At 33.8% G+C, this 288,358-nt stretch overlaps 2 protein-coding genes and 2 pseudogenes across 2 annotated transcripts; all 4 read left to right on the forward strand.

The window, feature by feature from the left end:
• Positions 1-8,874: 8,874 nt before the first annotated feature.
• On the forward strand, positions 8,875-232,483 carry LOC149540652 ((R)-mandelonitrile lyase-like; annotated as a pseudogene).
• LOC149540653 (serpin-Z7-like) lies at positions 27,767-146,225 on the forward strand (annotated as a pseudogene).
• Positions 232,484-260,254: 27,771 nt separating the features above from the next.
• On the forward strand, positions 260,255-262,104 carry LOC149540654 ((R)-mandelonitrile lyase-like). The gene is made up of 2 exons (XM_089801738.1): positions 260,255-260,409; positions 261,851-262,104. Exons 1-2 carry the CDS (start codon positions 260,340-260,342, stop codon positions 262,087-262,089), a joined length of 309 nt encoding a protein of 102 aa, XP_089657864.1. The 5' UTR covers positions 260,255-260,339; the 3' UTR covers positions 262,090-262,104.
• A 1,711-nt stretch (positions 262,105-263,815) lies between these two features.
• LOC149540655 ((R)-mandelonitrile lyase-like) lies at positions 263,816-267,770 on the forward strand. Its single transcript, XM_089801737.1, has 4 exons — positions 263,816-263,970; positions 265,347-266,006; positions 266,545-267,382; positions 267,480-267,770. The coding sequence occupies exons 1-4, from the start codon at positions 263,901-263,903 to the stop codon at positions 267,523-267,525; spliced, it is 1,614 nt and encodes a 537-aa protein (XP_089657863.1). The 5' UTR covers positions 263,816-263,900; the 3' UTR covers positions 267,526-267,770.
• The last annotated feature ends 20,588 nt before the right edge of the window (positions 267,771-288,358 follow it).

A 288,358-nucleotide genomic window follows, 5' to 3' on the forward strand; every position in this document is an offset into this window, starting at 1 on the left:
AAATTTATTTTTAATAAGTGAAAAGTTCAATTAAATATGGTTTGACATTAAGTGTTTTGTTTAGTGATAGTGTTGTTGTTGTTGTTTATGTTCCCACTAAACTTCATACATGATCTCAAATTTTTGTGATCATAAAGTAAACTAATGAAAGTATCCAATTATCATACATGTTATCAAATTTAATGTCATTTGTTGGTTGATTTATTGTAAGATTAAAATAAAAAAATAAGTTCTATTGGTAGATGTTTTATAACCCATCAAGCTATAGTATCCTCTCTTGAATAAAGTCTCATATTTGCTAAGGTTGCTAGAACATTGTATGATGACTCCAAGGTTTCTCCTATGCTAGGTCATGATTGTGGATTAGTTCAATGGTTAATGTGATTTGTTGATGGTCATAGGGGGTCTTACTATATTTTCTCACATTCATTTCAAGTCATCCTAGATGTAGGAGCTATCAGTGTTAAGATTAACCACAAACATAAATAATAATTACATGCAAATATAACCAATATCATGAAATAATAGATTGCACATAAGAGAATACAAGACATAAAGATTTAATGCAATTCACCGAACTGCTAGGCTACATCTAATAATAAGTAGTAAAATATTATTATTCTTTAGTGATTACAATCCACAATCTCTTATAAATCAATACTTCCACAATAAACTACAAACTCATCATACATTATGAAATCCCTAACCCTAAGCCAGTTTATAGAATTTTTTTTTGCTTACAAAATTAGGGGTAGAATAAGTCATCCAATGCAAAAAAAAAAAAAAAAAAAAAAAAAAAAAGAGCAGCCAAGGCATTTTACAATAATAAGCTCTTTTTTGGCTTTAGAGGCACTGCCCTCCAAACACCCTATGGGAGAATTTCCCCTCAACCATACCCTGTACTATGATAGGGAGTGCACCTCAAGCTCTACCCTAGGACCCTGCAAGGGGCACTACCCATTGACCATGTCTTCGGGGAATTTCCCCCAAACATCTATGGTAATAATTTGGAGGGAAACCATGATGAATAAAGTGAGAGAATTTAACCTTCGAGTTTGATAAGGCTCCACATCACAACAATCAATAGGTTTTGCAATGGAGTTCTTTCATTCATATTTTTAGAGAATATGTAGAAATGAAAGGGAATGGAGTTTATAAATTATGTTCTAATCCTAAGGGTAGTGAAATGAAAGGGAAAATGGTTTAGAAATTATTTTCTAATTCTAAAGGTAGTTCCAATAATAGATGGTACTCTAGTTGGTAGATTCATTACTTACCAAGCTCAAATTCAAATAACTATAATATGAATATGCATGGACTCGAGCTATCTTGAAAGTGTATGCAAGAAATTTTGATATCACTATAAGCATGGTGTAGGAGAATCCTAGTGAAGCTAATTATCCTATATACTAGGGCTTCAAGCTTGAATTTGTGTTTGCATGGTTGGGGTTGTGTTAGAGACATATTGGGCAATGCTGTCCTATGTGTGCATAGAGTTTGGAGTTATCATTTTGGATCTAGAGCCATTTTGGTGACTATTGGTTGCATGTTCTTGATTTACTAGAAGACTTTGGAGATTGTTTTAGCGAGCTTGAATCTGAGGAAGTTGGTGTTCTCTCTTTTATTTGGATCATTGGATGGAACATGGACTTATGTCCAAGTGCACATATTAATAAGTGGTCTTTTGAGTTAGTTATGCATTGTAAACTTGTGGTGTTTCCTAGGTATTTAATTATTTCATGTATTTAATGATTGTAGCCAAGATGAATTGTGGCTTGAGGGTGTATTTAACGAGAGTATTTATTTAATGTCTATTATGTTAGGCCAACTTGTTTCTTGGCTTAGTATAAGTAGAGGATCATGTGGAGTGCAGAGGATAAGTTTAATCTAGCATGGATGAAGTAAGGAGTAAATGAGCAAGTAAAGTGTATGAGGAGAGCTAGTAGCTATGGCTTGCAAAACAAGAAAGTTTCTTATTGGTTTCCAGGCATAAGTTGTATTCTTCATGGGGTTTTCTATTAGATTGAGGATCTAGCTAGCTAGAGTTTGGATCTTGCAAGGTCTTATAGAATTATTTATGTTATTGCTTAGGTATTTGGTCATAACTCAAAAGGCCTTACATCTGTGAATGTTGGATGTAAATATTATGATTCTATTATGAAAATTGGCATTGTTGTGTATCTAAATCTCTATGTTACTATTGATATTTAGTTGCATGGTTAATTAATAGGGGCTAAGATATCTCCTTTTTGAATTCACCTACCTTGCACTGCATTAGGTAGTATCAAAACAAAGGTTTGATCTAGTTGGAGATTATCAGGGTGAAGATTTGATCTAGTTGGAGATTATCAAAGTGAAGGTTGGATGTGGTTGATCTTGTGGATTTTATTAGTTTTTATTTCTTTTTCTTTACAATGATCTTGGAAGATGCCTCTAAGAATATTGGGCCGTAGGGTGACTGATAATCTCTATGATATTGTGGAGACTAGGATTTTAGAGAAGGTTAGATCCAATTTTATATCTGAGGTAGAGATGACAAAGAATGAGATCATGAGAGCTATTATTGGTGTACTGAGAAATGTGGGTACTATGGATTAATATGAGGAATATCCTAAAGAATTTGATGTTTTGATATCTAGCGAAGAAGATATAAGTAATCGAATGGAGAGACCTTTGGGAGATAAGGTTGGTCATTTTGATAGATCTGGAGCACAATTGAAGCTAAAGCACAAGATGGATGTTTCTAATTTCTCAGGTACTTTGAATCCTGGAGATCTAATTGATTAGATTGGAAAATTGGAAGACAACTTTGAGTTAGAGGATATTGGAGATCTACTAAAAGTGAGGTTGGCAAAAACTAAGTTCAAAGGACATGTTGCTTTATGGTGAAAAGAATTGTAAAGAGATTGAGAAGATGGAGGTTAAATGAAGATCACTAGACAGAGATTGATGGTGGCAAAATTAAAGGCTAAGTTCATTCCTATTGATTATGAACTTGATTTGTTTAAAATACTATAAAATCTAAAGTAGAAGGACATGACTATAAAGGATTATACTAAGGAGTTCTATAATTTGACTATTCGGTCTAGACCTAAGGAGTTATCCAAAGAAAAAGTGTCTGGATATATTAATGGCCTAAGATTTGAAATATCCAAGACAAGATTGGTATGATAAATATTGTTTTAGTTGAAGATGCTTATGAGTATGCTATGAGGGTAGAAGAGAAGTTGAAGAGAAGACATCAAGGTAATTCTTGAGGGAAAGAGAAGAAGGAACACACTAAGAAGAATAAATAGATTGTTGAAGATGAACCAAAACCTATTAAAGAAAGGAATAGAATAGAAAAAGGTGCATTTAAGGGTACTTGCTGCAAATGTGGTGAAAAAGGTCATAGATCTTTTGAATGTTCATGGAAGACTAGTGATAGAAGAACTATTGTGGTGAATGTGGTTGAATACTTTGTTAATGAACATGAGGTGGATGGGGATAGCTTGCCTATTTGAAGAGTATTTCTTGGTAAGAAGATATGGGAACCTTATCAAAGGAGGAATTTGTTTAGAAGTCATTGTAAGTCTACAAGTAAATGTTGGAATGTAATATAGTTTATGGTAGTAGTACTTATAACCTAGTTGCTTAGGAGATGGATTAGAAACTTGGTTTTGAGATAATGAAATGTCCTTGTAATTATAGGATTAGTTGGTTACAAGATGAATATGCTTTGGAAGTGACAGAGAAATGCCTTGTTAATTTTTAGATTAAGAAATATGTTGATAAAGTGTTGTGTGATATTGTGGACATGAGTAGTTGTCACGTATTACTTTGTAGAGCTTGACAGTATGATTGTAGGGTTATGCATGATTGTGTCAAGAATATGTTTATTGTTGAGAAGGGTAACATGAAGTATTTCTTGATTCCTTCCGCTGGTTCCTTTGTAGAGTGTACAACTTGGTAGGAGGTGTAGACACCTAAAAATCCTTTAAAAAATAAAGTATTTTTATTTTTTGAAAAAAATCCCTGATGACATCATCATTTATTAATTAATTAATTTTTATGCCATTAAATCCCTTTATCTTAATTAAAAATATTTAATTAAGGAATCCCTCCCAAAAATGTTTAAATCTTATTTAAACATTATTTCCTTATTTATTAATTATTTAATTAATAAATTGACCAAAAATCCTAAAATAAATAAAAAATTTATTTTTTGCCCAAAACTTGGCCAATTTCCTTATGACCAATAACCTCTTCCAAAATCTTCTAATCCTTCTTTAATTTTGATTAAAGGCTAATCCCATCATTTCCTACCCCTAATCCCAACTCAAAATATTTAATTAAGATTAAATATTAATCCTCATGTTTATTAAAAAAGTTTTAATAAATATCTCCTCAACCCAAACCCTTGAAATAAATAAAACTTTATTTATTTCCTAAAAATCTAATTTATCCTCATCCTAAGAAGTTCTAGACTCTTCTAGAAAGTCTTCATCCTCATCCTAGGAAATTCTAGACTATTCTAGAAAGTCTTTATCCTCATCTAAAATCTAGACTCTTCTAGAAGATGTCTTTAAACCTAATCCTAATCCCCTCCTAATCTTGTCACATTCCCTAAACATGGGTTAAAACTTACTAACCCAAGCCAAAGTTAACAAAAATCTCCTCCTTCACCCACCCTCATTAAATGTCATCCACTTGCCTATCCCTAAGCTAATCCTAAACCATCCTAATCCATCCTCTAATCATTTGCACAAGCCTAAACAAGCTTAAAACCTTCCTAATCAAGTCCAAGTCGAAATTGTTCTCATCACCCTCAAAATATCTCAACCATAAAACTTTATGAAGTCCACTAGGTCATAAATGACTCTTACAAGCCCTTCTATTGCTCTTACAAGTCATTATGAGGGTCATTATGAATATTTTATCCCTTGAGCCTCCTTTGTTGACTCATCCTTTCCCTTTTCTCCATCCTTTCACCATGTGACATGTGTCACTCCTTGATTAGCTATAAGGAAGCACAATCCATGTGCTCTCTTCTCATGCAATCTGAGCCCTCCATGAGCTTTTTCCCATCCTTGCATCTTAGCCCTCAATCCCTCAAGCCTCTTGCCTATAAATTGGATCCTTCCCCTTTTCAAAAGAACACAATCCATGAAGTAAAGTTATAATGCTATTTTGAGAGCCAAATCCATACTAAAGCCATCTATCCACACCAAAAATCCACAATCATCCATTGAAGCCCTTTTTGAAGCATAAAGCTTGAGCATACATCCTATCTATTTAGACAAAGCTACTCAAAAAGAGAGCTTCTTATTGAGAGAGCCCATTAATGGTTCATATTCTCAATTAAGAGCTCATCTTAGTCTATCTTGAAGTTTATGAATTTTGTTTAGTTTGTAGAAGCTTTATTTAAATTTGGTTTCTATTAGCATACTAACATTGCTCATATACAGGAGGAACCTACATTTTGATAGCCGAGTTGAATTGAAGGATTCTGAAAGAGTTACAGACTAGCGTGGAATGAAGATCTATTGCACACCGAAGATAATTACAAAAATAAAGTTGAACAAAGGCAAGAGTATACAAGTTGGTCTAGTGGAGGACATATATGGAAGAACCAGTTTGAGATTCATGTTTTGGACCTTGAAAGATATTCTTCCAACTACTGAGAACATCTTTCTTTCCACATGGGGTGTCTGATGTAAGAGCATCCTAGGGAAGTTAGCAATGTTGTATTTAGGGGCTTCAAGCTCTAATATATAGAATTATGGTATGTGCAGTTGGGGTTGTGTTTGGGAAATTTTGGGAAATCTTTTCCTAAGTGCACATAGAGTTTGGATTTATCGTCACAAAGTTACAACTAGTTTGGTGACTATTAGTCGTGTGTTCTTGATTTATTGGCAAACATTGGAGATTGTTTTCATGAGCTTCAATCCAAGGGAATTGGAGTGTGCACTCTTGGATTTGGATCATTGGATGGAACATGGACCTATATCTAAGAGCACATATTCTTAAGTGGTCTTATGAGTTAGTTATGCATTATATACTTTAGGCCTATCCTAAGTATTTAATTATTCTATCTATTTAATTATTGTAGCCAAGTTGACTTGTGTCTTGAGTGTGTATTTAATAAGAGTGTTTATTTAATGCTTATTATGTGAGGTGGACTTGTGTCTTGGCTTAGTATAAGTAGAGGAACTTTTCAAAATTAAAGGATAATTTTCATCTAGCATGGAGGAAAGAAGGGGTAGCTAAGAGAATGAAGTTTCTGCTCATAGAGGTGGTAGCTATCACTTGGAAAACAAGAATTTTTTTTGGTAGCTTACGAGAACAAATTATATTCTTCTTGGGGTTTTCTTTTAGATTTTCAATCTAGCTAGCTTGAGTTTGGATCCTGGGAGGTCTTACAGAATTTTCATGTTATTGTTTATGTATTTGGTCATAACCCAGAAGGCCTTACAACTAAACATGTTGGATGTGAATCTAATGATTCTATTATGAGAAATGACATAGTTATGCATCTAAATCTTTTCATTATTGTTGGTATTTCAATGTGTGGTTAATTTTTGGGGGCTAGGACATCTCCTTTAGGGATTCTCCTCCCTTGCACTACATCAAAACACCATCATAAACAATAGTGTAAGTGATAGAAGTTAAGCATATGCATGAATGAGGTTTAGGCCAACTTTAAACAACTAACATTCAAAAATTATGAACAAAATAAATTCATCAAAACGCAATCATATTTTCTACTACAATCACCGTAGTTTATCTAAGTTATGTTGATCTAAATGAGAGAATCAATATAATAAAAAATAGCTAAAACACATCAAGTATTCACCAAAATTCAATCAAAACTCTATTGTCTATGTAGCTCATAGTAAAAATCCCAAAAAATCCTCCTTTTTACAAATAAGAAGTGAAGCCTTTATATAGGTCCTCAAATACAATGGGTGTCCAAATGAAAGAAATGGTCAATGATCTAGATTGTAACACTTCAGCCCTAATTAGGAACCCAATTTTATCCCCCATGTCATCCCTTGCTTTCTTTTCATTTCTCTAGGACTTTAACCATCTTAGCAACTTCCATTAAAGAATTATTGAATTGTGACTCCCTTCCATAAGTACCACTTCTCCACCTTTGTGACTTAGTTTTCTTTGTCAGATGCTTTTTTAGATAGGAAGCCTACCCCCACAATTTCTTTCCTACAAACATGAGACTTTCCTTCTCCAATGTCATTAACTATGATTTTTGAGTGTGCCTCTGAGTGTAATTGTAACAACTTTAATCTTCTAGACACCTAAACTACAACCAACACAAGCTTTCCATATAGCTAATTATTTGTCCCAATATTCAATTTCATTCCATGCATAACTAGAATTTTTTGGCCTTATGTAACCTTTCTGCACTGAACAAAATTTAACGCAAATCCATCTATTCTCCATGGCTTCCCATTGCACCTCACTCCTATGACCTTTGCACAAATAAGAATTTATTAACTAACCAACTTTTTAAACTTATTATTTAAACATATAACTCTAAATTTAATAATTTAGAATTAATACTTACACTTTTATTAAAAGTATATTAAATGTCCACCTTTTTATATATAAATATTTTACTAATTACAAAGACTAACACCAAAATATTCAAAGTTAGTGACCAAAATGAAACCTCCAACCCCAACCCAAAACAAACAAAGTCAACTGGAACAACTTTTTTGGTTTGGGTGACTTGAGGAAAAACCAATCTATGCACTAAACATAATGATGCATGCATTACATCAAATATTCATCATAAAATATGACACTTCAATGTGATTTGAAACTTCTAGTAATACGCAAGTAATTTCTCAAGTAAAATTGTATATGTTGCCATGACAAAATTCTCTTTTTGTATAGGTCAACAAATGGCTTTAAATATTCAATTCAAACCGATATCACTTGTGATGGGGACACAACCCAACAACCAGAATAGACACAATAGAAAGGGGGAATTATATTAATTGAGAAAATAAGCTGGTACAAACAGTGCAGAGAAAATAAACTCAAAACATGCCCTGCGGGCTTACAATAGCATAAATCTGGAGAATATTTCTCCTTTTAGCACCTCCTCTCAAGCTCTAATCCGAACTGCCTTTTACAATGCTAGAAATCTCCTTAAATAGACCCCGGAGGGTTAAGGGCTAGGAGTACATTCTAGAAAGTGCTAGTAGGCATCCACCGACAAAATAGAAGGTTCCGAAAGCTGCATTAGAAGTCGGTGCAATTCTAGAAGAATCCAGAAACGGTAGCCGAACTTCCGGGAGGCATAACTTTTGAACCGTAACTCCGATTGACGAACCGTTTACATTTTTGGAAAGCTCTCGAAGTGCTCTATAGCCCTATGGACAAGGTTCACTCGTCCCCCATTTTTTGACCCTTTTTGAGGTCATATAATGCCCCAAACTTGACTTCGAAGCATTCTTAGGAGGTCTCCAAAACCCGAAAAATTGCAATAACTTTCAAACCGTGGGGCCTTTTGACCTGATTCTTTTTTTGGAATGCTCTAAATCTCAATTACATTCATCTGGCCAAGTCGCACCTTCTAGGTCACCAAAATGATGGTCAAATTGCATGCTCCTATTTTTTCGGGATTTTCAAATGCACTGATAGTTGAACTATGAGAGTTGGAACCTTTATTTGAGCCAAATGGGTATCCAAAAATGTAAAGACATAAAATAGAAACTAAGTCTAAGTACATTTTTTTGGGTGACACAGGATTGCCCTTATACCTCTGGATGCTCCTGCATCAACTTGAGAGTTATAAAATGGGTGGAACTTGCTAATCAGATTTGAAAATTAAAAAAATGAAAGAGATTATGAGATTTGTGAGCAAGAATGGAGCTTCTAGTCCTCATCCCATGCCTCCTGTTCTTAGCTAGAATGCACATAGCGACACCCAACTCTGGTTCATACAGGTTTTTATTTTTTTTAATTTTATATTTCATTATAACATTGTTATCATACATTTTTTATCAGGCGCTTCATGGAAAATTATGATTATACGTATTAATATTAGAGTAGATATGTTAAATGTACTTGTTTCTTTTATATATTCATTAGCATTAGAATAACAAGAAAATATCATAATTTTTTTAGCTATGTATGACAAAATAATCTACATTTGAAATATTTTGATAAAAAAGTGAGGCATAATAGATATTTTGACTATATTAATTTTTGAAGGTTCAGGTTTGTGGGTGGTTTCTTCCATTAAGATTTAAGGACTAAAGGGTATCTATTTTGCCAAATTTGTTCAGGAGTGATCTCATGGTCACCCCTTTTTGATATGCGAGACCTTTCATTGGCAACGCCTTTTTACCAACCTCCTTATTGCAATAACACTTGCACCTCGAAACTCGTCCTACACACTATTCTCTCCAATACTCTTGCACTTCTACCAAGATGCACTCAAACCAGCCTTAACACTTGTTTGGTTCAAAATGAATTTGAACCTTGGTTGTGCTGTAACTATATTATTGCTACACTACTAAGTGGTCCTTCAAAAATTATGTTCTATTAGATAAAGTGGGATAGGGCCCCAACAAAAGGTAAGATTGCCAAAGTAAGATCAAGTCGAATATGAGAACAAAAATCATAAGAAGTGGATTCAAAGGGCTTTTGAAAAGAGCCAAAACTAGCTAGAACCAGTGTCCAACAGTTAAAAGTTTTAAATTTTGAAAAGCAAAGGGATTTTGACCAGAATCCGAAACCAATAACCATATAATACCTCTAGAAATTATGTTAATAATAAGTAATTGTAAATATAAAATTGGAAGAATTATATAGATGTTATCTTATTGTCTTACTTATCCAATATTTTAAACTTTTGTTGACTCCTTTCTTATTACCTTCTTTTATATCAATTAAAATAAATGAGTCTCCCTTCTCTTTTTATCTTCTAGTCTTTGAAACTTTTTTGAATTCAATTGTATCATTTCCTTATTTTTTTATTTATAACCATAGAACTTATACAAAACCTAAAATGAAAAATTAAAAGTAAAAATTTAAAAATCAAATTCAATATAAAAAATTTAAAATACAACAATAGAAAAAACTATTAAGCACTTACTATCATTACTTTCCACTCTCTGTTACAATTATTTATCAGCTTAGAGTATCTCCAGAAAAAATGTACTATCAAGTTCAAATATTGAATTTTGTTTCAGATATGCAAAAGCATAGTATTTTTGGTATATTTTTAAAAGTGTTTTCTACTATAAATCATTAAGATCATAAATATTTCACCCTTTGATAAAATTCTACTCTTCTTCTAATTTCCAAAATAAATTATAGGTGTTGAGATCTATCCATACCCATTTATGACTTTGGATGCTGAGAAAGCATCTGCAAAAAGATATGATTACATCATTGTTGGAGAAGGTACAACTGGGTGTCCTCCCTGCAACTCTCTCACAAAACTTTTCTATTTTGCTACTGGAGAGAGGAGGCTCTCCTTATGGAAATCCTAACATTGAGAATGCTGATGCCTATGGCAAACCATTGAGAGAAGAAGATAACTACACTTCCATAGCTCGGGGAGTTATAACAAAGGATTGAGTTCAGGTTGATAGAGCCAGAGTTTTAGGAGGTGGAACTTCCATTAATGCTGGGTTTTATAGTAGAGAAAGCTTGGAATATATTCGAGGAATGAGATGGGATGAGAAACTGGTGAATCAGTCTTTTCTCTGGGTGGAGAAAATGAATGCATTTAGACCAGATCCCCTTTTTGTCTAGACATCAACTGCAAAAGAAGCTCTTCTTGAAGCAGGAGTGCTTCTTTACAATGGGTATGCTTTGGATCATTTGGAGGGTACAAAGATTGGGGGCTCCACTTTTATATTTAAGAAAATGCGAGTGCTAAATAGTTTTTATCGATTTTAAAATATAAATACTTATTTCTCTATATTGAATTTATAGATTGCATCCTTCAATATACAAAAATTATTAAATTATTTTGAGTAGGTGTAATGTTATCAATTTGGCATTTATACCCATTGTGCATCATAAATTTATTTCAAAAATTAAGAATGGAATGTCAAAATTAATCTTGATTTAAAAAGGCAGGAAGAGAGTCATGAACCCAAATAATAGTAAAAAATTACATACCATTTCTACCCTGGGCCATAACAACCAAGCAACAGATAAGCAACTCTAACCATAGTGATTAGAGTCCCAACCAAAACTTATAGGGCATCAAAATAATCCAAACACATCATTTTCTTCAAGTAGTTTAAACCATCCATACTTGATACTAACAAAAGTCTGATCTTTAAACCACTAAAATTACTAACCAAAATAAATGTCTGACTACCTCAACAATAGTGGGGATTATCAGTGTTATCAATTATCAAAAACCAACTCGACAGTGTTGATGGCCTAGTAACGTAATTTAAAAAACACATATTAGATAGGTAATGATGAGAAAATTAAAAAAGTGCCTAAAACACAGAAAAGAGGAGCTAGGGCTGATTGATTTTCTCCAAATCTTCATGAAAGTACTTGATCTCTTCAATCTAGTTCTTGATCTATATGACACACTTTATTTCATTGCACTTTTCTTCCTTGGTTTGGCTTGCCTTTCTCAGTTTACTCTTCCCATTGATCACCCCCAACATAGCCTTTCTCATCATTTCCTTCTACACCTTGCAAATAGCAAAAATAGATACTCTCAGTTCATGTCCAGTTATGGTATTTTTGGATTTATTGTTTAGCTCATCAATCTTCTCATTACTTTCAGCGAAACTTTTTTCACAATCCTTTTTGAAGTCTCTCAACAATAGGAGGGAAGAAATCTTGTTCCCCTACCTTAGTTTTATCAAAGGAATTGATCTCTTCATCACCAAAAACCCTTAGGTCCACCACCACTTTATCCTCTTCGATATCCTCCACTTTTGCTTCAAAATCTACATCTTCAGAGGAGCAACCCACTACTTTCTCCAACATTTTCTCCACTTTTGTCTCTTCCTCCTTATCCTCCTTTTGAGAATTGTGAGAATTGTCATTTCTTTCTTCCTTATATCTCTACCCTTTTTGTTTTTTTAATCTCATTGATCTTCTCTCCCTAGAACTAGTATTCTGAATCTATTTTTTGCAGTCCATAGCTCCTTCCTCTACCTCAAAATCAAAAAATTCCTCCCCATCATTTTTCGTCAATGTCAATAATGTCTTCTACCATTTTATTTTTTTAGGGGTACCAGCTAGCCTAGATTTAGTAGAAACATTCTTACATTTCAAGCAAAAGGGATTGTTCTATAGAAATGCTAAGCTTCTTGGGCTTGGAGGAATGAGGGTTTTCTATGGACTGGGATGGCTATAGAGAAGATTTCTTTAATCACCTCTAATACTTAGGCCCTTTAGGAGTAGTAGGGATTTCAATAGAGGAGAGACATCTATGAAACCTAAGATGGTGAGCACATACATGATGGTAAAGGACAAAAATAAGCCCTTGGTGAATAGGAGGGTTTTCTCCTAGGATGATAATGTTTACCAGAGAGGAATGTAGGAAGAATGAGATGTTCACTTTTCCTCATGTCTCAACATATTAAGAAAAGGAAAATTTTAGCCATGATAGGACATATACCAATTTTCAAAAGTGAAATACTTGATTAACTAGTAATATATGGCTCTAAAAGGACTAGGAATGAAGACCCTATCATACCAATTTCCAAAATAGACTTCAATTGGTTTTTCTATTCCTTAAAAGAATTTATGCCTAAATTTGCTACAATCTAGTGTACCTTTTTCCAATTTGAACAATAACACAATCTAGGCCCATCACTTTACTGATCATCTTTGGTGTCACCATAAAATTGATACTCCCTATCTCCACCTTATCCTTGTTCCACAAGTTAAAAAACTTAGTCGAAAGGGTGATATTATGGCTTTTCATCACCAAGATATAAGAATGTAATCCCTCCTTGACAAAATAACCCCAAATATCCTTGGTATGCTCTAATTATTTGTTGTTTCTAGGTTCCACATGCTTCAATAGACCACCCATGACATTATTCTTCTCAAGCAATTGGTTAGTTTTCTCGGGGCTCAAGTTGATGCAAGGAGGGATCAAGAATCTAGTGCCAAAGGCAAACCTAACTATTTGATCACCTTGTTAAGTAAACATAATGAAGGAAAAAAACATAGAGAACAAAACTAAGGAGAGAAGAGACAACACAACTTTATCAATTCATCAACATACATGTCCAGCTATAAGGCCTTCTGGGTTATGGCCAACAAAATATAAGTTCAAAATCCATGATTCAACTTCAATTCACCATTTTGAGAACATCTCCTTTCCAAATATCCAAGTCCCCCTTTAACCTAAATCTAAAAACCCCAATTTATAATTGCTAAAATGGTTTACAAAACATTCTAGATCATTACATAATAGAAAGGTGAACCTTAAAATGGTCTGCACATATCTCAAGACAAGATCTGAACATTAAATTCATGATCCAAATTAATTACAAAAGTTAGCTCAAATTAAGAACCAATCTTAGAAAAAATTGGTTAAAGGAGTCGAGAATTAGCAAATATTAGGTTCACTCAACACATGAAGGAACACTTGGCCAACACTAGACAACTTGGCACATATAAAAAATCGGTAATGATTGGAACTCAATACCAATGGAACTCAAAATTGTCTAGAAAAATAAATGAAAAATGAGAAGGATAGCAAGGAAACCCATAATGCTCCTACATTAGATAACCGGTGTTGAAAGAAATAATTCTCTTAAATCATACAAGTGTCACAACCTGAGCTGAATCCAACTCAAATTCATAAATCCATGTAGCATCTTCTAGTATGTTCTTCCACTTCACCAAATATTCATACTTTTGATTAATTTTTTTTTAACTTAAACTTAGCTTCCTCATGAAAAGGCTTCATAAAACCAGAAATTTCTTCCCCTTCAACACTTGTCTACTCTTCACCAGCAACATCCCTCAAATCTGATAGTCCTCTTGGCTGCATTCTAGTAACAATCTCAAAAGGTGTTTTTCCTGTACTCCTATTTTCAAAATTATTATATGCAAACTCAACTTGTGCCAATACCATATCCCAACTACTGGACTTATCTCCCACTAAACATCTCAAAAGATAACCCAAGGTTCTATTCAAAACTTCCATCTATCCATCTTTCTATGGATGGAAAGTAGAACTAAACTTAAACTCAATATCCACCTTCTTCCACAAAGTCCTCTAGAAATAACCAACAAACTTGTTGTCTTTGTCAGAAATAATACTTTTTGGTTACTGATTCAATCTAAGAATATCTTTGAACAAAATATCAGCAATATGCATAGCATCTAATGTCTTCTTACATGGTATGAAATTTTCCATTTTAGAAAATATATCCACAATGACAAATATGGAATCATACCTTCTTGTTGTCTTAGGTAATCAAAGAACAAAATCCATATTGATGTCATTCCAAAGTTTCATAGGAATATAAATGAGTGTATACAATCTAGTACTTTGACTTACTCCTTTTATAACACGACAAATTCTACAACTCCTTACAAAAATATTAACATCCTTATACATCTATGACCAATAATACTTATTTCTAAACAAACTCAACATCTTATCAATTCCAAAATTTCCAGCCAAACCACGACAATGCTTTTCTTTAACCAACTTAAATCTCATAAAACTTCTTGGTATACACAACTGAATTTGTTTGAATAACATACCTTGTTGAATGAAACACTCATCAAAATTACTTAGTTGATCTAATAGATTTAGTGCTCTACACTCTCTCCATGCCTTAGAAAAATCAAGGTCAGTATCATAGGACTCCTTCATTTCATCAAAACTAAGAATTTCAACTTTCACCTTAGTAAAAAAAAAACGTTTTCTACTCAATACATCAATAACTTGGTTAGTGACTCCACTTTTATGTTTGATCACAAACATGAAAGTCTATAAATATTCAACCCACTTCATATGTCTCTAGTTCAACTTATGTTGAGTTCCCAAACATTGTAAAGCTTTATGATCAATATATAACACAAACTCCTTAGCAATCAAATAATGTCTCCAATTCTTTAAGAATTGAATAATAGCACAAAAATCTTAATCATACACATAATAATTACTTTTAGCATCATTGAACTTCTCACTACAAAAAGTAATAGGTTTACCTGCTTGATTCAACATAGCTCTTATTGCACTGCCACTTGCATTACTTTCAATTTAAAATACTTGTTGAAATCAAGTAAAACCAATATAGGTAAATTAGAAACCTTTTTTTTCAAAGTCTCAAAATTCTTATCAGCTCCATGTGTCCACCTAAAATCCTTTTTGTCTCCTCTCATTGTCTCAGTCATATTATTAAAAATAGATTTGAAATTCTTTATTAAATTTCTATAGAAACTAGCCAAACCATGAAATGATCTTACCTCACCCACATTCTTAGGTGTAGGTTTAAGCTTCTCAGAATCCATTCTCAAACCATCAACTAAAATCATAAATCCCAAATACAAATTTCTCTCTCATAAAGGAATAATTTTTCAAATTAATCAACAAATTCTCCTCTTTAAATCTTTGTAATACTTGTCTAACGTACTCAAGATCGTCTTCCTTGGTCTTATTGAATATCTAAATATCATCAAAATAAACAATAATAAATTTACCCAAAAATCTCTTGAGAACTTCATTCATTAACCTCATGAGATTACCTAGTGCATTAGTCAAACCAAAAGGTATAACCTATAACCTACCATTCATATAAACCATCTTTTTTCTTGAAAGAAGACCTCCATTCATAATATTCTCTTGTTCTAATTTGTTGATAAACACTCTTCAAATCAATCTTGGTAAAATATTTGGTCCACTCAAACAATACATTATTTCATCCATCCTCTACATAGGAAAACTATATTACACTGTTATTTTGTTAATAGCTCTGGAATCAGTACACATTCTCTGTTCTTTTTAGGTGCTAATAGAATAGGTACAAAATATAGACTCAAACTTTATGTGATCAAACCTTTCTGCAATAGCTCTTGCACTTGTCTATTAAGTTCTACATTTTTTGTAGGTGTCAATCTATACGGTGCTTTATTAGGAAAACTAGCTCCAAGAATTAGATCCATACGATTACTTATGCTCCTTACTAGTGGTAAGCCATAATGTGTATCTTTAGCAATAATTTCCTTACACTCATTTAGAAACCTTTCAATTTCTGATGTCATTCGGCTAAAACTACCAATTTCTATTGTCACTTGACATCTACTATCTTCTATTTCTAGGCCTCTATTTGTGACTTGGTTACTACTAGCACAACATATCTATCATACTGCTAAGGTCCACCCAACAAAATATTTCAACAATCCATAGGCATAATATCACATAGAACTTCATCAAAATAGTTTCCAATCTTGAATTTCACCACACACCACTGACTTACAAGACTTTATGCTCATCCTTAATCCATGATACATGATAGGGTTTAGGGTGTCTCAACATCTACAACTATAACTCTGTAACGAGATCCTCTAATGTGAAATTTGATGAACTACCACTGTTAACAATTACTTTGCAATATTTTCTTGCCATCTTGCATTTGGTCTTGAAAAGACTTCTCCTCAGAATAGGTTCTTCATCAATTCCCTTATTACAAATTTTTTTCCTTACCATAAGATTTTCTCCTACCTTAGGTCCACTTCGTGAACCTTCAAGGTCTCCTTGAATCACAACACTTATATTACCTTGTTCATCTTCACCAAACTATCTATACTCAAAGGATTTATGCCCTTATTTACCACATCTAAAATAATTACCATAAAAAACCACCTCTAGAATAAGAACTACCTCTTACTTGATAATAAATAGTACCTCCTTAGTAAGAATTACCACCCTTCTACTTGGTCTTGTCTTTGTCATCACTTTTTCGCTCAAATTTTCCCTTATATTGTATAGAATTTTTAGATCTACCACCTTCTCATAAGATCTACCTCTACCTCTCTGAAATCTACCACCTCTAGCTCTTTGTCTTTGTTCATGATTCTTTGTCAAAATATCCTTAGCTTTCAAGTCATATTGATATGCTTGTTCCACACTTTCCAATTTCACAAAACTTATCTCATCTTCAATTCTAGATCTCAATCCATTCAGGTACCTTATAACTTTCTCAACCATATAATCTATATATCTAAATTTGATGTCCAATCTATAAAAAATTTAAAATACTTTTTCATAGTCATGTCCTTTTGTCTCAAATTGTGTATCTTTCTCAACAAGCTAACTTGGTAATCAATGGGAAGGAAATTCTTCTTTACTTTGTTCACCATTTTCATCCAAATATTGATCTTGTCTTTTCTTCTCCTCTGTCTATTATTTTGCAAACACCATAGCGAGGCATGAACTTTCAACCTAGTGACTATAATATTCACCTTCCTACCATAAGGATTTCATCAAAAATCAAAGAACTTCTCCATATCAGAGATCCAATCAAACACAACATTGGTGTCCAATTTTCCATCATAAGGAAAAACTTCTATAGCAAGATTTGAATGTGCCCTAGATAATACTCTCAACAATCTTTCCTCATCATGGTCTTCCTCAAGTTTTGGATTAGGGTTTGGTGCTATTGCTTCATCATCACTCACATCATCAAGATCCATTCCTCTCCTCTTGGTTATCTCCACAACATCTAATCTAGCTACAATTTGTCTCAACTTTTCCATAATAGCAGTGTCACTACTTTCTCTATCTAAAACCATATTTAAAAATAGGTTCCTACAAGATCATAACTTTTTGCAAGTGATAGGTCTAATCCACATGTCTATCACACTAAACCAAATCCAACATAGGGTTCTATATGATCCAATCTCCACAAGGATGAACCTCAAGATTTGATACCAATTAATGCAAGGAGGGATAAAAAATCTAGGGCTGGAGGAATACCTAACTATCCAATCACCTTGCTAAGTAAACAAAATGAAAGAAAATAACATAGGGAATAACACCAAGGAGAGAAAAAACAACACTTAATTGATTCATTGGCATACATGCCACCTATAAGGCCTTCTAGGTTATGGCTAGTAAAATACTTCTTCAAAATCCATGATCCAACTTCAATTCTCTATTCTAGGAACATCTCCTCTTGAAATCTCTATGTCTCCCTTTCACCTAAACCTTAACACCCATGTTTATGCTTTCCAAAAAGGCTTATAGAAGATTCTAGATCATTACATAACAAAAAGGTTGACCTTAAAATTATCTATGCACATTCCAAGACAATATCCAAACATTGAATTCACGATCCAAATTATTTACACAAATTAGCTTAAACTAAGAACCATCCCTAGACAAACTTGGTAAAGGAAGGAATCAAGAGCATCGACAAATATTAGGTTCACTTGGCACATGAAGGAAAAATTAGTCAAAGCTAGACAAATCAACACATATAGAAATGCTCAACCAACATTGGAAAATTTGATATATACAAGAACTCGACAATGATTGTAACTTGACAACCATTAAAACTTGTCATTAACTGGTAGAATGAACAAATATGAGAAGGATAGAAAGGAAACCTAGAATTCTATTACATCACAAGTTTATCTTGGCAACACGTTTATCTTCAACCCTCCTTGTAATGGACACTTTCTCCAAAAAATGAGGAATATGGATGTTATTAAAAAACTTTGAATACAGAGGGAAACTTTCCATTTCCAAATAAGGGTGAAAAAAATTTAGGAGTTAAAATTAAAAATATCTTGCCACAAATCTTTCTCTTGATCCTAGCTTCATACTTTTCATATCTTTCTCTTTCCCTACTATTGATGTGACCCATGTAGTAAAACATGTTGACATGTGACACAAAATTCCTTGATTGAGTGGGGTACTTTCCAACTTGACTCCATAGATATCTAAAAACAATATAATTAAACATCTTGGGGAATAAAAGAGAGAGATATGAGTTAAGATGAATTCGTGATTAAAATTTATTATTGAAATAATATGGATCGTCCTTTTTGGTTTCGAAAGGGTTAAAGCCTCATTATTGTAGTTGTTAGCTTTGTTCCCTCCTCTATGGGTTTGTTTAATTAGCACACAACTAAATGATCAAATCCTTAATTTGCAATTGTTAATTATAGGTGAAATAATCCATGGAAATTTGACTCTATTTGAAAGGATGTCAATAATGAGCTTTGAGGCTCCCTCCAACTCAATTTTGTCCACTCCTATGTCTTGCAGAGTCTTAATACCAAACCACATAGCTATTTCATTGGCACACTTATTGGATCTAATGCCTAACAACCTAGCAAATAGAATAATAATATCACCTTTCTATTAAAAAAAATTATTCAATTTTATATTGTCATTGATGTTATACAAATGTCAACTTCCAACCTATCACTGCTAGTAGGAATTGAGCTTAGAAGACTCTAGAATCAGCTGAAAAAAGGTTTAGAAGAAGCTAAGTTTAGTGATCAAGTGCAAACTGAGCTAGGTCAGTCATTGAAGTATTCCTATGTAAATCGAGTCAGGTTAGTTACTAAAGGGGTTCAATGTAAACTAAGTTGGGTCAATTACCAAGGGCCTTAGTGGTAACCAAGTGACCTAGTTTAAGTGTTATTTGAACTACAAAAGAACAATTTTGTTTATTATTTGGTTTATGCAAGTTGACTTAGTGGATGTTAATTGTTTATTTGTGGAGGTATTCAAGCTAACATTATGTTGGGTTTCATATATATGAAAGGTCAAGCTATGGATTGAAATGGGAATTGTGGAAGAAGATAAGATATGAATAAAGAAGGATATCTGATTAAGGGAAGACCATCTAAGGAGATGCAAAGAATTCTATGATCAGGAAGAACCCGAAGGATAATCTAGAACAATAATTTGAATTGGCAAGTCAGTTGCTTCGTTAATTAGTTCTATTGGTGTAAATAAGTATTTACTATTTATACTTACTTAAGTTTACTTAGGTTAATGCATATTTTATTATTTATTTATTAGTAACCTAGGAGTTTGCGTACTCTTGTAAGTTGTCACATTAACAACATAGGAGTTAACACTATAATTATGCACATAGTGTCTACAACATCTATACACATGAGACATCTCATCATGCTTATCCTCTCATTATGGAGAATATGTGCTTAGTTTTCATGCTTATCACCTAGTTCTTTTTAGACACATTCTAGATGCATCTTAGAGGCCTTTATATACATGAACTCCTAGTGTGTATGTACATGCTTATGTGCTTGAGATAATCTATTATCATATTGATCATACTTTCTTGGTCTACTATTTTTCTTGTGCTTGAGTTCCTTGATCTTGGGTGAATATTTGCCTGAGGAAAATTCTTACATGGTATCAAAGCTATACCAAATTTTTACATGGTATTAGAGCTTGAGGAGATTCTCTTCTCATAGCCATTCAAGACCATTATTCCTTCAGCACCTCGACCCGAATCTAGAGAATCTATAGATATTGGGAGTGTCTAGTGCCAGAATGGACCTCATCATTGCATCCAAAATGTCAATTTGGTGAATTGACTATAAATTTGCCTATGTTGGGCAATAGTCAAAATTGAGGAAATTTTCTTTTTATAAACTGGCAAACCAAAGGCCCAATTTGCAAAATTGGTATGATCATTTTAGATCTGTACATTTAATTTTTAGATCTACCTTTTTTTCATCTACTTCTCTGTAATTGGTTTTCTAATCTGCACTAATTTCTAGATTTTTTTTGGCTATCAAGCCTGTAGGAGAGATATTTTGCAAGCGAATAGTGAAGCTTGTTGGTGCAAATCAGATATTTACATCACATTCAGAAGGTCAAAGAAACCCCAAATTGGATTTTTTTAATCCAAATTAGACATTTGAGGCAACATCTAGAGTCATTTGATTTTTGGAGGTACAACGATGACTCAAGAAAAATAATAATAGCGGTGATTTTCCAACAGTGATATCTCACCCATACAAACTCATTTTTTCGAGCAAGTTTTTTGTTTTTAGGTAGAATTTCATGATTTACACATTGGTGTAGGTGGTTTTAGATCTCTATTCCTAATTTTTTCCTCCAACTCAAAAATCCCAAATTTTGCCACTTCAAATGCTTAGTATGGGCTCATTTGGACTCCAAATCAGGTTCTATTTTTTTTGAAAGTGCATTTTTTTGGTCTACTTTCTAGATCTGCAATCAAATTATAGGTTTTTGTGGACAAAAATGCTACTTTTAGAAATAGGCCCTAAATTGGCATGTGTCTATCACACTAATTGTCAAATCATATATTAAGGGGGGTTGATTGATCTCTTTTGCATTTTAGGGGGTCCATACATACAATGATCTCATGGAGTCTTGTCACATATGTCAATCTGGTATAAGACTAAAGTTGACAACAAGGAACTACAACAAATGGAGTGTTTTGATGCTTGATCATCTCAGAGAACATTAGGAAATCCTTCCATATCTCTATTCATAGATATTGCCACCTAATTTTACTTGGAAACATATTTCTAATCTTTGTATAATAGTGTTATCTAAGGTTTTGGAACCCTGAATTTTTCTCTCTGACTCAAGTATGTGAGAATCAAACAAAAATGGTAAGCTTTTAAAGGTTATCATTTATAAATTATTTTGCATTGTATAATATTTAATTCTTTAAAAAGATTAAATATTATCATTTTCAAATGCAAAATAATTGATTAACAATATGACATTAATCGCTCACATAATAATTCTAAGGGAAAGTTGATAAACATGAAATAAGTTAATTCTTTGAGAATTAATGTTAATATAAAGTGCAAAGTAATTATTACACATAATAGTTAAAAAATCAAAGCATGAAGGTGGAGATTTGGAAGTTGAGGGATAAAGTTAAAAGAGAGAATTTAAAATAATTAATTATTTAAAAGAATTAATTATTATTGTACTTTAAAGAAAACTTGTACGAGGAGAAATGAAATGGGTTAAAATGGAAAAACAATGTAAATAATTGATTCTTATATAGAATTAATTATCATTGTAAGGGGGATATTGTTTTGGTAAGAAGTTGGGGTAGTTGCCAAACTTATTTACAAGGTTATTTAATAAGGGAAAAATGAATTGTAGGGGGTTCTTCTTTTCTGATCTTCAAGTTCTACAACTACTTCAGGAAGAAGAGATTTCTATTTTGTAATAAGGGAAGAGAGATTTGTTTTGCAGTCTGGTTGTAATGGAAGGATCGAATAATACTATTGTTATTGTATTATATTTCTGAAATAGAGAGGATATGGACGTGTTTTATCCTATGGTCTATACACTCATATTTTTGGTTTAAAAGATCTTATGGTCTTTTATTTCCTATTTTAGACACAGTCATGTTTATTGCACCAAATTTGTGATGTATGTAGTCTTATGGTTGATATACTCACATTTTTGCATAATGATATTTGTAATCCCTCTTAACTCTTCTGTAATGTAATATGGGAAGTTGAATAATCAATCATAGGATTATTTATTTGTCTTCCTTCTTTATTCATAGGTTTGGTAATTATATTCACCTCATGTTGATGGGTGGGTGTTAGAAATCCTTTTGTGTCTTCAGGTTAAAGACACAACCATAAATCACATTCATTGAATATCTTTTATGAGGGAGTTGCACCTCTTAATTCAAAGGATAGTTATCAATCAATGATAACTGATCTAACTGGTAGTACATTTTTTCCTTATTGTTGGGTGTATTGAGTCGTGTTTTATAATTCTTGTTGAAGGGAAAAACTATTTACTAATATTTTTTGGTGACTCTATTGGGGAAAGAAAGCAAGTTCCAATGATTTTATTTTCTTGGAAATCTAAAGGTACCTCACTAAGGATGGAGTTTGGCAACTCTAATTCATTTTGGTGAAAGAATTTTGGTGTTATGGCTTTGGTTGTAGCCTAGCCATGGGGGACTCAAATTGGGTCATTTTCTTTAAACCAATATTCAGCTCTCCCTAAAAGATCAAGCGAATACTTCTCCAAGTTTTCTGTTGAGACAAACCAAGACCCTAGTGATAAGATCAAAGCATTTATAGTTTCCTATGGGATTCTTGGTGTGCAAGAGGAGAACATCTTTTTTAGATTATTTGTTGATAGCTTCAATGGAAGTGCAAAAGATTGGTTCTAGAGTTTACCAGATAGTTGCATCACTTGCTGGAATGATCTTGAGGTAAAAGATTTATATATGTTTATGCCTATGGTGGATGTTGCTAAGATGTTATTAAATTTCTTTCAAATCAAGGTCAATGAAGGGGAAGCCATGAGAGATTTGTTGATAGATTCAATAGAAGTGTTGGTAGGATTCCTCTACCCATCCAACCGAGTGAGAATAAGTAGTTGTGTATATTTATTGTTGCCATGCAAAATGAAGTTAAATTCTTGCTTCTACGATTAAAATTACAAAGGTTGCAAGATGCACAAAGGGAGGCTATTAATTTAGATGACAATATGATTTTAAGTGGAAAGAAGTGTAAAGAAATTGCATAGGAAGGAACTTATCTCTATGAACAATAGAATTATCTGGAGGAAAATCCTAAACAAAAAATGCTCATTCTCAAAACAATTAAATCAACACCTCCTATTTATCAAAGTTTAATGGTTTTCAATGATGAAGATCACCTAGCCCCTTCTATGATTGAAAGTGCTCCCTATAGTGTAGCTAGAGCCTACCATCTAAATGTTGATGATGATGATGATGAACATGCCTCATAGTCAATTAACTCAATAACTAGCCTTGATATATCTCCTATTGAACAAAGACTGGAGGTTGAGAGATCAAATGAAAATTTATAAGGAAATTTTCAAACTTCAGAATTTGATTCTTTTGTATTTGAGAATTCTGATGACATTCCACCAAATGGTGTTGTTTGGGGAGGTATGATGGATGAACATATGCAAGAAAGTATTGATGATGAATACTCTTTGAAAAGTACGGCTGATCACACAATGTAATATTTATCAGTGTGCTTGGATGGCTCTTCCTGCAAGCATGAAGTTGATTGTGAATTGTTCTTATTTGATCTCTCAGAGATTAATAAAGCATTACTATAGCCTAAAGCATCAAATGATTGCCCAGAAATGGAAAAGAAAGACAAAATTTTTGAAGAAAAAGAAATTAATGAAGTGATGCATGAACAAGATAGTGCTTCTAAAGAGGATTCAGAGGACAATCAAGAGGTAGAAGAAGATTCACATATTTTTTAGCCTCCCACAAATATTTTTCACTATTTTCCTTTGGAGGAATCAATGCAGCAATTTGCAGAGGAAACATCACATGAGCAGTCAAAAGTTCAAGAAATTCAATGTATGGAAACCTTTATTCACATTTCATCGACCTTTGTGAAAGATGCTTATTTGAAAAATGTTGAAAGAGATTGTAATTATGCATTCATTTTTCCTCCCATGCATATACCTTTCATAGATGAGATTAGCTTTAATTTGGCCATGTTACTTTCCCTTCAACCAAATATGCATTTATCCTTCCAAACATTAACTCAGAAAAGCTCACACTTTCTCAAGCCTTGGAAGGACAAGAGGAGAAGACCGATGTTGGTGAGGAGAAGATGGTTGTGGATGAGCCTTGTGTTGAGAAGGTTCTTGCTGAAGAAAAAGATGCTGAGAAGATTGTTGATTTGGGCAGTGATGATTTAATCCCAGAAAATCTTGAAGAGAGGGATATAGTTTATGATGATGAGCCAGATGATGTGATCTATCATGATAAAGAATTAGTGTTGGTGAGCATACATGATAATATGGAAGTAGTTCATTATGAAGGAAACTTTTCCCTCGCTAGATATAGTGATGGCATTTTGATTCCTTTGGAGGATCAATCCAGTATTCAAATAACTGGAGGAGAAATGTTTGTCTTATTTTGTGCATGTATGCAGGGAAAATACATGGTGGAGTGTATTACTGTTGATGCCTATGAGTTGGGCCTATATTTTAATGAGTTGATTTTGGACTCAAATTTTTCATCAGGAGCAATGTTTGTAGCTATCTTTATTTTTGCAGGTGTCCATCAAATGACATATTCAAACTGGAAGACTCGAAAGAAGATTATGGCAATTCAATGGGACTTGAATTTTTGTGTCCCTAGGAGTATGATGCAGGTGCATCATAAAAGTTTGATAAATAAGGGAATATAAATTGTTAATGTAATATGGCTTAGTAAGCCATTTCACATTTTATTGATGTAATGGAGTCCAAATAGTCTAAATGTCGTAGAATAATAATAAAATATATTAACTATAGTAGTTAATATGTTTAAAGTTTATTAAAATCGGTCTTGAATAACCGATAAGGGAGTTAGAGTAAGTTTGCAAAGTGGAAAGTTAGTTTCCTAAATTAGTTGAATTCAGTTGTGGGAGTTCTTTATTGAAGAACCAATAAATGAAGATAACGGTAGCAGATTGAGTCTCGATGTAGGGGATAACAAAATGTAATGAATAAGGAAATAATAGAATGAAGTATCGACTTTGATATTTTTTTCAAATAGTATGACAGTGAATGAGACTCGGATTTTGGTTATCTTTTATAAATGATTCAATAGTATAATGAATCGGGCTATGAAATGAACTTTTTTTTTGTACCGATCCCTAATTTTGGTTTGATTCTTGTGAAGGAATGTTATAGTGAATAGGAAGTCACACTGATACATGTATTGGATTATATCAGTCTTAATTATGAATATCATTTGTTTGTACGGAATTCAAGAATTGGCTATGCATAGCAATATGATTTAAAGGATTCCTATTTTATTAAATAATCAAGAATGGTATACAGGCAGTAACTTCATGCCAGTGATCGGGACAGTTAGATCAAACAGAGAACACTGTGGGTACAGCAAGAATGGCTCGGAAGATAATGAAGTCCCTGGCATTCTAAAATTGATATTTGGGAAGGTGAAATGTCTATCCGTGGAAGATGAGAGCCCTATGACGACAGTTGCATTTGAGGGAGGCCGGATGGGATATACATATATAGGTACAACCATTTGGAATGGTTACGCTGAGTACTAATAATCTTCACTCTCAATACATGGAGATGGAGATAGGGAGAAGGTGTTGAATGTGGCAACCGCAAAGTAGTGAGGATAACCACAGATCATAGAGTATCTACATGAAGAACATCATCGACAATGATCTGGTTGATGATTCAGTGATTAGTTATGAAGTATTGTTTATCGGTTATTAGAATAGTGAAGAGATTGTAAATCTCTAATAACAATAGTTGTGTAAGAAGCTGAATGGGATCATGAAATATATGCAGAATTGAACCGTAGAATGATTCTCTCTGCATCAAGCCTATAATGGTCACATTTAGTTTCAAGGTTTTCTCTTCTCCATTGTAAATAACCATTTCCTTTTTACAAATTTTGGCTTGAGTTTGTTTCTTATTTTGTTGTTTCCCTTCAGTAAAATTGCATCAGATTTGAGCCATCCTCCTTTTCTTTGAGTCAATTCATACTCATAATTTTCCAAAAAGCAAAGGCCCTCCCATTGATTGGTTATATCCCATGCTCATCTAGTTTCATGGTCCAAGTTGAAAGATCCAAATTCCTTATTTAAATTCCATATCATGCTTTTTGAGAGCCATATGTAAGAATATAATGATAACTTAGTGAGAAATGAAAACTTAGTGAGAAGCATACAGTGACACATGGAGTCAGAGTTGAGAGCGGATTTTGATTTCAAAAAAATAAAATAAAAAATAAAGGATTTGACATGTGAGTTCAAGAAATTGTGGAAATATTTTAGTAAGAGAAGATTTTCCAAAGTGGCGTTTCAAATATTTATACACACAAGCTCTAGAAATTTTTGCATTTTTGTTGTCAATAATTTAGGGTTTCCAAAAATATTTTGATAGGGGATCTGTATAGTGGAATTATTCTCTTCTTTTGTCATTGGTAAAATACATGGACAAAGGAGAATGGGTTCTTTAGAAAACATTCCACGTGTTGTGTTTGTTTGGAGCCACTTTAACCACAACAGCCTATGGGGCCATCAACAACTTCTAATAATTCCATACACCATTGTGTTGTTTGTGGTGTAGAAGCACATTTAAAATGTTCAAAGGATGCACCTAAGGATTGCAAATGTGTTGGAAAATATTTGATGCTAGACTATAGTTAAAATAATATCTCTGGAAAAGGGAGTATATCTATTGGTTGGAGACTTTGAAGTATTCAATAATCTTCATTTCAAAGATTATGAATGGGTTCAATAGATATCAAGGCATCTATATGTACAGTTATTATAAAAATGATCAATGCAGTAATACATGAATGTGTTTTGTTGGACCCAAAAAATTCTAGGGTTAGCAACCTATTTAAGATGGTAGGGACACAAAAAATGAATAACTCTTGCAATATCATCACAACTAGCTACAAAAAAATATGCAGCTACACAAGCCAAAAATTATGATGCCCATGGATGGTGTTTTAGGGAAGTAGCAGATGATGGATTTTCCAATGTTAATTACTCAATATTAATATGTTGGCAATGGTATATATGTGTGTAATATGTTTGTAGATTTATTGGGCTCGATCAACAACAAGAAAGTCATCAAAGATTGGATGCAATTAATGTTTAATTGGGTTGAAACTTAAAGATATGTATTTCTTGAATTTGTGATAGCATAATAGGTTACCTCCATTAATATCTTGGTTGACGTAGTGGAACACTAGAGTATTGGTTTGGGAAAACATAGAAATAGGAATACTACACTCGACATACATTAAAATGAGGAGCAATGTATATCCAGTCTCCAGTTCATAATCAAACAAGTTTCTTGCTTGACTTTTAAAGGAAGCACTAGAAGTAAGTGTTGACAAGAATGTTAGTTTCTCTACATTGAGCATTTATGTGGCATTGAGTTTGGTTGTTGGTGGAGCGAAGAGAAAAACACTGGATTAGTTTTACACTTGTCTCAAGTTCAAAGATGTCCATCAACTGCATCAACTTTATTCTCATCTGGACAAAGTGGTTTTGGTAGATGGAAGTGCCAATGGAGGTCTCTCCTTGTCATTTGTGAATGGATTATGGTTGGATCAATTTGCAAACTTGAGGCCCAATTACAGAGATATAATGAAGAGTCAATATAGAGGTGAAATTAACTCGGTAGATTTTATAAATAAGACAAGTAAAGCTAGATTGGAGGTGAATGAATGGGCTGCAAATGAGACCAAGGGACAAATAAAAGAGTTCCTTCCACCTAATTCTATAGATAAAATTGCTAGGCTGATTTTGGTAAATTCCTTGTACTTCAAGGGCACATGGGAAGCACAATTTGACTCCTCTACAAGTAAAAAATGTACTTTTTATTTTCTAAATGGGAATAGTGTGCTAGTACCAATGATGAATATTGTAAATAATCAATTTATCAAAAGATTTGGTGACTAAAAAATTCTATGCTTCCCTTATTTGTACGAACATGATAGCAGTTCATTCTCCATGTATGTTATATTACCCAATGACATGAATGGTCTGCCTGAACTAGAGAGAAAGGTTGAGCTTAATTTTCTTGAGCACCATCTATCCCAAGGAAGTAAAAGTAGGCCTTTTTCAACCACCTTGCTTCAAGGTATCATCTAGTTTTAAGGTAGCTAAGATCTTGAAAATAATGGGACTCATCTTTCCCTTTACTAAAGATGCAAATTTTGATGAAATGGTGGATATGCATCTGCACATTTCAGATGTTTTTCATGCATCATTTGTGGAAATGATTAGGTGTATGATGCATTGTGACAAATTGTTTCAAGGTCTAAGTCTCTCTAAAGTGATGCTACTACATACATTGCAATATTCATTCAAATGGTAAGGGAAAATATTTCTCTATGACCCAATGGATAGACACTGGATAAAGATAGATAGATATTCTAGAATTCTCTACATCCTGGCATAGAATGTAGCTCCCAAAAAGAGCAAATGTTATCTAAGATTTTGTTTCTCTCCAATTCAACTATGTGAGAATTAAAAAAATGGTAATCTTTTAAAGGTTATCATTTATAAGTTATTTTGCATTGTATAATATTTAATTCTTTAAAAAGATTAAATATTATCATTTTTAAATGAAAAATAATTGATTATCAATATGACATTAATCTCTCACACAATAATTCTAAGGGAAATTTGATAAAAATGAAATAAGTTAATTCTTTAAGAATTAATGTTAATATAAAGTGCAAAGTAATTATTGCACTTAATATTTAAAAAATCAAAGCATGAAGGTGGAAATTTGGAAGTTGAGGAATAAAGTAAAAAGAGACAATTTAAAATAATTAATTCTTTAAAAGAATTAATTATTATTTTACTTTAAGGAAAACTTGTATAGGGAGAAAAGAAATGGGTTAAAATGGAAAAATAATGTAAAATAATTAATTGTTATATAGGATTAATTTTCATTCTAAGGGGAATATTGTTTTGGTAAGAAGTTGGGGCAGTTGCCAAACTTTTTAACAAGATCATTTAATAAGGGAAGACTGAATTGTAGAGGGTTCTTCTTTTATAATCTATAAGTTCTATAATTGCTTCAAGGAGAAGAGATTTCTATTTTGTAATAAGGGAAGAGAAAACTATTTTGTAGTCTGGTTGTAATGGAAGGATGGAATAATACAATTGTTATTCTATTATGTTTCTAAAATAAAGAGGATATGCATGTGTTTGATACTATGGGATGTACACTCATATTTTTGGTTTAAAAGATCTTATGGTCTTTATTTCTTGTTTTAGACACAATCATGTTTATTGCACCAGACTTGTGATGTATGTAGTCTTATGGTTGATATACTCACAATTTTTCATAATGATATCTGTAATCTATCTTAACTCTTCTATAATGTAATATGGGAAGTTGAATAAGAAATCATAGGGTTATTTATTTGTCTTCCTTCTTTATTCATAGATCTAGTAATCACATTCACCTCATGTTGATGGGTGGGTGTTAGAAATACTTTTGTGTCTTCAAGTTAAAGCCACAACCAAATATCACATTCATTGAATATCTTTTATGAGGGAGTTGTACCTCTTAATTCAGAGGATAGTTATCAATCAATGATAATTGATCCAACTGGTAGTACATTTTTTCCTTTTTATCGTGTGTATTGAGTCATGTTTTGTAATTCTTGTTGAAGGGAAATTTCTTTTACTAACAAATAGTATGAGTAAGGAATATTTTGTTCCTCTTTGTATGGAAAGTTTTCCTCATGATGTTTGGATGGCTCTTTGGGAAGCATATGGAGATACAAATATTCCTCCCTTTCTAGAAGACATTATATATTTGGTCACTTCAACCATGGTTCCTCCAACTCCAGATGAGATCACACCTCCTGATACTCTTGTTGATTCTACTGATTTATTTCTAGCCATAGATGCTTCAAATTCAATGCGAAAGGAAAAATTATGTCTTCCTACTTCAACCTGATGGGATGAATTCCTTCTAGATATGGAAAATCTATTCGTGGAGTCTCACATTGAAGATGTGGGAGATATCATCAATTTCATTCATCTTCTCATTGCTGAGGAGACTACATCATACCATGTGGAAACTAATAGTGACACCAGCGATAATGATTCAATAGATTTAGATGCATGGGGTTTTATCGATAGTTGTAGTGAGAGGTCACAACAATAGTATATTCCACATGCCTATATTTCCACAATGATAGGTCTAGCACAATAGGGTACATCTCATCTTCCAACTCCAACATTTGTGGATGACTTCTTGATAGACATTGTAGGTTTGTTCATGGAGTCAAACATAGCAGATTTACTCTGACCCTCATATCCATTCTATAAATGCTTGATCCTCAGAGGTTGATTTGATTGTAGATACTTATGAATATTAGTTGTAGAGGGTTTCTTTATCAATTGAGGAGACAGATAGTTCTTTGAAGTAACTTTTATATTCATCATTCATAGGGATAGTTGAGCAGGTTTCAAAGACTATCTTTCCACACATAGTGGGAGCATCTCATTTGTACCCTTGGCATTGTTTCTTCCATAGGGGAGGAACACTATTCTACACTCCTCGATCAGCTTCTACATTGAAGCATTTCTCATTGATCGACACACTACATTTGGCAGGGGGGGGGGGGACTACCTTGTCTCCATCTTCTTCTCTTATGGGGTATTTTCCTTCTCCTAATTCTCTTTTGTATATACTCGATGTATGTCATAATGAGGGGATCTTAATTAATCCATCCATCTATACATCATGTATTTTTCATCTCTCTTTTTGGGGGAGGGTTTTTCTCATGAGGTTTTCCCTTTTTCTCTACTTTATGAGAGATTGCATTTTCATTATGTACATGGGTACCTAACATGGCCTAGTAGTTGGGACCCATCATACATTTCATGCTAGATTTTGTGAGCTTATGTGCGTTCCCCTAAGTTTCACTTAAGGGGGGGTATTGTCATACATAAGTATTTACTATTTACACTTACTTAAGTTTACTTAGGTTAATGCATATTTTATTACTTATTTATTAGTCACCTAGGAGTTTGTGTACTCTTGTGATTTGTCATGTTGACAACATAGGAGTTAGCACTATAATTATGCACATGGTGTCTACAACATCTATACATGTGAGACAACTCATCATGCTTATCCACTCATTATGGAGGACATGTGCTTAGTTGTCATGCTTATCTCCTAGTTCTTTCTAGACACATTCTAGATGCATCTTAGAGGCCTTTATATATAGACGCTCCTGGTGTATATGTACATGCTTATGTGCTTGAGATAATCTACTATCATATTGATCATACTCTCTTGGTCTATTATTGTGCTTGTGCTTGAGTTCCTTGATCTTGGGTGAATATTTCCCTAAGGAAAATTCTTACAAGTTCAATCATTGTTACTCTCTAATAGTTGTAGTAGTGAAGAAATCTCTTTAAAAAGTTGACTTAATAGTTATTCTTGCAAATTCTCTAACAAGATGGCATTTTTAGGTTAAAGTTTCTTAAGACCTCTAATAAGTCCACTCCTAATAGGGTGATTTAATCCTTTTACTAGGGTCACACCTAACAATATTTTTTGTAACCTTTAATAGGGTTAGATCCTAATAGGACTAACTTTAAAACAGTGAAAAGTTGTAACTATTTGCATTGGTGGTTTTCCCAAATTGGGTTTCCATATTAAATCTTGGTGTCTCATGTGTTCATGTTAGTTGATTACTTCTTTATCTATGTGCAACTAAGTTTTTGATTAAGGAAAATAGGTTTTGATGGGTCCCTAAAACCTTACAATAGTAAAGGCAAAACATAGATAAAGCACTTAAAGTATCATCAACATAAAAGCCACTATCAGAAACAATAATCTCCCACAAAAAAACAAGAAGAAAACATAAATAAATAGGGAAGTAGAGAAAAAAGCTAGGATAGGCCCAAAAAGCTAGGAGAAAGGCTTAGGCAATTTCTCTAAGAATTTCTACAGCCTCAATCTCTAGCTTAGCCATTCTTTGAGCTACCTCTTTCAAGTTTGAAAGATCTTTCTTAGGTTCTTAGATGTCCTTTTTCTTTCTATTGGATTTGACTCTCTTTCTTGAACCATCCTCTAGAGTCTTATCCTTCTCGCTATTCGAAGATTGGTCATTCTCCCTACTAGCATTGTGTTCTTCAATTTTTTTTATGAGCATCTTTACATTGTCATTTGATTCTCTTAGAATGTTGTAGCTTTTCTCAAAAATTATTTGTAGAGTGCCTTCCATAGTCTAAAATCTACCCTTACTTACTAAAGGTTAATACACATTAATATCTCAAGATTTCTTTGTTAATTGAATTACAATGTATATCTAGTTCTGACTAGGATGTGCAAGGATTGGACTAAGAAGTTTATATTGACATCTAAGGGATTTGGAATTTTTTAGTGGTAACTACTTGACCCCTCCCCTCTTAGTCACTCCTCTTATATTTCCAACAATTGGTATCAGAGTTGTTGATGCTTATAGAAAACGTTTCAAGGACCTAAGATAAAGACCAAGATTTCTTACAGAAGAGAGATTCCTAAGTTGAGTAGAGAATACTTTAAAGAAGCACACAAACTCATGAAGCTCCATTTGGGAACCATTGGAAATACAAGCCTATGCTTCTTGGAAAACTAGTATGTGGCACCTCCTAATCCTTTTACTATGGATCAAATGGTAGATAAAAATAATCACAACACAATGATGATTGACACTACTTCTACTTTCAATTATTCTAAATTTGATGAAGTCAAAGATTTTTGTACTACTCATGAAATGCGGAAAAAGTTGGAAAAGTTCTATGAAGGAGATGATAATTTGAGGAGAGCCAAAGCAGAATTTCTAAGAGGCCAATTTTATCAAATGAAAATGAGAGAAGATGAAAGAAGTACTAAATATAGTGAAAGATTCAATGCAAGTATGAGTACAATCAGAGCTATAGGAGGAAAAATGGATGGTGTGATAGTATTCAACAAGGTATTAAGAAATATTTTTCTTATTTATACAATTAGAGTTTTAGTTATTCAAGAGATGAGATGTGATCTAAAAAATGATATAAATTTGGATGTGCTAGTGGGAAGGTTAACAACATTTGAGTTGGATAATTTTGACAAATATCTTCTTGGATCTCACAACATAGAATCAAAATCAAAAGAAAAACTAATTCTTGGTAAAAAGGGAGGAAACTAAAAAGGCAAACAATCTAACAGTGAAGAAGAAGAAGAATCTAATGATGATCTTCAAAGTATTGAAGCTCTACTTGCAAGAAGGTTACCTAAAGGAAAAGGTAAATACTAGTAGAGTAAATGATTAATTAATTATTATTTATTCTATTTACTTAAGCTTACTTAGGTAAATGCATTTATTTAACAATTATAGTCTAGGAGTTAGTTATTAGTTGTTGACAATATGGGAGTTTGTTCTCTCCTAAGTCATACTTATCCTCTCACCTTGTTCAAGGACTTTCCACCTAATGTGGATGTATGCTTAGTTGTCATACTTATCTCCTAGCATCTTCTAGCTTCTTCTAGAAGATTCCATGAGCTCTTTATATTCAAGCTCCCTCATTGTATTTTACATAACACTTTCGGCATATTGTAAATATATATTTTCTTATTTGCAATATCTTGTTCTCTCTCATGTTCGTTTAGGGTTTTTCCCTAGCTCCATGCTCTTCCTTCCTTGGCTTCCCTTTGATAGGTTATTTTCATGTAGGTGATCTTGGGCATTTTCAAAGTTAGATTTCATCAACTCCTACATGGTATCAGAGCCTCCCTACTACTTCTTGGTTTAAGGATTTTCGAAGCCATGATTTTGAGTCACAAACCCTAGTTTTTTTCTGCATTTTTTCTTCAAATCAAGGGTAGAGAAATTTTTTAGAGCACATTGGGCCCAAACGGATGTTTCCATTGGATTAAAAAGGCATTTTTTAGCTAGGATCTATATAGAATTTGTTGATTTTGGAGACAAGGCTCCAAGAGACAAAAAAAAATTTAGCCCTATAGGCGGCCGTACGAACTATACAGATTTTTTGAGAGATTTTTTTTAAAAAAAATATAAAAGGCCACCACTGTGCCACCATGGCCTTGCTAGTGTGTAGCCTATGCCCCACCTCTGTCAGCTATGCCTCCCTTTGTCCTTCGCTACGTAGCTGCCACTAGCTGACCACCCATCGACCATCGCAGTTGGGTGGCACCCTCGACTCTCTCTACTCTATTGATGGGAAACACCTCTCCACTACTCATCTAGTCCATAGCTCAATGACAGCTCTACTTCATTAAGAACACTTAGAGATTTTCTATGTGACATGTGTACTATTTTTACTACATAGTCAGCTACCCTCTGACTGATGCATGGCTATTCCTCTATAGCCTAGCTCAAGCCAAGTCACTACCTAGATGGCAGCTTTTGTCCACTTGGTAGTTCTAGCATCTAACATGTGGCATGGGTGCCACATGGAAATTTTCCATGTGGCCCTGCCACATCCATCATACATGCCACATAGCATCCATGTGGCACTACCACGTGGCCTCTTTTTACCACAATGGGCCCTAAATTGTCAAATTTAATGTAGCTAGTTGTTGACATCAACATGACATCATCCCACATCACTCTCCTGACCTCTTAAGGTCATTTTGACCTCCCTTATTTTTTGACCACATCTTGAGCATATAGAGTTATTTTTCTAATTCAAAAGAAGCATCAAAAAGCTAGTTCCAAGATGGAGACATTGGTGTAGATATTTTTAGTTTTTGATGCAATCTTATACTATTTTTTTGTAGTTAAAGTTTTAAGTCCCTTTTGTGACTCCGACAAGCTTTTCTTTTGCGTCCCATGTCTTTTTTTTTGAAAATGTTATATTTTTGGAAAGTTGGTTCTGTCTAATTTTTAGAAATATTGTTATTTCCTTCAGATTCTGCCCCATGCTCTTATTATCATTATTTTGGCTTTTTCAGTCCATGGTGCATATCTTGGGTGTTACAGGTTTGAGGATCATTTTCTTGGTATGGGATATTTTGTTTTGAGTTGTACTATGTTTTGTTGTAGCTTGGTTTTGGTATTGATTATTATAGCTATCATTTTTGAAGCATTTTTATGTATATGTACTGAGATAAAGTGCCACTCTTGCATTTTGGGGGTCATGAACATTGTTTTGAGATAGTTGTACTTGCACTATTTTCATAAAGCACCATGGGAGGGATAGATGTTTGCCACTTCTATGCCTTCTTCCTTTTTTTCCTCATGTAGAGTTGGTGTGATCGCGTCTTTATAGGTGTTTGTACCTCTTCATCTTTCTCCTTGTTCTTGGTTCATTTGTAGGAGATTTTGGCACACCTTTTTAGTTTCCTGTCATCTCACCCCATCTCCATTAAGGGGGGGTTGTTCTATTGTTCTAATGCTTCTGTGGTTCAATGGTTCATTAGTTTGAGCTATGTATTCAGTGGTTGATCCTATATACAAGGCAATTGCAGTGGCTAGCTACCTATGCATTTTGGTGAGATGGATCATCTACCATATAGACATGCTCCGTTCGTGCCTTCTTCTGCCATGGTGGTTCTTCAAATCAGAAAATTCTTTTTGGTGATTGATTTGTGGCTTCTTCATGCTTCAGTGATGCTCTTCATGATCACTTTTTGTTCCTATTTTTGGAGACACTTCTCTAGTTGGAGGCTTCTTCAATCCTTCACTAGGTTATCTCTTTTTGGGGGAGCATTTTTCCCACGTGGTTTTCTCTCTTTCCCCATTTTCAAAGGTTGCATTTCTTTGCATTGTACATGGGTACCTAAAATGGCCTTGTTGCTAGGACCCATTTTGCATTCATCTTAGTTTTGTGAGCTTAAGGCATTTCCCTAAGTTGCACTTAAGGGGGGGTGTTAAAGTAAATAATTAATAATTAATAATTTATTCTATTTACTTAAGCTTACTTAGGTAAATGCATTTATTTAATAGTTGTAGTCTAGGAGTTAGTTATAAGTTGTTGACAATATGGGAGTTTGTTCTCTCATAAGTCATACTTATCCTCTCACCTTGTTCGAATACTTTTCACCTAATGTGGATGTATGCTTAGTTGTCACACTTATCTCCTAGCATCTCCTAGCTTCTTCTAGAAGATTCCTTGAGCTCTTTATATTTGAGCTCCCTCATTGTATTTTACATAACACTTTTAGCATATTGTAAATACATATTTTCTTATTTGCAATATCTTGTTCTCTCTCATGTTCATTTAGGGTTTTTCCCTCACTCCACGCTTTTCCTTCCTTGGCTTCCTGTTGATAGGTTATTTGCATGCAAGTAATCTTGGGCATCTTCAGAGTTGGATTTCATCAACTCCTAAAAATACAAAGTTCAAATTCCATTCATTTGTTTCTCTTGTGAAGAAATTTGTCACATTGCTATAGAAAATTTGAAATATTCAAAGGAAAGAAAGATTTCAAAAGCTACAAAGACTACAAAGGTAAATGTAAGAAATCTTTTTCTATTGCTAAAGATTTTGATAGTGATGATGAAGATGAAGTGGTATATATTTCTATTAAAGATGAGTCAGATGACAAGGATAATGAAAAGATGACACTTATTTCTCATGTTAGCAAAAATGACACGTGGATAATAGATAGGGGCTATTCTCATCACATGACTAGTGATAAAACTAAGTTTGAACACTTAGAGCACTATGATGGTGGAAGTGTTAAATTTGGAAATAATGAAGTATGTTATGTTAAGGGAAAATGATGCATTACATTGATTAATGAAATCAAATGTGAAAATGCTTACTGGGTTGAAGGACTAAGAAATAATCTTCTACATGTGACATAGTTGAACAACATTGGATACAAGGTAGAATTGAAGAATAGAAATGCTAGGCTTCTAGATGGTAAAGGAAACATTGTTTGAACAGAAAATTAGACTAAATGTAATCAATTCTATCTAGATCTCACTAAAAGTTCATGCTTTTTGGTACAAGTAGAGGAAAGTTGGCCATGGATTAGAAGAATGTGTCATGTAAACTTTGACAATCTGGTTACTATAAATAAGAACATAAGAGTAAGGGGTATTCAAGTATGAAGAAACCTTAAATAAATATATCCAAACTATTGAAGTTGATGAAAGATCAACATCACATCTCCCAAGAATCACCTACATGCAAACATCTATCATAGAGAGAGAGAGAGAGAGAGAGAGAGAGAGAGAGAGAGTAGAATTCCCAGATCTATAGATGAGACATTCTTGATGAAAAAAAGGAGAAATTTCTATAATTAGTAATGAATTGATCAATTACAAAGAGAGATCATCCTTATAAAGGATATCTAAACTCGAAAAATGTCTAACCTAGGTTGTGTCATAATAATTAATAAAAGAATTAATTATTAGATGCCTAAAGTTTAGCTTAAGTAGACTAGAGTTAATTAGGAAATATCTAATTACTCTAATACCCCTTAAGATAAACTTATAGAGTAGAAGAAAACCTAGAAACTACCACTAAATGTAGAAATGGGTTCTAAAAAATAAGGCCTAACGAGGTACCCAAGCACAACCAAATCTCTAAAAATAGGAGAAATAGAGAAAACCACATGGGAAAAACCCTACTCCAAAAAGAGATGGAAAACATGCTAAAAGAAACTAGTAAAGGACTAAAGAAGCCTCCAAACTAGGGAATGTCGCAAAAGATGATTATGAAGAACACTACTAAAGCATGTAGAAGCTGTAAAGCTCTATCAAAAGCAACTGCTAATCTAAACAACCTCTACTGAAATAGAATCTGACTAGATAGAGAAGATTGTAATCTGCATCAAATCAAAAAGCACACAAAGGAAAACAAATTAACTCAAAAATAAAGATGACATGAATCACTAAAGCCTAAAGAGTTGATCAATCAAACCAAGGAAGCATGAGAAACAACATAAGAAGCCCCCCTAATACATATAAGGGTGAGGTGATAGACAACTAGAAAATTGGGCAAAAAGAACTACATGTCAAGTAACCATGATCAAGATGCACAAAAGATTATGTATGTGTATACTGAGGTGATCAATTTTGGATACATCATGAGGCTAATGTCATGGAAGGGACATTCACTAGACAAACGAAGATGGAAAAAAAAGGCAAAACATCAACCCCCTTCTGGCTCGTTAATCATGAGTAGTGCATGTACAATAAGGAACAAGATATGGTGAATCCCAAGAATAAAATAGTCTATACAAGTGTCCTTAGATGACACTGCTCAAATCAAAAGGAAAAAAAAAGGAAAAACTACTGAAACAAAAATACAAATGTAATATTGCACTTTATCTTAATGTGTTTTCAAGAATGCATACAAATAATGTTTAAAAAGACCAGAAGGGACATAAGACTAATACAATAGATAGTATAAGTTATGAAAAATCATCTGAAGAAATAGAATCAATCCTTAGACTTGAACCAACCAAGATATACACCAAAATGCTAAAATGCAAAAGACTAAATAGAATGTTCCTAGGGAAGAATCTAGTAAAATAACCAACATCACTGAAAAGAGGTTGGAAAGACCTTTCAAATTATATAAATAATTCTTAAATCAGAGAATGGATGAACAAGATATGTCTCTTGGAGTGCGAAATTGCACACCTAACTTTGATAGTAGAAAAAGCATAAAAAATCATCAAAACTGAAAACTAATTATACTACTCTAATGGGCTTAGAACTAGCTTTTTGATGATATCTTGTTTGCAAAAACTGGGGTCTATATGCCTGAGATATGAGTAAAAACATGAAGGTAGGTCCAAACAAAGCATGAAGAGGTGATAGGAATACTAAAGCAATGTTTACATGGCATTGATGTTAGAAAGTGATGAGCCCAAATTTGATGGTCAAATGGCTTTTAAGGCAAAAAAATGCTCAAAAAATAACCCCTATTGAAAAAAATATCCAGCTACTAGAAACAAGTTAGAAAACCAAGGGTAGGTGCTGGATTTAAAAATGGTGGCAAAATTCCACATGTTAATAATCATGAGTTGGGGCTATAAAAGAGCTCAACATGGGTTAAAAATACTGCAAAAAATGCCATAATAAATAGCCAATCACCAAAAGTCAGCCTAAAATGGAGGAAAAAATATTTAAAATGCCTCTCATAAAGACAAAACTCATAGTGATGGCGTAAAGGCCCATACTAAGGTCACATCAAAAACAAAATCATCGACCATTATAAAGGACCCATCCATGAACAAAGTGCACCATTTGTGGAAGCTCAAGAAACACTCATAGTGATCACCAAAGAAGGGAATAATCACCGATGGATCCCAAAATGACCCACATAAAATGTTGAAATAGTTGGAAAAATCAAAATTTTCATGTTGAAATGTCAAATCCCAAAGTTGCCAAAAAATCTGGCCATTGATCTATGCATAAATAGCAGAGAGGATGGGACTGAAGTGCATGAAAGAAACCCCCTAAAATGTTGCATCTCTAATCACCATGCATATACCTAAACCACAAAAAATTAAATCGAAGTGCTTGTAAAGGAACAATCAAAGAATGATGGGCCCAATAAAAGCATGCAAGCCAAAAAAATAGATCGCTTCAACCATATGCATATTCAATCTCCAAAGGAAGTTTGTCAATGAATTCCTCAATCCACACTTTGCACCCACTATCCCCCAATCAATGGAAATAAAGCCACCCATGAAAATTAATGCACCTTCCAAGGCACAAAATGCATGTGGAGTGCAAGTTGTGGGTAAAATCACACCCTTCAACTGCATAAAAGAGAACTACATAGGACCATTGGCAAGGATGGATGGCAACCTTGGGAAATGTGTGTAAGAAAAAATGTGCATTAAATAGTGGGAAAAAATAAACCACCCCAAAAATTAAATTTTCGTAAGAAAATTCTCCTGCATGTGCTTTAAGCACTTATGCTAAAACAAAAGACCATGTCTTCAATTAAAGGCAAAGGATTCACTTAGGAGGAGGGGAAGGATGTATGGAGGGCATGAGACACTTGAAATGTGCAAGGAAGACCACCAAATTGTAGGGACTTCTAAATTCCCATATTCTTTGACTTCTAAAAGAAGCTCCCTCTATAACAACACGGTCTCCAAAAAACCCTCTACTCACACATTACCTAAAGTGTATTGAGGCCATTGAAGATATGGGTACTTGCATTGGCAAAAGAAACCCAAGATAAAGGTGTCTTTTAATGGTCGTGGATAGGTACAAAGGGCCCACAAGAAAATAAAAAGTGGTTCCCATCCATAAAACACCAAAGTCTAGAAATTGGCCTAAGGCACACACACACATGCATGAAAATATTTTGATCAAAGAAAAAAACATCAATTTTTGCATAAATTTTTTTCTACACAAAAAAGATCTGTACTAACAAAATTTGACATATATATTTTTTAAATTAGAAAATATTGCTGCCTCAACTTGTGTGCTAAGGTCAAGATGACCTAAGTGCAAATTTGTTTTGCCTCAAATGTCAACAGTGTTCAAACTAGACATATTTTATCTAGAAATGGGGAGTTTTGAGCACTCTGAGTTCAATGGTGATGTCAATTTTGATTAAAGTGCCTTGAAAATAGGGCCCCCTAGATCCAATACAAAACACTTCTAAATGCTAAAACTCTTTGAAAGAGAAAAATTAGATCTAAAAATTGATACCAAATATACCACAAATAGAATAGGGGCACAAATATTTGGAGCTCTGCTGACATGTTGAAGTTGATGAAAGATAAACCCCATAGCTCCCAAGAATCACTTATATGCAAACACATGTCATAGAAAGAGAGAAGAAAAAAGCTATGGAGACTGGAATTCCTACATTAATAGATGGGACATTCTCAATGAGAAAAAAAGAGAAATTTTATAATCAACATAGAATTGACCAATCAAAAAGAGAGATCATCCTTATAAAGGAGATTGAAACCCAAAAAAGTCTTACCTAAGTTGTATCAAAATAATTAATAAAAGAATTAATTAGTAGATGCCTAAAGTTTGGCTTAAGTAGACTAGAGTTAATTAGGAAATATCTAATTACTCTAAAAATAATAATGTGAGATCAGAAAGATGGATAAAACTAGCTTCAAAAGTAAGAATTACAATACTAAAGAATTCTTGGAACAAGTTCATACAAATCTTTGTGGACCAATAGAAAGCTATAGTGGAGATAAATATTTCATTTTGCTTGTTGATGACTATTGTAGGATGATGGCTATAATTTAATTAAAGGATAAATGTGAAGCTTTTCAAAAGTTCAAGTGGTACTTGGCTACAGTTGAAAAAGGAACATGAAAGAATTTAAAATGTCTAAGGTGAGATAGAGGTGAAGAATTCATCTCTAATGAATTGCATAAATTCTGTAATGAAAGAGGAATCGATAGACAAGTATTTGCACCTCATACACTTCAACAGAATGGCATAGCAAAAAGAAGGAATGGAGCCATCATGGATTGTGTAAGAAGATTGATTATGGAGGAAAATGTTGCATTAAAATACTAGAATGAAGTAATCAGCACAATAGTTCATACCTTGAATTGAGTTCAACTGAAGAAAGGTATAAATCATACACCTTATGTGTTATGGTATGGCTATAAACCTAATGTCTATTATTTCAAAGTATTTGGAAGTAAACATTATATCTTGAAAGAGACAAGGAAACAAAAATTTGATGCAAAATGTGATGAAGTCATATTCTTAGGCTATTCCAACAAGAGAAAAGCATGCAAATTTTTAAATCTTTCTACTCACATGGTTATAGAAAGTGTACATGTAAAAATTAATGAGATTCTAGAAAAGAGTGAAGAACAAAGTAGCAAGGAACTTGAAGACTACAGAAATTTTGTTTACTTTTAGCTTGATACTTTACCAAATGTATGTAAGGAAATATAATTTGTCAATAAAAAACTACTCTACCTCAATAGATTGTGTTACTCAAATCACCTAAGTTTATAGTGCAACCCAAGTTGTAGCCAATGCAACTCGAGTTGGAGATAGTTTGAACTGAGTCCTAGAAAGAGGAACCCAAGTCATAGTTAGAGTAAAAAGAGTCATAGAGAATGGAACTTGAGTAGAGTTTAAAGTTTCACAAAACCTTTGAGCATGGTGAACCAAGTTAAACAAGTCCAGATCTAGAAGAAAAGAACCTGTACTTTCTAAATATGTCAAATAGCATCATGCACTTGAAAAAAGAATTGGAGATTAGATAAGAGGCACAATGACAAGGAACAAACTAAAAGGTACATTTTTTCTTATTGAATTTGAACTTAGAACTGTTAAAGATGCATTGAACAATAAAATTTGAATAGAGGTAATGAATGAAGAGATTGAGAAAATTGAAGGGAACAATACCTAGCCTCTTGTTCCTAGAACCAAGGACAAAATTGTAATTGGTACAAAGTGGGTATTCAGAAAGAAATGAATGAAAATGGTGAAGCATCAAGTAATAAGGCAGCCTAGTGTGTAAAGGATATGCTCAAGAAGAAGTTATAGACTATGAAGAAACATTTTCTCCTATTTCTAGCTTTGAATGGGTCAGAACAATTCTTGCATATTTTGCATTCAAAAGATTCAAAGTGTATCAAATGGATGGAAAATCAGATTTCTTGAAAAGAATCCTAGAGGAAGAAGTTTACATTGATCAATCTGAAGGTTTCATTGATCCAAATAAAAGATACATGGTCTAGAAGTTACACAAGGCTTTGTATGGTCTAAAACATACTCCTAGAGCATGATATGAGAGGCTACATGGATACTTAGTAAAGATTGATTTTCAGAGAACCAATGATAAGAGTAGTCTATATATTAAAGAAGGACAACAAAATAAAATATTATTAGCATATATATTTGTGAATGGTATATTATTCATAGGTGATGCCAACTTACATAAGTAATTCTTTGAATAAATGAGGAAATAATTTTAAATGTCAATGTTTGGAGAGATACACTTTTTTGTTGGTTTACAAGTTCAATAAATGAAGAATGCCATTTACTTTACTCAATCAAAATATATCAAGGAGATACTAAAGACTTTTGGATGGAAGATTCCAAACCAATTGGAACACCTATGTGTTGATCTCATGTTGGTTTTGACAAGTGAGTGTCAACACACTTAAGCCATCTACTTAGTTTATGCCAAACTAGTAATACATGCCAGGCACAACATGTAAATATTAAACAATGTCAAGTTATAATGAGTGTTGCATCACTCATGTGCTGAGTTACTTAGATGTCGAGTAGATAGACCATGCCAAGTGACTTAGGAGTCGAGTAAAATAGTGGGTGTTGAGTAATTTAGATGTCGAGTCATAATATACAAAATAGTGCATGTTGAGCATTAAATACTTCATATGTTGAGTGACACAGTTTAGACATATTTGTTTGTAATGGTACACACAACTATGTAAACCATTTTTAAGATGACTTAAAGATATATTTTGAGATTTTGGAGATAAGAAAAAATCTCTATTTTGATTCCCTATGCAATTACATGCAACCAATCAGAAAATGGGAAGGATTAAGCAAAAAAATGGATGAATCTTAGCCATAGATTTATACCTAACCCTAAGCCACCTAAGTCTTCTTAAGGATGGAATAACCCTAAACTTTTAAGGATAATTGAAGGAGCAAAAAAGACATTTTTGCATGCAAAGCATTCAAGGTGACTTACAAGAAAGAGTGAATTGCAAAATCAAGTAAAACAAATAGAGGATAGAGAAAAAGATACAACATTGAGAAATTTGATTAAGAAAAATCAGTTAAACATTGTTTAGAGGTGATTTTTTATCATTAAAGCAAGTTTCAATAACATGATCTATGCTGAGATATTTTAATAGTTGATTTCAGTTAAATCTCTTAAGTAGAGTAGTCCTAATAGGGTGTATGAAATCCTTTAATAGGATGCTTATTTAATTGTAAGTTGAAGTCATCTAACAAGGCACACTTCTAATAGGGTGTTGAAATCCTTTATCAAGGTAAGACATAACAGTCTTTCTAAGCCTTTAACAAGGTAGATCTTTCATAGGGTAGATCATGTTTCATGGTCAAATCATCGTAATCTTCATTGGGTACACTTTATTGCTTTAGTAGTGAAGATTTTTTCATGTGATCCCCACCTAGTTTTACCTTCTCACTTGGAGGGTTTCTAGGTAATCATATCTAGTGTTATGTATGTGAATGCTTACTTGATTATATGTTTTAGATGCATATGCTTTGCTTTTTATTTCAACTTATGTGTTAAATGCATGTGATGAATAAATGGTGAAAATTTTACGGGTCCAAGGTTAAACTACTAATTCACACCCCACTCCCCCTCCCCCCCCCCCCAAGAAGTTTACTCTTTCCACTTGTAATTTTGACAATTGGTATCAAAGCTAAGTTCAAGGTAGAAGAAGCTTTGCAGCTTTGAGGAAAAGATCTTGAAATGGAGGTCTACAATTTGGGAAAGACTATTGAAAATTAGGAGATTGAAATACATCTCATACTACATCAACTAAATGAGGCAAGATAGGAACTAAAAAAATCTTTGAAGCAAAGTAGAGAAATTGTTATTGTAGAGAATGACACACAATACAGAGAGATTGACACTACCAAGCTATTTGCCAACGGTGACTCCAACAAATTTGATGTAGCAATTGTAGATCTGATGGAAAAAAATAGAGTACAAGCTAAGGAAATTAGAAATCTCAAGCTAGAGCAAAAATCTCAAGCCATGATGCTATGTGAGGTAACTCAAAAAAAGAAGAAAGCCATAGAAGGCAAGGCCATGATTAAAGAAGACAAGAGAATTTTGGCCAATAGACTAGAAGAGAAGTCAATAGAGCTAACCAAGATTTCCAACATGCAATTGGATACTTTAAGTAAAATGATAAATGTCCATCATGAGTTAAATATCAAAGACTTTGAGATAAAGAATAAACAACTATAGAATGACCTAAAAAGACAAAAAGTATTTGCTAAAAGTTTCAACAAGCCAAATGAAGCCAACAAATACTTTGAGTAGTTATTGAGATACCCTAGATCTAACAATGATAATTAAGATTGGGCTACACATGCTAATGAGGCTAATTATTGCCTCTATTTTATGATAATTTTAATACTCTATTTTAATCCCACCAAGACATTTGTGAACTTATGTTTACCTGAACTGATGATTAACCTATGAGTAGATAGTATGTCATATTTTGCCAATATTATATATAATGTAGTGTTTCATATGACCATTAGAATGTATGTTCTAATATTTGAATTTAATTTGATAATGCTTATTTGCAAATATATTTGCATTATAATTTGTTAGCAAAGGAAGCTGAAGATGGTCAAAATTATTCAAAGGGAAATGTTGAAGATGGTGAAAGTCATTCAATGAGAAAACATTAAGGTTCATACGCGGTGGAAGATGGCATAATTGTACCAAGAGACATAGCCACTAGTATGGAAGAGATATGAAGAATTTCTATATTTTCTCCGCATTCATTATTGTGCCAAATTAGTTGTCTAGACTTAATTACTTGTACCATGAGCTATTATCTTTCCTTCTTTTTCTCTGGAAAATTTATGATTGGTTTGTTTGCTTTTCTATTTTAGAATAAGTGTCGATATTCTATTGATAGGGATTAGACTAATAGTATTAGAGGTTAGAAGAAAGTTTATGAAAAGAATTAGTTGACTCTTGCAGTGAGTTGGTTTTATAGTTTTTTCTATTGTTCTCATTTAAGGAAATTTTGGAACATAATGAAATTGCTACTAGTTTACATTCCATGTTAGTAGATTAGAAAAAGCCAACCAAGGGGGCCCACTTGGGAGTTGGATTAGATTAAAGTAGTGTAGATTTGTTTTCAAGCATCTCTAGTATTGCAGGTAGAAATTATAAGTTCCTTCGTAATAGCATCATACTTTGTGAATGTTCCTACAACATCTATAAAAATAGTTATAGTAGATGAATTGGGTTGGATTATTGGTATTTAATTTCATTTCCATTATTTATTTCAGTGAAGAGTTAGGTGTGTTAGTTTCCTACTGCACTAGTGTAGGTTCTTTCCTTATATTTTACTTTCCTACAGCATAAGCATAATGACTCATTAACAAACCTAGTGCACATACAGTGCCAACCATTGTAAGTATATGTCACTAGGTTGACAAATTAAATGAGCCTAATGGTGGGGGAAATAGTCCTTAGATTGAATACACTATTCCTAAGTGTGGCCTTAGACATGATTATTATACACCTATTGCGAGGTAGACCACACACACTGAAGGAGAATCATCCAAAGTTGTAGAAGAAAGAAAAATCAAAGGTAACAACTCCAAACCTACTAATCATAATTGTGGTACAAGAAAGGACATACTGCTAATATGTGTAAGACCAAGTACATAAATCTGAATGTCAAGCCTAGGAACATGACTCATTGTCATAAGTGAAACAAGTAAGGTCATCAAGTGCATGAATGCAGAACTAGGACCATGCATATAAAAATATTTGTAGGATATTGCTATAATTTTCAGAAGTATGAACATAGAGATTTTGAATACAAATTAAAGTACATGTAGTCATTAGACAAACCAACAAAGGTAAGAAATAAAGGTACAATTTATAATTGGGATTATAACACAAGATATAGCTATCATTATTGTCAAGAATATGGACATATCCCTAAAAATTATGTTAGCACACACTTTAGAGGTAACTATCAAAGATGGTTAAGTCAAACCATATGTTTTAGTTGTTTGAAAATTGGTCATATCAATAGGCATTGTCCAACTAGGTCAAAGGCATCAAGTTGTGAATTAGACAAAGGAAAAGGAAAGGTGAATGTTGAACACATCAGAGATGAGATGAAAAAGACATGTAAAAATAAAAATGTTTGTAGCACATCAAATGGAGAAGTGATCACTTCATCCAAAGGGTCAAGTGGTCACACCTGAACAAACTAGGCAAACAAGAGGCATGTGGGACTGACATTTAAAAGTTATATTATCCATTAGTTCCAAAAGAAGATAGTACTAAAAGGACTAAATTAGCATGACTAAAGATGAAAGATGTTTTTATAAATTCAAGACAAATCTTCAAATTTTTTCATGTTGTTTTCGAGTATGAAAAGTTTCCTATATGTGCTGAGTAGAATGTTAGTTGATGCTGAGATACTAGACTAGTTGAGAGGATGCCAAACTCATAGTAGCTACCAAGTAATGGAAAAACCAATGGATGCTGAGTAAATCTAAAATTTAGCCATTGCCAAGCTTACAATTGTGTAAGTACTTTCATTAAATGTAAGGTTTTCAAAGGGTATATGATCGATCTAAGCTCATTTTTCACCATTTTGAAATTGGGAAAAACTGAGAATGTTGACATATATGTCAATTTTGTTATTAGTGACGCAAACTTATTTAGATTGTATATGGTTATTGACCTCATTTTATAGTTTTTAGTGTTAAGCAAGCATTTCAGTTGTTGTCGAGTCTCATGGACAAATCTTAGTGTTTATCAAAAAAATTTAGTTAGTATGAAGTCTAGCAGTATAAACTGTGTATTTTAGTTGTTGTTGAGTTTAACAGTGGTTACCAAGTAGTTTAGTGCTTATCAAGCTCGTAGTTCATGTGATGTGAATCTGACATTAACCAAGCTACTCTATGATTTAGTCTATACTAATCTCAAGGTGATAGTGTTTACAAAGTATTACCATGGTAAACAAGTGATTCAATATTTGCCAAGTACACAATATCTCTCAAGTCACCAGTGTAGACTAGGTTCAAGATTACTAGGAAGTGATTAGTATGGACTAAGCTTCTACATAATGACAGGCCACACCACCCGTACCAACTCACAACCAAAAATGCAACAAGATGGAGGAAATATATCGGCACCGAATACTTGTTCCAACTATGTGTTGGAGGAAGAGGAAAAAAATCTGTCAACAGTGGCTACTTCATTTTGTGAATCCATATTCACAAAATTTTTCCTACCATGGGAGTCGGATGCAGGAGCATCATGCATCAGCAAAACAAAAAGGTGGAAGATTTGCATGTTGGTTTTTCTTGTCCCTATTGAGGTCGTAGCTTGTGGTGAAGATGAAGATGGTGGTATATCATTATTTTGGCATCAAAGTGTGGGACACACTTTTCTATCTACCAAGTCACTACATCTACCAAGTGCATGGTGATGTTGAACAATGACAGTGGATATCATGTATCAGAACTGCACTGAGTTAGTCCTCTGAAGCCGAGTGTCTTCATGTGGGCCAAATTTGTAATATTTGTGTTAACTTGTATTATGGTCAACTTTGTAATTATGTAATTTGGACTAGTATATATATGTAATGTATTATACCATATCCAAGTATGAATAAAATGTGTGTTTATACAAGTTGTGAATGAAGTTTAAGATATAGCAGAAGAAGAGAAAATTGTAAAGGCCATAGTAACATAAGGAGTAGTAGAGACATATCTATCACAACAAGGTGATCAATACACAAAGGAATCTCTTTCAACAAACCAAGTTGCAAACCAGAGATCATCTACTACTTCATCCTAATAGGTGATCCAGTTAAATCCTTTAACAAGATAGACCTAATAGTCTTTCATAAATCTCTTTACCAAGTGCATACTTCATTATATGTTTGAAAATACTCTCACAAGGTGGACCTAGCAGTCCTTATTGCTCCTAATAGGGTAGATCATCAGAAGTGATCAATGTAAGCCTTAATAGGCCGCATTTATGCTATAGTACTGAAGTTTGTGTGTATGATCTCCACCTTAGTTTTACTTTCTATTTGGAAGGTTTCTGGGTCACCAAATCTTTGTCAAAGTATTATGAATACTTTCACGTTTTCAATTTCTCATGCATGCAATTAGATTAGATGTGATGAATTAAATGCTAATTGGATTATTAGATTAAAATTGAATTGTTAAAGTTTTAGAAGTTACTGATTCACCCTTCCTCTCTTAGTAACTTAGCATAGTCTTGAATATTTCCAACAATTGGTATTAGAGCTTTGTGGTTCTCAAAAAAATGTTTAACAAGATTGAGAAAAGATCAAGGTCATGGAAATATTAAAACTTGACAAAGGCACTGAAAATGAAAAGTTGGATTTGGAAATGGCTATTGCCCAACTCAGGAAAGAAAAAGAGAAACTTTAACAATCTTTGAAAAGAAGAAAGGAACTTGCAAATCAAATGAATGATCTTCAATATGTTGAAAAAAAAATTGAAGACTTTCATCCTTTAAGTAGCTCAGATGAACCAAATGATGCAATCAAGGAACTCTTAGAGAAGAATGGTTCACTGCAAGAAGAAGTAAGGTAACTAAGAAGAGAGAAAGAGATCTGGTCAATAAGGCTATGTGAAATCATGGAAGAGAAACAAAAGTAGAATTGGAAGTTAAAGAAAATTAGATTCAACATCTATTCCTATAGCAAACTAACTTAATCAATAAACTTGCCAATGCAAATAAAGAAATCATGAACCCAAGATCTGAAAATGAAAGGATACAAAATGAATTAAATTCTGAAAGGCAACTCAATGAAAGGATGATGAAATCCCAAGAAGATGTGAATCACTTGAATGAGTAGAATATCTATAGAAAAAAAGGGAATGTAGGAATTGGATACAAAGAAGAAGGTGAATCCTCCAGTGCTCAAAAGAATCAAAGACCTACTTCCAATCACTATGGTAAGATGGGTCATACATCAAAAAAATGTTGGAGCAATGGGAAAGCAAAATTCAATGGAAGTTGCTACAACTAAAATCATCATGGTCATAGAGCTAATGAATGTAAAGAGAAACCAAAATTTGAGGGAAAATGTCACAAATGCAAGAAACATGGACACAAGGCATCAGAATGCAATTCCAAGACATTGAATCCTATAGAACAAATTGTGAAAGCAATATTTGTTTGGGGCTACAATAGCTAGTGTAGATGTCATTATTGTAGAGAATTTTGACACATTGATATGAATTGTGTTAAACATCATATGAGGAAAAGAGATACTACCAAAATATATTTCATTTGTATAGAACTTGGTCATCTTGCCAAGAACTGTATGAATACTAGTAGAATTGAAGATGAAAATAAGACAAAAGCTAATAGCATCTAAAAGAAAATGAGACAATAATGGATTCCTAAGTCTATTAAGGATAATAGTCCAAGAAATGATGATCAAGTCACTCAAGAATTGGGTGACTCTACCATTTCCAATTGAGTTCTCAAGGGAGAACTGGAACTAGGCTACCAAAGATAACATCTAAAATAGTTCCAGTTGAAAGATGACACAGATCGATATCTATATTCAGAATACAAAGGGATCATAGAGTGATATGGGTACTAATGTCTACTAAGTTACTTCTATATTGAGTATGGATAGGTCATAGCCTCTACCAAGAAAGGTCAGGAGTAATAAAGATACCTATGGTTACTAAGTCGAGAAGACTGCATCTAGTGATCAATGTAGAGTAGTGGGTGATAGTTTGTCAAGCATGATGTCAACATATCTAATTTTATACCAAGCATTAATGGAGAATTTCATCAAAATTCATGGAATTGAGGTCATTTATTACATCAAAATTTTGAGTGTTATTATGAAGGGCAATTTTTAGTGCGACCAAAGCAATTTGAGCAAATTTCCAAAGAATTCCTTTTAAATTCTCTCAATCTACTGAGTGAAAAATGGAATCTAGTAGAAGCAAGGTCAAGCAAGGATCTGACATGTTGGTTTATGGAGTTGAATGGAAGGTGCCAAATTTCAAGCTCACCCTGCGATTGCTAAAACCATAGATCTAAGTGATGTGTAATCCTAGATTCATTTGAAAGTACTTCTTATCAATAATATCTTCACTTATTTCAAATGTGCTATTGAAGAGATTGGTATTCTAGAAATGGATGATGCCCTAGGTTAGCTATGTGTAAATGGAGTCCTAAAACTCAAGCATCAACATCTAGAAACCAAAGGGAACCAAAGGGTTGACACACATCCCTCACATGCCCCATGAATTTCAAATCAAATGGATTAGGTTTATCCTCATTTGAGTGTGTAATGGCCAGTTATGGCTAGAACAACCAATTCTAATAATTTAGAAGATGATTCATTGAATCACTAGTCTCCCAATGCTAACCAAAGCCAAAATGACAAAAACCCTAGGTGAGGCAAAATTATAGAAGAAAACCCTAGCTAAATGGGATGGCAGAGAAATCAAAATCAATAGTGTCACTAATGCAAATTAAAGTTTAGAATTCACATCATTGCACATAAGATATATAGTTCAAGTAGAGTGAACAATGTGTCATGTGAAGCTATGGATTTGACATACAAGATGGTTAAGAACAACCTATCATACATCCTTACTGACCTATTGTTGAAACAGTTCAACAAGAGCATGGAAACCATAAGAACTTCAAAGAATAATTCATGTAAGTTTGGTTCATTGTTAACTTGTTATTCTTTTATGTAAATAATTTCTACCCTTCTAAAGGAATTGTAGTCTGGAGAAAAGATGTGCTTATGTTCTATCAAATCAATGAGTACATTATCAAGACGGGTGAAAACTACAACAATATCATGGACAACTACTTCAATGCATTTAAGGAAAAATTGAACAATAGGTTCAAAATTCCGAAGAAGCTAGTTGAAGAATATAATGATGATGTATGTCTCATGGTAGACATTGATAAGGTGTACATTCAGGAAGTTAAGCTTAGAATTGCATGGGTAAAACCTCTTGGTTATGAGGTTAAAATTAATAAAACAAAGGATATCATTGAAGCCTTTTTCAATCAACCAATTGATCCTAAAGCCGCTTACATTGGAATATATGATGAAGAAAAAGCTAGATTGAACTTCAAATAAAACTCCCTCAGGTGGTCAACAAAGGGAAAAGAATGATTGTAAAACTGAAATCAAGTTCACCTCTTTTGTTAACCAAGGGAAAAGGTGAGGATGAGCAAGGTGAAGAAGTAGAGGATAAAGAAGAATTTGAAAAAGAAGATCTAGTAAAGAAGAAAGGAAAGGTGATCATCACCAAGCTAGCAAAGCCATCTACTACAGTAGGAGACATCATATTTAATAGACTCCACCCACTTTCTAGGACAGGGTAAAGGAACTAAAAATTGGAGCTGGTATAACAAATTTCAAAGCTTTAAAATATGAAACCAAGACAGATGAAGAGAAGAATTGAATAGAAGATCTAGTCATGGCCAAGATGGGTCAATGGAAGTACTTACCTAACCAGCTTGCTTCTCAAATTCCTAGTGTTTTAATGGACAAGATCAGGCCAAGATGGGAACATTCCATGAAAATAATCAAAGACATATATGCAAAAAGCTTAAGGAAGTTACTACCAAGCATATTAGATGTAGAGGTGAAAGAGTCACTAAAGAAGAATGAAGGAAAAATGTCTCTTGAGTTCAATACCTATCTAATTTTGATGAATGATATTGAGTACGTTGTGAAGAATGTAACAAACACTTGGAAAAATGTCTATCATTTTCACAAACCAAGTTAATTTTTCGTTGATGTAAAGGACAATGATGATGATGATGATGACGATGACAATGATGAAGAGGATGGTGAAGGATCAACACATTTTTTTATCGTTGATTATGAAGAATACAAGGAGAAATAAGTTGTCAAGGAATAAAAGCAAGATGATGAGGAGATTAACCTAGTCAGGAAACCTGTAGTAGTCATTGCCTCACTTCCTCACTCTCTAAGGAAGCTAGTGTCAACATCAAGTGTGGAGACAACATCAGCAAGTTTGATTGTGAGCACTAGTGCCATCTCAAATGTCCAATCACTCATTGCCCCTACTTAGCTCAGTACATCATTGATAGAAGTAACCTCTATTTCATCTACTGAGATACAAACTCCTTTTTCATCAATCAATGTAGCAACATCATCTTTGGATACTTCAATTGTAAGCACATCAATTTTGGGTTCTACAATTTTGGAAACATCAAATATATTTGCAAGTATTCCTCCAATAAGTATAGTATCATTTTTTACTACAAGCCCTAGTATGTCTACTATTATTTCTATTCTAGATACAAAAGAAATAAGTGTAAAGAAGTTGAGCCCAAGGTTCAACTAAGCACAATTTTTTTTGGAAAGGAAAGGAGATAGAGGAAGATATTGACTTATATGAGGAAATAGTAATCCCCAATTGGGATATTTACAAGCTTACTCTAGAAAAAATGTAGACATTTGGTAAACTCCTCCGGGAGAAGGCTAAATAACAAAGGCTAAGAGAGGAGAGAGTTAAAGAGTACAAAAATAATTGAAGATGCTAAGAACATTTTGGTAGAGTCCATAGGAATTGAGATTGATTCTTTTGTAGTGCCTACCCTCATTCACATGTTTTCTAGACTTATTATTAGACTTTGATGGACTAGTATTATGTTGATAGATTAGTGGTATTGTTTTGAGACTATTAGACATTACGTTATGGATTCAGAGGTTATATGATGTGATCATTTAGAATTTACATTTCATGCATACATGATGATCATTATATTGTTTTCAGTTATTAATGATGATTAGTTAGATGGTTTATTATCTCATGTGTTTTATTATGGATACTTACCCCATACTTGCATGTGTATGGTGTGCATGTTTTCTTATTGTATGGCATTTCTAATGTGGTTAAGGAAGGGAGTCGTAGTCACCTGCTTAGTCGAGATCTACACAATGCACCACTTCCTACCATTGCCTATTTAGCTTAGCACTATATATATATTGGATGTACATGCATGGTTTTTTTGCAGGTTGCAGGTACCAAGTATCAACTTCCCTGAATTGCTAGGATGAGCATACCCTATTATACTATCTCAATGATAAGAGAAGGGAGATAAATTCTCAAGTCCAAATCCCAAACACTAAAACCATTTTTCCTAGTGAGTTAGGACAAGTATCAGAGTTGAGTACCCACCGAATGTGTTGGATGACATAATTTGTGATTTTTAACCCTTTAGACTGATTTTGTATGACTTGTTCTATGATGGGTTTTCATATTTTATCTTGGAGGTCTATGGTGAATTTTCTATTAATTAAGTCTTAATAAATAGATTTAATTAATTAATTAATTATTTGAGAAAATTAATAAAATATCATAATTTTTGATATTGTGATTATAAGTAATTAAATGAGGATTAATTGAGGAAAAAGAATTAAATAAAAAAAAATTAGTAAATTAAAATTAATAATAATTATAAAATAATAATAAAGTAATAAATAAAATAATAATAATAAAAGTTATAAAAATTAAAATGAGAGTTATAAAATTTAAATAGAAATTATTTTAAAAGTGAATTGGAGTTATAAGCTTGCATGGGAATTAATGCATTTTCTATTTCTCTTATGTCAACAACACGGGGGTTAGTGCATCAATTAAGCACATGGTGTCTACAACCGTATGACTCATCAAAAAGGTTGGAAAAGACCCATGCTTAGTTGGTGACACCTTCTAGCTGTTTCTAGAAGCATTCTAGAGCTTTCCTGAGAGCTCTTTATATTCAAGCATCCCTAGAAGCTTAGACATAGTGTTTGGAGTGCAATTGGAGCATTGGAGGATTCAAGAGTTCTGAATAAGGGAGCTTGCTCTACGAGTTTTTTGAGGAAGAGCGATTTAGCATCAGAATCCGGGTAGATTCTTGTGATTTTACTTATGCTATTTTCGCATCTTGCTTTCCCTGTCTTCCATATGTCTTCTGAGGAATTTCATATTTTTATTGTATGCATTTTCAATTTGGGCATATAAATTTATTTGAGAATTTTATATGCATAGATCAAAAAGGAAAACGGGGCTAGGGTTGAAATTCATAGTCAAACCCATTAGAATTAATTATTGGAAATTTTGGAGATCAAAGGTCTATGGGGCAATTCTGAAAATTAGAGGTTTTTAATAAACTGTGTATATACATGTTTATATTGGTCAAATCTGCACACAGAAAACATTTATATATATATGCTGTAAAACTTGATTAAAGTCTGTGAATGCATACATACAAATATATATATATATATGTATATATACTTATATATATGTATATGTATATATATATACTTATATATATGTATATATATATAAGTATATATATGTATATATATATAAGTATATATATGTATATATATAAGTATATATATGTATATATATATAAGTATATATATGTATATATATATAAGTATATATATATATACTTATATATATGTATGTATATATATAAAAGTATATATATATACATATATATATATACTGAACAAGGGCATTTTATTATTCATAGCGATGAAATTTTATTTCAATTTCGAACCGCATCAATGGGGAAACATTTTATTAAAAATGTTATAAAAAATATATATATATATATTATTGTTTTTCGAGCCACACGGGCCGGCAGAGTACCTGTTGTCGCAGGTACTGCGACGACAGGGGTACTCTGTACCCACTGTCGCCACAGTACTCTATGACAGCAGAGTACCAAACACTTGGTACCGCATCATATCAAGTGGACGACTTCATTTAAAAAAAAATAAATTTGCCGAATGTTATATGTTTAATGTTATACGATTTTGGCCAATGTTTGTATATTATAATTCGGCTTTGTTTTGTTAAAAGGAAAGAATGTTATGGAATTCGACTTTTATTGTATTAGATTTTCATATGTTATATGATATAAATCAAAATTAATATTAATCGATTTTATAAAATGTGATAATAATTATTTATATATTATATATATATGTATATATACATATTTAAATATATATATATATATATATATATGTATGTATATATGTAATATGTAAATATGTAATTAATAAATTTGAATTATTATTGTTTGATAGAAGATTCAAGGGCTCATCTTTTATAATAAAGAATCATTTTATAATTTTATAATTTAAGATTTAATTAATAGTTTTAAATTATAAAATATATAAAGTATATGAAATTTAATTAAAAGTTGGTGGGGAACGATTTCAATAAAATATTATAATTGGAAATCAGATTTTAGTTTTATAAAGGAAAACTTTTATCCATCCAAAAACAGTACATGGAAAAACATACAAAATGTTCCTCTAATTCTTTCTCTAAACTTGGAAACGTAAACTGAGACTTTTGCATTTGAATTCAAAATTGAAAACTTAGCAAAACCAAAACATGTGTTTACATTGTGCATTCTTTATGCCATTGTTTTGGGTTCTGGGTTGACTAGTGTTAACTAGTATAGGACGTCTACCAGAGGCTTGGGGGTTTTGTGATTGTGATGTCATGATGATGTCTTAATCTCAATCTTTATAAATCCAACCATGTTTTGTGATGGAATGCTCTATGTATTGGATGTGAATACTAATTGTTATAGTTGAGATTTTTTTATTTATGAGACTCTTGCCCTAACCATTATTTTGGTCATCGATCAGTTATCCTTGATTATTTTCTAGTCGCCATGATGGGACTGAGATGTGGATTTATTCTTGATGATGTCATGTTGTGACATGTTTGACTCAACCATTTTTGGAGTCTTCGATCAGTATGATTGAGATATATTTTGGTTATTGAGAACCATTGGATATTTGATTATCAGTGATACTTCAGTTGCCAATAGAGAGCTATTGTGTTCATGATTTTCTATGGATGTTTGCTCATGGAGATTTGATGCTTTTATGCATATTTGATGATTTTAATTATGGATTATCTTTTGTAATTTTGAGATTTATGAGTTCATGAGCATTAGGGTAGAATATCTGCATGTAGTGATGGGAAGTGGCTTGCAATGGGGGTCGGGGCCCTAAGACACTGCCAGGGTAACTCATTGTAAGTTGGATTAATAAGTGATAACATTCACACCTAATACTAACTGAATGAACCTAAAAAGATAAGTGTTTTGTTCTCGCCCATGCCTTGAGCACTTGTACAGGCTAGGATGGGAATAGTGAGATGCATGGTTGTGACCTTGCATTCCATAGTATGCCTTGTCAGTATGAGAGGATACTAGTGGCTGCATGAGATTAGTATGGACCCGTGGAGTTTAGCTAACTGCTAGGGTAACTTGTACATGATAAGTGTGATGACACTTTCCTGCTTGCGTAGTAGGTTCCTACATGTCATTGTGTGCCTCTAGGAAGTAGATGTCAGATTTTGTGTTTGGAACCTTTGAGTTAGTATACTTTTAGAATTCCTGGACTTATAGAGAGATGTGCTATGTGATTTTGATAGCCTATTTGGGACTTGAGATTATCTCCTTAGCACAGTGGGAGTGGACCACTTTGGTACCACGCGGTCGGGTGGTAGTTTATTTTCCACTCTTATCATTTTGAGATTCATTGAGACATCGTGGCTGATGCGTCCTTCATGATGATGGATATGTATCCTTTTTCATTGATGATTAGCATATGTTAGATGATGTTATCTTATCCTTATATTTGCACGTTAGATTACTTTCTACATATGATGTTGTATATGTTAGGAGTGACATTCCTACTATGTTAATACTGATAATCTCTTTGGTGATTTGGAATGTTATGCATGGAGGGATGGCTAAGGCCCATGATGGTCTAATGATGCTATTAACAGTTGGGAGGAACCGTGCACTTAGTTTATTTGTTTGATCTTTATGATGGATGTATATGTCTTCTATGATGATGTATCATGTGATTATCTCTACTTTGATGTATCATGGATTGGAATAGGATGATGTACCTTATTTCACATATGTATATTCTTTGAGCTTGTCATACCCTATGACATGTACAGAGGATGATTGAGCATTTGGAAATGTAATGTTTAAACATTGGACTTATCATTATTATTTCATGTGGATATTGTTCTAGATGGATTCTTGTATGTAATTCAACGTTAAGGGATATTTAAAGAATGTAATCTGTTATGTATGTTATGTTTACTTTCAGATGGAGATTGCTATTGCTTCTGTTATTGTGAATAACTTATGTATGGTATTTACTTTCATGTAAAAAAAAAAATGTTACCAAACTTAGTGAAACTCTAGGTTAATTCTTTGGATCCCTTGGCGGGGCGTTACATCTTCTTGACCTATTTTGTATCAGCTAGCTGAAGCAGTCCATAAATTCAATGAAGACACCGATGGACAAGATAAGCTAGTGGAGAAAGATGGGAAAAAATTGACAATAAAGTGTTGGAGCACATTGATCAGAAAATAGCCATTCATCAAGTAGAGCTTTATACAATTTTGGTCAATCTAGAAGTGTCATGTTCAAATGTGTCATCACTTTTTTGAGAATCTATGTGATGTTTCTGAGTTTACAAAGGAAATAAAGGACAACTTGTTCAAAATAGATGAGGATATGAAGGTTAGTGCTCAATAGCTACAACTTGACCCTAGTTTAGGTTCTATACACTTTAGGAAAATAAGATTTTTGTCAGATAAGAAAGTAGAATTGCTAAGGGAAAAAGAAAGGATCAAATCCACATGAGTTAACATACAAAATATGATCCTTCCAAACATGGATGCTCTACATAAACATATTTTACATTTTAAAACTCTAATCCATGGCAATAAATTTTCTATTACAGACCATATGATAGAATTATCAACAGAACTACAAATTGCACTTCATACATTTAAGGTCCTACAAGAAAATTGGGATAACACCTTGGCAATCATTGTCAAGGTACATTTTGAATTCTTATCTAATTTTAGTATTTCTATGTAAATATATAGAATAAATCTTTGGCATTAGTCCCAAAAGGGGGAGAAAGACACATGGTATGAGGAGAAGACAGTATGGGGGAGAAACATATAGTATGGGGAGATAAGAAGTATATAGTAAAATATATTCTATATAGCATAAGATGTATAGTATACTTACAAAATCAATTTTGAAAAATATCAAAAAAAGTATACTCTACCAAGCCAATATCATATAGTGATGGATATAAGGTATTCAATTTTTGCTAATAAGTGTTTTTGTCACTAATGCCAAAGGGGGAGATTGTTGACATATCAGTAAATTTTGTTATTAGTGTCACCTACTTATTTATATTATATATGGTTATGGAACTCATTGTATAATGTTCAATTTTTACCAAGAATTTTAGTTGTTATTGAGTCTCATGGACAAATCTCAATGGTTACTGAGTAGATTCAGTTAGTGTGAATTCTAGCATTTTAAACCATGCATTTCAATTGTTGTTGAGTTTATCAATGCTTACCAAGTAGTCTAGTGCTTACCGAGCTCATAGTTTATGTGATGTGAATCTAGTGTTAACCAAGCTACTCTATGATTCGGCCTATATCAAGCTCAAGGTGATAGTTTTTACTAAGTATTACCATGGTAAACAAGTGATTCAATATTTGTTGAGTTTCAAAATATCTACCGACTCACCAATGTAGATTGAGTTCAAGACTACTTGGAAGTGATCAATATAGACCTAGCTTCTATGTCTACCAAGTGCATGATGATGCCCAGCAATTAAAGTGGATGCTATGTATCAGAACCTCACTGAGTTAGTCCTCCAAACTTGAGTGTCTTCATGTGGGCTAACTTTGTAATATTTGTGTTAACTTTTAGTATGCATGAATTTTTAGTTATGCAATTTGGATTGGTATATATATATATATATAATGTATTGTACCATATCCAAGTATGAATAAAATGTGTGTTTATACAAGTTGTGAATGAAGTTTAAAATATAGTAGAAGAAAAGAAATTTTAAAGGCCATAATAACATAAGGAGCAGTAGAGAAATATCTAACACATCAAGGTGATCAGTACACAAAAGAATCTCTTTCAACAAACCAAGTTGCAAACTAGAGATTGTCTACTATTTCATTCTAATAGGTGATCTAGGTAAATCCTTTAACAAGGTAGAAATAAAAGTATTTCATAAATCTCTTTACTGAGAGCATACTTCATTGTCTATTTGAAAATCCTCTCACAAGGCAAACCTAGTAGTCCTTATTTCTTGTAACAAGGAAGATCATCAAAAGTGATCAATGCAAGACTTAATAGGCCAACTTTATGCTATAGTACTAAAGTTTGTGGGTATCAACCCCACCCCAATTTTACTTTCTATTTGGATGGTTTTGGGGTCAACAAATCTTTGTGTCAAAGTGTTATGAATGCTTTCACATTTTTCAGTTCTCATGCATGCAATTAGATCATATCTAATGAATTAAATGCTAATTGGTTTATTGGATTGAAATTGAATTGTTAAAGTTTTAGAAGTTACTGATTTACCCTCCCCTTTTAGTAACTTAGCATAGTCTTGAATATTTCCAATAGAGAAGAGCTAGAAGTGACTTGAAAATTCATCAAAAGTGATTATAGAAGATTTGTACAATGATCCACCATCAATTTGACAAATTTTCAAAGGTTTTTATCAGAAGCTAAGCTATGTAGTTTCAATTTTCACAAACCCTAGTTTGACAAGATGGTATCTAGTTCAAAAAATGTTGAAAGGAAATAAATTTTTAATGTTTAGCTAGTGAGTAATAAAGTGAAACAACCTATATTTATGGCCATTCACATATAAACAAGACCTGTTAGGCACATTATCTATGATCTTGCCAAATGTGATAATGATGGAGGATGCGAGGAAATGTTATAACTACAAGATAGGAATCTTAGGTGACATGTAGATAAGAGGTGCATACAATAGATTGTGTGAGAATGGTGTTTTAAAGGAGGAATAGAATATTATTGAGAAAAATGGTTTAAATCAAGCTTTAGATTTTTTGAATATTTTCAAAACTGTGTGGATATGCATTGTGCTAAGCCAAATTCATGATGGTTCCTTATGCCTAGAAGGAGGACCAAATAAAATAACCAAGAGAATAATTCATAAGGTTATTGGCTACCCAATCCTAGATCAACCAAAGACACTTAGAAGTGATTCAAAGGAAATAATTGAGAAGAATACTAGAGTATTCTAGAATAAAAGAGGTATGACTATAGATACCATCACTGGTCCATTGCTAAACTTTTTTGTTAGGGTAATCTCACATAAATTATATCAATATAGTAGATTGAATAGTGTACCCTACATAGCTATGGATGTTGGTTAGAAGATTGTAAAGAAAGATCATACATATGACCTGGTAGAACTTTAGCTACAATAACTTATACATAACCATGGAGCAATAAAGAAAACCAATACTACTCAATGAAAGTTTGGTTCTATACTAGTTTGCATATTCTTTTATGTACATAACACATATCTCTTATTTGGTATAGTTGGATGGAAGATTAATAGGTCATTTGTAGTGCAAATTGGTGAATGCATTGAGTAGATGGGAGACAATTCTGAAACTATCATGACTAGTTATTTTGAAGATTTCAAAAAACCAATGAAGGAAAGGATGAGGATACCAATTTCCATAGTGGAAAAATATTATGATGATATATGTTTTCTTGTTGATGTTGATTACACATATTTGTAAGCTACCACACCAAGGGTAAGATGGCTAAGATTCTTAGGATATGAGATAAATGTGGATGAAGCATCAAAAATCATCATAGCTCTACCTATAGAGGAAGTAGACAAGACTACTAAAGTCTTTAGGAATTATGAGATGATGAAATCAAATATTGATATGGAGTCGAATACTACCTCTATAATCAAGAAAAATGATAGGTTGGTAAAGAAACTAGAGGCCAAATTTAGAGAAGGTGTTGAGGAAGAGGAGGAAGAAGAACATGAGGATGAAGATGAAAATTGACATCAAACTCAAGAGAGCCTAGCTATGAATCAAGGCATCAGAGAAGATAAATAAGAAGAGGATATTGAAGGTGCTAAGGACAAAGAAGCCAAGGAAGCACCAACCCCTACTGAGTCAAAGAAAAGAAAGGCTAAGGCACAACCAGTGTCTAAGGCAAAGAAAGTTGTTAGACCTAGCCAAGCCAAGCCTACTGCACCTACCACTAAAGCCACCACAAGAGAAACTACTCAAAAGGCTAAAGAGAATTCTAAATATATAGAGCAATAATGAAATCAACCAAAAAGATAGAGAAGGAAATATGTGGCATAGTCAGATTCTGATGAAGAAAAGACCAAATTAGTCCTCCTCGTGACACAACCACAACCACTAAAATAATAACTATAAAGGATTTTTATGATGCATTAGCTCAGAACATCAATCCACTTACTACAAAAGACTTGAAAAAGATTCTAGATTAATCTACACTATAGGCTAAACTATGTGGAAATCCATTTTTTATTAGTGTAGATGAGCTACAAAAGGTAGTAACTAATATCACAAGGGGAAAGGTGAATCCAAAAGAACCACCTTTCATCGTCCCTTCAGTTACTAATGTAAAATATTTAGTTTAAATACCATAAATTACATCTCCCAAGAATTATACAAGTGTCAAAATTGATATTGTTGATAAGAAAGAAGAAGAAAAAGGTACAACTAAAGAACAACAATCAGACAGATAATCTCATCTATGCCTACAACACAAGGACAAGATGCTAGCCAATTCATAGTGATAGATAAAGGTAGGCCTAAAGAGATAGAACCAAAGGTGAAGGGACAAGTGCCCATTCAAGCTTTGGTAGCTTTACCAACATCTGGCACTCCGTCTAATCAAACTCTTCAGAAGCTGGGCATAGAAGCCATTCCATTACATATCTCAATACCAAGCCCCATCTCATCAAAGGTAGACTAGGTAATACATTATGGAGACATAAGCCTTGATGAATTTTTTTATATTCTAAAGTATGACTATGACACTATGACATTGAAACAATAGGCATTTTGCAACAAGCCTTAGAAAGGAAAAAGCATCAAGAAATGCTTAGGAGAGAACATAGGTAGAAGCAAGCACTTCAAGATATCAAAGATGTATTTTTAGATATATTTATCCTACCAACTCCTAAAGATACCAAGACACTAATAGAACAATAGATAGATTTAGTGGAAAAGGTTAGCAATGAAGATCTTAATACAAATGCAAAACTCTTAGAATGGTGTGAAAAGAAGTTTCAAGGAAAGGTAAATGAGAATATATCTAGTGAGATAGCACTACAACAAGTTACATTAGAAAAAAAAATTGAGGATGTGAATAAGGTACTTGAGAATATATTCTCACTATACACAAAACTATGTAATCCTACACTCTTCACCCAAGAAACTAGAAGTCACATTCTGAGTATGGAAAGTCAATTATCTGCATTAGGTGCAAGACTACCATCAAATCCAGCTCAGAGTGAGAAGCATTTTAGAAATTTTCTTCAAGTAGAAATTTAGTTAGTTGTCTTAACAACAGATGAGGATAATGGTAGAGCCAAAATAACAAACATCTAGGCTACCTTTACCTCAGATATAGAGATAATGCACAAGGAGCTAGGTTATGCTAAAACTCTATTGAATAAAGACCCTAATATTTCTACCTTAGATGGTCTAGTACACCTTAGTGCTGAGCTTGAAATCCAAATAAATCATTGGATATTGTATATGACAACTAGGATGCAACTCTAAAGATAATAATGGATGTCCATAAATCCTTTTTGGAAAAACATACCATAGGTGTATAACCCATTTTACATAAGTTTTAAAAAGGGGGAGATAATACAAAAAAGGGAAGATACACCAAAGGGGGAGATACAATATGGGAGATGAAAGATATAGGGGGATAGTAAAAAAGGGGAGAGAAATAAGAAAGGGGGAACATACCACTAGAGAAATCAAAAGGAAGGGGGAGCATACAAGAAAATAAATCAAAACAAGAACAAAACAAGGTATGAAGTCAAATTGTATCAACAGAGACACATTTACTTAGAAAGGGGTACAAAATTTTAGATATAGAACATAAACACTAACTCAGGGGAAGTTACAAGTAGTGAGGTATACAAGTTAGTGCATAATTTTGAAATTTTGAAGTTTTGTATATAAGATGAGTCATGGATATGTTATGCTCAAGAAGTTAAGGATAAGAATGCACATTTAAGTGTTTTTCACACTCATTTCAAAGGGGGAGATTTTTGATCTCAGATTTCTTTTGACAAGTGTAAACACACTTAAGCCATTTACTTAGTTCATGTCAAACTAGTAATACATGCCAATCACAACGTGCAAATATTAGATCATGTTGAGTGATTTAAGAGCTAAGTAAAATAGTGGATGTCATGTAATCTGGATACTAAGTCATAATATATAGAATACTGCATGTCAAGTATCAGATACTTCATATGTCAAGTGACACAATTTGGACATATTTGTTTGTAATGGCACAAACAACTTTGTAAACCATTTTAAAGATTCCTTAAAGATAGATTTTGATATTTTGGAGATAAGGATGAATCTCTATTTGGATTCCCTAAGAAATTACATGCAACCAATAAAAAATGGGAAGGATTAACAACCAATATAAATGAATCTCAGTCATAGATTCATACCTAATGCTAAGCCACCCAAGTCTTCTTAAGGAAGGCATAACCCTAAACTTTTAAGGAGAATTGGAGGAGAAAACAAGACAATTTTGCATGTAGAGCATTGAAGGTGAGTTAGAAGAAAGAGAAAATTATAGAATCAATTAGAAAATAATAGAGGATAGAGAAAAGGATACAACATTGAGAAATCTGACTGAGAAGGATCTATTATACATTGTTTAGAGGTGATCTATTATTAGACAAGCAAGTTCCAATTGTAGGATCTATGCTAAGACATTTTAACAGGTGATTTCAATTAAATCTCTTAAGAAGAGTAGTCGTAATAGGCTATATGAAATCCTTTAATAGAGTTCTTACTTAATTTTAAGTTGAAGTCCTCTAACAAGGCACACTTCTGACAAGTTGTTGAAATACTTTAATAGGGTAAGACCTAACACTCTTTGTAAACCTTTAGCATGGCAGAAATTTTACATGATAGATCATGTTTCATGGTCAAATCATTGTAACCTTCATTTGGTACACTTTATTTTTGTAGTAGTGAAGATTTATGTGTGTCATCCCCACCCTAGTTTTACCTTCTCACTTGTAGGGTTTCTGGGTAATCATATCTAGTGTTATGTGTGTGAATGCTTACATGATTATATGTTTTAGATATATATTCTTTATGTGTTGTTTTAGCTTACTTAATAAATGTGTGTGATGAATAAATTGTTAAAGTTTTAAGGGTCCAAGGTTAAACTACTAATTCAGACCCCCCTCTCAGAAGTTTACTCTTTCCACTTGTAATTCCAACATTATGTGTACTAGACATAAACTATCTAATAATGATGATTGAAAAGAGGTAAACCATACTATCTACAGATCCATAGTTGGGAAAATTTAGTTTCTTGTTCACACAACACCTTATATTGTTTTAATAGTTGGTATCATTGAAAGGTTTTCTATATATCCTAGAGAAAATCATATGATAGTAGTCAAAATGGTTATGAGATATCTAAAAAGCACCCAACACTATGATCTATGGCACAAGAAGGGAGGAAACCTTGAGTTAGATTGGGTTAGAATCATAGATGATAGAAAGAAAGGCAGTGGATGAGCATTATTTCTTGGAAAGAGGCTAGTGGCATGGATCAGCAAGAATAAGAATTGCATCTGTCAGTCTATAGTAGGGATGGAATATGTTGCTCTAGTAGTTAATTATTCTAGCACAATCTGGACCAAGAAACTATTGTCAAGAATAAAGGAAGAAATCAAGGTCCTAGTAGTTATCTACTATGATAATAAAAGTGCAATCAACATATCAAAAAATCTATTGATGCATTCTAAGACAGAACACATTACAATCAAGTATCATTTTTTGAGAGAATTAATTCAAGATATAGAAGTTAGATTGGAATATGTGAATAGAAAGGATTAGGTTGCTGGCATATTTACCAAACCATTACCTAAGGATACATTTTTTTATCTCAAAGGAAAGCTAGGCATCATTCCCTTATCTAATTCTCACTAGAGTACAAATTAGTGCTACATCAACCTAACTACATTGAATATCTATCAAGTTGATGCAAAAAAAATAGAGCTTAATATATATAAATTAGTACATTAGGTACATTATAAACTTATTGTATCAGTTCTTCAGCATTTGATGTCAAAGAGGGAGAGTTTGAATATGTCATATCAAAAGAATTGAAGAATAGTTTGATGAATCAAAGGAATTTTTTTTTATATCGGCAAGAGGGAGAACTTGATCAGATGGAGTCTAAAGATAAGATGTCACAGGGAGAATTTGAAAGGGAGTTCTCATAGATAAAGAATCATAATGAAACTAAGGATATTATAAAATATTATAAATTATTTTGATTTCTCTAAATTTCATTTGCTTATGAAATTTTGTGTTTCTGTCAATGCTAAAGAGGGAGATTATTGAAAAAAATTATTCAATTGTATACTGTCATTGATGTTACACAAATGTTAAATTCCAACTAATAACTGATAGTAGTAATTGAGCTATGTTTCTATCATAGCTTTGTGGTTCTAGCATCAGCTGATATTTTTTTAGAAGAACTCAATTTCATTGATCAAGTGAAAATCAAGCTAGGTTAGTCATTGAAGGATTGCTATGTAAGTTGAGTTAGGTTAGTTACTAAAGAGGTTTAGTGTGAATCAAGTCAGCTTGGTTACCAATAAAATCGGTGGTAACTGAGTGACCTAGTTTTAGTATTAGGCAACCTAAAATAGAATAATTTTCTTTATTATTTGGTTTATGCAAATTTGATTGAGTGAATATATACTTTTTATTTGTAAAGGTATTCAAGCCGACTTGACATTGGGTTTCATATATATGAAAGTTCAAGTTGTGGATTGAAATGGGAGTTGTGGAAGAAGATAAGATGAAAATAAAGAAGGATATCTAATTAATGATAGAACATCCAAGGAGATGCAAAGAATATTATGGTCATGAAGGATCCAAAGGATAAGCTTGAACAATAATCTAAATTAGCAAGTCAGTTTCTCCATTAACCATGTCAATCATTGTTGCTCTCCAACAGTTGTAGCAGTAAAGAAATCTCTTAACAGATTTGAATTAGCAATCATTCTTGTAAATCCTCTAACAAGGTGGAATTTCTAGATTAAAGTCTCTTAAGGCCTCTAGCAAGGCTGGTCATAATAGGGCGATTCAAATCCTTTAATATGTTTGCACCTAACAATGTGTTTTGTAACTTTTAATAGGGTTGGCTTCTGATAGAGCTCACTTAAGAAGAGTACGAAGTTGTAACTAGTTGCATTGGTGGTTTTCCAAAATTGAGTTTCCACATTCAATATTGGTGTCTCATGTATTCATGTTATTTTCTTACTACTTTATCTTTCTGCAACTAATTTACTAATGGTTAATAAACATTGATATCTCAAGATTGCTTTGTTAATTGAGCTACAATGTATATCTAGTTCTAACTGAGTTGTGCAAGGATTTGAATAAGAAGTTTATATTGACATCTAAGGGATTTGGAATTATTTTAGTGGTAACTAATTCACCCCTCCCCTCTTACTTACTCCTCATATATTTCCAGCACTTTCCAATCTCTGATAATTTCTCCTACTCTAGCATCATTGGGATTGCCTTTGGAACAACCATCCACATTTTATTTCAGCCATCCCTTCTTGGGTGGAATATAATAGGACTTTTTTATTTTCTAGATCTTCTAGAAATAGGTATCTATCAAGATTTGTTTTATATTCTAGTTGTGGTTTAGACTTAAATCGAGAAGGTTTGGGAACATAAGGATTTTGGGGAAACATGCATAATTTATACTATCTCTAGCTATATTTTTATGATGTGGAAGATGGAGATAGTTTCTATCTTTTTTTCTCTAAAGATTATGTTGTTTCTTTCTCTCCAAACACACTATATAACCATAGGAAGAATAATTTCCCAATCATAAGATGAGATAGGATGTGAGAAGGATGAGACCTTCCATTGTATTATAATGTCCTTAATATTTTTTGGGAATATCATGGCAAGATGACAACCCTTCAGCACCTTATTCCAAATAGACAATGTAATAGAATTTTATGAATAGACACAACATTATTTTCACATAGGGTGCATCTATTAGCCAACTTGAGCCCATGTTTAGATAGGTTGTCGAGTGTGAGGATTTTTTCGTGAGCCATAGCCCACAAAAATAATTTATTTTTGGTGGATGACAATGGGTCTAGATAATATTCAAGAATTTATCACCAAAAAAATAATCTACAAGCACTTTGTAGGTCAAACTAATAGAGAAGAGGCCATTATTGTTATATCTCTAGATCCATTTTTCTCCTAGGCTTGATTAGAGAGATTAGGGTCAACAAGTAAGTTCATAAGAGAGGTAACCACCTCCATACTAACATGCCTAATTCTTGTGGCATCATGTCGGACATGCCACAAACCAATAAGGTCCTCCCATCAGACATTACCATTATCCCATTCTAAGTAAATTTCCACTTTCACCCCCACATTCACCTTCAATCAATCAATTAGACCTTGTTTATTCACCACCTCCTTAATTGGCACCTCATCCTTCCAACTTTCTTCCTAAAATAGGCTTTTTCTACCATTTCCTATTTGGGTTTGACTACCTCTTTTGATCAGGCCTTTTATTTTCAAAACATTCTTCTATATCACAGAGCTACCATTGGGGTTATTCTTTCTTATATATGAACAATGATCATAAATATTTAGCCCTTAGGATTTTCATACGACCTTTAACTCCTTCTAAGCTTAACCAACCCAACTTAGAGAAAAGTGCTTTGTTCATAATTTTAAGATTTCTTACACTCATGGTGCCATTCTCCTTTAGTTTGCAAACCTAATTCTAGTTGACGAGAGACATTTTCCTCTTTCCCTTAACTCCTACCCACAAAATTTTCTTTTAGATTTCCCCGTAATATTTTCCACCATTGTAGTCATTAAAGAAAAAGACATAAACTACATATTGATACTTTTTATGCATGCTTTAAGAAGAAGGATCTTAAGCCCAAAACTCAAAAATTTTACTTTCCATACAACCAATTCATTTTGAAACTTCTCAATGACACTATTCCAATAATTATGGCTGGGTTTTTCTAAGGAGAAAGGAAGACCAAGATACATATTCGAGAGAGTTTAAATTTGGCATTCCAATTTTTACAAAAATATTTCTTTGCATGTCTTGTTAAATGTTGAAAAATAAGTTTTTACTCTTTTGAAAGTTAATATAAATTGGCCAGACAATTTGGCATACTTAGCTAATAGAGATATCCAATCCTTAGTTTTAGAAAGGATAGTTTCTTCAAAAAGGATAAATTATCATCCACAAATTTCTCATGAGTAGTATTAAGGATATTAGAGGTCTCTTTAACACCATATAGCTCTAGAGAGCTTTAGTGATGTGACAAACTAGTCTTTCTCACAACCTAGCTAATCCTAGTGATGCGTTAGATCTTTCACTTTACCTAATAGGGTTACTAGTTACCCTATTCTCTTTAGGATCCTAACAAAGAGGTCCTAGGATTTTCAACTAGTACACACCAATGTAATAACAATGACTTTCCACATTACAATAATCCCCAAATACTTACATGACTCGCGTTGTCACAAAAAGTCACACCCTTGTCCAAAGTTTTTACCTAAGGACAACCTTGTGAAACATGGAAACAATGCCCAATTGTGGGACTTGAACTATGAGGTTGAGTCTCTAGAGAAGGCCAATTTCCTTTTCTATCAGGATGTAGCCAAATACTCTTGGAGAGGAAAATGGAGAAGGAATGCATGAAAGAAAATCTACCTACTCTAACCTGAGTGATCCACCAAAATAGAGTGTTTGAACTTATCTCTACCCATGAATGCATAGTCAACCAGTTAGAACCTTAAAGAATATAGATTCAAACATTCCTTAATTCAAAAACCACATGTAGATCAAACAACAAAAGAATTCTATAGGAAGAAACTTCACTTAATATCATTCAAATGTCAAAAGTAGATGCAATCATATAGATTGCAGAACATAGAAAAAAAAACATTGACCAGAGGAAAATAACCTTGCACAATGTGTTAATGGCTAAAAGAGACTTAGTAGAGGATTACAATAGTTTAGAGGCATGAGAAATTGTAAGAATCCACCTTAGGGAATAATTTACACAAGACCAAGGAACTCAAAACACAAGCACAAATTAGACCAGAGTATGATCAGAATAATTGTATAGTATTCAATTATATGTACAAGTACACTAGGAGTGCCTCAATATAAAGGCCTCTGAGATGCATCTAGAATGCCTCAGAATCAACATCATGATAAGTCCAACAACTAGGCACATGTCCACTAGATATGGTTTATCCTCCATTATGCACGAAAGTAAGTGTGATGATGAGAGGTTAAGCCTACAAAGGTGAAACATGCACATTAGTGTTGTAGATAGCATGTGCTAAATTAGGAGTGTTGTCTACATGACAACTTAGTGAATGATGCAAACTCATGTGGTGTAGACACTATGTGCATAACTAGAGTAGCGTACTTCTATGTTGTCTACATGACAATTGTAGAAGATGCACAAACTCCTAAGTGTCTCATAAAGAGATATAATAAAATAATGCAAAATAATAAAATAATCCACTAACCTAAGTAAACTTAAGTAAAGTGTAAATAGTAAATACCTATTTACACCAACACCCCCCCTTAAGTGGAACTTAGGGGAATGCACTTAAGCTCACTAATGCATAATGGGTCCTGGCTACAAGGCCATGTTAGGTACCCATGTGCAAAAGCAATGCTAAAATGATGCAATGCAATCTCTCATAAAGAAGAGAAAGAGGGAAAACCACATGGGAAAAACCCTCCTCCAAAAAGAGAGATAAGTACAATAGAGAAAAAGAGAGAGAGAGAGAGAGAGAAGAAGACCTCATAAAAGTAAAAAATCCCTCCTAGAAGAAGAAGAGAGAAGTCAAGGGACTCCCCTATCTACAACGTCCCACACCCCCAAGAGATCTCACAAATGAGTATACTTGACATCGGTGAAGGGTTTGGTGAAAATATCAGCAACTTGCTCTGCTATAGGACAATACTAAAGTGCAATGATCTGCTCATGTATTAGCTCTCTAATATAGTGCATGTGAACCTCAATGTGCTTTGTCCGCTAATGCTAAACTGGATGCTTAGAGATTTCAATGGCACTTTGATTATCACAATGAATAACTATCAACTTAGGTAGATCGAATCCAAACTCCTCTAAGATGTGCTATAACCAAAGAGCCTTTGTAGCTGCATTGATAGCACCTTGATACTCAGCCTCTATGGAAGAAAGAGAAACATTGTTCTGCTTCTTACTTTGCCAACAAATAGGGCCAAGACCAAGGTGAAATGTGTACCTTGAAGTAGAATTCTGAGAATCTAAGTCTCCTTCATAGTCTGAATCTGTGTACCCAATCAACTGAAGCCTTATACCTACTCGATAATGAATCCCATGTGTATGTGTACCCTTGATATAGTGCAAAATTGGCTTGGCAGCCTTCCAATGAAGCTCATGAGGTTCTTGCATAAAGCATGAAACCATACCAACTGCAAAGGCAATATCAGGGCATGTGTGTGTCAAGTAGATAAGGCTCCCAACTAACTATCTGTATAATGTCACATCAAAAAGTGGAGTTGTGCACTTAGCCTCTAGCTTGACACCTGATAGGAATGGAGTAGGAGTAGGCTTGCAAGCACTCATGTGAAATCGAGAAAGCAATTCAAGAGCATACTTGGGCTATGAAAGTGAAATCCCTGCTGAAGACTGTATGATCTCAATGCTAAGGAAGTAGTGTAGCAAACCCAAGTCTGTCATGGAAAATTTGTCTTGAAGAGAGGTCTTGACACTAGCTATGATGGATGCAATGCTCCCTATAATGATCAAGTCATCTACATAAAGAACTAAGACCAAATGAGAGTCGTCCTTCTTAAGAATGTAAACATTCAAATTAGAATGACATCTTGTGAACCCTACTGAGAGGAGAAATGAATCCATTTTGGCATACCAAGCCCACAGAGCTTGCTTTAAACCATAAATAAACTTCTTTAATCTACAAACCATAGTATAATCCTTTATGAACCCCTATGGCTACTCCATATAAATTTCCTCATGAAGGTCACCATTCAAAAAAGTTCTCTTAACATCCATTTGGTGCATAACCCATCCTTGAGCTGTAGCAATTGCTAGTGTTAGGTGAATGGAGTTCATCTTGGCAACTAGTGCAAAAGTCTTTGTATAAACAATACTTGGAACTTGCGAGAAACCTTTTGCAACAAGTCTAGCCTTATGTTTATCAATACTTCCATCTACTACAAATTTGGTTCAATAGATCCACTTGCATCGAACCACTTTTCTTCCCTTAGGAAGGGGAACTAAGTCCCATGTGTTATTTTTCATCAAACAATTGTATTCTTCCTCCATAATTGTATCCCATTCTGGAATCCCTAATGCTTCCTTAAAAGACTGTGGATCTGAAGCAATGGCTATGTATGCATGTGGAAATGACTTGTGCTGTGACCTAGTCCTTTGAGTATCTAAAGGATTTCCCACCAATGAACCTGCTACATCAAGGGTTTGCTATGACCAACAAGGTTTAGTGGAAGAAGATGAAGGAATGTCCTTAACTGTTTGTTGACCCTACGAAGGTGGTGTCCTGTGAGTCAAGGTTAGAGGAATTTCATCTTCTGTGTCACTTTCATCACTATGATCACTATCCACATAGGAGGAAGAAGGAGGAGTTGAAGAAGCCAAACTTGGACATTTCTCTTCAAAATGAACACTCCTCTCATTGAATATTTTGTGAGTCTCTAGATCCATTAATTTATATGGCTTGAGATGATTAGGATATCCAACAAATATGCATGGTTTTCTTTGTGGTTCTAATGCCTTACGCTTTTGTGGAGGTATCCTTGCCCATGCTGGAGAACCAAAAACTTTGAAGTGCTTAATAATTGGTTTCCTTCCACACCATGGCTCAAAAGGTGTTATTCCATCTAAGGCCTTATGCGGACTTCTATTTTGAATGTAGTTGGCACAACACATGGCTTCAGCCCAAAACACTTGATCAAGAGACTTATGTTGAAGCATGCAAGTAGTCATTTCCTTAAGGGTTCTTTTCTTTATTTCAGCTACATCATTCTTCTATGGTGTGTATGCAACTGAATGTTGAAGATCTATCCCCTCATGTGTGCAATAGTCTATAAGTATAGAGTTGACATATTCTCTGCCAGTGTCTGTCCTTAGTATTTTGATGGCTTTCCCAAATTTCTTCTCAACTTGAGCTTTGAATGTGATAAAGTTGTCAAAGACTTCACTCTTATGACCAAGGAAAAAGACCCAAGTGTACCTTGAAAAGTCATCAATAAATGTGAGAACATAGCAGGCCTTACCAAAAGAAGGTACTGGAAAGGGGCCAACTACATCACTATGTACCAATTCTAGAATAGCAGTTGCCTTCCAAGACTTCCCCTTGTCATATTTCTCTTTGGGATATTTACCTACTTCACAACTTAGACATACTCCCTCTGAAAATTTGACTTGAGGTAGAATAATGACCATTTCCTTGCTGCTTAATTGCTAAAGGTAGCAATAATTAAGGTGTCCAAATATTTCATGCCATAGTTTACTTTGAGTGTTTGAATGAGTCAACAAGGAAAGAGACATGGACTTAGGCACAAAATGTGAAAACGAATAAAGTCTAGTCTCATGGTTTTCCTTTCCAATCGCCACCATTGAATCATCTTTGAGATTCTTTACCACTACCGTGTCAGGGAGGAACTCTACTTTGTTGCCACATCCATAGTGAGTGATTTGATATATGGAAGTAAGGTTGGTGCTTAGGCTAGGAACATGAAGTACATCCTTGAAGATGTCATTCTCTATCAGCATTGCCTTTACCTTCTACTGCAATTTGAGTATCATTGCCCACATAGATGTAAGGTACATTTGAAGTTTTGAAAGAGGAAAATTGCTACTTTGAAGCACCCATATGATGAGATGCTCTTGAATCTAGAATCCATTCCTCCACATTATTAGTACTTGCAACTAAAGCTTGGCCCTTGCCCTTTGAAGTGGTTGAAGAACCCTTGTCTTTGTATGGATTAGGAACATCAATTTTGTGTTTCCTCATAGTGTTTACCAATTCATTAATCTGCTTATCTTTGCATTCATGTTCTTCATGTCCATTCCTCTTACAATAGGGACATGTTTTCTTCTCCTTCTTGTTGGAATTTTTCCCCTTTTGATTGCTCTTGGAAGAAGACTTTTCTTGTTGTGAAGAAGAATGTTGAGTGGAAGAGGATTGATTGGAGAATGATTTTTGTTTTGAGGAGGACTGTTGTGTACCATCTTGTGGTTTGGCCTTCCATTGCTTTTGCTTCTTGTTTGAGTTTTTGCCACTTGAATTACCTTCATTTGCTACCAAGACTTTGGTTTTGGAAGACTTGAGAATTCCCATACCCACTAGATTGTCATGTTCAAGGATCAACATTTCTAAGAATTTCTCTAATGAAGGCTTAACATAGGCACTACCCATTGTTAATTTGTGTGTATTAAAGCTAGAAACAAAAGGAGCATATTCAGGTGGAAGATGAGTCATAATGTATTTGATCATCTTTCCATCTTTAATGGGTTAACCACAATCCTTCAGCTGTGCCCTATACATTTCTACTTGGGTAAGTTAGTCTTTAATTGTCTCAAAATTTCTAGGATCCAACTTGAGAAGTTTATCCTCTATTGTGTAAGCCATGTCTTCATCTACTGTCCCATACAAAGCTTCTAGTTTATCCCAAACATCTATTGGATTTGTAAGCTTCCTAATGTGAAATTTGACAGGATCAGAGATATTTTTCAACAAGGTTCCTAAGGCCATCTCTTGTTTGGATTCCCAGTCTTCTTTACAAGCTTCATCAGCATTAGCAGGAGGTTTCTTGGCTACACCAATGACATAATGCCATAAACCTTTTTCTACCAATGGCTCTTTAATGTTTTCTTTCCAAGTAGAATAATTATGTGAAGTTAACTTTGCAAAAGAACCCATTAATACAAGAACACAAGATAAAGGAGACACAGTACACATTACACACTCCCCCTTTTCACTCAATCAAACCCCCCCCAAATAAATGATTTTGGCACTTTATATATAGTGTGTTTACAATGGGCTACTTGCCAAAATGGACAAAGTGGACTTTTTGATTTTTGCTAATTACAACCTCTGTATAGAGTACAAATCTGGACTATTACAATGTAGCTCAAAATTACATCAATTGTGAAGCATTACAATGCAAAATAAGACCTATCTTGAAAGTGATACTTTTGTCCAAATAAGACTACAATCTGATTGTAGATCTGAAAACTAGACAAAAACATATACACTTTCAAAAAAAAATGAAACTTGAAAAGGAGTCCAGATGAGCTCATATGATGCATTTGAAGTTGCAAAAAGCAGGATTAGACAAGTACAGTCACAAAAAAAAAAAAAAAAATTATGACAAATCCATGCACCAAACTAGAAACTAGCTACACCACTAAAAAATTCAAGAAATTTTACCCAAAAAAATAAAATAAATTACACCTGATTTGGAGTCCATATGACCAAGTTATAGCTATTTGAAGTCTGGCTGCCAAATTAAAAATACAAATGAAGAGGGGTTTGCAAAGAAAAACATAGTGTTAAATTTGATGGTCAAATGGCCATCTCCGCAGTTCAAAAATGCCCTAGAATGACAAGTAGACGGTCGTCAATTTTAGGTTGCAAGTTTGTTGACGTCAGCATATGTGCAGGTTCGTGATGATGTCACCCTATATGGTTGGTGATGCGTCATGTACAAAATGTATAGCAATGGTAGACATGTCACTTTACATGGCGTATAGTGGCTGTTGACTGTGCAGTGATGTGTTGCAGACTCTAGTAGGAAGGCTGATGTGGCTTTAGCCATGTGTCAGGGTACGACCAATGACCGACAGCCATGTGGACTGCCTGCGTGGTGATCTAACTGTGCACAGATGTGACACAGACTCTGTCAGCAAGGCTGACTGTATAGGCATTAGATGTGAGAGTGCCACAGGTCTATTTTTAATGGGACTCTGGGTCCAAGCTGGCAGGTGCGTCAGGTGCAGTCGTGGCAGACAGCAGGTCTGCATGGGTGAATTAGTGATCACCGTGTGTCGCAGGCTGAAATAGAAGAAGTGGCCAGAGGGTTTGCCAGATTTAATAGGAGTGATGCTAGATTATTGGGTATTTATCCCACATGCATGGGATGTGCGCTCAATGTGTTGTTTAAAAACAAAACAACCACAATATCAAAGAAAAGGAAGCCCTGCTAGGTGTAGACCACTGGAAATTTGTGTTGCCAAAGTTATAATATCCTACATGTCAGAAAATATTCTCTATGCTTCTCAAGTTGAATATGTCACTTGCTGTCCGGATCCGCCTATGAAAAACTAGAATATTCCCTACGAAATATTAAGCGTACAGGTCTAGCCTATGCACTACTATAATTTTTTCTCTATATGCCTGACTGGGTAGAGAATAATTTTGAATTTTTTTTTGAAAAATACAGAGAAATAAATTGCACAATTAATTGATCCAAAAAATGAATTAATTAGATCGAAATAAAAGATCATACCCAGATTTGCAGATCGGGCCTTCGGGTTCCAATTTGCAAAAAAAAATTTGCCTCCCGGTTGACTATGGCCTAAAATAGGAAAATTTATAGTCAATGTTCACCAAATTGTCGCTCTAAACAAAATGGCAAGGTTCGCTTGGGCTCTAGATGCTCCCAATTGTAGCTGATGCTCCGAATCTGAATCGGGTCCCTTAAAGAGATGAAGCAACGAGGTCTCTAATGGCTATATGATGAGTATCTCCCTAAGCTTTGATACCATGTAAGAATCTACCTTAGAGCAGAATTTACCCAAGACCAAGGAACTCAAAACACAAGCACAAATTAGGCTAGAGTATGATTAGAATAACTGTATAGTATTCAATTCTATGTACAAGTACACTAGGAGTGCCTCAATATAAAGGCCTCTAAGATGCATTTTAAATGCCTCGGAATCAGCATCATGATAAGTCCAACAACTAGGCACATGTCCACCAAATATGGGTTATCCTCCATTATGGACAAAAGTAAGTGTGATAATGAGAGGATAAGCCTACAAAGGTGAAACATGCACATCAGTGTTGTAGACAGCATGTGCTAAATTAGGAGTGCAAAAAATTGTGTTGTCTACATGATAACTTAGTGAATGATGCAAACTCCTATGGTGTAGACACCATGTGCATAATTAGAGTTGCGTACTTCTATGTTGTCTACATGACAACTGTAGAAGATGCACAAACTCCTAAGTGTCTTATAAAGAGAAATAATAAAATAATGCAAAATAATAAAATAATGCACTAACCTAAATAAACTTAAGTAAAGTGTAAATAGTAAATACCTATTTACACCAACAAAAATAATAGTAGTATGCATGAAACAAATACTAGAGAATCAGAGAAAGATCAACCCTTACAAAGATTATAAAATCTACCTTTATAGCTTAGGCATAATTGAGATATTTCTAATTGGAGTTACTGCACAACCACCATCTTAAATGCACAAAGAATAATCATACAAATCTAGAGACAATCTAATCTTGGCACAAATTTAAATAATGAAATCTAATATTTTGCCAAAAGAGAACCTTGAGAAGAGATAAAGGCATCATTAATCACTTTGACCAAGTAGATGGATAAAACCAAAGGTGGTGGAGGTTTTTCCTTCATTCACTAGGTATGGCATTCATTAGAGAGTGGTTCAAATTGATCATGAAGATCAGATCATGCAAGAAAACATCTCTTTCCCATAGATGGATTGACAAACTAGAAATTTCAAAGAAGTCAACTAAATCCTACAACCAAGATGGGCCACATGGGCCAATAGTCTTATTTCATTCACCACCCTACAAAATCATTTCGGTTTGACCATCTCATTTTTAACTATGCATTCCCCATACCTAATACTGGTAGTTAAAAAAATGTCAACCCAACTACCAATGCTAACTACAATGTTTACCCCCTTGGGCATACAAATACATGTGTCCTTGAGGTGCTTCCCCACAATGTCTAAAGTTCTTGCAATTCCATATTGTGGGAAAGCGTTGATCATCGATCTACAAAAGTTCAATGATAGATGAAAATATTTAAATATTTTTTTCCCATAGACTATTCAACATCCACCTCAGCATGACCTAGCATCCAAATTTCACCACTTTCTAACATTGGTGGCCCACACAGAAGGAAGGACCCACAAATCCATATGTCACAATGTTACTTTCCTACATTGTTAGAAAGTTAGATAGAAGACAAGATGCAGGAAAGTGACTACCAATAGAACCCTAGCCATATTCCAACTCACACTAGCATGTCAACATAATACCTTTCTTCATCTGTGGCCTATGAGAAACATGATCCATTTGCCACATAGTAGCAAGGTGTTTTCTTGCTTTATTTAAATGTCATTCACTTTGAAGGAGTAGGAAAGTGCTAGTCATACATATATGCAAGATCTAACGGCACAAAAAATTGTGGGATCCTCAACAGAAAACTTACGAGGATAGAGAAATATTAAATGCTTCTTATTTAATTAGTTTTTATTTCCATGGTACTTGAATTTTTAAATAGAATGGTAGATGGTCATTTATCATTTAAATTTAGATGTGATTTTGGCCTAAAGGATAATTTGACTAGAGCCTAAGGCATCTATTGGGCTACAGAGTCATAGAAAATGTGAGAATTTGCCCAACATAACCCTAAAATTATAAAAAACATGACTAGGAAATCTCAAAACTGGCTGTCTGCAACTAGAACCCGAAACCAAAAATCCTCTACAACCTCTGCAAAACACATGTTCTCATGCACTTTTTGGAAAACAAGAAATAAGAAAGGAACATATCCTAAATTATATACATGAAGTACTCATCCTTTTTCAGAAGCAGGACTTAAGATATATTCCATTAACTCAAATAGGCAAAATTTCATTGTTGGGCCTACTTAAATGTAAAGCATTAGCCTTTTTGCATCTAATAACCACATAGGGACCACTCCATAGCATATCAAATTTTTAATGCCTCCCTAATTTTTCCCTATATGTATCCTATTTTAATACCAGATCATCTTTTCTAAATATTTTGACCCTAGCCTTCCTATCTAAACTTCTTTTCACCTATTGCTGATGTGTTTCTAGGGTCTACATGTCCTATTTCCTTTTCTCTTCTAGTTCCATTAGTTTTTCAATTCTTACTATCATGTAATCATTTTCCATTAACTCCAACTAATGAGCTAGTTCTAGGGATGGGAATTCTAATGAAATTGGAAGCCTTGCTTCTCTATCATATACCAACATAAAGGATGAATATCCTATGGCCCTCTTAGATTTTATTCTATCAGCCCACATTTTTGTCCTCAACTTTTGATGCCAACACCTCTAATTTTCCTCTATAGTTACTTTCATAATCCTGATTAGGTTCTTGTTGGATGACTCAGGAAATCCATTGCCTTGAGGGTATTAGTTTAAGAATGTGCTCAATTCAATATTATGATCAATCCCCATCCACAAATTTGAGCTCCTACAAAAGGTTTTGCATTATCTAGAATAATGGTTGAAGGGGAACCAAACTTGGTCACAATTCCATCAAGGAATTCAAAAACTAAAGATTCTATGGTATCCTTTAATGTTATTTATTCTATTCATTAAGTAAAGTAATCTATAGTAGCTAAAATCCACTTGTGACTGGCGTTGGAAGGGTGGTTGATAAGGCCTATGAAATCCAATCCCTATTGAAAAAAAGGTTTTTCCACTTGAATGGGATGAAGAGGAAGAGCTGTAAGATTTCTCTTACCAGAGAAGGAGGCATATTTTTCACACTTTCTAACATACTTATGAAAATCATGGAAAAGGATGACTAATAGTAACCAGCCCTCATGATCTTCATTGTAGTTCTCCTTGCTAAAAAGTGGCCACCATAAGGACCATCATGAAGCTCTTTGATTATTCTTTCAGCTTGGTATATATCAATGCATCCCAATAGGGATCCATTAAAATCTCTCCTAAAAAGGATACCATTAACTATGGTATAAGGAATTTACTATAGCCTATATTGTCTCCTTTTGGTTCTTTCCAATCCTTGAGGATATCCACTTCCTGTCAAGAAGGTCATCATTTTATCTATCCAACTTTTTGGATTATTGTTTCTTGCTTCCTATTGTCTATCAATATCATGGCAACTTCCTCATGTGAAATAAAATTATCTATTTTTAAAACCCCTTCCCTCTTATCAACTTGGTAATCTAGATATCAACATCATATTCTATTACCTTAGTAACCCAACCAGCTCTCTTCTCACTAATATCTTTTCTCAAAAGGAAGTCCTTCACACTAGCATGGGCTACTAATAAATGGATCTTGTTATGGGATAGAAGGTGTTTGAATTTATTCAAAGCTCTGAAGACTGCAAGGGCTTGCTTCTCTACATAATTATATTTTTCTTCATATCCTTTAAGCCATTCACTAAAGAAGGCAATAGGTTGTCCTTCATTCTTGTCATTTGTTTGAGTCAAGACAATAGAAATACTTGATTCACCACCTAATTCATAAAGGCTGAAATCCTTTACAAAATTCTAATTGATAAGAGTAGGAGCTCAGGTTGTGGTTGCTTTGATTTCTTCAAAAATTACCTTCCCTTCCTTGATCCAAGAAAATACCATATTCTTCTCAAGCATGGTTGTAAGAGGTTTCACCATGGTAGCTAAATTAGGGATAGACCTCCTCACAAAATTTATTCTACAAAGAAAAATTTGTAGACCTTTATTATGACTAGGAAAGGAGAAGAAAGTATCACCTTTTTTCTCTTTGTATCAATGGTTAGACCATCCTTTGATACAATGTTTCATAATAATTTTCCTTGATTGGTGGTAAATAAAAACTTTATTGGGTTAAGAAATACCCCAAACTCTCTACACCTTATGAACACTTTTCTGAGATGACCAAAATGGTCAACTATATCTTTTGAATACACTATGATGTCATCAAGGTAAACCAATACAAAGCTTTCAATCATGTTTTTGAAGGCCATCTCCATTTCCTTTTGAAACATGGAACTTTCATTTGTTAGCCCAAATGGAATCTTACTATAAGAATTGGTGCCCCACTTGGTGGTGAATGCAATCTTGTATCTATCAAACTCCTTGACCAACACTTGATTGTAACTAGAGAATCCATCAAGAAATGAGAACCTCTCTGAACCACTAACCTTGGATAAAATCTTCTCCATGGAAGGGAGGGGATGGTTATCCTTAAGGGAAGCTTGGTTAAGATCCCTAAAATCCACATATAATATAATTTCTCCATTCTTCTTCCTAACAGGGACAAGGTGTGCTACCCATGATGAGTGATTGATAGGAACAATTATATTAGCCTCAATTAACTTGGATAGCTCTTTTCTCATTAATGACTCAATTTTAGGATTAATCGGCTTCTATTTTTGTCTTACTAGTTTGATACTATCAATTAATTATATGGTATGCTGAAACAAACTCAGGTTTAAACCCTTTAAATCATCATATGTCCAAGCAAATATATCATTGAATTCTTGACATATGTGGCTGAAATTTTCTTTCTCAATTTAGAGCATACCTTCCCCATGTTTAAGGTCTTTCCATAAATAAAAACAACTAGTCTATAATCATCTTTATTAGTAGCTAGGTTCATGACTCTACCTCTTGCTTGGTCATTAGGGTTGAAAACACTCTCTAAGGTAATGAGACCCTTAGGAAATTTTTTGGAACTAATATTGATGATCTGATTTCCATACTAGTCATGTAACATACACTACTTTCTCTTTGAGAATTTTGCTTCATTCTGCAAGAAACTTAAAATTTGTGCATTAGATCCAAAAACTTGAAATTTTTTGTTGTTGTCAAGAATAATAGGCCTAATACCACTGTGATCTGCTCTTGCTTCTCAGCCTCAAGATAACCTGGCACATCATAAGATGCACCTACTAATACAAGTCTATCAACATGTCTATTCTTCTTTCTAGGGATGCTTTGAATTTTAAATGCATCAAAAATTTCAAGAAAATCCCATACTCTATATTTATAAGACTTGAGCAAGCCATTCTTAGTGATATTCTAGTTTCTTACTTGATTGACCTCTACTTTGCTATATCCATATACACTCAATGTTTTAATTTCTCTTTTTTGAGCAAGTAGGAGACCCTAAATCAAGGACTCTTATTCAGTTACATTATTGCTATAACTAAACTAGAGCTTAAAGGAGAAGTAGTACCTTCTTTGTGCATGAGAAGTCAACATCACACCTACCCCTGATCCATTCTTATTCCTTGATCCATCAAAATAAATACTCTATATCCCACTCAAATTTTCTTTGGTTTTCACAAGGTTGGGGACAAGAGCATCCTTTTTTGACATACAGTATGTACCAAGACCTATCTCAAGGGTTTCTAATACAAGATCAAATTGATATGCATTATCCCATTCATCTACAAGAAAATTAGGTATTTCTAATAGAGAAGTGGCAAGATCATTCACTATGTCATTCTCATTCATTTCTAGGATAGTGCAATTCATATTGATGAGATTAGGGTTGTAGGGTTGAATATGATGGAGGGCTAGAGGCTCTACTTTGATTGAAATGTTGGTTCCATATCTTGCTATAAAAAACATATATGACCAATCTGAAGATATGTAACCACCTATTTGGGCAATAAAGTCTCTTAACAAACAAATAGAAAAATGTGGCTTGAATTCAACAATTGATATATTTTGAGTAATAGTACAACTAGGGCATTCATGTAGGGCCATTTCAACATCCTTAAGGATCCCTATAGTCTCAAAAATAGTACCATCCAACCATAATGCATCCCTAACAATGGGCTCATACTTCATTTCTAAAGCATCAACAACACACCTAGGAATCATTGAACTATTAGGCCCTAAATCTATCATGCAATTGTGGACTAGCTTATACCCTATAATTATATAAACATAAAAAGGAAGAGGTCTATCCTTCTTACTTTTTTCTACCTTGATTGATGGCGATACTAGGATTGTGGTACTTTCCATAATAGGTGGTTGATCCTTTGGTTCAATGCTTTCCAATTCTTGTTGTAGCAACCTCTTTTGCATGGGTATAGTGGCAACAACATCCCACATGGAAATATTCACATTTATCTTCATCATCTACTCTACCACATTAAATGAGGCATCAGGTGCTTTGGTAGAAGCCTTGGAAACTGTAGGTGTAGGAGGTTGAGATGGAATAACTTGAGAACCACTCCCATATCCTCAAGAATTACTCTTCTTTTTTTGTAGAGGAGGATTGGATCATTCATTTGCTTCTTGTACATGAGGCACTACATTTTATGCTAATGTTTGATTAGGAGGAGGAGGGATAGCATCTTTAATAGCTCTTCTTTTGCTCCTAGTTTTGTGAGAAGTATAATCCTAGCTTACATTACAATGATCCTCCACCTAATGGTTCATAAAGGAGAAATCACCCTATGTTTGCATATATAAGGCATCCTTGGGTTGGATTCCATTATATGAATACCCTGCTATAGCATCTTGGGTGGTTAGAGCCAAATAAGATTAAACATTTTGACACATGCAATAGGCATAGGAGTAGTTGTCAGAGGGACAAAAATCTTGATCTTGAGCGATATTATTTTGAGGGACCATGGCCCTACTTTGATTTGCATTTGAAGTAGAGGAATGACTATTCTACTTTGATCAAAAGAATTGTTCTTGTAATTATAATTTGGAGTCCTACCATTGTTTGGAGTTTGATATTGTAATTGATGAGCCTTACTATTTTAAGCTTGCTACCTTTCCAAAGACACCACATTATTGCCCATTTTCTGCATCATGGAGAAGTTATCTTCCAATTTCTTCTCTTGGCATTGCAATGTTTTATCTATGTTCAACATCATAGACTACATCATCTCCTTGATTTTTTCTATTCCATTTGAAGATGTGAAAGATTGAGGAACTAGAGAAAGGGATTGTGATGTAGGAGTTAGGGGAATAGAAGCAATTACTGGTTGGTAATTTGGGGCATCGGGAAAGAAGGGCATAGGAGGCCTTTGAGATAACTATCCTCATTTTATCAATATGTTTTCTACCATTATTGAAATTTCATAAGCAGCAGGTAAAGTATCTTCTCCCATGGTTTGGATTGTGGTGGTGAGGTCATTGTTAAAAGCACTGAGCTAATGCAAGAAGGCATCACAAGGGGTAGGCTTCACTAAAGTATGTGTCCTATCCCATGTTTTCTAAAATCGATAATTGAAATTAGTCATACATTCATGGGGGGCTCTTTTTATGATAGTTATCTATTTCAAAAGTGACAAGTAGTCACTTTGTCCTCAAAGTGTTTACATAGTCCTACTCCTAATCCATCACCAATTTGTTATAGAACCATGCGATAGACCCCTGTATCATTGTAGAGATTTCCCTTTTAAAGATGAAGCCAGGAGTTTAACAGCCATGTCATCTTCTATAATACCATGGATATTGAAGATATCTGCAACCTCTTGAATATTTTCCAAAGGAGAGATAGGAGTTTCAGTAGTAAATTCATGAATAATTTTAATTGCAGCTATTGCTATGTTATGTCTTTCAGCCAATAAAAGAGGATTTCCACCATTAAAGGTGGAAAAGGCATGAGCTCTAGCCATATAAGAAAGTAGTTTATATGAGCTAATGGCTTTCTAGGTTGAGACCTAACAATAGGAGTAGTGGAAATTGATCTTACAGGGGTACATATTTCCTATATACTCCTACTTGTTTATAGAGACAATCTAGTCTTTCTTCTACTACGATTTGAAAATGAGAGCTCTTGATACTAAAAAATACCTGTAGTTGATGCCCTTATTTCAGCTTTGGGCATGAATCACAGTAACTTTGGTCTTGAACTAGATATGAAGGGTGTAGAGTAAACAAGTGCTTTATGGAAATGAGCCTCTTGAAGGCCTGGAATACTAAGAGAAACATTGTTTCCTCAGCATCAACCTGAAATTATTCTCTTTTTGACACCAGTAGACTTGAAGCCTTCTTGACCCTCATCCCACTGGGCATGACAAAAACTATTGTCACAACAGTTTGCACCCTTGTCCAAAGTTTTTACCTAAATAAACCCTTGTGAAACATGGAAACAACCTCCAAGTTGTGGGACTTGAACTATGAGGTTAAGTCTCTAGAGAAGGTCAACTTCCTTTGCTATTAGGATGCATCAAACTACTCTTGGAGAGAAAAAGGGAGAAGGAATGCATAAAAGAAAATCTACCTACTCTAACCTAGGTGGTGATGCACCAAAATAGAGTGTTTGAACTTGTCTGTACCCATGAATGCATAGTTAACTAGGTATAACCTCAAAGAATACATATTTTGACCTTGCTTAATTCAACAACCACATTTTGATCAAACAAAATAAGAATATTATAGGAATAAATTTCATTTAATATCATTCAAATTTAAAAAGTAGATACAATTGTGTAGATCGCAGAACATAGACAAAAAAAATGACCATAGGCAAAGAACCTTGCATAATGTGTTAATGGCTAAAAGAGACTCAATAGAGGATTACAATGGCTACGAGGTATTAGAAATTATAGTAATACACATGAAATTAGTACTAGAGAATCAAAGAAATATAAACCCCTGAAAAGATTACAAAATATACCTTTATAGCTCAAGCATAAGTAAGATATTTCTAACTGGAGTTACTCCACAACCACTATCTTAAATGCTCAAAGAATGATCATATAGCTCTAGAGAAAATTTGATCTTGGCACAGATTCAAATACAATGAATTCTAATATTTGGCCAAAATAGAGCCTTGAGAAGACAAAAATGTGCCATTAAGTCACTCTAACCAAGTAGGTGGATATAACCAAAGGTGATGGAGTGTTTTCCTTTGTTCACTAGGCATGGTATTCATTGGAGAGTGGTTCTAATTGATCATGAAGATCATATCATGCAAGAAAACATCTCTTTCCCATAGTTGGCTTGATAAACTAGCAAAGTCAAAAAATTCAACTGAATCCTACAACCGAGATGGACCACGTAGGCCAATAGTCTTATTTCTTTTTGCCAGCCTGCAAAATCCTCATAGTTTGACCATCTCATTTTTAACTATTCCATCCCCAAATCTAGTTATGGTGGTTCATAAAGTGTTAACCCAACTACCAATGCTAACTATACTATTTATCTCCTCAAGCCCACAAAGACATGTGTGCTTTAGGAACTTCCCTGTCTAAAGTTCTCATAATTCCATGATCCAAGAAAGTGCTAATCATTGATGTATGGGAGATCGACAATCAATGAAATTATTTTTTTTTAGTTCACCTACCCCATTTAATATTTTGGCCCTAAGACTACTCAGAAACAACCTCAACATAACCTAGCATCCAAATAGCACCACCTTCCAACCCTGGAGACCCACATGGAAGGAAGGACCCACAAGTCCACATGTCACAATGTTGCTTCCTCACATTGTTAGAAAGTCTAATAGAAGACAAAATGTAGGAAAGTGACTGCCAATAGAACCCTAGCTATATTCCAATTCACAATTGCATGTTATCATACTACCTTTCTTCATCTTTGGCCCATGAGAGATGGGACTAATATGCCACATGACAGTGAGGCGCTTGCCTGCATTATGTAAAGGTCATTCACTTTGAAGGAGCAGGAAAGTGCTCGCCATAGATCTATGCAAGATCTAATGGTGCAAAAAATTGTGGGAGCTCAAAAAGAAAACTTAAGAGGATATGGAAAAATTAAAGACTTTTTATTTAATTACTTTTTAATTCCATAACATTTGAATATTTAAAAAGAATGGGAAGTGGTTGTTTATCATTTAAATTCAAATGTGGTGATTTTGGTGGGAAGGCAAATTTGGCCAACAACTTCCAAAATGGATGAATGGTCACCTAAGAAGCATTTGGACTCCTCTTAAGATTCACAACTAGAAATAACCATGAAACCCTAATTGAGTTGCCAAAATCATGCAAGATTTCACCAAAATGCTTTAAATAGGGCTTCAAGCAATTAGCCCTCATAATGAAGGAAATCCCACATAACTCAAAAAAGTCCTTAACAAGGGGTCAAATAAACCGTTGATCCAAATATAATTTTTAGAGACCCTATGGATTTTAATGGTCTAAATTTCTCAACTTGTCCATGTTGAAGTTGATGAAAGATCAACCCTACAACTCCCAAGAATCACCTACATGACAACACATGTCACATAAGAGAGAAGCAAAAAGCTATGGAGGTTGGAATTCCTAGATCCATAGATGAGACATTTTTGATGAGCAAAAAGAAAGATTTCTCTAATGAAAAGTGAATGAATAAAATTACAAAGATATTTATCCTTATAAAAAGAGATTGAAACCTTAACAGGGTAAAAGCTATGTTGCGTGTAATAATTAATAAAATAATTAATTATTATATGCCTAAAGTTTAGCTTAAGTAAACTAGAGATAATAATTGAAATAATAATTAAATCAAAATGATTTAATTAATAAGACAATACATTATTACTCTAACACCCCCCCTTAAAATAAACTTAGGGAGTGGATAAAAACCTAGAAACTACTGCTAAAAGAAAATTGGGTCCTAGCAACAAGCTTTATTGAGGTATCCAAGCACAATCAAATCTCTATAAAGAGGAGAAATAGAAAAGACCACATGGGAAAAATCCTACTCCAAAAAGAGATGGAAAGAATGTTCTAGAAGATAGGAACAAAAGATGATCATGAAGAACACCACTGAAGCATGAAGCTACAAACACTACCAAATAGTTGGTCTTTCATCAACTTGTGTTGGAAATATAGATGGAGTAACTGGGGGGGTGGGGGAATCAGTTACCACAAAAAAAAAATCCATAGATCCCTTAGATGTCAAATAGATTACTTGCTGCTATCACTCAATAAACATTAAAATGTTGTAACTCGGTAAGTGTAGTGAGTGTTAACCATTAATCAGATTTTAACATGAATGAGATAACTTACAATCATAAAAGTAAAATCATGAACACAAGAGACACCAGATTTAATGTGGAAACCCAATATGGGAAAAACCACCAATGTAACTAGCTATTGATTTTCACTCTTTTGAAGTGAGCCCTGTTACAAGCCAACCCTTTTAAAGGTTACAAGACACGCTATTAGGTGTGACCCTGTTAGATGATTCATTCACCTTGTTAGGAGTGGCCTTGTTAGAGGTCTTTAGAAAAATTCAACTGAACTATCACCTTGTTAGAGGATTTACAAAATTGTTGTTAACCTAACTCTATTAAGAGATTTTAGAATCACTGCTACAATGATTAGAAAGTAACAATGAATTGACTTGAATAAGATGAAACTAAATTTTCTAATTATAGATCTTTATTTTGCACCATTAGATCCTCCTTGATTAGATATAACTTTGCTTCTCCTTAATAATATTTGATCATCCTTCAAATTCACTCTCTCAAACAATCAGTTCACCTCCCATTCATATCACATCAAATCCATACCATCATACAAAATTTCCAACTTGATCTCTCATTCATACCATTCAAATTATCAAGTTGGCTCAATTACAACTTCCAATCACCTATAATCATTACCATAATTGGCTTAAATAATACTTAAAATAATTAAGCATTAAACCATAAATTAATAAATTCCTTCACTGGCCGACCCTACTTAGTAAACACTACACCAAAAAATAATTTCCTAAGTTAACCAACAGAACTCAGTTAACACTATGAATCTTGCAAAATCCTTTGGTTGCTAAATTAACTTAGTAAGAACTAATTTTTCCTTCACTAACCATGAGAGCTCAGTAACAACTGTCTTCTACTATATTCTCCTTCGATGACTGAGTGAGCTCGGTAGACACTACCTACAGAAGGTAAAGTCTGGGAATGCTTAGTAGACACTGTAAATCTCCTTGTAGACCAACTGAGCTTAGTAAGGGCTAACAGATAACTAAATGACATTTTTATAACATCAAAGACAACACACAATTGGATAATTATATCCAACAATCTCCCTCTTTGCAATTGATGGCAACACAACATCTCATAGCATGCTGAAATTTGAGAACAAGACTTTCTCTAGTAGAAAGTTTTCTCCCTCTTTTAGTTATCTCCCTTTATGATAGAAAAACTCTCCCTCTTTAACAATAACTTCTCCCTTTGACTAATTCTAGAAAAATATAATAGTAAACTCTCCTTCTTGCATAAACTCTCCCTCTTACATACAAATTTTAGAAAGATAGTAAAACTCTCCCTCTTTGACAACACATGTCAAAGACAACACAACTCAAATAAGTTCCAATGTATCTTAAGTACTAATTCATATGCAATGCCTCAACTACTCTATTGCATCAACTGATAGATTTTTAACTAGGCTCCTATTGACGCATCACTAAAACTTTATTTTAGTGAGCTTTAGATAGGGGAATGACCCCTAACTTACCTCTTAGATACAAAAATGCATCCTTAGGTAGTGGTTTAGTGAATATGTCAATAATCTACTCCTTTGTATGGATGTATTCCAATATGGTTTCCTTATCCTGCACCAATTCTCTAACAAAATGATATTTTATGACAATATTCTTAGTTTTGGAATGCATTACCAGATTCTTTGAAATGTTAATTGCACTTGTATTATCACAAAACATAACAACTAGTTCTTTGATTTCTACCTTCATGCCTTCCAACAATTGTTTAAACCAAACAATGTTAGAACAGTTTACCACTGCTACAACATATTCTACCTCTACTATTGATTGGGATGTACAATTTTACATTTTGATTGTCCAAGATACCAGTCTTTTACCAAGAAAGAATGCACCTCCACTTGTACTTTCTTTGTCATTAATGTTTCCTGCCCAATTTGCATCAAAAAACACTTTCAAATCTATATTTCCTCCAAGTTTATACCATAATCCATAGTCTTTAGTTCCTTTCAAGTATCTCAAGATCCTTTGTACTACCATCATATGATTTCCTCTCAGTTTAGCTTAGAATCTTGCTACTATACCAACTGCTAAGGCAATATTAGGCCTTGTATGAACAACATATTGTAACTTTCCATTTATTGATCTATATAAGGCCTAATCTACCTCTTTTGATTCATCATCCTTTGTGAGCTTTAGTCCTGTATACGTAGGAGTTCCAACTAGTTTAAAGTCTTCCATACCAAACTTTTTGAGTATCTCTTTGATATATTTTGATTGAGTGATGTATATTCTATTCTTGTTCTATTGAATTTGAAGTCCAACAAAGAATTTAATCTCTCCAAACATAGACATTTCAAATTCTTTGCTCATTTGTCCTGAGAATTCTCTACATTCATCATCATTCCTCTTAAAAAAAGTGTCATCCACAAATATTTCTGCCAAAACAATCTTTCTATCTGGTCCTTTCTTTATGTACAAACTATTGTTATCATTAGTTCTTTGAAAAGCAATCTAAATAAGATAGTTATGCAATCTTTCATACCATGCTCTAGGGGCTTGTTTCAGACCATACAATTCTTTGTACAACTTACAAACCATGTCCTTCTTGTCTTGATCAACAAAGTCTTCAGGCTGCTCAACGTAGACTTCTTCATCAAGAATACCATTTAGAAATGTAGAATTGACATCCATTTGATAAACTTTAAATCCTTTATGTGCTGCATATGCAAGTACCATTCTAACACCTTCCAATCTTGCAACAGGAGCAAAAGTTTCTCTGTAGTCCACACCTTCTTCTTGAGAATATCCTTTGCACACTAATCTAGCTTTGTTTCTTGATACCTGTCCATCTTCATTCAATTTATTTCTCAATACTCATTTAGTTCCAAACACATTCTTGTGCTTAGGTCTAGGTACAAGAGTCTAGGTTTTTTTCTTCTCTATTTTCTCTATCTCTTCATTCATAGCTTCAATCCATCTTTCATTTTCCAATGCATCTTTAAAATTTCTAGGTTCGAAATCAGCAAGTAAACATGTACCTTTTAATTTACTTCTTGTCATGGTACCTTCAGAATTGTCTCCAATGATTTGATCTAGTGTGTGATGCCTCCTGAGATATTTAGCTAATACAAGTTCCTTGCCTTTCAAATGTCTTACACTATTGTGTTCTTGTAGTTCAACTTCTTGTTCTAGTTTCTTGGGCTTTGTAGCTACTAACTTAGTAGCTATTGATTCAGTAGCTTTAATTTGTGACTTAGGTCCCTGTGACTTGGTTTGAACTATTTCCAACTTAGTAGCTATGCTGAACTTGGTAGGTATTGTTCTTTTGTTGATAGATGTATTTGATATTATGTCAATAAAAATGAATCTTCTATAATCTTCATAATCTTTTCTAATTTCTTTTGATGTCTTTTTCTACAAACTCGTCAACTTTTACATGTGCACTTTCTATAACTTTGTGAGTAGACAAATTCAAACTTCTATACGCCTTGCTTTTGGAAGAATATCCTAAAAATATCCCTTCATCACCTTTAGCATCAAATTTTCCTTTTCTAGATTCTTTTAGAATATAACATTTAATTCCAAATACTTGAAAGTAGCTTACATTAGGTTTATAGACATACCATTACTCATGAGGGGTTTTGAATGTGTCCTTCAATTGTACCTAGTTCAAGGTATGAACTACAATGCTGATTGCTTCCTTCCAGTATTTGATAGCAATGTACTTTTCAATCAATAAAGTCATTGCACAATCCATGATGGATCTATTCCTTCTTTTAGCTATTCCATTTTTGCTTAGGATTTCTAGGAGCTGATACCTACCTTTTGATTTCTCTTTCAATGTAGAAGTTATTGAATTCATTTGAGATGAATTCAGCACCTCTGTCTGATCTTAAGCATTTCAATCTTTTACTTGTTTCTTTTTCAACTCTTGCTAGGTACCATTTGAACTTTTCAAATGCTTCTAATTTCTCTCTTAAATACATGACAGTCATCATTCTCGAGTAATCATCAACAAAGAGTATAGAGAATTTTTCATTAGTATAACTTTCTACTCTAACGGGTCTACATAAATCAGTATGCACAATATCTAGAATATCTTTAGATTGATAGTTTTTGCTTTTGAAACTAGTCTTTCCCATCTTACCAATTTGACAATTCTTGCATAGGCCAACATCAGGTCTCTTCAAATTAGGAACTCCTCTAACTTTCCTAAATTTTTGAATCTTCACCATATTATCAAAGTTTACATGACACAACCTTTTATGCCATAACTAACTTTCTTCAACTTGAGCAATAAAGCATGAGCATTCACCAAGTTCAAGATAGAACAAATTACCTTTTATTTGTTTGCCTGATCCAATCAGCTTTCCTTTGTCATTCAATTTGTCTTATTTTTCCATGCATAAATTCCACCTTGAATCCAATGTTGATCAACTGTGCAACACTTAAAAAATTGTGTTTCAGTCCTTCAACCCAATATGCATTGTCGCATTCAAGATCTTTGGTTAAAGAAATTCTTCCTCTTCCTTTTATACAACAAGGTTCATTATTACCAAACCTTCCACTTCCACCATCATAGTCTTCAAAGTTTTCAAATTTTGCTTTATCACCAATCATATGATGTGAACATCCACTATCTATGATCCAAGTATCATTTTTTCTTACATAAGAGATAAGAGCCATCTCATTATCTTCTTCACTATCATTATCAGATTCATCCTTTATAGCAATTTAAACAATTTCATCTTCACTACGATCTAAATCTTTAGTCTTTAGCCATAAAGCATGTCTTCTTACCGTTGTCTTTAAAAGATTTGTGACTTATGAAGTTTTTTTTGTCATTGCATTTATGACGTTTCTTCTTATCCTTGTTTTGCTTGTTTGCACACCGAGCTACAATATGACCTATTTCTTCACATGAAAAATAGATTAAAGGAACTTTAAATTTGTATTTACTTCTTCTCCTTGAGTATTTCTTTACAAGAAATGCTTCAACTACTTCAAGATCACTATCAAAACTTTCTTCTAATTCTTCTTCGCTATCTGATTGAATTTATTTGACTTTCTTGGCTTTCTCCTTCAGTCAAAGCTTGGCTTCAAATGTTAATTCAATGTTCTTTGAGACTAGAACATAACTATCAAAATTGTCTAATTCAAATGTTGTTAATCTTCCCAAAATGGCATCCTAATTTATATTATGATTTTCTTCACATCTCCTTTCTTGAATAGTAGACACTCTTATTGCATAAATAGGAAGTAATGTTCTGAGAACTTTACTTATAATTGTCTCTTCTTTGATTTCTACACTAGAGGCTTTCATTGCACTAACACTAGCTTTGATCCTTTCAACATATTTGGCAATGTTCTCATCCTCTCTCATTCTCATCTTATCAAACTAACCTCTTAGGCTTTCATCTTTAGCTCTCCTGAAATTGTCATCACCTCCATAGATTTCCTTTAGCTTTTTCCACACTGCATTAGTAGATTTGTAGTCCTTGATTTCATCAAATTTTTCATAACTTAGGATAGATGCAATATCTATCATCATGTTGTTGTGAGTCTTCTTTTTAGCAATATCATTGGTAGATAATGTGCCAGTAGGTTCTACATATTCTGCATCAAGGTACTTCAGTCCTGTATCACCAATGGAAGCTAGATGGAGTTTCATTAGTCCTTGCCATGTTGAGAAGTTATACCTATTAAGTCTTGGAATTTCCCTCTTGTAAGACATTCTGATCTTTAGCTCAGATCCTTGAAATCTTTTCCTGCAAGCACCAAAAGATCTGATACCAATTGTTGGAAATACAGATCCCTTAGATGTCAAATAAATTGCTTATTGCTATCACTCAGTAAACATTAAAATTTTGTAACTCAGTAAGTGTAGTGAGTATTAACCATTATTCGCATTTTAACATGAATGAGATAACTTGCAATCATAAAAGAAAAATAATGAAAACAAGAGACACCAGATTTAATGTGGAAACCCAATATGGGAAAAATCACCAATGTAACTACCTACTAATTTTCACTCTTCTGAAGTGAGCCCTATTAGGAGCCAACACTATTAAAGGTTAGAAAACACACTATTAGGTGTGACCCTATTAGAGGATTTATTCACCCTATTAGGAGTGGCCTTGTCAGAGGTCTTTAGAATAATTCAAATGAACTGTCACCTTATTAGAGGATTTATAAAATAGCTATCAAGCTAACTCTGAAGAGATTTAAGAATCATTGCTACAATGATTAGAAAGTAACAATGAATTGACCTGAATAAGATGCAATTGAATTTGCTAATTACAGATCTCTATTCTAGACCATTAGATCCTCCTTGATTAGATATAACTTTGCTTCTCCTCGATAATCTTTGATCATCCTCAAAATTTTCTCTCTCAAACAATTAGTTCATCTCCACATTCATATCACATCAAATCCATACCATCATACAAAATTTACAACTTGATCTCTCATTTATACCATTTAGATTATCAAGTTAGCTCAATTACAACTTACAATCACCTATAATCATTACCATAGTTGGATTTAAATAATACTTAAATAATTAAGCATTAAACCATAAATTAATAAATTCCTTCATTGGCCGACCTTGCTCAATAAACATTGCACCAGAAAACAATTTCCTAAATTAACCAACAGAACTTGGTTAACACTGTAAATCCTATGAAATCCTTGGGTTTTTGAGTAACTCAGTAAGAACTAATTTTTCCTTCGCTAACCATGAGATCTTGGTAACAACTATCTTCTATTTTATTCTCCTTCAATAACTGGTTGACATTTTTGTAACATTAAAGACAACATACAATTGGATAATTGTATCCAACAACTTGAACATGTTATTAGAGATCCATATCTTCATGCCCTTGTTAAGTTTATGAGAATTTAGCTTGACTTTCAGATCTGTACTTTTTCTTTTAGAGAATTTTAGTTTTTAAAGTTATTTTGTATTCAATCTAGGGGATTACTAATTTTTAGGTCACTTTGAACCGAAATAGACCTCACACTTGTGCGCAAAGCACCCAAAAACCCCTATTTTCATATAAAATTTGTCCAATTTGAACATAGTTGGAATTTGAGGTTAAAAATTATTGCTCCTATAATGGACACATTTCTTGAGGTGATGACTTTCTAATTATTTTTGCATGTTTCTTGAGGAAATAATTTTCTAATTTTCTTTGCACACAAATCAATTTTTTTCCAAAAAATTGAGATTTTTTGCATGCTTCTTGAGGTAGTGATTTTTAGAATTTTTGTACGCAAATCAAGATTTTTGGCACGTTTCTTGAGGTCACAATTTATATGACAAAAAAATCAAGATTTTTGGTTATGTAAATAAAAACACTTTGGTTATAGAATTGACATATTTCTCAAGGTAATTTTTGGTACTGGTGAACATGTTTTATGCTTTTCGAGGTATTTTGACACAGATCCTAAGGCAATAATCTTTATAATATTTTTTGACCAACATGTGGTGTTTTGGCCATAACTTTCTCATCATATTTTTATCCAAAATAAGTACCAAGAAGCTAATTTCAAGCTCATTTGGTGGCCTATTTTGGCTGTCAAAGTCACAAGTTCTATTTTCCATTCTAACAGAAATATTTTCAGAAATTCTATTTTCTAGACTCTGCTCTAGACACATTCCATTTTGGTTTTTTTCTTTTCTACATTTTGATGGATATCTTGGTTGTTTCAAATTATTTCATATGGGTTGTACTATCTATTTTATCAGCTTTATATCTCTTTTGATCCTTTTTGACATTCTTTTGTAGGATTTTTGCAAATGCACTGAGATAAAGTGCCACTGTATTGCATTTTGGGATCCAAGACATCTTTATATTTTGTTTTACTCACACTATATTGTAAAGTACTCTATGGGGTTTTATATTGGCCATATTTTTTTTCTTCCTTTGTCAAGTGAGTGTTCCTTTGATGACATTAGCCTCATGACGTGTTGATTACATGTGCCTGTATATCCTATAAGCCAAAATATCCTAGGAGCCCTAGGTCTTCCACAAGCCTACTTAAGTGCCCCTACACCATACTCTAATGTGACACACTAGTCTTTCTCCTACCCTAGCTACTCCTCTTGGACTCCCCTCAAGGTTCACAACCACGAACAGCCCTAAAACCCTAACCAAGTTCCAAAAATCATGCAAGAATTGACCAAAATCCTTAGAATAGGGCTAGAAGCAATTACACTTCCTACTAAAGGAAATCCCACATAATTTGTAAGATTCATTAACAAGGGGTAAAATAAACCACTAATCCAAATAGCCTCTTTAGATACCTTATGGATTTTGGTGGTATAGGGTTCTCAACCTATTTGTACAATAAAAACTCAAATTTAGCCTTAAAATAAGGATTTTAATGGTTTAGCAGCTGCCTAATGAAAAGATGTTTTTTTCCTCCCATAATACTTCCCTCAATTCCTTCTACTGAAGTTGGGGCTTCATCACAACATCCTCCAACATATTCAAAGATTTGGTTGAAGTGTCACAAAAATTCAACCACTCTAAACACCTCTACACTTGAATGTGATCCCTATCAATGCATCTATGGCTCACATAGGGCATCACCATAAAATAAATTTCTTTTCTTACGAAGGGACATCATTTTCTATATAGTATGTAAATGGATTCATCTCCCAAATCCCAAGAGGCCATATAGATCCTACGATGGGAGAGGGAGTTGTGACTCCATTTTGTTTAAGCACAAGGTTCAAAAAAACAAGATAATAGAATCCAAAATAATTTATTCAAGAAAAACAAACTCAAAAAAAAAAACTAGCATTGTAAAAAAATCAAAATCAAACTCCTCTAACCATTCTAGCAATAATAGTTCCTAATCTAATTTATTAAAATGCCAAAATATTAAAAGAATAAAATTGTGATAATGAACTTGTTGTTCAGTCCATGTAGACAAAAACTTCACAAACTTCCAACCCTTCCAAAAGGTCAAGGATAGACTTATAAAGAAATCCCCACACCGATCCCAAATTCTTCAGACAATCACTAAGCTCCAATTAATTTTTCTCTCAATTGCAACAAAAAGTTGTCAATTTTATCAATGACAACATTGACAATTTTTGAGTGTTTGACCCTCAAACTTTCTCCAAAGGTTTCCAAACCATGAGAAGAGCATCGAATGGATGAAAAAATTTTAAATGGTCCTAAAAAATCTCATGTGACCAATCTACCCTAATAACTAAAAAGATGCCCAATTTGACCTTATTGAGAAACTATGACAACTTATCCTGAGCAAATTCATCTTAGGACTAGGCTAGCCCTATTATTCACCCATTTTTGTGGCTAGAACCACTACAAAAAAAATACACGAGGAGCCCTAGGTCTTTCATGATCCTACCTAGGTGCCCCTACACCATACTCCCCTATAAAAGAAAACTATGTCACTCATGTGGACAATAGGTCTCGAGGGATGCCTGCCCTGTTGAAATCTACCTCAACAACCCAAATTTCCTCTTAATCAATATTTCCCTTCCACTTGATGGGATGATCAATGTACACCAGCTATATGGTGGCCTTCTTCACTGTTGAATCCAATACTTATTTAGCTTCGAATTTTTGTGATGAAAGTATTACCACAACTTCTAGATTAGTACTGACCCTATGACTACTCTTAGGTATTGTACGCTTTAATTCAACCAAAGATTGCACATTGTAGATAGGAGAGATGCCCAAATCTAATGGTAACTCAATTTTATAGGCATTGGCTCTATATTTGGCCATGATTTTGTAAGGCCCCACTCTTTCCATTTGTATCTTGGTTGGTATACCCTTTTGTAATTTGGCCTTGTTTAAGTGCACCATAACATAGTCACCAACAAAAAATTGAATGCCCTTCCTTCTTTCATCCACCTTGGCTTTCAATTTTTGTGTATTTTCTTAAATAGTCTTCTTGACTTGCTCTTGGATTTCTTTCATGGTTTGGGAAATTTCCTTAGCATGTCCACTTCTATACTCCATTCCTCCAAGATCCCTCAACTCACAAACACCCCTTGGATGCATGCCATATATAATTTCAAAGGGAATTTTACCTGTGGTTTAATTCCTACTATCATTGTAGGCATGCTCTTCTCGGGGAACGATGACATCCCAACTTTTCCCATACTCCTTAGTTAGGTACATCAAGAGATTATCTAGCACCTTGTTGACCAGCTCAGTTTGATCATCAGTTTGAGTATGGTATGTTGAACCAAATGACAAGTTTGTTGCAAGCCTTCTCCATAAGGTCTTCCAAAAGTGACTCATGAATTTTACATCCCTATCTAAAACTAGATGCTCAATGGAATTCCATGAATCCTCACAACTTCTTTGAAGAACAAATGTGCAATGTGACTTGCATCATTAGTAGTCTTACATGGAATGAAGTGCCCCAGCTTGCTAAACTTGTCAACAACTACATAGACACTATCATAACCCTATTTTTTCTTAGGAAAACTGACTATACATTTCATTTTCACACTCTCTCATGTTCTATTTAGGATTGCTAAGGGCTGATAGAGATCTGCACTACTTATTCTACCCTTATCTTTTATGTACACTATAGATTACTCCACATACTTAGTCACATCATTGACTAGTTTTAGCGAATAATAGAACCTTTGGACTAATTCTAAGGTCTTTCTCAAACCAAAGTGTCCACTTAGGATCCCATTGTGCTTCTCTTGAATTTGGTTTTCCCTTATTGAACCTCTTGGTACCCACAACTGATTATCCTTGAATAAAAATCTATTTTAAAATGTAAATTTAGAGAACTTGCTATGAAAGTCATTTTTAAAGTTAGAACATATCTTGTATGCCTCTGAAAAGTCTTCATCCTCCTCATAGAGGATCTTGAAGATCTCTATCCCAATACTATACAATTGTACTTATTGAACTATTAACAACCTTCTTCTCAATACATCTGCCAGTTTATTCATTTGTCATTTCTTATGCTTGATTGTGGATGCGAAAGCCTACAAATACTCCATCCACTTCAAATTCCTCTTACTCAACTTTTCTTGGGTGTTAATATAGTTGAGAGCTTGATTATATGTAAAGAAAGTAAATTCCTTGGGTAATGCATAGTGTCTCCACTTCCTATTAGACTAAACTAGGGCATAGAGTTCTAGGTCATATGATGAATACTTTTTTTTGTCCTCATTAAGTTTTTCACTAAACAAGGCTACTGGCATACCTTCTTGACTTAACACTCCCCTTACTACTAGGCAACTTGCATCACACTCTAGCGTGAAAATTTTCTCAAATCTAGGCAACTTTAAAATAGGTTGGGAGGTTGCTTTCTTCTTTAACATTTCAAAGGATTTCTCTACATCTAAGGTCCACTTAAACTTAGACTTGACCCCACCCTTTATGGTATCTAAAAAAGGTGCATATATGCCACTATTTAATTCCTAATAATTTTCTTATAGAATTGAGCTAGACCATAAAAAATTCTTACCTCAGTAGATGTAGTAGGTTGTGGCTAGTTAAAGATAGTAGAAACCTTCTCTTTATCCATCTTAAAGGATCCCTTGGACACCAAAAATTCCAAGTACACTAGTTCTTTCTTAAAGAAGTCACACTTCTCAAGGTTTATAGCAAGGTTCTCCTCATTAAGTCTCCACAATAATTCTTCCACATGATTTATGTGTTCCTCCTTGGTCTTGTTCAAGATGAGTATATCATCTAGATACACCATTATGAACCTTCCAGTGAAGTCCTTAAGAACTCCATTCATGAGCCTCATGAATGTGCTATGAGCATTTGAGAGAAAAAATGGCATCACAAGCCATTCATAAAGCCCATCTATTGTTCTGAATGTTGTTTTCCACTCATCTCCCTCCTTAATCCTAATTTGGTGGTATCCACTCTTCAAATCCAATTTGGTGAAGTACATAGCTCCTCCAAGATAATCCATGAGATCCTTAATCCTAGGTACGAAGAACCTATAACTGATTGTGGTCCCATTTTCGCCCTTAAGTCCATACATGGATAAAAGCACAAAGCTATGTCACCTTTTAGGTTGACTTATCAGAATGACTAAATTTGAGTATTTCTATCTAAAAATCAATTTTGTCCAAACATATGATCTAAGATAAATTCATTCTAGCTAAGTTATATATAGTCTCACACTTTTCTAATTGAAAATGTCTATTAAATACATGGTTTATACTAGTTTGCATCCAAATACTAAAGAAATACAATTATTTTAGAAAAGTGGCATTTCAATAACTCTTACTATTTTTTATGATATATTTTTAATAATATATAAAAACCATTTTATAGAGCCCAGATTCAAGAATATTCTCATATAGAGTTTATAGTGTTTTAATTAGATATAGTGTATTGTAATTAAAAAATTCCACAAGAACTTACTTTAACACTCAAAAAGATGTTAATTTTGAGAAAGAAAAAAATATTAATTCATATTAGAAAAATTTAAAAATTATATGACATTCTAGAAGAGAGATTCCTCTGTTAGAATGTATAAATTTTGTCCCGGTTAAAATAAATTTGTTTTGAAAAATGTGGTGGGAGATGAAAACTATTGATTTTAGGTGAGTTGAAACTTGAGTCATTATAAAAGAGAAAATATAGGTCTAAATTTGATTTTTATTTTTTATTGTTCTAGCTATATATATATATATATATATATATATATATATATATATACATAGCTAAAAAATAATCTTTAAAATTTAAGAAAATATATCAATTCCTATTCCAAATAATTATTAAAAATTATAATCATAAAATTCATGCATTTCTATACATTTCATTAGTTTACTTCATTTTCAAATTCAAAATAATAATACCAATTTTATGTTATTGAATGTGAATAGTTATACTTTTTGTTAGCCTTTTCCTTTACAAAAGGGTGACACGGGTTTGTGATTTTACTCACACAGTCTCTATTTTCCTCCCTTCTTGGATGCTAGCACCATAGGGACTACTTGGGGCTTATTCTCTTCTTGATTAGACCTTGGTCCATTAGTTCTTGCACCTATCTTTCCACTTCCAAGTTTTGGTCTAGAGTGATCTTGTACGTTGTTTTGTTGTATGCACCATGGAAAAGGTCTATTTGGTGGCTTATGGTTCTTCTAGGAGGTATGGTACAGAAATTCCATCACCCATAATGTCTTTTTATTTCTAAGCAATTCTCAAACCTTTGCAGGTAAAGGTTCTTTGACTATCTTGTCTTCTCCCTTGGACTTCAACACCACTTCATAGCCTTCACTCTCTTCATCTTTAAGATCCTTAACAAACTCCTTCCCACTATAAAATAATACACTAGGCACCTTAGACTATGGCTCTTCTCCCTCCAACAATGATTGGATTATAAAAATTCTATCTCCTTTCTTAAAGGATATTGAGTGTTCTTTGCCATCATAAACTTCATCTCTATCATATTGCTAGGGTCTAACTAACAATAGATGGAAAGCATCCATGGGAAAAATATCACACAATAATCTATCCTTGTACCCTTCTATGGAGAAGTCAACCCAAATCTAATCATTCACGCATATTCTTTGACCTTTCTTGAGCCAAGTCACCTTATATGGGTTTACATGTGGTATTTTAGTTATCTTAATCTTCTCAACTTCCTCCTTTGATATTATAAATTATTAGTAGAACTTGAATCCACCAAAATGTTGCAATTTTTTTCAAGGATCTTGCATCTGATCCTAAATAGAGCCTCATGTGCTTAGGTTCATGAGGAGTAAAATGTTTGATCAATACCCTCCTGAACACGAGTTGCTCACCTTTCTCAAACTCTATATGATCCACCTCATTCTCTTTGAAATTAGAGTTATTCTCTTGGGCATATGCCACTCTCTTGTCATGGTTTAAAGAAGAGGGCCTCTCATGGAATCTATATAATAGATGACCTAGTTGACCATGGTTGTAGCAAGGTAAAAGCGCAAACTTGTGTCACCCTTTTATAAAGGAAAAGGATAGCAAAAGTATAACTATTCATCTTGAATGACATAAAACTAGTAGTATTATTTAGAATTTGATTATGAAGTAAAATAATGAAGGGTGTAGAAATTGACAAATTTTAGGATTATAATTTTTAATAATTATTAGGAATGAGAATTGATATATTTTCCTAAATTTTAAAGAGAAATTTTTATATGTTGAAAAATAGTAAAAATTAGGGGTCTAGTTCCCACCACAAAACTATATACAAATAAACTTAGTTTCCTTCAATCTTATATTATAATATAGATAATATATATAGGTAGAACAATAAAAAGTGTAAAAAAAAATTAGACCTATGCTTTATCTTTTATAACAATTCAAATTTCAACTCACCTAAAATCAATAGTTTTCATCTCCCACCACATTTTTCAAAACAAATCTACTCTAACCAAAAGAAAAATTATACATTCTTGAAGAGGACTCTCTCCTCTAGAACACCATCTAAATTTTAATTTTTTTTTGATATGATCTTATATTTTTTCCTTTCTCAAAATTGACATCTTCTCGAGTGTTAAAATATGCACTTGTAGAATTTATAATAAACTATATCTAATTTAAAAACTATAAGCTCTATATAAGAATGTTCTTGACTCTAAGCTCTATAAGATTGTGTTTATATGTTATTTAAAAAATATCATAAAAATAGTAAGAGTCATTGAAATGTCAATTTTCTAAAATAGTTTTATTTCTTTAGTAATTGTATACAAACTAGTATAAAACATGCATTTAGTAGACATTTTCAGTTGAAAAATTGTGACACCATATATAACTTAGCTAGAATGAATTTTCCCAGATTATATGTTTGAATAAAATTTATTGTTAGATAGAAATACTCAAATTTAGTCATTCTGATAAGTCAACCTAAAAGGTGACACAACTTTATACTTTTACCCAACACTTCATGCAAGTAAAATAGGATTTTCTTTTACCTAATCCTCTACCTCTATTAGAACCTCCTTTGTTATCTCTTCCTCTATTTTAACCTCCTCTAGAAGTGATTTCAGTGGCTTGCTCTGATAGTTTGTTTTCTCTTTGGTTCATTTGCTCATTACCCCTTCCTTAGTATCCTCCTCTTTGTCCTCTCTAATTTATTACTTTGCCTAGAAGATGTCTTTGAAGTTGGAGCCTCCTTTCTTCTTATTCTTTTCCTCCACCTTTAGAGTTAGTTGATGGTACCTTTGAATAGTAGTAGGTGTCCACAAGCCAAGCTCCGCTTGAATATTCCACTTCAAACCATTCAAATACCTAGCCACCTTTATTGGCTCTTCCTCTTGTTTCTTGGATTTAAGGCATAGCCTCTAAAATTCCTTTGTAGAAAAGACCACATCCAAGTCTCTTTGTTTTAATCCTTGTTTTCTCTTATAAATCTAGATTTCAAAATCCTTAGGTAGGAAATTCTCCTTCAATTTGGTGACCATGTAATTTCAATTGGCTATAGGCTTCTTTCCCATGCTAATCCTCTCATCTTGGACATATTTCCACCAAGTTAAGGCTGAGAATCTGAGTCATGACTTAGCCTATTTGACATTTTGTGCCTCTAACAACCCTTCACTCTTAAAATGGTTCTCCGTGCCATTTAACCAATCTATCACTACATTTATATCCATTTTTTCATTGAAGAGTGACAAACCTTCCAAGTCTTTTCTACATAGGGATTTTATAACTTTCAACAAAAGTTCCTCACTCAAGATAGGGTCTACTTCAAGGACAACATCTTCTTCTACTACCTCCTTACCCTTCTCATTGTGTTCTCATTCCTTCTTTTCAGCCACATCAACAACTTCATCCAACTTTATCTTCACCTCTTCCAAGGCTACTTCAAGGATTCTATTCTTTTTCTTTTTCTCTTCAATTTCCTTAGATAGCTCTACATCATTCACCATACTTGACTCACCCATTGACCCTCTGGTAGCTATAGACATACACCTTCTTACAAAGTCTTTAACTTGCTCTGATACTTCTCTGATGTGACAAACTACTCTTTCTCCCACCCTAGCTACTCCTAGGGATACCTAAGGTCTTTCTCCTGACCTAATAGGGTTACTAGTTAGACTATTCTCTTTAGGATTCTTAGGATTCTAACAAAGAGGTCCTAGGCTTTTAAAGTAGTGCACACCAATGTAAGAACAATAACTCTCCACATTACAACCAATCCCAAATACTCACACATCTCCCCAAATGGATGAATAGTAACCTAAGAAGGAATTTGGTCTCCCCTTAAGGTTCACAACTACCAACAACCCTAAAACCCTAATTGAGTTCGAAGAATCATGCAAAATTTCACCAAAATGCTTGAAACAAGGCCACAAGAAATTAGCCTTCCTAATGAATGAAATCCCACATAACTTGCAAAAGTCCTTAACAAGGGGTCAAATAAATCACTGATCTAGACACCCTTTTCAGAGATCTTACAGATTTTTTTGGTCTAGGGTTCTCAACTTTTTATTACTTTATAGGTACAAATTTAGCCTTAAACTAAGGGTTTTAAGGGTTTAGCAAGCATACTAATGAAAATATGGTTTTGTGATGCCTCCCACTGAAGTTGAGACTTCACCACGACATCCTCCAACACATTCCAATCTCTAGTTGAAGTATCACAAAAATTCAACCACTCCAAAAAACTATGTAGTTGACTGTAATCCCTAGCCATTTATCTCTGGCTCACCTAGGGCATTACCATAAAATCACTATGCATCTCTAGCTCGCCTAAGGAATCACCATAAAATCAATTGATTTTCTTTCCCAAGGCCCTCCTTTCTAGACAATATGTAAAAATATTCATCTTCCAAATCCTAAGATGTCTTATAGATCCTACGATGGGAGAGCGAGTTATGAGTACATTTTGTTCAAACACTTGGTTCACAGAAACAAGATAACAGAACCCTTCCAAAGGTCAAGGATGGGATTATAAAAAAATCTACACACCAATCCCAACTACTTCAGATAGTTACCAAGGTAAAAAGTTTTTCAATTGCAACAAAAAGTTGTCAATTACAACTTTGACAAATTTTGAGCAATTTTTGCATTTTTTATTGTGTGACCCTCAAAATTACTCCAAAGGATTCCAAACCTTTCCAAGTGAATCCAATGGATGAAAACCATCTAAGAACATCCTAAAAACACTCATGTGACCACTCTAACCTAATAACCAAAAGTATTCTCAATTTGACCTTATTGAGCAACAATGAGCAACTACAAGAAATTTACCTTGAACAACTTCACCTTAGGACTAGGATAGACTTTTTATTCATCTAGTTGTCTAGCTAGAAATACTATAAGCCAAAATACCCTAGGAGCCTTAGGTCTTCCATGAGCCTATCTAGGTGCTCATATACTAGTGAGTCTATTTAGGCTCCTACTTAAGACATCTACCAAAACTCTACATAGCCAAGGGGAGAGGGGTTCTCCTTGCCTAAGGCCTCTACCAATAGTAAAAAAACCCAGAGTGTGTACAATTGATAAGAAGAACATAGTTGGTTGAGGTGAAAAGGTTCATAATAGTCTTGTGGAACTTACGCGAGAAACCAAATTTGGTTAACACTTTATCAAGGAAACACCATTTCACCCTATGAGCTTGAAAATCATGGCTTGTGTAACATTTGAATTCATAGAATTTAAGGTTTCATGAGAACTTAATTGCTACATCCATAATATTCCTCCCATGAACAAAGACTTCTTTATTTTTTGAAATGATTTTTCCTAACATCGGTTTCATCTTGTTTATTAAAACCTTGGCTATAATTTTGTAAATAGTATTACAAAAACTATGTAATGTCCCCCTTTTTGGAAGCATAAAATTTTTAAATATTATCTTATTATTGTGACTCTCATAGGCTAATATGGTGGTTAAAGGGTTTTATTGGGGATTGACACTTTATAATATGGCATAAATTCATAAAATCACACTATAATAAAGTACATATATAAGAATATTTGTTATCCCACACTGGGGAGGAAAAATAAGTGAGATCCCAAAAGGAAAGAATAAGTTAACATGAGAGGATCTTTTTTTATCATTTGATTATCATCATGTGCATCTGATGAGTTTTGTGGAGCCAAGGGTTTGAACATTTTTCAGTGAAGAACAAAGTTCTTTTGCATGCCTCGATTTGAGTTGGTGAAATACGTAGTGAATTTGGTATTGGGAAGAAATAATATAGGTGTTTTAGTCAAGAATATTGGTGAAAGACCCTTTAAGGAGTTGTATCTATTAGAGAAGACAAATCCATCTTTTCATTGTGCCAAATTTGTGGCCTAGGGCCAGATTGTGGAGTATGATTAAAGGAATAAGTTGGATATGGCTATAGTGATTTGCTAAAGTGTTTCCACTACTACAATGACTTTCTATAGTAAAATCCAAATTTCTTGAGTGGTTTATAGGTTCCTATCCATTTACATTTTTCATTGCATTGAGGTTAGATTTGAATATCTTAGGGCATTTCTAGGGATTGAGAAATCAATCGTGGATGTTTTGTAATTTTATTTATATCAAAATCTTACATCAAAAAGTTGTTAGAAGGGATTACAATATCATTGAACATCATAGAAGGTGTTTCTCTCATGTCTTATTGCTACATATGTGTATTTTCTCATTTGTAACTAGTGTTATATGTTTCAAAAAAATACAAAAGCTTTTGCATCTTCATTGTTAGATGTTTTGGAGTTCTTTTGCATGCATATTTATTTAATTTTTTCATTTAGAAAGAAATCAAAATTTAGATCCACAATATATTCCTTGTATACACAGTGTTTGATGAAATTATCAGGTTAAGAAATCGGAAAACAAAAATCAAAATTGTAAGGGATATTACAATGGTATTAGAACCAAGTTTCTTGCCATCCTTTGGGGCAGGAGAAATATTTCATTTTTAGATTTTCTATTGCATTTGAAGTGACCAACACTCTAGCATTTTCTAGCCATGGATAGACATAGGAGGACTGATAGTTCTAAAAGTTAGTGGAGTAATGAAGAAGTTAGCACAAAAATGAATGCTTTGCAGTAGAGTATGGAGAAACTTAAGCTTCATCAATAGAGGTTGGCAGAGTGCTTTTTGGATCTAGATATAGTGGAGAAGGAAATGAGGTATATGGTTTTTATCTTTAGGAGGTGGACATTGAGGTTACAGGGATGAAAGATTGAGTTTTCCCTGATGGGTTTCTATGATGCAGATGTCCCTATATTTAGTGTGGTACATGCTAGTCCTTTTTACAATGTAGATGATGGGTTTATTTCATAGGGACATATGGTTGTGTTAGTGGAAGTAGAGGATAGTGGCACTAAGATTTATTAGGTTGAGGCTCCCAAAGCTATTATTGTAGTTAGTGCAGAGATAGTCGATGCATTTTTTACCATTAATACTTCTAGCTCTCTCAAGGAGGGGATTATTATTAAAGATTTGTATGTGAATTTTTATAGTATTACTTCAGTATAGGAGGAAATTGCTTCTTTAGGTGGGACTGATGCATGTATGGAGTCACCCAACTATGATGTTGGTGATTTGAGTGTTACAACAAAGTCACTAGATGTGGGTTCATGCTTTAGTATTATTTATTCACAACATGGCATAGAGTCATGTGTTCAGAGTCAGGTGATTATAGTTAAGACTTTGTTAGGTGGTGGGGATGCATATGGTATGGACACCTCTAATGATTTTTTGGATGATGCTATGAGTTGCTCTAGGCATGATACCTCTTTTCAGATATTAGGTAATTAATTCAAGGAGGTTTTGGATGAGTCCTAGGATTGATGTTTATAGGATCCTACTATTGAGGATGAATTTGAGACAAGCAGGGAGATTGGTTTTGCATGGGCTTCCATTTATTTAGATAAGGAGTTGATTAATGTATATAGTAGTTATATCTCATATGCTAAGTTGTATGAGGACGATAACACATGTATGAGAAATCTTGTGGTGGGAATTTTTTTTTAGTTTTCTATCATAGTGCATTTAGTGAGATAGGGAGCTTGCATACGTGTTAGGAATTACAGAGGCATCACATGACTTGTTAGCTAAAGATGAGTGATAGTGACATTTCCTCATCTCTTGAGAATTATGATGATATCCATCAAATGCTAGGTACATTTGGTTGGAGTGGTCAAATGAGCATGGTGATAGTAGTTTTTTTCCTAGCAAAGGTTCATGCACTTCAGGATATTATCAAGATCTTGAAGCATAGTTACTCTCAGTCAGTTGCTCACAGGGATTACCTTCTACACTAGGGTGTAAGTTATTATGAGATAGTCATAGGGAAAGAGGAGGACGTGGCTAAGATTACCCAGGAGCTTGAGGTGACTATGGACTATCTTCAACAGTCACAGTCATAGTTGGATGAAATTACCATAGAGTTAGAGTGGGTACAGTTAACACCAGCTCCACATGCTATTCAGTTACATATTGTGGTTGGTGGTAAGTTTTTTTTTTTAGTATATGACGATGGATGTGATAATGTAGCTACTACATTCATCCAACAAATGGGTGTAGTAAGTATAGAGAAGGTGAGAGGATCAGTGGAGATGAACTCTTATGGTGATTTTATTCCTTTTGCTAGAAGTGGATATATTTCTTCATTCCATATAGCCCATACCATTAGATAGTTGGTAGTGCCACATTTTTAGAGTGATCATATATGGGTCACAAGGGAGCATGTTGATGCTTAAACATGTAATTTCTACTATACAAAATCATTCATGGAGAATCTATTAGAGAGTTTAGATGTGTGGGAGGATTCATACTAAGTGTCTGAGGGTACATTTGTTCAAAGCTATCATGTTATTCAAGTGTTGGTGGGAAATATCGTAGAGAATTTTTCTACTATGCTTCCTTATGCAAATTTCATGGCTAGATTTTCTATGAGGATTGACAAGGGTTCCACCTGATCGATGGTTCAGAGTCAGACATTGGAACGATCTCTCAATTCCTAGTTTGGTGATGATGATCCCTTGATAGAGATTGTGAGTATTTATTGACATTACATTGTAAGGAGCTCTCATCACTTTTCTTTTGACCCATAGGTAGAGAAAGTGGTTATTGTGATGTGGAACCTAATCAAAATTAGAGGATCATTTGTGATGGTTTCCCTCCAAATTATTTCTATGTGGGTTTGGGGGTAGAACCCCCAAGACAAGGTCAAGGGGTAGCACCCTTGCAAGGTCCTGGGTAGTGCTCGAGGTGTGCTCCTTGTCACAGTATAGGGTGGGATCGAGGGGAAATGCACCTATAGGGGTTTTCAAGGGTAGCGTCCCCAAAGATAGAAATGCCCTTATATTGTAAATGGTGTTAACTAATACTTTTCTATTATTCTAACCATAATTTGTAAATGTAAAAAAGATTGCATAAAAAGGCTTAGGGTTAGGGAGTTTTATAATGCGTGATGCAAAAATTACTTCTTGCAGTAGTATTGAGCTTTGAGGAATTAAAAATTATAATCAAGTTGTAATCACTGGATAATAATAAAATTGGACTTGCTATTGGTGGACATAGCCTAGGGATTGGGTGAACCATGTTAAATCCTTGTGTCTTGTGTTCTCTTATGTGCAATCTATTATTTTCTGATATTTGTTATATTTACATGTAACTATAATCTCTGTCTAAGATTAATCCTAATAAGTTGTATCAGAGCTAGATGGTTGTCATTTATTTTTAGCCAAACCATCATCATTTTTTTAAGAAATCGTCTATAAGAAAGTCTCATGATTGAGTAGGAGTCTCATGGTTGAGTGGGAGCAATGGAAGTCGAGGGTAAGCTAAGGGTTGACAAGTTTAATGGGTAGAACTTTCACTTATGGAAGATGCAAATGGAAGACTTTCTCTATTAGAAGGATTTATGGAAGCTAGTGGAAAGAAAAACTAAAAATCAAGGAACTATGACAAATAAGGACTGGGATATTTTAGACAGAAATGCACTTAGAAGAATTTAGTTATGCTTGGCACCATCAGCGGCATTTGACAATGTACAAGAGTGAAGATGACAGAAGAGTTGATGGAAACCCTAGCAAAATTATATGAAAAGCCTTTATCTTCAAACAAGATATTTCTCATGAGTTATTTATTTAATATGAAAATGGTAGAAATTCAATCTATTGTAGAGTTTTTAAATGAGTTTAATAATGTTACTAGACAATTATCTTCTGTGGGTATTAATTTTGATGAAGAAATTAGGACTCTCTTGATTTTGTGTTCTTTGCCTGAAAGTTGGAATGGCTCGGTAATGACTATGAGTAATTATATTTCTAGATCTAATACCCTAAAATATGATGATGTGATCAATGTAATTTTGAGTGAGGAAACTCATAGGAAAATCTCAAGTGGATCTATATCAGGAAGTTCTTTGAATGCACAAATCAGAGGCTAAACCACTAAGAGTTAAAATATTTTTGGAAATCATGTAAAATCAAGAGGAAAGTCAAAAGGGAAGAGGTCTAAATCCAAAGGACCAAGAGATTGTTGGTACTATGGAAAACTAGGGCATAAGAAGAAATATTGTTGGACTCAAAAGAATAATGAAGGAGATAGACCAAAAGGGAACAAGGAGAAAAATGTGGTAAGTATCAAATCCAAAGAGGGTGCTTTACTCCTATCTTTAGAAAGTATTGATCATTCATGGGTTTTAGATTCTGGTGCTTCATTTCATGCTACACCTCATAAAGGTTATTTCATTGATTATGTCCAAGGTGATTTTGGGCTAGTTTATTTGGGGGACAATGTACCCTGTTAGATTGTTGGAAAAGGAAAAGTTAAGATTAAGTTGTAGAATGAGAATCATTGGTTACTACATGATGTAAGACATTTTCCAAGACTGAGTAGGAATTTAATTTCAATAGAGCAACTCAGCGATGAGGGTTGTGTAGTTACTTTTAATGATAAAAATTGGAAGGTTTCAAAATGTTCATTTGTAGTAAAAAAAGTTGTGAAAGTAGGCACCATATCGGTAGAAGCAAGGAGTTGGGTCACAATTTTGTGGAAGTTCATGGATTGAGATCGTGCTCTTTTATAAATGGGAACCCATTTTAGGCTTGGGCACTTGATCCAAAATTTAAAAAGGGGCACCCATTTTTCTAAAAATTGGGTACCCATTTTTTATTTTCAAAAAATAGGTACCCATTTTTTTTGAAAAAAGAGGGGTAAAAACTTTATTGACCATCAGAACAAATTATTACACAAAAGCAAAGGGCCAAAGCCCTAGGAACCACTAGAAATCAAAAAAAAAAAAAGAGCAAGTTCAACCTTCCCTACTTCCACTAACATCCTTAGCAAGAGTCCTCTCCAAATCCTGACATAACTCATAGGGCATCTGCTCCCATTCATCAATCATCCCTTCATCTATATTTTTAGATGCCCATTTTGCTAGACTATCAGCTACCCTATTCCATTCCCTTGGAATATGGGCATAAGACATTGAATCCATCAAAGAGCTAACTTGTAATATTTGCTACACTATCATAGATAGTTGCCAACTTACATCTGAGATCTTCCTCTCAAGGAGAAGATTAACTAGAACTTGAGAGTCAGATTCACAAATCACCTTATGCCACCCAAGAGCATAAGCCTACTTCAAAGCATATAAGATAGCTAGACCTTCCATCCTATTGACATTTTTCACCCCTTTATTGGCCAAGAAAATAAAGACCACTGATCCAAAAGAATCCCTAAAAATCCCACCTATCCTAGCCAGACCTGGATTACCCCTGGAAGAACCATTTATATTAATTTTCAAAAAACCAACCAGGAGGGGCAGCCACCCCCCCATCCTTTGGACTTTCTGCTTCGCACGCCTGCCTCTCCTGACATAGGCTGCAGCTAGAGATAACCTCTATATTCCCAACCTATTAGCCATCTCAGCATCACTCTTCTCAAGTGGAAACACAATCTCACTCTTAGCATTGACAGTCTCCCAGATCATTCCCATAATTTTGAGCCATACCTATTGAATCCCCAAATTTTCACCCTGGAAGATTCTTTGATTTCTTTCCAACCAAACTTGCCATAGAAAAAAGATGGGTGCAACATACCAAACATCCTACAAAAAGGGAGTCAAGTAGGGGGGCCTCTCCAGACTCATCCAAAACTTTGCTAGGGAGGAGGCATGAATACATGGTCATTTCCAAACATCCCACTAGAAGTGTGAAAGCTGAAGAGTGAAAGAGTAGTGGAAGAACAAATGCGTAGAATCTTCCTCTCCACAGCTATAGAGAATACACCTTGAAGGTCCATAAAAACCTCTCTTCTAGATATTGTCCCAAGTCAAGCATTTCTTCCAGACCAAAGTCCAAATAAAGAAATTACACTTTGGCCAAGAAAACTTATTCCAAACTCTCTTCCACCATTGAACCTCCCCTCCCACAAGTTTTTGGGAGAGCAAATCCTGATACCCAAAAGAAATAGCATAAGTACCCTTAGGATTAGGGGCCTAGGCCAAAACATCATCCTCTGAAAGGGAGCAATAGTTTTAGCCAGATAGAATGTACTATAGTTTAGCGCGCTCCATGTCCAACCCAAAAATTGGCCATTCCTCTGGGCTCTTCCATCTTGCCTCCACCATCTGTCCCTGGATGGAAAAGGACTTAAAGTCGCTCACCCTTCATCCAGCCTCACAAAACCTCTAGGACAATATGCATAGATGAGGATATTGAACAACCATGAGAGGGTAGCCATCCCAAGCATCATCCTAGAAATGTGCCTCTGACCCACTTTTGCATATCCAGAAAAGGCCACTTTTAATGAGCATAGCCCCTTTCTTTAGGGTGTTCCAAATCATCAAACCTTTCCCAAAAAGGCTATACCTAGGAATATCCTTTTGGGGGATTCCAGGAAAGTACTTCTGAGACAAGATTCTTGCCCAAACATGGTCTTTTTCTACACACCATTGCCAATACAATTAGGCCACCAAAGCAGTACTAGTTAGCATTGATTGTCTTAATCCAAGACCACCAAATTACTTTGGGCTACAAACAGCCTCACATTTAATAAGACTCCACTTAGATGTAGATAAACTACCAGCCCATAAAAACTATCTAGCTAAAGCATCCAAGTCCCTAACAAAGCTCATCGGTGCCACTTGAATCATACACCTATAGAGAGGAAGAACCTGAACCACAGATTGCATCAACTGAACCCGACCCACAAAGGATAGCCACCTATGGATCCAATGAGTGACTTTGGCACAAAATTTATCCAGAATGACCTACCAAGAATCCCTAGACTATCTACCCACTAAAATAGGAATCCCAAGGTAGAGCAATGGAAGACTCCCAATTTGGAATATGAGAATATGAGCAATTATCCTTTGAATAGATAGTAGAGTGTTGAAGAAAAAGATGGAAGACTTGCCCTCATTGATTAGCTGACCTGAGGCAATAAGGTAGACATCCAACACCTGACATATGTTAGAAGCTTCCTAAATGGTAGCCATACCCATCAAAGCTCTATCATCCACAAACTATAGGTGTGATTGAACCGGAAGGCCCCCTCCCCACTGCCAGCCCTGAATGAAGCCCCCTTCTACATTCCTCTTTATCAACCAACCCAAACCTTCTACCAGAAGAATAAATAGGTATGGAGAGAGTGGGTCAGCTTTCCATAGACCCTAAGAGGCACCAAAAAGATCAAAATGCTCCCCATTAATCAAAATAGAGAAAGAGGTCAATGTCACACAACTCATAATCCAACAGATCCAAGCCTCCTCAAAACCAAAGGCACCCAAAACCTTTTCAAGGAATGACCAACAAACTCTATCATAAGCCTTAGCCATATCCAGCTTGATGAACATAGCCTTGTCTTTAGAGTTGGCCATGGAATGAATAGTCTCAGTAGCCACCACCACCCCATCCAAGATTTGGTGACCTACCACAAAGCCACTTTGATCTTCAGAAATAAGCTTTGGAAGCCAAGTTTCAAGCCTATCAGCAATCAACTTAGATATAATTTTATAAATAACATTGCAAAGAGAGATAGGGCAAAAGTGACTTAACCGATCAACCCCTTCCCCCTTGGGAATGAGAGCAAGCAAGGTAGAGTTTAAGGCTTGAAGCATCTGCTTATTCCTCTAGGATTCTTGAACAAATGCCAATAAATCTATCTTCATAATGTCCCAAAATTCTTGGAAGAACTCAATCGAAAAACCATCAGGACCAGGAGGTTTCCCTTTTTTCATCTGGAAAATAATCATCTCTAGCTCCTGCAAAGAAATGGCTCTCATAAGGTGCTCCTTCATTTCCAAAGAAACCAAAGAAGGAATACAAGAAAGGATCTGAGCCTCTTCAACTGATTCCCCCTCTGAATCCTCCCTAAATAAAGAAGCAAAATACCACACAGCTTCATTGGAGATATCCTGAAAAGAAGAAAGAACCTCCTCGATATAGCATTACCATGTCGTCTAGCCTTCACTAAATTGAAGTATAATGCAGTATTATTCTCACCCTCTTGTAGCCACTCAATCTAGGCTTTTTGTTTCCAAAAGATTTCCTCCCTCAGCTTTCATTCCTCCAAGGTTGTTAAGGCCCTAGCTTCCTCACATGATAGATACTCGGACACCACATCTTCCCTAATCATCTTGGTAATATCATTCAACTCAGCTTGAGAAATATTTTTTGCATGAAAAATATTACCAAAACATTGTCGATTCCACCATTTGAGCTGATATTTAACAAATTGGAGGAGTTTAGCAAAATATACATTGTTGTACCATAGGCTGGTCTACCAATCTTCCACCACTCAGCCACAGATCCAGAAAGGTCTGGGTCCCTCAACCACATGAGCTAGAATTTGAAAGGTGGCTTCAGAGGCAACTAGGTAGAATAAATAACTAGCTTAATGGGCCAATGATCTAAACCTCGGCAATCCAATATTTCAGAACTGGAAGACCACAATCCGCCCACCCAAAAATATGAAACCATTAATCAATCAAGATGTTCAACAACACAATTATCTCCTACCCTTCTATTGTTCCAAGTGAATTGACCATTGTTGGGCTTAACATCCACTAGATTGAGTGCCAACATATTATCCTAGAATAACACAAAAGAGGGCTCAAGTCTAGCATTGCCCCCTCATTTTTCAGATAAATCAAGGATAGCATTAAAATCTCTCACCATAATTCATGGTAAGTAAGGAAATCGACTATGAACAAAATGAATATTATTCCATGCAAGAATTTTACCTTGGAACTCAACAGGAACATAGACATTGGAAAATAGAACAAATTCCCCTAACTTAGGGCACAAAGAGACCATGGATAAGGAGGATCTAAAAGATATCCACCACAAAGGATGAATCTTTCATGGGTTCCAAAGACATGCCACACCCCCTGAAGAGCCCTACACTCTAATGCACTGGCATTGACCGCCCTTCCATAATTTAGGTGCCAGGCTCATCATGCATTCAACAGAAACCTTGGTCTCTTGAAGAAAAAGAACATCGAGAGAGTGACTTCTAACCAATTCTCAAATAGCTTTTTGTCTAGAACCACTGTTCAAGCCCCTAACATTCCATGAAATAACAATCATTTTGGGGGGGTTGGAAAATGAGAATCTAGGGTCTTAACAGATCCTAACTCCACCAGAGTCTCACCTACCATCTTGATCTTCTCTAAGTCCTTCTTATGTCCACTCTTACTACTTTTCTCTAAAACTCCCTTCTTGCAATCCTTCTGAAGGATACCAAAATGGGAAGAGGACTTACCATGCTACTCCATATTTGAAACAACTGTCCTTGCAGGAAGAACAGAGCCCTCTTCTCCCTATACCAAGTCATCATTTGAATCTAGAATCAATTGAGCACCTGTCTACCCATCAGTGACCATAGGCATACCAAAATCCACCTATAGAGCTAGAACATGAATGGATGTTGCAATCGCTAGGCTTGGATCCACCACTAATTGATCTACACCAGTAAAATTTGGAATGACTTCTTGCTGACCCAGTTCATCCAAGACCTCAAACATGTTAAAAGTATCTCCCTCTTGTCTTTCCATTAGAGTCCTCTTCTGACCTCTTCTTTGGTTATAAGCCTTAACCTAAAGAAAACCCTCAACATCCATACCATCACCAAAAATAGGCTTCTTCCCTTTGTCAATACCAGGGGTGTTTCGAGGAGGAGACGAAGGCTGTTGCTCCCCTTTTTTGGCCTTCAGGCATCTTCTCATCAAGTGACCATATTCATGACAAAGGTGACATTGAAAGGGGAGGGTTTCATAATCCAGTTGCTAAACCCAAGAATGTGACCCTGCAGACATTTCCACCACATCTGGCAAAGGTTTAATCAAATTAAGTTCCACACAAATCCAAGAAAAAGTCATTACTTTCTTACCAAGGGTTTGTGTTGAAGGCCCCACTGGCCTCCCAAGCATCGAGGCAAGCATATGAAGAACATCCTCCTGACAACATTCTATTGGAAATCTAGGTAAACATACCCACACTGGAACCCAATTTGGAAGCTCCTTGGAGGGATTAAATCCCACATGCCATGGCTTAACAAAAAGCCCAACTTGGTTGCAAAAATAGGGCCCTCCCTCAAAAACCCTATTGTGATCCGCCATGCATGTGAATGCAACCATGAAAAAGTTATTTGCAAGCAGCATGACCTCCATTTCACCCTTTGGTTCCCAAGTTCTCCAAGCCCAATTCTCTAGAAATTGCATGGAAACTCTTAATTTGAAAAATTTGCAATATAACGAGTGCTTAGAGTAATATTCAACATCTTTAGCAATCATTTCAAAAGGGATTACCAGTTTTGGTCTTTCTTTACATCTCTCAAGGCAACTGTTGATCTTCAAGATCCAGGATCCACCAAGCGAACTCAAATCTGTAGCTCCTAAAATCTGAGAAAAGAGAGCATTATGGAACACCCTCGCCCCCTATCCTATTGGACACACTTCCTCCGCATCAAGAAAATATAAATCGGGTGCAACCCTAGAAGGCTCACTTTGAGGCATCATTGGGGACCAGCCTGGACTGTCCATAGCAGGGAACACTGTCCAGGCTGCTCCACTAAAGAGTGAACATGCAAAAACCCTCAAAAAGGCAACCAAAAAAAAGAACAGACCCGTGTCCACCAATAGTTGCAGCAAGTATTCTTCACCCCTGCACAACCAGACACTTCCCCCCACCCACGCAAGCTCAGAAAGGATAGAAACAAGCTAGGGCACAGCTACCCTAGCTCGGCGTTGAGATGCAGATCTTTGCCATCGCCGCACCAACACTAATCAATTCATTCAATAATTAAGAAAATACAAATAGGTACCCATTTTTGAAAACATAAAAAAATTTATTTTTTAGAAACAAGTACCCATTTTTTAAAACTAAAATTTTTTTTTCTTGGGGGGATTTTATATGCTGATTTGACTTTTTCAAAATATGTACTCATTTTTTTGAATCTAAATAATTGGTACCTATTTCTTACAACATTGGGTGGGACTTTTTTCTCCTTCCCTGGATTTTGGTTCGGGATAGGCTTGGTGAGACTAAGCATATGCCTTGACCTTTCAAGATTTGGCTAAGGAATTGAACTGAAAAATTCATGCCTTGCCATAACTTTTAGAGCATCTTCTCAATCATTTTTTTTTTATGAAACACAAACCCATTAGAACTCTCACTGTCATGATTTCAAAAATATAAATTTTATAGTGCTATGATTTTATTTACTATTCTTGCATTGTTTTTTAATGAAAGGTGGTACCTAAATGTAAAATAGTGAAGTTCACTAAAACTTTAATAAAAAATTTATTTTATCATTTTTCTTAAATTAATTTATATATCATTAATCTACATACAATTATTTTGAGAATAAAAAGAAATTTTTGGAAAAAGTGAAATTTTGATCAAATTATTTAATAAAAAATTAAGGAAATAATATTGTTATCAATCTTAGGTGTATTAGATAACTCCCTTTAAAAGGATTTATAAAAATTCATTTATTTGTGTTGAATTACAATGTCCATACACAAGTGTAGTATAGTCCTGAAACAGGGATTTTGAAAAATTATGGTTTTTAAAGATCCATACCAAAAATAAAATCTATCATATGGGTACACAAATAAATTAAATATTCAAAAACTAGATTCCGAACATAAAAAAATTTGTTTCTAAAGTTTTTTTATATTCAATGTCTAAATGCTTGAAATTTTGACATGAATTGACAAGAAATTTCAAAAATAGGGAAAACACTTCCACCTTTTGCCCAAAAGTGAGACCCAACTTCTTGCACTTACCCTTATATCTTTTTATAGGTCATACTATTTGTTCTACTTTGATTGTTTTAGACAAAAATGAATGTTCAGGAATAGTTGTTATAGTTGAGCAAGAAGAACAAATACCTACTATAGATTCTAATACATCACTATGGCACAACAGACTTGGGAACATGAGTGAGAAAGCTATGAAAGTACTTCATTCAAAGCATTTATAGATTTATGTGAAAGTTGTGTGTCTGGAAAATAAAAGAGAGTGATTTTTTTGAAGATTGAAAATGAAAATAAAAGTGAGAAATTAGAGCTTGTGCATATAGATGTATGGGGACTAGCTCAGCTATCTACCCTTGGTGGCTCTCATTATTATGCTACATTTATTGATGATGCAACTAGAAAAGTATGGGTTTATTTCCTTAGACAAAATTTTTATGTATTTCAAACTTTTAAGAAATGGAAATGCTTGGTTGAAAATGAGATTGGTAAGAAATTAAAATGTCTCAAATCGGATAACAATGGTGAGCATTGTAGCCATGTATTGTAAGATTATCGCTCCACTAATGGTATTCATAGATAGAAAACTATTCTAAGGACTCCATAGGAAAATGGAGTGGTTGAATGCATGAACAGGACTATAATGGATTGTGCAAGGAGCATGAGGTTGCATGTTGGGTTGCCCTTAAACATTTGGGTAGAGGCAATCAATACTACTGTGTATTTGATTAGTAGAGGTCGCTCTACTCCTTTGGGTTTTGGTATTCCATAGGAAGCATGGACTGGTAAGAGGGTGAGTTATTTTTTCTCAAGACCTTTGGTTCTGAAGCATTTTCTCATATAGATTTTGAAAATAGAACCAAGCCGGAAGCTAAGTCAAATAAATTTGTATTTATTGGATATGGAATTAATGAATTTGGTTATAGGCTTTGAGATTTTAAAAATCATACAATTGTAAGAAGAAGGGGTGTCATATTTAGTGAGAAAATGTTGTATAAAGATCTATTGCAACAACATGAGAAGAAAGAAGATGATTATGTAGTGTTGGATGATACTCCAAAGTCTTATGTTTTAGTGAATCCTAATGATTTGTAACAACCACAATGACAAATACCACATAGCCTAGTCAATGTTAGATGGTCAAAAAGGCCAGGTAGACCTCTAGAAATATTTTCTCCTTCCTTGTATTCTATTTTACTTATTGATGGTGGTGAACCTGAATGTTATGATGAAGTTGTGCAGGTGGATACAAAGATTTAGTGGGACTCTGCAATGAAAGAAGAAATGAACTCTTTGCTGAAAATAAGACATGAGATAATGGCTTTATAGAAAAATGGGTTTATAGGTTAAAAGAAGAGGATGGAGGTAAGAAACTATTTAAGTCCAAGTTAGTGGTAAAAGGATTTGCACATAAAAAGCGCATTTATTTTGATAAGATATTTTTTCCTATTGTTAAAATGACTTCTATTTGCACTATTTTAAGTATTGTGGCTACTGAAGATTTGTATTTGGAGCAGCTTGATGTTAAAAAACCTTCCTTCATGGTGATTTGGGTGAAGAGATATATATGGCACAACCACAAGGATTTTAGGTCAAAGGAAAAGAAAACTTAGTATGTAGATTGAAGAGAAGTTTGTATGGCTTAAAGCAAGCACCTCGGCAGTTGTATATAAAGTTTGATAGTTTTATGCATGAGCATGGATATAGCTGGTGTCATTTAGATCATTATGTTTATTTTAAGAGGTTGGATGATAACAACTACATTGTTTTATGTTTATATGTTGATGGTAAGCTTGTAGCTAAGTCTAACATGGATTGTATAAAGGGGATAGAACACCAATTATCACATGCACTTTCTATGAAGGATATGGGGGTAGCAAAAAAAATCCTTGGTATGAAGATTTGTAGAGATAGAAAGAACAAAAAATTGACATTATTTTAGGCTGATTATATTGTGAAGGTATTGCAATGTTTCTCTATGGAGAATGCTAAAGTTGTCTGCCCACCTTTACCTAGTCATTTGCAGTTGACTAAGGAGATGTGTCCTAAGACTCAAGAAAAGGAGGACAAGATGTCTAAGGTACCTTATGCTTTAGATGTAGGAAGCTTGATATATGTTGTGGTATTTATAGGGCTAGACATTGCACATGTAGTGAGAGTTGTAAGCATGTACATGAGTCATCCAGGAATTGAGCATTAGAATGTAGTGAAATGGTACATCCAGTAAGTGTTTACACTTTGGGGGCTTCATTACTAATTTACAAGGATATTTTGACTTAGATTTGGTAGGGGATATTGATACCAAGAGAAGTACTATAGGTTATGTATTTACTATTGGTAGGGCAACAATGAGTTAGATTTCTCATTTATAGAAGGTTAATGCTTTATAGACTACCAAGGTAGAGTATGTTACTGCTACAGGGAAACCAAAGACATGATATGGCTTTAATTCTTTATGAAAGAGTTGGGACATCCACAACAAGATAATTATTTGTTTGCAGATAGTCAGATTTTCATTCATCTTACAAAGAATTCAACTCTACATTCAAAGACAAAACACATACAGTAGTGGTACCATTTTATTTGGTCAATTTTGGATGAAGTATAGTTAAATATGGACAAGATACATATTGATGATAATCTAGCGGATATGTTTACAATGGTAGTGACAAGGGAGAAGTTGAACTCCTCTTTAGCTTTAGTTGGTCTTCTAGACTAATTAGAATAAATGAACAATAGAGTCCAGGGTGGTTTAATATTCAAGTGGGAGCTATAGGATTAGCTATGCTATGATCAGTCTCCAAGTGGGAGATTTTTATGATGTGGAGCCTAATCATACTCAGAGGTTTATTTGGTGTAGTTTCCCTCCAGATTATTTTTATGGGCATTTTGGGGCAGTCCCTATGGGCCCTTAGAGCAGAACCTAAGGTGTGCTCCCTATCATAGTATAGGGTGGGGTTGAGGGGCAACAACCCCGTGGAAGTTTTTGGGGGCAACACCCTAAAGCCAAAAATTCCATTATATTGTAAATGGTGTTGACTAATATTTTTCTATTACTCTAGCCCTAATTTGTAAGTGACAAAAATCTTGTATAAAAAGGTTTAGGGTTATGGATTTTTATAACATGTGATGCAAAAATTGCTTCTTGCAACAGTATCAAGCTATAAGGGATTACAAATTGTGATCAAGCTATAATCACTAGATAATAATAATATTGTACTTGATATTGGTGGATGTAGTCTATGGATTTGGTGAACCACATTAAATCTTAGTGTCTTGTGTTCTCTTATGAACTATTTATTATTTTCAGATATTGGTTATATTTACATGTAACTATAATTTTTGTTTGAGGTTAATCCTAACATTAGCTTCATGTTGGTGTGGGTTGGCTCCAATTTCATACCATCCATTATGGTATTGGTTAGCACTATCTTTTGTAGATGAGATTGACAACTACAAGTTAGACCCCTTGCAACATCTACACACCTAGAACAGTTTGGTAGAGGTTGGATTTGGTGGTAGTGTTTCAAGTACCTATAGTTGTTAACATCTCCATAGTGTAATTGGGTGTGAGTGTTAGTTTGATGGGGACTCATGTGTGGATAGAGTTGGTATTTTAGTTGGGTTGAGTTTTGACAAATTGTTTCCTTCATTAGCACCTAGGGTTTTTTTTTAGATGCTTTTGATGGTGACATTCATTGTTTGAGTGTTGATACTACATGAGTTTCTTGTAAACTGTAGTGATAGTACAAAATTCTACCCTTAGGATCCAATTAGACTATGAAGTTCATTTTGTTTCAAGGATTTCTTGGGGACAAGCAATCTTAGGGAGGGAGGACTATAATGTAACCATTTTTTTGGAAATATTAGAAAGTTTCAAAGATTATCTTATTATTGTAACCCTTGTAGCCTAATATGGTGGTTAGAGGGTTTTATTGGGGATTGACACTTTAAGATTGGGCACAATTACATATTATAATATCATAATAAAGTGCAAGTATAAGAATCAAGTATAAAAATATAGTTTATCCTACATTTGGAAGAAAATTATGGGAGCTCCCCCAAAAAAGAATAAATTAACATGAGAGGTTCTTTTCTTATCATCCAATTATTTCTATTTTCATTTGATGAGTTTTGTGGAGCCTTTGAAGGAGAAAGGAACAATTTTTATTTCCTCTCTATCAACATTTTTGTTTCATAGTAGGCTTGGAAGGAGAAAGGAACAATTTTCATTCCCTCTCTATCAACATTTTTTTCATAACAACATTGTCCTTAAGAGAGACAAGCTCAGTAATGCATTCCAATAGATCATGAGGTTCTTCATCTCTATCATCAATAGCTCCCCTTTAATGAAAGTAGTTAATGGCTTCAATATTGATATTAGTTTCCTCTGTAACCGTCCTATCATTATCCATTTTAAGATACCTAAATTATCCACTTTAAGAGACCTGAATAGATGCCAAGAATTTTTTTATTTTTATTTTTGAGTTTGGGATTAAGTTAGATGGATAATAGTACATCAAATAGATATTTGTGCATAGTCAAAATGTTCCAAAGGATTTCAAGATTCAAATGAGTATTTTCCAAAAAAAAATATTTTTATAAATTTTAAACATTCTAAAACATCTATAAATGCTCCTTGTGACCATTCTAAGAATGAAATCTCTTATTATTGTTCCTTCTATAAAAAATTATTCTTAAACTTAAATCTCAACTTAAATTCATCTCCCACTCTCTCAAAATGAAGCTCTACCAAGATCATTTCATCTCCTAACTATTTATTTCATCTTCCCTAGTTTGTCCCCTTGTAAGGACCAACACACCACATAATGTTAAAGAGGATCAGTAAATGAGAAAGAGGGGATAGATTGATTATTTCACACTCATAAAAAAAATTGCAACTATAAGAATTTTTTTAACACATATATGATATTGTTGTTATTAGGAGCCTAATTATACTTAGAGGTTAGTGTTTTCCAAGTTTCATTTATATTTTTTCCCTATAGACTTTTCCATAAACATTTCGTTGTAGTGTCCACATGATGGGGTCATGGTGCTACACCCCTTGTAGGGTCCTAGATATATTCTTCTTTTGGTTAATATATTTTAACCCTAGGTTTGTAACCAACATAAGTATTGAATAAAGTGGATTGGGTTCAAGGATTTTTATATGATGATTTAGTAGCTTCTTGCAACAATATTGAGTTTCAAGGATTTGCAGATAATAATCAAATAAAATTATTGGATTTAATTATACTAGACTATTTTTTTCTAGTGGATGTATCCCAAGATTGGGTAAACCACCTCTAATCTTTGTGTGTTCTTAACTCTTTTGCATTATCAGTTACATTTTCATGCAATAGTTATATTTCTATCTAATAACCCTAATCACTTCTACTTGTAATATTTTAGTTAAAGAACATCAATACACCATCAAAAGATAATCATTAAATAATACATATAGTGACACAATTAACACCAATTCTATATACATACAAAATTAAACTTGGGAAAAAATAGTGGAAAAACTAATTCTCACAAAATGATAACAACACCAATCAGCATAACATAAATTAGGTGATTTAGCACAAAGATTCTAGGTACAAGAATAAAGAGTACTTCTCTAATCTAGCTATGTAAGTAGATATTCCCCAAATAGAAAATGTATCACTACAGATAGAAGGTTCACTATCAATAGAATAAAAGGTGAAATGAAAACATAGTATAGTTTTAGGCCATTTTAATTTTAGTTAAGAAATGGTTGCACCTCCTTGATCATCTATTTGAGTAGTTTGTAATGTCATTACATGCAAGGGTCACTAATATGACCACATGAAAACTTTTGAATTCATAGTTTCATACTTGAAATAAATTGGTATATATATCGATGTACTACAATACACATGCCCACCAGAAAATATTTAAGGTGGGATACACCACCTTGAGAAATACAACAATCCTCAATAACACCAACACACAACCATGATCTTTGGTGTCAATGGATATGATTAAAACACTACGTAAAGTTGTTAGGACTGGAACCATTAACATGCTTCACATAGGATTAATCCAAAACATAAATTCCATGTAAGAGTCAAGTTGATCCAACAAATCACTAAGACATGAATAGGATTAGAATTAAGACTTAGTCAATGGTCATGAATAACATATAAATCATAAGCTATCAATGAGAAAGATAATCAATACATATACAACTATACACCACAAAAAATGGAAAGAAATAGGTTTACACTGATTGATGCACCCAAAAAAATACTAGACATTGAGATGAAGATATTGACACTAATGATAACAATATTGACATCAATGACAACCAAGATGCTAATCTTAAATCTGATAGTCAGAAAGTTTCCACCTTGTCCATTGATGGAATCAATTGTCAATAATAAAGAAAAGAAAAACAGTTTTGTAACCATAAAACTCTATATCTAAAACCCTCCAAAAATACAAAGATAATATCCCAAAAAATTTCCAAAACTAGATCTTCGTTTGGAAGAAAATGATAAAATGGTGATGAGTAACATGAAAAAACTACTTTCCATAACGAGTACACATAGATCTCTCTACAAGGAAGGTCCCCAATAGTGATATGGAGAAATATAAAGTGAAAAATGTTGAATCAATGGCTATAGCGATGGCCATCAGTGAGTATAAATAAGGGGCATGATTTCTAAAATGGTGCATAGATACTCACAAGTATCTTTGCATAATGGTTTAATGAACATGTCTACTATATGCTACTTTATGGGTACATACTCAAATCAAACATCTTTTTCTTCAATTTTCTCTATGATAAAGTGATATCAAATATTAATATACTTCATTATCCACTCCATTAAAAAGTTCTTTAACATACTAAATTAGCACTTGTATGATCACAAATCATCAACATTTATTTGAGAAAACTAATCCTTGTATTCTTCAGAGTTTTGTTCATCCCTAAAAATTGCATATAATATGTGGATGTTGTAATAGATTCGTCTATCTAGCAATAGAAAGCATTACAATACATTTCTTCTTTCTTTACTAAGCAACTAACCTAGAAGCAATAATGAATAATCCTCTACTAATACTCTTTCAAACATCCAAGGATCTTTCCCATTCAACATCTATGTATGTTTTAATGATAAAATCCAACCCCTTTCAATACCACAATCTATATTCCACTATTACTCTTAGATATTTAAAGACCCTTTTTACAACAATAACATGTGATTCTTTTTCTTCTTACTGAAATATAGAGACCAAAAGAATGCATACATAATATAATATTTAGAAGCTACTAATGACAACACAGGTGTAATGATCAATTTATAATTCATTTTATTAACCTTCAGGAATAATATTATTTTGTTAGTTATTGCAATTGGAAACAATACTAGTTCTAACTAGTTTTGAGCTCTTTAAACCAAAATTCCTCAAACAATCCTCAACATACTTGAATTGAGAAATAAACATGCCTTTTTTAGATTGGTCTACTTTCAATCCATCAAAGAATTTCATATCTCAAAATATAGACATCTCAATATTTTTTGCATATATTATCAAAAAACCTTTTGCACATTTCATATTTTCCTCCTAAGATAATATCATTAATGTATACAACCAAAATTAGAATTAAGTTGGTATTAACTTTGCAATGCATTTTGTTCTTAGCCCAACCTTTATTGGATTCTTAATTGATCAAATGTAAATACAAATATTTGGGTATATTATTGAATTCATCAAGTTTCATCTTCAATCTAAAAGCTAGATCAAGATTCTCTCTAATTAAACCTTTAGGATGTTCAATATAAAACTCTTCTTTCATCTTACCATTTAGAAATGTCGATTTAACATTGATTTGATTGACTTTCAAGTTGTTTAACATTGTAAATGCCAAAAGCACTCTAGTGGCTTCCATTCATGCAATGATGTATAAGTCTCATCAAAATAAATTCTTATAATCCTAGAATAACCTCTACAAACAAGTCTAGCTTTATTCCTTACAACTTCTCCATTTTCATCCAGCTTATTCCTCAAAATCCATTTAGTTCGAAACACATTCTTTTCTTTTGATATTGAAACAAGTTCCCAAGTTTGATTCTTCTTGATTTGATTTAGCTATTCTCTCATATCTCCTATCCAAGTCTCATCATTAAATTCTTCTTTTATCAAGTTAAATTCAATTTCTAATATAAAATATTTCTTTTATTATGGAATTTTTTGTTTAAGATGAGAGATGATACACATTATAATCAACACACTTGAATTGTCACCATTTTCTATGAAGAATTATTAGCTATTTTACTAACACATTTATAATTATAAAACATGTTTATTAGCTATATAAGACTTGAAGTTTATATCAACACTCAATATTTTAGGTTTGTGTCGAGAACAAGCACTCTATCTGTAGACACCTAAAAACCTTTAGAAAATAAAGTATTTTTATTTTCTGAAAAATTTCTGATGACATCATCATTAATTAATTAATTAATTTTTATGCCATTAAATCCCTTTATCTTAATTAAAAATATTTAATTAAGGAATCCCTCCCAAAAATGTTTAAATCTTATTTAAACATTATTTCCTTATTTATTAATTATTTAATTAATAAATTGACCAAAAAACCCAAAATAAATTAAAAAATTATTTTTTGCCCAAAACTTGGCCAATTTCCTTAAGACCACTAACCTCTTCCAAAATTTTCTAATCCTTCTTTAATTTTGATTAAAGGCTAATCCCATCATTTCCTACCCCTAATCCCAACTCAAAATATTTAATTAAGATTAAATATTAATCCTCATGTTTATTAAAAAAGTTTTAATAAATATCTCCTCAACCCAAACCCTTGAAATAAATAAAACTTTATTTATTTCCTAAAAATCTAATTTATCCTCATCGTAAGAAGTTCTAGACTCTTCTAGAAAGCCTTCATCCTCATCCTAAGAAATTCTAGACTATTCTAGAAAGTCTTTATCCTCATCCAAAGTCTAGACTCTTCTAGAAGATGTCTTTAAACCTAATCCTAATCCCCTCCTAACCTTGTCACATTCTCTAAACATGGGTTAAGACTTACTAACCCAAGCCAAAGTTAACAAATATCTCCTCCTTCACCCACCCTCATTAAATGCCATCCACTTGCCTATCCCTAAGCTAATCCTAAACCATCCTAATCCATCCTCTAATCATTTGCACAAGCCTAAGCAAGCTTAAAACCTTCCTAATCAAGCCCAAGTCAAAATTCCTCTCATCTCCCTCAAAATATCCCAACCATAAAACTTTATGAAGCCCACTAGGCCATAAATGACTCTTCCAAAGCCCTTTTATTGCTCTTACAAGCCATTATGAGGGTCTTTATGAAAATTTTATCCCTTGCACCTCCTTTGTTGACTCATCCTTCCCCTTTCCTCCATCCTCTCACCTTGTGACATGTGTCACTCCCTGATTGGTTGTAAGGAAGCACAATCCATGTCCTCTCCTCTCATGCAATCTGAGCCTTCCATAAGCTTTTTCCCATCCTTGCATCCTAGCCCTTGATCCCTCAAGCCCTTTGCCTATTTAAGGAATCCTCTCCCAAGCCATTTTAACAAAATCCATGAAGTAAAGTCATAATGCCATTTTAAGAAGCCATTTTACATCAAAACCATACACTCACACCCAAATTCCAACTCCATTTGAAGCCCTTTTTGAAGCATAAGCTTGAGCATACATCCTATCTATTTAGACAAAGCCACTCAACAAGAGAGCTTCTCATTGAGAGAGTCCATTAATGGCTCATATTCTCAATTGAGAGTTCATCTTAGTCTATCTTGAAGTTTATGAATTTTGTTTAGTTTGTAGAAGCTTTATTTAAATTTGGTTTCTATTAGTATACTAACATTGCTCATATACACTATCCATCGACATAAGTGAAAGAAGATGGCATATGAAGTCCTTTTTTTTAACGTAAATCTTGCATTATGGTGCAGCTAGCCATGGAATCCTAGACCTAGATCACGTGAAAAAGATATTTAAGCCATTATGCTTCACTCCTTGAAAATCTTAAAACAAAATTGAAACCAGCTCATTACTAGGAGCACATACGTGGTAGTAAAATTTCAAATGGTTGAGTACCTACATTTTGCTAAAATTATGTCTATCATCATAATTTTCGATGAATTGTAGTAGTTGATTATTACTCAGAATCTTTCACACTGCCAGTGCATAATATTTTCTCACCTGTTTCCTTTGTTCCTTCTGTTCATTATTTGCAGGAATGAGTTATGTATCAAATTATTTTTACAAGCTAAAACTCATGATATGAATGATTACCACGTGGTGGCATGCTTTGAAAAGAAGTGATGAACTTAGTCAATAATCAACACTTCTAAATTAATTTATTCCTTTAGTTGTTTGCTGCATTCTTACAGGAGTAATTAGCCATAGAGTAATTTACATGACAAATGCCATATTGAATCCATTTGTTTGTTGCACTTCACTTGTTTCAGTAGAAAGGGTGAACAATTGTACTTTTAATCACTAAATAATGTGGAAATTAGTATGTTGAGCATATTTGTTTTGAGTAAAGATTTGGATTAAAAAGTAATATGAAGACAAACACTCTATTTTGAAGTGGAAATGAAAAAATAAAAGTCATGATATTTGTTTACTAAACTCTGATTTAATATAAGAAAATCACATTAAAAAAATTACAAAACCGTCATAGGGTAGTAAAGGTAGCAAACAAATCAAAATGATGGGTAGAGGGGTAGTTTAACACAACAAACACAATTTGTGTGTTAAACATTTGACATGAAATTGTATTTTACGTTAATGAAATTCATTTAAATAAACACTATAGTTATATTTATATATTTTATTGTAACTAAAATTATTAAATATCTCTGAAGCATAGATTTCAAGTGAAATACTTGCTTGTAAACCAGCATTGGTGGCAGAAATATTAGTAGGTCCATACGAAGCAATGTGCAACACAAATAAAAGCATATGATATAAATTTCAATCTCGATTGGTGTGGAAGAGAGAGACAAGGTGTTATATTCCAATTTTTTTCTTCCTATTTGTTTTAATTTGATTATTAGATTAAAGGATCATAGAATTTACATCTCTCTACCTTCAAATACATTAAAATCTAGAAAAATACTATAGGGTCCAATAACGTGATTCACTTTATTGTGATATTGCTACAATAATTGAGGTAGGGAAACAACATATTTCTAAGAAAGAAAAAAATCTCTTCTAGATAAATTGTATATACACGTAAAAACACACTTTGAATAATTTTAATTAAAAATATATTTAAAAATAATGTATGCTAAAAAAGATATTTTTAATAGAAAAATAATATATACTAAAAAAATAATATATTTAAGATTTATATACATATAATTTAAACATATTTCATTATGAAAATGATTGTCGCTTGTGGTATGCTTGAGCCAATGGACTCCTTTGAAAACTAAAAATGACATAAAATATTCTTGAAAATTAAATATGTGAAAATAATTGAACTAGATTCAATAGATGAACACCAATGTACATTGAACAAATATATTGCAAATAGTTGTATGAGAAAGATGCTAGATTCTTTATGCAACATTGGGCCAAGGTATGACATTTACATGTATCATTTTTATAATAATATGTGCATCTAGAGAATGTAAAAATGAGAATGAGAGGAAAATGATGTTGAGGGTTGAGAGAGGGATGAGTGAGACTAAAATGAGGGTTAGGGTTGAGGTTAGGGATTTAAGACTAGAGAGGGATAGAGTTGGGGGAAGGGAGAGGGAAAACATGTGAGAGAGAAGGGAGAGGGAAAACATCTGTGTGTGTGTGTTTGAGAGAGAGAGAGAGAGAGAGAGAGAGAGAGAGAGAGAGAGAGATCTAGAGAAAAGTAGGAGATATTTATGAAGCGAGACCAAAAAAGGGGAGTGAGTTACAAAGTGAGAAAAAAGAGGAACGGAGAGGATGGGGAGATGAAGAGATAAAGTGGTAAAGATTATATGGTGATAAATAGATAGATCGATAGATAGATATCAAAGAGAACTAGAGAATATTGAATATAGATAAAGATGGTGAAGGTCAAAAGATAGGAATGTTAATTTGTGTATTTAATAGATATATAAAAATATGGTTTGGGTGATGGATAGAAAATTTATGAGAATAATAAAGACATATAGATATAGAAACAGAGAGCGATTCAATAATAAGCTCCATATAATCATTTGATATATATTTGACTATCGACATAACTATTGCATCCCTCAAAGATACCTATTAAAATATGAGTCTAGTGCATGTTTGATCTTAATAGACATTGAGGCAATAAAAGACACTTCAAGAGAACTCTTTCTATGCATGTAATACTAGTCAGAAGTCAGTGTCTTTGCTTTATGACTCCTTGGGGAGTCATAAAGCACTAGAGCTGTTGGAAGGGGGTCAACGCGAGGAAACATAAAAAGCTTTAAATGCAAATTAATAGTTTGAGGTCGATTTAAAAATGTGAAAAAAATAGGTCGCTGTAGTTTGACATGTTTTGGTTTTATTTGAAATGATTAAGCTATGCAACTCTTTCAAAGCCTCACAATATTGAACACACCTGTTGTCGCCAATCTTCAAAATTGTCCATTTTCCATCCTCCCAACCGAGTTCAAATTTGGCTTTTTTTGTCTTAAATGGGTGATGTCCAACTATGACCCATGTAGTGCTTGCCCTAAGTTACATTTGGCTATCATTGTCGAACTCTTTTAGGTCAAGTTTATGTTGATGATTATTAGTGACATTATTTTGAGATTATAAGATATTGTTTTAGATTCAGTTATTATATGGTGAGATCATTTGGTACTCTATATTTCATGTATGTATGATTATTATTTGGTGTTTTCAATTATTGATGATGACAAGTTAGACGATGTATTATCACATGTGTTTTCTTATGGATACTTACCCCATACTTGCATGTGTATGGTGTGTGTGTTTTCTTTTGTATGGCATGTCCGATGTGGTTAAGGAAGGGAGTCGTAGTCACCTACTAGTCGAGATCTACATGATGCACCACTTCCTAACATTGCCTGTTTAGCTTAATATATATTGTGTATGTAGATGCATAGATTTTATGCAAGTTATAGGTACCAGGTATCGACTTCCCTGATTTTCTAGGATGAGCATACCCTATCACATTATCTCAGTGGTAAGAGACGAGAGATAAATTCTTGAGTCTGAATCCCAAACCTTTAAGCCATTTACTGTGGTTGAAAATTAGGATAAGTATCTGAGTCGAGTACCCTCTGAATGCATCAGATGACATTAATTCATGATTATAACCCTTTGGTTTGATTTTGTATGTTTTTTTCTATGATGGGTTTTCATATTTTATTCTATGAGCCTTTGATGTATTTTCTATTAATTAAGTCTAATTAAAAGATTTAATTTAATAGAAAATTAATATGATATTTTAATATTTGATTTTATTTAATTAATTAGAAAATTAATTAAATAAAAGAATTAAGGTTGAAGATAAAAAGTTATAAGTTAATTTGAAACGTGATAATATTAATTTAATTTAATAATAATGTATTTAGAGTCATTTTTAAATAAATGTTAAATAATATTATAATTCAAGTTAATAAATATTTTATCAATTAAGTTTCGAAAATAAATTTAAAAGTGGAAAAGAAATTATAATTAAGTCAAGTGAATATTAATAAAGTAATATGCATTTCTTTAATAATTGTTCACCTAGGAGTATGTGCACCTATTTTATGCTCGAGTTGTCTACAATATAGGAGTTAGTGTACCAATTAAGCACATGGTGTCTACAACCTTATCATCCTCATCACTTATCTAAAAGGTTGGATAAGGCTTGTGCTTAGTTGTCAACGCTTATCTTATCTCCTGGTTGTTTCTAGAGACATTCTAGATTCTTCCTAAGAGGTCTTTATCTTGAGGGCACTCCTAGTCACTTGGGGGTTCGGTATGGTTCCTTCTTGGAGGAGTTGCGAATGTTGGAGAAGGAAGGCTTTTACCTATGGATTTTTGAGGTGGCGTGAATTAGAAACAGAGTCCAAGTAGGCACTCATGATTATTTCACATATTCTATATGCTCTGTTTCTTCTTGTCTTCATCATGTTCGCTAGATGACTGCTTGGATAATTCTTGTGATGAATGTTTAATTCAGATTTGCATGTTGATTCTTTCCTTGTGTGAAGAAATCAATAGAGAGCTCAAGTAGACAACCTTCGTTCCATAGATGAAAGAAATTAGATTGAAAATGGGAAGGGTTCGAGATTTAAAAGGAAAATTTCATTTAGAAATTGAAATGTTATTCGAATTTTCCTATCAATTAAATTTAAAGAAAATTCTAAAATGTGAAATTTGTATAGTTGATAGTTGTTTTTCTAACATAGGGGGTTGTGTTAAACAAGAGGCGCAAGCGCCAAAGTTCCTGCTTTTGGTGGTGTTGTTGGCACAAGGACATGGAAAGAAGTTTTTGGTGTTGGTCTTTAATTCATAAATAGAAATTAAGCATGATATGTTATTTTTTTGTAAATATGAGTACAAGTTTGAAGGAAAAAAAAATAGAATTTGTGTATGTATAATCATTTTTTGAACTTTTATGAGAACTATTGAAAATTTGAAGGACGTTTTCATCTAATGGTAAAAGGTTGTATTTGATAATAAAAAATGTTTAACTAAAAATATTGAAAAATGTAAAGAATATTTAACTAACAAAATTGAGAAGCTTATATATTTTAAATAATTTGAATTAATATTAGAACTAAAATTTATATTTAATGACTAAATAATATAATTATACTCATTCACATGGGATAGGTACATTTCAATAAAAAGATAATATTTTTTTAATAGTTCTCAATATATATTGCAAAATATCATTAGTAATTAGCATTGTAAGTTTTTATTTATAAAAAAAAAATTTAATGAACAACTTGACACCCAAAAATGATATAAGATATTTTAAAATTTAAATACAGAAATAATAAACATAATTGTACTTACAATAACTACCATTTTCAAATTCTTTGTAACATTATTTAGTTTTTAGTTTTTAAAATTCTTTGTTACATTATTTAGTTTTTATTATTTTTAATTATTTTAAAAGATAATGCTTTAAGGACAAAATGAATCAAAAAAATTTGAATTAGCATATTCTATTATTATTATTAATTTGACTAATGGTAAAGTGAAGTGTGATATGACATATCTTTTATAATAATTATATTAATTGCACAATTAATAGAAAAAGTTAGAATTTTAAATTTTCATTGATTTTTTATTTTAAAAATTGAATTTCTCCATTACTATTTAGTTAGATCTAATAAGATTTTAATTAAATACTATAAACTAAAATAAAAATATTCAAACTTTATAAAGAATTTAAATTCTCAAATTCTTAAATGATAAAGTAAATGTAGTGTCACATCATTTTTTATAATATTTTCATTCATTAATTGCACAATTAATGCTAAAAGTTAGAGCATTAAATCATGGGAGTCACTTCTTGGAATCAACAGAGTTTTATTTAATTGTTAGTAACATTGGTTATTGTAAACTAATGCGAGTGATTTTATTGAAAGTCAAAGGAAATGAGTTCAATAATTTAAATAAGTAAATAATTATCTTCTAATTAGTTTAGAAAATTGTTTTAAAATAATGGAGGGATAATTCTATTTTTTTAATCGAGGGAACAAACGGGTTGACTTGTAGGTCAAATGATGAATCTTATACACTTGAAGTATACTTGAAACCAAAACTAAAACCTCATACTTGGCTTAACTATGTGATTGTAAAAGAAAACCAAAGCATGTGTTGGTATCTTGTGTCTTTATGTTATCTATGTTTTGGGGTTTCGAGTTGACTAGGTTGTTGATTAGTTATAGGATGTCTACCAAAGGCTCGGGGAATATGAGATGTGATGGCATGTTGATGTTATTTGGTCTTGATCTTTCTAACCCAACCATGGTGATGTGATGGTATGCTCTATGAGATGTTTGTATTTACTGTTCATTGATGCTCTTCAGTCTTCTTGTGTGAAGCTGAGATATATGTGTATGATACACTTGTCCTAACCATTTTTAAGTCATCGATCAGTTACACTTGGAGTATTTTCCAGTCACCTTGATGGGACTGAAGTGTTTATTTTGATATTGATGATGTCATGTTGTAACATGTTTTGACTTGACCATTTTGGGGTCTTTGATTAGTATTATTTACTTTGAGATGCTTTTTGGTTGCTTGTTGAGAACCAATGGATATTGTGATTTATTTTGAGATACTTTGCGGTTTCTTGTTGAGAATCAATGTATGTTGTGATGTATCATTGATGCCTTTAATTGCTGATAGAGAGCTGTTATGATCATTACGATTATCATTTGATGTTTTTTAGTTGCTCATAAAAAATTGATGTGATTATTATGGATTTTTTTTGGTGCTTTCCAGTCACTTGTATATGACTAAGGTGATTTTTGTGATTTATGATTCCATGAGCTTAGCGTAGGTTGTCTATATGTAGTGTTGGGAAATGGGCTTGCAATGGGTGTTGGGGCCCTAAGAGGCTATTGGCGCTAAAAATTGCATGGTCAATTTTGGGCCTTGTTGAGAAAAATTAGCCCTATAAATGCTTTTAAATGAGATTGTACCCGACTGTACCTTTGAACCATATGAGGTGTTTTATGCTTCTAGCACTTTTCATTCAGCATGCCTAAGTGTTTCATGAAGTTAAATTGAGTTTCTGAGTCATTTGACGAAGTCCTGTTTCAAGCATTTGTCAAATTTGCAATTCTGCCTTAATGTCAAACAACGACAGGAGGCTGTGTTTGCCAATGAATATCTTGCACCCAGATTTGCATCATGACTTGCCACTTTGGGAGTGTCTAATGTCCATACCCGAGAACCTATGTTCCATATTTTGAGTCATTTTGAGTCCGTTTGACTAGGTTTTGAACCCCTCAAAGTTGGTCAGTCACTGTTTTCATGCTTTTGCACTTTGCACACATTTCTGGGAAGCCCTGTTTGACACGCTATAATTTTGACCCAATTGACCAAAATACTAAAATTCCTTTTGCGTTACATTGTAGACGTCAGAGAATTGTTATGTTTCAATTTTCACATCTTGACGAATCCATTTGCACACTTTTCCAGGGTCATTCCGTTTGTAAAAATTGTTATGTTGTCATCGTTTCCTGTCCTGCAAATCCAGGTAGCCAATTTTAGACGCTTGCCAAATGCATCCAGTTATTCGTCATGAGCCTAAATTGTAGATCCATAATGTCCTCATGATAGAGAATGAGTGCCCCAATTTTCTTTTCCCCATGTGCTCATTTGCCTAGTTTTTCGAACCAAATCCAAACCCAGTATATAGTTTTCTGACATGTTTTGGTGCAGGTAATTCTAAAAGGGAGACTTTGATGGTCAATATCTTTTGACCCTGAATTCGTCATGAGACGAGATTTGGCGGGGTAAAAGTATGCAGAACAGAGAATCAGTGTGCCAACCTTCAGAGCTCGTTCAGATGTTTGGATCAGTTTTTAAGGCCAGTCAAAAGACCCCTGGCACCAAATTCATAGTTTGCAAAAAAGAGGCAATTTTGGTGATGACATTAAAAGCCCTCTTTCAGGTTTGCTTGTGCCAAAGGTTTCAGAAGCTGGAAGATGGGGTAGTGTACAAAGAGATAAAGATTTATGTGAGAGGGAAAGGGAAAGATAAAGATATATGACCATCTAAAGTGTTGCTTTCCCATCCTTATTTAGAAAAGACAAATCTAACAATAAGCACAAGTCATGATGTGTGAGTTACAATAATATGATCTATTGTTCTAAATTTTCAAGACTTGCATGGATAAATGGCTCTTCATTTTTCACCACGTAGTTACATTGGAAAGGGAACTGTCTAGATATTCAGGTAATTGGGCAGTGCTCTGTAGCACGAGCAAAGGTATTGATGCACTATTTGTGTCAAATGGAATATGTTGCCAAAAAAGCTTCGAAAGAGGAATGCACCAGCAAGTAAGAAGTGTGAGGAGCTTGGAAAACATTAATAACAAGTTAATGCCAACGTAAAAGACCTCACACAGAGAGAGTAGTGTGAGCAGAACAGGAGAAAAGATAAAAAACTAAGTCGCTGCCAGAGCACCAGTAAAAGAAGAATCTACAGTCTATGCAAGAAAGGCAGTCAGCAGTTGCAACATACCCAACAGTACCCCCCAATATGATCAACAAGCTTACAAAGGTATATTTACTAGGCCAAGGCTTCTTTCTAAATGTAGTATCAGCAATTGCTACAAGAAGTGGGGTTAAAGATCTGAACATGATAAAGGTGTCCATATTGGCATGCTTGAGAAGGCTAGTATTAGTGAAAAAATGGATCATGATGCAACAGACCCAATTTACCAAAAACCCAAACACCCAACACACTTGTCAAATACTGCAGGGCAGTCAAAAGGCCCACATAGTTGAACTTGGTGATTGCATATTTTTTTATAATTGAAAGAAGGCTATAGCACAAGGTATATCCTACAATGAGAGTACTCATTGCATAGTACTGTTTTGAATGCTCTAATTTTCTTACCATTTTTCTTCAAATCTGAAAATGGCTTCAACTCTGATCACAGTGCCTGCTCCCGAAATCTTCTGGGTGTGAGCTCTTTTATGTTTGCCCTCCTGGATGTGATACTTTTATGCCTTCCAATGAAATCTGCACTATTTTAGCGTGATTTCGGGGCTCAAACCTAGTTCTTATAAGAAGAAGGAGTCGTCCATGCCATAAAATGCCAGAGCAGAGACCCTTCACAGGGGTTGTTCTGAAGATTTTTGATGTCGTTCATGGCTTGGAGAAGTCATTACTTCCGGATCCATAGTTGGATAGATGGGGGAAAATGCCACTCTCCAGGTTTCACATGAATTGGAGAAGGAATTCGCAGCATATATTTGACTCGGACAATGAAAGGAGGAATAGGTGCATGGAGGTTATAAAGCCGATATCCCACATGGGCCGTGGGGAAGTAATTTTAATTTTTTAAATACAATAAAACACCATGTTTAATATGAAGATGAGATTGGGGCTTTCGTAAGCCGCTCCAGCCCATGTACTATAGGCCCATGGTCGGCAGGCTAGTTATAAATGTGGTCAGAGTAAAATTTTAACCGATAATGCAGTCAAAAAAATAATGACGTCAGCAGGAATGGAGATCGAAAAACTAAGAAATCCGGCTAGTCACTACTTCGCTAGCCGAAAAATCTTGGCAGCTCCGGCTAGCGAGATAGCGAGGTTGTCGAAAAATTTTGAAAATCTGACAGAGTCAGAATGCAACTTAGGTCCCGCGTGCAATGCCATCAGCGAATCAAATGGTGACAAGTGGCAGTGACATAGTGACTGGATTATGATGTGGCGAGCAAATGTCAAGAGCGCACCAGATTGCGCCATGTGGTAGATCTGACGGTTCGCGTTACCTTGCTAACCGAAGTTGCTCACTGGTTAAGCATGGCGAATTAGCGAGGAGATGACACGTGGCGGATGATGCAAACCATGTAGGCCAATCACAGCGTGACACGTGGCACTTGGTCAACAGAAGTTTGACCCCGGATTTAGAGGATAAGGGAAAATTTCAAAGAAATTAAAAAATATTTTTTTAAATTATTTTCTAGTGGGTGTGCACGTTCAGAAAATTTTTTAAATTCAAGAGGTCATTTTTACAAAGTCTGAACATTAGAGATTTTAAAATTTTGAATTTTTTAAAATCTTGAGTTGCAGACCTAAGCTTTTTATAACCAGAGGGGACATTTTTCAAATGGCAATTTTTGGTGCTTCCGGTAACCAAAATATGAAGTGTTATATATCGTCAGAATCGGGAGAAGATAAACTTTCCAAATCTGGAGTCGATTTTTGCACAGGTATCAGTTAGTTTGAGCTACATGAGGTTTTCTATCTAGTACCTAAACTGTAACCATATTCATACCAGGAAGTTAACATTTGTTTTTTGTCAAGATAATGACCTGAATATCAGTAGAAGGCAATGGAAATGCAGTTAGGGTTGAATTTGTTCTGATTTACTCAGTAAAAACTCATTTTCACTGGCTTTTTCATGGGGCAATCAGATATTTTGGCAAGTAAAGGGTTTTCATCATTAGACAAGGATATTTTGCAAGTTTGTTATAGATTAATGATGAAACAAAATCAGATCAGAAGGGATGATGGAAGGAAGAAGTTATTTAGTTACAGAGGATTGAATTTCAAGTGGACACTTGTCATCTTCAGAACAGATCTGAGAATTTTTTCTCTTCTATATCTTTCTTTCTTGCTTCCATTGAAAGGGTTCAAGTTTTTGCACTGAGAAACCATTCTTCAGCATTTCTTCTTGTATTGAACAACATTTTAAGTTTTATGCAGATAGTTCTTTTCTGTTAGGTGATCTATGAGTTATTTTCTGTACATTTCATGTATTTGATTTCAAGGAAAACAAATAAAGTGCATCAAAAGTTTGAAGTTCAGTTTGAATCTTGTCTCCTGATTATGGCTCTATTATTTCTTCTAATTTGTGATCAAAGAGCATGAATTAGGTTGCATTACATTTTGAAATGTATGTGGTTAAAATGTCTTGCTTATGGAACAAAGAACCATGTAATTGCTTGATATTTGTCACAGGGTTTGCAGATTTCATGATAGGATTTTTTGAGTATGAGATTCATTCTGTAGAAGATGTCTATTCACAAGGTGAAAGATAGATCAGGGATCTTAATGTAGAGATACGTTTGAGGTTTTCAGGAGATGTATGGTTATGATTCATTTAATTGCCCAATAGATAAGGCACTGGTTAGAGATAGGATCATTAAGTTCTGTTGCTCATACTTGGGTCTTGCTGATATCAATCTATTAAATCATTTTCATTTTATTGTTGAAAGGTATTCAAAGTATAACCCACACTTAGCTTTCTAGTTTCATGAGTCATGTCCTTAGCTATATCATGCTTGTGATCTCCTGGTTAAGCATAGAAGGATTAGGGGTTTCATCTGCTTTTATAGATCCTGAATATGCTTATTGCACTGGTCACATAGTCAGTTCTAAAGAGGTTCACCTGCCTAGGTTTTGCAGAACCTGAAGTGCAGAAGGAGTACAACCTTATAGTTGGCCTAGTGCCTGAATGGATGTGTTGATAATGGGAGTTAGCTGCCCCTAGATGCATCTTATTCTCATCAGGGTAATTGGAAATGGGTAACATTTTCAAACACCAACAAAATGGCGACTCTGCTGGGGACTCTATGAAGAAATTCATTGTTGGAACTACTGGAATTTCTGGTATAAATAGCAAGGTCATGAAGTGTTTTCCATTTTTTTGCTGAAGATTCATGTCCCCTAGTGTTCTTATTCATTGATAGCAGAAGTTTAATTGAATTGAATGATTTGCAATATCAAAGTCACTTGAAGTTTTGATAAGTTGCTGTCAAATTTTAGAGTTAATGTCATGTTCTTTTAGTATGTCAAGAATGTGAAATTCCCCTGTTGTTAAATATAGTTTGCAAATACCAGTTGTAAGTTCTGGACCATCTTGTTTTTTTTTGCAAGATTGGTTAATCTTTTCTCACTAAGTGAGTGGCAACTCTAAGTATATCTCTGCACCAGTGCTTCAAAATGTGAAGGTATTTTGAAGGAAACAACAGTGGGAAGGCAGGTTTGAAGAATTCACTTCAAGTTCTTGACACTCGGTAAAAGAATGAAACGAGATGCAGTGCAAGTGTTAATAAATCTGGTTAAGATTTGAATCTGCTATTATTTGCAGCATTGAAGTAGTTGTAGGCATCCATATTAAAAGGTATTTTCCACTTTCATGTGTTCTCATTTACATGAAAGTAAGATTTCAAAAGTTTTCTCCATCAAATAGTTTATAGCATTAAATAGGAGATTGGTTCAGTATAGTTCAACATGCTTTGTGGAAAGTAGATTCAGCAAAAGTGTTTTATATGCCAAAGTATGTTTGAAGTTTTGAATTGGTAGAAAGAACTCCAGATCTGCTGCAATTAATAAATTCTGGAAGTGTTTAATGGTGAATGAGTCTTGACTTTGAAGAATGTTAAGTTTTATCTCATCTAATATGCAGCCTGTTAGTGAAAGTTTTAGATCTATTTCTACCAGGAGGTATATGGCATTGAATTTTAATGGTATTCATGGTTTCCTGAATACTATGCCTTGTAACCTCAGAAAGTATTTGCCTAAGTTTGGTGGGAACCATGAAAATTCAGCCAGTCATCATGTTCAGTTGTTTAGTGACTTGGTTGGTGATTTTGAAATTGCTCATGAAGACATTCAGATGAAATTGTTTGTTCAGACCTTAGAAAATGATGCTAGGGACTGGTTTTCTTTTATACCAGCATGTTCAATTTCATCTTGTGATGAATTAATGTCAGCCTTCATGATGTAGTTCGGGGAAAGAGTAAGCATCTCTAAATATTTTGATAAGTTTTTGAAAATTGAAATCAGGAATGGTGAGTTAGTTCCTGAATTTAATATCAGATTTGCAAAGATTTTGAGTGAATTTCCTGAAAGTTACAAGCCGGATGATCAAATGTGTTTAGTGGTTTATCTCGGTGCATTTGATAGGAAGATGAACTATCTGTTGAGAGATAAAAGACCCAAGACTTTGCATCAGGCATTCATGACAGCTATAGAGATTGAGAATAACATAAAATATGGCTTAACCCAGAGTCACTTCTCTAGAAATATTGGCTGGCAATATGAGGTGCAAAGCACAAGCCAATGTCATAAGGAGTGTTTGATTTTAGATCAGCAAATAAGCACTCCTATTGTTGTAAATAGTTTTGTTGAAGCCTCAGAAATAAAAACATGTTCCATTCGTGCTGAAGTAAATGCACATGTTTATGGTATTACAATAGTGACTGATAGAATTTATTCACTTGATGAGTCATCCAGGCAAGATATAAATTCGGCCATTCATTTTCCCATTGATAATTTGAATTGTGTTGAAAACATAATAAATCAGGAAGAGGAAAGGTATTCATCTCAGTATGAGGAGGAGCAAACCAGAATTTATCTATCAAGTGATAAAGGTGAAATTGTTGATCCGACATGTCATGGCAAGATGACAAAATATAAAGAATGTAAATCATATGTATCTCAGTCACAGTCAGAAGAACTAAGCTCATATGTTGATAATGTTTCAGCGGTAGAGATGCATTCTCTTGACCAACAGGATAGGCAAGAAATGAATTATCTCATTGAGAGATTGCATCATGTTGAGAACGTTATTAAATCTGAAGTTGAAAGACAATCATATCAATGTGAGTATGATAAAGCTAAGAGTCATTTTTCAAGTGATAATTATGTTGCTGATCCAATATATTATCAAGATTTGTCATATGAAGCTGATGATGAGAGTTATTACTCAAGTCAAGAAGAGGATAGTGCTAGTATGTGTCCATCTTCATGTGAATTAGATGCTGATTGGGAAGAAGAGAGCAATGATGGAAGTGAGTTTTCTCTTGCTAATAAAGGTACGAATGTTGTTTCTAAATCTGAAAGTGAGTTTCCATATCAGAATTGTGTAAACCAGTTTGAGATTGAAAGTTATGAAGAAAATGTGTCTACACAATATGAAGACAAAGAGGTTATCCATAAAGACGTATTACCTAATTGTGTAGAAGAGTGTCTTGAGGATGAGTGTAATGATGATCAGTATGTGATTGACTCTGAGATTAATGCATCATCACCTATTGGTAAGATAAATGCTGATTTTCTTGCAAGACATTTGAATCACCTATATGGAGACAATGAAAGTAACTTTGATCTATATTCTACATGCTTCGTTGACGGAGTGGATGTTGAGTCTTCATATGATTCTGATTTTTCTTCTTCATATGCTACAAGTGTCAATGACAGTGATGTTAGAAATGATTTTAAAGTTTTCACTAATCCATTATATGGTGAGGACTTTGATGTTGATCAGCACATTACTTGTCCTAATGTCTACAAAGACGCTTTGCATGGAGTTATTGATCCTCTTTTTGAAGAACACATGGAAGTTTCAGATTTAGCAGAGAATAAGTTTGATGATGATACTTTATCTTACTGCTATAAGAGATCAGAATGTTCTTCTTCTAAGTTTGACAGAGAAAATGATTATGATGTTGAATCTAATGAGATAGATGACAAGATGTTTGACAAAGTTATTCTTGAAAATCAACATGCATCTTGTACTAAGTTTTATGATGAATATTTTAATGCGAAGACTAATCTGTTTGCTGATTGTGAAGAACCAATGGAATATTGTGGATTAGTTTTAGATTTTGATGTTGATGACATGTGTGAGTACAAGTCAGAATGTTCATTTGAATATCATTCGGTTATGCATAAGGAAACATATTTTCAAGGTATGAGTGATCCTTTTCCCGAAGTTGACTATGATGCATTCATATTCAAAATTGATAGCATTCACAAGTCATTTGTTAGAGAAGGTTTTCAATTATAGTTTGATATATTCAAGCATGTTGATCAGAACTTTCATAGTGAGCAAGAGAATGAAGCAAGTTTTTATATGCATTATGGAAGTAAGAGTGCTGATTTTGTTTTGCCAAGAGATTTGTTATATGATGATAATATGATTGGTGAAACTAATAGGAGAAGAAAATTCAGTTTACCTCATGAAATTTCAGATGAGAACCATGTTTATGACAGAGGTAAACAATTTTGCTGAAGTTCGGTGGCCCGGGGCCATCGTGTGTACATAGTCTTGGTAGTTGTAGTTGTTTCCTTGCTTTCAATAAGCTGTTCGAAAAGAGTTTTGAAGTTTTTTGGAATGGTCTGCTTCCTCCAGAGATCTGAATCCTTGCCATGCCTGCAAGGGTCATGCATCCCTAGATAGAGCCACTGTTGGCGCTAAAAATTGCATGGTCAATTTTGGGCCCTGTTGAGAAAAATTAGCCCTATAAATGCTTTTAAATGAGATTGTACCCGACTGTACCTTTGAACCATATGAGGTGTTTTATGCTTCTAGCACTTTTCATTAAGCATGCCTAAGTGTTTCGTGAAGTTAAATTGAGTTTCTGAGTCATTTGACGAAGTCCTGTTTCAAGCATTTGTCAAATTTGCAATTCTGCCCTAATGTCAAACAATGCCAGGAGGCTGTGTTTGCCAATGAATATCTTGCACCCAGATTTGCGTCATGACTTTCCACTTTGGGAGTGTCTAATTTCCATACCCGAGAACCTATGTTCCAGATTTTGAGTTGTTTTGAGTCCGTTTGACTAGGTTTTGAACCCCTCAAAGTTGGTCAGTCGTTGTTTTCATGCTTTTGCACTTTGCACACATTTCTGGGAAGCCCTGTTTGACACGCTATAATTTTGACCCAGTTGAGAAAAATGCTAAAATTCCTTTTGCGTTACATTTTAGACGTCAGAGAATTGTTATGTTTCAATTTTCACATCTTGACGAATCCATTTGCACATTTTTCCAGGGTCATTCCGTTTGTAAAAATTGTTATGTTGTCATCGTTTCCTGTCCTGCAAATCCAGGTAGCCAATTTTAGACGCTTGCCAAATGCGTCCAGTTATTCGTCATGAGCCTAAATCGTAGATCCATAATGTCCTCATGACAGAGAATGAGTGCCCCAATTTTCTTTTCCCCATGTGCTCATTTGCCTAGTTTTTCGAACCAAATCCAAACCCAGTTTATAGTTTTCTGACATGTTTTGGTGCAGGTAATTCTAAAAGGGTGACTTTGATGGTCAATATCTTTTGACCCTGAATTCTTCATGAGACGAGATTTGGCGGGGTAAAAGTATGCAGAATAGAGAATTAGTGTGCCAACCTTCAGAGCTCGTTCAGGTGTTTGGATCAGTTTTTAAGGCCAGTCAAAAGACCCCTGGCACCAAATTCATAGTTTGCAAAAAGAGGCAATTTTGGTGATGACATTAAAAGCCCTCTTTCAGGTTTGCTTGTGCCAAAGGTTTCAGAAGCTAGAAGATGGGGTAGTGTACAAAGAGATAAAGATTTATGTGAGAGGGAAAGGGAAAGATAAAGATATATGACCATCTAAAGTGTTGCTTTCCCATCCTTATTTAGAAAAGACAAATCTAACAATAAGCACAAGTCATGATGTGTGATTTACAATAATATGATCTATTGTTCTAAATTTTCAAGACTTGCATGGATAAATGGCTCTTCATTTTTCACCACGTAGTTACATTGGAAAGGGAACTGTCTACATATTCAGGTAATTGGGCAGTGCTCTGTAGCACGAGCAAAGGTATTGATGCACTATTTGTGTCAAATGGAATACGTTGCCAAAAAAGCTTCGAAAGAGGATGCACCAGCAAGTAAGAAGTGTGAGGATCTTGGAAAACATTAAGAACAAGTTAATGCCAACGTAAAAGACCTCACACAGAGAGAGTAGTATGAGCAAAATAGGAGAAAAGATAAAAAACTAAGTCGCTGCCAGAGCACCAGTAAAAGAAGAATCTACAGTCTATGCAAGAAAGGCAGTCAACGGTTGCAACATACCCAGCAACACCCCCCAATATGATCAACAAGCTTACGAAGGTATATTTACTAGGCCAAGGCTGCTTTCTAAATGTAGTATCAGCAATTGCTACAAGAAGTGGGGTTAAAGATCTGAACATGATAAAGGTGTCCATATTGGCATGCTTGAGAAGGCTAGTATTAGTGAAAAAATGGATCATGATGCAACAGACCCAATTTACCAAAAACCCAAACACCCAACACACTTGTCAAATACTGCAGGGCAGTCAAAAGGCCCGCATAGTTGAACTTGGTGATTGCATATTTGTTTATAACTGAAAGAAGGCTATAGCACAAGGCATATCCTACAATGAGAGTACTCATTGCATAGTACTATTTTGAATACTCTAATTTGCTTACCATTTTTCTTCAGATCTGAAAATGGCTTCAACTCTGATCACAGTGCCTACTCCCGAAATCTACTGGGTGTGAGCTCTTTTATGTTTGCCCTCCTAGATGTGATACTTTTATGCCTTCCAATGAAATCTGCACTATTTTAGCGTGATTTCGGGGCTCAAACCTAGTTCTTATAAGAAGAAGGAGTCGTCCACGCCATAAAAGGCCAGAGCAGAGACCCTTCATAGGGGTTGTTCTGAAGATTTTTGATGTCGTTCATGGCTTGGAGAAGTCATTACTTCCGAATCCACAGTCGGATAGATGGGGGAAAATGCCACTCTCCAGGTTTCACATGAATTGGAGAAGGAATTCGTAGCATATATTTGACTCGGACAATGAAAGGAGGAACAGGTGCATGGAGGTTATAAAGCCGATATCCCACATGGGCCGTGGGGAAGTAATTTTAATTTTTTAAATACAATACAACACCATGTTTAATATGAAGATGAGATTGGGGCTTTCGTAAGCCGCTCCAGCCCGTGTACTATAGGCCCATGGTCGGCAGGCCAGCTATAAACATGGTCAGAGTAAAATTTTAACCGAAAATGCAGTCAAAAAAATGATGACGTCAGTAGGAATAGAGATCGAAAAACTAAGAAATCCGGCTAGTCGCTACTTCGCTAGCCGAAAAATCTTGGCAACTCCGGCTAGCGAGATAGCGAGGTTGTCAGAAAATTTTGAAAATCTGGCAGAGTCAGAATGCAACGTGGATCCCGCGTGCAATGCCATCAGCGAATCGAATGGTGACAAGTGGCGGTGACAGAGTGACTGGATTATGATGTGGCGAGCAAATGTCAGGAGCACACCAGATTGTGCCATGTTGCAGATTTGACGGTTCACGTTACCTCGCTAACCGAAGTTGCTCACTGGTTAAGCATGGCGAAGTAGCGAGGAGACGACATGTGGCAGATGATGCAGACCATGTAGGCCAATCACAGAGTGACACGTGGCACTTGATCAACATAAGTTTAACTCCGGATTCAGAGGATAAGGGAAAATTTCAAAGAAATTAAAAAATATTTTTTTAAATTATTTTCTAGTGGGTGTGCACGTTCAGAAAATTTTTTAAATTCAAGAGGTCATTTTCACAAAGTCTGAACATTAGAGATTTTAAAATTTTGAATTTTTTAAAATCTTGAGTTGCAGACCTAAGCTTTTTATAGCCAGAGGGGACATTTTTCAAATGGCAATTTCAAGCGCTTCCGGTAACCAAAATATGAAGTGTTATATATCGTCGGAATTGGGAGAAGACGAACTTTCCAAATCTGGAGTCGGTTTTTGCACAGGTATCAGTCAGTTTGAGCTACATGAGGTTTTCTATCTGGTACCTAAACTGTAACCATATTCATACCAGGAAGTTCAGATTTGTTTTTTGTCAAGATAATGACCTGAATATCAGTAGAAGGCAATGGAAATGCAGTTAGGGTTGAATTTGTTCTGATTTACTCAGTAAAAACTCATTTTCACTGGCTTTTTCATGGGGCAATCAGATATTTTGTCAAGTAAAGGGTTTTCATCATTAGACAAGGATATTTTGCAAGTTTGTTACAGATTAATGATGAAACAAAATCAGATCAGAAGGGATGATGGAAGGAAGAAGTTATTCAATTACAGAGGATTGAATTTCAAGTGGACACTTGTCATCTTCAGAACAGATCCGGGAGTTTTTTCTCTTTTATATCTTTCTTTCTTGCTTCCATTGAAAGGGTTCCAGTTTTTGCACTTCAGCATTTCTTCTTGTATTGAACAGCATTTTAAGTTTTATGCAGATAGTTCTTTTCTGTTAGGTGATCTATGAGTTATTTTCTGTACATTTCATGTATTTGATTTCAAGGAAAACAAATAAAGTGCAACAAAAGTTTGAAGTTCAGTTTTAATCTTGTCTCCTGATTATGGCTCTGTTATTTCTTCTAATTTGTGATCAAAGAGCATGAATTAGGTTGCATTACATTTTGAAATGTATGTGGTTAAAATGTCTTGCTTATGGAACAAAGAACCATGTAATTGCTTGATATTTGTCACAGGGTTTGCAGATTTCATGATAGGATTTTCTGAGTATGAGATTCATTCTGTAGAAGATGTCTATTCACAAGGTGTAAGATAGATCAGGGATCTTAATGTAGAGATACGTTTGAGGTTTCCAAGAGATGTATGGTTATGATTCATTTAATTGCCCAATAGCTAAGGCACTGGTCAGAGATAGGATCATTAAGTTCTGTTGCTCATACTTGGGTCTTGCTGATATCAATCTATTAAATCATTTTCATTTTATTGTTGAAAGGTATTCAAAGTATAACCCACACTTAGCTTTCTAGTTTCATGAGTCATGTCCTTAGCTATTTCATGCTTGTGATCTCCTGGTTAAGCATAGAAGGATTAGGGGTTTCATCTGCTTTTATAGATCCTGAATATGCTTATTGCACTGGTCACATAGTCAGTTCTAAAGAGGTTCACCCGCCTAGGTTTTGCAGAGCCTAAAGTGCAGAAGGAGTACGGCCTTATAGTTGGCCTGGTGCCTGAATGGATGTGTTGATAATGGGAGTTAGCTGCCCCTAGATGCATGTTATTCTCATCAGGGTAATTGGAAATGGGTAACATTTTCAAACACCAACAGAGGCTACCAAGGATAACTCATTGTAAGTTGGATTAACAAGTGAAAATATTTGCACTAAATGGAGATTAACTGAACCTTACAAGATAATTGTATGTTCTCGCCCATGCCTAGAGGGCTAGTACAAACTAGGGTGGGGAGAACATGTGGCCACAAGGATCAATAGGGACCCTGGAGTCCTAAGCTAACTACTAGGGTAACTTTTACATGACCTTGTGATGACACTTTCTCACTTGCATAGTAGATTTCCTACATGTGTTGTGGTGCCTCTGGGTCTAGATGTCAATTTATGTGTTGGAACCCTTTGAGTTAGTATACTTTATAGGATTCTTGGACTTAGAGAGTACTTGTGATTTTTTGATTTGATATCCTATTTAGAACTTGAGACTATCTCCTTAGCATGGTGGGAGTGGGCCATTTAGGTCCATGTGGTCAGCTGGTAGTGCTTTTTCACTCTTACCATTTGAGATCCATCTATAGTCACTGTGGTTGGAGCATTCTTGGTTGGCATTTACCTTTATCCTATTCATGGATCATTATGATGGATGTTACTTACTGGTATGGTTCTTTATATGGATGATTAGCATATGATAGATGATGTTATCTACTTTATGGGTTCATCTTATATTTTATTCTTGCATATTAGATTTTTTTATGTGTATGTTGCACCATGTTAGATTTCTTTATGGATATGATGTAGTATGTTTTAGGAGTGACATCCCAAATATGATAGTATCAATTATCTCTTTGGTGACTTGGGTTGCTATGCACGGGGGATGGCTAGGGCCCATGATGGTCTAATGATGCTATTGATGGTTGGGAGAAACCACACACTTAGATTAGTTGTATTTTATGGTGGATGGCTATCTTTAATAATCATTGTTATATCTTCTATGATGGATGTTATACCTTTTATGTTGGTTGGATGTATCATGTATGTGATGGTTTCATTTACTTTATTGCACATGTATCATGGATCCAATAAGGTTGATGTATCATTATCTTTCCATATGTATATTCTTTTAAGCCTTTCATACCCTGTGACATGTACATCAGATGATTGAGCATTCCAAATTAATTTTTCAAGAGGCATTTAGAACGAATGTATATTATGGACTTTGGGCTTTTAATTATTCTTTCATGTGGATGTGGTACTATTAGACTTAGTATTAATTAAATTAAATGTGACTCAACATCTTGGGATCCTTAAGGAATGTAACTTGTTGGGTATGCTTTAGATGATTATATGTTATTGCTTCCACTATTATGATTTGATGTGAATGGTTTATCTTTCTTGTTCAAAAAAAAAATGCTTGAAAAACTTAGTAAACTTTAGGTTAATTCTTTTGGATCCCTTGGTAAGGCGTTACAACCCAACTCACACGAAGATGATATTTGACACATTCACCTTATAAAAGCACAAGGATGTCCATCTTTCTCATTGTCCCATTTTCCTTTTATTTCAAAAAGTTTGAGAGTTTGTGAAGAAACAAACATGGAAAGCTCTTGCCCCCCATTGTCACCTAACAGCTTGTGTACCTTTCTTATTCATTTCCTATGCTCATCAATTGCATTGCCACTAGCTATTTCATCCCTTAAAAATACCCCTAACCCTAAATATACTAGAGAAGATACTTCAATGATAGACTATATCAAGTAGACTTATCGGTTACTTTATGTTTACTATGTGTAATGCCCCGCCAAGGGATCCAAAGAATTACACTAAGTTTACCTAACAATTTTTTTTTAAAAACATGAAAGTAAAACCATACACAACACTTGCGGAAGCAATAGTAACATCCAACTGAAAATAACATAACATAACAGATTACATTCTTTAAAGATCCCTTAACGTTGAATTACTTCTAATCATTACTTATTCATCTAACATTACATCTTTCACAATGAAATAACAAGGATACATCCAATGTTCTTAAACCATATACAAGTGTACATTTTAGATTGCTCAATTATCCACTGTACATGTTACAAGGTATGAAAAGCTTAAAAGAATAAACATCCATGTAAATAAAGTACATCATCATCCAATATTAATCCATGATGCAATAACATAATGAGACCATAAATCATACATGATACATCATCGTAAAAGATATAAACATCCATCATAAAAGATAACCATACATCACAAACATAAATAACTAAGTGCACGATTCCTCCCAACTGTTAATAGCATCATTAGACCATCATGGATCCTAGCCATCCCTCCGTGCATAACATTCCAAAGCACCGAAGAGATCATCGGCTATAAACATAGTAGGAATGTCACTCCTAAAACATCCTACTAACATGCAAAGTAAAACATAATATATCATCAACTAACATATGCAAATCATCAATGCAAGAACATACCAGTAAATACATCCATCATAAGGTATATCGTCTATCATAATGCTCCAAGAACATAATGAAGATAAATACCAACCAAGAATACTCCAGCCACGGTGTCTCAATGGATCTCAAATGATAAGAGTGATAAAACACTACCACCTGACCGCGTGGTACCTAAATGGTCCACTCCCATCATGCTGAGGAGATAATCTCAAGTCCCAAACAGGATATCAAAACCACAAAGCATAAATCTCTTTAAATCCAGAAATCCTAAAAGTATACTAACTCAAAGGTTCCAACACACTCAAAATCGACATCTAATTCCCAGAAGCACACAATGACATGTAGGAAACCTACTTTGCAAGCTGGAAAGTGTCATCGCATTTATCTCGTACAAGTTACCCTGGCAGTTAGCTAAACTCCACGGGTCCATACAGATCTCATGCGACCACTAGTATCCTCTCATACTGACGAGGCATACTATGGAATGCAAGGTCGCAACCATGCATCTCACTACTCCCATCCTAGCGTGTACAAGCGCTCAAGGCATGGGCGAGAACCAAAACAATTATCTTTTTAAATTCATTTAATCCCCATTTAGTGTGTAAATGTTATCACTTATTAACCAAACTTACAATGAGTTACCCTGGCAGCCACTTAGGGCCCCGACCCCCATTGCAAGCCCTTTCCTGACACTACAAGTAGAATACCTACCTTAATGCTCATGAAATCATAAATCACCACAGTCCTATACAAGCGACTGTAAAGAAAATCCAAAATATAATCCATAAAAAGAATCATCAAATATCCACAATAAGAATCATCAAATATCCATGATAAAATCATCAAATATGGATAAAAGCATCAAATATCCATAAGAATCATCAAATCACCAAGATAAGAATCATCAAATATGCATAAAAGCATCAAATCTCCATGAGCAATATCCATAGAAAATCATGATCACAACAGTTCTCTATTGGCAACTGAAGGCATCACTGATAATCATAAGTATCCATTGGTTCTCAATAACCAAAATAAATCATCACATCCATTGGTTCTCAACAAGCAACCAAGAATATCTCAAAATCATACTGATCGAAGACTCCAAAATGGTTGAGTCAAACATGTCACAACATGGCATCATCAGAAAATAAATCCACATTTCAGTCCCATCATGGCGACTAGAAAATAAACCAAGGATAACTGATCGATGACTCAAAAATGATTAGCTCAAGTGTCTCAGATACATATACATCTCAGCTTCACACATGAAGACTGATGAACAAACACAAACATTTCATAGAGCATACGATCACATAACCATGGTTGGGCTTATAAAGATCGAGACCAAAAAGATCAACATGCCATCACATCTCATAATCTCCGAGCCTTTGGTAACAACCTAGGACTGGTCAACACTAGTCAACCCAAAAATCCAAAACAAGAAGCATATAAAATACATGATGCAAACACATGTTTTGGTTTTGCTATTATCTCATAGTTGAATAATGTGTAGGAGTTTCACTTCTCTATTTGCAAGTATACTTTCAAGTGTCTAAGTTTCATTATTTGACCTACAAGTCAACCCATTTGTTCCCCGATAGCATTATCCTTCCATTATTAAGAATTACATTCTAAGAATAACTTAAGGATAAATATTCACTAAACTGATCATCATTGACCCTTAATCAACTTATTCTCTTTATTAACTATGATCCATATTCTAATTGATTAACCTTCTTTTAAAGTTACTTCAACTTTTCACATAAAACAAGGATCATTAATCATTAAATTATAAGAGAACCAATTATCATTCTTCGAATAAGATATCTTAACCTAATTAGAATGATCAATTAAATCCATCAATTAACATAGGCACACCATCTATGACCTATTATCATTCTAATAATTCTTAATTAAGACTTAATTAAATAATATTAAAATTTAAGCCTTTAATTCAATCGTTATCATCATTGACAATCATTTAATATCTAAAATCATAATTCAAGTCATAAGACTTATCAACCTCAATATAGATAATTTACAATCTCGTCAAAAGATTTATATTAATTAAATCTTCATTACATAACTTAAGTATTAAATCCAATTAACTCTAATTAATTGATTTAATTAATAATTTCACAACCAAACCATCAACTCAATGAGTATTAGTTGACTATCAATAGTTTGTACGTAAAAAGTCAACTCAAATATTAATATTTTAATAATAATAATATTAACAAGTTATTTTGGAAATCTTATCCATAATGACTACATTCATCTTTCTTAATGATTTCGTATTAATGATAATCATTTCCTAGTTAAATCTTCTATCACATTTAATTATATTGACAACTCATTAATCAATTATAACCCAAATCCAAAAACTAAGATTTTCAATCGTTAAATAATCTCTTCTAGATTAATTCTAATCAGATTATTTGATGTCTATTTAAACTATTTATTATTTATTAATAGTTTGTTAGACCCAACAAACATTAATAAATAAACTAATCACAACTATAAATAGTCGATCTAGAGAATCTTTACATAAATTTCATTAGTTAACATTTAACTAACTCTTAGTACGTTTAAGGTATATCCATAACAATTCCAATCATAACAGGATTATTAAATGTTATAACAATGTCTATGACCTTTGTCAATTAGATCCATTATCATTTAAAGTCTCTTAATCATCATCATTAAACAACTATTATCAACATAACATAAATTACCATCTCGTAATTATTTAATATATATTAAATAATATATTTAATATACATTAAATAAAATTAATATTAAAGTCAACCATATTCAAATTAATAATTTAAATGAATTTCCATATCTCATTTTGATTAACAATAGTTGACAATTATCATTGAATCAATAAACAATTATCAACATTCAACGTTTATAAGTAATAAGGTTGAAGTCACGTGCTATATATGTATATATATAATATAACTATTACCAAGTCACATATTTAATATATATATATATAAACTCACAATATATATTACAATTTTGAAATATCATTGAAGATCGAATTGCATATTAATAAGATTCTACTAAGGGAAGATTGCAATAATATCTTTAATTCATTTCATGCTTTGATATATTATTTTTGTGAAGTTTAAGCATTAAGAACTCTTGGTTATGGGAAATGGAGAAATATTTTTTCTTGAATAAAATAGTCTCAGTACGACGGTCATATCTCCCTGATGAACCGTTGGATCGGGCTGAATTTTAAATATGTTGGAGAGAGCCAAGTTGCGCCAATTCTGACCGAAGCGATCGAATAAATTCGATCTCGATAAAAAGTTATGAATAATCGAGTTCGGGTCTATCCAAGGGGCAGCGATAGAACAATTTGTGATGAATTAAAAATTTTCTCTTAAAGGTAATTGTTCTCTAAATTTATCCAATAATTTCACTAATGGATTTGGCCATAAATCTTGAAACCATTTTCAAATATATTTCAATTTGATTCTAATTCGAACCCAAACCCGTTTAGATCTAATTTCTTCCTTAATTGGATCTAGGGTTCTCTAATGTTTTCTTCTCAAACAAATAAATACATATCTAGATTCCGATTCAAATTGCAAATTCATTCATGGAATATAATCAGACACATAAAACAAACATCATGAAGACAGAAAGAGAAATAGTGCAAAGAGAATATGCGATTATCACGAGTGCACCTGAACACTAATGCTAATTTTGCCATGCTTCAGAAGTCCATAGAAAATCCCTTCCTTCTCCATCATCTGCAATTTCTTCAAGATCTAGACCAACCGAATTTTCCAAGTGACTAGAAGTGCTAGAAGAAGCGTAGAAGCATGTAGAACATATGAGCATATGAGCCTCTCCAATGCATGTAAGCTTTGAAGCTTCCATGAGGCTTCCCTTAAGCTTGTCCCAAACACATTAGGAGAGCCTCTATTTAAAGGCCTCTAAGATGCATCTAGAGTGTCTCTAGAAACAACTAGAAGATAAGCATGACAACCAAGCATGAGTCTTCTCCAACCTTCTAGATGAGTCTTAAGGTTGTAAACACCATGTGCTCAAATAAAAATGCTAACTCCTATGTGAGCAAATATTAAAATAATGCACAATCATTAATTAATATAATATTTACCTTACTTTTTACAATTTAATTTATTTATTTAATAAATCTCATGCACTAACTTTAATAATTTCACTTTTCAATCTTAATATATTTATATTTTAATCACATGAGATTTAGAATCTTTTAATAATTTAAATATATTTTTCACTTTTAAATTTCATTTTCCAAAACTTAATTGCTAAAATATTTATTAGCTTTAATAATAATATTATTTAGTCATTTATTTAAAAATGAGCTCCAATAAATATTGTCACATTCCAAATTTAATATTATAACTTTTATTTCACATTTAATTATTTTATTTAATTAATTTCTCAATTAATTAAATAAAATAAATATTAAAATACCATATTAATTTTCTATTAAATTAAACCATTAATTAAATCTTTTAATTAGGCTTAATTAATAGAAAATACATCAAAGACTCTCAAAGTAAAAATACGAAAATCTATCATAGCCAAAATACATACAAAATCAAACCAAGGCTAATATCACGAATTATGTGATTCGACATATTCGGAGGGTACTCAACTCGGATACTTGTCCTAATTTTCCAATTAGAACAAATGGCTTAAAGGGTTGGGATTTGGACTTGAGAATTTATCTTCCCTCTCTTATCATTGAGATAATGTGATAGGGTACGCTCATCCTGGCAATTCAGAGAAGTCGATATCCGGTACCTGCAACCTGCATAAAAATCATTCATGTACAAGCACAATATATACTAAACTAAACAAGCAATGGCAGGAAGTGGTGCATCGTGTAGATCCCGACTAGCAGGTGATTACGACTCCCTTCCTTAACCACATCAAACACGCCATACAATAAGAAAACACGCACACCATACACATGCAAGTATGGGGTAAGTATCCATAATAAACACATATGATAATAAATCATCTCACTAATCATCATTAATAACTGCAAACACTGAAAATAATCATCATGCCTATATGAAATGCAAAATCTAAGTAATCTCATCACATAATAAACTGAATCCATAGCACAATATCTGATAATCTCAAAAGAAAGTTGCTAACCAATAACATAAAACTAGCTCCAAAAGAGTTTAGCAATGATAACAAAATGCGAACTAGGGGCAGACACTACACTATGTCATATAATAATTATATATATATAAAGATATATCTTTTTTATGTATATCTTCCAACACATTAATTGAAATATATCTACTTTCTACATATGCATAATTATTGTACCTCTTTTTAATGGAAATATCAGGGATAACTTTATTAAATCTAAAATGCTTTAAAAAAATAAAAACACATACTAGTATCAATTGTAATCAAAATTGTTAAACTATTTTCAAGGAGTATCATTGAATTTGTCGGATCTTCATAATTCACCTTACAATAATAATCAAATTCTATATGACATAGTATGAAAAAAAAATTCTATTAAATATTTTAAAATACCCTTCAATTTTTCATGTGAAAAAATTGAACCTTCTAGAATGTTTTAAACTATAATCCATAAGTAGAGTAGCAGACACCAAATCAGGATCTCTCGTCAAAGTTGACCCACACCACAATGTAATGTGTATAGTGCCCAAATTTTTTTTAATATTGCTTTTAATTCAATATGAAGTTAAAAAATGCACTAAAACAAATAGTCCTTTTTATTTAACATAGAGATATATCTTCAAATGGTTTGACTTTATCTATTAAATAACAATCCAACTTGACAACGATTTCCTTAATCAAATATCTACTATTGCCCATCTTTCCTATTAAACCACTGAATGGACAAAGCCTTTCTAGAAAATGAGATAAGAAACTTTGTGATCGAGAATGGAGCTTCTAACCCTCATAACATGCCTCCTAATCCACATTAGTATTGAGGTAGCAATGCCCATGGTAGTTTTCTATAACTCTTTCAATTTGTTAGAATTTTTAATATATAATATTATTCGAATTCAATTGTGTAATTTTTGAATTAAACTGAATGGCTTGTGTCTCATTGATATTAGTTCACAATATCCACTTTTCTTGAAATCCCATTTACCTAAACCCCATCCACTTTGCTTGCACCCCTCAATAATTAAATCCATTTTTCTTGACACCCAATTTATTTACTAATGAGAATCCATGTTAGTTTAGGTAGCTTGGGCAATTGTTTGTCCATATATGATTAATTAGAAAATAAGTACTTTACTAACTAATGGGTTAGAATTAAGATAAATATTTTTTAATTAATTGATTCCTTCTATAAGCAACTAGTATCCTATTGGTTAGGTTATTTTAGTTACGAGGCAACTAGAAACTTCTTGGTTAAGTTGTCTTTCATCAAGAAGCAATTAGAAACCTCTTGGTTAGGTAGTATAAAAGGGGGTCAAGGGAGGCATTTGGAGAACAAGAATTTGTAGAAGCATTTGCAATGTTAACAAATGAGTTTACAGTGATAGAAAATGAATTTGCAGTGATAGTGAATAGTCTTACAGTATTAGTAAGGGTGTAGTGATAGCATTGGGGATAGTAGATGAGAATATTAGTAGGAGACATTAGGAAGTTGTCTCAATTCTACCAATGAGAGGCAAGCAATTTTGTATCTCTTGATGCTAAAGTTAATATCTTTTCCATTTGCAGAAGAGGTTTTTCCTTAGGGGTCTTTTCAGGGATAATTTGTGTGAAAATATTGTGTTATTTGTGTTGTGGATTTGTTTTCATATTTTATTGGTGAAGTTGTAGTTGTGTTATTTTTTGATATTAGTTGTGAATTATTTTTTTGACAGTTTAATAATAATTTACAATTAGAGATTAATAATTAGTAGTTGCAATAGGAAATTTCACATGGTATCAGAGTAGTTTTGAGCGTAAAAGAATTTTTCACTAGGAAACAAATTAAGGGTTTATATAACCTAGATTGATCTCTTTAGATTTATTATTGCTTTAATCCCTTGAGTAGGCTTTAGCTAGTTTGAGAGATCAGGACAGATTAAATAGTGCCTCAAATTTTGGTGTGTGGAAGGCCAAAATTTCTTTATTGTTGGAAGCGAATGGTATCAAGGATTATGTTACCAAAGTTGTAGATGTACCAACAGATGCAAAACAACCTAGAGCATATAAAAATGATGATGCCAAGGTGAGAAGAATAATCCTTGATGGTGTCAAGGATCATATTTTTCCACATATCTTAGAGGTAGATATAGTGAAGAAGATGTGGGATGCCATTTTGAATTTGCACCAGAATGCTACCACCAATAGGAAGATGATTCTCAAAGAGAAGTTGAAGAATACTTGGGTGAACAAGAGAGAAAATATTATGAGTTACCTCACTAGGCTTAGACTTGTCAATGATGAGTTAGCATTTGTTAGACATAGTCCTAGTGATGGTGAGCTAGTGAGAATAGTCCTAAATGGGTTTTCTAAACAATGGAGTGTCTTTGCTCAAGTTGTGAGTAGATGAGATACATTATTGAGTTGAGATTGACTATGGAATGATTTCACTCTATAGGAATTTAGACTAAGTCTTGTGAATGGGGTCAATAAGAGTCAAAAAAGTGAGGTGGAATAGAAAAATGTTGTCCTAGTAGGGAAAGGGAAAGAAAAGAATGGGTCTAGCAAAGGATCAAATTCACAAAGTGAGAAGAAGAAGAAGGAGCTTTATAAGATCAAGTGCTTTGGATGTCATCAGTATGGTCACTATTTCAGTAGTTTTCAAGAAAAGAAGAAGGCAAAGAATCAAGTGGCCACTTCAGCAAGTGTAGAAGAACTCTCCATTAGAATTGAAGATGAGTTTATACTTATAGCTTCTATGGTGAACTCAACCTCACAAGCTATTTGGTATATATATAGTGGGATTCCATTTCACATGACATGAGTTAGAGAGTACTTCTCTAGTTATAAGGAGGAGAACACCAATATCCAAATTTCTATTGGAAACATGTCCAAATTCAACCTGATTGGGAAAGAGACTATTCAATTTTAGAGAGAGAATGGAAAGATAATTCTAGTTCAAGATGTGCTACATGTGCCAGTATTAGGTATGAATTTGATTTATGTATCTATTCTTTAGGATAGGGGGTATAATGTAGACTTTAGAGGGACCCATGTGTTGATAGAGAAAAAGTATTTGAAATCACCCATAACTATGGGAGTTAAGAGTGGTTTATAGGTTGTGTTTTGATACTCCTAAGAAATTCATGAGAAGTAGTAATCCTAGAGATCTTGGAGAGCTATGGCATAGAAGGATGGGCCATATTCATCATGGAGTGCTTAAATTGCCATCATGGAGTGCTTAAATTGCTTTGTGAGATAGTGAGAGGTGTTCTAGAGGTGAGCATAGAGAATGATGATGTATGTAAGGGATGTGTGTTGGGGAATTTTGTGAAAGAATATTTTCCAAGGAGTGATACTAGATATGAAGGTGTTCTTGATCTGGTATATCTAGATATATGTAGACTAATGTCGAAAAAGTTTCTTAAAGGATATGAGTACTATGTTACTTTTATCAATGATTTCTCTAGGAAGACCTAGATACTCTTCTTGAAGACCAAGGATGAGGTTTATAGTCAATTCCAAGAGTTCAAGGATCTTGTGGAGAACTTGATAGTAAGGAAGAGAAAGGTTTATCAGTCAGATAATGGAGGTGAGTATAAAGGAAATAACTTCTAGCAGTTCTATGCTAGAGAAAGAATCAAGAGAGAGTGGATTACTCCTTACAATCAATAATAGAATGGAGTTACTAAGAGAAAGAACCATTCTATATTGGAGGCAACAAGAGCTATGCTACATGATCAAGATATGGCCTACTACTTATGGGAAGAGGCGTGTAGTACAATAGTCTACATTCAAAATAGGGTTCCACACAAGGAACTAGGAAAAATAACACCGGCAAAAGCTTTCACAAGAAAGAAGCTAGATATTGATCACTTCAAAATATTTGGGAATTTTGCATATTGTCATATTCTAGGTGATATATGTACAGTAAAACCTCAAAGGCATATAGGATTTTTATCCTCGAAACTAGAAGAATTATTGTCAGACATGATGTAAAGGTCATTTAGGACAAGGCTTTTAGAGGCTATATAGATTTTCTAGTAGATGAGTAGAGTGAGTAGAAAACAAAAGATCCAAGGCCTAGTCAAGGGTAGCAAAGCACAACTATAGTTACTAGTACAAGTGTAGGCTTAGGTGGTGAAGTTTCATAGAGCATGGAGCAATAGATGCAAAAGAAAATGCATATAGAAGACTTAGAGGTTGATATTTCATCCTAAGCAACAACCATAAGGTTTAAGAGACACTAACGGATACTCAATAATTTGTGGAAGCTCCTAGGAAGAGTACTAGAGAGTAGAGATAGCCAACCAAATTCAATGACTATGTGGTATTAGTTAGTTAGTTGATAGATAGTTAAACTTCTAGCTATCAAGAGGTTGCATGACATCAGGTATGTCAAAATGCTATTTTTGAGGAGTATAACTTAACTATGTAGAATGATGTGTGGGAGTTAGTTCCTAGAAAAATAGATAGAGCAATAGTTGGATCATGTTGGACCTATAAGATAAAGAATAGTGGAGATGGTAGCATTGAGAGATACAAGGCAAGGTTCATGGAAAAGGGGTTATTTCAAAAGGAGGGAATAGACTACAAGGAAACATTTTCTCCAATGGCCAAGTATACTTCTATAAAAGCTGTGATCTCATTCGAAGCACATGTCTGATGGGAGATCCATCAAATGGATGGCAAGATAAGATACCTTAATGGTCAATTAGAGGAGGAGGTATACATAGAGCAACTAGAATTCTTTTTAGAACATAACAAAGAGACCCACATGTGAAGATTTAAGAGAGCATCGTAAGGAATCATGAGGACTCCTAGAGTGTGGTATGAGTACATTGATATATACTTATAGGAAATGGGATTTTTGAAGAGTGAAGCAGATGCTAACCTCTACTACTTGGTGGTTGGGGGGGAGGTTCTCATTCTTGTTCTTTATGTGGATGAACTATTTCTTACAGGTACACTAGGGCTCATAGAAGGCTACAAGAGGGACCTTGCATAAGAGTTTGAGATGAAGAATTTGGGAATGATGTACTACATTCTAGGCATGGAGGTGTTGTAAATAGATGGAGAGATTTTCCTTGGTTAAGGGAAATATTGCATTAAAATTTTAAAGAGATTTGAGATGGAGAATTGTACAGCCATGTCTATAGTCATGATCACAAATTGGAGGGATGTAGATACATCTAAGGAGAAGGATTTAGATCCCACTTTATATAGCCAGTTGATTGGTTCACTTATATACTTGGTCAACAATAGGCTAGATATTACATTTGTAGTGAACTCACTTAGTCAGTTCATGGTTGAACCAAAGAAAATGCATTGGATAGCATCCAACCATGTATTGCATTAATTGTATGGTACAATTGAGCATGGGATCAGATATGTTTGAGGTGAAGGTATTAGATTGAAAGGTTATACTAACGCAAATTGGATAGGAAATACAATGGACAAAAGGAGCACTTCAGGGCATTGTTTCAATTTGGAATCAGGAGTTACATCTTGGTTCAATAGGAAGAAAAAGTCTATGGCTCTAAGTTCAACAGAAGCATAATACATAGTGGCTAATGTGGTGACATGCGAGGCTATATGGCTTCAAAAGTTGTTAGTAGCCTTGTTTGGTCAAAAGGTTGAGACTAATGATAAAAGTACAAAATTGTGTCACCTTTTAGGTCGACTTATTAGAATGATTGAATTTGAGTACATCTATCTAAAAATCATTTTTTTCTAAACATATGATATAGATAGATTTATTATAGCTAAGTTATATATGGTATCACACTTTTCCAATTGGAAATGTCTATTAAATGCATATTTTATACTAGTTTATATCCAATTACTAAAGAAATAAAATTATTTCAAAAAAGTGGCATTTTAATAACTCTTACTATTTCTTATGATAATTTTTTAATAAAATATGAACACCATTTTATAGAGCTCAGAGACAAGAATATTCACATATAGATTTTATAGTGTTTTAATTAGATATAGTATATTATAATAATAAAATTCTACAAGAATGTATTCCAAGAATTGAAAATATGTTGATTTTGAGAAAGAAAAATATATTAAATCATATCATAAAATTATAAAAATTATATGACATTCTAGAGGAGAGAGTCATCTTGTAGAATGTATAAATTTTCTATCGGCTAGAATAGATTTGTTGTGAAAAATGTGGTGGGAGATGAAAACTATCAATTTTAAGTGAGTCAAAATTACAATCATTATAAAAGAGAAAATACAGGTCTAAAGTCAATTTTTATTTTTGATTGTTCTAGATATATATGTTATCTATAACATACTCTAAGATCAAAGGAAATAAGTTTATTTTCATATAGTTTTGTGGTGGGAACTAGACACCTAATTTTCAACGTTTTTGAGTAGCTAAGAATTTATCTATAAAAAATAGAAAAATATATCAATTCTTATTCCAAATAAATATTAAAAATTATAATCCTAAACTTTATCCATTTCTACACATTTCATTAGTTTACTTCATTTTCAAATTCAAAATAAAAATACCAATTTTATGTCATTGAAGGTGAACAATTATTCTTTTCTTAGCCTTTTCCTTTACAAAAGGGTAACACGGATTTGCACTTTTACCCTAATGCGATATATTGTGACAATCAGAGTTATATCAAATTGTTTAAGAATCTAGTATTTCATGATAGATCTAAACATATAGACATCATATATTACTTCATCAAAGCTTGTGTACAATGGGTGGTTTTTCAGCTATAATACATACCTGCATAGGAGCAGGTAGTAGTCATTTTGAATAAGGCAATGGGAAAGGAAAAATTCATCTTCTTCAGAGATAAGTTGGGTGTCATGCAAAAAAGCTTGCTCGCTAAGAGGAAGTGTTACTTTAGGTAACTTGGATAGTTGTTCATCCATATGTGATTAATTATCAAAGAACTAGAAACTTCTTGGTTAGGTTATCTTTCATCAAGAAGTAACTAGAAACCTCTTGGTTAGGTTGTATGAAAGTGGGTCAAGGGAGGCAGTTGGAAAACAAGAGTTTCTAGAAGAATTTGCAATGTTAGAAAATGGGTTGGCAATGATAGCAAATGAGTTTGTAGTGATAGAAAAAAGTCTTGTAGTGTTAGGAAGGGCATAGTAATAGTTTTGAGGATAAAAGTACATAATATTAGTAGGAGAAATTAGGAGGTTGTCTAAATTCTACCAATGAGAGACAATGAATTTTGTATCTCTTGATTTGTTGAAGTTAATATATTTTCAATTTGCATAACTGGTTTTCCCTTAGGGGTTTTTCTAGGGATAATTTGTCCAAAAATAGTTTTTTCTTTGTGCTATGAATTTCTTTCCACATTTTATTAGTGAAGTTGTAGTTATGTTATTTTCCAATATTAGTCATGAATTAATTTATTGATAGTTTAATAATCATTTATGATAGTAGATTAATAATCAGTGGTTGCAATAGGAATTTTCACAATCCTAACTTCAGATGTACTTCCATACAATGATCAATATGATGTACTTCCACACACTGCTTTACATTTTGGCCTAAGCTATTTTTGTTTATAAGATGAAAAAGTCATGATTTTAAGCTATAATGATCAATATGAGTTTGTACAATCATAGGTGTTGATACATATCCATAACCACCTATGACTGTGAATGCTAAGAAAGAAGCTGCAAAAAGATATGATTACATCATAGTTTGAGGAGCTGCATCTAGTTCTACTCTTGCTGTAACTCTCCTACAAAACTACTTTATTTTTCTATTGGAAAGGGGAGGCTCTCCTTATGGGAATCTTGACACTGAGAATGCCAGCGCTTTTGGCAAGGCATTTCAAGAAAAAAAAAAACTACACTTCCATAGGTCAAGGCATTTTGATAGAGGATGGAGTTTAGGTTGACAAAGATAGAGTTTTAGGAGGTGGAATTACCATTAATGTTGGGATTTACAATAGAAAAAACTTGGAATATACTCAAGGAATGGGATGGGATGAGAAACTTGTGAATGAGTATTTTTTGTAGGTGGATAAAATGAAGAAGGAATGGTTTCTTACAATGGGTATATTATGCACTACTATATTTGGGTCTGAATTGCGATGACAGGCCATCACAATTGCAATGACCATCCATCGTCCTAGTGATAGAACCAAGAATTGGCTCATATTAGAAAGGTGTTATACTTTTTTTTTAATCTCAAATTGTGGTGGCAAGGGTATTTGTCTCAATTGTGATGGAAAATTTTATCATGACTTGGAAGAAGAAAGGGGCACGAGTTCATATTGAAGACATCGCAATTGCGATAATAAACCATTGTAATTACAATGTCTTAAGCATTTAGTCTATCATTGCAATTACAACATCCATGCAAAAACTACATTATGGAAGCAACATTGATATTTCAAAACTAGCCATCAAAATTGTGACAATTTTATGACAACTATGTTATGCAAGTTATGGCTAGTTGCCGAAAAATGTTGTCGCAATTGTGATGGCTAGCCTAATTATTAAACAAATGTTGCTTGTAATGCCTAATTTTGCAATTTATTGTTTAATGTTTAATTTTCCAATTTTGTTTAATTTTCCATTTAAGACATGAGTTTAGAGAAGGTAAAGCTTGTGCTTGAGTCAATTTTCAAGAAGAGAAAAAGAAATGAAGAATGGGGGAATGAAAATGACAAGAAGTAGTAGTTGGAAGTTACAAAAGTAAAACATGCTACAAATTGCAAACTAATACTTAAGAAGGTTGACGAATATTCAAACATGTATATGGAGCAAGTAATAAATTGCTTAACTTGAGAGTGATGTGTCACCATTACATCTAGCATTTAAGTTTGTACCTTGGTTTCTTTTTGGCAAGTTTTATATCAATCTATGATTCATTGAGGAGTATGTGAATCCTTTAATAAATTATTGGGTTATTGATCTATCATCATGCTATCTAGGGTTGAGGAATATACCATAGTAAGTTGCTTGTGTACTTTATGACAAAATTCAGGAATGGGAGGTTATCAGATTGAAGAGAGAGAAATGAGATTCAGGCTCAAGATAATAAATTGAAGTCTATTAGGCTCAAAAGAGAGATTCATGAGTCAATTTAGGCCTTGCTTCCTGATCATGAGTGCTTCACTATTGTACAACCCTTAAATAATGAGTAGGATCTCCAGGGACTTGATCAAATTTTGGTAAGACATATTTTCTAAGTCTAGATTTTATTGTCTTTGGATAATTGTGTTTCAATTAGATTCTTTTATATTATGAGAGTGATAATGTACCAATAGTTATTGCAAAGAATTGGTAGTTAACTATATCTTTTTGCCATAGCTGGACAAACTGGGCCCAGAATTCTTAGTTGATTGTGATGCATTGATAAAGTTTGTGTTAGAAAGAATGAGGCCAAAGCAAGTTGGGCCAAAAGTCATGACTAGTCCAATAGTTGCAGGGCTCACACAATCCTTCTTAGATGTAATTAATGTAGGGTTTGTGCCAACAAGTGCAACATCATGGTAGGAAAATGTAATCAGTCATCTTTCATTTATGAACTTTTCTATTGATATTCATTTCTAGTTTCTATTGTTGTTTTTTGTTTCCCAAAATTGTTCTAAGACTATTCACAACTTTTCAATTCCAAAAAAATGGTGTTTACAAGACCTTATAGTAGCACATGGTACATATCATACTATCATAACTAGTTATTTTTGAATTAAATTAAACCTAGTATTTACTAGTTTTCTATGGATTGCATGGTTTTGGTGGCTTTATTTTTTTATTTCAGGTATGATAATTTTGTTGATCATAATCTCAATTTACCCAATTCCTTTAGCACATTTAAATTCTTTGGCCAGAAAAATATATAAGTGTGATGTTAATAATGGATCTAGTATGCTTATTTTTAAACATGCATATTTTTGAATTGTAAAATTTAATTAGGTGTTTGCTTTTGGCCATATACTAAGTGTCCCAAATAATTTTCTTTGATACATCTATGAAAATCTGGTTTGGATTTTTGAGCTACTTGTATTGCTTAAATATTTCCAAAATTGAAAATCACTTTGTGAGTTGTTGTGTCATTAGTATCCTTAAAATCCATGAATCACTGTACAATGTTAACACTTTTTTCTTACTTATTAAGAGTGTGACATAAGGTGAATATAGGTGAGCTTATGATTTTTTTTATTAAATTATATGTAGGACTATTAGTTTGCAAGATTCAGAGTTAGTCTATAAGATATTACCATTATTCTTTACAAAATACATCTATCACTAGTCATCATACAATTCAAACACTTTTTGTTATTGATAATAGAGCGTAAAGGAAGGTGAATCCAGGCAAGATTATGAGTGTGTTAGTGAAGCCTATCTGGGGTCCTTTGATCAATCAAAACCACAAGGGTATTTGTGTGTATTAGGTCCATAACCTTGGATTGTGTTTATAAGTTTATAACATTGGATTTGACTCTTTCTTGCACAGATCTACAAGAATAATATGAGGTTGCATTGCAAAAGTATTTGTCTATCTTTAACATAAGTACAGTGGGAGTAGGTATTGCAAGATAAAAATATGAGAAGATGGTCCAAACTACCTTGAAGAAGCAATTTGAGGTAAAAACCAAAATAATTTTTCAATACATTTTGATTTCTAAATATGCTTAGCTTCCAACATTGAGGGTCATACTCCAAGGAAATTCTATTTGTGTAAGTATTTGTACACTAGGTTTATTATTACAACAAATATTTAATGGCCTTGAATTTCAACATACAAGTAAAATTGTAGTTTGACTCCTACATTTTTTGAAATATGTAACATGGCCTTGCATAAGTTTGGTTGTGATGTTTATGTCTATTCATAATTATCAAGAAAAAAATATAATTCTAGCCTTGTAGGTAGGTGTATTACATACTACTAGACAACTAGACCTTCTTAAGAAATAGTGATAACAATAATAAGTAGATAGTAATTTTTTTAGAATAAATAAATAGTGTATTCTTAAAGAGGAGAATCAGTACATAAAATGTATTTAGATGTGTGTTTAGCTCCTTTATATTGACCTATAATGGGTGATTGTCAGGTTATAAGTGGCATAATTTTTTTTGTCTATCATATACATCTCTTTAACTTGGTTGATTTGAATGTGGCAGATGAAATATTTCAAATTACATTGAGGTAGTACTAATGCAGTGCAAGGAAGGAGAATACCCAAAGGTGATGTCCTAGCCCCCAAAAATATAACCATGTAGTAGAAACACAATAGTAAGAAACAACAATACAAGATATGATAGCAAATCATGATAAATTGTTCATATAATATTACTGATTACATGCAATATGCCTGACTATAAGGCCTTCTGGGTTAGGCCAAATACATATAGTAATTACAAAATTAGTTTTACAAGATCCAAAAAGATCCAACTTACAACCAATCTTAGTTATTCTATGTCTATAACATAACAGTAATCTAGAAGAAACCACCAAGGAAATCTCAACTTGTGCTCACAAGCCCACCAAACAATCTCCTTGTTTTCTAAGTGTAGCTCTAGCTCTTCAAATTCACATCTATTTGTCATTCTCTCTCTAACTCAATGAATAAAAGACTCCATAAGACCCCTACTTATACTAATCTAAGCCACAAGTTGGTCCATAATACAAATTAAATATAAATACATATATTAAATGCCACAAGTCGGCCTGTAACAACAATTATATCTCCAAAAATCGGTATCCAAGATAAATCATGATATCTCCTAGATTTAATTGAATTAGAACTCACACTTAAAACTATAGGAATAAATTTAAGTCCTCTACAACCCATTAAATCTAAAAAGGTTTATTCATTAAGGAAAAGTGTGCATCTGCCCTGAAAGTCACACACAGAAAACTATCATGTAGTCTGCCAGAAATTGATACTATAGGAGAGTTTCCATATCTCCCAAATCATAATGAATTAAGACTTATTATTTTAAAAATTGATATAAATCTAGTCCCTCTTCAATATTTTATTTTTTAAGTCTTTCATTCATTAAGAAAAATTATTTATACATTCTGCAAGGCACCTAAAAACTAGAAAAATGCAGTTCCAAAAAGAAGGTAAAAATAATTCAAACTTCAACTCAATCCATCTAATATTTATGAAATCATGAGGAAAGGTTATCCAATGTGTCTTCAACACATTCATAACCATGAAATCATAACTCCACCAAAATCCAAGCTCGATGCCTCTTGATACTTAACCAAGATCCCTCCAAACATGTAGGATTGTAGGCAAGCCTAGGATGCTCCTGTATCGGACACCCCAGGTTCGAAGAGATGTTTCACTAACTAGAAGAACATTTTTTGGGATTTGAAACATAAATCCCAAATTATTTAATCACATACACATCCTCCAAATCTTCAAATTTCACACTCTTTCCCTTATCATTCTTCTTCTTCTTCACATCTGCCATAGATGTTCCATAGGTCTGCTTTCCATGCTAATCTCCAACCTTGTCATAATCTGTCAACTAAACTTGACATCCAATACTTAAATTCCTCCTACTGAGCTCTTCATTATACAAAGGAATTAGGGAAAACTTCCTTCTACCTTTCCCAATATTAAAACATTCCCAACACAATCATGTACAACCCTACAATCATTTTGCCAAGGTCTACCAAGCAACACATGACAATTGTTCATGTCCACAATATTACACAACACTATCCTTTTACTACCCAATCTAAAAATCAACAAGGCACTACTCCCTCACTTCCAAAGCATGCTCACTTTTCAACTAGCCAATCCTATAAGGATAAGGATGTCTCACTCTCTTCAAACCAAATTTTTGAACCATCTCCTCAGTGATAAGGTTATCAATACTACTGCCATCCACAATCACCTTGCAGATTTTTCCTCTAGACTTACAACAAGTCTTGAATCACCAATCAATACTTTCTAAGATAACAAAACCTCTCCTTGCTCAAGCTGACTATTCTAGATTACATTCTCATTCACAATAGAAGCTATCCTACCAATCAAACATTCAAAGGATCTATGCCCTTCTTGACCATGCTTGAAACAATTATCTTTGAACCCACCTCTACCTATCCTTCTTTTTTTTCAATAGGCTTTGGCTTACCTTCTACTTTTGGTTTAACTTGTGTTGGACTATCTTGTTTCTCCTTCTCTTGAGAACTACCTTGATTCTTCCTTTTTAGCTTCTCCTCTTCTCTCAAAGAATACTGATAAGCATCCTCAACTGATGAAATACTCATCATACCAAAGTCATCGTAAAAATTGAATCTTAAAGCATTAATGTACCACACTACCTTCTCCTTTGACAATTCTCTATGCCCAAATTGAATATTCAACTTTTAGAACTACTCGGTATAATATTTCATAGTCATATCCTTTTGCTTTAGATTCTACAACTCCTTAAATAACTCAAGTTCATAATTATCAGGAATGAACTTATCCTTCAACTTAGTCACCATCAACCTCCATCTAGTGATTTCATTTCACCTTATTCTTCTCTATCTCTTTGTAGTTCTTTCCACTAAAGAGTAGCATGTCCTTTCATATTATTTTCTGCCAACCTTACTCTAAGTGGATCCTTAGTATCCTCAAGCTCAAAGTAGTCTTCTAATTCACCAATTCAATCAATCAGGTCTTCACAATTCAAAGTACTTGAGAAATTAGAAACCTCCATCTTATGCTTTAGCTTTAATTGAGATTCAGGTCAAGCAAACTAACTAGCCCTAATTTTAATAGGTCTATTCACATGATCAGGTTTGTCCTTGCCACTCAATCTAGAAACTTCAAAGCCTTTAGCAACTTTCTCATAACCAAATTTAGTACCCACATTCCCAGTTAGATGACCTAAATAACTCATAATTTTAGCAATCATGTCACTCTTCATCAATGTTATCTAAGATCTAAACTCTGCTCTAACCTCTTCCATCTTAGATCTAAAATCCGTTTTAACCTTCTTTGAGAACTATTCTTTGGAAACATCACTAAGATCAGCAATTTCCCTAGGGTCTAATCTTCTTGGAGGCATCATCCAAAACTTTAGCAAACCCTAAGCAAAAAATCTAGAAATTTGAAAGATCAATTAGCCACAAAATCAACATTCTTTGCAAATCTTGGTGTAAACTACCTTAGCTTTGATGATTTGTCAACATACTCAAGAAAAACCTTCACTCTGATACTAGTCTAACATAGTGCAAGGTAGGAGAATCCACAAAGGAGATGTCCTAGCCCCCAACAATATAACCATGCAGTGGAAACACAACAACAAGAAATAACAATACAAGATTTGACACCAAATTCTGACAAATTGGTCATAAAATATAACTGATTACATGCAATATGCCTGGCTATAAGGCCTTTCAGGTTAGGGCCAAATACATATAGAAATTACAAAGTTAGTTCTCCAAGATCCAACAAGATCCAAATTACAACCAATCTTAGCTAGTCCAAATCTATAACATAACAACAATCTGGAAGAAACCACCAAGGAAATCTCAACTTGTGCTCACAAGTCCACCAAGAAATCTCCTTGTCGTTTAAGTTGCAACTCTAGCTCTTAAAATTCACATCTATTCTTCATTCCATCTCTAAATAAATGAATAAAAAACTCCACAAGACCCCTATTATACCCATCTAAGTCACAATTCATCCTAGAATAAAAATTAAATATAAATACATAAATTAAATGCCATAAGTTGGCCTACAATAACAATTAAATGTCCAAAAATTGATATCTAAGAAAAATCATGATATCTTCTAGGTCTGATTGAATTAGAACTCATGCTTCAAATTGCAGAAATAAATTTAGTTCCTCTAAAACTATTTTAAATTAACAAAGGCCAAATCCTCAATAAAAAGTGTGCATCTATCCCAAAAATTCACACATAGAAAATTGTAACGTAGTCTACCAGAAATTGATACTATAGGAGAATTGCCATATCTCCCAACTCATAATGAATTAGGAATTTTAATTTGGAACATAGATAGTAATCTAATCCCTCTTAAATTTATGAAGTGCACAGCCTCTCATTTGTTAAGGAAAATTAGTTATGCATAGTGAAATAGGCACCTAGGAACCAAAAAAATGCAGTTTTAGCAACAAGGTAAAAATGGTTCAAACTTCAACTCAATCCATCCAATCTCTATGAAATAATGAGGAAAGGTTCTCCAATGTGTCTATTGGTCTAATTTTTAAAAAAATAATATTTTCTCAATCTAGGTATAAAAAATCAGAATTGAGTCAAAATCATAGCCTCGAGTTTGAGTACCATTGGGAAAATCAAGTCTTATAATTGCTTCTGATGTGTATGTACCCGATTGTACTTGAGAAGCCCAAGATGTTTTTAATGCTTCTAGCACCTTCCATTCAAAATATCCACTTGTTTCATGAAGTTAAATTGAGATTCTGAGTCATTTCGTGAAGTCCCATTTTGACCAATTGTCAAATCTGCATTTTCCCCTGAGTGTCAAACAATGACAGGAGGATATGTTTGCAACTGAATATCTCGCACCTAGTAATGTTTCATGAATTTTTTCTTTGGGAGTGTTTAGTTTCCGTAACAAAGAGCCTATTTTTTATATTTTGAGTTGTTTCAAATCCTTTTGACTAGGTTTTGAACCTATCAAAGTTGGTCGTTTATTGATTTCATGCTGATGCATTTTGTTCTAAATTCTGGGAAGCCCTGTTTGAGTTACCATAACTTTTGACCAGTTGACCAAAATAATGAAATTCCTTTTGAATTGCATTTTAGAGGTTAGATACTTACTATGTTTCAAGTTTGAGCTTATGAAAAATCCATTTGATATGTTTTCAAACTCAATTCCAAATGCAATTTCTAGCTTTTTACTGGTGTCAGCATTTGCAGATTGTTTAGTACCCCTGTTCGTGATGTTATATCTTGAGATAAATGATAGGTGAGATTGAATGGATCATACCACTATGTTTTCCTTTGAAAATAATTTAAATGTGCCAATTTTCAAATCTTGACGAGTCCGTCTGCACACCTTTCTAGGTCAATTCCATTTGCAAAAAATGTTTTCTATCATTGTTTCTAGTTTGCAAAATCCAAGTAGCCTACTTTGACTGCTCACAATTTGCGTCCAGTTATTCATCATGAGCCAAAATTGTGGTTCTATATTCTCCTTGTGATAGTAAACTAATGGCCCAATTTTCATTTCTCCAAGTGTCAATCTGCCTAGTTTTTGAATCCAAATCCGAATATGATTTATGGTTTTTTGATATGTTTTCTTGCACGTGATTTTAAGTAAGAAAATTTGTAGGTCAATATCTTTTGAATCTAAATTTTTCATGGGATGAGATTTGAAAGGTAAAAGTGTGTGGAATATAGAATCAATGTGTCTAATTTTGAAGCCTAGTCATCTGTTCGGGTCAACTTTTAAGGCTGGTCAAAGAACCTCCTAGCACTGAGTTGATAAATTATAGAATAATGTCAAATAAGTTTTCAAAATTATTTTCAGTAGTCAAACTTGATTCTAGTGGGTATCAAGTGTTCTATGGATCATTTTGTGATATTAGTTGTTTGAGTTTGACTTTGTTTTAGCCAGACCCACTTTGGGGCCCGACCAGCCTCATGAAAGTGATAGGGGAATGTAACAGTAAGATAAAATGGGGAGGTAAACATTACTTTAAATTCTTGAATGGGATCATCCAAATTTGTAAATGATTATGTTTCAAATTGTGTTCTTAAAGGTGATTGTGGATTTTGCTAAATGGGCTAACAAAGTAGAAATGTCCATTTTAAAAGATGGAGAGTGTTGATCTTTGAAATAAGGATTGTAGATATGAGGTTTACTTCCAAGTCAAAGACTTCATGAATTCAATTTTTTTTTACCTAAAGTAAACCTTATTGAGACATCCAACAATAAAGGATGATGCTAATGCACTTGTTTCTAATTGTCATTGGTGCCTTACAGGAAAACCAATTTAGAATGACTAGGAAGATGTGTACAATCTTATTCACTTTCTTCTTGTTGAACCTTGGAGAAATTGGCGATGGTGGTGCAAATTGATTTAGAGGCCATTTGAGGAGGCCACTATATGTAGAGCAATCCATGCATCTCGATGCAAACAAGAGGTCACCATAGAGATGTATGAATTTTTGTTCCAAAGTAGATGAATATTTAATGCAATTGGATCATAGTTTGAATGTCTATTTTGCAATCAAGTTAGTGATGCTAATCCTTTGATGAGCACAACATAAAAATAATAACTCATGCAGAGGAGTGGCATCTTGTAGGCAAAAATGAAAGAACTTCACACCTGAAAAAAGACCAAGTCAACAAGTGAGGAGGTTAGCACATAAGAAAGGGGATTAGTGATAGTTTTAAAAGGTGAACCCACATGCATCAGGAATGAGGAGCATTGGAGGAGAATCACACCATAGAAGAAAGGCATCTACATAGCCAATAACAGGGGAGTCGACTAGCATAAAGTAAGAGAAGCTGCAACTCACAATAGAAGCTCATGCTAAGGTAAAAGGAAGCCAAGACCCATGCTCAAAGGATTTTCTAGTTTTAGGCATTTAGGAGTCATATGTTAGATGTTTCATTATAAAGGCAAACTAGATGCTCTTAGAGGTGATGCTTTGAATAAGGTTATTTGTGATACTACCCATGATGTAGTATTGGGAATAGCTTGAAGCCCAAGCAGTGAGATCATTTTGGTTCATCCCATTTAAGAGCTTATGCTTTGGCAACGTTCTTAGTATTTTCCTTGCAAATTTTTCCCATCTTTTCTTGTCGGCACAATTGACAACACTATACAATTTGTGCAAAATTCTGAGTGTCCATTTTGCAAATTCAAGGTGTCTACTTGTTGAGACTATTTTCACAATGTTTTTTCAGAGGCTATGGATATCCTACTTCATTTGAGTAGATTTATCAATGTTATCTAGCTTCGTTTATTGATAAACCATAGTTGGAAAGTGGTGAAAAAGTTATAATGCCTCCTTCAAATCTTGATCATTTGGCATCTTTGCACATAGACTAAATCATGTTTTTTGAGCTTCAGAATCCAAGCACACAGCCCATGTCACACTATGGGGTTCTTGAATTTATCACAAAGGAGGGCATGATTTATATGCCCTATTAGATGATGCAAAATATATTATTAGAAGAGGGAGAAACTCCACATCAGCAGGGGCATGTGAAGAAGACAAAGCCAAGCCCCATGTAGTTGATGAACACTCCATGCCGCCAAGCTAAGAAAACTTCCATGTAGAGAACAAAGAAGCCCACAACAGGAAAAATCTTAGGCCAAGAAAAAGTGAGGGGGCATCCACATTTAGGAATGGAGTGAAGCTGGTTAAATAGAGGCATCGTGAGAAAACAAAGAACACTCCATGCAAAAAGCCACCATGGAAGTTAAAGTTTCAAGGGTAGTCAAAGGGAAAAATTTAAAGCATGAAGAAACGAGCCTTCATGTCAAGGCATCAACAACCTATATATAGAAGGAAGTAGTAGGTTCCAAAATGAAAGAATAAAGTAGATAAAGTGTTGTCAAAGAGGAATTCATGCATAGGATAGATGCAAGGACGACATTACAATGAAAGTAATTAATCCCACATTCATTGTGGGAGGGCTTCTTTTACAGTTTAAATACAATTTCTTACATAAAGCTTGGTGTCTTAAAGAAAAAGGCTTTTTGTAAGACGCATGTTGAAAGGAGGTCATGAGGGTCCCGCCTAGCCATTCAGTTTGCACGAGAGAAGGTCAAATTTTAAATGAAAATGCAAAGACAATGATGTGGTGAGGAGGCTTAAGGTCATAGCACGTGGAAGATTAGAGGGTTGGCACATACCTGCAAGATGAAGATGTGAGAAAGTTAGATAATGTGAGATTGTGGGTGATCACCACATGGTAGTGGATCCCAGTTGGCAGTGAGGTGGTGATCAATGACAGGTTCAGATATGAAGCATAGGATGGTAATATGTGTCCTTATCCAACAGTCTACACATCCCCTCAAAAGAAAGATTCTCATTGGATAAGCAGTACAGGTAAGCGAGTGATTGACATGTGGCATTAGGCCCAACCTGTAATGATGAGGCATGTGACTAGATAGAGGTTGGTCAATAGGATGATGACACATGGTGCTCAGTAAAAGGAGGGTTGACCCCAAAATTGAAGGGGGTAAGGAAAAAACAAAATAATTTTAAAATGTCATTTTCAAATTGTTTTTACAAAAATGGGTGTACATGCAAGTTTTAAATCACAATAGGTAAATAATTTTAAATTTTTTGAAAATTTAAAATTTAAAGGTTGCAGACCAGGGAAGCGATATTATATATTGTTAGAATCAGGAGAAGATGAACTTTTCAATTATGAGTTTATTTTTGCATAGGAACTCATTGGTTCGAGTTATAGCAAGAAACGCAAAATTTGGGGCCTTCTTAGTAGAATTGGTAAAACATGGAAAAAATGTAATTGGGCTCGATTTTGATCAAATTCAATTAGTTTAAACTCAAATTTTTACCATCATTTCAGTAGGCTTTCATATTTTGGTGACTCAAAAGGTTTTCATCATTCAGCAAGAGATATTGTCAGATCAATAACATAAGATTAATGAAAACCAAATCATATCAAAGGGGAGAGAGATTAAAGAGAGTCTTTTCATTGCTAGGAGAGGTTTTTCAAGTGGATAGATGTCAAATATAGAGCAGATCTAGTAATTCCTTCATCCTATATCATTCTTTGTCTATTTCATTGTAATTGTTGGCAGTTTTCTTTGGGGAAACTAGTAGGGTTTTAGTGTTCTACTATGAAACTAGGATTGTAGATGGTTTTGCTTCCTATCTATTGAGTTGTGCTCTAGGAGTGAAGGCCACACATCTACCCTTATGCAATTTTCATTTCGTCTTCATGCATTGTTTCTAAGATAATGATAATGGATGATAGATCATGTGAAGTATGTTGAGTTTCATTTAGTGTTACCAGTTTATGTATTCAATATTTCCATGGATGAATATAAAAGGGGATTTACGTGAATTATCTAGGTCTTCTTATTTTGTCTCCTAATTCTTCATATGCTATTGAATTTGAGATTTAATGAATAAGGTTCATTTGGTTTAAGACATCTTGGATGAGTTGTGTATCAGATCTATTTTTGCTTTTGATTCAAGGAGTTGAGTAAATGCTTCAATGTTCTGATAGAGTTTCTAGGTGTATGAAGGGGATATTTCATAAGAACGGGGTTTGGAGATTTTAATTGATAAATTTAATTATAATGCAATCAAGTTAGGTCATCATACTAGTAATGACTCTATGTTTCAATGAATAAGGCACTGATCACTAAATCAAATGCAAGCTAATATGAAGGTTATTTGCACAAATCATTTTAATCAAATCAATTCAGTATTTCCAGTTTTGTAGTGGGCTGAAAGGAATTAGCCTTCACTTAGCTTATGGTTTCATAGGTTATTATCTATAGCTATTTCATTCCTATGTCATTGCATAAGTGTCAGAAGATAAAAGGGGTTTTCATCTACTATTAATAGGTTTAGATTTTTGTTTTAAATGCACTAGTATCATACATCAAAACCTCAAGATTAACCCACCTAGGTCTTGTAGAGCCTAAAGTGACGAAGGGTCAAGCCTTATAGTTGGCTCGATGTCTGAAATGATGTGTTAAAGATGGGAGTTAGCTGCCCCTAGATGTGTCATATTCTCATCAGGGTAATTGGAAGCCTACACTATTTTCAAACACTAACAACATCTCCAACACATCCCTAACAATGAAATCATGACACCACCAAAATCCAAGCTTGATGCTTCTTGATACTTAACCAAAATCCCTCCAAACACACAAGATTGTAGACAAGCCTAGGATGCTCCTACATCAAAAACTGAAATATTGAATATCATTCCAAGAATTTAAGTGAAATGTGTTTAGAAAGTCTAATCTAAATTGCACAAGTATTATTCAAATTATGGACAAAAATATATGTGCTTCTTGCTATGTCCCTGATGCAAGTCTTGATCAAGTTGTAAAGATATTCTTGTCTTTTGTTAAACTATTGTTTCCATTAATGTTGAGTGTCATTTGATTTCCACAATCCATTAGTCAAAACTGGTTCGTACTTCTGGAATTTGATTGTGTTTTAAGTTTTTTGCATCAACGTTTCGGATCACACACAGTGATCCATCATCAGGATGAAGAGCAAGAGAAAAATAATAATAAGCAGCAGACTGGAGGAAACACAAAGATATAATAAGAGGAAGGAGAGGAGGTGGGGGGGGGGGACACGTGGATTGAGGGGGAGATAAAATAATAAAGAATAAATAAATAAATAAATTTATTAAAAAAAAAAATTAAAAAAAATGAGGATCAAAAAGGAAAAAATGAACCTCGGGGACCACCATAAAGAAAGAGGAAACAAAGGAACCAAAGATGGGAGCGTCCTAAAGATCCCGACAACACAGAGAAAGGAAGGAGAAAAGAAGAAAAGGAAGAGAGCAATCACCAACCTCAAACAGGCCACCAACTAGGGAGAAAATAGGAGCGAGGAGGCGAGGGGAGACCGACAAGCTCAGAACACCAAAGGATCAAGTTCGTTGGTCTTTAGTCAGCATAGGAATCCACGAAGGGTTTAAGGTCCACCCATCATCTCTGTTGAGGTTGACAGGGTGACTGTTGATAATTATAGCTTCTTTGAGCTTCCTTTTAAAATAGTTGTCCTCCTTGGATACGATTTGGGCATCTTCTAAACAAATGTGGTGCTTAGTGGCTAACGAGTGCTCCGCTAAAGTAGACTGATGAACCCTGTCGTGTCTAATGTCGGCACTATGCTCCTTGATTCTAGTGCTGAAAGAGCGACCAATTTCACCAATATATGGAATCTCGCAAGAGCAAGAAACTTTGTAGACTCCTGATGCTGAAAAAACATCTATGGTATCTTTGAGAGTGGGGGTACAATTCTTGAGCCTAAACCAAGGTTTGAAGGCCACGCGTAGGCCTTTTCTACTCAGAATCTTGGCAAGCTTCTAGGAGACCCCATCTATAAAGGGAAGCGACACAAAAGCGGGAGGCGGAGAGGGGTCGGGTTGGGGAGCAGAGAGGGAAAAAAAGAAAGAGCGAGCACGAACAAAGGCCCTAGAGATTTGTTTGTGGGAGTACCCATTTAGTCTAAAGACTTGGCAGAGGTGGGTCAACTCCGAATTTAAGTGGTCATCATCACAAATCTTGAGGGCTCTTAAGGCTAAGGTCTTAAGCATGCCAACTTTTTGGCTCGGATGGTGGTGAGAAGAAGCATGAAGGTACAGATCGGTGTGCGTGGCCTTCCGAAACACTCGATGTCCCAGAGAGCCGTCTGGTTTCTTAATGAGTAAAATATCAAGGAAGGGCAATTGATTGTTGGTTTCAAGCTCTTTGGTAAAAGCAATGCTAGGAGAGATGTTGTTAAGATGAATGTGAAACTCTTCTAGTTTATCAATACCATGGGGCCAACAAACATTGGTATCATCAACGTACCGCTTCCACCATTTAGGCTTGAGGGGGAAAGAGTGGAGGGCCAGCTCTTCAAAGTGCTCCATATAAAGGTTAGCAATAACTGGGGAGAGTGGGGAGCCCATTGCGACCCCATCTACTTGTTCAAAGATATTCCCTTGGAAGGAGAAGAAGGTGGACCTTAAACAAAGATCAACCAGATTAGCGATCTCAACATTAGTTTTCCTTTCCACAATACTAATCACGTCAGGAATAGGAACCTTCATGAAGAGGGATACCACATCAAAGCTAACCAAGATGTCATTCTCATCTAGTTTGGACTCTTTGATGAAGCTAACAAAGTGGGAGGAATCCTTGATGAAGGAGTTGGAATGGCCAAGAAGTGGAGAGATAAGCTTGGTAAGATGGGCGGCAAGATGGTAAGTGGGAGAACCTCTGGTGTCCACGATGGGTCTAAGGGGAATGCCAGTTTTGTGAATCTTAGGGACACCATAGATGCAAGGGGTTAACTCTTTGGATGGAAAAAGCCTCTTCTTAGTGACATCATCAAAAGAAGAGGAGGAAATGGCCTTCCTGACATTCTTGGAAATCTTAGAGCACGGGTTGAAAGAGAGGGGTTTGTAGCTGCAAGAATCAGAGAGAAGGTCTGTCATTTTAGCAAGGTAGTCATGCCTGTTCATAATGACAGTAGCATTGCCTTTGTCCTCTTTGACAAGAATAACATCGTTATTTTTCAAAAAATTGTTGAAGGCCGTGGATTCTCTCTTAGAGGTGTTACGCTTAGGAGGTTTAGCATGTCTAAGTGTAACCGCACAGTCCTATCGAATTTCATCAGCAACATCATGGGGGAGCGAATGGATGGCACTCTCAATCTCCACTAAGAAATCCACACGCGGAACCTCATGGGGGGCAAGAGAAAAATTGAGACCACGCTTGACAAAATTAAAAGTTAGCGGGTCTAGAAAAGCACTGGAAAGATTAACCACCAATTTGTTCTCCCAATCAGAAATGGTGGGGGCCAAGCTTGCAAGGTTGACTGGGCTAGAAGTGGAAAAAGGGAGAGAATTGTTCGAGGGGCGCTCCAAAAAGTTATTGGTTGTAACGAGAGGAGGGGTAGGCAAAGACCGTGGGCACAAATGGGGAGAGGCAACATCAACCAAGAAAGAATTAATGCAAGAAGGAGAGGAGTCAGAGAGGTTAGAGGAGGACGTACCCGGATGTAAATGCGATTGAACACCTTTGTGCGGTTGGACGCCAAGTTGAGACTCCCGTTGGTTACTAGCCGTTGGAGAGAAGGATCCATTGGGAGGGAGTGACCGATGGGGGATCAATGCGAGCTCCTCTGTCTTCAGTGAATCCTGCTTCGCGGGTTTAGGGGAGGATCTTGGCGAGAAGACAAAAAATGCATTCCGCTGCGAGCTAGCAGAGTTGGAAAGTGGCGGCAACATATTATAATTAGAAGGGCCAGCATGGGGGGAATTTTGCTTCACTGGTGCAGGGGAAGGTATTGGTGGAAAGGCATAGATCTTAGATAGTCGAGCTCTAGGAGTGGTGGAAGGAGCAGGTAAAGTGCAAGAAACAAGCGGGCCAACATTGAGGGATGATGCAAGAGAATGGGCTACATCTGGAGGAATAGAATGGTGTTGCAGCCGTGTGTGGAAAGGAGCAGAGGAACCAGAGGATCCAGGACAATGAGCAGGAGAATGGAGATGACCGCAAGCTGAATATGTTAGTGCAAGGGAAGACAATGGCCAAAAGGTATGATTCCCAGACTGTTGAGAGTTTGGAATGGTGGGACGAGTAGGTGAAGAGCCAAAAATAGGCGAGCCAGCATGGAGGGATGATGCAGGAGAATGGGCTATATTTGGAAGAACAGAACCGAGCTGAGGCCGGGGGTGGAAGGGAGCAGAGGAGACAGAGGAGCCACGACGATGAGATGGAGAAAGGATACGACCACTTGCTGAATATTCTACATTTCTATGATGCTCGTGACGTTTCCAAAGAGCCAAGAACTTACGCTTCTATCTGCTGATGCATTCTACTTGCCGACCCATAGCTCTGGCATGCGAGTAGGTGTCAAAATGAATCCAGAAATCCGGGCGCAGAGATGAGGCAAGTTCCAAATGGAGATGAAACATCCTGGAATTCAAATGGTCAATCGCTTTCCTCGAAGATCTGATGACTGCTCTTAGGAGGGATAAACCTACTCGATGGAAGATGCATTTGGTGTAGCAGTTCCATAGATGGTGGGTGATTCTCACAAACGAAGGAATTAAAAAAAAATCTCTACCATCTTACCATCTTGCCGCCCATCTTACCAAGCTTATCTCTCCACTTCTTGGCCATTCCAACTCCTTCATCAAGGATTCCTCCCACTTTGTTAGCTTCATCAAAGAGTCCAAACTAGATGAGAATGACATCTTGGTTAGCTTTGATGTGGTATCCCTCTTCACGAAGGTTCCTATTCCTGACGTCGTTAGTATTGTGGAAAGGAAAACTAATGTTGAGATCGCTAATCTGGTTGATCTTTGTTTAAGGTCCACCTTCTTCTTCTTCCAAGGGACTATCTTTGAACAAGTAGATGGGGTCGCAATGGGTTCCCACTCTCCCCGGTTATTGCTAACCTTTATATGGAGCACTTTGAAGAGCTGGCCCTCCACTCTTTCCCTGTCAAGCCTAAATGGTGGAAGCGGTACGTTGATGATACCAATGCTTGTTGGCCCCATGGTATTGATAAACTAGAAGAGTTTCACATTCATCTTAACAACATCTCTCCTAGCATTGCTTTTACCAAAGAGCTTGAAACCAACAATCAATTTCCCTTCCTTGATATTTTACTCATTAAGAAACCAGACGGCTCTCTAGGACATCGAGTGTTTCGGAAGGCCACGCACACCGATCTGTACCTTCATGCTTCTTCTCACCACCATCCGAACCAAAAAGTTGGCACACTTAAGACCTTAGCCTTAAGATCCCTCAGGATTTGTGATGATGACCACTTAAATTCGGAGTTGACCCACCTCTGCCAAGTCTTTAGATTAAATGGGTACTCCCACAAACAAATCTCTAGGGCCTTTGTTCGTGCTCGCTCTTTCTTTTTTTCCCTCTCTGCTCCCCAACCCAACCCCTCTCCGCCTCCCGCTTTTGTGTCGCTTCCCTTTATAGATGGGGTCTCCTAGAAGCTTGCCAAGATTCTGAGCAGAAAAGGCCTACGCGTGGCCTTCAAACCTTGGTTTAGGCTCAAGAATCGTACCCCCGCTCTCAAAGATACCATAGATGTTTTTTCAGCATTAGGAGTCTACAAAGTTTCTTGCTCTTGCGGAATTCCGCATAGTGGTGAAACTGGCCGCTCTTTCAGCACTAGAATCAAGGAGCATAGTGTCGACATTAGACACGACAGGGTTCATCAGTCTGCTTTAGCGGAGCACTCGTCAGCCACTAAGCACCACATTTGTTTAGAAGATGCCCAAATCGTATCCAAGGAGGACAACTATTTTAAAAGGAAGCTCAAAGAAGCTATAATTATCAACCGTCACCCTGTCAACCTCAACAGAGACAATGGGTGGACCTTAAACCCTTTGTGGATTCCTATGCTGACTAAAGACCAACGAACTTGATCCTTTGGTGTTCTGAGCCCGTCGGTCTCCCCTCGCCTCCTTGCTCCTAGTTTCTCCCTAGTTGGTGGCCTGTTTGAGGTTGGTGATTGCTCTCTTCCTTTTCTTCTTTTCTCCTTCCTTTCTTTGTGTTTTCAGGATCTTTAGGACACTCCCATCTTTGGTTCCTTTGTTTCCTCTTTCTTTATGGTGGTCCCCGAGGTTCAGTTTTTCCTTTTTGATCCTCTTTTTTTTTTTTTTTTTTTTTTAATTTATTTATTTATTTATCTCCCCCTCAATCTGCGTGTCCCCCCCCACCTCCTCTCCTTCCTCTTATTATATCTTTGTGTTTCCTCTAGTCTACTGCTTATTATTATGTTTCTCTTGCTCTTCATCCTGATGATGGATCACTGTGTGTGATCCAAAACGTTGATGCAAAAAACTTAAAACACAATCAAATTCCAGAAGTATGAACCAATTTTTACTAATAGATTGTGGAAATCAAATGACACTCATCTATACCCTTCATGGAAAGGAAATTTGGTTTAAATGTAAGCAATTCGAAGTGCTGAGAATTAAGCTCATGAAGAAAGTGGCAGACTTGGCTTTTCTAAAAAGATGCAGAGATTCTTTTTTAATTCCTTCGTTTGTGAGAATCACCCACCATCTATGGAACTACTACACCAAACGCATCTTCCATCGAGCAGGTTTATCCCTCCTAAGAGTAGTCATCAGATCTTCAAGGAAAGCGATTGACCATTTGAATTCCAGGATGTTTCATCTCCATTTGGAACTTGCCTCATCTCTGTGCCCGGATGTCTGGATTCATTTTGACACCTCCTCGCATGCCAGAGCTATGGGTCGGCAAGTAGAATGCATTAGCAGATAGAAGCGTAAGTTCTTGGCTCTTTGGAAACGTCACGAGCATCATAGAAATGCAGAATATTCAGCAAGTGGTCATATCCTTTCTCCATCTCATCGTCGTGGCTCCTCTGTCTCCTCTGCTCCCTTCCACCCCCGGCCTCAGCTCGATTCTGTTCTTCCAAATATAGCCCATTCTCCTGCATCATCCCTCCATGCTGGCTCACCTATTTTTGGCTCTTCACCTACTCGTCCCACCATTCCAAACTCTCAACAGTCTGGGAATCATACCTTTCAGCCATTGTCTTCCCCTGCACTAACATATTCGGCTTGCAGTCATCTCCATTCTCCTGCTCATTGTCCTGGATCCTCTGGTTCCTCTGCTCCTTTCCACACACGGCTGCAACACCGTTCTATTCCTCCAGATGTAGCCCATTCTCCTGCATCGTCCCTCAATGCTAGCCCGCTTGTTGCTTGCACTTTACCTGCTCCTTCCACCACTCCTAGAGCTCGACTATCTGAGATTTATGCCTTTCCACCAATACCTTCCCCTGCACCAGCGAAGCAAAATTCCCCCCATGCTGGCCCTTCTAATTATAAAACGTTGCCGCCACTTTCCAACTCTGCTAGCTCGTAGCGAAATGCGTTTTCTGTCTTCTCGCCAAGATCCTCCCCTAAACCCGTGAAGCAGGATTTACTGAAGACAGAGGAGCTCGCATTGATCCCCCATCGGTCACTCCCTCCCAACGGATCCTTCTCTCCAACGGCTAGTAACCAACGGGAGTCTCAACTTGGCGTCCAACCGCACAAAGGTGTTCAATCGCATTTACATCCGGGTACATCCTCCTCTAACCTCTCTGACTCCTCTCCTTCTTGCATTAATTCTTTCTTGGTTGATGTTGCCTCTCCCCATTCGTGCCCGCGGTCTCCGTCTACCCCTCCTCTCGTTACAACCAATAACTTTTTGGAGCGCCCCTCGAACAATTCTCTCCCTTTTTCCACTTCTAGCCCGGTCAACCTTGCAAGCTTGGCCCCCACCGTTTCTGATTGGGAGAAAAAATTGGTTGTTAATCTTTCCAGTGCTTTTCTAGACCTGCTAACTTTTAATTTTGTCAAGCGTGGTCTCAATTTTGCTCTTGCCCCCCATGAGGTTCCGCATGTGGATTTCTTAGTGGAGATTGAGAGTGCCATCCATTCGCTCCCCCATGATGTTGCTGATGAAATTCGGCAGGACTGTGCGGTTGCACTTAGACATGCTAAACCTCCTAAGCGTAACACCTCTAAGAGAGAATCCATGGCCTTCAACAATTTTTTGAAAAATAATGATGTTATTCTTGTCAAAGCGGACAAAGGCAATGCTACTGTCATTATGAACAGGCATGACTACCTTGCTAAAATGACAGACCTTCTCTCTGATTCTTGCAGCTACAAACCCCTCTCTTTCAACCCGTGCTCTAAGATTTCCAAGAATGTTAGGAAGGCCATTTCCTCCTCTTCTTTTGATGATGTCACTAAGAAGAGGCTTTTTTCATCCAAGAATTAACCCCTCGCATCTATGGTGTCCCCAAGATTCACAAAACTGGCATTCCCCTTAGACCCATCGTGGACACCAGAGGTTCTCCCACTTACCATCTTGCCACCCATCTTACCAAGCTTATCTCTCCACTTCTTGGCCATTCCAACTCCTTCATCAAGGATTCCTCCCACTTTTTTAGCTTCATCAAAGAGTCCAAACTAGATGAGAATGACATCTTGGTTAGCTTTGATGTGGTATCCCTCTTCATGAAGGTTCCTATTCCTGATGTCGTTAGTATTGTGGAAAGGAAAACTAATGTTGAGATCGCTAATCTGGTTGATCTTTGTTTAAGGTCCACCTTCTTCTCCTTCCAAGGGACTATCTTTGAACAAGTAGATGGGGTCACAATGGGCTCCCCACTCTCCCCGGTTATTGCTAACCTTTATATGGAGCACTTTGAAGAGCTGGCCCTCCACTCTTTCCCCCTCAAGCCTAAATGGTGGAAGCGGTACGTTGATGATACCAATGTTTGTTGGCCCCATGGTATTGATAAACTAGAAGAGTTTCACATTCATCTTAACAACATCTCTCCTAGCATTGTTTTTACCAAAGAGCTTGAAACCAACAATCAATTGCCCTTCCTTGATATTTTACTCATTAAGAAACTAGACGGCTCTCTGGGACGTCGAGTGTTTCAGAAGGCCACGCACACCGATCTGTTCCTTCATGCTTCTTCTCACCACCATCGGAGCCAAAAAGTTGGCACGCTTAAGACCTTAGCCTTAAGAGCCCTCAGGATTTGTGATGATGATCACTTAAATTCGGATTTGACCCACCTCCGCCAAGTCTTTAGATTAAATGGGTACTCCCACAAACAAATCTCTAGGGCCTTTGTTCATGCTCACTCTTTCTTTTTTTCCCTCTCTGCTCCCCAACCCAACCCCTCTCCGCCTCCTGCTTTTGTGTCGCTTCCCTTTATAGATGGGGTCTCCCAGAAGCTTGCCAAGATTCTGAGCAGAAAAGGCCTATGCGTGGCCTTCAAACCTTGGTTTAGGCTCAAGAATCGTACCCCCGCTCTCAAAGATACCATAGATGTTGTTTCAGCATCAGGAGTCTACAAAGTTTCTTGCTCTTGCGGGATTCCGTATATTGGTGAAACTTTTCGCTCTTTCAGCACTAGAATCAAGGAGCATAGTGCCGACATTAGACACGACAGGGTTCATCAGGCTGCTTTAGCGGAGCACTCGTCAGCCACTAAGCACCACATTTGTTTAGAAGATGCCCAAATCGTATCCAAGGAGGACAACTATTTTAAAAGGAAGCTCAAAGAAGCTATAATTATCAACAGTCACCCTGTCAACCTCAACAGAGACGATGGGTGGACCTTAAACCCTTCGTGGATTCCTATGCTGACTAAAGACCAACAAACTTGATCCTTTGGTGTTCTGAGCCCGTCGATCTCCCCTCGCCTCCTTGCTCCTAGTTTCTCCCTAGTTGGTGGCCTGTTTGAGGTTGGTGATTGCTCTCTTCCTTTTCTTCTTTTCTGCTTCCTTTCTCTGTGTTGCCGAGATCTTTAGGACGCTCCCATCTTTGGTTCCTTTGTTTCCTCTTTCTTTATGGTGGTCCCCAAGGTTCATTCTTTCCTTTTTGATCCTCATTTTTAAAAAAAAAATTATTTATTTATTTATTCTTTATTATTTTATCTCCCCCTCAATCCACGTGTCCCCCCCCCCACCTCCTCTCCTTCCTCTTATTATATCTTTTTGTTTCCTCCAGTCTGTTGCTTATTATTATTTTTCTCTTGCTCTTCATCCTGATGTTGGATCACTGTGTGTGATCCGAAACGTTGATGCAAAAAACTTAAAACACAATCAAATTCCAGAAGTACGAACCAGTTTTTCCATTAATGTTATTTGTTCAAGATCATGTAAATTTTACAGGGATTATTTTATCAAACAACTTTAAATTTTATTTTGCAATTTTACCCACCTTTACTCTTATTAATGTCTTTATGGCACTATTTGATTATGGATGTGCCAAACATTATATTTTCTTTCTTTTAGCTATAGAAGATATTTTCATGCTCTTTTTGTATGAATCATCAACTTTTGGCTGCAAACTTGCTAACTTCTTAGAGAAAAGGAAACAACCTAGTTCCTTAGTAAATCCTACCCCTATTCTAATAATGTTTCCATTTAGGAACCTAAATTTTTTTTTTTTAAAATTTAGTTTTTAATGTTCTTATGACAATAAAGTTTCATCATGATTTTCTAGTTAAGAAGGGCCTCTATTTGACTTGAGTAAGAGACTGAGTGATCAAAATTCAACTGAAAGAGCTAGGCTCCAATTGAAATGTCATTTACTTGAAGATAAACTAGCATTTATTAGAAAGTAGTTGGAGGTTAGCTAGAAGTATGAAAATATTTAATTAAAAATATATGAGGATGCTATTTAAGATTTAAAAATAAATAAATTTAAGATGACAGTATGTGTAGCATCATTGTCAACCAAACTATGCTCTTAAGTGGCAATAAAAAATTAGAAAATCAAGGTTATGTTAAATTGACATGCAATTTTCTACCTGTTATTAACTTTATATCAAAAAGTTGAGAAAAAAGAAAATTTAGAAAATTGAATCTAGTTTCTGAACTAGTAGGACTTATCTCAAAAAAAAAAAATGGTTGACCAGTCAAAATTTTGAATTTTAATGAAATGTTACAAAAATTTCAAAACAAAAATAAGAAGTGAATGTATGTCTAACCACCTTAATCAAAATCAAATGGTAATATTTTTTAATAATATTCTAGATATAATTAGTAGACTTATGCCTAGATGTGACACATATTTTTGGGTATTTTTATTCTAAATTAATAATTAATAATTAATTTTTGACTTTAATATTTTTGGAATAAAAGACTCTCATGTTTGATGATGCAGGAGCATCTTGCATGGAAAAATTATTGGTAAAAAAAAAAAAATATTGAAAAAAAAAAAATGGAGGAGAGAGAAAGTGATGAAAATTAGAGGAGAAATAATAAAAAAAGAAAAAGGGGAAAAAGGAGAAAAAAAAGAAAAAGATGATTTCTATTTTCGAGGTGCATAGGTGGCATAATAGGAAAAAATAAAAAAATAAATGGTTGTCATTCCATTTATCGAGGTGTGTGGGTAGAATTCTAGAAATTTGTGGATATTGTAGAAGGTTGTGGAGGAATTCTAGAAGCTTGTGGAGAAGTCATGCATAGGGTGCTAAGTGCCTATTTAAGCAAGGCATATGAGCATTTCTAAGAAAGCTCAAGGAGAAGCTCGAGGAGTAGAAGCTTGGAGAAGCTTGAGGAGTAGAAGCTCAAGGAGAAGCTTGAGAAGGAAAAGCTCAAGAAGGTGAAGCTTGGAAAGCTTGGAAGGCTTCAAGGTGTGAAGCTGGAAAGTGTGAAAGAGAAGGAGGGATTGAAGAGTGAGTTTTCTTGAGTCTATGGACAGAGCGTCGAATGTGAGGCAGTTTACAACAGGATTGTGGTGGACTTGTGAGTGTGTAGACAGAGCGCCGAATGTGAGGCAGTTTACATTTGGATCTTAGATAAGGTTGGAGAAGAGCTAGTGACTGCAGTTTAGAAATAAGGAGGTTTCTTGGTGGCTTGCGAGCACAAGTTGAGATCTTAGAGGTTTCTACCAGAGTGTGGATCTGGGCTAGCTTGGGTTTGGATTGGATCTTGAGAGATCTTGTTGCATTCTTTGTCATGAGTTGGTAAGGGTGGTGTGGCCCTTTGTCAGTGGTATTAGAGTGTACCTTCGTCAGTGGTATTAGAGTGTACCTTCATCAGTGGTATTAGAGCAGTACTTCATCAATGGTATCAGAGCATACCTTCGTCAGTGGTATCAGAGTAGTACTTCATCAGTGGTATCAGAGCATACCTTCATGAAGTAGTATCAGAGCAGTACTTCATTAGAATTTATCAGAGCAGGAGTTCCTGAGTGTACAAGCATATCACCGAAGTGTGAGGTAGTTTGTACCAGGACCTTGGTTGGGTGAAGTTTATTAGAGTGGGAGTTCTTGAGCGTGTAGACAGAGCACCAAATGTGAGGCAGTTTACATTTGGATCTTAGATAAGGTTGGAGAAGAGCTAGTGACTGCAGTTTAGAAACAAGGAGGTTGCTTGGTGGCTTGTGAGCACAAGTTGAGATCTCAGAGGTTTCTACCAGAGTGTGGATCTAGGCTAGCTTGGGTTTGGATTGGATCTTGAGAGATCTTGTTGCATTCTTTTTCATGAGTTGGTAAGGGTGGTGTGGCCCTTTGTCAGTGGTATCAGAGCGTACCTTTGTCAGTGGTATTAGAGCAGTACTTCATCAATGGTATCAGAGCATACCTTCGTCAGTGGTATCAGAGCAGTACTTCGTTAGTGGTATCAGAGCGTACCTTCATCATTTGACCACCTTAACTAATTCAAAACTCTATAAAATTCAATTTTTAAATTTTTTTTCTTATAGTAGAAGAAACATAGAATGTGATTGTAGATGCTTAAAATAGTCTCAAAAGACTATATTAATTTTTTAATATTGCTCTTGACAATATAATTATTTATTTATTAATTAATTATATTTTTCATATTCTTCTACTTATCTAATTAAAATTATTTAATAAAATAAGTTCATCTCCTAAAGTATTTAAATTTAATTTAAATACTTCCAACCTTATTATGTTAAATATATTTAATACATGATCCTCCATCAATCCATTTTTAAATAAATCTTATTTATTTAAATCCCTCCATCTCATTAATTCTATTAAATCTATGATTAAACTAAATCTTATTTAATTTAATTTTAAACCTAACCTACACCTATCATTTTCATCCTTCTAAGCCTATCCACTTCTTAAACCCACTTATTTATCCTAAACACCTTGCTAATCACTTTTTTACTCTTAAGTGTTTGCTCACGCATGTGTGAGAAACTCTTGATGCAATAAAGATTACATTTTATTATTTTATTTGTACACCTCTTACACTTCTTACATCTCTTACATATTTGTCCTAATTTCCTTTCTTCTAGGGTCCTTGAGCTATCAGTTTCATCCAAAAGGGTTTTGTTGACCTTTACATGGCTTGCCTCCTTAGCTCATGTGTCTCCCTTGTGGCACCTATGTGGATGCCACATAGATGACACTTCACCAAGTCCTCTCTCAAGCCTATAAATAGAGCCCTTGTCTCAAGCATTTACCATCTCCTACATATGCATTGTTATCATGCTAGTTTGTCATTTGAGCTTTGTAGTGTTTTTCATATTGCATACTAACATTTGGTAGCTGATTTTATATTGCATTTTCATTGTTAGTGTAGATTTTTGTTTACATTTTCATCTCCATTTCACTTACATGCTAATTTAGTTTGCACATTAGCATAGTTTCTTTTGTTGTATTCCATCTCCACACCCTTGAACACCTTTAAACATGGCTTCATCTATAGCCATTGTTTGAGGTGTTCTTCATTTTCATATAGTATAGTTTCATAGTTTCATTAATCACACTTGCACCTCCATAACAAGAGATTCAATCATAGTTGTGTTTGGGAGAGCACACCAACAAGGCCTCTCATGGGTACCTTTGTTGAGCTATTTGAGATTTCTTGAGGATTTGAGTTGTTGGTTGCTTTAAGTTGCAAAACTCAAACAAATATTAGTTTGTCTTCTTTCATTGTTTAATATTAAATGCATTCTTATTGACTAATGTTTATTTGTTAATTCTTTCTTCCAACTGATCAATTTCTTTAGATACATTTTGGCACACCCAGTGGGACTCACGTCTCTATTTCTCATGTCAAAAATTCAAATCTTTTAGACCAAAAGCCTTGCATCCTCATCTGCGATGAATGCAGTGTCATTTGCATTAGTCATCTTCATAGACTAGCATCTGTGTATATTCGCAGCTACACTCTGTAGTTTAACTCACTCAAAATACATCAGAAAACCCTGTTTAGTGTCTATGTAGGTTAATTTTTGTCATCTGCGATTCCAATATTTTTGTTTGCGCTTAAATTTTTGTTGTCCTTGATTCCAATATTGTCATCTGCGCATAAATTTTTGTCATTTATGATTACAATATTGTCATCTACACATAGAGTTCTATCATCTATGTCACCCATACTATCATTTGCATTGTGTACAACTATCCTTTTGTCATCTACATGTTTAGTCATCTCTGCAACATGAACTGTTGTCTCTTCCTGACAAAGAGTACCACCTAACTGCAAGTGTATACTTATCATCTTTTGTCATTTACACATCTCAGTGTTTGTGCATACTGTTGTCTATGCCTATAAACTATCATTTGTACTTTTTGATAGAATTGTGAATTCTTAAACATCATTATTTGCTAACTGGTAATTTGCAGGGATTACTAACAATTTTGCATGCAGGAAAAAAACCTTGGAAAAAACTTAAATAAACGAATAGTGATTCTTATCACTTAAGGAAATTTGTAGAGATTTTATCACTTAAAAGAATTTGCAGTGATTTTCATCACTTTAGGTTTAAAGGCTAATTAACTTGCATGGTGTAATCATTTGTCATTTGAATGAATGCTACAAATTAATGAGTAAGCCCCAAACACAGTCTTGAATGTTTAAAGAAAAAATTTACATCCAATCTTGAATGCTTTTAAATGAATTTACTCACATTTTCATTAGAAAGGATATTAGGTAGAAAACACACTCTTGATTGCCTTAAAAGAAATGGATATGTATGCCTAGGGTAGAAAACATTTGGAATTGGTGCTTAAAATAAATTCATACCCTCTTGAATTCCTTAAGGGAAATTGACATGTATGTCTAGGCTAGAAAAAATTTGGAATTGGTGCTTAAAATAAAGTCACACACTCTTGAATGCCCTAAAGGAAATTGATTTTAATTTTAGCAATTTATTTGTTTATGCATGCTCGATTTACTTTTTATTGATGAATCTGCACTTTCATTTATGTTGACAACACTTCCAAAGTTGGAAAGAACATTGTATGCTTTAAACATGTGTGTCTTCAAAGTAGATTACAAAACCTAAAGCTTCATTGGGAAAGAACAAGTGTCTTTTAAACACTGAGGCCCAGGAGATCCCACTTCTTTTGCATTTTGTAAAAGATTGGAAGGTGCACTAAAATTTTTTTGTCCAATCAGTGAGTTTGCTTAGGTTATACTGAAGCCACTCACCATAATAGAATCAACTTCCAAAAAATTACCAGAATTAGCCAATAATGATTCTAATTCCCACAAATGAAAAGACAAGGTTAAAGATACTAAGGTTAACACCATAGGAAAGAAGGTTACTTTTGTTGATTTAGGAATGCGAGAGTATAAGTTTGAAAATGCCTTGTGTGTTGGACAACTACCATTGTCTCCCCATTCCTTTGGAAAACCTTCACAATTACCACCTTCTACAAATAAGGATACTATGCAAGTTAACAAGAAAATGTTTGAACATTAGGGATCACTTAGTTATGAGCATATGGAATCTAATATCCTAGATTGGCTATATTTTGATGGAAAAGATGAACCGGTGGAATTCCCCAAGGATAAATATGTCAAGGCCCCTCCCATTATCAAAAACATGGGATATCATGGTACAATCCTTGGACCAAAAGAAAATGGAATTAGACAACCCCTTGAGACTAATAGCTATCCTAAAGGACATGGTTTGGGCTCCATTAAACCGGTGACCTTTGATGACAACTATTGTATGGTTGAACCTGATTTTGAGATTGAAGAGGAGGAATTCTTCGAAGTACCTTTCCAATACATTGAGGATGACATAGATAGTCATATCCATGCCATTACCATAGTCAACCTTTCATCTATGGACCTACCTCTCACCAACCTTGGCATGATAGATTGGGACCTTCAACATACACCACCAACTCTCGATATCTATAAGTTTGATGAAGCAGTGATCACACTCTTTAGCCTTAAGAATCTCCAAGATTACAAGCATGAGATCCAATGCAATGAGGAAGCCTAATTTGGTAGCCAAGTAAAATCTCTTAGTCGTAAAAGTGAAAAAGAAAAACAAAATGGAAAACTGAAAGAAACATCTTTTAGTGAAAACTCTTTTAGGGCACTTTTGGATGAAGAAAAAGATAAAATAAAGAATGCATCTTCTAGTGAAAAGCTCCTAGAGGTGCTAGAAGAGGAAGAGCTTTAATTTCCATTGAGATCCTTCCCACCAAAAAAGTCATCTAGTTTGAATGAGGACAAAATTCTAGTTAGTTTGAGTACAGAGGATAATCCACAAATCACCTACATTGAAACTACCTTAAGTCTTGAAAATAAAAGGCAATAACTAAATTCTTGAAAAAGGGTAAAGTCAATTTTGCATGGACATACAAAGACATGCTTGGTTTAGACATAGATTTGGTTGTGCATCATTTGATAGTAGATCCCAAGATTAAACCAAAGAAACAAAAGTTGCACAAGATGCACCCTAAGGTAGCACTTTTAGTCAAAGAAGAATTACAACAAATGTTAGAGGCAAAATTCATCTAACCTATTGATTATCCTAAGTGGGTCTCCAACATTGTTCCTATAGGAAAAGAATCTAGGGGCATCTGTGTTTGCTCAAATTTTTGGGATTTAAATCTTGCATGTCCTAAGGATGATTTTCCACTCCCCAACATAGACATCATAGTGGATTTGACTGTTGGACATGAGATGTTGTCTTTGATGGATGGATTTTTCGGTTACAACCAAATCAAAATGGTAGAACAAGATCAACATAAAATGAAATTTACCAGCCCATGGGGAACCTTTTGTTATCAATTTATGCATTTTGGCTTGAAAAATATTGGCGCCACTTATGAACACGCAATGACTACCATATTCCATGATCTTCTGCATGTCATAATGGAGGACTATGTTGATGACATCTTAGGAAAATCAAAGACATGTAAGTCCCACATTGATGTCATCACCACCATTTTTGAAAGGTTGGAGAAATATAGAGTATGCCCTAATCCTAAGAAATGTGTATTTGGGGTCAAAACAGGCAAATTGTTAAGCTACATTGTGTCAATAAGAGGTATTAAGGTAGATCCGACAAAAGTTGAAAGCCATCATGGAAATGCCTCCACCTAACACATTGAAACAACTCCACATTTTTCAAGGAAAATTACAATCCATTAGGATATTTGTGTCACAATTAGTAGATGAAGTCCATCCACTTTAGCATTTTCTTCGTAAGGGAAATAAGTTTCAATGGGATTGTCTATTTTGAAAAGCATTTGAAGAGATTAAGACATACTTGGCTAATCCTCCAGTTATAGTCCCTCCAATTGTAGGATGACCATTGATTCTATACATTTCAGCTACTTCAGTTGCCTTAGGATCACTTTTGGCACAGTTAGATGAAAATGGGAATGAGCAAGCTATATATTGGCTCAGTCAAACACTAGTTGGCTATGAGTTGAACTACATTGCTATTGAGTGAGCATGTTTGGCAATAGTCTTTTGCACACAGAAGCTATGCCATTATATGCTTAATCATACTGCACACCTCATTTGCAAAATAGATTCACTCAAATATTTTCTATCAAAAGTGTCCCCCACTAGTTGAGCAGAAAAATGGGTCTTGATTTTAAGTGAATTTGACATTGTTTATAAGGATTGTAAGGCCATTAAGGGACAAGTAATTGTAGATGAACTTGCTGAAGCTCCCCTTCAAGGTGACCATCCCATTGTAGTAGAATTTCCAGATGACACAATTATGATCATGGCACCTAGTACACCACGGAAATTAGTTTTTGATGGTTCCTTTACACAAAAGGGATTGGGGGCAAGAATTTTGTTTGTTACACTACAAGGGGATCTCATTCCTAAGTCTTATAAAGTCTCATTCCCTTGCACAAAAAATATAGCTCAGTATGAAGGCTTAGTCACTGTACTACATCAAGTTATTAGATGGAATATCAAAATCCTTCTTGTCATTGGAGACTCACAATTGGTCATTAAACAAGTCACAGATGAATACCACACAAAAGATGAGAAATTGTTACCATACCATAGGATAGTTGAGGATCTTAAACAAAACTTTATAGAGATTATTTTTTAGTACATACCAAGGGCTAATAAAAAAGTAGTAGATGTTATGGCTACTATTGCCTCCATGATTTCCACACCTGAATATAGTCCTAAATGTGAGTTTCTTGTTGAGAATCTTTTTACTCCTAATTATGAGAAAATAGATTCAGAGTTGGTGTGTGAGATTTTTGGTACTGAGTCTCCATGGTACACTAATATTTTTTCCTATTTACATCACAAAACCATTCCCATAGCCCTCACTCCAAATCAAAGAAAAACCTTCATCTGTCACACAGCCTGATATACCATTCTAGGTGACACACTTTTTCAAAAATACTTCAATAGAACCCTCCTCTGATGTCACAATTTAGATGAAGCTAGAATGACATTAGAAGAGGTCCACTAAGGGATTTTTGGTGCCCACTCTAGTGGCCTTACATTAGAAAAAAATCTTCTTAGGATAGCTTACTATTGGCCCACTATAGAAGCAAATGCATATCATTTTCTGAAGAGATGTGTTCCTTGTCAACAACATGGAAATTTGATACATGCTCCCACCCAAGACCTTCAACCCACCATCACACCATGGCCCTTTTCCCACTGGGGATTCGATCTTGTTGGTCAAGTATATCCCAATTCTACAAATGGCCACAAGTACATTATTTTTGCCACTGAGTACTTCACAAAGTGGGTCGAGGCTATTCCATTAACCTACACAATCAAAAAATAGATTTTTAAGTTCATCTTGAACTACATTATTTGTCATTTTGGTATACCTCAAGATATTATGACTAATAATGGAATTCCTTTGAAAAATTAGGAATTTGCCACATTGTGTAGAAAATTTAGAATCATCGAGCATTTTTCCACCAAATACTACCCACAAGACAATGGCCAAGATGAAGCTACTAATAAAACCATTTTGAAAATTCCAAAGAAAATTGTTGATGAAGTTGACCATGATTGGAATCTCCAAATTGCTCTTGCCATTTGGGTCTATCACACCTCCATCCATACCCCCATAGGAGCCACCCCATTTTCCCTTGTTTATGGTTCAGAAGTTGTCTTACCCATCAAAATTGAGCTCCCTTCCCTCAAAATCTCTCTCAAGAATATGATGTCCAAAGAAGAATACTAAGTTGCTCATTTGCAAGAGCTGCAAATCCTTGATGAGAGATGCCTCAAGGCCCTAAACTACCTCTATGTGTATCAAAATTGCTTTTAGCTTTAGTATCACAAGAAATTCAAGCCACAAGAATTTGAAGTAGGTGACTTAGTTTTGCAGCATAATATGAGGAATCTCTAGAACTGTGAAAAGAAAGGAAAGTTTGAGGCTAATTGGCTAGGTCTTTTTGTCATTATAGACAAATATGGTTCTAGGGCATATCAGATTGCTGCTCTAGAGGGAGATCTTCTCCCTAAGCCTATAAATATCCAACATCTCAAGTGGTTCTATGCTTGAGCCTTGTAGTACCTATACACTATTTATATAGTCCCAAAAATTTAAAAAAATTCATAAAATGTTCCTAAAGAAAAGCCTTAAAAAAGGAAGAAAATGTTCCTAAAAAAAGTATTGTTTGGTCCATTATCTATAATGCTCCTTTCACTTCACTTCATTCCACCATTCCATTTTCTTTTGTGCAAATTCGCATCTTTCTTTTTACTTGTCATGCATCTGATAAAAGACCTTTTGTCCACAAGGCTCCACTTCACTTCCATCTTTTGAAAGACCTCTTGTCTACAAGGCATTTTTCTATTGAGTGTTTGCTCCAATCCCATTACATTGAGCTTTTTCACAATAGTGACCATACTAGGACTTAAACAAAATAACCATTTGAGACTTAATGATTTGAGAAACTTGTTCACTTCACAGACCTTTCTGAAAACAAACAAATAATTTGTGATCATTGATGTCATACTTGACACATTATTATAGGATGAATCCTTCCTATAGGTGACATTGTGACATTCAGTTCTAGACCTAAGGTTCTTGGCAGGAACTGTGGACTAAATAACTACTTGGTCATGAGGTCTACTTTTGGGTTGATTTCATTTTTTGTGTTAGTGGAAGCCTTTTTATGGTGCACCTTGATCTTCCATATTTTGGTTGTACCTAAATGGCTATCATTGACTACACATGTTGTTTTTGGTATGATCTATTTTTGAGGATTTATTTATATTTGATAGCTTTAGGTAATGTTAATGCATTATGCAATGGAGGCAATGAGTTAGCACACTTTCTACCAAAGATCCCTAAAGAGACTTTGGGTATGCCCAGACCTCTCCATGGCATCTATGACATTTTTTTATATCATGACTATGAAAGCTACACATATTGTCCTAAAGTCTCTATGGTTTTGTGCATCTAGTCCATGCAAAAGAGCCTTGACAATTATGCTTCTATAGTATATAATGCATAAACTATTTTGAAAAATTAATCTAAGGTGTGCTCTCCATATAAACACAACTGAATCTCTTGATATCATATAGTTAGGATTCATGTAGTATAGGGTTTAATTTGAGCCATGCTTGAGACAAGGGTCATGCTTATTCCCCCTTTCCTATGCTATGCTACTTGGATTTTATGAGTGAAAAGTTGACAGGTAATCATTCATTAGGTTCATTCACTTTACACTTTCATTAGGTTGCATTCATTAGACATTTTGTTCATTAAGTTGCATTATTAGTTCATTACATTAATCCATCACATACACTTATCATCATGTCTAGTAGCATATACATCATAGTAACATGTCACAATATATATATATAGTGCATCCATACATATAAAATAAAACAATGCATACATCTCATAATCGCCAACAAAACCTACATCACCCACATGTTAGGCATCATATATAAGGAGCATCATATAGCATCACATCTTACATCACAAGCATCAATATCCACATCATAGATATCATATTCATCACATAATCCATAAACATATAGGGCCATTGAATGATGACATGTATATATAAAAAATAATGTCTGTACAGTTCGCATACAAAATTATGCAGTATCATGAAGTACAAATGCATCATCAAAAACCTATTGCATCTGCACATATCTATCAAAAATTGATCACTATACAAAATCTAGAAGCTACATATGAGGGCCCTTACACCCCTATGTCACCCCTTCATGGAGGTTGGCTCTGTCACATAGAATGCTCTAATCTGGCCCTGCCTCCAGTGTCCACAAGCTAGCACCCCTATCAAAATCTGGCTACTGCTGATTAGCAGGCACAAAATCATAATATAATCACCTATAATAGGCCACCTCTCATGTTGCTTTTGCCTCTACTTGAATAGTTACAATGGCCTCCTACATCACTATGATGATGGCAATGTACCATCTACCTCGCTATATATCTCTACCTATGATACTTGTCTATCTGTGCCTGATGAGTCTCTCACTTAGTGCATAGTGAGGCCACCTCTCCTCAGAGTCTCTCTAGCTCTGTCAAGTCCTCCGTGTCTATGTGCACCTCCATATCTGAAAACTCTCCAACATCTACCCATGCCTGTAGAGCTGCCAGTGCCTCTTGTGCACTATCTGCCCTTGCTCACTACACTTGTAGCTTTGCCTATAGAGTCTCTAAGGCCTATTGTGCACTATCAAAATGTGCCTTCTTTGTCTATGCTATGCCCTAGAGTTGGGCTAACTCTCCATGAAAGTTGTCCTACTAAGCCTTGACCATGTTTGAGTCCTCTACCTACCCTTGTACCCATCCCTATGCCTACACCTATAGCCCCTATACTGGTGCCTGTGGTGGTGCCTATGGTGGTGCTTGCACTAGTACTAGCCCTAGACCTCTGCCTATACTAGCTCTATGCCCATGTGATCCCTATTGTGCACCCTACACTAGTGGTGGAATCATATCCACCTACCCACCATCCCCTTCCCCATCTCCATCCCCCCATGTCTGCTCTATTGGAGGAGGTGCCCCAGGCACTGTCAGTCTAACATGCTAATGTGCTGCCCACCATTGTACATATGCCACTATCACTCTTGCATCCCCCTAATCCTATCCATTTACCCAAGGCACTAGTGCCATAGACACCCATAAAATCTAGGCCAATCGTAGGTTAGTCTCATGACCCCATAGTCTATCATACTCTCAAGAGACCATAGGATACAAAAATCTATCAAGCACAACCTCCTGTACTCTCCCAAACTATCACCACACCCTAGAAGGCATGTATCACATGATGACATGCATAGAGCATCGAATCAACCAGTAGTCAGTTAGTGTGTAGGGTAGGTACATCTAGTCCTTTGAGTCATCCTGCCCACCTATAGCTAACACTACACCCCACCACTCTACCTCATCATAAGGCATCCAATCAAACATGATAATCTCATCCAATTAGCACCACCAAGATCTCATAGACTCTATGGATGTGTACTGAATAAGAGGCCAGTATCTATAAGAAAATGGCTCATTGGGCTACTTAGTCTCTTGTCTAGTAATGGGTCATGTAACATCGATATGCTCCTAGGACCAAACCATCAATAGTGCTAATCCTAGTCCTATGGTTCTCAGTGTCTGATATGTACACATGTGCAAATCATGGTACAACTTCACCAGAATAATTTGGCCCCAGAGGTAGACCTCCCCTTCATCCTGTAATAGGGTGCTCAACACCCGTGCCCACCCAATTGGAAATCCATGCCCTACATGGTCTGCAAGCATCTGCCATATTAGAGAGGTCAAATATACAACTAGTCTCGGTAGTCTTTACTCTAGGGTTCCTCTCCATGTCAACCATGATCTCTGGATTGGCAGTCTCTATTTCCACCTACCAAAACACTCTCATAGGAATGAGTCTGACCCTTCCAACACATACTCTGGTGTCATTGCCCTTAGGACTCCTACCTTCTTTAGGGAAACCTATATTTTCTTTTCTTTGATATAATGTCATCTTGACATCACATCAAAGAGGGGCAAAATGTAGATGCTTAAAATCATCCCAAAAGACAATATTAATTATTTGTTAATTAATTATATTTTTCATATTCTTCTAATTATCTAATTAAAATTATTTAATTAAATAATTTCATCTCCCTAAAGTATTTAAATTTAATTTAAATACTTCTAGCCTTAATGTGTTAAATTTATTTAATACATGATCCTCCATCAATCCTTTTTTAAATAAATCTTATTTATTTAATTCCACTCCATCTCATTAATTCCTCTAAACCTATGATTAAATTAAATCTTATTTAATTTAATCTTAAACCTAGCCTACACCCATCATTTTCATCCTTCTAAGCCTATACACTTCTTAAACCCACTTATTTATCCTAAACACCCTGCTAATCACTTTTTCACTCTTAAGTGTTTTCTCACACATGTGTGAGAAACTCTTGATGCAATAAAGCTTCCATTTTATTATTTTATTCTTACACCTCTTACACTTCATACATCTCTTACATATTTGTCCCCATTTCCTTTCTCCTAGGCTCCTTGAGCCATCACTTTCATCCAAAAGGGTTTTGTTGACCTTTGCATGGCTTTCCTTCTTAGCCCATGTGTCTCCCTTGTGGCACCTATGTGGATGCCACATATATGGCACTTCACCAAGCCCTCTCTCAAGCCTATAAATAGAGCCATTGTCTCAAGCATTTACCATCACCCTCATCTGCATTGTTATCATGCTAGTTTGTCATTTAAGCTTAGTAGTGTTTTTCATATTGCATACTAACCTTTGGTAGCTGATTTTAGATTGCATTTGCATTGTTAGTGTAAATTATTGTTTACATTTTCATCTCCATTTCACTTACATGCTAGTTTAGTTTGTACATTAGCTTAGTTTATTTTGTTGCATTCCATCTCCACACCCTTGAATGCCTCTACACATGGCTTCATCCATAGTCATTGTTTGAGGTGTTCTTCATTTTCATATAGTATAGTTTCATAGTTTCATTAATCACACTTGCACCTCCAAGTTGTGTTTGAGAGAGCACACCAAACATGCCTCCAATCTAAGCCACTAACAAGGCCGCTCATGGGTGCCTTTGTCAGGTTGTTTGAGGTTGCTTGAGGATTTGAGTTGTTGGTTGCTTTGAGCTGAAAAGCTCAAGAAAATATTTGTTTTTCTTCTTTCATTGTTGAATATTAAATGCATACTTATTGGCTAATTTTTTTGTTAATTCTTCCTTCCAACAGGTCAATTTATTCAGCTACAGTGATGCATCTTTTGGATTTAAAAAATGTTGTACCATTTGAAAATTATAGCTATTTTTCAAGTAGTGTGTTAGTCAACACTTTATACATAATTTCATTCAAAAAAAACTAATAATTAATTAATAAACTCATTATTTGACAAACCTTACATTTATGGAAAGATAATAACATTTTTAAGAAACCCTTTTCATTTCATCAAATTTTGGTGAAGAAAACGTCATCAGCTACATGTTTGAAGTAAAAATCATATAAAAACAAGCCAAAAGAAAATTTTAAGGATGTTTTTAAATTTGATCATATAGGTTTGATATCAAAAGATATAGTAGACCTTATAAAGATATTAATTATTTTCATTTAGTATCAGGGTGGGTGAGAAAAAAGTTAGAATAAATTTTGAAATGGGTTGAGATATTTCAGAACTATAGATTTTTTAGATCACCACTTTTTGGCACACCATGATCCTACACATACCTATGAACATGCAGCTAGAATAGATAATATTTAGAGTAGGCATAGCTCATTAGAAGAGAGATACAAGAATGTATCTAAAGTTTTGGAATCTACTAGGAAAGAAGGATCTGAGTGGAAAAAGAAGTTTGAATGTATAACATAAAAGATTTTTTTTGAGAAGAGCATATTATTTTAGAAATTACCTCTTTAAAAATTAGATATTATTCTGTAGAAACAAGGCATAGTGTTTCACATAAACAAGTTGAATCAGCAAGGGAAGACACATCTAAGTGGAAGTAGAAATATGAACTTTTTGTTAAGGAAACTCAAACATCATTAGAGAAAGATATAGAATAACAACAATGTTCTAGCAAGCCAGAACAATAGAGAGAGGATTCTTTGAGGACAAAATTTTCTTCCACTAGAACACAAAAGGTAAGACATATTAATACCATTAGAAAATTTATTAGTAAAGAAATATATGATAAAGACCAATCCATTATATAATATGATTTCTTATTATTTTCATAATAATAATATTAATAATAATTTCTAGTTTCATAATTATTATTTTTGGACTACATATGGTAAATTTTCCTTTTTGTGTATTTTATAGGAGGATGAAGTAAAAGATTCTTTGGCAAGGCTTGAGAATGTTGAGCATCACCTAGTAGTATATAACCTACAATTAAAGGTATATTTAATTTTATGGCCATTCCAATTTTCCTATTTTGTTTGTGTTTTTAGTAAATTATTGGCTATTGATTTTGAGCTACCATTTCTATAGGCTCAAGAGAGTAAATTAAAGGCTCATTTGTGTTCCTTGTGTACTTTGTGGCAAAAATCAAGAATGAGAGGTTATCAAATTGTAAATATTTTTAACGTGATACCTTCAATTATAGTGTAGTTGGGAAAATTCAATGGAGATATAATATAGGCTATGCAAATTTATTTAATCAACATCTTAAACCTTCTCTCAAAGATATCGTATGGGTTTGGCAAGATGATGATCATACTTTGGGACTTGGGTCATTCTTAATGTTACATCCCAAAATTTCAACCTATTTAAAAATTAATTATAGTCATTGAGATGATTAGTTAAAAACTATTATTTTTCCCATTCATGTGAAAATGGTAGTTATATGTAACCATTGTTTCATATGAATTTGGTTATTATCAATTATGATGGTAGTTAGTTGTTACTTGTCATATATTGACGATGGTTGTTAGCCACAACTTGTCATGTATTGATGATGGTAGTTAGAAAATAATTGTTTACTGAATGATGATAGTTAACTAACTTCTTTACTACTATCTATGTTATATGTTGGTATGGATTTATCATAGAGAACTTTTTATTATTGTGGACAATGTTGCATGGATGGTTATAGGAGCAAACAAGGGGGAAACATTTCTTCATGGCATTTACAGAATGGGGCACTACATTAATTCATTTATCCAATTGACAAGTATGATCTCTAACTAATTTGGTAAGGACCTAGTGACTGCATAACATGGTACATACATTGGCCATGCACGAGCTACTTGGACAACAAATAAAACATTAAATATTTGAAAAAAATACAAAATTTTTACCGTACAATGGTTTATGTTGGTATTCTCATCATTTCATAGGTATGACCTTGCACACAATAATAATATGATGACAACATCAAAAAATTTTATATATGTGAAAACACACACACACACACACACACACACACACACACACACACACACACACACACACACACAAAATTACAAGCTATTCTTTTAATAAGGATTCCTTCAATTTCTTTCTTTTAAGATTATAAGTTTCTATGAGAGATGATGAGTACGATTAGCAATTTCCTTCTTTTGAATCAATGAACTATGAAGCTGATAATCTTCTTGTAACTACTTTCAAGAATTGTGGCTTCTATTGAGCCTTCTATATTGTTCTTATTTTATAAAAGATTGAAATTACATTTGGCATCTATCATCAACACTACCTTCCCTCATCATTCTTCCTTCTCATTTTTTGTTACTCTTTTCCATATGACCGATATTGAAAGTAAACCTGAGCTTACATTTTTTGCTATCAAAGGATTTTGTAATTTAAAATTTGCATTGACAATCTAGAGTTGAGAGGTGACTAGTATTGATTAACCAAGCTCGAATCCATCATTGATCAGGTTATATGCATAGCTATTACTCTTTATTTGATATATTTACTACACCCAAAATCTAGATGCAATGTAAAAAGATTTCCAATGTTATTGTTCAATGCTTGACAATGAAGTGAAGAATGTTATATTATGCTTCCATTTTTTGAATCATCTTGTATTTAAAATATGAATTATAATCCTCTAATTTCTTGATAGAAGTCCTTAATTCTGAAGGATGGCTTTGTTCTAGTATTAAATATTATCTTTCATCAATTTTAGCAAACAAGTTGATATCCTACACCTAGGACTCACCCCAGCTAGATGGCCAAGAGAGAGGGTGAAAAGGTGGAAATGAAGTTTTGCAAAAATGAAAAACATGAGTCAAAATTGATATGATAGCAAGTTATTATTATTTTATAAAAGAACTATTCAATAAGATCATGCATGTCCAATCTAATTACCCTATTATCAAGTTGAGAGGTGGTGATCGAGTATTAGAAACCCATCAAAAACATTCACCAAGTTTGTTAAAGGCATGCTTTCCATCTATAGATCACATGATTTTTAGTGCCGTTAGTTAATTTGATGTAGTGCAAGTCATGAGAATCGCCAAAGGAGATGTCCTAGCCCCCAAAAAATAACCACACGATGGAAATGTAACAACAAGATGAGATAACACAAGATCTGATATAAAATCACAAATTTTTATTGCTATATATAACTAATTACATGCAATGTGCCCAGTTGTAAGGCCTTCTGGGTTAGGGACAAATATAAATAGTAATTACAAAGAAATTAGTTTTGCAAGATCCAATGAGATCCAAGTTACAAACCTAGTCCCAACTAGTCCAGATACACAACTAGATAAGAACACCAAGAAGAATCCACACTTGTACCCTCAAGTCCACCAAGAAATCCTCTAGTTTCTAAGCCGCAACCCTAGCTCTTCAAAATTGATAGCTCTACTTCATTCTCAAAACTAAATCACCAAAAGACTCAACAATATGCTTATTTATACTTTCCAAAATGGCTTACAAAACATTCTAGAGCATACAAAATAGGAAGGACAACCCAAAAATGGTCAAGGCACATCCTAAAGCAAGATCTCAACATAAATGTCATGATTGAAATAAATCCTACAAGTTGGCTCACACCAAAAAATGTAGGAATGATGCATGTCTGATGCAGGAGCATCTTGCATGGAAAAATTAAATTATTAGAAAACAAAAAAGAGAGGGAAAAAAAAAAAAAAAAAAAAATTGTGGAGGAGAGAGAAAGTGACAAAAATGGAGGGAAAATAATTAAAAATAGAAAATAGGAAAAGTGGAGAAAAGAGGAATTTCTATTTTCAAGATGCATAGGTGGCGTAAATAGAAAAATAATAAAAATAGTTGTCATTCCATTAATCAAGGTGTATAGGTGGCAATTTAGAAGTTTGTGGAAAGATCCTTAAATCATGTATTTAATATTTGTTGGGTGCTTAGTTGTATTTGGGTGGGAATTTAATATTTATTTAAAAGTAGTTGTATTTACCTTTTATCCCACATTGGTTGTGTTTGTAATGTCTTGGGTTAGAAGTGCCTATTTAAGAAAGGCTTATAATCGTTTGTAATCAAGTTCAAGAAGTTCAAGGAATGGAAGCTCTTCTAATAGAAGTTCTTGCGTTGTAAGCTCTTCAAATGTAATCTCCTCTAATGGATTTCAAGTATTAATGGATGCTTTATGAAGCATTTTGTCATCTCTCTTGTCTCCATATTATTTCATTTTTGGTTGTGAGTTGGTACGGGTGGTTTGGCCCGTCATCAGTGGTATCAGAGCCTAGTTCCTGAGTGTGCGGACAGATCGCCGAACGTGAGGCAGTTTGCACCAGGACCTTGAGTTGGGTGAAGTTTGTCAAGAAGTTCTTGATTGTGTAGACAGAGCGCCGACTGTGAGGCAGTTTGCACGAGGTTCTTTTTTTGGATGAGATTTGTCTTCTGAAGACTTGATTATGGAGAAGAGAAAGAAGAAGATGACTTTTGTGATTGGATGGATTCTAAGGATTCCTCGACTTGAGAAATTTAGAGCAAGAAATCAAAAGGCATTGCTAGTTGATTTGCAGAAGCAAGTGAATGAATTAGAAGCCGAGTTGCGGAAACGAAGAGCACATTACCAGAAAAGGGATGTTGATAATTATTTGGATGCGGAAAAGAAAGATGATCCAGTGGAAGAGCAAGCGGATGAAGAGGAAATCATTTGTGAACCTAAAGTTGAAGAAGATGAACGAGAAGAGGAAGAACATAAAGATGACATGATTTATGAACCTGAGATAGATCAATATGATTTGAAGATTGCAGCAATGGAGGAAAAGTATAGTTCCTTCATTAGAGATCAAGCAAGTGAAGTAGTTACATGCATGAAAGAGGCAGGAAAAGATGAATATGTCAAAGAGGTAAATTCTTATGAATTATATGATACTAAATTTGAGGTGATTTTGAAAGATACTAATGATTGTTTGCATGAGGATCTTGTTTGTGATGTATGGTATGCAAAGGAAGATTGGTATGGTATTGTTGGGTTTATTACAGGTGTGGTTAATTCAACAAGATTGGATGAGGAAGAGAGATTTCTGCAACAAACACTTGTTCCAGCTAGGTGTTGGAAAAGAAGAAAGAAGGAAATATATTGGCATCGGATACTTGTTCCAGCTATGTGTTGGAGGAAAAGAAAAAAAACTTTCAACAGTGGCTACTTCATTTTGTGAATCCATATTCACAAAAATTTTCCTACCATGGGAGTCGGATGCAAGAGCATCATGCATCAGCAAAAAAATAAAATGTGAAAGATTTGTATGTTGGTTTTCTTGTCCCTATTGAGGTGGAAGCTTGTGGTGAAGATGAAAATGGTTCTATATCTTTCTTTTGGCATTAAAGTGTGGGACACACTTTTCTATCTACCGAGGGAGTCTGATGCAGGAGCATCTTGCATGGAAAAATTAAATTATTAGAAAACAAAAAAGAGAGGGAAAAAAAAAAAAAAAAAAAAAATTGTGGAGGAGAGAGAAAGTGACGAAAATGGAGGGAAAATAATTAAAAATAGAAAATAGGAAAAGTGGAGAAAAGAGGAATTTCTATTTTCAAGATGCATAGGTGGCGTAAATAGAAAAATAATAAAAATAGTTGTCATTCCATTAATCAAGGTGTATAGGTGGCAATTTAGAAGTTTGTGGAAAGATCCTTAAATCATGTATTTAATATTTGTTGGGTGCTTAGTTGTATTTGGGTGGGAATTTAATATTTATTTAAAAGTAGTTGTATTTACCTTTTATCCCACATTGGTTGTGTTTGTAATGTCTTGGGTTAGAAGTGCCTATTTAAGAAAGGCTTATAATCGTTTGTAATCAAGTTCAAGAAGTTCAAGGAATGGAAGCTCTTCTAATAGAAGTTCTTGCGTTGTAAGCTCTTCAAATGTAATCTCCTCTAATGGATTTCAAGTATTAATGGATGCTTTATGAAGCATTTTGTCATCTCTCTTGTCTCCATATTATTTCATTTTTGGTTTTGAGTTGGTACGGGTGGTTTGGCCCGTCATCAAGGAATCATGACCAAAAATGTTGACACTCAGCATAAATCGAAAAAATCGGCACATGAAGAGTCACTTGGCACATGAAGAGCCACTGGACACACACTATGGAACTCGACACTTACTATAGAGTGAGATGGGATATCATGCTAACCTGAGTGTTAACATGACATGGGATAACCTAAACTCAGCTTAAACTACAAAATTATTGGCACTCATTCATTGCATTAACTTGGTAGTGATTGTAACTCAGTAACAACTTTCAGAATGACCATAAATGAGAAAGATAACACATCAATCCAAAGACGTTCCTACATTAGACACTCTATTAATGTTATAATTCTATCAAATAAATTATATTATATATATGAGAAATATTATATATGGAATAATTAACTTATATTAAGAGTGATATATATATATATATAACGATTATAATATATTGAGGGTATAATACTTGTATTATAACTATAACTAATATAAGTTAATATGCTATAGAGACATGTCTCTTCAAGAGGCATGCCTCTTTATTTCACATTTATATTCATTCATATAGTAACTTGTAAAACACATAAAAGATCCACAAGTGCTATTAAAAGTTACAAAATACTTGATCTTATTTTAGTAACATGGCATCAGAGTAATGTTTTGATCAAGACAACAAATTAGAGATCTAATATCACAACAAATCATTTCCTAGGAATAATATAATCACATGCCTGAAATAATGATGGAGAACTTCTGAACCACTGGAATAACTATATCTTTGACTCACCTTGTGTGCCATCAATTTTGTAGTATGTAGCACCCAACATAGTATAGATCTTTGAGGAATTTTTATTTTAATTGTTGATGCCACTGATTAAACCAAAGAATTTATTTTAACTCAGATAGGAACCAACAATGGAAGATTACCAGGTTATAACTTGATGTGTATCAATAGAAAGGAATGAAGAACATTGTATACGTAGCGAATCATGATATACATAATGTGTTATACAACTATGCCGATGAAGGAAGATGTCATATTAGTTTCAATGAGTAGCTATCTTCTATGCAAAGAAAGTATTGGTACCGAAACTACTAATAAAACTCTATGGTGAGGATGGGAAGTATTTATGTGTTGATGAGATCAACCGGCGTCGTCTTGTGATAACACATTCAAGTCGATGTTCCATTCCGTCTTCTTATTGGGAAATCTTACAGTTTGACTAATTTATTATTCACAATATTATTATTGTGATTTAAAGTTGAGTGTAGGAAATCTCTCCAACCAATGCAAATCCACCAAGCATTATAATTAAAAGAAACTATCAATCAATGATTCTCCTTAATTTATAGTGGGTGAATTACTTATGATTTCTGTCAGTAATTTGTAACAGTCAGAGAAGAAGCATTTTCCAAGGAATTATTTGAGGAACTAATAATTTGAAAGTGACTTATAATCTTGATGTTACGACGTTACTTCATTGCATTTATAAACTTGAAAATATGTTGTAGAGGGGAAACGTAGAACAACAATTATATATCTCACAAAGGTAGAAGTATAATGAAGTGTGATACTAATAAGGCACTGAGACTGAAAAGTTAATTATTTTTGGTGTTCCATCTATTGGGTGAGCCAAATAAAGGAGCTATGTGGTGGTACAAATACCACAAATAAGACCTCATTCCATTAAGAGGATAGTGGCTATGATGTTCCAACATAGGTAGTAAAATTGCTAATCATTGACACAAATCCTCATTTATAAAATCCTTAAAGTTACCTTGACATAGTAGTGGTGAATATGCAAGGGGGGCAATTACTGTCCTTTGGGGAGCTTCTAATCTACTTGAAAGGGATTGCATAAGATTGATAAAGCAATATTATATTGTTGACTAAACTGCTGACATCTTTGCATTTACAAGGAGTTGGGAATGAAAATACACATCCATTCATACCAATACTCTAGGATTCCCATATCAATATCAATGGGATGGAAATAATTTTAGGTTTCAAATATAAATTTTAAAGGCTCTATCTTGGAAAAATATAAGGTGTGGATATGTGTGAATGAGTAAGAGTGTGTAGTGTGTGTGAAATGAAAAATAAGACCAATGGAGCACACACACACATTCAAATAAATCTGATCATTTTAACATCAATACAGTCTTCTACTATTCCCAACACAATTTACTGATCCACAATGAAATTTTCATATTGTTGAAAATAATAGTATAATATTATTTATAAAAGAATAATATTTATATAAAAGAATGCAGAATAGTAATTAAGTATTTTTACCACAACACATGCTAGAATCACAACATAATATGGGACTATAGACAATATACCCAAATTGTTGGACAAATTGGCTTAAGGGAATGTTGCCAAGGGATGGGACGAATCGATCGGAGATTAATCTAAGGGCATGAATAACTATTTTCATGAAAGAGAGTGTATGTGATGTAAAATAGAATACTACAAAAATAATGGATAATATGGCTAATCCAAGATGATTTGATTATGTGGTATTTGTAAAACCCATTAGGAAGAGCCAAACCATCTTATCAAACTATCAATATGGCTAGTCTCTCATTCTACATACTATGACATTAACCCTTCTTGACATGTGTAACCCTTGTACTTATAAAGTCCTTGCATAGCCATTGGAGTTTAGACATTGTACTATGAATTGATATATAAGAGTGGAAATTTTCCATTGTTGGGGGGGGAGGATAGTAATCAATGTTGCATTCCCACTTCAACCCTCTTTAGAAGGGAGATGTTCCATTCTCAAATAATCTAAGATGGAAATTTCTAATTTGTTGCATATGGACCCTCATTGGAGCAATTGGTATTAATGATGCTTATGTGCAGATAAGTATTTATCCTTGAGTATTACATTTATCTTGTCTTTGTAGTCTCTCTCTTATTTTGTATTTCTATAATTACTATAAAGAGCTATTTTCCTTCATCTTTTCCTTTGTCTCTTAGGATGTTCTTGTAGGAAAAGAAGATTGCTACCAAATTATATGCAGATTCAATATTACGATAGTAGCTTCAAAGAAGCTATGATTTAGGATTCACAATTCATCTAATGATTAGGTTGGATAATGTAAGTTTCTTGAAGCAAATATCCTTGATTAAAATTATGAGAGGGAGTTTGAAAATTCATTAGAAGCAACCTTGGAGAAAGAGAGGGAGCAGAAAATAATAAATGTTTAAATCAAACTTTTGATGATCTTGGTTTAGAAGGAGTAGACCTTCATTGATGGATTCTCCACTAGTCAGAAACTATAATAGCTAAAGGACTATGATTCATGGGATAAAGTCTCATGTATGTAGTCTAGAAGGCCTTATACTATTAGGATAACCATTGAACTAAGGAAGCATGACATGACTTGCTACAAAGAGGATAGAAGTATGATAACATATTTAGAGGAAGTCTAATACTTCGTTGGAGAGAACCTTGAGCTAAGAGGTTAGAAAAGTTGATATCAACCTAAGAGGGAGAAACCTTATTCTCTAATATGGTTTATGGTGAATTTTGTGACAACATCAAATGATAGTAATCATGGAGACTTCATGCAAACCTTTGATGTCATACATGTATGAGCCCATCCCCTATGTACATCATGAAGAAGTGACAAATTCTAAATGATTATCACTTGTATTAGGAGAAGTTGTTGTAAAGTGATGTCCTTACAATAACTTGTAGCATGATTCATTTTTGCAAAATTGTTTCATGTAAAGGCTTTATCTTATAAATCAACAACTAGGTGGTTGATATCATTAATTTGATTATCTACAAGTTTCTTGTATAGATATATTTTAGGTACTTGGTGTATATCTTGCCTTAATATTCTGATAGGCCATTACCACATTGAGTAGTTGGTGGATATCATTTAGTTGATGTTTTGATAGGCCATTACTCAGAGTATTTGGTGAATATCATTTGATTGATATTTAGATAGGCCAATGCTCATGTTACCAAATATGACATCAAACAGTAATTGGTGAATATCATATGTTGATATTCTAATAGGCCAATATTACATGATATCATATTCTAAAAATATTTTGATAAAATATTTCCTATATGTGTTATTTTTTAAAATATTACCTATGGGTTAATATCTGTGTTTTATCCTTCTTCATTAAGAGGGAGTGTCAATGTTATAATTCTATTAGATAAATTATATTATATATATGAGATATATAATATATGACAAATATTATATATGGAATAATTAACTTATATTAAGAGTGATATAAATATATATATATATATATATATATATATATATAGATAGATAGTTATAGTTATAGTCATAGTCATATAACAATTATAATATATTGAGGGTATATTACTTGTATTATAACTATAACTAATATAAGTTAATATGTTAAAGAGACATGTCTCTTCAAGAGACATGCCTCTTTATTTCACATTTATATTCATTCATATAGTAACTTGGAAAACACATAAAAGATCCACAAGTGCAATTACAAGTTATAGAATACTTGATCCTATTTCCTAACACACCCCAAGTTCAAAAAGATGTTCTAGAAACCAGAACATCTTTTGGGATTCAATACATAAATCACAAACTTGTCCTTCACATATATTCCCTCCAAGTCTTCAACTTGCACACGCTTTCCCTTATTTTATTCTTCTTCACATCCACCACAAGTTTTCCATAGGTATGATTTTTATGTTGATATCTAGCCTTCTCATAATTTTCCAACTCATCTCATCTGCCAATACTTAGGCTCCTCCTATCGATCTCTTCTTGTACAAAGGAATTATGGAAAACTTCCTACCACCTTTCTCAACAGTAAACACATTCTTGACAAAATCATGCATAGCCCTACAACCATACTACCAAGGTCTACCAAGTAACATATGACATCTATTCATATCCATAATATCACACAACACTTGATCCTTATACTACCCAATCTGGAAATCAACAAGGTATTGCTCCCTCACTTCCAAAGTATGCTCACCTTGTAACCAACTAATCCGATAAGGATAAGGATGTCTCACTATCTTCAAACCAAGATTCTGAACCATATCTATAGCAACAAGGTTATTAGTACTACCACCATCCATAATCACCTTGCAAAATTTTCCACTAGACTTATAGCAAGTCCTGAACAAAGTAGTCCTTTGACAAGAATATAATGTTCTTTGACCAACTAGTACTTACTGAGCTAGTAAACTCTCAACTTTCTCAAGCTAATTTTCCTAGAGTTCAACCTAATTTACAACAATGGTTATCCTCTCAACTAGACGTTCAAAAGATCTATGCCCTTCTTTTCCACATTTGAAATAATTACCTATGAACATACCTCTAATTGTCCTCCTTTTTTTATTAGGAAGTTTTGATTCACCTTCTACACTTGGTTTAGCTTGTGCTGAGCCATTTTGCTTCTACTTTCCTTAAGGGTTACCTTAGTTCTTCCTCTTGAGCTTCTCTTCTAATCTCAAAGCATATTAATAAACATCCTCAATTAAAGGAATATTCAAAATACAAATCTCATCCTAAATATTGTATCTCAAACCATTAATGTACCATGCTAGCTTTTCGTTGGACAATTGTCTATACCCAGACCAAATAGTCAACTAATAGAACTCCTCAGTATAATCCTTCATAGTTACATCCTTGTGCTTCAGATTTTGCAACCTCTTAAATAACTCAAGTTCATAATCAGTAGGAATTATCTTAGCCTTCAACTTAGTCACCATCAGTCTCCATATAGGTATATTTATTTCACTTTCCTCCTCTCTATCTCTTTGTAGTTCTTTCCACCAAAGAGTAGCATGTCCCTTCAACTTAGTTTGTACCAACCTCACTCTAAGTGGATCTTCAATATCCTCAAGCTCAAAGTAGTCTTCCAATTCACCAATCCAATCAATTAGGTCTTAAGGATTCAATGTACCTAAAAAATTAGAAACCTCCATCTTATTCTTTAGCTTTAACTAAGATGTAGGTCGAGAAAAATGACCAACCCTAATTACAATATGTCTCACCACATGATTAGTTATGTCATCATCACTTGATCCAAAAAATTCAAAGAGTTTAGTAACTTCCTCATAGCTACCTTCAGTACCCACATGCCTAGGTATGCCACCTAAAGAACTCACAATTTTAGCAATCATATCACTCTTCATCAATGTAATATTAGTTCTAACACTAGCTTTAACCTCCTCTAGCATAGATCTAAAATCAAATTTAACCTTCTCTAAGATCTATTCTTCTACATCATTACTAAGATTATCAATTGCCCTAGGGTTTAATCTTCTTGGAAGAATCTTTCAAGGTTTTCACAAACCCCAAGCAATAGATCCACAAATCTAGAAGATCAATCGACTCCACCAAATCAACCATCCCAACCCATGATCCTAGTCAAAACTACCTCAGGTTCAAAAATCTATCTACACACTCAAAAATAACTAAGCTCTGATACCATCTGATGCAGTACAAGGAAGGACAATCCCCAAAGGAGATGTCCTAGCCCCCAACAAATAACCATACAATAGAAATGCAATAGCAAGAAGCAACAACACCATATTGAATACCAAATCACAAATATTTATTGATAGATATAGCTGATTACATGAAATATGCCCAATTGTAAGGCATTTTAGGTTAAGGTCAAATAGAAACATCAATTAAAAAATAATCAATTCAGCAAGATCCAACAAAATCCAACTTAAAAACCCAGTCCGAGCTAGTCTAGATACACAACTAGATAAGATCACCAATAAGAATCCACACTTGTACCCTTAGGTCCACCAAGAAAATCTCTAGTTTCTAAGCTACAACCCTAGCTCTTCAAAATTTGTAGCTCTACTTCATTCACAAAACTGAGTCACCAAAAGACTCAATGAGATGTTTATTTATACTTGCCAATATGGCTTACCGAATATTATAGAATATAAAAAATAGGAAGGCCAATCGAACAATAGTTAGGACACATCCCAAGGCAAGATCTCATCATAAATGTCATGATCAAAATAAATCTTGCAAGTTAGCTTGTACCAAAAACATACAAATCACATCCAAAATGCTGACAATCAGCATAAATAGGAAAACTAGTTACATGAAGAGTTGCTCAACAGATGAGGATTATTTTAGCACATGAAGAGTCACTTGGTACTCACTATAGAGCTAGATGGGATAACATGCTAACCTAAGTGTTAACATCACATGGGATAACCTGAGCTCATCTTAAATTGCAAAATACTAGCACTCGAGAATTGCAGTAACTTGGTAGTGACTATAACTTAGAAACAACTATCAAAATGACCACAAATGAGTAGTATAACACATCAATCCAAGGATACTCCTACATCATAATTAGACATGCCTGACTATTACTAAGTGGACATTCTAAAAACTAATATTTCTTAGATCATTGGACTAATACTGCCCCAAGCCTAGCCTTGGGGTAGGGAGGGCCTTTCTTATCAAAATAATGTGTGGGGATTGATATGGTTGGGAGGTTAAGCCTAAGCTAATGCTTCTCCTTTTATTTGAAAGTTAAGGATTGCACAAAAATTTATGAGACTTTCCAATTAGATTTGTATGTTCTTCTACCATTATTTACTGCACATTTACTTTCTCTTGTAATCATAGAATATCATAGAGTTAATGGTGATGATTTAAGTTCTTTGTGCAACTATGATAGAAATAATTTATTATAGTTGGTTGTTTATTTAAGTTAATTTTGCATGGAATATAAATAAGGATGTTCAATTTTGTAATTTAGATTTGAAGCATTGTTTACATTTTTTCTTTAAATTTAGAATATAGCTCTATCCTTTTAGATAAGAAAATTCATTTCTTATACTTAAGGAAGAAGCTAAAACTATTAAGCTAAATTTGAGGAAACTAGATTACAAAATCAAGATGTTGGGATAAATGGCTTGTACATTTGAAACCATAATCATAAATGTCCAAAGTCATTAATCCTTGTGAATAATAAATTTTCTCAACATAAAAAATTGTAATTAGATCATGATAATAAGATTTACATGCCCAATTCTATTAATTTTAAAAAAATTAACTCACCCATAATTTCAAAAAATTGATGACCATTATATATATAGATTAGAAAGGTATGTAATGCTACATACCCCACTTCATACTTTGATGTAATCCTAGTAGACTTGTTTTCCTTATATCTAGTAAGCATAACCCATTTGTTACCATCAACAAGTACTAGAGCAACAAAATCTAATGTCAGAAAATTATCGTAATAAAAAAAGTTGATACAAATTTTAGATTAAAATAATTGACATAGTTCTAGAAAACTATTTATTAACCATTTCTTCTTTAGGTCATCCTTAAACTAGCCTCCACATCTCTATATTGTAAAGAAAAAATTCCATAGAGTGTCCAAGCTACATGGTTTAACTGATAATACCATCTGTCCCTTAGAGAAATCAAATGTCAAGTTGTAGGGGCCTATGCTACTTGTTAGATTGCACCTCAGCATAAGTCAATCATTTATTAATGAGGGACAAGGAAACTTATATGATGAGGGATCATGAATCTTAAGAAAATATTCTACAACACAAAACTAAGTTTAAGCATATGTATAGTTTGCAACAATAGACTAGCAATTCACTAAACTTGCTAATGAAAAATAATAGATGTGAATGACATCATACCAATGATTTGATAAACTTGTGAATGCCACTCTAAATCAAGAATTCACATGTAGCTACATTCTATATGTGTGAACAATAGACAAAGCTGAAAAAATGCACCATGTTTACATTTATTTAATAGGTCTATTAAGTTCTTAAAATTATAGACCATCATGAACATTAGAACTCTAGTTGTTATAGATGAGAGAATGCCCTCAACAAGCCAACACATAGAAAGTTTTGATTTTCTTGCATGCTAAGGACATTACCCTTGCCTATAAGAGTAAAAGTTACAATATTTGTAATGGTATATAACTTAAAATACCTAATTAAATACCTCTAACAAAAATGTACACGTGTTACTTTTTTTCATCTCGAGTTGATGTTGTATGCATATGAATTGAGATTGTATATTGAATTATAACCTTTTTCTACATTGCCTGAAACAAAGATATTCACATAGTTAGTTATCATGTAATCATAGGTTAATCTTGAGCTTCACTTGGTTTCGAGAATAGTTTAATATTCTCTGCTAATTAGGGCCAGCCATGTAAAGCCTCCTCCCCCATACTGACATCTAAATTTTGTGTTATCATCTAAAATTCATTCATTCTATTAATAAAATATAACATTCATGAATTATGACATGATAACATTCATTAAGATATAATTTTCATTAGAACATTCACATTAACATTAAGACATAAGATTCATTAGGACATTTACATGAACCTTCAATAGAGCTTAAATAAAACATCTAGACATAAACATCAGTCATTATCAAAAAATTTACATAAGTTCACATGAATCATTTATATATTTTTTGTGCTTCCCTATATTGTTGTAGAGGCATATCCATGTTGTCATTGATATTTCTTCTCACCTATGGATGTGATCTCATTGTCTTTTACAAGGTTGGATCCCCTACAATAATAGATAGAACAATTAAATTTTAAAAAATTGAGATTTTAAAGATTTTCAATAACATTGTAGCACTCTTTACCTTTTCCAACCACATCATCTTTCCCATTGGCTTGAACCTAAACATGCTCATCATGAACAACCTCTACATCCCCTACAACTGCAATACAAGATGTTTTCTTAATCCCAACACATATTATAGTTAAGTTTGTATTAATACACCAAATTCAAATTGAATTTTTTACTTGTATTAATAATTCAAATATCAAATATCAAATGGAAAATTTATACCTTTAGTATTATGATCCACATTCAAATCAACAACTCTATAGTGCTTGACTTGTGTATGAGGCTTCATAGGCTGCAACCCAGTGTAAATAATTGGTAAATTTATTAGTAATATACATATAAATAAAAGATAAATATTATGAAATATTAATAATTTAATTTAATACATATAAATATATTCATTTTAAAGATTTAAAAAAATAAATAATAATTATTTCCTTACTTAAAACATGAATATAATGACTTCTATTTTTGGAACTTAATATCAAATATAGTAATTTCTAAAGTAATTAATTTGAAACAAAAATCAATTAAGTTGTGTACCTCATTGATAGATCTAGAAAAAGAACCTTGTGCACTCATTGCTTAGAGTCATTCAGATTCGGTCGTATAGCCTTTTTCGTAGGCTAATTTCTTGTCCTCATCAGAAGTCATTTTTAAAACTCCATGCCATACTTTTTTTCTTGGTATCATGAATATTTTTGGTAATCAATTTCATCAATACAACTTGTTTACAATTTATAACTATTTTCGTATAATTTTTTATTTACTTATACTTATAATTCATGCAACAAGTTTTAAATATCCACCTAAGTCAAACTTGTGCTTCCTATGCTTCTATTTTCTTGCTTTGATTGCCTTTGATGTGTCAAGCAACCTATGTGAAGTTTGAAATACATTAGATCGCATTAGTATTAAGAGTAATTAGTACATAAATTCATTCTTAATATTATGACATACCTTCTTTCCTTACCATTCTCCACCATCTCTTTCTTTTTTCTTAGTGGCATCCTTTTTAAGATTCACCCACTCAATAATAGGAATATAGTGGAGATACTCATAACAAGGGTTGTTTTTCATTTGGGTCTTGTAGTTTTACATAATATACTTTGATTCTTGGCCTAATTTCTCAAGGAGACTAAGTCTTTGAATGTTCTTGGGTCCAAAAAGTGTTGTCATGAATGAATGATTTTATCCTTTAACTCTTTAGTTTGAAAATTCCACCTTTTAAGAAAACAAAAAAAAGTTAGATTCATACATAAATTAAAGCTACCTTATATTTTACTTGAAGAAATTGATCAAAGGAAACATGATCTAGCAATGGAATCAAAATATGATACCCTATGTGTGTGGTTAGCCCAAATATATACAAACATTTATCCTTCATTTTTTTCATAAAATAGATTATTCTCTATAAAATAATAGTGGGATTATTAGTTATTGCAAGTGATTGAACAAGAGGTTATTGCATTTTCTTCAAAGTATAAGATTATATAGAAAAATAAAGGATCAATCTTTAGAGTACCTAGAAGTTGGGCTACTCTCAGGTGAAGACCATATTCATTACTCACGAGAAATTGATCACAATTCTTTAGTGTTCTCATATATATAACACAAATAGACCTAGGAATGTCATCATCGCTCCTACAAAATGAATCTAGCAATAAAAAATTCCTCCTAAGAAATAATAGTGCAATTGAAATAAACACATGAAAAATGAGAGAGAGAAAAGAGGAATCTACTTACCAATAGGCACTACCATCGCATCTGTGGCCATGCTATGTGTTTCCAAATTTGTAGTCAACATTACCTCTTTGGTTTTGTTCCTTGTAGTAGGCAACATAGTGAACGTAGGATGAATGGTAGGTGCTGAAAAATGAGATTGTTAGAGCACAATAAAACTAGATTATTAGAACTATTTAAAAAAAAAAATTGGTTTGAGAAAAACACAAGTGTAGGATAGTGCATGTGATGTATTTGAACTTGTTGAAGTATCATCATCTAGGGCATTGCCCTTGAACCTCTTCAGCATCCTCTATAAAATTAACACATATGAATTTTATCTAGTGATATAAATAAAAGACTATAATATAAAAACCATTATTGAACTTTTATTAGAATTAAAAACTACACTAGTACTTACTATATATGTCTCAACGAGGTGCATCAACTCATCCTCCCTCAATTGTATTTTAGGAGTCTAAGTCGAGTTGATGCCAATTTCTTTAACCTTCTTTCTGAATCATAAAGCACCTTTTTTTTCTACATCCAAAGGATCAGCAACTGATGCAAAATCAATCATGAATTCATCTTGCCCATCATGCACCTCCTTGTGGACTACTTTTTCATTTCCCTTTTCCTCATCAGCATCCATTTGTGAGAAAAATATTATTAGTGCTATATTTAAAATCAATCTAGTATATTAGTGAACAATAAAACATAATAAAAAATATGCATTAACATATTTCTTGTATCTAATTTGCACAATAACAATGAGTTTTACCTAGCAAGAAGAAGAAGTCCCATGAGAACCATCACCACCGTGCATATCTTGTGTGTTGACCAATAATCTAGCCTTGTATTTAAAAATAATAATCATTGAGACATGTTAAAACACATGTTTTATTATTCTAAGTTAGCAAAAATAATATAAAATTTTAATGGTGTATTGGATTCATTGATTGGAGTTGATTTTAAATGTGCATAGTACATATCACCTCACCCATGATAGTGGCTTTGTTTGTATATATGTGACTCAATTGTAATCAATAAGAAGCTCTTTGCCTTCATGTATTGATTTTATCTCACATACAAATACGTGAAATTTCCCTCCCACACCTCAAATATGCAATTGGGTTTCTTCTTAGTTGATGCCATGGTCATGTACTATTTATAAAACTTGCAATATTTCGTGATGCTTTTAGCCTTCTGTTAATGTATATAGCTACTATTTTACTTTGTTCACTAAATTTTTGTTGTATATAATTTGTCATGAGTGCATACTGACACATACTTTTTTATATCTAATAATCTGCATCTAACTACTTTAATCATAGAAAGGTCTAACATGCTTCATTAATTTAACAACTTTGTTGTAAGAGACCTTTATGCCATCCATGGGAAATAGCCCAAAACCATATAATGAGGATGGAGCTATGCAATATATCCTCTCTTCAACAAAAAAATCAATGTTTATTAGAGGAAGTTCATTGGGGACCCATTGTTTTTGTGGATGTTTGTACCTAAAGGGAACATTAGAGTCACCTTTAATCACATCATTATAAGAACATGAAACCCCTTGAGAAAGAAATTTTTTAAAGTTCTTATTGAATTTCTTTCTGATATTTTGACCTCAAGTCAATCTCCTTAATTTAGAAATGCTAAATATCACAATTTCTTCTTCCATTCCTACATTTTCCTAACTCGAGGAAGAAAAATATGACAAATACCTAATCGCTAGTAACTACACTCAATGAAATAAGAGATATAGGTGGCAATGAGAGATATTTTAGAAATGGTAATAGACATTAATCTCTATGGGTTGTACTAACTTATACTGAATAATCCATGAAACTGTGTGGGATGCTTGTAAAAAGGCTTTAGGTTTTTGCATATGTAAATAAATTTTCTTATGCTAGCTAAACAATTAATTCAAAATTACATCAAATATTAGCATCACATATAAATTATAAACAATAAAAGGTACATGAAATGTTAATAAAATTAATCATTGATCTCCCAAGAGATGAATATTGAATATAATAGGCATTGATCACATAACTACAAGTTTCATTCTTGTCATTGATAATAAAATGTACCTCCAATGTTAGGTAACCAAACCCCCCATCATTGATATTATTCTTTATTCATCTCATCATCAGGATCATTGTCGACATTGACATCATCACCACCACTATCATGGCCATCATCATTGTCACTATCATCATCATCATTGTGGTCAATAGAAGCACCATCATCATGATCAATAGCAACATCATTTGCATCATAATCATCATTGACAAACTCTCGATTGTGATCAAATTCTCCCTCTTCCTTAGTATTTTCTTCTTCCATTGCATTATACTTTATCAAGTTTCCTCTTAGTTCATGTCTAATAACCAATGACCAAACTAGTTTATATGGAACCTCTAAGTAAAATACATGCTCACATTGTCTTGGGAGAACATAGGGGCTCATCCCCAACTAGCTCAAACAACCTTGTATTAATTATTGGAAGTTAGTTCTCTTGCTCAATAAAAATTCCATCAAGATAATTTTGATTTAGTCATTGTCTATACCATTTGATTATGTAGATAATTAATTTGAGGAATTAAAGTCACAGTAAAGTATATCAACCAAAATTCCATAGTATCAATTTTGAGATTCTTGAGGATGTAAGTCTTTTCTAGATGAAATATTGGTCACCTGGAAGACTGCAGTTATCATGGAATTAGAATTTATCTTTATTTAATCAAAATATTTGATACAAAATTTATAACCATTGCATAACATAGTCTTGTGGTGTTTCACTTACAATAATAACAAATATGTATAAATTATAACATCTCAAGTTCAAATATATGGTTGATTAACACACTTATAAATACCTAGAGATCCCTTAAACCATATGCTAAATCTATTTCTTTTTTTGTAACATTGGGATCTCCATTACAATGGGCTTGTATAATTAATGAAGACACAATTTCCCATTTTAATCTATGAGTATAATGTTGACATTGTTCAATCCATATTGTCATCCAATCTTTGATTCTTTGCAATAAAAAAATGTATTGCTTCCCACTTTTTACCAACTATACAAACGTCAATAGATGATTGACAATAGATTTATTAAATAAAGATTAAGAATTAATTAACTACAATAAAATCTCATAATTTGTAACCTTTGATTTTTCTAAATCTACTGTTCCCCACCAAATAATTCCCTTCAAATTTTTTGATGGAGTCAAGAGCCCAAATACAATCTATATGGGTCTTTGCTACAAGATTAGGAAGATATTGAGTAACATACACCGTCATCTAGTATACCATATATCCCTCAACCATAGAACCCTTTGGATGTGCTCTTTGTCCAACCAAACCCTTAGAAAATTTCAAGTATCTCTCAACCATCCACATTGACCTATGATTTACAAGTCCACACAATTCAATTTCCCCAAGTTGGTGTAAGAGGTAGCATTCTTGTGCATTGAAAAGAGTTGAAGGTAAACACTTTTTTTATTCACACATTAGTGGAAAATTTCTTTTCTTCTAATATTTTATATCATGCTAATGGATTTATTTAGATGAAAATTACCTACAAGGGATTCAAGACAAAAAAATATATAAATATGACACTTTAAAATATATTACTTGTTTGATATATTCAACATATATCATTGCTTACCTCATGTATTTTCCAAGATAATATGTCACTTGTTTGATGTTATTGTTAAACTTTTCTAGAAGTGATAGGGGTAACACATACTGCAATAATTGTCAACTAATCATTTCATTCTTTTCTAATGTAGTACAAAAAAATTGAATGTAGTTGCAAAAAGATATTGCAAATACAAAATACCATGGCTTACCTTGACGAAGGTATCCCAATCATGCATTTTCATCCTTGGCCCAAATTCAATTTTCTTTAATACGAGATCTCTTATATTCATAGAAAATCCTACAGGAAATCAATTGTTTTGTATGACTTTTTTATGGTATAAATTTGCTACTTTGTTAATAATGAAGGAAGGGCACTTGCATTAATCTAGTCTCCATTGCTATTTGATTTAAAGATATTTTTCATTGCATGATTGGAATCATGAATGTCACTACAAATTTTGGCAAATTTTTCTTTGTCATGCCTTCCATCCAATATTTTCCATAGTGTATCTATTACATTCTTTCCAATATGCATAGTATCAAACAAATGCATAATTTGTAGCTGCTCATAGTAGGGAAGACTACTAAATTCTTTGGGATAATAATTTATCTCTTTGGAAGGTGGTTAGTAATGCCTTGATGACCTTCATGATCATCAATTATATAATTATCCAACAAAACAAAATCAAAACATATAATTTCCAAACATAAAACATTAGGTGGAGTGATGCTACCAAGAAGTCTATTATATTCCAACTAGCATAGGTGAGGTGTCATTTTTGTGGCTTTGATGTAGTCTCTTCCTTCACATTGAAAATATATTTTTTGGCACTTTGATACTTATGATTTCTATGGAGGAAGTGCCTATTCTCATCAAAAACCCACTTTCTTAAACTTTTGGAATGACGAGACTTCATCTCTAGACCACACATTAGACATGCAAATTTTCCCTTTGTTTGAAGACCTACAAGATAATGATACAATTGGATTAAATATGTCCATTTTTGGGATTACTATTATCATGTACAACTATATTTCAACATAACATACCATATAAATGTGTCAACCCTAGGGTATCATGAATTGTGTAGATAAGCATTGTATGGAATTGAAATTTTTTTGTCCGAACAGTCTACATATATCATACATAGTAAAACTATTCCATAATGCCAACAACTTGTCAATAAGAGATGCAATATATAAATTCATATTTTTCACTTGGTACTTACCTAATTGAATGATCATCATTAGATAATTATTGTGGTCATTTCACTCTAAGCCTTATAATTACATGTAGATAACAATACAATAATAAAATATATAGAAAAATCATTGCCAACATAGTGTTCCCCCTCTTTATTGATGTCCATGGAGGAAGTTTATTATTGATAATAAAAATAGGCCACACCAAGTGAGTAGATCTTATCTCTCCAAATGGATTGACATTGTCAGTTTTTCAAAGAAAGGTTGGGATTTTGAGGTTCTTCTTTAAAGTGTGGTAGCTTTTCCTCTATGTCCACAAATATTGAACCATATTTAGGAATTCAAATAATTTCATCTTGACTTCTATTGTTTGTATAGTAATACATAAATTGTGTCAAGCTACTACACTTGAATAGTTATTTAAAAAAGATGAATAATGGGTATGTATTGCATAAATATTTAATAAGAGAAATAACAACTAAGCAACTAATGCATATTCCTACATGATCATGCAAACCTCAAAATATGCAAGAGAGCATGTACCAAAGCATGACATGAAATAACAAAGATCTTAAACTACTGAAAATAAGACCAATGCAAACTTCACAAAATCATCAAGTGTAGATGATTTCACATTATGGGATGTGGTTGCTCACAAATCCTGTAGCATAGCAATGGGATAGATAGTATATATGGAAATGAAGAGAGAGACATCCTTTTATAGGAAAAGAGATGCAATAGATGACTAATATTGAATGCAAGTTGAAGGGCTAGGATCTCTTAGGATTGATGAGGTGGAGACCGAGTAGACTTCACATGGATTAGGGTTTTGACCAATTCAAAGTGGGCAATATGCTCACACATGTGTGAGAAACCTTCTAATGGTGACATGTTTGAGAGGTGTGAGAAGCATGCCTTCTTACACATGTGTGAGACAACTTGATTCTCATGCAAGAGGACAAGTGTGCAAGAGATGTGAGAAGCATGGTTTCTCACACATGTGTGAGACACCTTGACTCTCATGCAAAAGGAAAAGTGTGCAAGAGGCATGGAAGACATGAGGGGTGTGGGAAGTGTGAACATCCCTCACAAATGTGTGAGCACACACTTAGGATTAAGAGGTGATTAGCAAGGTGATTAGGAAAATTAAGCATGATTAAGGAAGTGGATTGGTTCAACAAGATGGGTTAGGTTAGAGTAGTGAGGTTAGGTGAGGGTTAAAGATAGGAGCCATGTGCTCAAATAGGATTAAATATAATATTTAATTCCAAGTGGGATTAGGAAAGGGGTTAATTAAGTAAACAAAGTACTTAATTAAAGTGAATGGGTTAGAATGCAAGGGGAATAGGTTAGGATTTAAATAAACCTTAGTTTATTTAAATCACAGAAAGGAAAATACAATTAAATAAATGTGAATTTATTTAATTAAAGGTAGGGTAAATAAATAAATAAAAAGTATTTTTTTAATTGGTCAGGTTAAGGGTATTTGGACAATTTTAGTTGTCTATAGGGGATGTAATGAAGAACCTTGTGAGACACCTTTTTTTTTCACCTAATCATCTTTATATCTTCTTTTATGGCATTCAAGAAATTTTATTGGATTTTTGTGTTCTTAATGATAAATAACATGATCTTTAGGAGAAGAATCTATTTCTTTATACTCCATTCAAAAATGTTTCATAGTGGCACATAATTCTTGGTATGAGTGAGGGATAACATTTGATAGTGGTAACAAATAGTCACCTATCAATCTAAAGAAAAAAATATAAGTCATTAGTATAAACAATCTTAATGGTACATATTTCACATTTAAAGACTATAACGATGCATATGAAAAACCTTAACATATGTGATATTTTTATGTTTGATAAACCATTCATCTCCTTCAAATTCACCAATAGTAATACAAAAAAGAAAAGAGTTGATTGAGATCCTTTGTAAAGGTTGTTTTCCTTCTCAAGTAGAGGTATATCATAGACAACCTCAATGTCATCCTCATCATCATCATTGCCATCAACACCAATACAAAATATGTCATGAATCAATGCATTTGTACTATCATCTTCAAATGTGTTTTCTAGCACATGATCATTATCTTCCATGGGATCACAATCTTCTCCTTCAATACTTACACCTCCATGTTCCTTCATATTCACACCTCCATGTTGTTCCAAGATGTGGTGGTCCATATTATATATTGCCCTGGGGAGATCAAGCTATATAAAAATGATGAGAATCAAACCCCATTTTGTGGTTCATATGTATATTAATTGTGAGAAATGACTTACCAATGAATGATAATAAAACCCACCTTCAATGTGACCAATCTCCCTAATATGTCTCTTATTTATTTTGATTCTCCTTGTCTTTAAGCCAGTACAACTCTTGCAAGGATAATAATATTTGTAATCACCTTCTCTTTGAAAGTTAGACAACAATCTAGCAATTGTCTCCCTATTTTGATCAAATTTATTCGTATTATCTGGCATGATCCTTCTTCAATAGAATAACTTATTCCTTTTCTAACCTTATCGAAATAGTTGTACTTAATGTTTATATCTACACATATGGTTTTGAAAGAAAAATTTGGTGTAATTAATTTGTAAATCTAAAAAATATTGGACATGTTGTACTTAATGTTTATATCTACACATATTGTTTTGAAGTAAAAATTTGGTGTAACTAATGTGTATATTTGCAAAAGTATTGGACATGTTGTACTTAATGTTTATATCTATGCATATGGTTTTGAAAGAAAAAATTGGTGTAAATATTGTGTATATCTACAAAAAATATTAGACATGTTGTACTTAATGTTTATGTCTGCATATATGGTTTTAAAAGAAAAAAAACTAGTGTAATTGATGTGTGCATCTGCAAAAATATTGGACATGATGTACTTAATGTTTATATCTACATAAATGGTTTTGAAAAAATGATTGGTGTAATTAATGTATATATCTATAAAATTATTGGAAATTTTGTACTTAATGCTAATATCTGCACATATGGTTTTGAAATTTATTTTTGGTCACCTCACTCTAATTCACCATTATTCCTTTTCAACATCCCACCTGTGCATTTTGTCCCTATTCATCACATTTCTCGCCCATTGATCGACCCATCTCACACCGATAAATATGCTCCATTTATATTCCATCTAGCGCATTAACACAATTCACATATCGTATTGATTACTTATTTGTGCTATCTTTCTCCCATTGATAAGTTTTGATAGTGGAAGAGAACTAATTATCTTATTTGTTGATGAGAACCAATAGACATTATTGTCTAGCTCAGGGATGCAACAAGAAGATGTGGTTGCAGTGAAGTAAATATCATAATTTGTGTTTCATTTATTCCTCTTCATTTTTATTTTGTTCAAGGGAAGTCTGTCAATGCTAATAGAATTTCAATAATGCATTTTCTAAGAGTTTACAATTGTTCAACAAAAAAAATGTTTTACAAGAAAATGCACCTAAAGAACTATTACCTTGGAAGCAAGAACATGGTGTTGATTTCCCTCATTAGGTCCAATGTAGATGCCATGACAATGATCTCATATTTTATTTCCTACCATATTAAAATATTGGGGATTCTATACAAATTTTGTAAGCTTTGTGTCTTCAATTTCTTTATTAAAACTTTCATAAAAAAGGCCAATTAAATCCACTTGTGCACACATGCCACAAGAATATTATCTCTCCTCTCATTTAAATCATAAGACCCAAGACCTACAATACAATATGTAATATATATACAAATCTTCATGGGTGTGGAAACAAAAAATCATTCAAGGTTTTTGTTTTATATGGGCATTGTATTAGTAGATCTGGATAAATCAATTCCTTCAATTGGGATTTTTTTTAATTCTTCAATTGGTTTTCATGGGTTTGAATCCAAAATGTGTATTACAGGTAAGACATATGATTCATACTTGGATTGTAGCCTAAGGAAGTGGAGATTACAAATGCATTTGTTTATGTATATTTGGGGTTGTCATATTTTGCCGATATTTAACATAGTTTGTCCAATGCTAGAAAGAAGGATAATGTGTGCCACCAAACCAAGTCAATGTCTATAGAAATCATTCAATTTTGTTTGCAATTAAAATTTAAAGTTGGAATGTGAGCATCAAAGATTTCCCATATGTTCAAAACTCAAACCAAATGGATGTTGGTAGTTTTCTACTAACAAACATGAGTGGTTCAATTCTATTCACAAACATCTTGTTGGTTAAAAATGAATATAGGTGTTTCTATCCAATTGATTTTCTTACAACCTTTTTAATTGATTTTGTTTTCTAAAAACCAATTTTGCTCCATTTTTTGAATTTCCTTAATTATGATTAAAGAATAACCCCTCATGCATGTAAATGTACAATCATATGCCACTAAATGATATCTTGTGATTGTAAATAGTTGCATTACATATTTTGGATCTACCATCAAAGGAAATCAATTTTAATGGGAATTCACATGTATTCGAATGTATATATTTCCATATATATGCAGAATTGGTCAATTCTATTCTTGATAGAATATATAAATTTATATGTACAATTACTCAATCTTGTACTACACTAGATAAGACATTCTCTATTATGCATAATGCTCATCTTTACCATTTCTTATTATAGTTTTTCAAGGTTGAGAACCACTTCAACATCATTTTCATTGTTTAAAGGTGATGCCATTGTGGCGGTGGCTTCTTCAAGGGAATGAGCCTCATGATTATGGCATATACATAGAAACAAAACTTGCTTCTTCAACTCCTTACACTCAACTCTTTACTAAAGTTATTCTTCTAGCACTAAGAATAGCTCCTACAAATTCTTGGGTGCCAAGGGACCTTGAACCTATGCTAGATTTTTTGGAGACATGAGAGAAGTTACTATAGGCTTCAATACTTCATAAGATTCTAGATCATATAGTTACATCCTTGGCTTCCATTATTGAGCCAATGTATGGAGCCTTTATATCCAACTATTTGTTATAAGTCTAAGAATGTGCTTCATGCCTAAAATGCAAGTTATCCATCTGCATATGCAATTTTATCACCTTGGAAAATTGCATTTGATCCTACTAGTTTGGAATAGTTGATTGCTCATTTTGTTGTACCTAATCTAATGATTGTTCTATAGGAATTTGTAATCAACCCAACTAATTAGCTACTAGAAAAATTTAACAAGGTATGACTTGTTTCTGTCTAAAAATGTCTTCTATGATATGTTTTTGTAAAATTTCTTTCAAACTCTATCCATTTTTCTTGGTCTGCATTATTTTTTGTGCAAGATCTTGAGGTAAGACACTTAGCATAGGTTGAGTGAGTTTTATTATTTTATTTTTGGATTCTAGAATATGTATGTATCTGGATCAATTTTTTTGTTGTGCTAATATGTAAGAAGCACCTTAGAATGATCTATCTCAATATATAAAGAGAAGTGCTCAAACAACTAAGTGGAAAAAAGACCTATCATACTTGTTTTAATATATCAATTGTAGTACCATAATGATAACACTTCTTCTATATAGTATGGATGTATCATATGGTTATGATTTTTTCAATATATCCAATTTCACTTGTTGTATATATTTTGGATGTATCATATGGTTATACTTTTGTTTATATTATAATACTTCCAATTTATCTGTAAAATTGACTCTCCATTTCTGTACGATGTTTTTCAATTATTTGAATGTTATAATAATTATATTTAAATTCCTATCTTTTGTTCTCAAACATGAAGAATTGTCATTTCACTACATGCATTAATATTTGAAAAGAAAAAGAAAAGCTTAGCTAAGTTGAACTGATAAGAAAAAATAGAGCATAGGGTAGTAATGGTGTTATGTGGAGGGACCAAAATGACAGTGGGGGCCTCATTGAAAGTCTCCATATACAATGTTCATCCATAAAATTGTTCATCATTTTCAAGAGAAGTTGTCTACTAATTTTAGGTTTTTTTTTTTTTGAGATTGTTTGTACTATGAATATGGATGTATATTTTTTTACCAAATAAATGGTGTTATACTTCAATCTATGATGCATATAGAACATATAATTACTTTACATAAATTAGAAAGGAATCAAACAAAATTCATGCTTATATAAAAATTGTAGTGTAACATACGAGAAGCTTGTTAGCAAATGCAAACTCCAATATTTTATTAGTAACATTCTTCCCTAACTCTAAAGGAATTTCAACTCTTTAGGTAGCAAGTTTTGGAATCTTGGATTCTCTAGTTGATGATAATTTTTAATTGAGAGAATGAAATTAATGAATCTATTACAAACCTTGATAATCATTATACAATAGTTTTTATTTGGGTGAAATGTAAATGAAGTGAACTGTGAAGACCTGAAATACATGGATGTTGACAATGGATGTTATATTTTAAATAACAATGACTATAGAGAACAAGTAAGAATTCACCAATAAAAATAACCCTGTTATGGAATCCTACCATATTGCTCATAATGAAAGGTTGGTAACCCAAATATTTTGGCAAATGGTACAATATTTTTTGTAGTAAAACTAGGGAAGTTGTTGGTGTGCACAATTTTTTCCACATTGGATCCCTTCCATTTCTTTCCTATTCCTTCGTTGTTCAAAATATGTTCATGTATGTGATTGGTAGAGATCATGTAGAACTATTAGAATTGAATTTGGAGGAGCTTAAAAACCCATGGTTTCTAATATGGAGATCTTTGGATGTTCACTTATCAAGAAAATACATGGTTGTGGTAGGATAAATGGATAGTCTTATACTTGGTCAACCCTCATAGAGTTTAGTTTCACATGTTTAGACATAAAGATCCCAGAAAAGAGTCCTTATTTTTCTAGGTGGAATATCTCGAATAGATTTTACCTAAAGAATGGAAGATTTTAAGATTTCCATAAATGGAGCTTGTTAAGTATGCTTTAAAAACTTTCAAGAAAACACATTTCTTAGGTATGCAGTATTATAAATTGGGTACAAGTAAAAAGTTGTGTTACCTTTTAGGCTGACTTATCAGAATGACTTAATTAGAGTATTTCTATATCAAAATCAATTTTTGTCAAATGTATGATCTAGATAAATTTATTCTAGCTAAGTTATATATGGTCTCACACTTTTTTGATTGGAAATATCTATTAAATTATACTAGTTTGTATCCAATTACTAAAGAAGAAAAATTATTTCAGAAAAGTGGTGTTTTAATAACTCTTACTATTTTTTATGATATTTATTTAATAGCATATAAACACCATTTTATAGAGCTCAAAGTCAAGAATACTCTCATATTTTATAGCGTTTTAATTAGATACAATATATTATTATTAGAAAATTCTATAAGCACATATTTTAACACTAAAAAAGATATCGATTTTGAGAAAGAAAAAAATATTCAATCATATTAAAAAATATAAAAATTATATGGCATTCTAGAGGAGAGAGTCCTGTTCTAGAATTTATAATTTTTCTCCTAGTTAGATTAGATTTGTTTTGAAAAATGTGGTGGGAGATGAAAACTATCAATTTTAGGTGAGTTGAAATTTGAGTCATGATAAAAGAGAAAATATATGTCTAAAGTATATTTTATTTTTTATTGTTCTAGCTATGTATGTTACCTATAACATAGTTTGAGATCAAAGGGAAATAAGTTTATTTCCACATAGTTTTGTGGTGGGAACTAGACCCCTAATTTTTAGCATTTTTCAGTAGCTGAAACAAAATCTTTAAAAATTAGGAAAATATATCAATTCTTATTCCAAATAATTATTAAAAATTATAATCCTAAACTTCAAATTTTAAATAATGATACCAATTTTATGTCATTAAATGTGAACAATTATACTTTTGTTAGCCCTTTGCTTTACAAAAGGGTGACACGGGTTTGTGCTTTTACTAATTTTATATTTTAAAATTGAGTTCTAATTGATTTTGAGAGATTCATAAGGAATTGATAATGAAAATTTAAACGAAGACTATAGTGATAGTCATTGATAATCTTTTCTGTAGAGAGAATGCAGAGAAACAACACTAAGATTAGAAGGGTATGACACAAAAACACAATCATAGAGAAAGGGCACAACATCATAACAAAATGCAAAGCAAGGGCACATCTAGGAAAGGAAATTTTAGATCTCCACACTCTTTCACAACTTCTCTATACCCTCATTCAGAGCTCTCCACACTCTTTTCCATGTAGCTATCCACAATCGATAAAATGAAAATGATTAATGTTCTTTCCTTTTTTTAAATAATCACAATGACTTCACAATAATGACACCAACATTGATATTGTGATGATGTCAGGGATAATTTTAAAATAAAACATGAAAATCACCCACAAATTACATGGTCATTGTAAATTATTGTCACAATTTGACCCCAAATGTTGTAGTGGTGGATCACTTGGAGGGCACCAAGATTGGTGCTTCCACCTTTGATAGCAATGGAAAAAGACACACAGTTGTGGATCTTTTAAAGTATGAAAACCCATATAATATTGTTATTCTTCTCAATGCTACTACCTCTAGAGTTCTCTTCAAATCTTCACTAGGTTAGATGATTACTTACTAAGTTATAAACTTTTTGTTTGCCACTTTTTCTCATGAGTACAAATTTTTAGATTCAATTATGTTGAAATTTCTTATATCAATATTTCAAATCACTCTTTGTGATTTATCATTAGAAAAGCTATTTTTACACTCAATTTGATAATTTTGCTTTGTTACAAGGAGGTTGAAGGCTCATGGTGTAAAATTCATCTTTTCTGTTAATGAATCATCTAATTCTAATGAGGTGATTTTATCTGCTAGAAGTATAGGAAGTCCTACACTATTGGTCTTAACTAGAATAGGTCCCTTCCAAGACCTTGAGAAATTGAATATATATTCTACAACATGTACCTTTAGTAGGATGAGGAATCAAGATAATTCTTGGGCATGTTTAGTAAGAATGGAATATCCTACACTAATTGATCCTTCCAACATAAAATTAATGGGCATTCTTAATGATTCTCACATTTACATAGATGAAACTAGCTTTGCAGAAAAAATTTCCTCAAATGATTCTACTCTTGTTAACCAATATGTTGGTGTAATATTTGAGAAGGTTTATCAAGAGGGAATCTAAGTCTGATTAGTAAGGATTCTAGAGTCAATCCTTCTATTCGTTATAATTATTATTAAAAGCACCAAGATCTACAAAATTGTGTACAATAACTCTAGGTGATATATGATACTTGCGAAACAAATTCTATTGATAATTTTTCCTTTAAAATGTCTAATGGCATAAGTTGGCTACATTTCATTGGGCCACATCTTCCCAATAATAAATCAGATGATACAACTATGGGAAAGTAATATTGTAAAGATAATCTTACTACCATGTGGCACTTCCATGGAGGGTGTGTTTTCGATTATGTGATTCATCGGTCTTATAAAGTCAAAGGTGTTGTTGGTCTAAGGGTTCTTAATGGTTCCACCTTTAAGGATTGTCCTAGGACTAACCCACAAGAAACTACAATGACTCTTAGAACATATTCATAGCATAAATGTTATATATATTTTTTCTTAATTTTGATTTAATATTTTATTTTCAAATTTTATTATTTATATTACTAATTTTATTTCTAAATTTGTAGGTATGTAGGAATAAAGATTTTACAAGAATCTGGATTAGTACTTCATTTCTTTTTGAAAAATATTTTCGATTGGAGTTTCTCAATATTATATACAGAATGTATTTTTATATCTAATACAATGTTAATAAAGGGAAATCTTATGACCCTTTACAAGAAGAGTTCTTTTATTTGAACATATTCTTTTGTTTATATAGTTTCAAATATGTATTCATCTAAAGTTGAATAGTGTTTATTTAATAAAATATTATTCCTTATTTAATATAGATTTGTAATATAATATTAATATTAATGTGATACAAACTCTAAGATCTTTATAATAGAGTTCTAAAAGTGTTTATCTAAAGTATAGAATATTAATTAAAATAAATTTATTTTTAATAAGTGAAAAGATCAAATAAATATGGTTTGACATTAAGTGTTTTGTTTAGTGATAGTGTTGTTGTTGTTTATGTTCCCACTAAATTTCATACATGATCTCAAATTTTTGTGATCATTAAGTAAACTAATGAAAGTATCCAATTATCATACATATGATCAGATTTAATGTCATTTGTTGGTTGATTTGTTGTAAGATTAAAATAAAAACATAAGTTCTATTGGTACATGTTTTATAACCTATCAAGAAGTAGTATCCTCTCTTGAACAAAGTCTCATGTTTGCTAAGGTTGCTAGAAGATTGTATGATGACTCCAAGGTTTCTTCTATGCTAGGTCATGATTGTGGATTAGTCTAGTGGTTAATGTGATTTGTTGATGATTAAAAGGGGCCTTACTATATTTTCTCACATTCATTTCAAGTCATGCTAGATGTGAGAGCTATCAATGTTAGGATTAACCACAGACATATATAATAATTACATGCAAATATAAACAATATCAGAAAATAATAGATTACACATAAGAGAATACAAGATACAAATATTTAACATAGTTCACTAAAATCCTAGGCTACAGCTAATAAGAACAAGTCCAATATTATTATTCTCTAGCGATTACAATCCACAATCTCTTACAACTCAATACCACCACAAGAAGCTACAAAATTATCATACATTATGAAATCCCTAACCCTAAGATATTTTATAGAAGCTTTTTCTACTCACAAAATTAGGGGTAGAATAAGTTGTCCAATGCAAAAAAAAAGCAGCCAAGGCATTTTACAGTAATAAGTTGTCTGATCTACGCATTACCCCTCTAGGTTCTTATGATGTTCTTGGCATGGATTGGCTTTATGCCCACAGGGCCAAGATGGATTGTCGATAGAAGAGGGTGGAATGTGTGGATGATGATGGTATCTCTAGAGTAATCCTTGGGGTTAAGAGACCCATATCCCTTTGTATGATTTCCTCTATGCAGCTTAGGTGGAGCATGCGAAAGGGATGTCAGTTGTTCGCTATCACCATCAGTGATAGGGAGGAAGATTCAGAGGGGGAAGCCATCCCTTGATGATTTTCCTATATTGCAAGAGTTTGCAGATGTTTTTCCTTCAGAGCTCCCTGGTAGGCTTCCACCTAGAGAAGTGGATTTTCATGTTGATCTTGTGCCAAGAGCAGAGAAAATGTTGAGAGCACCTTACAGGATGACTACTCATGAGCTTAGTAAACTTAAGATTCAGTTGGAGGAACTCTTAGAGAAGGGGCATATTTGACCTAGTATGTCACCTTGGGGCAAACCAGTGATCTTCGTAAAGAAGAAGGATAGATCATTTAGGTTGTGTATTGATTATCAACAATTGAACAAAATTACCATCAAGAAATGATACCCTCTTCCTAGGATTGATGACCTCTATGATCAATTGCAGGGTGCTCGAGTATTTTCAAAAATTGATTTCAAGTCAGGTTATCATCAGTTGAGGATTGTGGATAGTGATATCCCTAAGACTGCATTTTTTACTAGGTATGGTCACTACAAATACACCGTGGTGCCATTTGGTCTAACGAATGCTCCAACTGTATTCATGAGCCTCATGAATGGAGTATTTTGTACTTTTTGGATAAGTTCGTGGTTGTCTTCTTGGATGAAATCCTGATATATTCTCGTGATGAGAAGGAGCATGAAGAGCACTTGAGATAGGTATTGCAGAAGTTGAGGGAGAATCAGTTGTTTTGTAGCTTGTCGAAGTGTGCATTCTTTAGACTGAAGATACATTATTTTGGTCATGTCATATCAGCTGATGGTGTCTTGGTAGACCCATCAAAGATTAGGGCCATCATGGATTGGCCAACACCCACCAGTGTCACTGAGGTGAGGAGCTTTATCGGACTAGCAAGCTATTATCAACGCTTCATTGCAAGATTCTCTAGATTGGCACACCCCATCACATCTCTTTAGAGGAAGGGAAAGAAGTATGAGTGGATGGAGAAGTGTGATAAATATTTTCAAGAGCTCAAGAGAGCCCTCACAACTGCACTGATTCTTGTGGTACTAGATCCATCTGCAAACTTTGTGGTGTGCACCGATGCATCTTTAGATGGTATAGGGGTAGTTCTTATGCAGGATGGCTAACCTATTTCCTTCAAGTCTAGGAAGTTGAAGAATCATGAACTCAATTAGCCTACTCACGACCTAGAGCTTACAGTAGTGGTTCATGCCTTGGTAAGGTGGCAACACTTTCTACTAGGTCATAGATTTGAGCTTCATTCTGATCACCAGAGCTTGCAGTACATATTCACACAACTGAACCTTAATGCTAGGTAGAGAAGGTGGATGGAGTTCCTTTGTGAGTACAATTTTGATGTTCATTACATCAAGGGGAAGGAGAATGTAGTTGTAGATGCCTTAAGTAGGAGGTGCCATGAGTTATCATCTATGACTACTAGTACCAATTTGAGAGAGTAGATTCTTCAGTATTTGCTAGCAGATGAGCTCTATGTAGAGGTTAGTTAGGTAGTGCATTCTCAAAGACCCTTGGAAGGGAAGTATTCAGAGTATTCCTTGGAGTTTGATGGACTCTTGCATCATAGAGGACATATGTATGTACCTTCCATTGGGGGATTGCATGAGTTCATTATACTTGAGGCTCACAGAACACCTTATGCAGTGCACCTCGGTGTTAAGAAGTTACATGCAGATTTGAGGCAGTTATATAATTAGCTAGGCATGAGCGTGCAGATTGCTAACATAGTTGTAAGATGCCTCGAGTGTCAGAGGGTGAAGGAAGAGCATCCACATCTCGGTGGGCTCCTTCAGCCTCATGATATTTCAGATTGGAAGTGGGATGTTATATCTATGGACTTTTTTGTTCATCTCCCCTTGTCTTCTCATCGCCATGATGCCATTTTGGTGATAGTTGACATGTTGACCAAGGTTTCCCACTTCTCTCCCTCCCGTACTACATACATAGCATGAAACATAGCTCAGGTGTTTCTATGGGATATTGTTAGACTTCATGGTGTTCCCCGTAAGATCATCTCCAATAGGGACTCATTGTTCACTTCATCCTTTTGGAGAGAGTTGCAGGCAACATTGGGAACTAGGCTCAATTTTAGTATAGTGTACCATCCTCAAAATGATGGACAGATTGAGTGAGTGAATCAGGTTTTGGAAGACATGTTGCGTATGTACGTGATGGACCATCAGGTCAAGTGGGAGGAATACCTACACCTTGTCGAGTTTGCTTATAACAATGGGCACCATTCCTCCATAGGTATGCCTCCTTATGAGGCCTTGTATGGAAGACCTTGCAAGATGCCTTTAAGTTGGGATAGGATTGAGGATCGAGTATCTATTGGGCCTCAATTGGTTAAGGAGATGGAGCATCAGGTGACTTTGATTAGACAATTCTCAAGAGAGGCACAGGATCGGCAGAAGAAGTATGTTGTTGCGAAAGAGGATAGATCGAGAGTATCAGGTTTGTGATAGAGTGTTCTTGAGGGTGTGATTGCACAAGAGTCTAATTTGATTTGGAAAGGGCTCTAAGTTGGTGCCCCAATTTGTTGGACCATTCAAGATCCTAGAGAGGATAGGACCAGTTGCCTACCATTTAGCTTTACCACCTAGCCTGTCATGCATCCACGATGTGTTTCACATTTCATTACTTAGAGGATACATTTATGAAGAGTCTCATATTATAGATTGGAATGCTTTGTAGGTGGATTCGGATGGCCAGTTAGCACTGGAGCCTATCCATATTATTGCCCGACAGAACCTAGCACTTCAAGGTTGAGAGCTAGACTAGGTTACGGTCCAGTGGGATTGCTATGATGAGGTTATGGCTTCATAGGAGGATGCGGCACAGATGTGATCTTAGTACCCATATCTTTTTGATGAAGTCAAGGAGGAAGTTCATGCCTAGTGGGGAAGGATGTGAGGCCTTGCCCCGACCCATCCTAGCATCGATGATACATTATTATTTTTATACTCATGACTCGATATGTTAGAACATTATTTGATGCACTGAGCATTATTATGCTATTTTACGATGTGTGATGTTGTACTTTAGTTATTTTATTTCAGCATTTAATGTTTTATGAACATGTATAATGATGAAATGTATGCAAAACCAACTCTTGGATTATGCAATTCTAATGGTCAGAAATATGAGTAGAATTAGATAAACAATTGATTATTAGAAAATGGATGCATTAATTTATATGATTTTTTTGATACGTAATTTACATAATGCATGTGATTTCTTGATCTACTGATGTGTACAATGAGTGTGCAAGAAATTTAGCTGAGGAAACTCAATGGAAAGATAGAACTAAACCACTTGATAATTTTGTGCTATCTTTGTATTGTAATTCTTTTAAGATTTTTATTTGGTCATACTATTTTTCCCTAGCTTTTATTTGTTCCTATTAAGTCCTTAAGTCTTAAAAACATCAAATTTAAGCACCCTAGGGGTAAGGGTATGGGTGGGGAGTACTTTCCACCCCTTTAGCCTCCTTGGTTGACTTTTAGGGTCACTCAAAAACCTTATTTTTGGTTGATTGCGAAAATTGGTTATCTTCTTCATGAGTAGGTGACTCAAACTCCATCTTGAGTTTACTTGAAGTCTACTTGAGTGAAGGGTCATACTTAGAGGCATTTTTGGAGTAGTTTTGATTTTGTCACCCAATCTCTAGTTTTGGAGAAAGTTGGAAGATTGAAGGAAGAAAAGGAAGAGCTCTTCTCAAACCACCATTTTGCCATAACTCTTTGTGAAGGTGGGAGTTCTTTAATCTTTGATTTTGTTTCTCCATGTTGTTCATGCTTGAATCATGCATAAGTTTTTTTTTTGTTCTTTGTTTTGCTTGCTTGTGTGTTGGGATTGATTTGGAGGGATCTTAACTTTTTTTTCTTTTGATGTTATTCGCATGTTTGCTTTGATGATTTGTACTTTGAGGGAATTTCATGGGGATTGTTTTGGCATTACTCACTCTTGGATAGGGAAGAAGTGGACATGTATGGGGGTAGGGCCTTAGTTGGACCTCAATGGTGAGAGTCTCCTTTCATGGTGAGAAGAGGGAAAGAGGGTAGGGAGTATGGGCCCCTACTTGTCATCACATACCTTGTTGATATTCTGAAATCTTGAATATGGAAATGAATGAACATCCTTGTGATAGTAGCCTCATAAGGGCCTTGTAAAAGAATGGAAATTCTTGAAGTTTTAGCCCCAAAAGGGCCATGTTATGGTATAGTGATTGACATCTCCCATTGTGAAAATCCACCTTCCCCCTAGTCAGGTCCTATGTTTGGATCTATTGTGCAAAATCGGGTTTGGGTGTATGCTTGAATTGCTTGATGTTGTGTTGTTCACCTCTTGTCTCCTCCTTGTATTTCCTTGAAGTTTTGAAGGTATTGGAAGAAAGCATTTGTGAAGGATTTAAAAGAGATTTCATTTGAAATGAAATATTATGAACAAAAGAATGTATTTGAATTTTGTTGTATTGGTAGTGACATCGAGTTTTCTTACTGGTTCTTTCTCGATGGAGCCTTGAACTTGGATGAACAATGGAGAAGAAAAAAAAAGAGATTATGAAAACCTCCTTGTATTGCTCTCATGTGATTTCAAGTTTTGCATATGTTTAGGAGAAAATAGAATGATAGATAATGCCTTTGAATTCTGAAATTCCAAGTTTCAATTATGTAATGAAAAGCAATTGGATATGTTAAAGTTTTCAATTTGATGCTATAAGTATTAAGAGGAAATTGAAATCCTACATTGTGAGCACAAAGTTAATTCTCTCATTGTTAAGTTTCATAATTGACACAATCAATTCGATCAAGAATTATACATCACCTTGTATTCTGGATAAAAGGAATATATCCCTTGTTATATAATGATTAAATTAAACATAAATTTTGAGAGAGAAAGGAAAAATATAATCTAGTGTGCTTCCTTGTTTTGGTATAGTTGTTAAACGAATGAATGCTGTCAATATGATTGATCCATTCCTAATATAACTATATATATATATATATATATATATATATGGCAACCCTTAGACAAAATTGACTTCAAAAAAAAAAATGCATCTCCAGGAGTGAAAAAGCTCTCTGGAAAATGTATGGAGAGAAATTTTATTTCCCCAAGACCACAGAGAATATTACCTAAGTTATTCTATTAGAATTTTAATTAAAATTATTGCTAATTCTTTTAACAATATAACTTAAATACATACATACATACATACATACATACATACATACATACATACATACATACATACATACATACATACATACATACATACATACATACATACATACATACATACATACATACATATATATATATATATATATATATATATATCTCCTAATGCAATTGTTGAGGCATTTCTTAGTGCCTTCCCTCAACCATATAACTTTATGCATTAACTCTCCTAGCCACCTAGCCTCCACTAAATGAAGTTTCAAATCTCCTCTGCCAATTTGGGCGCAGGTCTATTACATCAGTATTAACTTCATATGAAAAAGGGGAGGGTACTTACTTTTGGCCTCAAATCTTGTCTCTTAATAAATCAATTTTTTTTTTTTAAAGAGGAAAATTTTATATCTCACCCACTTATAGTTTTCTTCCCACACATCTCTTTTACCCTCATTATGCAAGGGTAGGCATCCCCCACCAACCTCTGCCACTCACTTTTTCCAAACTCACATAGGTCATGCCTTGGTTTTAAGGATGTGTAGAAAGTTATTAAAAAAAACAATAGAAAATTTCAAACTTCACACCCACCCCCCAATGCTTCCATCTTCCCCAACTGCGCGATCCAATGTGTGGGGACATAAGGGAAGGGATAGGTCTGAGTGCACAGGCCCTTGGGTAGCATGCAGACCCTTGGGAAGTGGAATCTCATGTCATGCCTACTTGGCATAGGGGGTGTAGGGTGGTAGATCCTAGGTAGATCTTAGGTGTAGGATGTGTAGTATAGGGTAGTTAGTTATATGATGTGTAGTTAGATTTTATCATTATTAGTTAGTGTTAGATTTAATTTAGTTGTATAGTGTAGATGTTTTAATTTATTTATGTTATGTATTTTTGCTTTAATGATAGTGTAAGATGTAAGGGTAAAAGCACAAACCTGTGTCAGCTTTTATAAAGGTGAAGTGATATCAGAATTTAAAGTCTTTAACTTTAACGAAATAAAAGTAGCATTTGTGCTTAGAATTTGAAGATGATGTAAACTAATGAAATGTGTAAAATTGGATGAAGTTTATGTCTATAATTTTTTTTTTAAAAATTGATTGAAAATTTTATTTATTTTTGAATTTTTAAAGTGTATTTTTTAATTTTTTAAAAATACTAAAAATATAGAGTTTTTTTCCCATCAAACAAATATATGCAAATGTTCATATTTTGGTTTGATTTTGAAATATGTTAGAGCTAACATGCATACCTAGTGCACTGAAAAATAAAAATTGAAATTTGGCTAATATTTTTGAAGTTATAACTAGTCAAACTCAAAGTTATCAGAAATTGACAGTTTTTTTCTCCCATCAAACTTTTTCCATCAAATCTACATATTTTTAAAAAAAATTACATATTCTTGAAGAAGAATCTCTCCTCTAGTGCAGCATAAAAACAATTTAATTTTTTAACATGATTTACTATTTTTTTCTTATTTTTGAATAGACATCTTCCTGAATCTTAAGATACCTAGTTGTAATATTTTCAAATTATAACATATTATTCATAATCAAAATTAATTTTTTTTTATATGATCATAATTGTGACTCCGAGAACTACAAAAATATATTTTTAGTTTTAAAAAAAACTTCAATTTAGTAGGCCAAATTGGCCTTCAAAGTGAGATGTTTACAGAAGTTTTGAGTTTTTCTTGTTTGGCTACCACATAGGCTGCCACATAGACTGTTTCGGCTGGAACCGTTTCGGCCAGAACTGTTCCGACCGAAACAGTTTTGACCGAAACACTTATCAGCAGAATAAACTGCCAGCAGTTAATGTCACTATTTAATATTTAAAAAAAAATGTTTTTTCTTTAAAAAAAAATTAAATATACAAGGACAGCAAAAATTGGAAGAGGGTTTTCAAAAGAAAATTAATTTTGAAGCAATTTTCAACAATTGTTCTATGGATTTCATCAATATTGCAAAGGATCAAATATTTTGAAGGTGCTTTTTTTTCTCGTCTAATTATTTTTATTTTTATGTATTATATATTGAACCATTAGCTGATATTTAGTGAAATCTAAATTTATTTATTTTTCTTTCTATAGATTGAAATATTCAATGGGTAGTAAAAGGAAAAGATCAAGGAAATATGATAGAAAAAGAGATGACAAAATGAAAGGCCATACAAAACATGATCAAAACAAACCTACTGAAATTCATGAACATGATGAGATTCATGAAGAAAATGAAAGTAATGAAGAGGAAGAAATTGGCAGTTCTATTGATAGAGACAAATTAGAAAGCATACAAAATTTCACAGATTTGGATGAAGAACTACTTTTTAACCAAATTCCATCTAAAGATATGATCAATGATAACACTATCAGAAAGCATTGTAAGAACATGTGGGATGAATATTTCAAGGATAAAAGTATATTTGGACAGGCACAATTATTTGTCAAGTTATTTAGGAGAAAAGATATGAGACCTGTTTTAGAGTTGTTGGGTGTTGATAACAAGAAAAGCCATGCACATAATATTAATAAAACAATAGAACAAAATTGACAACACAACTCAAGGAGGTGATTTGAGTAATGCACATAGAGCATTGATGACTACTATATCTAGTAGAAAATTGACACATAGAAAATAGGTACATGCAATTTCTGATGTACTACATATATCTAGAAGAACTGTCCAGAGATACATCAAGAGGAGAAATATGCTAGATGATAACATTCAGAATAACTGGGTGAATATTTGTAGAGTTCCTCAAAAAGATAGAATTTATGAAGAAGTAAAAAGATAAGTTATTGAATTTTGGACCACACATTCTTGTGTTTCTTCCAACAGGCATGATACTATACAAATTAAAGATCAAGAAACAGGGGCCAAAATTGAACATCCAAAACATTTCATAGATATAACTCAAAGTGAACTTTTTGAAGCATTCAAACAATAATTTTCATATGTCAAAATATGTCAGAGAATGTTTGAGAGTTTACGTCCTTCCTTTGTATGCATAAATAAGATGTGTGAAACTTGTTGTTGTAGAAATCATGTTGAATTTGGTCTACACTTGCAATCATTTAAAAAAGTTATGGCAGTACTTGATCCTTATTTGGTCATCCCTATTAGTACAACACAATTTGTGAGGTCCATATTATGTGATAAATTAGAAGATTCAGATGAATTCAAAGTGCAATGCATCAAAAATCAGTGTGAAGATTGTGCAGATTTTCACAATTTTTTTGAAATTATGCAAGTTGAGAATATTAATGAATCCACACCAGTTTCATGGATGACATATGAATATGAGACATACCAAAATAATAGAGGAGATGAATCTAGAAAAATTGCATTGAAGGAGAGTGAATTGCATTATGATGAGTTCATGGCCAAGTTTCGTCCATTGATATATCCACATATCCAACATTGTCATGGTGCGCGATGGCAAGCTAAACAGTTTCGTGATTCCAAAAATTGTTTTCCACCTGGTTGTATACTTTCAGTTGTAGATTTTTTTGAGAATTATAAATTTGCACCTCATACAGAGCTCGAAAGACAATATTATCATTCTAAACAAGTTGCAATATTTGTGCAAGTGACCTATAGACATGCACAATTTGAGGTGGATCTGATAGAAAGATTGGATGAAAATGAATGCATCATCATCAAAGAGGTTCATTTCTATATTAGTGATGATAGAGTTCATTATAGGACTTATGTGGCTCATTGTTTTGCAATGTTCTCTGAAGATCTAAAAAATCGTGGAATAAATGTTTCAAAGCACTGGATTTGGTCTGATGGATGTGCAGGTTAGTATACACAAAATAGTTACACATTTATTTAACTTTATTTTAACTTATATTTATTTGGACATGTCTATTTCTATTTGATATATGTAAATGGATAATTGTAGATACTTATCATGTTTCATGTTCACAGGACAATTCAAATCTACAAAAGCATTTAAGTGGTTAGCAATGCAACATGCTAGAACCAATGTTAGGTTTTTATGGAATTTCTTTGAAAGTGGACATGGAAAAGGGGAGCATGATGGAGCAGGAGCATGTATAAAATGTGCACTTTGACAACATGAACTTGCAGGTAAATATATGCATTTTTAAAATGTGCTTGTTTAATAATCTAGTAGCATATATTTTAAATTATATATATATATATATGCATATTGTATGTACATACAACGAATAGGATAGAGAGCGCAAATCAAATTTTTGAATGGTGCAAAGTTCATTTTGCTACTTGAGATACTGAATACAATAAGCGTTACTTTTGGGAGGTGAAAGGTGAACTAAGTTATATTTATTTTTCATGTATTTTTCAAATCAAGTTGAGTTTTTAATTAAATATTTATTTTGAACTATGACAATTATTTTTTGTATTTGTAACAGATATAGATCAATCTAATCCTTACAATTGTCAAACAATTCCTAGAATTAGAAGTTTACATCAAGTGATGACTACAAGAAACCATAAACCTCCAGTAATTAAAGTAAGAGAGAAAACATGTTTTTGTGATGACTGCATTAAGGACAATCTATTGAGTGCATGTGAAAATATTGGCAATGGATATGTTTCACATTGGGATTTGAAGGAGATAGTTAGAAAGCCTCCTTTTGAAGATGTTGACATTGACATTGACATTCATGATCCTGTATATTCAGCTGATTATGAGCGCATTTTTTATTTAGTTATGGCAAGTTTATGTGCATATATACATATATATAAATTAATATACATGTATATTTGTTTTAAAATTAATTTATATTTATCTTTTTATATACATGCAAGAGATATTTTTGCAGTTCAAGCCTTACCAGATAATGCGGAAAATGTGGACTATTATCTTTTAAGATGCACAAAAGAAAAACACAAGTTGCTAGAAGGAACTATAGATGCTGATGAATAGTCATATCCAATTGGATCAGTTGTTATTGAAGGAACATATTATCAACAAACAAGGGTAATTGATAGTGGTATTGAATTTATTGAATACAAGCCTGTAGAAAAGGTTTTACACTATAGTAACCATGTTATAGCAACCAAATTACAATTTGAAGCAGTACAAAGAAAAGGACGTCATGGAAATCAAAAGTGGAAATTTCCTATTGAAGAACATGAAAAACTTCTAGAGATAATGAAAAGTAGAGAGGATCCTAACAATACATTGTTTGTAGAGCTCTAGTTTACCTATGTACTTATTGTGGAGCTCTAGTTGAGTTATGCCTGTATAGCTCTTATACATTCATATTTAATATTCACAGGATATTTGTTTTATAAATTTTTGTACATTGGATCATTTATCTTGGATATGCAAAATTAGACATGTATTGTTATTTTTATTTAAATTCGACATGGATATCTCATTTAAGACCAGGTCTCTTAGGACCTCCCCTTAAGACAACCCCTTTAGTATTTGTATGTATTTATATGTACATTGTTTATGTTTTCTTACATGTGATTGTTAATTTTTTTATGTATTTATGTACATATAATCTTTATATGTTCTTATATGATACATTCTTTATGTTTATATATAATCGTTATGTTCTTGCATGTATTAACTTTTACTAATTAAATGTTGTAACATGCATTCTTTAGGTCATACTTTTTATATGTTCTTACATGTATATGTTATATTTACTATGTTACATATTACATACATTACATTTTATTAATTAAATGTTGTTAATTATAGTTAATTAAGAATGTATGTCATTAAATATAGTTAATTATAGTTAATTAAGGCATGTCATTAAATATAGTTAATACATGATCTACATTAAATATAATTAGACTAAATATAGTTAATTATATAGTTAATTAAGACATGGCATTAAATACAGTTAATTATACTTAGATTAAATATATAGAACTTAATTATACTTATATTAAGACATGTCATTAAGTATAGTTAATTAAACTTAAATTAAGGCATTAAAAACAGTAACATGTATGTATAAACATGAATATTGAAAACATATACATATGTGTATTAAATTTTATTAATTAAATGTTATAGTTCATGCATTCTTTCTAGGTGATCATAGTCTTTATATGTTCTTATGTATATGTATATCTTATTTTCTTATGTACATCGACCATTAAAATTATATAGTTAATTACACTTAGATTAAGGCATTAAGATGAATAACTATACATATACATGTAAACTTGAATATTGAAAACATGAATAACATATAGAAACATGTGCATAACACATACATAAGGTACATAAAAAATGAAGACATCAAAAGCTCAATAAAATAGACGTGTACATTAAAAAATCAATAACATACATGTGCATATATCTGGAGAATATAATGTACCCATATCAAATGTATAAAAATAGATCATGTATCAAATGTCTAGAAATAACATATATAAAACATCAAAATCTCCATATAAACATGTATCTAAAAATAACATATAAAACATCATTTAGTGTCCATGATATAAACACGTATCTAGAAATAACATATAAAACATCAAAGTGTCCATATAAACCATGTATCTAAAAATAACATATAAGACATCAAAGTGTCTGGATATAAAATGTATGCATATGGAAATAACATATAAAACATCAAACTTTCCATATAAATATGTATCTAGACATAACATGTGTATAATAAAATAAAAGGCCACATACGATCTAATTAGCTACATCCCCCCTCTTGATCCTGGGCCTTGTCCCCAAAAGGGTCTGTTAGCTGCATCTGAACCCAGTGTCAAATGATAACTTAAACCATTTAATTATGTGTACAGAAAAATTATATCAAGATCTACATGTATATAAATTATATATATATATTTAAATTGTAACATATCTGGGACTCACAACATGTAGGATCTGTCGGTGTCTGCAGATCAGCAAAACGTAACATACTATCACTCAAACCCTATAACACATACACAAACACACACATATACATTAATTTAAACATATAGACATATTATTTACTATAATAAAAATAAATCTAATGTAATGCTCTGCCAATATGATTGATATCTGAATCATGTAATGAAAAAATAGTATTAGCATCCAAGTCAATAGTGCGGCCCTGATCTGAAAGCATGGAAGTAAATAGACCAGGCTATATGGCATTGAGATCCTGAGTAAGGGGGGTGCTATAGGGTCCTAAGTAGCTGGGGATGGTGCTGTAGCCTAGGCCTATATTGCAGTAGGAGCAGTAGAAGGTGTAGGAATGTCCTCCTGCCTCTATGAATCCTCTGGGACTACTGTACGTGACAAAATATGTCTAATCTGAGAGCTCATGTCATGAAGTGGAATCTCTAAGAGTGTAGATAATGCTCAATATGCATCTAAAAGATCAGATTCTAAATATGATGCCAAATGATGCAATGCATCCACCTCTAAGACTATAGAAATGTCTATAGGAGAAGGTATGTCTACAACTCCATAATCATCATCAACAGGTGTGCTAGATGATGCAGCTGTGGAAGTGGTACCTCGAGATCATAGCATATATCTACCACATCGATCAGAAGAAATCTCATGTAACTATGTGGTGACGGTGGCAATGCACAAAAAAATCTGTGTCCTAATTGTGTCATCAAGAACACTCTCACTTGCAGTAGCCATATGTGGACCTCTCAACATAACCAAAAGGTTTGGACCCACCATTGCCCGTTTGTTAATGGGCGCAGGAGTGTCCATGGATCTAAATCTATCAGAAAGTCTCCCCTAACCTGCCCAACATGCCCTGGATAATCTGTATAGTCAACATCATAGTGTAAATGAAATTCTGCAAACAATTGTTTGTAGAAATATAGAGGGAACTCATCCTCTTGTGGCCATCTATGATGAGCAGCCAACCAACAAGGATACATCAATGGTGCGACGAGTGGATCAGTACACTTCATCATAGAGTAGCCTTTGACTCTACAATGATCTGTATAAGATGGAAACATGGATTTCACCATGCTAGTGGAAACCTCAGTGTCAATCTATGTGTACTTCACAGTGCCAGTGACACTATGAGATAAAGAAGAGTAAAATGTATCAATGCTCATATCATCAAAAGGGTTGTATGATTCAATTGTTTGAATCATATGAAATAACTCCTCTCGCATCACTGTGACCTTCTCCCTATTAGGGATGGTGGTAGAAGAGGAAAGTGAGGTATCCAAAACCTTCATAGCACGAGATAATCTCGCAACTGTATCTCTAAATAACTGCTATCTATCATGAGTGGAAGAGGTCAATCTACATGTTGTACCAGACTCAACACTCTGACCCCCACCACGAACACTGGCATCCCTTGAGGATGCAGGAGCATGATCCCCATAACTGGATGCCATAATGTATATATGAAAATAAATATGAGGATATGAATGTGAAGCTACAAGAGTGATAAATATCTAGAGATCTGCACATGCATTTATATACAAATATAAACATACAAGTGTATTTACATTAAAATAATTAAAAGTTAAATTTAATTTGAAACAGATGTACATATAAATACACAACATTAAATGTATGGTGCTAAATTCAATCATGTAACATACATATGTATTTTTAAAAAAATTATCTTAGAGACGATATCTAATGTACATTGTAACGTGCTCATGCAAATGTGAAAAATAAATATTTGTAAATGTACATGTATATGCAATAAAAATAAAATAAAATTTCTTGATTAAATGATAACTAAGTGTACACATGTATACATGCAATAAAAAAATATAATTCTTGACTAAAATCTAGATTTTGATGTAAATGCTTTGATGATTATGGGGAGTGTAGATGAGAGTTAGGACATAGGGATAGAAAAATTTGTTACTAGATAAGTAAATGAGTTTAGTTAGCAAATGTTAGTTTACAATTTAGAACTCATCACTTAATTTAGTAGTTTGAATTAGAGTTAAGAATGTTAATAAAGTAAATGGGATATAGTTTTATTAAGGTTGATAGTAAAGTCAGTCTATTATGTGCTAGTAAACATATGAATAACTATTACAACCTATAACATATGTAATGACCTAGTAGGAGTCCCTAGGTCCCCTTAACATATATATGGATAAAAATACCTAGAAATGTATCATAAGAGGTCGTTATGTGTCATTTGGTAATGTCAGAATCATCATTACCTAATAAGAACTATTATATCCTAATAATAAATATTAAGACTTATTAGAACCTATAAAAAAATAGTATGACCTATTACGACTCCTATGTCCCCTTAACACACACATGTATGGATAACGTACCAAAAAATGCAGTTGACATAAGTGATCTTAATGTGTTGTTTGGTAAAGTAAGACTCATTATTACCTGACAATACCTATTATGTTCTAGTAAACATATGAATACCTATTACAACCTATAATAGACATAAGGACCTAGTAGGAGTCCCTAGGTCCCCTTAACATATATATGGATAAAAATACCTAGAAATGTATAATAAGAGGTCGTTATGTGTCATTTGGTAATGTAAGAATCATCATTACCTAATAAGACCTATTATATCCTAATAATACATGTTAAGACTTATTAGAACCTATAAAAAATATTATGACCTATTACGACTCCTATGTCCCCTTAAGACACACATGTATGGATAACGCACTGAAAATGCAACATAAGTGATCTTAATGTGTTGTTTGGTAATGTAAGACTATGAGGCCTCACCCTGACCCATCCTAGCACCGATGATACATTGTTATTTTGATAATCATGCTGTTATGTCAGAACATTATTGGATACACTGAACATTATTATGCTATTTTTCGATGTGTGATGCTTACTTTAGTTATTTGATTTTGCCATTTAATGCTTATAATATGTATAATGATGAAGAAAAATGTATGCAACACTAACACATTTGGTTATGCAAGTCGAAAGGTTAGAAATATGAGTAGAATTAGATAAACAACTATTTATTGAGAAATGGATGCTTTAATTTATATAATTCCTCTAATATGTAATTCACATTATGCATGTGGTTTTGGACCTACTGATGTGTGCAATGAGTGTGCAGGAAAATTAGCCGAGAAAACTCAATGGAAGAAACAGAGCTAAATTTTTTGTTAATTTTGTGCTAATTTTATATTGTAATTCTTTAAAGGTTGTAATTTGATCCTACTATTCTCCTAACTTTCAATTGTTCCTAATAATCATTTAAAGGCTTAGAAACATTAAATTTAAGTATCCCTATGGGTAAGGGTATGGGTGGGGGTACTTTCCAACCCTTTAGCCTCCTAGGTTGACTCATAGGGTCACTCAAAAACCCTATTCAAGGTTGATTTCGAAAATGGGTTGTTCATTACTTGGGTTAGTAAAACCAAACCTCCATCTTGAGTTACTTGAAGCTTAGTGGAGTTAAGGATCATACTTAGAGGCATTTTTGGGAGAGTTTAGTTTTTTTTGTCACCCAATCCTCTAGTTTTGGAGGAAGTTTTGAAGATTGAAGGAAGAAAAGGGAAGCTCTTCTCAAACCACCATTGCCATAACTCTTTTATGAAGGTAGGAGATCTTCACTCCATGAATGGTTCTTTATGTGTGTTCATGTTTTGAATCTTGCTTGAATCATGTTGGAGACATTATGTAATGTTGCATTCTTGTTGTGTGTTGGGGTGGATTGGGAGGGATTTTTATCTTGTTTTCTTTTGATTTTATTCATATACCTTCTTGGTGTGTTGATTGTTTTTGAGACATTTTCATGGAGATGTTTTTGGCAACACTCACCCTTGGATAGGGAAGAAGTGACCATGCTTGGGGAAAGGGCATTAGTTGGACCTCAATAGTGTAGAGTCTCCTCTCATGGAGAGAGGAGGGAGAAAGGGTAGGGTGTATGGGCCCCTACTTGTCATCCCATACCTTGTTGTTATTGAGAATTCTTGAATGTGGAAAAGAATGAAAATCCTTGTGGATATAGCTCCGAAAGGGCCTTGTGAAAGAATGGAAATTATTGAAGTTTTAAGCCCTGAAAGGGCTAAGTGAAGGTATGGTGATTGACTTCTCCTATTGAGAAAATCCATCTTTCCCCTATATTGGTTCATTGTTGGACCTATTGTGCAACCGGGTGGGAATGCATGTTTAATTTGCTTATCTCCTTGTGTTGTTTATCTCCATGTTGGTTCTTGTCTCTTCCATGTTTACCCTTGATGCAATAAAAATGTTTGATAAAAGTTCTTTTGTGGAATCCCTGAAGAAAATTCAATGAATTGTAATATTATGTAAATTGTAATCGAAATTGATGTAGTGTTAAAGACATCGAGTTTTTTTACTGGTTCTTTCTCGATGGAGCCTTGAACCAGGATGAATAATAGAGAAAGAAATTGATCATGAATACCTCCTTGTATTGATCTTATGTGGTTTCAAATTTTGCATATGTGTGAGAAAATAGATTGATAGATATTGACACTAAATTATAAATCTCCAAGTTTCCAATTTTGTTATTACAATGAAAATTGAGATGTTGAAGTTTCAATATATGGTTAAGTAATTAGATGAATTAGAAATCCTACTTTGCAATCACAAGTTAGCACCTTCATTGCTGAGTTTCATTTTGAATATAATCAATTGAACTAGAGATCATGTATTCCTTGAATTCAGAAAGGAAGGGAGATTCACCTTGTGGCATAATGAACAAATAAGACATAATTTATTTGATGTAAGACACGTTATATCCCTTTGCACTCTTAAGATAAAAAATGAATTTTTAGTAAAGAAAATATTATGCCAATACTTAGTCAAAATTGGTTTTCTAACAAAATGTGCACCTCCAGGCCTAAAAGACCTCTCTGGAAAATGTATGGAGAAGTTTTTTAATTTTCCCTTGTCACAGAGAATATTCTCTGAGTTATTCTTCTTTGAATTGCAATTAAAAAAAATTGCTAATTCAATAAACAGTATAACTTAAACAAATTCGAATATAAAATATCAGTATATATGTTAATGCTTTTAAAATTTCACATCTCAACTATAAAACTTTTGGCATTAAACTCTATGTTGCTTAGACATATGGACAAGGTACGGGTCTAATCACATTATAAATTAAAAATATATATATAAATCAAAATCCCCAACCACCTGCCAACAGTACAGAGGTCGAATCATGTAATGAGGAGGGCAAGAAAATTATTAAAATATTAAGATGAACTGTCCATACTATTCTCCCCAACCCCATGCGTTGACTTGTATTGAGGGGGGGGCATAAAGTTTGGTTTAAAACAAAAACAAATCAACCAAACATTGGGAAAATCCTTTACTCCCCTCTCCATTCTCAGGTTCTACGTGAGCAGTCCCCCACACAAGGACAGGGGACGAACCTACCATGCGCAGGCCTTGGGCAGTGCATGGGCAGGCCCACTAGGCATAGGGTGGGGGTGAGTAGGGGTAGGTATAGGGTAGGATAGTGGGTATGGGGTAATGTGATGGGTAGTAATGATGTTAGAGGTCTTTCTTTTTTGTTTGAAAGTTAGTATATTAAGTTTAGGTTAGTAAGTTTAGTATGGGATATAGATTGTTAGTCAGCTTAGTATCATGGGAATCTTAAAGTTATGATAGTTTAGATTTAGTTATTATTGTAGTAGTTTAGTTTAGTAGATTTATATTATAATGTTAGCATTGGGTTTAGTTATGTTAGAAGTTAGTGTTGTAATTAGTATTTAATTTAGTTAAATCCTATTTTAGTTAATGTTTATCTTTAAGATAGTTTGAATTTGTTTTAAATTTAGTTTAGTTAGATTAGTATTATTATAATTATAATTTGATTTAACTTTGATATATCTTTAGTACTAAATTATGTTAGTTTAAAATTTAATTTAAGCTAATTTGTTTTAGTAGTCAAGGTTCATTCGAGTTAATATTTATGTTTAGTTAGTTTGAGATGTATGTTAATTTAAAATTAGGATTAGTTGTTATTATTGTTAAGAAATGATATTAATGTTAAATTAGTTTATTTTAAAATTTTAATTTGGAAATTAGAATATCTTAATTAGAATAATTTTAATGTTTTATTAATTAGTTAAATACTATGGTGAGCTTGTTAGATTAATTTTTTATGTGGACCCTATTAATGTTGAACTTAAATCTTGCAATTGTTATTTTAGAGTTTAGATTTAACTTATAGAATTATTGAATTAATTCTAGTCTTCAATTTTAAACTGTAAAGGATGAATTAATGAATGAAATTGTTATAGGTGTGTTTGGGGAGAATTGTAAAATTCAAATGTAGATAGTATCATCGACAATAATGTTGTCTCTATGGTATGTTACTTCAGGCTAGTTAGATTTTGATAAATGTAGTAAGCGTAGTTAGCATGGTAGTATAGTTAAATTTTATTGACCTACTTGAGTTTTCAGAGTCTCTTAATGTTAAATGAATTCGTCTTCTAAATTAAATAAATTGAGTTACTAAGAAACTTAAGTTCATCCAACATCTATTTTATGTTATGTATCTAATCGAGTTGTCACCCCTCTAAAATTATTTGAACTTGCTTCTATCTTCTAGTACCTTCAATTTTTTTTTGAATTTCAAACTACTTGATTAGTTAGTTCCATTATAGTTAACCATCTAAACCTTTGTCGACCTTATTATTTTAATTAATCAAAAAAAATTGTGTGTGTTTTTGCCCTTATATTTTGGGCATGACAAAGACTCATTATTACCTGACAATACCTATTATGTGCTAGTAAACATATGAATACCTATTAAAACCTATAATAGACGTAATGACCTAGTAGGAGTCCCTAGGTCCCCTTAACATATATATGGATAAAAATACCTAGAAATGTATCATGAGGTCGTTATGTGTCATTTGGTAATGTAAGAATCATCATTACCTAATAAGACCTATTATATCCTAATAATACATATTAAGACTTATTAGAACCTATAACAAATAATATGACCTATTACGACTCCTCTGTCCCCTTAAGACATAGATGTATGGATAACATACCTAAAAACATATCATTTAACTGATCTCAATGTGTTTTTTGGTAATGTAAGACTCATTATTACCTAACAATAACTAGTTGTTAAAATGAACATCATCAATATCTAAGTGTGGTTCTTTCGGTTAGTAGAGGGCCTATGTTATGGTTAGAATGTAGTATGGGTTATGATTGTAGTTAATATAGGGTTATGTTAGAAGGTGTATTTAATATCAAAATTAATTTCACCATAAGATATTATTGTTTCACCTCTAGATCCATTAGGTTATGTTAGAAACTGAACAATGTCCCCTAAAGGTTTGCTACATTTTTTACTAATGTTTTTCTACATGTTTACCTCATTTTAAAAATATTTTTTAACTAATTTTTTTGACATTTTAACCTAATGTTTTTCTATATTTTAACCTAATGTTTTTCTACACTTTTAACTAATGTTTGTCTACATTTTTATCTCATGTTTAACTACATTTTTGCTAACAAATTAATTTAAATACCATTCTAAAACAATCTAAAATAATTTAAATAATTTAAACATATTAAAAAATAAACAATTTTAAGTATTTCAGTCACAAAATAGATTAAAAAAAAAACTACTTTAAGTACAATTAACATCTATTAATCAAAAAATACATTTAAAAACTATTAAAAAATGGGGAGGAAAAAACCACTAACCAGTTACGGCTGAAACACTTGACCCACTCTCCAAAAATCTAGGAATTGCAAGAGTTACAATGATAGCCGCAAGAGCTTTATGACAGTTTTATTGCAGCTTGGGGTTTCAGCCATAACGGTTTCGGCTGAATAGGTTTCAACCAGAATGGTATGAGTCACGTAGGCATGTGAAACCGCCACGTATGTTCAGCCAGAACTATTCTGGCCGAAATAGTTCCGGCCGAAAGCCTTCTGATCGAAACACCTAAGGATATCACAAAGGGTGACATAGGTTTGTGCTTTTACCCGTAAAGTAGATAGTATGAAGTTTTAGGATATTATATCAGATGTTAGTTAGGATTTTAATTTATATGTAATTTTGTATAAGAGTAATATTAAAATTTAGTTAGAATTGTAGATAATAGATAATATTAGGAGAGATATAATGTTTTTATGTTGGTATGGATGTTAGTATATAATAGTGTTTTAGATGTTAGAATACTAAATTAGTTTTAATTTAAAAAGTTTTAACTAGAAATTTGAATGTTTCAATTAAAACAATTTTAATGTTTTTTTATTAGATTATAGACTAAAGATTTAAAATGTAGATAGCACACATTGTATAGTAGATTTTACAAATCTTCTAGAGTTTAAATCTTCTAATGCTAAAAGATTAAATTTCCAAATTCGATCAAGTTATTAGTTAATTAAAGGAGATCTAGCTAATTGAATCATCTTTAGGGTTAGTGGTATATTCCTCATAATTCAATTATATCATTAAAACAGATTTATAGGTTATGACTTTATCAAATGGATTAGTCATTTAAATTTATTATTGGATTTTCTAAGGAACCTTCCATTCACTTAGATAACCTCCTTGACGAAATGATCAAACTGAGTCATAAACCTATTACTTATTTATGGTGATCTTACATCTAGCCTTATAGTACCTATGGCCATCTGAATCTTAAACTCCGCAGACAATTAACTCCAGTGTGGTTTTACATCTAAACCTTGTCAACCATATTAACTTTGAATCATTGTTTTTAATTAAAACAAAAAAAATTTGTGTTTTACCCTTGTATTTTAGGCATGACAGAGTGTTTCTCCTCAACCCCAACCTATACTATGATAGGGAGTGCACCTCCAACTCTACCCTAGGACCTTGCAAGGGTTGGGGGGACTTCCCCAAACACCTATGGTAATAATCTGGAGGGAAACCATAATGCATAAAGTGAGAGAAGTTAACCTCTAAGTTTGATTAGGCTCCACACCACAAAAATATATAGGTTTTGCAATGTAGTTCTTTCATTTATATTTTTAGAGAATATGTAGAAATGAAAGGGAATGGGGTTTATAAATTATGCTCTAATCCTAAGGATATTGAAATGAAAGGGAAAATGGTTTAGAAATTATTTTCTAATTGTAAGGGTAGTGCCAACAATAGATGGTACTCTAGTTGGTAGATTCATTAATTACCAAGCTCCAATTCACATAACTTTTATATGATTATGCATGAACTCGTGATATCTTGAAAGTGTATGCAAGATATTTTGATACCACTACAAGCATGGTGTAGGAGAATCCTAGTGAAGTTAGTGATCTTGTATATTAGGGCTTCGACCTTGAATTTGTGTTTGCATGGTTGGTGTTGTGTTTGAGACATATTGGACAATGTTGTCCTATGTGTGGATAGAGTTTGGAGTTATCATTTTGGATCTAAAGCCATTGTGGTGACTGTTGGTTGCATGTTCTTGATTTACTCGTAGACTTTGGAGATTGTTTTAGTGAGCTTTAATTTGAGGAAGTTGGTGTGATCTCTCTTGGATTTGGATCATTGGATGGCACTTGGACCTATGTCCAAGTGCACGTATTCATAAGTGGTCTTCTAAGTTAGTTATGCATTGTAAACTTGTGGTGTTTTCTAAGTATTTAATTATTTCATGTATTTAATGATTGTAGCCAAGCTGATTTGTGGCTTGAGGGTGTATTTAATGAAAGTATTTATTTAATCTCTATTATGCTAGGATGACTTCTAGCTTGGCTTAGAATAAGTATAGGGTCATGTGGAGTGCAAAGGATAAGTTTCATCTTGCATGGATGAAGTAAGGAGTAACTGAGAAGGGGAAGTTTGTGAGTGGAGCTAGTAGCTATGGCTTGCAAAACAAGAAGGTTTCTTAGTGGCTTGCAAGCATAAGTTGTATTCTTCATGGGGATTTCTATATAACTATAGATCTAGCTAGTTAGAGTTTGGATATTGCAAGGTCTTATAGAATTATTTTTATTATTGCTTAGGTATTTGGTCATAACTCAAAAGGCCTTATGTTCATGAATGTTGGATGTAAATATTATGATTCTATTATGAAAATTGGCATTGTTGTGGATCTAAATCTCTATGTTAATATTGATATTTCATTACGTGGTTAATTACTAGGGGCTAGGATATCTCCTTTTGGGATTCACCTACCTTGCATTCCATTAGATAGTATTAGAACAAAGGTTTGATCTAGTTGGATATTATCAAAGTGAAGGTTTGATCTAGTTGGAGATTATCAAAGCGAAGGTTAGATGTGGTTCATCTTGTGTATTTTTTTAGTTTTTATCACTTTGGGTCTACAATAATCTTGGAAGATGCCTCTAAGAATATTGGGCCCTAGGGTGACTAATGATCTCTATGATATTGTGGAGACCAAGATCTTAGAGAAGGTTAGATCCAATTTTATATCTAAGGTAGAGATGATGAAGAATGAGATCATGAGAGCTATTATGGGTGTACCGAGGAATTTTGGTACTATGGATTAATATTAGGAAGCTCCTAAAGACTTTGATTTTTCTATGTCTAGTGAAGAAGATATAACTAATTGAATGGGGAGACCTATGGGAGATAAGGTTAGTCAGTTTGATAGATCCAGAGTACAATAGAAGCTAAAGCACAAGATGGATGTTTCTAATTTATTAGGTACTTTAAATCTTGGAGATCTAATTGATTAGATTGGAAAATTGGAAGACTACTTTGAGTTAGAGGATATTGGAGATCCGCTCAAAGTGAGGTTGGAAAAAAACTAAGTTGAAAGGACATGTTTCTTTATGGTGGAAAGAATTGCAAAGAGATAGAGAAGATGGAGGTTAAATGAAGATCACTAGGCAAAAATTGATGGTGAAAAAGTTAAAGGCCAAGTTCATTCCTATTGATTATGAACTTGACTTGTTTAAAAGACTATAAAATATAAAGTAAAAGGACATGATTGTGAAGGATTATACTAAGGAGTTCTATAATTTGACTATTCGGTCTAGACATAGAGAGTTATTCAAATAAAAACTGTCTAGATATATTAATGGCCTAAGATTTGAAATATCCAAGACAAGATTGGTATGATAAATATTTCTTTAGTTTCAAATATTCTTGTTAGTATGCTATGAGGGTAGAAGAGAAGTTGAAGAGAAAACATCAAGGTAATTCTTGAGGGAAAGAGAAGAAGGAACATGCTAAGAAGAATAAATAGATTGTTGAAGATGAACCAAAACCTATTAAACAAAGGAATAGAAAAAAAAAAGGTGCATTTAAGTGTACTTGCTACAGACGTGGTGAAGAAGGTCATAGATCTTTTGAATGTTCATAGAAGACTAGTGATAGAAGAATTTATCCGGTGAATGAGGTTGAACCCTATGAATGAACCTGAGTTTGATGGGGATAGCTTGCTGATTTGAAGAGTATTTATTGGTAATAAGATATTGGAACCTTGTCAAAGGAGGAATTTATTTAGAAGTCATTGTAAGTCTAGAGGTAAATGTTGGAATGTAATATAGTTTATGGTGGTAGTACTCATAACCTAGTTGTTGAGGAGATGGATCAAAAACTTGGTTTTGCGATAATGAAACATCCTTGTAATTATAGGATTAGTTGGTTACAAGATGAATATGTTTTGGAAGTGAGAAAGAAATGTCTTGTTAATTTTTAGATTAAGAAATATGTTGATAAAGTGTTGTGTGATATTGTGGACATGAGTTGTTGTCACATATTACATGGTAGACCTTGGCAGTATGATTGGAGGGTTGTGCATGATTGTTTCAAGAATATGTTTATTTTTGAGAAGGGTAACATGAAGCATTCGCTGATTCTTTCTCCTAGTTCCTTTGCAAAATGTAGAACTTGGTAGGAGGAACCTACATTTTGGTAGCCAAGTTAAATTGAAGGATTCTGAAAGGGTTATAGATGAGCATGGAAAGAAGATCTATGTAGACCGAAGACAGTTGCAAAAATAAAGTTGAACAAAGGCAAGCGTGTACAAGTTGGTGTAGTGGAGGACATGTATGTGAAGAACCAGTTTGGGATTTATGTTTTGGACCCTAAAAGATATTCTTCCAACTATTGAGAATATATTTCTTTACACCTGAGGTGTCTGATGTAGGAGCATCCTATGGAAGTTAGCAATCTTGTATGCAGGGGCTTCAAGCTCAGATTTATAGAGTTATGGTATGTGTGGTTGGGGTTGTGTTTGGGACATATTGGGAAATCTTTTCCTAAGTGGGCATAGAGTTTGGATTTATCGTCATGGAGTTACAACCAGTTTGGTGACTATTAGTCATGTGTTCTTTATTTATTGGAAAACTTTGGAGATTGTATTCATGATCTTCAATCTGATGGAATTGGAGTGTACACTCTTGGATTTGGATCATTGGATGGAACGTGGACCTCTTTCTATGTGCACATATTCTTAAGTGGTCTTCTGAGTTAGTTATGCATTATATACTTTAGGCCTATCCTAAGTATTTATTTATTCTATGTATTTAATGATTGTAGCCAAGATGACTTGTGTCTTGAAGGTGTATTTAATGAGAGTGTTTATTTAATGTCTATTATGCGAGGTAGACATGTGGCTTGGCTTAGTATAAGTAGAGAGTCTTTTGGAAATTAGATGATCATTTTCATCCAACATGAAGGAAAGAAGGGGTAGCTAAGAGAACAAATTTTTTTCTCATAAAGATAGTAGCTGCAGCTTGGAAAACAAGAAGTTTTTTTGGTGGCTTGCGACCACAAATTATATTCTTGCTAGGGTTTTCTATCAGATTGTGGATCTAGCTAGCTAGAGTTTGGATCTTGGGAGGTCTTGCAATTTTCTTTTTGTTATTGCTTATGTATTTCGTCGTAATCCAAAAGACATTACAACCAAACATGTTGAAGATGAATCTAATGATTCTATTATGAGAAATGACATTGTTGTGGATCTAAATCTTTGCGCTATTGTTGGTATTTCAGAGTGTGGTTAATTGTTGCGGGCTAGGGCATCTCCTTTAAGGATTCTCTTGCATTGCATTGCGTTAAAGCACCATCATAAACAATAGTTTAAGTGATATAAGTTAAGCATATGCATGAATGAGATTTAGGCTAACTTTAAACAACTAACATTCCAAAATTATGAACCAAATAAATTCAGCAAAACACCATCATATTTTCTACTACAGTCACCACAATTTATCTAAGATATGTTAATCTAAATGAGAGAATTAAGATAATTAAAAATAACTGAAAGACATCTAGTATTCACCAAACTTCAATGAAAACTCTATTGTCTATGTAGCTCATAGAAACAATCCCAAAAAATCCCCCCTTTTACAAATAAGAAGTCAAGCCTTTATATAGGTCCTCAAATATAATGGGTGGCCAAATGAAAGCAATAGTCAATGACCCAGATTGTAACACATCAGCCCTAATTAGGATCCCAATTTTATCCCCCATGTCATCCCTTGCTTTCTTTCCATTTCTGTAGGACTTTAACCATCTTAGTGACTTCCATTGAAGAATTATTCAATTGTGACTCCCTTCCATAAGTACCACTTCTCCACCTTTGTAATTTAGTTTTCTTTGTTAGATGTTTTTTTGGATAGGAAGCCTACCCCCACAATTTTTTTCCTAAAAACATGAGACTTTACTTCTCCAATGGCATTAAGTACCACTTCTCCACCTTTGTGACTTAGTTTTCTTTCTTAGATGCTTTTTTGGATAGGAAGCCTACCCCCACAATTTCTTCCCTGAAAACATGAGACTTTACTTCTCCAATGGCATTAACTATGATTTGTGAGTGTCCCTCGGAGTGTAATTGTTCTAGCTTTAATCTTCCAGCCATCTAAACTACAACCAACACAAGCTTGAGGTATAGCTAATTATTTGACCCAACGTTCAGTTTCATGCCATGTGTAACTAGATTTTTTTGGCCTTATGTAACCTTGCTGCACTGACCAAAGTTTATGCAAATCCATCTATTCTCTATGGCTTCCCATTGCACCTCACTCCTATGACCTTTGCACAAATAAGAATATATTAACTAACAGACTGTTTAAGCTTTTTATTTAAATATATAACTCTAAATTCAATAATTTAGAATTAATACTTACACTTTTGTTAAAAGTATATTAAATATCCACCTTTTTATATACAAATATTTTACTAATTACAAAGACTAACACCAAATTATTCAAAGTTAATGACCAAAATGAAACCTCATCCCCAACCCAAAACAAACAAAATCAACGGAAACAACTTTTTTGGTTTGGTGACTAGAGGAAAAAAAACAATCTATGCACTAAACATAATGACAGATGCATTACATCAAATATTCATCATAAAATATGAGACTTCAATGTGATTTGAAACTTCTAGTAATACGCAATTAATTTGTCAAATAAAATTGTATATCTTGCCGTGACAAAATTCTCTATTATTATCTTTAATCGTGGGTCAACAAACGGCTTTAAATATTCAATTCAAACCGATATTGTATATCTTGCCGTGACAAAATTCTCTGTTCTTATCTTTAAATATTCAATTTAATTATCACTTGAGAGTTATAAAATGGGTGGAACTCGCTAATCAGATTTGAAAATTAATAAAACGAAAGAGATTGTGAGATTTGTGAGCCAGAATGGAGCTTCTAGTCCTCATCCCATGCCTCCTGTTCCTCGCTAGTATGCACGCAGCGACACCCACCTCTGGTTCGTACACGTTTTTATTTTTTAAATTTAATATTTCACTACAACATTGTTATCATACATTTTTGATCAGGCGCCTCATGGAAAATTGTGATTGTACGTATTAATATTGGAGTAGATATGTTAAATGTACTTGTTCCTTTTATATATTCATTAATATTAGAATAACAAGAAAATACTAGAATTGTTTTAGGTAAGGATGATAAAATAATCTACATTTGAAATATTTTGATAAAAAAGAAAGGCATAATAGACATTCTGTCGATAGTAATTTTTGAAGGTTCAGGTTTGTGGGTGGTTTCTTCCATTAAGATCTAAGGGTTGAAGGGTATCTATTTTGCCAAATTTGTTTAGGGAGTGATCTCATTCTCACCCCTTTTTGATGTGCGGGACCTTGCACTGGCAACATCTTTCTTCCAACCTCCTTATTGCAATACCACCTGCACCTACAAACTCCTCCTACACACTATTCTCTCCATTAATCTTGCACTTCCACCAAGATGCACTCAAACCAGCCTTAACACTTGTTATGGTTCAAAATGGAAATTGAACCTTGATTGTGCTGTAACTATATTATTGGCACACCACTAAGTCGTCCTTCAGAAATTATGTTCTATTAGATAAAGTGGGATAGGGCTCAAACCGAAAAACAGAAAGTAAGATCCTCAAAGTAACATCAAGTGGAAAATGAGAACCAAATTCACAAGAACTGAATTCAAAGAGCTTTTGAAGATAGCCAAAACCAGCTGGAACCAAGGCCCAACACTTACAGTTTTAAATTTTGAAAAACAAAGGGATTTTGACAGGAACCCCAAACCAATAACCATAGAATACCTCTTGAAATTATGTTAATAATAAGTAATTCTATATAAAATTAGAAGAATCAAATTTTAATTATATAGATATTATCTTATTATCTTACTTATTTGATATTTTAAACTTTTGTTAACTCCTTTCTTATTACCTTCGTTTAAATCAATTAAAATAAATGAGTCTTCTTTCTCTTTTTATCTTCTAGTCTTCAAGACTTTTCTGGATTCAATTGTATCATTTCCTTTTTTACAATAATCATAGAATTTATCCAAAAACCTAAAAAGAAAAAGAGAAAAATTAAAAATTAAAAATCATTTAATACAAACAATTTAAAATACAACAGGAAAAAAACTGTTAAACACTGGCTATCATTACTTTCCACTCTGCTACAATTATATATCAACCCAGAGTATCTCCGAACAAAATGTACTATAAAATTGAAATATTTAAATTTTGTTTCAGATATGCAAAAGCATAGTATTTTTGGTATATTTTTAAAATTGTTTCCTACTATAAATCATTCAGATCATAAAGATTTCATCCTTTGATAAAATTTTAGTTTTTTATTAATTTCCCAAAAAGCTCAAAGCTTATGTATCACCCTCAATTGATTATGGTGGAAAAATTGTAGGTGCTGAGATCTATCCATACCCATTTATGACTTTGGATGCTGAGAAAGCATCCGCAAAAATATATGATTACATCATTGTTGGAGGAGGTACAGCTGGGTGTCCTCTCGCTGCAACTCTCTCACAAAACTTCTCTATTTTGTTACTGGAGAGAGGAGGCTCTCCTTATGGAAATCCTGACATTGAGAACGCTGACGCTTATGGGAAACCATTGACAAAAGAAAGGTCTCTCCATTCCTGACCAACCCTATAATTGCTTACTTTAAACCCATACAGCTCTGTGCATTCTTGCACCCATCTCTCAAAAACTGGGTTGTTAGAAAGTGGGCTTTGACATAGCCACCTGTCAGACCAAAACTGAATATCCTCCCCATTGCCTAGTTTCCATTGAATATCTTTGTGCTATTGTTGGTATTTCAGTGTGTGGTTAATTGTTGGGGGCTAGGGCATGTCCTTTAAGGATTCTCTTGCATTGCATTGCATCAAAACACCATCATAAATAATAGTGTAAGTGATAGAAGTTAAGCATATGCATGAATGAGGTTTAGGCTAACTTTAAACAACTAACATTCCAAAATTATGAACCAAATAAATTCATCAAAACACCATCATATTTTCTACTACAATCACCGCAATTTATCTAAGATATGTTAATCTAAATGAGAGAATTAAGATAATTAAAAATAACTAAAACACATCAAGTATTCACCAAACTTAAATGAAAACTCTATTGTCTATGTAGCTCATAGAAACAATCCCAAAAAGTCCCCCCTTTTACAAATAAGAAGTCAAGCCTTTATATAGGTCCTCAAATATAATGGGTGGCCAAATGAAAGCAATAGTCGATGACCTAGATTGTAACACATCAGCCCTAATTAGGATCCCAATTTTATCCCCCATGTCATCCCTTGCTTTCTTTCCATTTCTATAGGACTTTAACCATCTTAGCGACTTCCATTGAAGAATTATTCAACTGTGACTCCCTTCCATAAGTACCACTTCTCCACCTTTGTGATTTAGTTTTCTTTGTTAGATGTTTTTTTGGATAGGAAGCCTACCCCCACAATTTCTTCCCTGAAAACATGAGACTTTACTTCTCCAATGGCACTAAGTACCACTTCTCCACCTTTGTGACTTAGTTTTCTTTGTTAGAAGCTTTTTTGGATAGGAAGCCTAACCGCACAATTTCTTCCCTGAAAACATGAGACTTTACTTCTCCAATGGCATTACCTATGATTTGTGAGTGTCCCTTTGAGTGTAATTGTTCTAGCTTTAATCTTCCAGCCATCTAAACTACAACCAACACAAGCTTGATGCATAGCTAATTATTTGACCCAACATTCAGTTTCATGCCATGTGTAACTAGATTTTTTTGACCTTATGTAACCTTGCTACACTAACCAAAGTTTACGCAAATCCATCTATTCTCTATGGCTTCCCATTGCACCTCACTCCTATGACCTTTGCACAAATAAGAATATATTAACTAACCGACTTTTTAAGCTTTTTATTTAAATATCTAACTCTAAATTCAATAATTTAGAATTAATACTTACACTTTTGTTAAAAGTATATTAAATATCCACCTTTTTATATACAAATATTTTACTAATTAATGACCAAAACGAAACCCTCATCCCCAACCCAAAACAAACAAAATCAACGGAAACAACTTTTTTGGTTTGGTGACTAGAGGAAAAAAACAATCTATGCACTAAACATAATGACACATGCATTACATCAAATATTCATCATAAAATATGAGACTTCAATGTGATTTGAAACTTCTAGTAATACGCAATTAATTTGTCAAATAAAATTGTAATCTTGCCGTGACAAAATTCTCTATTCTCATCTTTAATCGTGGGTCAACAAACGGCTTTAAATATTCAATTCAAACCGATATTGTATATCTTGGCGTGACAAAATTCTCCATTCTTATCTTTAAATATTCAATTTAATTATCACTTGAGAGTTATAAAATGGGTGGAACTCGCTAATCAGATTTGAAAATTAAAAAAACGAAAGAGATTGTGAGATTTGTGAGCCAGAATGGAGCTTCTAGTCCTCATCCCATGCCTCCTGTTCCTCGCTAGTATACACGCAGCGACACCCACCTATGGTTCGTACACGTTTTTATTTTTTAAATTTAATATTTCACTATAACATTGTTATCATACATTTTTGATCAGGCGCCTCATGGAAAATTGTGATTGTACGTATTAATATTGGAGTAGATATGTTAAATGTACTTGTTCCTTTTATATATTCATTAATATTAGAATAACAAGAAAATACTAGAATTGTTTTAGGTAAGGATGACAAAATAATCTACATTTGAAATATTTTGATAAAAAAGAAAGGCATAATAGATATTCTGTCGACAGTAATTTTTGAAGGTTCAGGTTTGTGTGTGGTTTCTTCCATTAAGATCTAAGGACTGAAGAGTATCTATTTTGCCAAATTTGTTAAGGGAGTGATCTCATTCTCACCCCTTTTTGATGTGCGGGACCTTGCACTTGCAACACTTTTCTTCCAACCTCCTTATTGCAATACCACCTGCACCTACAAACTCCTCCTACAGACTATTCTCTCCATTACTCTTGCACTTCCACCAAGATGCACTCAAACCAGCCTTAACACTTGTTACGGCTCAAAATGTAAATTGAACCTTGATTGTGTTCTATTAGATAAAGTGGGATAGGGCTCAAATCGGAAAAACCAAAAGTAAGATCCTCAAAGTAACATCAAGTGGAAAATGCGAACCGAATTCAAAGGGCTTTTGAAGATAGCCAAAACCAGCTGGAACCAGGGCCCAACACTTACAGTTTTAAATTTTGAAAAACAAAGGGATTTTGACAGGAACCCCGAACCAATAACCATAGAATACCTCTTGAAATTATGTTAATAATAAGTAATTCTATATAAAATTGGAAGAATTAAAGTTTAATTATATAGATATTATCTTATTATCTTACTTATCTGATATTTTAAACTTTTGTTAACTCCTTTCTTATTACTTTCGTTTAAATCAATTAAAATAAATGAGTCTCCTTTCTCTTTTTATCTTCTAGTCTTCAAGACTTTTCTAGATTCAATTGTATCATTTCCTTTTTTTCAATAATCATAAAGTTTATCCAAAACCTAAAAAAGAAAAAGAAAAAATTAAAAATTAAAAATCATTTAATACAAACAATTTAAAATACAAGAGGAAAAAAACTGTTAAACACTGGCTATCATTACTTTCCACTCTGCTACAATTATATATCAGCCCAGAGTATCTCCGGACAAAATGTACTATAAAATTGAAATATTTAATTTTGTTTCAGATATGCAAAAGCATAGTATTTTTGGTATATTTTTAAAATTGTTTCCTACTATAAATCCTTCAGATCATAAAGATTTCATCCTTTGATAAAATTTTAGTTTTTAATTAATTTCCCAAAAAGCTCAAAGCTTATGTATCACCCTCAATTGATTATGGTGGAAAAATTGTAGGTGCTGAGATCTATCCATACCCATTTATGACTTTGGATGCTGAGAAAGCATCCGCAAAAAGATATGATTACATCATTGTTGGAGGAGGTACAGCTGGGTGTCCTCTCGCTGCAACTCTCTCACAAAACTTCTCTGTTTTGTTACTGGAGAGAGGAGGCTCTCCTTATGGAAATCCTGACATTGAGAACGCTGACGCTTATGGGAAACCATTGACAGAAGAAGATAACTACACTTCCATAGCTCAAGGAGTTTTAACAGAGGACGGAGTTCACATTGACAGAGCCAGAGTTTTAGGAGGTGGAACTGCCATTAATGGTGGGTTTTACAGCAGAGCAAGCTTGGAATATATTCGAGGAATTGGCTGGGATGAGAAACTGGTGAATGAGTCTTTTCTCTGGGTGGAGAAAATGAATGCATTTAGACCAGATCCCCTTTCTGTCTGGTCATCAGCTGCAAAAGAAGCTCTTCTAGAAGCAGGAGTGCTTCCTTACAATGGGTATACTTTGGATCATTTGGAGGGTACAAAGATTGGTGGCTCCACTTTTGATAACAATGGCAAACGACACACATCTGCAGATCTGCTGAAGTATGCAAACCCAGATAATATTGTTGTTCTCCTCAATGCAACCGTCTCCAGAGTTCTCTTCAAATCTTCACCAGGTAAATAATTGTGTAAAGATTCTTTGTTTTTAGTCTGAGATTAATTGCCCTTTTTTAGGTTTAGATGAAGTTAGAATTAATCATGTGAGGTTACAATAGCGTGGTCATTTGAAATACTGATACTACATGACAGTTGATATTGGACAAACCAAATAGAACAATAAGCACACAAATATATAAAATTCTTGAAATCATTTTCATAGTCTACATTCAAACAAACGAAGTCAATAGAAATATTTTGTTCATGCTCTTATTCAAACTTGGTGGCTCCTTAGTTAGGAAATTTCACTCAAACCCACCATATTCAGAGGGCAAAATTTCTCTCATTCATATTTTGTATTCTGCTTTATCTACACTATCATTAAAAGGGAGGCATATTTTTAATAAGACGTGACCTAATCTAATATATTTGTTAGCAAATGGAAAGTCTTTATCACCTAGAAATGCTTCTTCACATGTTTATTTTACCGTCTATCAATGTTATTTTTCTGCTAACATAGGTTTAGATCATAACGTTGTTCTGAAACCTTTGTTGCAGGAAAGTTGAAGGCTCGTGGAATAGAATTCATCAATTCCATCAATGGTACTTCTTACCAGGTGCTACTTGATGAATCTTCATCTTCGGGTGAGGTAATTCTATCAGCAGGAGCTTTGGGAAGTCCTCAGCTTCTACTCTTGAGTGGAATAGGTCCCTCCAAAGATCTTAAGAAATTAAATATACCTGTTTTAAAACATGTACCTTCAGTAGGAAAAAAGATTCAAGATAATCCATTTACATCAGCAGTAATATTATCTCCTATACCACTTAATTTTTCTAACATACAAGTGGTGGGCATACTAAACAATTCGAAGATCTACATATATCCCAGTAGCTTTCTCCAAGAAGTTTCCTCAAATGGCTCTACCTTTGTAAATGGGTCGGGAGGGGCAATCTTGTTGAAAGTAGCTTATCCATTATCAAGAGGAAATCTAAGTCTAATTAGCAAGGATCCTAGAGACAATCCTTCTGTTCGTTATAACTACTATTTTGAGCCTGAAGATTTGGAAACATGTGTGCAAGGTCTCAAGGTAGTAGCTGATATTTATGAAACAAATTCTCTGCAGCGATTTGCCTTTAATTATTCTAATGGCACCAGTGGGCTACATTTCATTGGATCAGCTCTACCCAAGAATAAATCAGATGAGATGGCCCTAGGAAAGTACTGCAGAGACTATCTTGGCACCATATGGCATTTCCATGGAGGCTGTGATATTGGCCATGTAATTGATAAAAGATATCGACTAAAAGGCGTTCTTGGAATAAGGATAGTCGATTCTTCCACTTACAGAGATAGCCCTGGAACTAATCCACAAGCAACCACTATGATGCTTGGAAGGTATCTATCATATTCACATTATATTTTTTAAACTTTGCATTTTTTATTTGACTTTTAGCTTTTGTTACTTACATTAATGAAACTTGTGAGATTGCAGATATATAGGAGTGAAGATTCTGCAGGAGCGTGGGATTTTCGTATGAGTTGAGAAGAATTTTCTGCTCAAGACTTTCAGAAAAACCTTTTTCATTGGAATATTCTAAAAATTTTATAGATAAATTAGATATTATGGGGAAAAAATGTTATAGGAATAAGGCAATACCATACATGAGAATGTCCAATTATTTGAAAGATGCCAAAAATATCATTGCTAAGTCATTTGCATTGAATTTGTCATTGTATGGTTGTAAATTTTGACTTTCAATTAAAAAGTTTTTTATATTGTTCACATCATTTAATAATTATTTTTATGATTTCTGTAATTTGTTTTTTATGATTTATGTAACTTTTAAACAATTTTTTTTTTCAAAACTACTATTATTTTATTAATAATTTTTTTATGGAAGAGGTTCACACACATTTTTATAGGAAAGTTAATTTACTTATTATTTTGAGTTTACTATAGCACTACTCTATTTATTATATCTTTTTCTTTCGGTGAAACATTATATTTATATTAATAATAACTGGTTTAAAAGAGCTCCCGGAGAAAAGAACCAGAAAAGAAAATTTTTGGTCATTACCTAATACAAAAAAGGAATGCTGAAGAAGAAATGCTACATCAATAGAGAGTATCTAACAACACTAATGAATCATATCCTAGAGATTCTCAGATTGAGAATATAGTAATTACAAAGAGCCCAAAACTCATATTAATACAATTCATTGATTGGTGTCAGAGACAATACCCAGAGCCCAACAAAAAAAGTCACATAAATTACCATCCGTAAGCTACACCCAGAACTTCAATTAAGACCATGATATTAGGAGGCCATCTAATGCAAGTGTAGTCCAAGACCTTGACTTGCATATAATATCTCAAAAGAGCAAGTGAGATCCATAAAAGAAAAAAACATGTGAAATCATAGAGAAGTCATGGTATACTATCAAAAAACATGAAGAGGACTCAACCTTATTCTAAAACAAATTCCATTGTGATAATATTAACCTAGTTGGGGAGATCAAGGAGGTTAAGAGGGAAAGTAAAGAGTTAATAAAAACCCTTTCAGTACCCAAATTAGCCAGATAATTAGCTAAAATATTGCCTTCTCTATAAGTATGCATGTTGTAACATTCAGAGATTGAATCAAGAAGATACCATACTTAATGTAATATATATTGGATGGACCAATTACATACATGATGATTAATACATGCATTCATAATAATTAATGAATCCCCTTCAACATATAGCTTACATATAGAAAGTGATTTTGCAAGTTCCAAACCAAAAAGCAAGGCCAAGACCTCAACTTTTTTATTAGTAAACTGATGGGAAGAAGATGATTTTACTACAATCACATTGTTGGCATTAAACTATAACTGCCATTAGTGACAACACTTATTCAATAAGTGAAGTTACCGAGCTCAACACTCAGTTTCCAGCATCCACCAAGAACTTCAGTGTTAACCAAGATCAGTAGTTTACACTGAGTAGAACAGTGGTTACTGAGTGAATACAGACAATGTGAAGCCCAATAGTTACTACCGAGCTTCGTAGTGTCTACCGAGTAGTAAGTCTATGTGATGGAAATTTAATGTAAACTAAGTGTTAGAAGAAGTAGTGTTTACCGAGTGAAGCAAGGTAAACTCAACATCTAGTATCTACCGAGTGACATTACATCTAGCGAGTCACCAGTGGTCACCGAGTTTAGAACTACATCAAGTGATTAGTATGGATTGAGCCTTCACTTCTACAGAGTGCATGACGATGCCAAGTAATGTAGTGGATGCTGTGTATTAGAAGGTCACCTAGTCAATTTACTGAACCAGAGTTATTTACTATTGGGTTGACTTTGTAATGTTTTTTCCACTTGTGTTTTGACCGACCTTGTAGTTTTGTAAATTGAAAAGGTATATATATATATATATATATAGATATAAGGTGTATTGTATGATATCATTTTAATTATCGTGATGAATGAAGAATTATAAGAAGTGCATGCGAAAATGTATCAACAACAGTTCAAGGTATTCAACAAGGTCAATATAGGAGCAAAAAAGACTTATCTATCACATAAGGTGATCAGTGTTTAAGGATCTAATCAACAATCAATTATAAGTAGATCCACTGCTTCATCTTAATAGGTGAATTAGTCATAAATTCTTTAACAAGATAGACTTAATAGTCTTCGTATAAATCTCTTAACCAACTGCATACTTCATTGTATGTTTTTAAATCTTCTAACAAGGTGGGCCTAGCAGTCCTATTTACTCCTAATAGGGTAGATCACCACAAGTGGTTAATGTAAGCCTTAACTGGCCAACTTTATGCTGTAATAGTGAAGTTTTGTGGGTATCATCCCCACCCGATTTTACTTTCTATTTGGAAGGTTTTTGGGTCACCAAAATTCCATGTTCTTTGTATCTTGAATATTTATCTTTCAATACTTATGCATGCAGTAATATAGATGGATTTATGGTGATTGATTTACATGGTTACATGCTGAATTAGAGAAATTTTTTGAAGTTACTGATTCACCCCTCCCCTCTCAGTAGCTTAGCAAGTCTTAATTATTTCCAACAAACATGACCTTTAAAATCTCTAATGACTATGCCATAGCTAGAGATGCCTAGATTTCCTCTAGAGGCCCCATCAAAATTGAGTTTGAAATCACCCTCACTTGGGGGAATCCACTTGGTTTGTGCTCAGATAAGAGGAATCTTGGATGGACACAAAGGAGCAAGAAGATGAGGTAAAAGTAAACCTTTCCACTACTGAATAATATAGCCATCCCAAGGAGAAAAAATATGTTTACCCTTATATTTACTTACTTAAGCATCAACAAGCTCAAAAATTGATCTCTCTCATCCTTCCAAAAAATTGAGATATTGGAGATGATGTCTATCTAAAAATTCTCTTGTTTCTTTCCCACCAAATTGCCCATACTACAAATACAGGGACACACTTCCAAAGACATTAAAAAAATGATTTAAAGTACAAGATTGACCATGCTTGGAATAAATTCCATAGAGAATTAGGTAATGGCATATGGAAATTAAGCTTATCAAGGACAGAATGCCAATAATCTTGGGCAAAAGGATAGTTTAAGAGGAGGTGGTCTATTGTTTCTATAGCTTGTAGACAAAGCACATAGTTAAAGGGATCACAAATATTCAATCTGTGAAGATGATCACTAGTTAAAATCTGGTTCTTAAGTGCAATCCATGCAAAGCATCCTGCTTTTGGCAGAACCGAGCTATTCCAGTAGAATTCAAAAGCAAAAATGTACTTTGATTATACTGGTTGTGTTGGAAAGCTGAGTATCCTAGTTTAATAGAGTATTTACCATCTTTAGCTGGAACCTAGAAGAGGCAATCTGGATGATTAAACATAATGACATTCCTTTTAGCTAGAGCTTGTTTGAAACAAGTAGCCTAGTTGTGAGATATAGGACGAGATGATGGCTCCTGCCAAATGACAAGCCTTGTGAACCTATGAATAGCTAAGACATAAAAAGAAAAGGATGTCCCCCAAAATTGGATCACTATGTTTGAAAAATCCTTTAGAGAATCAATAGTGGTAGAGAAGGGGAACCCATTTCATGAATCAAACCAAAAATTAACACTATCCCCATTGTACACTTGCCATGATATGAATGACGTAATAACTTCTCAAGAAGCCATCATGAAATCCAAAATGATAGACGCCTTTGGTGGGTCTAGCATAGTAAGAACTCTAGAAGGTTCCAAGTTATCTAAATATTTCTTTTGCAAAAGGTGAAACCATTTGGTAGAGGGCTTTTCATACATTTTCCAGACAAGTTTAGCACCAAAAGCCTTATTCCTATTGGTAATTTTGGGAAGTTTGACACCTCCTATTCAGTAAGAGGTTAACATGACATGAATAGAAATTAGCAGTATTTTCTTCTGACCATTCATATTATCTGACCAAGAAGGGTGTAAATTAAAGTTTTAGTTTAAGAGATGATACTTTTGGGGGCTTGTAGAATAGAAAAGTAATAGTTAGGAATCACAGAAAGAAAAATTTTGATAAGAAAAATTTTACCTGAGAGGGATAACCAACAAAATTTCCAAGCACTAATTCTACTCTTGATACAATCAATCACGGATTTCCAATAAGAGGGTTTGTTTAATCCCATAAAAAAAGGAACACCAAGATAAGTAGAAGGTAAATGATCGCAGGGAAAGCCAAGAAGACAAATTATTCTTTGAGAAACCAATTGGGAGGCATTAAAAACATAAATTTTAGATTTAGTTGCATTGATACATTGACCTAAAACTTGTGTATATAGGTCAATGGCTTTCTTCATACTCTATGCTTCTTGATATGTAGATGACCCAAAAAGTATAGTATCATCAGCAAAAAGATAATGGGTTATGGACAAATATGTACCTATAATATTGGTACCTTTCCACAACCCTTTTTCATTAAAAAAGTGAATAAGTCTGCTGAGGGCCTCTACCATAATGATAAACAAAAATCAAGAAAGAGGGTTACCCTAATGAACTCCTTGGGAAGAGAAAAAGAAACCTACTAGTGTACCATTAATGAGAATAGGAAAATGTGCACCTAAAAAATGAGTTTTAATCCATTTACACCACCTAGAAGAAAAACCAAACTGGCAAAGGACTAGAAGAAGAAAAGATGAACTCAATTTATCATAAGCCTTCATCATATCTAATTTGATTACAAAGGCTGAAATATTATGTTCTTTGATGGAATGAAGGGTCTCATGGGCTATTATAGCTCCCTCATTTGTTTCTCAACCAAGAATAGAAACCCCTTGATCTTTTGATATAATTTGACGGAATAATGGGCTCAAGAAGAAAATAAATAGCCTTTGTCTGATAGTGTTATATAAAGAAATAGGATGAAAATTAAAAAAAACAATAGGGATTATTAACTTTTGGGATGAGAGAAAACTAGTGGTATTAAAGTTCTTCAAAATGGAGACATTTTTCTTTGGTTCTTCAAGAGCCTCAAGAAATTCAAAACAAATTACATCCCAATATTTTTGAAAGAATAAAGCAGTGAACCCATCTGGGCCTAGTATCTTATTAGTAGACATAGAAAATACTACACCATGAATCTCAGAGAGAGTAAAAGGGCCTTAAGAATCAAGTTATCTTGTTTTGTAATCAAAGAAGGAATGGAATCTAAGATCTCATCCACAAGGTGGGAAGAGGGGGGATCCTGCAGTGGAGGGGAAAGAAGATTAGAGAAGAACATTACACTCTCAGTTTGAATGCCCTTAGCATCAGAAATCAAGTTTCCTAGATGGTCATGAATTGAAAAGATTATGTTATTAGCCTTCTTTTGTTTGGTAGATGCATGAAAAAACTTAATATTATGTTCCCCTTGTTGAAGCCACAATTCTCTAGACTTTTGTCTCTAGTACTCTTCTTCTTGCTTACGCAATTCAGCCCACTCCTCTTGCAAATTCTTCTATCTTGAATGCATATCAGCATTTAAACCCTGGAGTAAAATATATTTATTAATCCCAGCTAGTTTTTCTTCTACCACCTTTTTATCCTCAAAAATATTTTTAAAAACATGTTTATTCCAAATCTTGATAAGCCATTTGACATACTACATTTTCTTGTGAAATTGAAACATTTTAGTTCCTCGCTCTAGTGGAGCATCCTTCCACCATTGTTTTAAGAGGCCATCAAAGTGGTGATGATGATACCATACACTTTCAGACTTAAACATGGTCTAGAAAAGCTAGTAAGAGGAGAATCTAATGGAAGAATGAACAATTGAATAGGGAAATGGTCAGACTTTGAATATGGAAGAATATCTTATTGGATAGAATAATTCACCAATTTCCAACATTGTAAATACAAAAATCTATTCAATCTAACTGCAATTTGGAGGAACCCAACTCTTCTATTAGTCCAAGTGAAAGATCCAACTTGTGGGGGAACATAAAATAGAGCATTATTGCTAACAAAGTAATTAATGTGTTGGATAGCTCTAGATGGGTGAATAATACCTGCATACTTATCCCTAGGATGAAGAATGGCATTAAAGTCACTGGCAATAATAAATTTGGCATCTACTGAATGCTGGATAAAGCTTGTAAGAGTAAGCCATAAATTTTAGCTAATTTATATTTAAGAAAATGTGAGTTCTAATAGCTTTTTATCAATTTTAAAAATATAAATACTTCTTTCTATGTATTGAATTTATAAAGTGTATCTCTTAATATACAACAATTATTAAATTATTTTGAGGAGGTGTAATGTCATCAATTTTGTGCACATACCCATTTTGTATGGTACATTGATGTCAAAATTTAAGAATGGAATGTCACAATTCTAAAGTCATAGATGACAAGAATACAAAGTTTGCACTTTCTATTTGAGTTTGAGATTAAGTTGATTGTACAATAGTGCATCACATAAAAATTTGTGCATAGTCAAAATATTCCAAAAGATTTCAAGATTGAAATGAGCATTTTCATAAAAAAAGATTTTTTAATGTATGTCCCAACATTTAGAAATATCTATAAATGCTCCTTGTGACCATTCTAAGAATAAAAATTCAATTTATTTTTCCTTCTATAATACATTATTCTTAAAATTAAAGGTCAACTTAAATTTATCTCTTCCTCTCTCAAAATAATCATCTACTATTAGAAAAGTTTTTGAATAATTGGGGCGGGGGGGTGGGTGGGTTGAATCAATTATTCAAGGTCCAAAATTGCCTACTTAAACTTTTTCACAAAGTATAGTAAGCCGATTCAAACTACCATGCATCCAAGCTAAACTTTCTTCTAGAAAGTTGTTGATTAATCAATATGCAAAATAAAACACATAAGATCAACACATAACATAGTGATTTATGTGAAAACACAATTTTGGAAAAACCACCAATAACATGCTACCTTGTTTCTTACCCTTTTGAAGTGATAGACTATTAAAGGCTTGCCTTGTTAAAGACTACAACACACTGTTAGATGTGACCTTGTTAAAGGATTTCAACACCTTGTTAGGAGTGTGCTTGGTTAAAGGGCTTTAGAACATTCAACTTGGAATGTCACCATATTAAAGGATTTCTTAATGGCTATTATGCCAACCTAAATCCATAGGATTTTTCCTCAAATGATAAAATTATGAGAGAGTAAAAATTAAGGGCTTTTGACCTGATACAACTTACAACTTAACCTTGCAGATTTTAGATCACAATTTTGTTCATACATTTTCTTGGCTCTTTATCTCTGCAACTTTGATAGCTTGTCCTTATTTCAATCTTTTTCTTCTTGAGTCTTCTTTCTCGTTCTACTAATGCAATCTCCTCTCTGTGATCACTTATCGAAGTAGATTTTCTATTATCTGTTCTTCCTTCTCTATGCCTTCTTTTTGACAATACACACTCCACACACTTCAATTCTTGACCTACAACTTCTTAAGTAGAAGTTTAGAATGCATTTACCAATCTTTTCTTCTCGGTCATAATTGGGTTTGAATTGATTTGGAAAGATACGATGTATCTTTCCCTCCAATTTGTTTCTTCTAGAAACATCATGTGGAATCAACCTTTATTCACCTAAAAATAGTTCTTAAAATTTTGTGACACTAGCTCATCATCATTATCTTCTGCTTGGTTCACAAAGTTCAATGCAACAACCTTATCGACTCAAATCTGGTGAATCTTTGACTTTTAAAACTACGCAGTAGCTTGGAATTATTGAAATACTAGTGCTCAACACATATTGTGTTACTAGGCACCTTCTATGGATTCACTCGGCATCCACTAGATTTTATTGAAGCTTGACACCAACTACATTTTCACTACTTGACACCTAAATTTTTCTCAGCACCAACTATTTTCTTGGCATCTAAACACTTTTACTCGACACACACTAGATTTTGCATTTGCTCAGCACTAACTAAAAAGTCTACTTGCCATAAACTAACTTGGTTAGCACCCACTAATGAATTTAGTCAAGATTTGTAGACATCCTTCTTACAACTTATTCTTCTAATGTTTCTAAGTGTAGCCAACCTCTATATCTTCAAGTATATATTAACAATACATCATTTTACCAATGTCTTAACTGATGATTGTACTTCATTACAACATCATAACCCAAACTTTCCCTTAGGTTCTTTTGTTACATCTTATTGATTAACCCCTCCTCATTAATTAACTAAGTTTTAGTACTTGGATAATATAAGAAATTTTCATTCTAGAAAATAGCAAGTTTGACATCAGTGACAAAATAATGATTGAAAATATTCTATATCAACAATCTCCTTTCTTCATCATTCTTGAACAATGATCTTTTCAATCATAGTTCAATAATCTCCCTCTTTCGCATTGATGGCCAACCAAACTGATCAACTAACCAAGCTAATAAACCAAGTTACCATAACACTAATATGCCAAAAAGAAAACTTGTTGACTTTCATATCTCCTTCTTTTTCATATCTCCCTCTTTGCTTGTACATACTAATACCTCTAATTTTCTCCTTCTTAGATCAATCATCTTGATTTCTTTGCTTTTGCTTCTCCCTCTTAGTTGCTGATTTCTTTCTCCCTCTATATATCTAATCCTCTATTTCTTCCTCTGACTAATCTATCTTCCTTTGATCATCTTAGATCAGTTTTTTCTATTTGATTAATTTCATATCTTCTTCTGATCCTCTATAGTTGATCAATTTCTTCTATTTCTCCCTCTTTGACAACAATGCCAAAGAATTATCATCTTTGAATATGTAGATGTAGACTTTTTCATCTTGCAACTTCTCCCTCTATCACCATTTTTGTGAATGATCTAGAATTTCAGCACTTTGGTATCCTTTACATCAATTTACATTATTTCAAAAATCAACACTTTTGATGCAAGGAAATTCTACTATTTCTAAAATACCCTGGGATAGGGGCTTTACCTCTAGCTTACCTCTAAGATACTCAAAAGCATCTTTAGGTAATAGTTTTGTGAAGATGTTAGCAATTTGTTCCTTTGAGTTGATATATTCCATCTTCACTTCTTTGTCTTCTACCAGTTCTTTTACATAGTGATACTTAATTGCAATGTGCTTAGTATTTGCATGCATCATAGGATTCTTGGGTTATGTTGATAGCACTTGTGTTACTACAATAGACTATCACTAGCTTAGTTATCTCCTCCTTCATTCCTTTCAATAGGTTCTTTATCCATACAATGTTGGTATAGTTGATGGTAGCTGCAACATAATCAACTTTAGTTGTGGACCATGAGGTATAACTTTTCTTCTTGCTAGTCCATGTGATTAGTCTTCTTCTTAAGAAGGGTGCTCCTCCACTGGCACTTTTCCTATCATCAATGTTTCCTCCCCAATCTGCATCAGTGTAGGCATTCAATTCAAACTTTTCACTCCTCTTGTAGTATAATCCAAAGTCATATGTACCTTTCAAATACCTCATTATTCTCTTCACTGACATAAGGTGATTTTCTTTTGGATTTGTAGAAAAAATTTCTACTATCCCAACATCTAATGCAATGGCTGGTCTGCTATGTACAACATATTGCAACTTTCCAATCATAGACCTATACATTGTCTAATTGACTTCAGTAGACTCATCATTCTTAGATAACTTGTGTCCTATTACCATTGGTGCACTGATAGGTTTGGAATCCTCTAAGTCAAATTTCTTGAGTATTTTCTTGATATACTTTGATTGGGTCATAATTATACCATGTTTTAGTTGATGTACTCGTAATCCAACAAAGAACTTTATTTCTCCAAACATTGACATTTCAAATTCATGTTTCATTTTGTTAGCAAAATCTTTGCATAGTGCATCTTTTCCTCCAAAGATTATATCATCCACAAAGATTTTAGATATCAAGAAATCCTTACCTTCTTTTGACTTGATGTATAGGTTGTTGTTCTCATCTATTCTTTCAAAGCCTATCTTCACCAGATATCTATGAAATCTCTCATACTAAGCTCTAGGAGCTTGTTTCAATCCATAGAGAGCTTTGTGTAGCTTCCCAACCTTATCTTTGTTTCTCTCATCAAAAAAACCCTCTAGTTGTTCTATGTAGACTTCCTCTTTCAATATACTATTAAGAAAAGTAGACTTTACATCAATTTGGTAGACTTTGAAACCTTTCTAGGCAGCATATGCAAGTAGAGTCCTAACTCCTTCCATTCTTGGAATAGGGGCAAATATTTTCCCATAATCCAATCCTTCCTCTTGTGCATGGCCTTTGCAAACTAGTCTAGGCTTATTTCTTATGATCTTACCATTTTCATCTAAGTTGTTCCTAAACACCCACTTAGTTCCAATCACAATCTTATCTGGTGGTCTTGGAACTAGAGTCCAAGTCTTGTTCTTCTCAGTCTTCTCTATCTCCTCTTCCATTGCTTTGTACAAATAATCATCTTATAGTGTATCATTCACTATTTTGGGATCAATTTTGCTAAGTAGACAAGTTTCACTCCTTAGTTGGTTCCTTGTCAATGGTGTGGCTTCTTTGTCACCAATGATTTGATCTACACAGTGATTTCTTCTCACATATTTTAACAGCCTAGGCTCTGATGGGGGACACAAGCCAAGACTAGAATGAACACAAAAAGAAAAGGAAAATATTATTAACTATGAAAATATGCTAATACACTTAGTACAAAGAAAACAAACTCAAAGACATGCCTCATGGGCTTACAATAGTATGAATCTCAAGAAAATTCCTTCTCATAGTGCCTTCTCTCAAACACCACTCTGAACTGCCCTTTACATTGCCAGAAATATTCTTAAATAGACCCCAAAGGGATAAGAATTAGGAATACATATTAGAATGTGCTAGTTGGCATCCACCACTAAAATAGAAGGTTCCAAAAGTCGCATTAGAAGCCAGTGCAAAATTAGAAAAATCTAGAAATGGTAGCCAAACTTCTAGGAGGCATAACTTTTGAACCGTAACTCCAATTGATGAACTATTTACATTTCTAAATTGCTCTCAGAGTGCTCTATAACCCTATGAACCAACTTATTCTTCCCACATTTTTTAGGCTTGTACGAGGCCATTTAGTGCTTGAAATCTAATTTTGAAGCACTATTAGGAGGCTTCCAAGAACTGAAATACTATAATAATTTTCTAACCATGGAGCCTTTTGACCTGATTCTTTTTTTGGAGTGCTTTAAATTAAAATTATTATCATCCCTCCAATTTATATGCTCTAACTCACCATAATTATGGCTCAATTACATAATCCTACTTTTTTGACATTTACACATATCACAAGGTGCTTAAAAACTCTAACCCATAAAACTAATAGTGGAACTGTGAGAGTTGGAACCTTTATTTGGCCTAAATGGGTATCCAAAAATGAAAACACAGTAAATAGAAACTATTTCTAAGCATATTTTTGGGTGGCATAGGATTGCCCTTACACCAATGGATGCTCCTACATCAGACACCCAAGGTACATTGAAAAGTGACCCTATCACTTTATGGATGGTAGAGGAAAATCCAAATGGGAAACCTCTGTTGTTGATATCCAGGTTAAGTCCTCTATTGTAGATCCTTTCAACTTTACAAGGTACTCTTCATACTACCTATTTTTAGTACTCTGGCCCACATGACTATTTAGAATCTCTTCTATCTCCTCCTTCTTAGAAGTAGGAATTGGACATGGCTCTAGCATCAACCCCTCATCTACACTATCATCATGATACTTTGTTAAGTTTGCAATGTTGAAGATAGGAGAAATGTGAATCCCATCTAGAAACTCCACCTCGTATGCATTTCCAGAGTCATGTTTCTTCAAATTTTTGCAGGGGCCAATTTTTTTAATTTTCAACTTGTTGTAAGTACCCACTGGAAACCGTTCCTTTCGTAAGTGTACCATAACCAACTCCCCTACTTGGAACTCCTTATGTCTCCTCCTTTGATCAGCCCTAGCTTTATACTATTGATTCATCTTGGTAATGTGTGCATGGACCTCCTCATGTAGGAACTTGATATGTTCAACAAATTCTTTTGCCTTGGCACTTGTCCTCTCCCCTTGCTCCATCTTCATCAATTCTATTTAGTCCTTGGGCTACTTCCATATAGAATTTTGAATGGTGTTCTATTAGTACTCTTATTTACATAGTTATCGTAAGGAAATTCTACTTGTGGTAGAATCAAATCTCATCCCTTCGGCTTATCTCCCACTAAACACCTCAGTGAATTTCCAAGACTCCTATTTACCACTACCATCAGTCTGTCAGTATACAGATGATGTGTAGAACTAAACTTCAATTCTATCCTCAACTTCTTCCACAAAGTTCTTCAGAAATACCCCACAAATTTAGTAACTCTGTCAGAAACTATACTCCTTGGGAGACCATGTAGTCTCACCACCTCCCTGAAAAACAAATTTGCAATATGTATAGCATAATGAGTCTTGTGCATGGGATGAAATGCGCCATCTTGGAGAACCTATCAACCACCATAAATACTAAGTCATTACCCCTTTGCATCCTCAACAATCTAAGAACAAAATCCATACTTATGTCCTCCCATGGCTTTGATGGAATAGGTAATGGCTGATAGAATCTTGTATTGCAACTAAATCCTTTGGCTACTTGACATACTTGACAAATTTGTACAAACTTCTTCACATCCTATGACATTTGAGGCCAAAAATAATGTTCTCTAAGAATGACAATGGTCTTATCTTGACCAAAATGTCCTGCCATCCCTCCACTATGTTTCTATTAGATCAAGTTTTCCCTCATGGAACTCCTTGGAATGCATAATTAACTACCCTTGAACAACATACCATCTTGAATCAAATAGTCTAGCCACCTAGTTCTATCTATAGCAACAGGTTCTTTACAACCCTTCCATGCTTTAGCAAAACCAGTATCCTCAAGGTACATATTCTCGAGTTCATCAAACCCAATAACTTCAACTTGCATTACTATAAGCAACAATTGTCTCCTACTCAATGCATTTGTAACCCTATTAGACTTTCCACTTCTATGTTTCAACACAAAGGTCTAGCTCTGCATGAACTCTACCCACTTCAAATGTCTCTGATTCAATTTACCTTGGCTATTTAGGTACTATAATGCCTAGTGATTAGTATATAAGACAACTTCTTTTGGCAATAAATAATGCCTCAATTTCTTTAAGGCCTAAACTATTGCATAGAACTCCTGATCATAAACATAATACTTCTTCTTTGCATCATTCAATTTTTCACTAAAATATGCAATAGGCTTACCTTCTTGCCTCAATACAGCCCCAATAGCAATACCACTCACATCACAATCTACCTAGAACACTTTACTGAAATTAGGAAGTTCCAACACAAGTTTTTTTGTCACCTTCTTCTTCAACAATTTAAAACTTCTTGTAGCTATGGTAGTCCATTTGAACTCTTTTCTATCCCCCCTTATTGTGTCAGTTTGGGTTGCACATATGCCACTGAAATCCTTAATGAATTTCCTATAAAAACTAACCAAACCATGAAATGATCTCACCTTAGTAGAAAACCTTGGAGTAGGCCATTACAAGATGAATTTTACCTTCTCTAGATCCATTTTGAGACCTTCAGATGATACAATAAACCTCGAGTAGACTAATTCCTTTTTAGCAAAGCTACACTTCTTCAAATTAATCAACAATGTCTCTTCCCTTAACCTTTCACGGACACTACAAATGTGCAATAAATGTTCATCCAAAGTCTTGCTGAAAATTAAAATATCATCCAAATAGACAATAACAATTTTTTCCAAGAACTTCTTTAGTACCTCATTCATAAGCTGCATGAAGGTGCTTGGCGCATTGGTCAATCCAAAGGGCATGACTAACCACTCATATAGACCCTCCTTGGTCTTGAATGTAGTCTTCCACTCATCTTCTTCTCATATCCATATCTAATGATAGCCACTTTTGAGATCTATCTTAGTGAAGTATTGAGCTCCACTCAAGCAGTCCATAAGATCATCCATACTTGGTAAAGGAAACTAATACTTGATGGTTATTCTATTTATAGCTTGAGAGTCTGTGCACATTCTCCACTCTTCATCCTTCTTTGGTGCCAGTACTGTAGGTACTACACATGGACTTAGGATCTCTTGATCAAACCCTTCCTCAATAGCTCCTAAACGTGTCTATTTAGCTCCTCAGTTTTAGTAGGAGTCTTTCTATGAGCAGCCTTGTTAGGAAAACTAGCTCTAGGAATTAAATCTATCTAACAAATGATTTGCCTTACTAATGATAACCCTTCTGAAACATTATCAGAGATGAGATCTCCAAACTCACTTAATAGATCTGAAACTTCAAGTGGAATTTCACTACTACCTTCCTTATCTTTTTTAGGAATCAAAGCATAACACATATGCTGATGTTTCATGCCATCTAAAAACTTTCTTCGATCAACAAGACATATCCCGACACTACAGCATACCTTTTCACCTTATCTTATTAGGGCCTTCAGTTTGTGGTGAACTCCATCCTTTGTTAGCGAGTATGTGTTTGCATGAACATCATGTACTGCATGCCTAACAAACTACCACAATCTTTTGAACAATAAAGGGCAAACATCCATTGGAATAATGTCATAGAGAACTTCATCATGGTAACTCCCAATTTTGAACTTCACCAAACATTATTCACTTACTAGGACCTTATGATCATCCTTCACCCAAGAAATTTGATAGGGTTGGGGGTGTTTCTCCCTTTTGAGCTTTAGCTTAGTGACCATCTCCTTTGGCACCAAGTTGTCAGTGCTACCACCATCAACAATCACCTCACAACACTTATCCTCGCACTTGCACTTGGTACAGAACAAACTCCTCCTTTGTCCATGTTCAGTCTCACCACTTAGTAAGACCCTTTCATTTACTAGAACCTCTCCTCTTTCTGCATCCTTTGAATGTGATGACTATGCATCCTCATCCACATGAGGAAACTTTGCTTGACCATCAACTCTCCTATATGTCCTTCCTTGTTGTTGAGGGCATTGAAAGGCATGATGACCTTCTTCATTGCAATGAAAATAGGTACCATGGAAGCCTCCTCTTCTTGGACCTTGTCCATGTCCTCTACCTCTTCCTCTTTGATCTCCAAAGTTTTGATCATGGGAGCAACTGAATCCCTCATTCCTTTGGTTCCTACTAGTACCCACATCTTCATTTTTCTTCTAGGTCACATTTCTACCTCTAGATGACCTACCACCACCCCTTCCTCCTTGACTATGCCCTCTTTACCTTCCTTCAAATCTTTTGTTTAGCTTCTCTTCAACTCGCAGGGTAAACTGGTATACCTCTTTAATGTTGGTCATTCTAACCAAACTTAACTCCTCCTAAATGTTAGGTTGTAACTCACTGAGGTAATGGGAAACCTTCTCCTTATTTTCTTCTACATGCCCTACCCTAATAAGAAGTTGATAAAATTTCTCTATATATTCTAGGATAGATTTTCTTGCTTGCTTTAACCCTTGCATTTTCTTGAACAAATCAAGCTCATAATTAACAAAAATGGACTGCTTCTTTAGTTTGTCCACCATGTGATCCCACCTTGTGATTTTATCCTTTCCTCTTTTATTTCTTTCTAGTTGAACCTCCTACCACCAAATTTTGACATGGCCTTTCATTTTGGCCTTTGCAAACTTAACCCTATTTGGGTCCCTAATATCCTCATACTCAAAGTATTCCTCTAGTTCATTGATCTAGTTGATCAACTCATCTGATTTTAGATTTCCTAAAAATACACCCACATCAATTATAGGTCTTTTTTCAAAGTTAGAAATGGCCCTAAAAAGTCTCCCCTCTGCCTGATTTAGGACTTCCCTCCAATATTTTCTTCTTCTTCATTTTCCACCTCACTTTCGTTGCCTGCTATGACATTTATTCCTCTGTGGATTTTCTCATGCAATGCTTGAACTTTCCTCCAAAGGGCTCTAACTTCCTCAAGATTAACAACTCTAGCCCTTCCACCACATTCTCTTCATGGAGGCATCTTCTTGACTCAAACCCACAACCACACAGTCCTGGTGCAAATTGCCTCACAGTCGGCACTTTGTTTACACACTCAGGAAAACCTACTCTGATTCCACTTGATGGGGGACACAACCCAAGACCAGAATGAACACAAGATGAGAAAGGAAATATTATTAACTGTGAAAATCTTCTAGTACTCTCAAAACAAAGAAAATAGACTCAAAGACATGCCCTATAGGCTTACAATAGTATGAATCTAGAGAAAATTCCTTCTCATACTACCTTCTCTCAAACTCCACTTTGAACTGCCATTTATAGTGCCATAAATGTTCTTAAATAGACCCCAAAGGGATAAGGGTTAGGAATATATTCTAGAATGTTCTAATTGGCATCCACCACCAAAATAGAATGTTCCAGAAGTCGCGTTAGAAGTCGGTGGAAAATTAGAAGAATCTAGAAATGGTAGCCAAACTTTTAGGCAGCATAACTTTTGAATCGTAACTCTTATTGATGAACCGTTTACATTTTTGGAAAGTTCTCAAAGTTCTCTATAGCCCTGTGGACTAGATTTTCTTGTCCCCCATTTTTTGGGCTCATACGAGGCCATTTAGAGCCTCAGATCTGATTTTGAAGTGCTCTTAGGAGGTCTCCAAGAATTGAAAAATTGCAATAACTTTCTAATTGTGGAGCCTTTTGACCAGATTCTTTGTCTAGAGTGCTTTAAATCAAAAATATAATCATTCCTCCAATTTACACTTTCTAACTTGCCATAATTATGGCTCAATTACATAATCCTACTTTTTTGGCATTTATACATATCCCAAGGTGCTTAAAAAATCTAATTGAGAAAATTAATAATGAAACTGTGAGACTTGGAACCTTTATTTGACCTAAATGGGTATAGAAAAATGAAAACACAGTAAACAAAAAATATTTCTAAGCATATTTTTGGGTGACACAGGATTGCCCTTACACCACTAGATGCTCCTGCATCAGGCTTTGTCCTTGTTTCTATGTTTGGCCTTTTAGCATTAGAGTCACTATGCACATCTCTATCAAGTAACTCTATATCTCTTTCATGTGTACTAATTTCTGAATTAGAATGTGCATTTCCTTCATTCTGCAACTTATCATCTAAATACAACTCGACATTCACTAGATGTGACTCAACAGATAATGAAAATTGTTGTTGATTCCCAATTTGATTGGCAACTTCTTCTTCATCAGGCGTTCCTTCATAAAAGTATACAAAGGATTTTTATTCTTCTAGTTTCTTGATGGATGCATTGTGTTGAACTTCTGCATGCTCATCAAAGTTTACATTTGCACTCTTCACAACTTTGTTAATGTTAGCATTTAAACACTTACGAGCTTTGCTTCTAGTAGAGTATCCAAGGAATATGCCTTCATCACTTTTTGCATCAAATTTTTCATTCCTAGACTCTTTAAGAATATAGCACTTACAACCAAACACTTTCAAATGCTTAACATTAGATGAGTGAACATACCATAGTTCAAAAGGAGTTGTATTAGTACCTTTCTTGATTTGAACTCTATTGAGAGTGTAGATTGTTGTTATTGGAATAAGGATTGTTGATGCTTCCACTTTCAAAGATAGCCATGGAACTAATCCATAAACAACCACTATGATGCTTGGAAGGTATCTATTATATTCACATTATATTTTTTAAACTTTGTATTTTTTATATGACTTTTAGTCTTTGTTATTTGGTTAAATTACTTACATTAATGAAACATGTGAGATTGTAGATATATAGGAGTGAAGATTCTACAGGAACATGGGATTTTTGTATGAGTTGGGAAGAATTTTCTACTCAAGACTTTCACAAAAACCTTTTTCATTCGAATATTCTAATAATTTTATAGATAATTTAGATATTATGGAAAAAAAAAATGTTATAGGAATAAGGCAATACCATACATGAGAATGTCTTATTAAGATGTCTTAAATACATTGATTTGAAAGATGCCAAAAATATCATTGCATTTCCCACTCATAATTGGGTTTTAATTTATTTGGAAATATGTGATGTAGCATTTCCTCCAATTTGTTTCTTCTAGAAACATTATGTGAAATCCACCTATTTTCACCTAAAACCTATTAAGATAAAATCATGTGACACCACCTCATTATCCTTATCTTCCACCTGGTTCACAAAGTTTAATGTAACAACCTTATCAGTTCAGATTTAGCAAATCTTTGACTTTTCATATAATGCAGTAGCTCAACATTATTAAAATATTGGTGCTCAGCATATGCCATGTTACTTGACACCTTCTATGGATTCACTCGACACTCACTAAATTTTACTAGTGCTCAACACCTATTACATTTACACTGCTTAGCACCTAAACTTTGCATGGCATCAACTGATTGCTTGGCACCTAAACACTTTTACTCAGCACACACTAGATTTTGCATTTACTTGACAGTAACTGAAAAATCTGCTTGGCATAAACTAACTTTCTTGGCACCTACTAATAAATTTAGTCAAGCTTTGTAGATAGCCTTGTTACAACTTATTCTTCTAATGGTTCTAAGTGTGACCAAGCTCTGTATCTTTGAGTATGTTATCAATGCATCATTTTACCAAATTTCTTAATTGATCCTTGCACTTCATTACAACATCATAACTAAACCTTTCCCATAGGTGCTTTTGTTATATCTAATTGATTAACTCCTCCTCACTAATCAACTAAGTGATAGTACTTAAATCATATAAGAAATTTTCATTCCCTGCTAAATTAGTAACAAAATAATGATTGAAAATATTCTATATCTACAATCTCCTTTCTTCATTATTTCATCATTCTTCAACAATGATATTTTCAATCATATTCCAACAATCTCCCTCTTTAGAATTGATGGCAAACCAAACTGATCAACTAATCAAGCTGATCAACCAAGTTACCATAATGCTAATATACCAAAAAAAAAACTTTTTGATTTTCATATCTCCCTCTTTTTTTCATGTCTCCCTCTTTTCTAGTACATACTAATTTCTCTATTATGCTCCCTCTTAGATTTGTCATCCTTATTTCTTTTCTTTTGCTTCTCCCTCTTAGCTATTGTTTTCTTTCTCCCTCTAACTGATCTATCTCCCTTTGATCATCTTAGATCAGTTTCTATATCTCCCTTTTTGACAAAAATGCCAAAGACTTAGCATCTTTGAATATGCAACTTCTCCCTCTGTCACCATGCTTGTGACTGATTTGGAATTTTAGTATTTTGGTATCCTCTGCATCAAATAACATTATTTCAACAATCAACATTTATTGATGTATTTAGTGCAATTCTATTGTTGTTCAAACATCTTTGGATAGGGGCTTTACACCTAGCTTACCTCTTAGATACTCAAATGCATCTTTAGGTAATAGTTTTGTGAAGATATCAGCAATTTGTTCATTTGAGTTGATATATTTCATCTTCACTTGTTTGTCTTCAACTAGTTTTCCTACATATCTCCACCTTCATTCCTTTTAACAGGTGCTTGATCCACACAATATTAGTACAATTGATGGTAGCTACAACATACTTAGTTTCAGTTGTGGACTATGAGGTACAACTTTGCTTCTTTCTAGTCTAGGTGATTGGTCTTCTTCCTAAAAAGAGTGCTCCTCCATTGGTGTTTTTCCTATCATCATTTTTTCCTCCCTAATCTACATCAATGTAAGTATTCAACTCAAACTTTTCACTCCCTTGTAGTATAATCCAAAGTCCTCTATTCCTTTCAGATACCTCATTATTCTCTTTACTGTCATGAGGTGATTTTCTCTTCAATTAGTAGAAAATCTTGCTACTATCCCAACAACTAATGCAATGTCTGGTTTGATATCAACAACATACTACAATTTTCCAATCATTGACCTATACATTGTTTGATTGACTTCAACAGACTCATTATTCTTAGATAACTTGTGTCCTATTACCATTGGTGTGCTTATAGGTTTGAAATCCTCTAAACAAAATGTTTTGAGTATCTCCTTGATATACTTTGATTGGGTAGCAAATATACCATGTTTCAATTGATGTACTTGTAATCCAACAAAGAACTTTATTTCTCCAAACATTGACATTTCAAATTCATGTTTCATTTTGTCATAAAAATCTTTTCTTAGTGCATCTTTTCCTCCAAAGATTATATCATCCACAAAGACTTTTGATATTAGGACATCTTTACCTTTTTCTGATTTTATGTACATGTTGTTGTTGTGATCTGTTCTTTCAAATCCTATTTTCACCAAATATTTGTGAAGTCTCTCATACCAAGCTCTAGGAGCTTGTTTCAATCCGTAGAGATCTTTGTGCAACTTACAAACTTTATCCTTTTTTTTTCTGATCAACAAAACCCTTTTGTTGTTCTATGTAGACTTCCTCTTCTAGTTTACCATTGAGAAAGATAGACTTTACATCCATTTGGTAGACTTTCAAACCTTTATAGGTAGCATAAATAAGTAGAGTCCTAACTCCTTCCATTCTTGCAATAGGGGTAAATTTTTCCCCATAGTCAAGTCCTTCTTCTTGTGCATAGCCTTTGTAGACTAGTCTAGCCTTATTTCTTGTGATCTCACCATTTTCATCTAGCTTGTTCCTGAACACCTACTTGGTTCAAATTACATTCTTATCTACTAGTCTTGGAACTAAAGTCCAAGTCTTGTTCTTCTCAATCTACTCTATCTCTTCTTTTATTGCTTTCTACCAATCATCATCTTGTAGTGCATCATTCACTATCTTGGATTCAATCTTGTTAAGCAAACATGTTTCACTCCTTATTCTATTCTTTGTCATTGGTCTAATATCTTTGTCACCAGTGATCTATTCTATAGGATGGTGCTTTCTCACATACTTTGATAGCCTAGGTTTTGTCCTTGTTTCTATATTTGGCCTATCAACATCA

This window comes from Cupressus sempervirens, chromosome 9 (genome assembly GCF_028749045.1).
Source record: "Cupressus sempervirens isolate cs-2001-9-10 chromosome 9, ASM2874904v1, whole genome shotgun sequence".
NCBI classification, from domain to species: domain Eukaryota; kingdom Viridiplantae; phylum Streptophyta; class Pinopsida; order Cupressales; family Cupressaceae; genus Cupressus; species Cupressus sempervirens.

Bases quoted from the DNA above. Each gene is read 5' to 3' on its own strand.
- LOC149540654 (XM_089801738.1), top strand. From the start codon at position 260,340: ATGGAGCTTCTAGTCCTCATCCCATGCCTCCTGTTCCTCGCTAGTATG. The intron at 260,410-261,850 runs GTTCGTACACGT...GAAAAATTGTAG, and splicing joins CGCAGCGACACCCACCTCTG to GTGCTGAGATCTATCCATAC.
- LOC149540655 (XM_089801737.1), top strand. From the start codon at position 263,901: ATGGAGCTTCTAGTCCTCATCCCATGCCTCCTGTTCCTCGCTAGTATA. The intron at 266,007-266,544 runs GTAAATAATTGT...CCTTTGTTGCAG, and splicing joins TCTCTTCAAATCTTCACCAG to GAAAGTTGAAGGCTCGTGGA. The intron at 267,383-267,479 runs GTATCTATCATA...GTGAGATTGCAG, and splicing joins ACCACTATGATGCTTGGAAG to ATATATAGGAGTGAAGATTC.